Below are 288,358 nucleotides of genomic sequence, written 5' to 3'. Positions count from 1 at the left end.
ACGACATCCTGAACTAAGACGTTTTTGTCCATTTTCGGATGACATCCTAAACTAAGATGTTTTTTGTCCATTTATGGACAACATACTAAACTATGAAGTTTTTGTCAATTTTCAGACGACCTACTAAACTATGACGTTTTTGTCCATTTTTGGACGACATACTAAACTATGAAGTTTTTGTCAATTTTTGGTCAACTTACTAAACTGACGTTTTTGTCCATTTTCGGACGACATGCTATGACGTTTTTGTCCATTTCCGGACGACACACTCAACTATAACATTTTTGTCCATTTTTGGACGACATACTGAACTATGACGTTTTTGTCCATTTTTGGACGACATACTCAACTATGACGCTTTTTGACCATTTTCAGACGAAATACTAAACTATGACGCTTTTTGTCCATTTTCGGACGGCATACTAAACTATGACGTTTTTTGTCCATTTTCAGACGACATACTGAACGATGACGTTTTTTGTCCATTTTCAGACGACTGACTTAACTGTGATGTTTTTTCCATTTTTGGACGACACACTAAACTATGACGTTTTTGTCCTTTTTTGGACGACATCCTGAACTATGACGTTTTTGTCCATTTTTGGACAACACACTAAACTATGAAGTTTTTGTCAATTTTCAGACCACATCCTGAACTATGACGTTTTTGTCCATTTTTGGACAACACACTAAACTATGAAGTTTTTGTCCATTTTCAGACGACCTACTAAACTATGAAGTTTTTGTCAATTTTTGGACAACTTACTAAACTATGACGTTTTTGTCCATTTTCAGTCAACATACTAAACTAAGACGTTTTTTTGTCAATTTTCGGATGACATCCTGAACTATGACGTTTTTGTCCATTTTTGGAAGACATACTAAACTATGATGGTTTTTGTCCATTTGCGGACGACATACTAAACTATGACGTTTTTGTCCATTTTCGGACGACATGCTATGACGTTTTTGTCCATTTTCGGACGACATCCTGAACTAAGACGTTTTTGTCCATTTTCGGATGACATCCTAAACTAAGATGTTTTTTGTCCATTTTTGGACAACATACTAAACTATGAAGTTTTTGTCAATTTTTGGACAACTTACTAAACTGACATTTTTGTCCATTTTTGGACGACATACTCAACTATGATGTTTTTGTTCATTTGCGGACGACATACTAAACTATGACGTTTTTTGTCCATTTCGTAAAACATCTTAAACTGTGATGTTTTTGTCCATTTCCGGACGACACACTCAACTATAACATTTTTTTTCCATTTCTGGAAGACATACTAAACTGCAAAGTTTTTGTCCATTTTTGGACGACATACTAAATTAAGACGCTTTTTGACCATTTTCAGACGAAATACTAAACTATGACGTTTTTGTCCATTTTCGGACGACTTACTAAACTGTGACGCTTTTTGTCCATTTTCGGATGTCGAACTAAACTAAGACGTTTTTTGTCAATTTTCGGACGACATCCTGAACTATGAAGTTTTTCTCCATTTTTGTACGACATACTAAACTATGGCATTTTTTGTCAATTTTCGGACGACATACTAAACTATGACGTTTTTGTCCATTTTCAGACGACCTACTAAACTATGAATTTTTTGTCAATATTTGGACAACTTACTAAACTATGACGTTTTTGTCCATTTTCAGTCAACATACTAAACTAAGACTTTTTTTTGTCAATTTTCGGATGACATCCTGAACTATGACGTTTTTGTCCATTTTTGGAAGACATACTAAACTATGATGGTTTTTTCCATTTTTGGATGATATACTAAACTATGACGCTTTTTGTCCATTTTCGGATGTCGAACTAAACTAAGACGTTTTTTGTCAATTTTCGGACGACATCCTGAACTATGAAGTTTTTCTCCATTTTTGTACGACATACTAAACTATGGCATTTTTTGTCAATTTTCGGACGACATACTAAACTATGACGTTTTTGTCCATTTTCAGACGACCTACTAAACTATGAATTTTTTGTCAATATTTGGACAACTTACTAAACTATGACGTTTTTGTCCATTTTCAGTCAACATACTAAACTAAGACTTTTTTTTGTCAATTTTCGGATGACATCCTGAACTATGACGTTTTTGTCCATTTTTGGAAGACATACTAAACTATGATGGTTTTTTCCATTTTTGGATGATATACTAAACTATGACGCTTTTTGTCCATTTTCGGATGTCAAACTAAACTAAGACGTTTTTTGTCAATTTTCGGACGACATGCTGAACTATGACGTTTTTGTCCATTTTTGGACGACATACTAAACTATGACGTTTTTTGTCCATTTTCAGACGACATACTAAACTATGACGTTTTTGTCAATTTTCGGAAGACATACTAAACTATGACCTTTTTGTCCATTTTCGGACGGCATACTAAACTATGACGGTTTTTGTCCATTTTCGGACGAAATACTAAACTATGACGCTTTTTGTCCATTTTCAGACGACATACTAAACTGTGATGTTTTTGTCCATTTTTGGACGACATACTCAACTAAGATGTTTTTGTCCATTTTTGGACGACATACTGAATTATGACGCTTTTTGACCATTTTCAGACGAAATAGTAAACTATTACGTTTTTTGTCCATTTTCCGACGACATACTAAACTATGACGTTTTTGTCAATTTTCGGACGACATACTAAACTATGACTTTTTTGTCCATTTTTGGACGACATACTCAACTAAGATGTTTTTGTCCATTTTTGGACGACATACTAAATTATGACGCTTTTTGACCATTTTCAGACGAAATACTAAACTATGACGTTTTTTGTCCATTTTCAGACGACTGACTTAACTGTGATGTTTTTGTCCATTTTTGGACGACATACTAAACGATGACGCTTTTTGTCCATGTTCAGACGACATACTAAACTATGACGCTTTTTGTCCATTTTCGGACGACATACTATGACGGTTTTTGTCCATTTTCGGACGACATACTAAACGATGACGCTTTTTGTCCATGTTCAGACGACATACTAAACTATGACGTTTTTGTCCATTTTTGGACGACATACTAAATGATGACGCTTTTTGACCATTTTCAGACGAAATACTAAACTATGATGTTTTTGTCCATTTTCAGTCAACATACTAAACTCAGACGTTTTTTGGTCAATTTTCGGGTGACATCCTGAACTATGACGTTTTTGTCCATTTTTGGACGACATACTAAATGATGACGCTTTTTGACCATTTTCAGACGAAATACTAAACTATGATGTTTTTGTCCATTTTCAGTCAACATACTAAACTCAGACGTTTTTTGGTCAATTTTCGGGTGACATCCTGAACTATGACGTTTTTGTCCATTTTTGGAAGACATACTAAACTATGGTGGTTTTTTCCATTTTTGGATGATACACTAAACTATGACACTTTTTGACCATTTTCAGACGACATACTAAACTATGACGCTTTTTGTCCATTTTCAGTCAACAGACTAAACTAACATTTTTTTGTCGACACAGTGAATTGTGACATTCTTGTCCATATACTAAACTGTTATGTTTTACGGCTTTATCCAACGGTGGCAGTGAAGGTAGACGGGAATCAGGTGAGTCGAACAGTTGGGGGAAGACATACTATACAGGGATGTGAGCAGGATTCGAACCCAGGCCGCTGCGTTGGAGACCAGCTTCTGTTTATGGGCTGGCTGCTTAACCTGTTGAGCTATACCGGCGCCAGCTCTGTCATATTTTTCATGGCCTACTTTACATTATTTCATCATATGGCATGTTTATATGACATGTTGAAAAAATGGCTTTTTTTCAGCAGACTAAACTATGACATTTTTTGTCAATTTTTGGACGACATCCTGAACTATGGCGTTTTTTGTCCATTTTCAGTCAACATACTAAACTCAGACGTTTTTTGGTCAATTTTCAGATGACATCCTGAACTATGACGTTTTTGTCCATTTTTGGAAGACATACTAAACTATGACGTTTTTGTCCATTTTCAGACGACATACTAAACTATGACGCTTTTTGTCCATTTTCGGACGACATACTAAACTTTGACGTTTTTTGTCCATTTTCAGTCAACAGACTAAACTAACATTTTTTTGTCGACACAGTGAATTGTGACATTCTTGTCCATATACTAAACTGTTATGTTTTACGGCTTTATCCAACGGTGGCAGTGAAGGTAGACGGGAATCAGGTGAGTCGAACAGTTGGGGGAAGACATACTATACAGGGATGTGAGCAGGATTCGAACCCAGGCCGCTGCGTTGGAGACCAGCTTCTGTTTATGGGCTGGCTGCTTAACCTGTTGAGCTATACCGGCGCCAGCTCTGTCATATTTTTCATGGCCTACTTTACATTATTTCATCATATGGCATGTTTATATGACATGTTGAAAAAATGGCTTTTTTTCAACAGACTAAACTATGACATTTTTTGTCAATTTTCGGACAGCATACTAAACTATGCGTTTTTGTCCATTTTCAGTCAGCATACTAAACTATAACGGTTTTTGTCCATTTTCGCACAACATACTAAACTATGACGTTTTTGTCCATATACCAAACTATTAAGTTTTTTCCATTCACGGTTTTATTCAACGGTGGCAGTGAAGGTACACAGGAATCAGGTGAGTAGAACAGTGGGGGGAAGACATGCAAGACATCAACCCACCTGACACTCAGCCTGTGAATACGCTGCTGCATTAACTCCCCATGGGTTTCAAAACAATGATCTGCTGTACATCCCCCCCCAAAAAAAAACTTGACAAAAAGTATTTTAAATCATATCGAGAACTTTATTCGTGTGTAACATGTTGACAATAGTTTCAGTTGATTTCAAAAACTGAAGAAAAAAAAAGAATACTGAAAACATTTTGTACATTTACAAGTTTTCCGGTTCTCAACAGAATACGATCTGATTACATCGCATCATTCTAACTTTTTCACTAACTCCAGGCTGCATCGGGCAATTCCAACCCCAGAAATAAGATTATCGAAAACTAAAAACAGAACATAACAACGTAAACTCATTCCATCTTCTCTTCATCTGGCTGCTCCGGATCATGGGAGTAGCAGCATTTGTCTCCATGTGTACATGTTCCCTGGAAAAGACAGACACAACAATAACATAAGTGACAAAGCTCAGACTGGCTGGTGGACCGATATTATTTTGCAACGTCTAAAACAGCCGAAGGAACATTTTGACTGCAGCTGGTGAAAGCATTCTCTGGACACAGACTAGGAGCGCGTGGCAGCCTGCCAAAGCAGCCGGTGGAGAAAAGTAATTCACCAGCATGTGTCTGATGTCTCATTTCCTAGCCAGGACATGAGGAATTTACACGTGTAATCAGCATTTAGGTAAATTTAATTCTCTGAGACTGATGTGAGCCAACACTATCATAAACAACCTGATGTGCTAAATGATCCTCACCTGCAGAAATTTAATCAGCCGTATTAAACTGCAGGAACAGAAGCCAGGTTTCTACTCATGCACTGTGTTTTACTGGTAACATGTCAACAGAATTCAAAATGTTAAATATGCAGGAAATTAGATATTTTCCACAAAATCTCGGCGTTTTATCCCAATCTCTCTGTCATAGAAAACACGAAAAGCAGTCTGAGAGCGCAGTCCTCCGCCATGGGTGCTCATTCCTTGACATGGCATTGTCACAAACGCAGCATTTGTTTCTTAGTTACTGATCATCAGAAATCACAGCAACAAAATGTGGTCATTTAATATAGATGCACCCACAAACAAAATAGCGTTGCGCTGAACACGGATACCGAATCGTGTGCCCTAAATATGTAGCAGGCGGCAGGAATTGATGGGACTCAGAAACACCCCCACAATTTAACTGTTCCTTGTATCATTTCCAACGAATAAGTCCGCAGCAGTTGATTTGTAGTCAGATCGCAATCATGGGATCGTCAGCAGGCAGCCGATGTAGCGTACAGTTACAGTGACGCCGTGTCGCTATCTCACCCTTAGCAAATCAATGATCCAGACTATAAGCCGCATCAATGCCAAAATCTAATCACTTGGTCCTTGTGTCATTTCTGACCTTCCCTGAAAATTTCATCCAAATCCGTTTGTACGCTTTTGAGTAATGTTGCCCACAGATGAAAGAACAGACAGACAGACAAACGTACGCTGATCATTACACAGCTCTGCCACATTCTTTGGGGAAGTAAAAAGAAACTACGTGGTTCGGAATTTAAAGTTAGCATATATCTGACCGAACATAACTAAGAACAACAAAATGTAGACATAAGTCCAGCTTTTAGCACTGTATTGGTCTCCACCAACGCATTAACAGAATGCTCCACTAATACATAAATAAATATATATATATATGTGCCAGCTGCTCTCGGCACTGGGTCTGTAAACTAAGACTCAATCAAGAACTCTTGGGAATCATCTGCATTAACAGACAAATTACAAATAAAGTCAGATCTGCGCGTTTCTGTAGTCCGGTGATTTAGAGTAAACCTATGTGTGGAAACAGACACACAAAGACCAGAATAAAAGACACGAGAATGAGGAGCAGGTAATACAAATAAGATGCTTTGTCTTTAAAATGTCGGATTTGCATGGGGGATAGGATGTCACTCTTGCTCTGTTTATAAATGCAGGAAGGGCAAATAAGTTTCATGGGTGACTGCTGAAACATAGAACAGACGAGCTTAGACTACAACAACACAGAGGCTGTCTGACTTCAATCTCTACTGAAGACGACATTACTCTAGTACATCTTTACTTGGCAGATAGTTGTTTGCTTCTATATTAATGCCATATTTATACTCAATGTCTAGCATCTTGCACCTTCAGGCTACAATCGTCATTCCGATAGTAAAGTACGGGGGAGGCAGCAACAGGATTTGAGGTCGCCTTGCAGAACCCTGGCCTAGACAGCTCACCAGCATCAGGGGGAAAATGAATGTCCAGGTTATCGGACAGGATCATGTCAGGGGGTTGAGTAATCCAGCAGGACAATGACTCTTAACATCAGAGTAAATCCACTACAGTGGCTTTTGGAGGGATTCCAATCAGTAGAGATGACCTCAAGAGAGAAATCCTGTAAACGTGGCTGCACTGAAGGATTTCTGTGAAGAAGAATGGTCCAGAATCCCTCCTAAATGCTGTGCAGGTCTGAGCCATAGCTACAGGAAATGCTGAAGGTTTCAGTTGCCAAAGGAGATCCAACCGGTTATCACTTCCAGGGGTTCACTTACGTCTTCCATGTGCATTTCCAGATCTTGCGCTAACAACATGAGAACAGCTATATGTCAACAGCAAAAAGACTGCAGCCAAAATCTGGTGAGACAGACAGCCCACGCTAACCAAACCGTCTGACAAAATCCACATAAACACAAGTTACTGACAGCTGTGCTAAACAAGTTGCTATATTGGGGCGAGAAATGCACGATCACAGAAGAAGTTCCAGATGCAATCATCGTCTTTTTTCCTACCACACAGTCAGCTACAGTAAATGGCAGACCACTGCATCTCTGTCCAGTCTCCTCCTGCTGTCTGTGATCACTTCCACAGTGTGATTATGCAGAAAAATTCACTATATAGTTGCTCTCATGCACATATTTTTCTGCTTATTGTGTCAGATGACTAAACACGTAGGAAACAGTGACTCATTCGCAGCCTAAAAATCAGACACATTATGGTGCTGCAGTAACGTTATTTCATAATTAGAATGATGACTAAATAAACAGAAATCCAGATTAATGACCAAAGCCTGCTGTGAATTCAGCTCCACTGACATTTGTCTTCTTTGCACACAACCCTGGACTCAGATCTGAGCAGATTATGTCATCATTTTGGAAACGCTTAGCTCAGCCTCTACAACAACGTGCCTTGACTGTAACATCCACACACCCCGAGAATGTCCGGAAAAGCTCAAATATGGTTGAAGAAAAGCACTGCCTTAGCCAGGACCATAGACTGTATATAAAGACGGACGTAGCATCTGGTTCCCAGAATTGAAGCCCACCCGGAAGTATCAAAAACTTGCAATATCACGCCGTCCGCTAGGGTTGGCTCCAAAAAGCTTTTTCTCCATAGACCCCAATTCATTTTTGGAAAAAATAAAATTTGATGGACTGATGTTCTACAGCTCAGGATTTTTTCCTGTTAGTTTTCATGGTTAAAATGAGAGATCAGGTGGCCGATCTCAAAATAAATCAATACTGAATTTTAAATAAATCGTTAAAGTAGGCGGAGCCAGGGGGCGTGGCTGTACTTGATAGACAGTCTTGTCTGGAATGATTGACAGATCCTTTAGGGCGAGGCTTTCAGCAGTCTGGCTTCAGTCTGGTCCACCCATAGACTGGTCCTGCTCCTAGTTGCTCTCTGGTCCAGCCTGTTTGATGACGCTTTTTACATCAATGGCTCCAAAAAATCCAAAATGGCGACCAGGAAGTAGCAAAATCCGGGCTTCATTTTCTCGGCGGTTAGTTCACGCCTGGCCAGGACTGAGGACTGAAACTGAAGGAACGTTAACCTACTTGTTTTTTAATGCCATTTTGGGGAATTCTATTCTTTTATTTTGTCCCCGTTTCTTTTTTATTTTGCAAAGAGCTAAGCTATATATGAAAATAATTAGAAAAATAATACTGATTGTTATAATTTCACTTTATATTAATGCTATAATTTCATGTCGACGTGCTCGCAGTGATGACTTGTGTCATTTTAGGTGCTGTGAACTTGGTTCTGGGTGTGGTTTGTGTTTTCATCTTTGAACTTTCGCCCTTTCACGATGTGCTTTCAGCTCATGAAAGTTATCTTTGGAACATTGTGATCGTCTAAACTGGCAGTCAGCAGTTCAATTCTTGCAGGAAGTACAATTTGTCATGCCCAAACTAGCATCCCGAGTGTCACACTTAACCACAGACTTCGTGTGGAAATGAACAAATCTTTCGAGATGTCACCCAGCGTCCATCTTTTATACAGCCTATGGTAAACCGTGCAGTTTCCCTCCTCTCATTGCAAGAAATCGATTTTTTTTTAAAAGTTTCATCACTGGTACAGAAAAAAAATGCCGATTCATCCTACAACCAATTCCTGAGAATGACTCTTGATGCACCAGGTAAGCAGATGTTATTTCCCCTAAGGATGGCGGTGAGAACTACTGAATAATTCATGACTCATTAATGAACTTGTGCCATTAGGGTCTGTGTGAGGATGTCTTTAGGCAGCGGGGCAGTTTCATCCGCCAACACAAAAGCAATCACGTCAGGCAAATTATTCATGGGCCTTCCACGGATGTTCTAGGAAAAGAAATGAGTCAGGTGGGTGTTTTTCAGCGGGGAAAAATGGCTTTCTCAGAAAGAAAAAAGCCAGGTTGTTTTTTATTAAACAAGAAAAGAAAGCTTTTGTAGAGAGGCCCAACAATTAGCAGAGTTCCACCTACAGAAACGCATCGTCTACACCATCAGAGTAATTAGCTGTTTGTTTTAACGTGCCGTGAGATGTCGCTTTTAAAAGATGTTTCAAGGTTTTTGCACTTCTGTGTAGCAATGCGAAGTTGATTTACTGACCTGTTTGAACTTCTTGCACGGAAAACTCTTGAGCTGCGAGGAGTCTGTGAGCTGGTTCTTTCTCTTGTTCTGACACTTCTTCCTCTTGTCCTGCAGGTCAGCGGAGATGCCACCACTGGAGGAGAGAGCAAACACGTAGCAACAGATTGAGGATTAAGAAGCACAGGTGAGAGATTGGTGGAGTAAGGAGCGACGCAAGCAATGGAAGATTTGGTCTCCACAATGAAAATCACAAGAAGCTTGATTCCTTTAAATTCCTTCGTACCCTTATATTAGATTATTTTTTCTACATTTACATAATTTGACAACGGTGAAATACATTTCTTGTCTCTTTAGCTTCTCTAAACTGTAATGTTTTTGGTTCAGAATGTTTTTTAACTCGTCATGCAAATGTTTATCCTGTAACTGTTATTCATGTTCAAACAAAGCTTGCAGATGAGCTGAAGCTTTGTTGTCATTACTAGGGCTGGCCCGAATAGTGGTTTCTGGTCTCCGGATATTCAGGCCCTATTAAAGACGAATATCCGAATATTCATTCTGCCCCGTAAAGTCCGACGACGGGGGTGGGGGGCGGGTGGCGGAGACAGCCCGAATATTCAGATCCATTCGTCTGGTCTCCCAGATGCAGATTTTGTCCATAAATATTCGGATACCAAAATTAATATCCGGATACCGCCGTAGCGAACGAATATTCGGATATTCGGGTCCAGCCCCAGTTATTTCCTACCAGCTTTCGGAGGGGTCAGACACTTGTCGGCTACTACAGCTGTCAGCTCTGGTCCCATTTCAACACATTAAAAACCGTCTTAACTACGAGTTAACGCTTAACCGTGTGTTCTGTGGAGGTTCTATTACTTACCCAACTTTGGCACGAGCTTTGGGTCCCCAGAAGGCCTGAGGATTCTCCTGGAACCGGGTCAGATGACGTTTACGGGACTGAGGGTTGGCGTCTTCCCTCACAGTGAAACAGGCCTCCAGGCTACATAAACACAAAGACACACACGATCCAGATGACCGTACAGTGAATGAGAGTCTGGCACAAATAAAGCTGTTGACAAAGAAAATCCTGCTGCCGGCTGGATCAGTATTACAAACTTGCAGGTAAGAAAAAACGGCAGAGTCAATCGTCTCCCGAAAGGTTCTCTGTGCAACCTTTTCAGAACCACCGGAAGTCACAAAAGCTTCAGCAAGAAAAATAAAACAAACATGGGCGACACCTTCCTCCTTTGTTCACCTTTACTTACGACCAAAAAGGTTGAAAATGTTCTAGCAACAATCATTAGCCTGTGCTAGCTTTGTGAAATACACGGTGTCTATAAAATCTCTTTACAACTTTAAGAATTTATTACAAATGCAGTTGATATCTTCACTAGATTTGTTTTATTGCAATCAGTGTTTATTAAAGTTTGTAATTACATTGGAATTATGTGTTTCATGCATCCTGTTGGTGAACGAGGTACTGTTCTATGAAACCCTAAAGAGAAGCCACACTGTGTATAATGGTTTACTGAGACAAAATCAGACCTAAGTATGGAAGAGATCCACCATCACGTCCTTCAATTCATGCACGGCACAAGAAATTTATGGAGACAGTGACAGGGTTGGATAAAGGGAGGAGTGGGCGACTAAGAAAATCTGAGGAAAACATCGATGGTGTCAGACAAGCCTTTGCTCGAACAACGATACGGGACATTGCTGACTCGAAGCAAAAGATTTCTGATGCTGTTGCCACCATTGATGAGGCTCTGCTGCAGCGAACGCGGCAAGAAATCGAGTCCCGTCTTGATGTGCTTCGTGCAAATATTGGTGCCCATGGAGAGGTGTATTAAATGAGGTAGAAAAAACTTTGACAACCACTGAAAACAATAAAACAAATCTTGCTTGTGTTGTACGTCGGTTTGGACAAAAGCGTCTGCTAAATGAAATTGTAGAATTGTAGAATTGGTTAAGATATCTCTAGGGCTGGCCCAAATAGTGATTTCTGGCCTCCAGATATTCTGGCCCTATTAAAGACGAATATCCGAATACGCTTACGGAGACGGCCCGAATATTCGGATCCATTTGTCTGGTCTCCCGGGTCCAAATTTTGTCTTCGTTTTGTCTTCAGTTAAACTGAAGAATTCCCAAACAGCGGACGTCTTTGGCATCTTGTTTTGCGTTTATGCATCGAAGTGAAGCGTGATGTCAGAGTCGGCAGCAACCCGGACATTCTGGTGGTGGAAACAAACACGAATGGAGGAGCCAATATGAGCCGAACAAGACAGGATGAGCCGAAGTGGACCGAAGGCGAAGGGAAGAGACGAGCTCCGAATATTTTCATCTGGGGGGAGGAAGGGGGTGATCACAAAGACATATGTGTATACGCTTATGTGATCACAGGATGGGATGAGCCGATATGAGCCGACGTGAGCCGAAGCCGGAGGGAAGACAGTAACACCGCGTATTATTCGGATACCAAAATTAATATCTAGATACCGCCGCAGCAAACGAATATTCAGATATTCGGGTCCAGCCCTAGATATCTCATCAACTGCCTTTGTAATAAAGTCTTAAAAGTGTAAAGAGACTTTATGGACACCCTGTACATTGAACTGCTGCAATGAGATGATGTCAACTACGTTACAGCTGCCTGTCGGATCGGACGAGAACTGAGGACAGATCGAAGTCTCAAAACTCTCATGCTGAGCTGAAGCAAAACAGGTGCATGTAAATAACATGAATAAAATACTTTGTTTTTAAAGTCTTTGTTGTCTTGGTGAAGCTAGGCTTCATGCTGGGCTGCCTTTTTGTTGTCCCAACATGGTGCTGAAGGTCTTGGTCTGTTTCTAAGGACAGGGAGGGCCAATAGTTTCAAAGGGGGGGACTCACATGCACCAACACAAACATATGACCGAACCAAAACCATAGAAAAGAAAAACACACCCAGAAGGAGTGTCTCCAAGGATGACACTAATACACCAAGTCTTTATATTGTTGTTTGCTGCTGTAATAATGCTGTTTTTATGTTAAAAATGTTGCATTTTGCACCGTTAAGCATGAATAAGCTGACAACGTAGATCATCTTAATGGTCATTAATCAACCAGCTCCACTTGTCTCACCTGGGTTTGGTGGAGAGGATCTTGAAAGCAGGGCTAGTCGGTGAGAGTTTCTCCCTCTTCACAGGATTGGCCTGCTCCTACAGCAGAGGACCAATCAGACGTACATGTGTGAGCGTAAATGATGCCTTGCATGATTGTGGAAAGCAGTTTGTTTCAACACTTTTCAGACAAACTGAATTATTAACAGCAGCATGCTCATGAATGTTAAAAATAATTCTAAATGTTTTCATTGTAACGTTTACCCAGCATCGTACGATGTCCCAAATGGTTGCAGGAGGAGCGTCCGTCTTGATGGCGTTCTTACAGGCGTGAGAGAGGGAAACCCTGTGACCAGCATGGAGGAGAGCCGATCTGCAGGCAAAATAAAAGAGGGAAGATGAGCTGATTCAGTTTGTGACAAATGTAGAGCAAATTCACAGTATATGCAAGTATTAAAAAAGACTGTGTTATAATTATAACATGGGCTACAGTACTGATACTGATTTTTGTTTTCTGACACTTCTTCAAAAAGCTATTTGAGGGCTAAGAAGTGAAGTTAATTAGGAGCTGAGTAAAGTTTTGGTTAAACAAAGGGTAAGGGTTGGGGTTAGCCATTTACATGCACTGGTTAATTAGGATTAGGGGTTCGGGGATGCATACTGTCAATGAGAGCCCTGATAAAGGTAGAAGTACAGATAAGTGTGTTTGTACTTCTTGTGCATGCTGTCAGGACATAAATCTTTTTACTCCAGGGGTGTCAAACATGCAGCCCGTGGGCCAAAACCGGTCCTCCAGAGGGTCCAATCTGGCCCTCAAAGTGGAAAAATTCCAGAGAAGACGTTAACTGCAGATTGTAAATTAGTAAAACTCTCTGCATTGGCTACCAGTTCATGTTAGAGCAGACTTTAAGGTGCTGCTACCAACCTATAAAATTGTTAATGGCATTGCCCCGTCTTATTTATCCAGCCTGCTGAATCTGTATGTCCCCGCTCGGGCTCTCCGTTCTCAGGGGACTGGACTTCTGAATATCCCTAAGGTCTGTAAGAAGACGGTGGGGGAACGGGCTTTTTTACATTGTGGAACAGTCTACCTGCTGAAATCAGGCAGGCATCGTCCATTAATGTATTTAAAACTAAGCTGAAGACCCACCTCTTTTCTTTTATATAGGAATCCTAAATTGTTTGTTTAACTAATGTCTTTTTTTGTTCTGTTTTTATTGTTTTTATTTCTGTGTACAGCACTTTGACGGAATGTGCTTTATAAATAAAGTTATTATTAAAATTATAAATTTAAAATTATTTCTAGACCATGACAAGTTGTTTTGATCATAAAGTAAAATACTAGATTGTTCATTGCTCTTTTGTCGTTTTCTGTCGCATTTTTGTAATATTTTGTCTTGTTTTTGTTGTTTTCTGACTTTTTTTCTGACTTTCGTCATTTTGATCATAAAGTAAAACACTGTATCGTTCAGTTCCAGATAGCTGTGACTAAATGTTGTGTTCCTTTGTAGACACTCTGATCTGGAAGTTGTAATGTGGACATGATAAACCGAGGCATGTTTTTAAAATTAAACCTATTTTTCTTAACAAATTTCAGGTTGTTCGTGATGTTTTGTAAAAAGACAATTCCTTAAATGTGAACATTTCCAGAATGTACTTTTTTGCACTAAAACTAAGGAAACATTTTGGAGTTGTGGTTATTTTTAGGCTATCATGCTGTGATTTTACTGGTCCGGTCCACTTCAGATAAAATTTTGCTGAAAGTAGAACCTGGACTAAAGTGAGTTTGACACCCCTGGTTTACACAGTCTTAATGCAGACAAAAAGCAAACCTCCATAATGTAAATCTGTACATTTCAGTAAGAAGACTATGCTTAGAGTCTGGTATATTTTGCGATTCGGGTTAGGCAAGTAGTTATGGCTAAATTAAGTCTCCAGGAAATTAATATAAGCTGATGTATTGTCCTCTAAAGTGATGGAAGCTCTGTGTGTGTGTGTGTGTGTGTGTACCTAAACTGGAGCAGGGGTGGAGTATTACAGTGTACTGTGCTGCTCAGACTGTCCACAGTGTAATAAAGAGGCGCATCTTCCAGCTCCTGTAACAAACAACACATCAAAAGTAATAATTCATCAGTCGAGGAGGAAACAGCAGCTGAACATGCCAGTTATTATCACAGTGTTTTTAAAACCAGATATATCTCACACAATGTAAAGGCACCTGATGAGCCTAACCGCACCCCCGCCACAATACCCAAAGTCTGTAAGATGAGAGCATTTATAAAAGGTAAACGAATACCTCCGTCACCATGCTGAGCACGCCCTCGATACGTTTGGACGTCCCAAATCTGGAAGGGTTCCCTGACACGCCAGACAAAACCTTCTGGACAAACTCCAAGTCGTGAATGGGTTCCGCCCAGATAGGACCACCCAGCTACACAGAGGACACACAGGCTTCAGCGCTTACAGTAAAAACCACCGGCGAGAAGACCACCGTTCACACATTCCACATCAGGCAACAGCAAGAATCTTAAGTGAGGATTCCTACTGAGAAAAAACAGAAAATCCTGACAATAAAGTTGGATACACTAAAGAAATCTTTAAAAAATACAATCAATAAAGTAAGTCGGCTCATTTTGCATGCAAGTCTATGGATACATACACCCACTGTCAAAACTTTTTTATTCGTTTTTAACAATATTTTAAAAAATATCTCTTGCCAAATTTGAGGATTTTTTTTTTAAAATAAAACTTTTAAGGGAAACTTTTAAGGAATTTTCTTCCTGAAGGTTCTGCAAATTTTTCTAAATTTGGGGAATTTTTTTACTGAATATTTGCATTTTTTTCAGACAAGGAAACAATATTTTTCAGTGCCGTAAATGAGGACACCTAAGCTTTACAATCCTGGTAAAATGTCGCTTCAAATAAACGTCTTAGTTTTAGGACGCTTTCTCATTCATTTGAATGAGAAAGCGTTCTAAAACTTTTGACAGGCGGTGTAAACTGCAAACAGTGTGGAGATGTGTGTGTCACCTGATGTCTCTGTCCACAGTGCTCACACTCCGGTCCAACTGGAGGTCCGGTGGCAGCAGAATACTTCATGCTGAAATCAGACAAATTTTCTGATTGCAGCTTCTTCATTTTGCATATTTTCTACTTTGTGTCCTCCTTTAACAGTTAATATATCTGGGTTGCTGACAAAACAAGACCTTTTTCCAGACCAAAAACTAATCCACTGATTAAGAAAATAATCTACAAATAATCGTTAGCTGCAGCCTTAACGCACAGCGAGGGAAAAGCGTGAAAGATAAGAAGAAATAACTCCGCAAAAACACCTGGAGCTGTCAAAACACCATTAAGAAATTCTTTTAAATTTAACAGCGAGACATTCGCTGATAAAACTTTAATTTCATTTGGCCAAATGATTGAATCTACAGCTCCTCACTTGGTGGCAATACGCCTTTCTATTCTGTACTCCACTGCAGGCCGCCTTTACGATTTAAGCGATTAAAAAAAGCAGCAGTTCAACAGAAAACCTGTTCTTTCTGTCTGCTTCGAAAACCTGCTATTGTCCCCCAGTAACGTCTCAGACCGTGTCATACAGAGCGTGAAGACTTAATTCAAGGAGAGTCTGCTGCAAGACAGTTTGCTAATAAGTGCGCCTTCATTTAACCATCACATACAAAACACCACAAGACCCAGCAGTTCAATCCGGGCTGTCTTACTGTTTTCCATTGGTTGTCCTCCTGCCCATTCTCTGCAAGTGGAAAGAGCCACAGCCGACACAGTTGTACACCAGGGCCTGTTTGCTGCAACGTAAGACGAGGAAAACGATAGATTCCAAAGAGCAATAACACGACATTTACACACATCCCTCTATAAAAAATGCCCCTCTCAAAACAAGGATAAAAAACTTGTTTCAAGGACCTTTTACCTTAAAGTAAGTGAAAAAATCTGCCAATAGAACAAGAGAAAAATGGCTTGGTGAGATTTCTTTAGAATGCTGAGATCTTAAAATTAGCTGGGAAAACTTATTTGAAGCGACATTTTACCAGGATTGTAAAGCTTAGGTGTCCTCATTTACAGCACTGAAAAATATTGTTTCCTTGTCTGAAAAAAATGCAAAAATTCAGTAAAAAAATTCCCCAAATTTAGAAAAATTTGCAGAACCTTCAGGAAGAAAATTCCTTAAAAGTTTCCCTTAAAAGTTTTATTTTAAAATTTTGGCAAGAGATATTTTTTGAAATATTGTTAAAAAATGAATAAAAATCTTCCTAAAAAAGCCTAAAAATATCTAAAGTGATTCCACACATATGAGTAAAATTTCTCATATTTTCTTTAAGAACATTCACAAAAAAATCAACCAAAATCCAGCGAAATTCGCTGGATTTTGGTTGATTTTTTTGTGAATGTTCTTAAAGAAACATTTTTTTTAACATTTGTTTTTTCCACCAAAAAATGTTCAAAAATTTACCAAAAAAAAATGTTGAAAATGTGGAAGTTTTCACTGTGAAATTATTACTTTTTTTCCGACATTTTCAAACTTTAAAATGGGTCAATTTGACCCGCAGGACGACAGGAGGGTTAAACAAGATAATTTCAAAACTGTTTGACTTAACGAGATATTTAAGATGCATCGCCTTAAAACAAGTCCCTCCGTCTTGATGAAATGTCACTTAAGTGAATTTATCTTAAATCAAATGGGATGAGGCAATTGGACTAAAAAATAAGACAAACAGACTTGGTAAGATTTGGAGTTTTTGCGGTGTATTCTGTATTTTTTTTCTTTATCTCACCAAGTTCTGCAGCTGACATTAAGAACTTGTTGCTGCAGTGACCCAGTTTCAGGATCATTCATCTTTGATCATACAGTACAGCAGCCTCTGTTAAAAGACGGTGTGTGTGTGTGTGTGTGTTTGAGCACCTGGCTGAGTTTTTGACTTTAGCTTGTCCTGTGAAGACGCGTACAAAGACCCGAATGTAAAAGTCAACGCTGACGGACAGCAGGGGCTGAATGTATCGCTGGTACACGCCTGCCCGCTGGTCCACGCTGTGCAGGATGATACGAAGAGCCTGCAAAGGAAGGAAAGCACACACATTACTCATCATGATGTGAAAATCTGTGAAAAAGAAAGCCTGATCCTTTAGTAGAACTGAGAGATTATGAATTAAGAGTATGTGAAAATTCAAATACATTGAAGGAAAGGTTCATTTGACTTTCATGAATGTCGCCATTATTTTCACTTTCTGCCGCTATTCACAGTCAGCACCTGTATAGCTGCAGCTGTTTTATGTATTCAGATTCTGCATTTGCCTCTCTTCATCCCAGTTTTCATTCTTTGAGTCTGCCACTCTCAAACAGGAAACATTTAATCCAGCGTCGCATTACTCTGTCCCACTTCTGTGCTCAAAATTATTTTCCCCAGCACAAATTCGGGTCATGATAATTCTTCAGATGATCAAAAAAATAATAGATGAAGGGTTTGTTTGGTTGCATTGTGTACAACAGCAACAGTTGCTTTATTGCTGTTTTCCTGACAAAGCAGAAGCGTCACACGTGCTGCATGAGCATTAAACCGTCCTTCCTGTTACTGTACTACCAGGAAAATGATGTCACCAATTCAACAAGGGCTGAAATCTTTACATTTACTACTTTAATAGTGACAGAAGCATCAAAATGTCTGGCGTTTGAAAGGTTTTTCTGCTCGATCAAATTGTAGCCTCGGGCCAGAATCCGTTACGACTTCAAACTCACTCACATGCTGCATGCATTCACACATTAAGGGTTACGGGGGAGCTTCACCCGGCTAAAAATGACCAATGTTGAAAGTTTCATATTGCACACACTTTTTAAGATAAGGTATGCAACCTGTACATTTTTAGAGACCTCCAAACATCAACTTTACTGTGAAATCATTTTTTTTCATTTTGAACAACTGGATTGAAATTAAATACTGTTGAATTATGGAACCCGAAATTACATCTTGTATTTGCCCCAAGCAAAATCTCATGCAATATTTACCATAAAATGATACCAATGCACCACGTAGTACTTTAAGTATGGACCTGTGCACCTGTTGGGCATTTTGTCATATTTCACTGTGGTTACCATGGTAATGAAACGAAACAATTGCTACAAAGATTTTCATATATAACTCAGCATAGAATGAAGTTATCAAAAAAAGGCTAATAGGTGCATTCTACATAGCCTGTACTAGCAGCATGCCAAAAATGGGAAGTTTTGGTCAAAAGCGTAAGAAGATAAATTAAGGGGCAGTTTATGTGTGTCCGAAAATCAAGTTTTGAGAAATCGACACTTAAAGTTTATGATTAATGACTCATTATATAAGAAATTAAATTTAAAAAATCATCAGGAGAAAGAATACATGTTTAGGTATATGATAGTCATCTTTTTACAATTTGACTTTTTCACCCAAATCCATCACATTTGAAGGTAAAGCTCCCCCTTAAGACATTACGGGTGTGAAAGTGCTGACTTGTCTCTACATGTACTGCATGTGCATTTTCACGTCTTGAATAGCGTGTGATCTCACCATCTCATGACAGTATTTGGCTTTGATGGAAACCGAGCCGTATTTGCTGTAGCAGGTCTCTCCACTGTTTCCTGCCATCACCGCCATGTCCGTACACGTTATACACAGCAGCCCTAAACGAGACAGAAAGGGCGAGACAGTCAGCGGAGAATCACAGGAAATACCAAAGACTTCCTTTCACACCTCAGTCAGGCAGTAAAGTAACTGTGTTTAACCCTCTAGTTGCACATAATAGGCGACCTTTGTCAAATTAATCTGTTTCACTTGGTTTCAAAGTGGGCTTTCAAGAATAAAGAGCACTCTTTGTTTTTGTCCCACATCGAGAAAATTCATTTTGAAACATAATAGGATAAAAAATAAATGAGAATTATTTCACAAACGATATCTGACCTACTTATGATCCAACTGTCAAGTTGATTTTATGCCAATTTTTGACAAATAAAACGCAACCGAATGCATTTCCTTAAAGGGGAACTTCGTTTTTTTTCAACCTGGGGTCTGTTTTCATGTCATTTCATACATGTGAGTGATGGAGAAATGAATTTTCAACAAAGCTCCAGTATTTAGCCAGGCAGGCAGCTTAGCAGCTCAGCTAGCAGCTCAGCTAGCAGCTCAGCTAGCTAAATGTATGGGGCAAGAGGGCCCCCCGCGTCAAAGTCCGCCCTAACGTGATTTTTTTTAACCGGTGTTTTGGCGCAAGCTATAGCGCGATTTCGGAACGAGATTTGCTTTCTAGCGTCCTGAGATTTGGATACAAAGCACAACAAAGAGGGTTGGCCAGGTAATGTGGAGGTTTTCGTTCACTTCTCATCTCTAGTATGTTGTGGGACACTCATTGAGACTATCTGAGCCGGTCATTGTGGGGAAAAAAGCACAAAAAGGGAAAATTTCGCTGGATTTTGGTTGTTTTATTTTTAATGTTCTTAAAATATATTAGAAGTTTTACTGTTTTATATATATAGAATCATTTTAGATATTTTTAGGATTTTTTTTTTGAAGATTTTTACTCATTTTTTTAAAATATTTACAAGAATTTTCTTGCCAAATTTGGGTGATTTTTTAAAATAAAACTTTTAAGGAATTACTGGAATTTTGTTCCTGAAGGTTTTGCAAATGTTCATAAATCTGGAGATTTTTTTTTTGCTGATATTTTGGGATTTTTTCAGACAAGGAAACAATATTTTTTGGTGCCTGTAAAAGAAGAAAGCAGGAGGGTTAATACATCTCAAATTAGGAGGTTACATGAAAGCGAAAATCAATTTTTGAGTGAAAAACTGCTTTTTCTTGATCATGTCTGGCTTATTTTAAGACACCTAAGCTTGACAATCCTGGTAAAATAGAGCTTAAAATAAGTTTTCCCAGCTAATTTTGAGATCTCAAGATTCTAAATATAATAGCTTATTTCAAAAAATCTTACCAAGCATTTTTCACTTGTTCCATTGGCAGAATTTTTCACTTATTTCAAAGTAAAAGTTCCTTGAAATATATTTTTTTCCTTGTTTTGAGAGGGGCATTTTTTCCAGTCAGACCAGGGTCATAATCCTCTCGTGAATCGTGTTCCTTCCTTCACCCACTGCAGCTGGACTAAAGCTCACCTCATCCTGTTCGGACTACGCTTAAATATTGTGACGCTGACGAACCGCTATTTTGACTCGCAGCTTTTCAAACTCAAAGCGTGATGCAGAAGAGCCGGCGGGATGACTGACAGACGGAACGACAGACCTCCTTCACTGACAGCCTGTACAGCAGCATCCAGGAAAGAGGCGGGGCTACCGTAGGGGTCCAGATCAATGACGTCATAGCGGTCCTTCTTCCCTCGCATTTCATACATCAGCATGCTGGAAATAAAGAAAGGAAGACAAATCTTTATTATGTTTGGCAAATACATTTCTCTGATTGCTGTGGAAGACAAATACAGGCCAGATTGGTTGGGAGAAGAAAGAGGAGAAATGGCTGACGGGGAAAGACAAAGAGGTGCATGAAGACAATAAAGTGAAAGAGAAAAGAGGTGAGAAACACAGCTGAAACAAAAGGGGCAAAGGAGTAATAAAGATGGAAAAGCAAGGACGAAAAAGATCAGAGGAGAAGCAGAGGGATGGACAGAAGAAGAAGACAAAGGTGGAAATTGGAGAGGAATGAAATCTACAGAAGCATCAGATAAATACAGGAGGAGGAACGCTGGACAGCAAATCAGTGAAGCTGATAAATAACAGTGGCGGAGGCAGATCTTATCTGAACACGCTGACTAATCGTACCTGGCGTCCCTGCAGCTGGCCTGCAGGACGTGGCTCACTCCGTTGTACTGAGCATTTCTGCCGATCAGGGCTGCCGCCTTCGTGGAGAAGTCGTTGGCAGTGACGCTCTGCAGACCCGGGACCTCCAGAGCAAAACGTACCGAGCGCAGACCAGACGCTGCCAGGCCCTCCAGGACTCGAAGCCCACGCTGCGAGAGACACCAAACTTAAAGCTGAATGGAACGATGCTTTTGTGCTTCTGGGAGCAGCAGAAAACACAACCTCTGCACATATTACAGAGTTGTTATGGTCTAAACAAGCACCAAACATGTTTCACTTGGAGCAGTGTCGCATTTACTTTCCTTTAAGCCGCATTTTGAGCTCTACTAACTCTTGATAAAACATCTGGCCCTTTAGTCACAACACACTGAACTGCTCTCACCGATTAATCACTACCTGCCGTTCTGCTGTTTGTTGCTGAACAGGTAGTGGATTCATGGGAACTTCTTCTTTGTTTTTGCTTCAGCTGGTTGCTGCATGTGAAAACAAGCCGAAAAGCATGTCGAGACTCAAAAAACCGTACATTTGTGAGGAGTAAAACCCACACAAACAGCTGAAAGATGCTAAAACGCTGCTTAGAGCTGAAGGCAAAGTCATGCGGTGGTTTCTTTCACATACATGACATCACTTATCCCATGATGTCAATGAAAACGCTGATTATCCTTCAGACATCGGCCCCTTTATGTGGAATTTTTCATCATTATTTGGCATAGCGAAATGGAACATTTATAACAGAAAAAGTGTAAAGCCAAAATACATCTGTGAGATTTAATCTGACAGGTAACATGTTCCAGTTTACCAAAGTTTGCTTGTTTAGCATGTGGCTAAAACACAACCTGAACTGCATCAGCTCAAGTATTGCCCAAAAAAAGTTGTTTTGTTGTTCTTGTCTATGAGAAATCATATTTAAGTAACAGTAAAGACGACATACTTCACGTCCCCACTAGGGCTGGCTCGAATAGCGGTTTCTGGTCTCCGGATATTTGGGCCCTTTTAAAGACGAATATCTGAATATTCGTTCCGCCCCGTAATGTCCGGCAGGAGGTTAGGCGGCCCGAATATTCGGATCCGGTCGTCTGGTCTCCCGGGTCCAAACGATGCCTTTGTTTTGTCTTCAGTTAAACTGAAGAATTCCCAAACAGCGGAGGTCTTCAGCATCTTGTCTTGTGTTTATGCAACGAAGTGAAGCGTGACGTCAGAGTCGGCAGCAACCCGGACATTCAGGTGGAGGTAAGAAACACGAATGGAGGAGCCGAGATGAACCGAACACGACGGGATGAGCCGAAGTGGACCGAAGGCGAAGGGAAGAGACGAGCTCCGAATATTTTCAACTGGGGGGAGGAGGGGTGATCACAAAGACATATGTGTATATGTTTATGTGATCACAGGACGGGATGAGCCGATATGAACTGATGTGGGTCGAAGGCGGAGGGAAGACGGTAACGCCACATATTCGTTCCGCCCGGTAACCGGAGGGCGAATATTCGGATACCAAAATTAATATCCGGATTCCGCCGTAGCAAACGAATATTCGGACATTCGGGTCCAGCCCTAGTCCCCACCTTTACGCTTCAGTGCGTCGTAGCTCCTACTAATTTGCATAGGAATTTCAAGAATGTCCGACGGCTGCAAACGCGATTATACAAACACTATACGCCGATGGAAAGCTTAGATTCTCATGAATCCGCCGGTATAAACCACTTTCAGATGTGATTACTACAGCGGGTGAGAAAAACACATTTGTCCGACAAAAACAAATATCCATCCATCCGTTCTCTGTACACGGCTTCAACGCACACAGCGCGACTCACATTTCCGGGTTCATTATTACACACAGATGAAAATATTCCATAAAAAACGGCCATAATCCAACCTTTTACATCCAGATGACACAAGCCAGTAAACTATTTTATCCAAAACATGTCCTGAAGTTGGTATAAAATCCACGAATAGGTCGTTTTCAAGGAAATGCACCTCGCGATGCCCGTCCAATATTCCCCGTATTTTTCGTAATTTTTTTTATTTAAAAATAGAATATTAGCGATTTTTTGTACTGAAAACGGCTGGAATTGACTGAAGCTTAAAGGGTTAAAATGACTACAAAGCTGCAGTGGACAGAAAATAATACATTTTTATGAGTAAAAACTCATTTGTCAGCTCAAATCCCAGCTGCTGTATTAGAAAATGTAACAGAGAAGTTTTTTACTTTTGTACTTCTTCAGCTGTACATATTCCCACGACAACACATTATTTTTTCTATAGGTGATCACTGTCAGAATCGTTTCTCTTTTATGAGAAACAATCAACAAGTCAAACTAGAAATTACAAATGTGAGAGCTCTATTCCCCAAATCAGCAGCGATGCCAGCACGCTAACCAACTAAGGGAAGTCTGATTTTATGTGCTTACTGGACACTAATGGCATTATTTCAACGTAATGAAATCCTTCAAAGTTTTCTAAAATGAACCAATTACCTCTCTCTACAGCTTGAGGCAACCAGACTGTGAAATTACCTTGTACAACATTAACATAAGTCATTTGATGGAAGCCCTTATCCAAACAGCCTTACACCGGAACCAGTGTGTACATTTTTAGCCCCAGTGGAAATCAAACCACGACCTCTTCGAGCTACACACTCAGAGTCTGAGAGCATTTGGATTCATCCAAGAAATAAACATTTCACATTCGATAATTTTCCTTTTCAGCCACTGTTTATCAGGATCCCCAGCAGCAAAAGTCTTCAGTAGAACGGCCCCTTCTGGGTGTCACGTTATTAGCAAAAACAGGAAAAAACTCATGTTGCACTGGTAAAAATTCTATTTTGTGGTTTACTTAGTGCATCAGCTAAGTTTTGTGATAGCGATGCATGCTGCACTGCTCCACAATATTTAGGGGAAAATATAGATTTTTAGTATAGAACTAAACAAATTTGTGACCAAATTTCATCCAAATGCACAGCTTCTTTATATATGTGTAAAATTGCAAAAAATAATAAAAAAAAATCAATGTTTAAAAAAAAATTTAAAATTAAAAAAAAAAAAATATATATATATATATATATATATATATATATATAATGTTTATAACCTGGCTGCATTCGTTTGTAAAGCCTGGAAGAGGCGGCAGACTTCTTTATTTAAATAATGAAATTCTAAAATGTGCTTATTGTTCCTACTGCTGGCAATTGACTTAGTGTTTATTTTGGTGTCTGATAAGCCCATGTTGGGCTGGGCACACTGAATGCATGTAAGACACAATAATAAAAAAAATTCATTCATTCATTCATTGCATACATCGACTTTAAAATACTTCATTTCGATTAATAAATTCATTCATTCTTTTTGGCAGCAGCAGCATGTGCCACTTAATTAAACTATAAAACATGTCTCATACCTCACACTTCTCCCCCACTGTCGCAGTTACAGCTGGCTCCTCCGATCCGTTTTTCTCCTCCGTCTGTACGTCGGCCTCATTCGTCTCCTCTGACAGAGAGACCACCACTTTCTCTTTTTCCCCAGGCACGACCACCTTCACTCCACGCTGAGCCAGCACATCTCTGGCAAACTCTGTGATCACGGCACATCTGCAAACAAGAACCGCGTGTATTTTTTTGTGCTGCCGGTAAACACGATAACGGTGTGAAATCAGAGCTTAATAATGTCGTATGATTTTTTGATGATTCAGTGATTCTTTCTACTCGGAGATGACAAGAGGTTATTTTCTCAATGATTTGTTCTGAAGTATCTTGTATATGAAGGGTTTTTTTTAAAAGCAGATTAGAGCACTGCAACTGAGTAATGGAGTGTCTGTAGCTGCTATCATGCAATTCAAATGAGAGAGGCCCAGAGCCAGCACAGCAAAACATGAAAAATATGACAAGAGGCTGAGTGAAAATGTCTTGCTAACAGGATTTTTTTCTTTTTACCTCCACTGAGGCAATCAGGTTTTTCTTCCTATGTAATAATTTGCAGTCAGTGGAAAATCTCAAAAACTTCTGAGCAAACTTTAATGGTGAATTTAATAAAGCTTGATGTGAGGTTTTATGAGGGACAAACAAAGAACTGATTGGTTTTCGGTCCAGATGGCTCCACCATGTGGCCGCTGGATAAATATTGTACTGTGAGGCGCAGAAGGAAAAAGGTTTTTTTTTTTTTTTTTGAAGGATCTGCTGGCAAATTCTGTGGCATGCAAGGCTTAGGTGGTGCAGCAAACATGATGAAATAAAGAGGCTTCAACTCTGGTCATGAGTCTATGCACAGTTCATCTTTTTGCAGAGGCCCAACAGGATCTGGATGGTAATGCAGGTCTGAACGCAGTTTAAACACTTTACTAGATATGTTCTTTGACTAAGCGAGTCTGTTTAACGACTAGAGATGATGTCACACAGTCCTTCTTTAGAAAGTTATAGTTCAGTCCAGAAGTGACAAAATACATCATAGTTCACGTTTGTTGGCTTATGTTAACACACAATCTGTCTGTGAAAATGACACCTCTACTGCTGCTGTTACACAACATTTAGCATTTCATACTATCCTGTGACTGTCACTTATGATCACAATTTAGCTGAAGTTACTTGTAGACACTGATAATTTTACACTCTCTTGTTTAACAAGTATAGGTGAAGGTCATACTCACGTTAAATCTCTGTTAAACTCCTGTACTGGGTTGTAAAACACCTCATTGGCACTGGGAAACAAGATGGTTGCCTTCCCCTCCTTGACCACCGTCTCTCCGGGCAACAGTCCTACAGGAGGCGTCTTCTCCTGACCACCTGTCGTGTCGGTGGCAGCCGGGTTCGTGCTTTCTGCTGAAAATTCAGCGGGCGTGGGCGAAGAGTTGGTGGTGGGAGCTCCAGGGTCCATTGATCTCAGTCCCCTGCTGGCAGCAGCAAAACTGCCGACACTCCACCGAAGCGTCCGCCTCACAGAGCGAGGACAGGAAGGATGCAGGTGATGGGAGATGATGAGGGGGAACAGACGCACCAGCATAAAGGTGCACCGTCTGCAAAGAGATACATTTAATACTATATAATACATTTAATAACAACATTTCTGCAAGTGTATAGATCAAATACACCCTGACGTCTTTGATCAGGAGTCCTTAACTTAGATTTTGTACAGAATTGCCACTAAGACCTGTACTAAGCAGGACAAACTAAATCTTAAGAAAACACTTGGTGTGGCTTTGAGGTGGACAAACTATCTCTCATGACCTCAAACAATGACAACCAAAATTTGGAACAATACTGACAAAACACTGGCCCTGCCAATCATCAGCTGGGAAATTAATTTGTGCCCAATATAAGGCTGTATTTTATGTAGTATAGTCTACAGATCATATCTAGAGGATCATGTTGATGAAGAAGCTGGAAAGGTCCGTTACAATAATTACTTTTCTTATTGGTTAACCTACCGATTCATTTATTTATTTTACAGGTAAGCTCACAGAACTGTTTATTATTATTATTACCATTATGTCTTTTTCGATGCCGATACCAATTATTAGTAATCGGGAATAATAATAACTGATATTTGGAGCTGACACAAATTTGTGGTTTTTAATAAACATAATTTTAGTTGAATTTTTTTTATTAAAAACCTGTCACCGCAAACTTATTTGAATTTTTTTTGTTTATTTGTGAAGTGTAAACTGGCACATTCATGTCTGTGTCCCACATGTCAGCTGTAATATACCACCTATGGCAATATAGATTCTAAACACTGTCGACATAATGTCAGATCTGTTCATCAGACCCATGAAAAGTTCACAGGTCTCAAAGTGAGTTCCATAAGTGTTTGATTAGTCTGACAAAACCTCAGAGATTTTATATGAGAGAAGCTGCAAATCCTGCTATATGCAAAGCTCGACACAGACGAGGTTTGGTGTTTTAGCTAAATAAACTGCGTACACACTTAATGGTCTACCAGAGCTGCTGCTAAACATTGCTCAAACAATTCACTGATCCATTAAGGGACACTTTGAGCACCTCAGTCAACCAGATTAGGTCAAAGTTCTCCAGGTTACCTGAACTGTTACCTTCAGTGCCTTTAACTTGGTGTAAATAACAACAATGACTTAACATTTAACTGACACAATGGACTAAAAGTGGCTGTTAAAAGCAACTTTTGGCTGAACTCAAGCAGCTACACACACCTCAGCAACATAATTAGCATATTTGCTAGCTAAGGTAAACACGTACCGGTAAACACTTTTACCTGGGACACCTTCTCTCTACGCGGACGCTGCTTTTCTGTTCTCTCTGGGTTTTTTTGGTAAAGAAATGAAGGCGTCTCTGTTCTGTATATTATTTACAGCTACATACGTATGCTCGGTTTGCTGCTTGCTCTCACGTTAGCACATGGAGGCGGCCATGTTTGGAGCGACTCTACGGAAGCCTGCGCGGCCAGAAAGGCGAATGCGCGCCGACCGGCCGCTCCCCCCGCCCGCCCCTGCGGCAGAGCAGAGTCATGTCAGGGAAACGGTGTAATGTAAGGACAAGACGGAGAGGGTCGATCAGTCAGCCTGCTGCACAAACCGGCCTACTTTCCCCCGCAGTGAACATGTGAGGAGACTGGAAAACACATCAGTCTGCTTTCATGAATAATCTAATTTAATCTCGCCGTGCCTCAATGCATTCTGATGAAAAGGCTAAACATAGCCTATGGATTAACCACAATATCCTCAGACCTATGATGTGAGGAGATAAAAAAAAAAACACTGCCAGACAGAAAATAGGGTCAGAGCGGGTCAGATCTGCCAATGTACAGGAACACTGAAGTGGATTTAGATCCTTATAGCCAGACAGTAGCCTAATGCTGCTGTAGGACAAGAAATAAAATAATGAAATAATGGTTGGTAGGATATATGGAGCAGCTTACAGTTTTAATGATCATTCACTTTCCTTGCACTAAACACTGTCACAGACTCATGGATGAAAAAAAGGTCAAACTGACCCTTAGTTGATCTAGTATGGGTTTACTGGTGTCTACTGGTTATAGAAAAGTGTTTGAGATAGATAGATAGATAGATAGATAGATAGATAGATAGATAGATAGATAGATAGATAGATAGATAGATACTTTAATAGGTTAGTAATTAACATTAAAGGTTAGTATGTACGAACCTACTGTACTATAAAAGACTCTTCTGATTTTAAAATTTATAGAATACTAATTGAAATTCAATATACAGTATTTGCACATTTCAAGGCATGGCGATTTAAAGTGAATGTGAGTGAATTAAAGTGACTTTGACAGGTAGTAGTAAAACAGTTTTGTTGAACAACTGAAGGTGCATAGGCATTCTATAATATAATATGTGTCAGCGTGCACTTTGAAATTCTTTTTGTGTGTTCAGTGGCCCGGCTGAAAACTAAAGGGGACAGAGTGTTCAGTCAGAGGGTAAAGATCTGTCTGAGGAAGTCAGATCAGATAAGTCTTTTCTAAATCTCTTCTTAAAACATTCCTTTATCTGATGTTATTTCAGATTTCTATGTAACAGTTTTTATCTGTCTTTCATTCAGGTGATTTTATGACTTGTCTCTTTCATTTTATTGTGCTCTGTAAATACAGAATGTTATCATTACATCTTGTTTTAAGTGTCATCAGCTAGTTTTAAAAGCTCTTTGTTCCTGTTTTATGCTTCTGTTTTGCACTGTTTTAAAACAAGTGCCTCCTAAATGACTCCATTTAGTATTCTGATGGATAAAAATGGCGCACATTATTTAGACAATAGAGGAATAACAATATAGAATGGGCCGCCTTGCAAAATTATGTAAATGTGTTGTATATTTAAAATGTTTGTATTTGTTGCATGCATCACGGTGCATAGCCGATAATTAAAGTATCTGAAATGATATTCACACGGTTCAATTTAGCTTTACCTTGAAATGACAACAACATTAAAGGATCATAATTTAGCAGCCTGGGTTCACATTTTCATGACAACAAGCACCTCTTTAGTCGGCAAAAACTAATTAACTGAAAATCAAAACTCAGAAGCATAGTTTCAAGGCTAATCACAATGACTTTACATGATTAGATCAGCAAAATAAAGATGAGGCTTAAGAATTTGTTTCATTTTACTCCCGAAAAAGCAGGTCCTTTCTGCAGAGGGGATACAGAATCAACAAACCAGACTCTTTCCCAGTAGAGTCACAGTCTGCATTATCATTGTTCAGGTGCAACATTGCAATAAATAGAATACATCAAATCCTAACATACTTCTTTTAACATATAAAGCTGTAAATGGCTCTGGGCCGTTATACTTAAACCTTGTGTCGTCCTGTGGGTCAAATTGACCCATTTTAAAGTTTGAAAATGCGGGGCAAAAAATGTATATTTTCACAGTGAAAGCTTCCACATTTTCAGCATTTTTGAGAATTTTTTGAAAAAATTTTTGGTGCAAAAAATTTGGTGTTGATGTTGCAAAAAAAAGATTTTTAAAGAACTTTCAGAAAAAAAATCAACGAAATTTGCTGGATTTTGGTTGACTTTTTCCCCAATGTTCTCAAAGAAAATTTTGCACTTTTACTGATATATATGGAATCATTTTAGATAATTTTAGGATTTTTTTGGAAGAATTTTATTCATTTCTTGAAAATATTTACAATTTTTATTTTCCTTTATTTTTTAAATTATTATTTATTGCCAAATTTGGAGGTTTAAAAAAAACTTTCAAGGGAAGCTTTTAAGGAATTTTTGGAATTTTCTTCCTGAAGATTTTCCAAAATTTTTATTTAGAAATTTGGGGGATTTTTTGCTGAATTTTTTGATTTTTTTTTTTAGAAAAGGGAACTGTATTTTTTGATGCCCGTACATGAGGACACCAGGCGGGTTAAAGGAGCTGGTAGTCCTATAACAGCCAGCAAGTCCTTGTGCTCTCAGGGGACAGGTCTGCTGACTGTCCCTAGAGTTAAAAAGAAGACAGTCGGTGCGTGAGCTTTTTATTTCTGTGCACCGTCTTCATGGAATGCTCTTCCATCTGACATTAGGCAAGCTTGCTCAGTGGAGGTGTTCAAAGCAAAACTATAGACCCACTTGTTCTCTGCTGTATATGAATCCTATCTTGTGAGGTACTGTGTCTTCTTAGATATTGTTTTCTTTTATCCGTTTTATTGTTGTTATTGTCATCTATATATATTTATTTTGTTCATCCCTATCTGTACATGTGTATATGTGTATGTATACATACGTATTTCTTGTGTGTTTTATTTCATTATTCTTATTGTTTCGGGTTTGAAACAGGTGCTCAGTGCACTTCACTATATAATTATACTATGTATAACTGTGTTTGTGAGTCTTGTTGCTGTTGTGTCTTCTCAGCCATTATTTTCTATCAGTTGTCATTTTATTGTAATTTATCTCTAGCTTGCTCTGTAAAGCACTTTGATTTGAAAGTGATATATAAATAAAGTTATTATTAATTAATTAATTAGAAGGGATGTACTTTTTAAATGGTAAAATTATTTGAGGATTGTGTTGAGGATTTATTACTCAGTGTCTTTGGTAATTGATCTTTTTTAATAAATAAAAAAAAGATCAGAGCTCTTCTATTACCATGTATTTGACACATACATCATCCACTGTTTTATTTGCTCTATTGCGCTCAGTTTCTATAAAACGGGACAGGGATGACTGTGAGTGAAGGGCAAAAAATATCTGCCTATACTGTATGCACACAAGCCTGGAACATCTGGATGGGGGCGCTGTGACAATGAATGCCCAGAGAGCGTGGCGCTATACATCTGACACAGGAGAATTATAGAGTTAATAGTATTTGGCATGACAGGGAGAGAGAGCGGGGAGCGCAGTGCCGTGCCTGAATGCAGTCTCATCCTGTTTAGTATTCACTGTGCGCAGCGCCTGGAGGCCCCGGAGGGCTCACCTGCCCGGAGTCTAGACGCACCATCGCGCACATTTAGACGGCGGGATCGAACCGACAGGGCGCCGGCTTCACGGTCCGTGCGGTGTCGGCCAGGAGGGAAGCGGTTCCAGCACCTAAAAAAAAAAAAAACACACAAAACAAAACACCACCCCGGTGAGTGAGCGGGTTGAGTGGGTGTACTGGTGGGTGGGGCTCAGACAGTCGGGTCGGCTGGGGACGCTGCCTGTCTACCTGCCTGCAGCGGCGCGTGGGCTCCGACTTGTAATCCGTTACTCCTGCAGAAGTAATCTCATTACTCGCGGCGTTTTGTGACATTACTCGTTCCATTAGACATATTCCCGCCAAAAAAAGAATCTAGAATTCCTTGCTTATTTCATGACAGATTCAGAAATTTAAATCTAAAGCATTTTGGAATTTATTAGAAAGATTTTTTTTTAAAGGGTGCATTGTGAATATCTCAGTGTTGAACTTTCTTGCTGAGCACGAAAGAAAACAAACCTCCGATTTACTTTGTTGACAAATCAATTGGAAAGTTACATTTTAGTGAAGTTATTGGACATGCATGAGTCTAATCATTCACAACTGTGGCTGAAATGACAGCAGATACGGTGCAGTGCTAATTTGCTCCACTGCTGCCAAAAGTAAAAAGACAGCCTCTTCATCTGTCTGTCTACCTGTCTATCTGTCTGGCCGATCGGTAGCTCTGCGATCTGTCTGCACCCCCTGGGAGAGTTTAAAAAAACACACACACAAAAAGAAAGAAAAGCCCCGCTCTATGGCTCCTCTGCGTCCCCCTCCTCGATAGCTCTGCGCTCCTCTCCCCTCGGCTGCATGTGTGTTTGAGTGCGTGCCCGCCCGCGCGTGTCAGTATGTATGTGTATGCATGAATTGTGTGCGTGCTCCGGCTGCTGGTTCACACAGCATACAGTCACAGTGAATGACTGTCTGTAGCGTGGCGGAGGGAGACATTAGACCGCTTCTTCTTCTTCTTCTCCTCCTGCGCCGAGCCGCCTCCATTGAAACACTTTCCAGCGGAACACAGCCGAGGGGTGAGTGAAGCGCGGCGGGCCACCGTGCACCACAGTTCGGACTCGGCCGGCGAGACGGGTCGGTCGGTTGTCCGGGTATGTGTATGTGTGAGTGGTGCCTCCTTGAATTTGTTTGATTTTGGGGATAGAGCGAGTGGAGGTATGGCCTCCGGCTGTGCGTTGAAGTGGAGGTTAGGCTATTGTTTTTGAGACGGTAAAGTTGTTCTGGCTACTATGGGGGGATGGGCGCAAACTTTAACCACTTCACACCGGCTCCGCTCACTCGTCGCCGGGGACTGTCCCCCCTCTTCTGTCCCCCTGACTTGATGCTGCTCCTGTTTCTCCCGCATTCCTGAACTTTCTCAAAAAAAAAAAAAACTACTCAGTGTTTCGGGGAGGGGGAGCCACAGATTTTCACCCCCTCGTTATTCCCCTCCCCTGCATTTTTAAAAGCTCCGTCGGTAGTTGCTTCGACCAATATCACGGTGTCCTGTCGGTAAACGGGTTAAGGTTTTACAGCCAGCCCCCTACTTTCCTTTCCCCTCCTCTCCTCTCGCCATGCCGGATCCATCCGTCTGTCTCGCCCACAGTTGCAGCGCATTTGTGTCCCGGGATGACCTGTTGATGTCGGCTAAAGATGGAGTGCCAGGATCGCCCTCCGCTATAGACCCCTCTCCGTGTCCTCTCCGGTAAAAAGCCCCCAAAACAAACAAAAACGTTAAAACCGGAGTGAAAATAGCTTTGTGTGTTTTCCGTTTTGTTGAGAAACGTAATAAATGATTTATACGCCTCGCCGTGATATACCGTAAGCGATATATTTTTGAGGGGGAACAACGCGTGCCTGTCCCGTGTCGGTGGCTGCCATTCGACCGGAGGAGGAGGAGGGAATTCGGTTTGGACGGACATCGCACCGCGCTGGCACGGAAAGAGGGGAGACGGGGACAGCGCGGAACTGCTGAATATTTCACCTCCGCGATTTTTTGTGGCAGATTTCGTGCCTCCGGTTCCTCGGACGATAAACGTGCGTGTGTGCGTGTGCTGAGGGCAGTTGGAACCGGGATTGACACACAAAATAAAGGAGAAGAGCTCTCTTTTTGTCCCTTTTCCGCCGCCCCCTCCCTCCCTCCCTCCCTCCGCTCAGCGCACGCACACACCGGCCCGGGCCAGCCGAGGACTCCCAAATCCTACCGGGCATCGAGGCTGGCACACGGCGGGGCACTGAGAGCTCTCTGCCCGCTCTGACTGCCCTGCTGCACCGCTGGTGGCTCACTGTTTCTCTCCTGAGGCATCTGCCGGCGAGACATCGACTCCGCTAGACTTTCATGTGAGATTAATTGATGTATAATTGATGTGTATAAATGATTTTTCGTTTTTGAAGTTTCAGCTCTAGTCGTGCTCTGGGGAGGCTACACTATAGCCACAATGTGGTGCCTGTCTACCCAGGAGTGTCGCTAAATACTACATTTTCAGCCTTAAATGTCCTCAAACCAAAGGCCACGCAAGGTTACGGTCTATTTCTCGTGATTTAAAGCCATGTTTACGAGTTGTGTGTGTATGTGAAGTGTTTTCCTAATGCCAGTGTTAGCCTTAGCTTTAGCCTGCTACTTGCTAACAGGCCACCTTTAACCTCCCTGAAGCAGGAAACTGTGTATGATTAGGTAGTGATTGATGGTGATATCACACGCTTGTTGTCTTGAGAGTTGCTCGGATCGACTCTGTGCTAGCAGACGGACTGCAGTGATCACTTTAGTCCTTTGGTATTTGAGTGTTAGCATGTGGTTAAGTCTCCACAAAGTAAACCAGAGTTTTGTGGCACTGGAGATGATTTTTTTTTTAAAAGTTGCAGAGGACACACACACATGCAGAGCACACTCAGTTTATCATGGAGTCAGAGCCTAATGAGGCACATGGGGGGCTTCGGGGCAAAGGGTCAAGTGGTGTGAATTAACTCCCCTTTATGTTTCTGGGAAGTTGTTGTGACCTCTCTGACCTGTGAGGGGCAAGAGGTGGCTGGCAGGATGTCCTTGGGTGACATGTCAGTGCTCCACAGTTCTTTTAAATCAAATCAGACAGGCGGTCCACCTGTGTAGAGGAGCGTGTTTTGAGGCTACCGAAATACACCAGCAGTTTGAACTTTTTTGCCACGAATGCCTTTTGTGTTTTTGTGAATATCAACGTAGCCGTCATCGTGCTGCGACTCGGTGCCATCTATGCATTCATTTTTGCCTTTGATTGCTGTCAGGAGATTTTCTTCGCACGCATGCCTTTTTTGTCTTAGCGGCTGCCTGCTTATTATTCATATGATTGCACATATTTACACCTGGAAACAACCACAGGCATCTACTATTGGTCGCTAGGAAACCCCACTGGGATGCTTGTCAGTTCAATTGCTATCTCAAGGCCGCATATTAGGGAGCAGACGGTATAGATTGTGCATTTATATTTTTTTCGCAGCCAGTGCAGAGGTCAAAGACATAATGTTTTTTATTTCTATATCTTTCTGCTTTGTCAGTACCCTGAGGCATTTAACTTGTTTTGATAGTCCATGTTACCAATAAGGTCATTATGCATTTATTAAAGCAACAGTAATGTATGTAAACAAATCCTGGATAAGACCCAAAAATATCACTCCGGGCCACTTCAGATGAATTATAATTGCATTAATGCAATTCATATTGATTTCTTTTACATCAGCACAAACTGCCAAGGCATAATAATGTGTCAGGGTACAATAGCAAGCAAATACTGACTTACTTATTGCCAATGCATTATTATTAATTTTAACCGAATAAGCTGGGGAAAAGTGAACCGTAATTCACACAGTATAAAGTATATTACATAATACTTTACTGATAAGTTATTCAGATCAAATTGAACAGATTGCTCCCATGCCAAAAATCATTTTGTGATCTTAAATGCAGCAGGAGTGGCCATTAATTAAGCATAATAACATAATAACTGCAGTTTACACAGTTAGTACACAGTAATATTGCACAGTATAAAGTATATTACATAATACTTTATTGATATGTTATTCAGATCAAATTGTACAAAGTGCTCCCAATCCAAAAATCCTTTTATGAGCTTAAATGCAGCAGGAGTGGCCCATTAATTTAGCATAATAATATTGTAATTGCAATTTACACAGTTAATATGCGCAGTAATATTAGCATTTCAGCAATCTTTACGTATCTTTTTAAAGCTACTGTGCTGGCCGCTCTTTAAAGCATCCATAGATACTAATAAGATGATCAAGAGCGACATACTGACACTAAACGTGTAAGCTCCAATCCAGAATGAAATGAAAAACTGCTGATTTATCTCTTATGTATCCAGAAGGATCCCACCGAGACACCGGATCTCTTGTTCCGGGGAGTCCTGCAAATGAAACGTGCAGCGCTGGAGCTGTAAATGGACATGATTTACTGTTTCTCTCGCCCCACCACCTTTCTTACTACGCCTGCATCTATCAAAATTAATTAGTTACTATAAACTTAAAAATTAATTATGATGAGGAGCTGATGGCCCTGTATTCTCAGCGCTGCCCTTACGTAGGCATAAGACAGGAGCTCAGGTCTGCTTTAGTCCACTTTTTCAGCCTTTGTTTTTCTTTGAGGGAAGGTTTGCTGAGCATGCATGCCACAGCACCCCCCCCCCCCCCCCCCCCCCTCACAATTGCACCTGGAAGCTTCCCAGTAGAACCACTATCTTTTATTGTGTGCCTGGGAGCTGCTCCACTGAAGGAGCTGGGGTTGAAGGGAGAAATCCACCCTCACATGCCCTTTTACTGTTTTATAATTTGATGGAGGTCATTACAGGAGTTAGTTTATTTTGCGAAAAGTTGTAATTTACTTGTTTTGTTAACCTTAGTTTTGCAAAACGTTCCCAGGACTTCCAGTGATTAAAGTTGGGTGTTTTTGTGCTGTGCACTGAATGTGTGGTTATAATGACAGGTTTTGCAGTGACAGACAGATCATCGTGTGTGTTGCCTAGTTGTTTAGATTACATTAAAATTGTTGCCACCGGATCAACAAAGTTCAAGATGTTGCTGCACTCCACGGCATATTGCTGTGCTGGTTCTGGTTGTGTAGAAATCTGCCTCTCACCCTCTGAGTGTTATTGTGAAACGGTAGCTCTACAAACAGCCCATCACGCTTTGATGGAATGGCAGCGTAAGTTTAAAGCTGCCTTTATTACACCACTGGGTCATTCCGTATGAAATCAACCGATTTTAAGAAAACTTCCCACCTGACCCTCTCAGATTTTGCTAAGTTTTTACATACATTTAGTACATTATATATGATGGGAAAATCCAAAATGTGGGCTGCTCAGTGGAATAGTGGTTAGCACTTTTGCCTTGCAGCAAGAAGATCCCTGGTTCGAATCCCGGAGTGGGCCTGGGATCTTTCTGCATGGAGTTTGCATGTTCTCCCTGAGCATGCGTGGGTTTTCTCCGGGTACTCCGGCTTCCTCCCACAGTCCAGAAATATGCTGAGGTTAATTGAGTACTCTAAATTGTCCGTAGGTGTGAATGTGAGTGTGATTGTGTGTCTGTATATGTAGCCCTGTGACAGACTGGTGACCTGTCCAGGGTGTCCCCTGCCTTCGCCCGAGTCAGCTGGGATAGACTCCAGCACCCCCCGCGACCCTAATGAGGATAAAGCGGTGTATAGAGGATGGATGGATGGAAATCCAAAATGTGAATGCTTTATTGTCATTAGTTTCAAAGTTATGGCCATCTGAAGTAGGTAGGGGGTACCCTATTATTGCAGCCAAAATTAAGACTTGAAATTTTCGACCATTTTCAGACTTCTATAACTTCTGAACAACAAAAGATAGAGATCTGACATGTCCAGAGTCATTTCACAGTGACCTATAGTCCTCAGAAATGTGAAAGTATCTACTTTATATTTATAATTGCATGTTACAGAGAATGACAAAGTTGCGATTTTATCCATCACGAACTTCTAAACTGCTACATTTGGCCACCCATTACACAAAAACTAATCATCATATCCATTAGAGATTTTATGTGGTATAATTTGGCTATCTAAGGATTGGATCTGTATAAAATGAAAGTGCTATGGGATGTAATGCATGAAATATGAACAGCTAAAAATCAAAAATATCTGTCCAACCTTCGGATTCAAAGGTCAATATCAGCATGTGGGATAGGTGGTATCAAAAAATAAAAGACATCATGAAATTACAGGACTTTCCCTAAATTTTGACACCAAGCACAACTTCCTTCTATAAACCCTTCTATGTTTAATATTGACCTTTGAATGATATGGAGAGACCCCTCTGTCCTAAAACTGTCCTAAAACTAGAGCTGAGCATTTTAGGATAAACATGTACTTGTTATTACTTACTGTAATTTTAAAAAAAAAAATTAAGCTTCAGTTCAGTTTTCGTTGTGTAATTAATTTAGCATTATCACATGAGATTCCATCAGAAGCATGACTGCCATACAAGCAGCACAGGAGGAATTTGTTAAACCGTTTAGCGAGGTTAGTTTAAACCCTGGGTCAGACACGCTGCATATATCTTAAATTCAGGCCATTGCAATTTGTTAACTGCATGGTTTCCAATTTTGATTTCAGATTGAAATCCAATAATTGTTCAACCCTACTTCGAACCTCAGTAAAGTTGATGATTACATGGTAAACCTGTCTGAATGTGGCTTGTTAACCCTAAGAAATAAGAAACATACCACTAAACACACAGACATAAACCCACACATGGACATATATTCTTTATATCAGCCTCTGCTTGTCTTTTTTGTTGTGTTTTTCTCTTTCACCTGAATTTGTACTGTTCCTTGCTAAGAGCTGCATCCTAAATTCTGTCTTCTCTCTGTTGGTTCATGAGCAATTTTCCTGAGGGCCACCTTTTCCGGACTTGTTTGTGATTAAATGCCTTTTAGTGTCCTTTTTTCCTTAAAGTGCACTGCTCTTGAACATCTGGATGGTAGCTGCTGAAGAAGGTTCAGATGTTTTTTGTCCTAGAGCCTTTTCCAAGGTCAGTTTCAAGAGGTTTGTTGTTGAATAGTGGTTTTTTATATATAAGGCCAGTTGTGTTTTCATTTTGAGGTGGACATCAGGTTCAAACTAAGTTGAATTAGACCAGAGGCCAGGACTACAAATCAAGTTCAATATACACAGGATATGTTGTATGTTGTCATGATCTGGATTCACTAACCCTAGCAACCACTGCCATGCTAAGCAATCATAATAAAGTAGTTATTAGCTCCCAGGGTCTCTATATCTAGCTATAAGAGTGTTCACATAAAAGGAGTGGTGGGTGCACCAGATGACCAATCGAAAACATGAACAGTTCTAGTTGTAAATATGCCAAATGTGTTAATACATAAGTTAGTAGCTCATCAGTAACGCTGCCCCGTCATAAGGGCACTCATAGATCTGACTATAATGTCAATTGGAACTTCCCTTAAATTTTATTTATTTTTAGTTTTTATATCCCTTATTAATCCCACGAGGGGAAATTCTAATGAGCTGCTTAAATATAGCCTGTAGGGTTGGACCCGAGTATCCGAATATTCGTTCGCTACAGCGGTATCCGGATATTAATTTTTTCGGCTCATCTCGGCTCATCCATTCTTTTTATTACCACCACCCGAATGGCCGGGTGGCTGCCGACTCTGACGTCACGCTTCACTTCGTTGCATAAACACAAGACAAGATGCTGAAGACCTCCGCTGTTTGAGAATTCTTCAGTTTAACTGAAGACAAAACGAAGGCCGGGAGACCAGACGAACGGATCCGAATATTCGGACGTTACGTGGCAGAACGAATATTCGGATATTCGTCTTTAAAAGGGCCCGAACATTCGAAGGCCAGAAACCGCTATTTGGGCCAGCCCGAGTATCCTGTTCTTGTCCCCAGTCAGACAGTTTTAGCCCTACTCTTTCAGCTGCAAACCTGACTTTGCTAAACAGTCTTGGGAGATGTTAATGACAAATTTAAAAAAGCATATTTCAGCCTGGTAAGTAGGCTTACCGCAAATCATAGGCGCTCAACTAGTGCTTTAATGCCTTAAAGGCATTAGAGGAAATTTAATTTCCTACGACTTTGAACGTAGCATGCGCACATACAACCTCTCCCTCACCCCCCTCTAACCTCCCCCCTCTTAACATTTACGAAGAAACGCCCCCCTCCAGAAACTTGCGTAGGACTCGTGAAGTTGTCTTTTACGGCTGGGTCCCCCTGGATCTTTATCTGCCATTATGTAAAAAAAGATGAGCAAAACAAGTCTCCAGCTAACTACGAAGCTATACCAAAGCAACACATACAGAAAACACATAAGTCCAAGGCGTACGTAATCTACGTAACTAGGCCTGAGCCGGAAGATTTTTGATTGACAGGAAAGGGAGCAAACCAAACGCCTCGGTCCGAGTGCTTTGATTGGCTGATGTTTTTCAGGTCCTGCCATGTCCACAGTTATTTTATTTTATTTTATATTCTTTTAGAGACCATACATACAAGTCCACTAAAGGTCAGTATATTCATTTTATGTGAATCAGATAAATTAAACAAAAAAAAACATCCTCCATAATGCCTTTAATCAGTCAATGTTTTGTTGTTATAGCCTACCACTAAAAGGCCTGTAGAGCAGTTGTTTGCAGCCAACAGGAAAAAGAACAAACAAGTTAGACTAAGTCCCCAGCACTGAAACTTTACTGGATCTCACATCTGTGCTTTTAAAGAAAGATTCAGGATTTAGGCGTTATCCAACGACCGACCTACCTTCCCCTCTTACTCTGTGCGCCAAGTTCAAGGGGGCCTTCCAGGAATTGTGTTGCTATTTTACACAAAAAAAGTGTATTGTATGCAGTGTTTTTATACACATTGAGCTTAAACATAAGCAGTGCCTCGATAAGAAGGGACCACTGACTTAGTTCTAAAAAACCCACCATTACCCCTGAAGTTACCTCGCTAACATCAAGCCATGCCTCGTAGTATGTGCTGAGGATTGATGCCTCGAGCTGCGTTGCCCAGAGTGAGGAGTTTTAGCAACATTTACACCTTGTGTCTGCAAGATTTTCTGTTTGTAAGTGACTATGTGTGAGGATAAATGTTTAAGATACCCCACCACCACCCCTACATTCTCCCAAAAACTGTTTAAGAATGGCTCAAAGAATACAAAGAGCATTACTGGACTGATCCCTCTTCTAAGCTCCTTTGATAGATGTTCCTACACAAAATTTGGCTGGTGGATAAGTGTATGTAAATGAATATAGATGTTTTTTGTGGCACATAATTCTGAAATGGCAAATCATTACGCAATTTGTACATAAAGTCTCGCCAGTCGAAGTATATCACCTGAGTTGAATCCAGTAGAGCAGCTTTGGAGTGCTTTAAATTTCTAGGCAGAACAAAAAAAAACCTTCCAGCTAAGGGGAAAAAGAAAACTCATCTCTGAAAAATGGCACAATATCTCTCCACAGATTTGTGAAAGACAGGTATTACTTGTGCTATTCTAAGAAAATCAAACGTGTCATCAAAAATAAAGGATGAAAAAGAATGATAATTCCCTAATAAAGGGAAATTTCACTTCTGTGGCTGTGGTTTGAAGTGTGGATTTTCAATGTAGTCAATCTACTCTAGTTTTGAATTATGCTTCAGCACAAAAACCCCACATTTCAGCATCAAAATAATACATTAATTGTAAGATGCTGTAATTTTAAACTGACAAATTTTAGCGCAGGACGTACTTTAGTGCACAGGTAGTTCTGACAGCTTGCACTGGATGTCGTCCCGTAAAGTAAGCAACCACTTCTAAAATCACTTATATGTTAATTGAGCTGAAGTGAACTTACACTTTAAATAACAACAAAGTAGACTCTTTTAAATCTCCTCCGTACTCGAAGATTTGTCAAATTAACCTTTTGTAATATCACAACGTGTGCCTTCCTTCATTTAGTCAAGCAGATGACAAAGATTCTTCAGTTCAAGAAAACTCATGACTCTCTTTAAATTTTCAATCTGAGCTGTAAAAACTGTGGAATATCTGCTGGCGTGCCTTCTCTGTGACCTCTGCTCATCTTCCCAGAAGTTATGAGGGAAGCTGGAGGTGATGCAGATGGTTGATGCTTAGGTTACAAGGTTTTCGTCTGTGAGTCTTCCTTCCAGTGTGTGAACAAAGCTAATCGGTATCGTATCGTTTCCCATTCGCGGTTTGTTTGGGGTTGTAGCCGGGACTTCAGCTCCTCGTCATCTACTCACTACACTCGCTCCAGATACTTGCCAGTGTCAGCTAAGCTTCACCACCATCCGTCACTTGGAGGCCGCAGTCCTTCATAGAAGATATTTGCTCGGCAGAGTCGTGACTCACCTTTGTGTTCCCGTCTGTTTACCTCTGCTCCATCCTACGAGGTGCTAGAGTACGACTGCGCGTATTGTGCATTCAGAAACGAAAATAAAGGCTCCATTCAAAGAGATGCCTTCAGCCTTGAGGAGAAATGATTTTAGAGATAGATTCTTTGTTTATTTTATCATTTTTTGTTGCAAGTTTTGACAGTTCCTCCACTTTTGATCACAGCCTTCTTTGTTGGATGGTGACGAAGACGAGTGAAATAGACGAGTTATGTAAGCGACTCTGTTTTGACTGAGAAAAAGCGACAAGAAAATAACAAAGTAGGCCAAAAACCACCAGTTTATTAACTGTGAATTAGATGTAATGAAACAAGGTTAAAAAAAAAAAAGATAAAGGCTTATATAACTGTCGCTGGTGGCCCAAAATTCTCTTTCATTTGGAAGTTAGGGTTTTGAATTAAAGTTGTTTACCAAATACTTAATTCATTAATCATCATACACTTTACTCACCCTGCTTCTTTATTTTAAGTCTCTTTTTTCCCCTCTTCAGTTCTGTCTCTCGTCTGCCGTTTGCACATCTTCCAGTCTCTCTTTGCTCTGTTGTCCTTGTCTCATAACTCATTTATTTACGGTTTTCTCTCCTCCCGCTGCGGTGCCTCGTCTTGTCTTCTTCCTCTCATCACTTCTCTGATGTTTCCTCGTTCGCCCGTTCCTGACTCTGCTCACCTTCCCCTCAACTATCTATGTGTCCCCATCATCTGTTTATCCACCCGTCCTACCTTCCATGTGATTTCTCCCTCTCTAGTTTTCTGTGCCTCGTCATCCACTCTTCTCTTCATAGCCTTTCGGTGACCCTGCTGTTCCCAGTCTTAAGTTCTACCTCACTATTTCCTGCAGACCCTGTGGTGCTGGGCAGAGCGTTATGGCTCAGACGCTGCAGATGGCGATCCCTAACTTCGGCAACAACGTCCTGGAGTGTCTGAATGAACAGCGGCTGCAGGGCCTCTACTGTGATGTCTCCGTGGTCGTCAAGGGACACGCCTTCAAGGTCAGATTTTTTTCTTTTATTGGCTGTCAGTTTTGTATGATTTAAACTACTATAGCTAAATAATACTTTATTTTGTTAAAGAGGAAACTATGACCAAATTGGAGGCAGAGTCAAAACTGTTGGGCTGGACCCGAATATTCCGAATATCCGAATATTCGTTAGCTACGGCGGTATCCGGATATTAATTTTGGTATCCGAATATTCGGACGTTACCGTGCGGAACGAAGATTCAGCGCTACTGTCTTCCCTCTGCCTTCGGCCCACATCGGCTCATATCAGCTCATCCCGTCGTGCGATCACATAAACATATACACATATGTCTATGACATGCACACATACACCCCCTGTCAAAAGTTTTAGGACACTTTCTCATTCAAATAAAGTAGAACCTGTCCTACAACTTTTGACAGGGGGTGTATCTACCAAATTTGGTACACATATGCAGCACATCAGGCTGAACAAAAAGTCAGTGACAGCCACATTCCAAACCCAACAGGAAGTGAGCTATTTTGCGTTGAATGTCAGATTTTGCCCATTTTTCATTTTTTTCTAGAGCCGACTCCTCCTAGGGGGAAACTCCAATTCAACTCAAATTGGGCCAGTACATACAGGAGGCCTTAATGATCCAAAGTTATTAAAATCTTTTTCCAAAGTCAAAGGGCGTGTCCGTGGCGGCCTCTGGAATTTTGATCCTTCGCCATGAAATTTCAAATGCTGTGTAAATGCCCTGAACATGCTCCAATCTGCCTGAAACTTTACATGTATGATCAGAGTCCTGCCCTGATCACATCCATATGATGAAATACACCCCCTGTCAAAAGTTATAGGACAGGTTCTACTTTAATTGAATGAGACGGTGTCCTAAAACTTTTGACAGGGGGTGTATGTCTATGTGATCACCCCCTCCTCCCCTCAGACGAAAATAAGAAGATTCGGAGCTCGTCTCTTCCCTTTGCCTTCGGCCTACTTCGGCTCATCCCGCCGTGTTTGGCTCCTCTCGGCTCATCCCCCTCCCCCGTCGGATGTTACGGGGGCGGAACGAATATTCAGACATTCGTCTCTATAATCTCCGAATATCCGGAGACCAGAAACCACTATTCAGGACAGCCCTAAAAAACTGTGTAGAAAAGGGCTAGAGTAAAAATATTTAAGTATTTGTTCTTATTAGTGCTTGTTGAGTGTGCAGATTCTGTTTTTATCAGTCGTTAAATAGTCCTCGAATGCTGGCTGTGGAGATGCTGTTGGTTAACTGTTGGTGAAACAGAATAATTTAGCACAGTGGAAAAACTGCACAAGTGCTGCTTTTTATCATTTAAAATATATTTTCATCTTCTCCTTCTGGCCACCTCTCTCACTTGAGGAATAAATCTTTTGCTTTTTAATTGCCAAATAGAATTTCATATTTTAAGCCCGAGAGTTCAAATTTGCTTGTATTGTGTTAATACAGTTGCAAAAGATTCCTTTGTTACTTTCCTTTTCAAGGACAATCTCAGCCAGTCAGGTTTAATGTAATCATTTATCTGGTGGCTGAGATAAACCTAGAATTCCAGTACTTTTACTGCTGAAAAAAATATTTCCTGATGTCTATTTTTGCATATTTCTCACACTTAAATGTTCTAGATCATCAAAATAGTATTTATATCTGTTTAATATTTAAGAGAGATAACCCACAAAACACCAAATGTGTTTTTTTTAATGGTGATTTATTAAAGATTTACTGAAAACCTCTGTTACCATTGTGAAAAAGTAATTGCCCCCCTAAACCTAATACCTGGTTGGTGCCTTGGCAGCAACAACTGCTGTTAATCGTATGTGAAAGCTTACAGTCAATCTTCTGCCATGAAGGAACTGTGGCCCTCTCTTCTCTGCAGAATAGTCTTAATTTGGCCGCATTAGATGGTGTTTGATCATGAACTGCTCTTTTAAGGTCTTGCCATAGCATCTCAGTTAGATTGAAGTCTGAACTTTGACTCGGCCAGTCCAGAACCTCCACTTTGTTCTTTAGAGGTGGACTTGCTTGTGGTCTTTGGGTCTTTGTCTCTCTGCAGAACCCATTAGTGTTGCGCTTTAGGCCATGAACTGACGGTGGATGTTCTCCAGGAGGATTTTCTGACAGTGAGCAGAATTCATGGCTCCATCAGTTATAACAAGTCGTCCAGGTCCTCCAACCATCGCTGTACCACCACCATGTTTCACTGTTGGAATCATGTTCTTCTTGTGGAATGCAGTATTAGCTTTACACCACGAGATATAACGGATCCATGTCTTCCAAAAAGTCCCACCTTTGGCTCCTCCGTTTGCAGGATGTATCCCAAAAGTCTTGGGGCTCATCTATATATCTTTTTTTACAAATGCCGGATGAACCTTGATGTTCTTTTCAGTCAGCACTGATCCGTGTCCCAGCCAGGGAACTTTCTGTGCGCAGTTTGCATGTTCCTTCTGTGCATCATGGGTTCTCGCTGGGTGCTCTGGCTTTGTCCCACAGTCCATAAACATGCTGAGGTTAATTGTTTGCTTGGTTGCATGTCTCTATGGGCGAGTCCAGGGTGTCCCCTTCCTTCACCCTGAGTCAACTGGAATAAACTCCCAGGGGTTTGACATTTTAGCAGCAGATTCTTTGGGTTCTTTGGGTTCCAGTGTGAATCTGGGGACTTTGGAGGGCCGTGCGAACACCTTGGATTCTTTTGTTGTTGAGCTGAGCCTGACGAGTTCGTTGTGGTGTGGGGGTACGCGTTGCTGTGCTTCAGAGATGCCCTGAGAAACTGCTGTGTGGCTGCTGAATGGTTAAACCTGAAGAAGACAAACACTGATCGCTTAAATTTGGAGAAGAAAGCGAGCAGCATTTTTTTCTGCCCCCCAGAAGTCAAACATCCATCCATTCTCTATACACCACTTTATCCTCACTAGGGTCATGGGGGGTGCTGGAGTCTATCCCAGCTGACTCGGGTGAAGGCAGGGGACACCCTGGACAGGTCACCAGTCTGTCACAGGGCTACATATACAGACACACAATCACACTCAGCATGTTTTTGGACTGTGGGAGGAAGCCGGAGTACCCGGAGAAAACCCACGCATGCACAGGGAGAACATGCAAACTCCATGCAGAAAGATCCCAGGCCCACCCCGGGATTTGAACCGGGGATCTTCTTGCTGCAAGGCGAAAAGTGCTAACCACTACTTCACTGTGCAGCCAAGTCAAACATCACTGTGAACAATGTAAAAGTTAAACACACAGGGTAACACAACAAACTGAGAATTGAGAACTAAAACTACCTCCAGTTACTGCTAATTATTGTTGTTTTGGCACAGCACCTCAATGGAAACAGAAAGGCTGAAAGGGTCGATTACGTATGCAGGGGCAGCTCTTACATACGTACTCACCACCTCCTACCCGCCACTGTTTCCGGCAGTAAAAAGCAGCGTTATGTTATTTCCTTCAGCTGTCAGACACCGGTATCGATATATTTTTAAACCTTGTGACTTACCTCTCCCTGCTGTTTACCCCTCAGGCCCACCGTGCGGTGCTGGCAGCCAGCAGCTCCTACTTCCGGGATCTGTTCAACGCCGGGGGGAAGAGCTCGGTGGTTGAGCTGCCCCCGGCCGTTCAGCCGCAGAGCTTCCAGCAGATCCTGGCCTTCTGCTACACGGGACGCCTCAGCATGAATGTTGGAGACCAGTTTCTGCTCATGTACACCGCTGGCTTCCTCCAGATCCAACAGATCATGGAGAAAGGCACAGAGTTTTTCCTCAAGGTAACCTCATAATGAAACAAACACTCATCTAAGAAGTCCTTACAGCTGAACAGAGAGGTGGAACTTGTGGTAAAAGGGTCATTTCCACATGGGAATATTTCTGTTAATGTGAGCATTATTTTAGTGAACTCAAAAATGAGCCAAACACAGAAATAGGTGTGCGTTTGTGCCCCCACCGTGTCGCCCATCGCAACACAATGCCACGCATGCCACACACAGGGGTGACTGTGTTTGTGAATCAGGAATAATTGAGACGTCGCACTGACACTACAGTACTATAGCAGCAGATGATCTGATTAGATTTGGAGTGCATGGCTGCATAAATCTGCATATTAATGAGGAAAAGTGATTTCCCTGAAAGTTCCCTGCAACACCTCCAGACACGGAGTCAGTGTGATACCAGCTACGTGTTACGAGAAACATGTAACAGAAAAAAAGAAAGAAAGAAAAAGAGAAGAACACTTACCACTGGAGGATGTGTTACGCCGTTTGGCTACTCTTAAGGGGGAGTACACATTATTTCACAGGTTCGCAAAGCCATCTTATTGTACAGGCTCTTAACAATGTTTGATATGACCCAGTTTAACATGCTATGCATCATTTTAAAGCATAAGAGTTGCAAATTATCATTTTAACAGTTAGAAGTTACATGCAGTGATCCCTGGGGACAAAATCTTGTCATAAACATGCCAGTACACATTTCCCGGTGACCCATCTTTAGATGCTATCTGCTCAGAGTCCATAAATTTTGGGTTAATGACTATTATACCTTTTGATAGAGTAACCTACTGTAAAACAAATAATGGGTGCTTTGGGGATAACTCTTTTTCTTATTGCCACGGCAACCATTTCAATATAAATAACTCTTTACTCCAGAATGAAAATGGTCTTAAGGGGTCAGATTATAAAGTATTTAAAAAAGCATCCATTATTTTAAGAAGTACTGTCTTAAGAACAATCTGTGAAAAAATCAGCATGATTGCTCACATAGTTTAAAGGTTATTAGGTTTTATGTAACGCCTGTCCTAAAACATACAGATTTTGAGAAAATCGCAGATAAAGTACTCACCAAGCTGTTGTACGTCACTAACTAAACATTTCTTTGATACCTAATGAATAGTTTAAGCACTTAACATTTTTATTTTTATTTTTTGAAGGCATATAAGGTGTACTCCCCCCTTAAAATGGTTGTTTTCAGACATGACATGTTTACTCGATGAACCGCTTTGGCAAGCTACACTGGGAGCACTGGGAAATTTAATTTGATGCTAGCACTGTGTCCAGCATTGAAGCTTTTCACTGAGGAAAAAATCCTCTTTTCACATCCCTCCAGTGTTACAAGCAGGCCTGCCTCACAGAGACAGAGCTGGAGAACCATCATTCTGCTATAGGGGGTAAAATGCTTCTGGCTTGTTTGTATTTTTTACACCGGTCCAGTCATGTTGTGGCGTTGCTTAGCCCAGAATGCAGTGACGGTGCTCCTGCTAAACACTGATAGGAGAGAAGAAGGCTGACCTTGTTCTGCACAATCCAAACCTTCGTCAGAACTTCCCATTTTTAGCACGTAGGCTGCTGCTTAAAGGTTGTTGTTTCTCAAATAATGGGGCGCAGAGGCATGACAAGGGGGCCATGAGCAACAGCAGGAAAAAGTCCATCTTTGTGGAACTAATTAGCTGAACTGTCATTTTATTGGCAGCCTGTTTTTTGCGGCACACAAACTGCGCCGGCCGTTGTGCAAGTACGGACTTCTGAGAATGCATCGTTAATGTCCAACTGGAACACCAGCGTACTTGATGATGTCACCACCTCGGTTCATCTACTCCGATTGTTTTTACCAGGGCTGTGAACCCGGCCCGCCAGACGGTCCGTTTCAGCCCACAGGACGACTTTTCAAAGGGTGAAAATTACAGAGAAGACAATAACTGTAAATTTGTAAAAAAAAGTCAGACCAAAAAAAAGACAAAAAAACAACAAAAACAAGACAAAATATTTCAAAAACGAGACAGAACGATAAAAATGAGACACAAACCAAAAAAAATGAGACAAACGACACGAAACAAAGCAAAAAGAGACAAAAATTAGACAAAGCAAAATGGTTTAACAACACAAGCAAGACAAAAAAAACCTCAAAATGACACAAACGACACACAAAACAACAAATATGCAAAAAAAATGAGAACAACAAGATAAAAACACAAGCGAGACAAAAACAAGGAACGAAATGACAAAAACATGAGACAAACGACAAGTCAGACAAAAAACAACAAAATGAAGATGAAATATTACCAAAATGACAAAAGAGCAATCTAGTATTTTACTTTATGATCAGATCAACTCGTCATGGTCTAGACATTATTTTAAATTTATAGTTTTACTAATTTACAACCTGCAGTTAATGTCTTCTCTGGCATTTTTACACTTTGAGGGCCGCATGTTGGACACATTTTGTGCAGATTCCAAGCACGACTACAGGAGAACATTCTAGAAACTGCATAAACACGAAAGCATGGCGTAATACATTGTCCATATTCATGAATTCATCTTTAGGTCTCCTCTCCAAGCTGCGACTCCCAGGGGCTCCACACCGAGGAGACCCCGCCCTCCGAGCCTCAGAGCCCTGTCACTCAAACGGTGGGAGGGGGCGGAGTCGGCATCGTTGCCGCGACAGTGGGAAGGCCCGCTTCCTGTCTGACGCCCCTGCCCCTGGTGTCCAAAGTGAAGACTGAACAGACAGCCACCACACCTCAGCCCGCTCCACAGCCCCAGCAGGTACGCTGCGTGTGATGCTTCAGGAACGTACTAACAGGAGCTAGTGTTCAATTTCTGCTTCAATTAAATGAATTACAGAAGTGTGTTGACCTAATTTGAAAATGGGCATCATGAGTCAGCTGTGACCTTCAAAGGAATGCTCACATCCTGTAGTTCCACCTACATAAAATTAAGCTAATCTGTATGAAAGGTTAAAAGACATAAAACGGCATACATCAGTGTTATTGACAAGTCATAACCTGAAGGCTACTTTTGAAATAAAGTTAATAGTAGTGAGACAAACTAGACTGTAATAATCTAGTCGAGTTTCAATATTATTATGTAGGTTGTGGCCTCCACAAACTGTATTATGTAAGGCAGTTACTTTCATCAGCTGCTGTTTCTGGCATGCATGCTCTGGTATTCTGAAAGTTTTATGTACCATGAAAAGAGTACTTTAAAGGCATTATGGAGGATGGGTTTTTTTTGTTAAATTTGTCTGATTCACATAAAATGAATATACTGACCTTTAGTGGACTTGTATGTATGGTCTCTAAAAGAATATAAAATAAAAATAAATAACTGTGGACATGGCAGGACCTGAAAAACATCAGCCAATCAATGCGCTCGGACCGAGGCGTTTGGTTTGCTCCCTTTCCTGTCAATCAAAAATCTTCCGACTCAGGCCTAGTTACGTAGATTACGTACGCCTTGGACTTACGTGTTTTCTGTATGTGTTGCTTTGGTATAGCTTCGTAGTTAGCTGGAGACTTGTTTTTTTTACATAATGGCAGATAAAGATCCAGGGGGACCCAGCCGTAAAAGACAACTTCACGAGTCCTACGCAAGTTTCTGGAGGGGGGCGTTTCTTCGTAAATGTTAAGAGGGGGGAGGTTAGAGGGGGGTGAGGGAGAGGTTGTATGTGTGCATGCTACGTTCAAAGTCGTAGGAAATTAAATCTCCTCTAATGCATTTAAATCTTATATCCAACCAGTTTAAATGCAGGTAAAAGAAAGTAGAGAAGCTCGTTCCTCGCCGTCTAATTCAGAGGAAAGTGTGTGCTTACTGCTCAGAAATAGTCACCATGTGGTGTCAGGTGTTAATCACTTTTTGAAGAGGAAGGCTGCACTGTGAAAGTAGTGAGATCATTATCACATGCTTCTGATCTAGACATGCAAGTGTCATCACATGTACAGATTTGTCTGTAAATAGCTCAAAAGATAACGCAGTGCTAACAATCCCTATCGATGGAAGATGCCAGCAGATTTAACATGAGTTACTTTAAAAGGGGACAATCTTGTTAAAACTCAATATAAACAGCAGAAACTTTTCTGTTTATGGAGGTGGTCAGATAGAAGACTTCTCTTTTTTTCTTCCTTTTTTATTTAGTTTCAGTTAGACTGTATGTTAATGAGACATTTAAGTGTGACTGCCAAAAGAGCAAAAAATATTGCAGAAAGTGAATTATATTGATTTATTTGCTGACCATTTCTTTAAACAGCATTTGGGGCATTTAAGTGGGCTTTAGGTACTTGATGACTGTTTACAGGGTGTCAAACTCATCTTAGTTCAGGTTCCACATTCAGCCCAGATTGATCTGAAGTGAGCAGTAAAATCACAGCATAACAACCTAGAAATAACCACAACTCCACATTTTTATTTGGTTTTAGTGCAAAAATGTTCATTCTGAAAATGTTCACATTTAAGGAATTTTCTTTCTACAAAGCATCATGAATACATTGAAATTTCTTCAGAGAAATAAATTCAATTTCAACAACATTCAGCCTCAGTTTATCAAACTAAGACGAGTTTGTACGCCTGATACGGACCTTGAAGGCCTCTACTTAGCGTTGTTTTATTGTTTTGTTTGGAGCTGTCTCAGTCAGGTGGTAATTAACCAGAGTCCTCTGTTTCCTCCTCAGCAGGAGGGCTCTCCCTACTCTGTGGTCTGCACCCCCGTGGCCAAGCGACTATGGGAGGGGGGCAACCGCGATGGGGGCGGGGGGTCTGGAGGGGGCGGGGGAGGCGGGATGAGGAAGGCTGCACGCTACTCTTCCTCCTCCTCTTCCTCCTGCTCCTCCAACACGGTTACCCAGGATGCCTCTGGGCGCGGACACGCAGCCAGCGCGGCCATGGTGGGCGGCGGCGGCACCACGGTGGCGGGAGGAGGCGGACTCAACAGTAACCATAACAACAACAACAACAACAACGGCGGGACCCCCGAGGGCACGAGCCCGGGCACGCTGAGCATGTACACCAGCGACTCGCCCATCAGCTACCACGACGACGAGGAGGAGGACGACATAGCGGACGACAGCGCCGAAGAGCAGTACAGACAGATCTGCAACATGTACACCATGTACAGCATGCTGAACGCCGGAGCAGCAGGTACGCACTGGGAGCACAGGGTTCGTCTCAAGGTTACCGTGTTTCCATGTGAATCTGAAAGTTTCCCCTTCTCATCTCCACAACTCACTCCTCCCGTTGAGTGTTTACAAACGCAACTTCTGTAGCGTTTATTTATCCGAACTTCTCGGGAGTGGAGGATGTTGTGGAGAAGGAAATGTTGAAAAACACTGAAGTTGCTGAAAGTTGTTTATCTGAAGTTTCAGGACGATCAGATGGGTGCTTGGAATGAAACGTTCAAAGTACTGCTGCTTTACAAACTGTAGTTTAGACAGGAGAAACAAGGACAAGACCGATTCAGTTTTTCACCATTGAAGGTGTCTTGGTAAGGTCGAGGTCTGACTTCAGGACGTAGATAAATGTTAGTATCCCTGAGGCAAAGTGGAGTGTGACTGCTTCTCGTTACAATCCTCTAAATGGAATGGAAATGTCACTTACTGCTCCTGTTACAACTCAAAGATTTCTAACTAATTGAAGAAGAGTGCAACTTACATTGTCCGTTATTCTTTAATAATGAATAAATTTGTCCATGATCACTTTGTCTCTAAAATTCAGAAACATCTCCTTGTCTTTAGACATCTTTTAAAAATATTTAATTTAGCTGGAGCCATTAAAAATGTGGCCTGTTTCTTCCAAAAATGTTCAGTTCGACCTAAAAAAAAAACATTGAATTTAGATTAAAATTAGGATTTGAAACAATGCAATCAGTACATCACAAAGGTTGCAATTTAGGACGTATGCTATGAAGCGCCAGGGTTTGAAATCCATTCCGTCTCTCTTGTGTTCTTTTTGAGTGTCTCCTGCTAATGCTTGATCAAACATTTTATATCTATTTTAGAGTAAATATTGAACTGAAGCGTGATTTTGAAAAATTACCTCACAAATCCAATTGATATCTGTCAAAAAATTGCTACATTTTACCAAAGTCCTTCAGTTCTAATAGTTATAATCCTACATGTGGATCCCTGTCTGTAATTTAACCCTCGTGTCGTCCTGCGGGTCAAAATTGACCCGTTTTAAAGTTTGAAAATAGTGAAACTTCTGATGTCAACATTTTCGCAAAATCTTTGAACATTTTTTGTTGCAAAAAAAGAAAAATGTTTCTGAAGAGAATTCCCAAATAAATCAACCAAAATCCAGTGAAATTTTCTGGATTTTGGTTGAATTTTTTTTGTGGATGTTCTTAAAGAAAGTATTAGAATTAGAAATATTAGAATTTTAGAATAGAAATGTTAGAATTACTGATAAATATGTAATCACTTTAGATATTTTTAGGATTTTTTTTTGGAAGATTTTTACTTATTTTCTGAAAATAGTTGCAAGATTTTTCTTGCCAAATTTGGGGGATTTTTTAAAAATAAAACTTTTAAGGAATTATTGTAATTTTCTTCCTGAAGGTTTTGCAAATTTTCAGAAATTTTGGGAATTTTTTTGCTGAATTTTTGGATTTTTTTCAGACAAGGAAACTATTTTTTGGTGCCCATAAATAAAGACAAAAGGAGAGTTAAGTTGGTATGCCGATTAAGTTCAATATTTAGAAATGTAAACGTTTTGTTGTGTATTATTTAACGACTAGGACTGGGTATCAAAGTATGTAATACTGGAGATGTTTAATTTCTTTTCTGAAATGAGGACAGAAGAAACGTGTGCCAGCTCAATCAAATGATACCAGCCCTGATGTAGATGGAAATGACTGACAGTGATGGATCCTTTTACCCCCTCAGTGGTCGGGGAGCGGGTGGAGGCTCTACCAGACTTGGCCACGGACTCGGGGGGCGGCCGAGGGGGCAGAGGGGGGCGGTCCCGGCAGGACCTGGCATCGCTGCCCGCCGAGCTCATCAGCCAGATCGGGAACCGCTGCCACCCGAAGCTGTACGAGGAAGGCGACCCGGCCGAGAAGCTGGAGCTCGTGAGCGGCACCTCCGTGTTCATCTCCCGCGCCCAGCTCATGAACTGCCACGTCAGCGCCGGCACACGCCACAAAGTGCTGCTCAGACGCCTGCTGGCCGCGTTCTTCGACAGGTCAGTGGCCGGATTGACCTTTGACCTAGCAAATATGCATTTTGTTAGCAGAGAACAATCAGCAAAACACAGAAAGTACATAGAAATGTCAACCAGAGCAGAGGGAGACAGGGCACACAGAGTAGCAAAGTTCCTTCAGGGATCAGCTGAAGAGTACAGGCTGATATTTGATGATGTCATCTTTATTTCATTGCACCGAGACCCTTGAACTGTCAAAGCGAGCGCTGAAAACAAAGCTGAAGTTTGCTGGTGGCTCAGGGATGGAGGGGCAGATTGGGGGCTGAACTGCTTTCTAGGTTTTGATCAGTGATTCAAACACATCAAACCGCCAAGTTACTGTTGAGGATCACTTTCTGTCTTGTTAGCAGCAGACAGAAAGAGGCGCATGAAGTCTGACATGCTGATCAAAAATATAAAGTAGGTGGTGATGTACGTGTGCTCCGTCTGAAACATGGCGCTGCAGAAGAAACACGGAGGGCTTCTGTCTTCCTAATGTGGTATTAAATTAGCATTTTGTTCCGTTATTTTTTCAAACACGTACAGATAAGTGAAATAAATATATTGTTGTAAGGTACAGGGAACATCCAGCACAGTAGCTTTCAATAAATACATGTGTACATATATATGTATATTTATTATCAATCCTGCTTAGCTTTGACAATTCCAATTTTAAATGCGATCTATTTCCACATGTACAGCTCAGACTGTTGGACCATTGTTCTCCTTATATCTTACAGTGTTTCCTCTAGGATGTTTTTCAGGCTGTCCAGGAGCCGTAAACAAATGACACCTGACTGCAGATTTTAATTTTACAAATTATTTATTGAATGGGCAGTTTTTAAAGGCTGAATGTAAACCAACAAAAATTTAAAAAATAAATAAAACAGTAAAATTAATTTAATGAAACGCAGCCTGCTTCTCAAGTCAGTCTTCACCTACAAATAGAAACAATCATAGGATTGTTTCTCTCAATTTCCTACACCTTAATCATTTTAAAATAGTTTCCAGCTTGTGTCTGATGGTATATTATTAAACGTCTTAACCTACGGCTAATGACACCTGACTTAGCGTCATCTTCTTCAGGTGTCTTTGTCTTCTTAGAGGAACATCTGGACAAGCTCATGTGAAAACGCAGTCAGCAGTTACATCATGATGGAGCTATTAGCTTAATGCTATAAATAGTTTACTCACGTTAGCGACACTGAGTTGGCACCGGGACCAATCAACTGAAGCTACCGATACGTTACGTTAGCTGGACATCAGTAATTTGCGAATGTCTATTTTAGGGCCGGACCCGAATATCCCGAATATCCGAATATTCGTTCGCTACGGCGGTATCTGGATATTAATTTTGGTATCCGAATATTCGCCCCTCCCCCGGTTGGACGTTACCGGACGGAACGAATATTCAGCGTTACTGTCTTCCCTCCGCCTTCAGCCCACATCGGCTCATCCCGTCCTATGATCACATAAACATATCCACATATGTCTTTGTGATCACCCCCTCCTCCTCGAAAATATTCGGCGCTCGTCTCTTCCCTTCGCCTTCGGCCCACTTCGGCTCATCCCGTCGTGTTCCGCTCGTGTTTCTTACCTCCACCTGAATGGCCGGGTTGCTGCCGACTCTGACGTTACGCTTCACTTCGTTGCATAAACACAAGACAAGATGCTGAAGACCCTGGTTGGTATGTCGGTGTCCTTGGTGGGACTGGTTGGATGGGGGGCGGGGGGGGTGGCTCACGCCCCCACCCATCCCTAAAGGGAATGAAATTATTTTTTAAAAAAAAATAATAATAATAATTGTTATTATTAAAAAATATATATAAATAAATAAATAAATAATTGGAAAAAATATTTAAAAATAATAATAATAATAATAAAATTAAATAAATAATTGTAGCCTTTCTCAGACAACAAACTTTCTCCCCAGGGAGGTGAAACTGGCAGAATGGGGAAACGTTGAGGGGGTGGGCTCTCACTCGCCTCCCTGCCCCACTTGTTCTTGTTAGGGGCCCGAGCGTGCCACCGCGGGCTGGTGCGCGGTGTCATTTGCTTGCCCCCTGGTTCCCTGATTTACCCCCTCGCCCACCACTCATTGCTCGGTCGTTGTTTTTTTATTACAACATATATATTATTGTTATATATTATTATTAATAGTATATTTAAATAAATTATATACTATCAGTTTATCTCTTCACTAGACCTTATTGTATTATATTCACCGTTGATGTTATCACTATTACTATTATTATGGTTGATATCTTATTATTATTTTATTCTTCTTAGTGTTATATCATAGCATTATTTTTAAAATTATATTATAGGATGTGCATCGCCCCTCACTCCTCACTGCCTGTTCGTCAATTTTTATTCTTTATCTTTATTTGTTTTTTTAATTTTTTCTATTTTTTTAAAATTATTATTATTTTTTGTTTTAGCTTTTTCTTGTTCCCTTCTCCCTCCTCACATATCAAGTCCCCGCCAGTCTACATTATTACTCGTGGTCATTTAACTTACATCGAATCACTGAAACACAATTGCCACTTATCGACAAATGCAGGTTTTTTGTTTTTGTTTTGTTTTGTTTTGTTTGTTTGTTTGTTTTCTGTGCTGGATCTGTTTGTTTGAATTTGTCTACTTCTATCTTTTTTTTTTATTTTAAATATTTCCATTCATTGTATCTTCACTGTCTACATCACTGTTGTTGTTATTGTTTGTCACACGGTTTCATAATAAAAAATTAAAAAAAAAAAAAAAAAAAAAAAAAAAAAGATGCTGAAGACCCCCCCCCCCCGTCGGATGTTACGGGGCGGAACAAATATTCTGATATTTGTCTTTAATAGGGCCCGAATATTCGGAGGCCAGAAACCACTATTCGGGCCAGCCCTACCCTATTTAACCTGTGAAATATATTATGAATTATCTTAAGCTAATAACTTTTCTCCAGTAAGTCGCTGACCTATTTTCCGAGACGACACCCCTCTGACTCTGACCTGCTGCATGACCGCTCGAATAAAAAAATGAAAGAAAGAAAGAAATTAGAAGGAGCAGCAGCTAGGATTTAGTATGTAGAGGAAACACTGTCTTATATAAGCACATTCTGTGATTTCATGTGTTTGTGTGGGGTTTTTTTGTTCTCTGAACTTGCTCAGGAGCACTCTGGCTAACAGCTGTGGAACTGGGATCCGCTCCTCAACCAACGACCCCAGTCGTAAACCTCTGGACAACAGAGTGCTGCACGCCGTCAAATGTGAGTCACACACCTTTCGATGCTGTGAGTTGTGTGTCTGAAGACTCGCCGTCATCCTTCCTTTCCTCAAATGTGAATGTCTTTATTGTCATTGCACAAGTACAACAAAATTAAATGGCTACCCTTTTTATAGTGGATAGATCTAAAATAATAAGATATGAAGTATAAGAATAGTACAAGGGTTGTTCAGAAAGAATGAACTGATTTCATGATGCATTGCTTCAGTTCGGACCATTTAACCCCTTAAGCTTCAGTGTACCGCCGGCGGTACACCTACTAATTTGCATAGGAATTTCAAGAATGTCCGACGGCTGCAAACACGATTATACAAACACTATACGCCGATGGAAAGCTTAGATTCTCATGAATCCGCCGGTATAAACCACTTTCAGATGTGATTACCACAGCGGGTGAGAAAAACACATTTGTCCGACAAAAACAAATATTCATCCATCCGTTCTCTGTACACGGCTTTAACGCACACAGCGCGACTCACATTTCCGGGTTCATTATTACACACAAAAAAAAAGATTCCACAAAAAACGGCCATAATCCAACCTTTTACATCCAGACGAAACAAGCCAGTAAACTATTTTATCCAAAACATGTCTTGAAGTCGGTATAAAATCTACGAATAGGTCGTTTTCAAGGAAATGCACCTCGCGATGCCCGTCCAATATTCCCTGTATTTTTCGTAATTTTTTTTATTTAAAAATAGAATATTAGCGATTTTTTGTACTGAAAACGGCTGGGTTAAAAGAGGAGATTTCTTGTTTTGGTTGGCTGCCACAGGGGTGCTGAAGTCGCGTCGTTCCTTCAGCAACGTTCAGTCGTTTCTTTACCCTCAGAATGGCGAGTCCTCAGCAAAAGGCGTTCTCGAAAACAAATTCAGCTGTCACAGAGCAGCGTGCCTTTTGAAGGCGATTCGACATTAATCCTCCCTCTCCTGAGAACATTTGACGCTGCCACTAACCTCCTGTTGTCCTCGTTTACGGGCACCAAAAATGATTGTTTCCTTGTCTGAAAAAAAATCCAAAAATTCAGCAAAAAAATTCCCCAAATTTCTGAAAATTTGCAAAACCTTCTGGAAGAAAATTCCAGTAATTCCTGAAAAGTTTACCTTAAAAGTTTTTTTTTTTTTTTTTTTAATTCCCCAAATTTGGCAAGAAAATTCTTGTAAATATTTTCAAAAAATAGTAAAAATCTTCCAAAAAAATCCTAAAAATATCTAAAGTGATTCCATATATATCAGTAAAACTTTCAACCCAAATCCCGCAAAATTCGGTGGATGTAGACACATTTTTAATAGTTTTTTTTCTACCAAAAAATGTCCAAAAATTTCCCAAAAATATTGACATCTGAAGTTTCACTGTGAAAATATAATTTTTTTTCCACATTTTCAAACTTTGAAACAGGTCAATTTTCGCAGCATGCCGCCAGAGTTAAACATTAAATAACACCAGCGATCAGCTCAGTGGATGAGCATGATATACGTCTGGGAGGAATTGTCTTATCGGCGTCATGTTGGCCACACTGAACACTTGTAAGACAGGAAATATAAGTTGATAGTGAGTAGAATACCTGTGACTTGGCTGGAGTTTTCCATTGCTTTTCCTGCGTAATGGAGTCAGTCCATTCTTTTTAAAGAACCCTAAACTGACCAAAAAACACACCGCGCGCTTGGAGCTGCCCTGAGCTTTTCCATGCCCTGTTTATGCCTTCATCTTTTTCTTATTTCCCCTTTTCTTTTTGTTCTTCCTCCCTTCGTCCAGTCTACTGCCAGAACTTTGCGCCGAGCTTCAAAGAGAGCGAGATGAACGCCATCGCAGCCGACATGTGCACCAACGCCCGCCGCGTCGTCCGCAAGAGCTGGATCCCCAAGCTGAAACTGCTGATGGCCGACAGCGACGCCTACTCCGCCTTCCTGGCTGACAGCGTGAAGATGGAGGCCGACGCGCTGGGGGCGGAGCAAGGCTTTGACCCCGCCTCACTGGAAGCTGTGGCGGCGGCGGCGGCGGCGGCCAACAATAACGAGGCGGGAAGCGGAGCGACGCCGGCAGACGCCCTCCAGGGGGCAGGAGGAGACGGCAGCACTTTGTTTTGAGTGAGTGAACGGACAGACAGAAAGAATGGACAGATTGATGGAAGGAGGGATGGATTTCTCTGGGGTGATGAGCAGAGAACGATGGCCGCCGTGGTCTTGATGACAGTTATCACTCCTCCGCTGGCTGCCACGCATTTGGGGATGTGTTTGTTCTCTTACGCCTCTGTTGGTCAGTTTGTTCGGCTTTCTTTCGTTTGTCTCCCTTCCTGTCTCTCTCCGCAGTGCAAAATGAACCATTTCGGGTTGTTCCTCGTTGCTCTTCTTCTGCCGGAGAGAGACAGGAAGAAAACGAGAAAGGTAGCAGAGGGAAGAGGTTAGTCCCCCCCCCCCCACTTCTTCACTCCTCTGCAACCTTTAAAGACATGATTGTTTCAGCCTTTTTGTTTTTTAAAGCGTGTACTGTCACTAAGGCCCTTTTCTTACCATAATCAATCACAGACATTCCCTGGGGAGGGGAGGGGTAACCCTGTTTGGAGAAGGAGATATTTCTTTCGCCAAACTCCGGTAACACTGTTGTTTTGATATTGAATGTATGCGTGGCGAAGCATTCGAAGTGCAGCGTCGTTGGCCCTGTTTCTGTCTTCTGTTTTGCTCTCTTTCGTCTGGACGGACGGGTCTGAGAGCGTGGCGTTGATGAGGTCAGGAGTGGAAAAGGAATATTAATATGTATATCGGCATGGTTTATGATCTCCTTGACCTCGGCCTGAGCTCTGAAGCCCTGAGCCACCGGTCTGCAGAGGAACGCTGACGTGGAAAGCAGCGTTCTGATGAGTGTGCAGGTTTAGCGGCAGATGAGAAAATTTGCTTGACTAAAACCTTTTTTTCCCCCCGAACTTCCCCCACTTTTGACCTTTAAAAAAAAAAAAAATCAGTTTGTTTACTTTTTCTGTATTGTTTTTGTCCTTTGTGTGTGATTTTTATTTTTAATTTTTGCCAAGGCTCCTGAGGGAGAGGAAACTTGTTACCGATGATTGTCAAAGAGTTCGCGCGTGATAAATGCACTGTGTTATTTCCTGCGGTATGAGTACAATCGAACTAAGTTTTTGTACGTATCAGAAAGAGAAGAGGGGCGGTTTTATTTTAAAAAAATGCGAAAAAGGAGAAAAAAAATACTAGCTGAAATCCAATGTGTATCTCTGTTCAGCACCCGTTTTTTTTAATAATCTGAAGGAAAGTTAAGAATTATCTAAAGCGAGTTTCTGCCTGCGAGCTTCATAACGAGACGTGTGTGTGTGTGTGTGTGGATGTAGCGATGATGTTCTTTTCATTTCAGCCCGTGTTTAAATTGATTTCCCTCAGAATATCGGTTGCCACGCCGTTGACAGCTCGGGCTTCCTCCGGCTCGCCTGGCATGGACAAAGGTGCTAATTCAGGCGGTGGTACATGGCAAGGAGTGCAGCTCTGCGTGTGTGTAGGTGTGTGTTTGAATGGCCGTACAGTATGTGTGCACGCTGCAGCAGAGAGAGAGGGGGGGGGGGGGCCAGACGGCGTGTTTTCACACACGCTCGGTGGATTCATTCACCCATCACTGCGGTGAGCGCGCATACACACTAATACGCATTTGGGCGCTGTCAGCCGCATCAGCTACAGAACACCAGAGCAGCGTGGGAATTAAAGGGGAATCACACTAAAGCATGCCTCAGAGGCTGTCCCTCTTCGCGTGTAAGCAATCAGCTGAAATTTATTTCGTGCTGAAGGAGGCTGCACAGAAAAAGTCCTGAGCGTCGGTTTGAAAGTTTCCTCCTCTGATGTGAGGTATTTACAATCACAGAAAGTAAGCTGCTAAATAATGGAAATCACAGAGAAATGTTGGCATAGAAACAACCCTGAAAGTCACTCCAGTCATATTTGCCTTTGATACTTGCGCGGCTGAATGATAGCTTTCAGGAAAGAAAGAGCAAGAATACAGAAAAACTGACCTTCAGAATCCACAATGCGGCTGAACGCGCTCATCCTGTAAACCCTGGAGAGGGCATTCTGCTCTTGTTCACTTTGAGGGGTTCTAGGTGAGCTTTTGATTTAGTGCCACTGGTATTCTGGCCCTCAGCACCACTGTGATGCCTCTAATGAATATTAAAATCCTCTTTACGCCAGGTTTTGGTTTCATTTGGAGTGCAGCCTTTTAGCGGTGCTGAGACGTTAGCCCGCTGTAGATTCATGTAGTCGGTTTATATGATAAACAGATTTGATCAGTGCTCAAACTTTGTGTTTTAAAAATAGACGCAACAGGATGAAACAAGGAAGAATTTCTCCTTGTATCCGACATTATTTGTGTCAGGATAGGGCTGCAACTAACGACGCGTCGACTAATCGTCTGAGCGCGATACGTCTTTAAAAGCGGAAGTGAACGCGCAATGCAACAGAAATCAGCGTCTGACGGAGCGCCGAACACGGACGGACATCGGCGCTGCATCGTGCATGTATTATGTATGCACGATGCTGCGCGGACATCCAGCGTTTACTATACAGCTGTATCTAAACGCAGACATCAGCGCTGCATCGTGCATACATAATACATGCACGATGCAGCGTGGACATCCAGTGTTTACTATACAGCTGTATCTAAACGCAGACATCGGCGCTGCATCGTGCATACATAATACATGCACGATGCAGCGTGGACATCCAGTGTTTACTATACAGCTGTATCTAAACGCAGACATCGGCGCTGCATCGTGCATACATAATACATGCACGATGCAGCGTGGACATCCAGCGTTTACTATACAGCTGTATCTAAACGCAGACATCAGTGCTGCATCGTGCATACATAATACATGCACGATGCAGCGTGGACATCCAGTGTTTACTATACAGCTGTATCTAAACGCAGACATCAGTGCTGCATCGTGCATACATAATACATGCACGATGCAGCGTGGACATCCAGCGTTTACTATACAGCTGTATCTAAACGCAGACATCAGCGCTGCATCGTGCATACATAATACATGCACGATGCAGCGTGGACATCCAGCGTTTACTATACAGCTGTATCTAAACGCAGACATCAGTGCTGCATCGTGCATACATAATACATGCACGATGCAGCGTGGACATCCAGCGTTTACTATACAGCTGTATCTAAACGCAGACATCAGTGCTGCATCGTGCATACATAATACATGCACGATGCAGCGTGGACATCCAGCGTTTACTATACAGCTGTATCTAAACGCAGACATCAGTGCTGCATCGTGCATACATAATACATGCACGATGCAGCGTGGACATCCAGTGTTTACTATACAGCTGTATCTAAACGCAGACATCAGCGCTGCATCGTGCATACATAATACATGCACGATGCAGCGCTGATGTCCGTCCGTGTTCGGCGCTCCGTCAGACGCTGATTTCTGTTGCATTGCGCGCTCACTTCTGCTTTTGATGACGCATCGCGCTCAGAGGATTCGTCGACGCGTCGTTAATTGCAGCCCTAGTTCTGACTAATTAATTTCAAATCCTTTTCATACTTGGGGATAAAGTAGGAGCCGCTTTATTACCGCCCACCGAAGTTTGCGAACTTACTTCAAAATTCGTGACAAACCAGCCAGTTACGGCCCCTGCTGCTCGACAGGAATTTAGATTCAAGACTCTGTTTTGTGGATTTGACAAAACCAGTGACACCTGGACTTCCTGAGTGTTTCTGTCGGCCGATGTTGCTCAGTTTGAAGTCAGATGTGATCGCTTGGATTGGTCAGCCCAAACATGCTCCTACATTACACTCCTGATGCCGTATGATTCCCACTCTAAAAAAAAAACATATCAAAACATCTGCCTCAGTATTATCATCCTTAAGAATCACTAACATTTTAGAACCCAAATGAGGAAGGACTTCTCACACAATCAACATTCATTTTTTAATTTCTCGCCTCTGTTTTTCCTCATCAGCAGAGAGAAAGCACCTTATTGCCGGTGTGGCGTCAGGAGTGGGCGAGTTGAGCCGTTTAAAGTCGCACTCACAGGTTCATAACGATGTTTAGACTGCCACACACACACACACACTCATGAGGAGAGTTTGCTATTTAACGGTCTCTTAAGCGAAACGCAGAATCTAAATATTGGAGCAACCCAGAACAGAACCAAAAAAGAAAACCAGCCTTTGAGGCGTCTTGAACTGAACCGGTTTTATAGATCAGTGTTATGAAACAAATCGTCTGCTTTTTATGACCTGGCTTTTGAGGAGAGATGTTTACTATTTGTTTTTTTTTGTAAATGTATTTACATGTATATCAAGTTTTTTATTACTACTTTTAAGAAAGGCTATCAGTCAAAGAACCCATGTCCTGAAGGCCAAGAGGAGCAAACGGGGAGGTTTCAAACTCCTGCCTTGCTCCGCCGTCTGTTCTGGAGCACACGGTACGATTTCTGGAGACTTGACCGGGTTCAGTGCCCGAGGACGGACGTGAGGAAACGAGCGTGAGACGCAGAGAAGGAAAGGATGCGGTGGGGGGGGGGGGCGAGGGGAGGACGTTGGGGGTGTGATGGGACACAGTTTGCACATTTTTTTGTTTTGTTTTCCTTTTTAGAAATGGTTCAACTCCGGTGCTTTGTGTGAAACAAAAAGCGCTGCACTAAAATGAGGGACAAGAAAAAAATAAAGAAATCTGAGATAGATTGAGAGGGAAGAAGAGGACAGTGGGAGCCTCCCCAGAGAGGAGGGGGGGGGGGGGAGGAAGAGGAGGTGGTGGTGGTGGTGGCTGGGACGCTTGGATGGTTTGGTGTGAATGCATGCATGCATACTGGTGTGTGTGTGTGTGTGTGTGTGTGCGGTTTGTTGTAGGGCGGGTTTTGGGAGATGTTTCTAAAGGCTTCGTGTGTGTGTGTGTGTGTGTGTGGGCGAACATGATGTGTGGGTGTGTTTTTAATGTGCGTGTGTGTGCGCATAATAATGTATGTATGCAGGTTTTTTCCCTCCGCTCTCGCTTCCCTCTATCTCCATTTATGGCATGTTAATGTCTGCCTCCTCACTAGAAAGAGCTTTTGACAGCGGTACAGTGCTCGTGTGTGTGTGTGTGTGTGTGTGTGTGTGTGTGTGTGTGCAGTGCGCATGCCTCTATGCCAGGCTGGGTCTGCGTCTCGATCTATGTGCTGCATACGTGTGTGTCTGGCTTCATGCGGTGACTGCGCATGTCTGTCACTGTGTGTGGGTGGTTTGGGTGCTCAGCTCTGCAAGGTCTGTGTGTGTGTGTGTGTGTGTGTGTGTGTGTGTGTGTGTGTGTGTGTGTGTGTGTGTGTGTGTGTGTGTGTGTGTGAGAGAGAGAGAGTGGGTGGTGTGTGCACAGAGGTTGAGATGAGTGGCTGTTTGTTTTGCCTCACAGAGAGGCATACCTTTCTTTTCCTCTGCCTTATACATGCGCACACATCTGCAGAGTCACACACGTGTGTCCACAGCACAGAGACCGTACACGCGTGTCGTATCAAAGCTGCACATGGATTGCGGCCATGTTGCGTTTCAAGGCTGCAGCTGTACTTTCCCTTTTTGTTTTAAATCATTTAAATGTATAGTGACTTGCAGACACAGCAGATCGCTCCCATCAGCCCTCCATCTCCCACATTCCCTTCCTAAACGTCCCGCCGCTGCCTCCTGAACGTCCTGTACTCCTGCACGGGACGGCAGCACAACTGCAGACAGGACTCTGACACTCCCCCCCCGCCTCCATCTCTTCATTTCTTTTCCCCTCGCTTCTCTCAGAGCGCTTCTCTGTTTTCTTTGTTTACATCTCTTTCTGTCTCGCCTCCTCTTTATGTATACATCTCTCTCTCTCTCTCTCTCCCATGCTGTCCCCTTATGTCTCTCTTCCTCTCTCTCTTCCTCACACACACACACACACACACACAGGAAGGAGCTAAATAGTGTCGGTCCCTCGTTGCTTCATTACGTGAACCATCATTTTCCATCCACCGCTGCTTCGTTTCTGTCTCGACTCCATTTTCTTCACAGAATGCAAATCCCTGCCAAACTCTCCCCCTGTATGTCTGTATCCCCTCGCATGTGTGTGTGAGAGTGTGTGCATGTGTGGGAGAGCGTTTGCCGTCTACAACAACAACAGATGGGGCTGCCAAATACGTTGCTGCATGTGTGTGTGTGTGTGTGTGCATACATGTGAGCTACTGGAATGCAGATATGGAAATAATTGGGCGTTGGTGGATGTGTCCAGACACACCAGTGCTTTGTGCGGTCCAGTGTAAGGTAGTTTTTTTGTGTTTACTGCACCTTTAATAATCGGACTATCGATGAGGAAGGTCTATGTGTCCCTATATTCCCCCGGCTGGCTGCTGTGGTCGACCAATCAGGATTACCTCATGAGAGACGCAGCCAATCATGAGGTGAATACCAACCAGACTGTTGAACCAAGTGACCAAACGGCTTTAAAAAATATCATTGTAATTATCTTAGAGTTGAGCGGTGAGGAAGGAGGAGGAGGAGGAGGAGGTGGTGCTGTTCTTCCTGAGGAGGAGATGTTTGTTAAGAATCTCTCAGGACAGACGAGGCATTGCGGCATTCTGCCGTCACATGAGCGAAGCCTCAATCCAGACAAAGACACAAGAGTGAGAGGAGAGAGAGGAGACTAATGACAGAGAGGAGGAGGAGGAGGAGGAGGTGATTGTCTCTCTCTGGCCCTGTGCCACCAAGATAAATACCTGGGTGCTTGTTTGTTTATGTAGCGTGGCATTTTGCAGAAGGGTGGGGTTAGGGGCTGAATGAATAAACGCTAGATTTGTCTAAATCCCTCAAAACAAACTCCAGCAAGACAAGCAGCCACTTAGTGGACGCCGACGGGGATCCAGAGAAAGAATGCAAGCTTTGAAAAGTCCAGCTAAGCATTGTCCTGGAAAACAAGAGAAACGAGCTGTAATCTTTACGCCACAAAGTTCAATTTGCACTAATTACGTTGAAGGGTGGAAAAAAACATATTTCATGTCCAGAAACACATTTGGCAGATCTTTTCCTTGTTAAGCGCTGCAATATGATAATGTGAAGACATTTTTGCTGCAGCTGGAGAGGCGATTTGGCCTGGCTGGCTGTCAGTGTGCGTTACGTTAAACACCAGGCTGATCTTCACGCCTAGTCAGGAATTATCTGGGAAAACTGTGGCTTTTAGACTCAACAGGACCCCGATGATCAGAGGGTGGAATGGACAGTACGGCGGCTCCCGACCTTTTCTTCTCATGATGCCTTATTTGATATAAAGTTGTATCTAATCTTAATACAGAGTTAGACCTGGAGCGCAGAAGATCCAATGATTAATTAACAAGCTGATCAGCGCTGTTAGATCTGCCGGCTCTTGCTCCTCCTGGGGTTCCAAATGTAAATATTTGCTTGTTTTCTCAGTTGTCTGTGATGCTAAATTGAATATCGTTGGGTGTTTTAGACCGTTGGTTGGATAAGACGAGCGATTCGAAGGGCTCACAATTTCTCAACAGAGGCAGAGTAATCGACAAGGAACATAATAGTTGAAACCCTGGTTCCAGTGATACAAAAGAGAGGGAAAAAAAGCAATAATATGTGTAATTTCATGTAGCAGAGAAAAGTTTTGTCAGACTTTCTATTCGTGTCACGGGGAGCCACAGTGTTGTTGTCCGAAGCAGACGGGAAAACAACATGGAAGTTGAACATTTTCTAATTTTGAAAACTGATCAGATTTGTAAATGACGAGGATGTGGGAGTCGTGACGGGGGGGGGGAGCTTTCTGCGTGTGGACGGGGTTTCAGAACCGGGGTTTTTAATCTAGATTTGGTGTACTTACAACGAGCACAGCTAAAGCGCTACTTTCTTTAATAATCTGTCTGTGTCCGTTTTGTTTCCTCTTCGATTTTTGAGGAAACGTTACACGCCGGTAGCTGAACGCTGCTGAGAGAAGAAAGGAGAGAATGATTTTCACAAAGAAGTTTAGAACACTCCTCTGACCTACAAAGAGCAAAAAACTGCATTATAGAGCAGTAAGCCTGGGCTGCATATCACACAGTATCTTTTTTATGAGATATAAACCCTACCTGTGACCTTTTAAAAGCCATCACAGGTTGCAGTTTTTGCCCCTTTGTAGGGCAGCTATGACTGAGCACAGTTTTCTGACTAAAGGTTAAGTGGGGCCAGAGCAGATTTTTTTTTTTCTCAAAGCGATGAAAGTTTAATTCTCTGTTATCGTGTTTATGTTTCCTACATTTAAGTTAGCGTACTGTAGTTCTTGGACGTTCTTTTAAAGGAGATGCTACTAATAAGTCGACATTAACACGTACGTAGAGTTGCCAAGTTGTGTTGAAAAGAATTTACAAAAAGAGAAAGTTGGAGACATGGTTAGCTGTAAAATAGTTTAGAGAAAGAGAACCACATATTTTTGCATTGTTGTATGATTGAGGTGCTGTGGGCGGGGCGAGGCGGGTTTGATGCTGGACCAGATGTTCGGGTTTACTGTACTGCAGCTGTTGCCGGGACGGGATCGGGAGCCGACTGGAAAACGGACGGACAGTCGAGGCAAACAAAACGCTGCCGGGCTCACTTCATTTTAAGGCTACCAGTCTGAATGTCTGTTTTCTAAAAAGTCTCTTCACGGATGACGTTTCGAACACATCTTTGCCAAGCTTGCCTAAACTTACATCACAAATCGACCCAAAGTAAGTTTACTTGACCTGGTTCTCGGACCAGCTTTTCCACAAAGAATAAGCTACTGCTGCTTGAATGTTTGTTTTTTTTTCTCTTCGGACGTCGCCTGGTGGTTAAAAGCGGCTACTGCGGCTCAGAGAAGGGGGGGGGCTCGTTCTCTGCAGTACCCGCCGACACCACCAGGGGGCGGGATCCCAAGGAGCAGTGATCCTGCAGATGCTACGATTGTAATCCAAGAGTCTCGATCACTGTATTCGTGTGAGCACCTTAACAGCAGGCCGCCGGAGGCTTCTGCTGCTCATTTTAATCAAATCCGACACGAAATCCACCAAAACGTCCACGACTCGTGGGCCGCGATGCCAAATAGAGCTGTCAGCAGATTGAGAGTTGCTGACGGGACTTCCAAAAGAAAAGAGCGCTGCAGCCGTTTTCGTGCCTTGAATCCTCCGTCCAGGAGCCGTTCCGTCTGTTTTTTGCTCCCGGTCTCCGTCTCGGCCGCTGATCCACAGAAAGGAACAAAAGTGACGAGCAGGGAGTGGAGTAGTCTTTAAAAAAAGCACCTTTGGGCTCATGGAGAGCCAAAGCCCTCTGCACCTTTCTGAGCACACTCACTGTGTCACTCCTGGCTGTGGTGTGGACGTCGAAGTGGGGGGTGGGAATTGTAGATGTAATGTGAGTTTTTGCTTTTTTTTTAAAAAAAAAACTATTGGTAAGTTCCTTATTTTTGTTGTTTTTACCTTTTTGTACTATTATTCCCTTTTTTTATTTTGTATGTTTGTTTCTCTTCTCTCTGTATGACGTTTGTTGTTTACTGTAAACGATGGGGCTGCACCCTTTCACCCGCCTCCACCCGGGTGGGAAGTGGGAGAGACTGGGGGGGCGGTCCAGCTGGCTGAGGGTTACCAGGAGAGGGTGAAGGCTGGTGCTGATTCAAACAGGGTTCCTACACAGATCTGGAAAGGAATCAGAGAAAAACACCGAGGAAGGTGTGACAACCCGGCGAGCATGTGACGCTCCAGCCCAAAACTTTCAGTACAACTTTAAACCAAACTTTCACAACTTCTCCTGAAAGTGTCACATTTTTTCAGATGTACACCTGAGCTTTGATGTCTTTCCAACTCTAAATTCTGTCAGAGTGCTCGTGGTGTTTGACGGGAAAACGCTCTGATTTCTGAAATTTTTGGATTCTGTCAAAATATGAATCAAAAAAATCCTGCCTTCGCTTGCCGTAAAATGTTGAGAAAGCAAATCTGACTGAGAAACGTCGTCTTATTTGAGCCCCTGCACCTGAACGCTGATGGGAACGTGGCCAGACTGAGACAAAAAAGTCTCAATGGGAAGCAGAAGGTGGACTTTTCCTGTGTAGGGACCCTGCTGAAAACCTGGAGGAATGTCAACAGTCATGTTACTCTGTGTGTTAAAACTGGCTAAACTTGAGAACAGAGGAGAGCGGGAAGGGGACGGAAGACTCCTTACAACCAAGATCGTGATCCTGAGGTGACGCCTCACGGTTTACCTCCCCCTCTCCATCCCTCCCTCTCCGCTCAGCCTCCTTCCTCCTCATCTTCCTCCTCACCTCTCCTCTCTTTTCCCGCTGTCTGCTGGTCTATAGTCACTCTGCTCTTTCCCAAATCCCCACACACCAGAGACAACACACACACACTCTCACACACACACACACATATCTATATATATATATACTGTATATGTATACATGAATACAAAACGGGCAAACCTCTGAGATGCAGAAGCTCGCGGCCACACCTGCAGACTCTCAGGATGTGTTGCAGGACACGTGTGCGCGTCTTCGTGTCACTGATGCAGTTTAAAAAAAAAAAAAAAGTACCAGTTTACCTCGGAAGCTCTCAGCCATAGCAGACCTTAATCCCCACAGATATCTCAGCGCTGCGAGCAGCTTCGGAACTGCTGTGGCTGCCGTTACAAAGCAGGTACATACTTTTTTGTTTTTCAGGAACAAACCCGGGGGCCTCAGCAGAGCGCTCCAGGGCCATTTGAATGCGTACAGTGCAGGGTTTTTACAGAAACGGGACACGAGTCGAGAGTCCATGTCAACACAGTCTTACCTCAGAATCATAGTACAGAACCGGGGGTGGGGGGTGGGTGGGGGGGGCTTACATACGACAACGGCAACCGTGAATGACTATTTTTTATTCCTTCTCTACCTTGTCTCTGGTGTTGTTGGGTAAAAACAGTCTGCAGAACTCTTTTCTTTTTCGCGTTTTTTTTCCAACTATAAATATATAAATATATAAACTGTACATTATGACATAGAAGCACTATTAAAGTTTGATTGTTAGATGTGCACTCGCAGCATGAGGTATTATTCTTTATTATCCTTCATAACTCAGAAAAATGAAAAGTGAAAAAACAGCTTTTGGAAGTAAAAAAAAAAAAAGACAAAAGAATGATGAAAAACAATGCAGTAGCATCTACTGATGTCAAAGAAGATACCCAACCTCATCCCACTACACACAGACACACACACACCCAGACCGTTACCCCAGCCCCGCCCCCCCTCCATCCAACCGATTGCCCCGACCCTCCCTCGCACCACCCCGCTGCCCCCCCGCCCTGCCCCGTGTACATGCCAGTGTTTCCCTCATGTGTTCCAAGTGCCAATAACTTTGTGAATTCCTAACTGTGACCCAGTAATAAAGATAATTGCACATTAACTACTGTAAAGAGAAAAAGAAACCAGACTGATTAAAAATGAGGAAAAAATCTGAATATCTTAATAAAAGGTTTGTAACAAACAGGACTGACCTTACAGATGTGTTGGCTCTTTATTTCCTCGTCTTTATCCAAAAATGAAAAGCGGTTTTAGTCCACATTTTGTTCGGTTATACTTTCGCTCTCAGAGTTTTGCTAAACGGTGGAAACAAACTGCGATTTTAAGCTGCAATTATCCTGCATTGCAGACACGTCAAATAGGACAAAGTGTCGTGTAATCAGCTGCCTTTTTTGTCGTGTTCATTGTATTCTTTAGGGAATATACCATTAGTGGTACCAGGCATGGAAATGAACAAGAAACTGAAGAAAATCATTTTTTCCATTACTGTATGTACTAAAATAGTGTTGTCCGCACAGACACAAGGTTTGGACTGTATGCAGATGAAATTAGACTTTTCTATTTTCTAGTCTGCCTGGAGTCTGGTCAGAGGACTCCATCCCATTCATCTACAGTTTAGGGCTGGACCCGAATATCCGAATATTCATTCGCTACAGCGGTATCCGGATATTAATTTTGGCATCCGAATATTCGGACCCCCCACCCCCACCCCCACCCACCCAGATACACATATGTCTATGTGATCACCCCCTCCTCCCCCCCAGGCAAAAATATTCAGAGCTCGTCTCTTCCCTTCGCCTTCGGCCCACTTCGGCTCATCCCGTCGTGTTCGGCTCATCCCGGCTCCTCCATTCGTGTTTCTTACCTCCACCTGAATGTCCGGGTTGCTGCTGACTCTGACGTCACGCTTCACTTCGTTGTATAAACACAAGACAAGATGCTGAAGACCTCCGCTGTTTGGGAATTCTTCAGTTTAACTGAAGACAAAACAAAGGCAAAATTTGGACCCGGGAGACCAGACGAACGGATCCGAATATTCGGGCCGTCTCCACCACAAGCCCCGTCCCCCGTCGGATGTTACGGGGCGGAACCAATATTCGGATATTCATCTTTAATAGGGCCCGAATATCCGGAGGCCAGAAACCGCTATTCAGGCCAGCCCTACGACAGTTGACTGGTATCTACTTATTCCATACATGAACACTCAAACAAGCATGCACATCAATGCCTTGTACACGGCTGTGTGTAGATGTTTTGGGCTGCAGTTTTGTGTGAGGATGAAGAAATTTTCATCACGCAGACCCTCATGTAATCACAGAAAATATAAAGACCTTGATTACTTGCAGACTGTGAAGAGCACAGACGCATAGTCGTTGCTAATTATGCTGCTTTTCTTGTGTCTTTGGAGTACGTACTTCATTTCACACATGGACAGTAAGTCCAGACGTGTGCTGAGCGTGAACATTATTGCTCTTGCAGCTTAATGAACATGGACATGCAGCACACAGATGTCTGGAGAAGGGTCCGACTGCTGCAGACCTGAGAAAATGACGCTAGACCCTAGAGTACTCTTTCTGCTGTCGCTGCTACACATACTGCCCTAGTGGAGGTTTTAGGTGGAATATTCCTTTTAACCAGCCCCTCAGGTCTCTGAGGATTTTGGATGGAATACTCGGTTAAACCAACATTTTAGGTGCATGTCCAGGGATTTAAGGTGGAATGTTCCTTTAAGGTGGATGCGTGAGGACCTTGTAGGTGGAATACTTCCTGAAACCAACCTTTTAGGTCAACATTCAAAGATTTAAGGTGGAATATTCCTTTAAAACAACCTAAATTTCATGGTTTGATCATTATCCAGTGAGAAACCTCAATCCAGACTCCTCATGAAGACGTTTGAGATTTATGCTGTTATTTGTTTAGTCCAGACTAAATGACAGAAATCCACAACTGTGATTTTATTTCAGGACTCGGTTATTAAATGTCAAAACAATCCATGTGACTCTAAAAACTCAACAGCTTCACAAACTCTAAGACTAAACTCTACAAGGATCCAAAAGAAGTTGGACTTCTACATGAGAGCTTTAGTTATTCTTCATCTACTTCCTGGATGGGAAAACTAATAATTTCAGCTTAACTAAAGACAGACTTTGTGATTTTTCTGCTCACATGTTGTGTTGTTGTAAACTTACTCTTTTACTCTCTCTTTTTTACACTATGGAACCAGATTTCAAACCAGTCTGCTGGTCCACCGCAGTCCAGTTGCTGGTGGTGCCGCACCTCGAAGCTGGCTTTAGAACGAAACCGCGGCACGTTGGATCGGAGCTGAAAGAGTGTTGAGCTGAAGATGTTTGAAAGACGCAGACAATACTACTCTATTCTGGAGTGAAGTTCGAGACCAGCTTCATCCACAACGTATGAAACATCAGTGTTCAAACAAGCTCAGTAGACTTTATATGAATGACCAAACATTAAAAAAAAAAAACAACAGAATACACATAATCTGACCTGTAACTGTAATATTGTCTGCTCAGTCCTACTTTCAACTAATTACATGAGCTGGATTCTGCCAGGATGTCATTAAATCACAGGTTCCAGATGCTGGCAGTGCTCGGTTTTGCAGCTGGAAATAAGTTGCACCAAACAGACTGCTGACTATTTAAAACACTATACAGCAACAACACTAAAACCACTGACAGGTTAAGTGGAGAACATCGATCAGCTTGTTAAAATGCACTATTCTGCTGGGAGATCTTGGGTCCTGGCCTTCATGTGGATGTTATTTTGACACGGATCACCTTGCAGCCAAAGTGCCTTGGACCTCTGGAAAAAATGCTCAAGAAAATGAAAGAGGGAAAGACATTGATCCGCCCTCCAAGCTCCAGTGAGACCAATCTGACGTTGAGAACAAGACAGATCCATGGAGGTCTGACCCCTCAAGCCCACTAGACTCAAAGGTGATGACTGAACATCCATGTCCACTTCCTGTTTTTCTTCTAGCCGTTTGTTTTTTGTTTTAACTCGAGTTTATCAAAGTCTTTCTACTTTGAAATTTCTAAAAAAAAAAAAAGCCTTGAATGCAGCCAGTCTTGAAGAATTGGTGTTGTATGACGATGTAAACCTCCATAGCGATGTTCACTACAATACTTTACCCGACTCAATCATGTAACCACATTTCAAACTGTTGTAAAATGAAGTGGAACCAGCAGCTGACTGGAAGGCAAAGCAGAGTAACTACAAACGAATATGAAATGTATTAAACAGGCTTATCAGAGTCCCCACGACGAATCCCTGAGGTGGGAGGAGGCGTATGTGTGCTCAGGTAAGCATCTACGGTAACCTCACACACAAACATGGAGACGAACATTCTGTCTCTGCTGTCATGAAAACACTGTACCGCCTGTTGTTTTATCTGATTCCCACTGTGACACGTCAACCTGTCTGTGTGTGAAAAAGGCTGATTCTGAGACGAGAAACATCACATGACCTGCTGTGATAACCTTTGTCAGAGAGGAGGGTCAGGATTTGGTCTGAGATAAACAGTGGTTTCTGGCCTCCAGATATTCGGGCCCTATTAAAGACAAATATCCGAATATTCGTTCCGCCCCGTAACGTCTGACGGGGAGGGGGCGGCGGCGGCGGAGATGGCCCAAATATTCGGATCCATTCGTCTGGTCTCCCGGGTCCAAATTTTGCCTTCGTTTTGTCTTCAGTTAAACTGAAGAATTCTCAAACAGCGGAGGTCTTCAGCATCTTGTCTTGTGTTTATGCAACGAAGTGAAGCGTGACGTCAGAGTCGGCAGCAACCCGGACATTCAGGTGGAGGTAGGAAACACGAATGGAGGAGCCGAGATGAGCCGAACACGACGGGATGAGCCGAAGTGGGCCGAAGGCGAAGGGAAGAGACGAGCTCTGAATATTTTCATCTGGGGGGGAGGAGGGGGTGATCACATAGACATATGTGTATATGTTTATGTGATCACAGGACGGGATGAGCCGATATGGGGGAAGACAGTAACGCCGCATATTCTTTCTGCCCGGTAACGTCCGACCGGGGGAGGGGCGAATATTCGGATACCTAAATTAATATCCGGATACCGCCGTAGCAAACAAATATTCGGATGTGCGGGTCCAGCCCTAACAATCTGAGGAGCTGAATGAAGCCGTCAGTGAGCAGCTGATGCGACGGCGCTGGTCTCTCTCTCCTGCAGAGTTTCACAGGACGTCTGCCACATGTGCGAACATGTCGGCCTCCTGACTGCCGTCTGGCTATTTTCAGAGCTACTTGCAGTTCAGCCATCGGGGACTGGCGCTCTGCTCATCACAGCTAAAGTAAACGTCATTTCACATGATGGCTCTGCTCTGAGAATAGCATGTGATGATGCTTCCATTTTGAAGAGTGCCTCTCAATTAAAACTCACTTCTGTAACATCTGCAACTTGGTGAAAGCTTTTATCTGAGGAAGAAGCCCCAGAGGGACCTGGAGCTCAGAATGCTGTATTCATTTAAACGTGCGGATAGGAAGCTGAACCTCTGTACGGGCGACTTAAACGAGTCTTTCAGATAAATGGAATAAAATAGAGGAGTGCTGGCAAAGACATTTGTTCACTTCATGTTAAACAAGTTTAATGAAACCACAATGAACAATCTGAAAAATCTCTGGATGCCAGCAACGAAACAATCGTGTGCGATTCACTTTATGCAGATGTCGCCACACAGCACTTCACCTTCATGTATGTGAATAAAACATATGGTTTAAAAATCATATGTGGCAGAGCAGAACAAAAAGCTAACATTCGGTTGTTGCAGTAAAAACATACGGATATACAGTATACACATGAATACATGCTGTCTGGCTTTAGCAGCACAACAGCGGCTGATATTGTACGAAACTTTACACATTCAGATTACAAAACTCGCCTCTTTAGGGTTAAAGTTACTCGTTGTGGCAAAATACATACAATTCTGATTATTGGCACTTTTTTACTGCAGGAGTCATTTCATCGTTTTATTTGCCGTTTCTAACCAGAGAGTCCACCTTTGATAATGTTTGATCATTTTCCCACAAGATTTGAAGCCATTTAAATGCTAGGAAGTAAGCAGCATGTGTGCTTTAAATGAGAACCCAGTTACGAACTTTAACGTTTGCTGCAATGAAGTCAGTTTTCAAAGGACATAGCAGAGCTCGCTAACCGTATGCTAACCTGCTGTTTGGAGCCGTTACACCACAACCGAACGAGCTGCAAGTTTTTGCTTTAATTTGCCCAGAACAGACAAGAACACTGCAAAATCAATTTTCAGTTCCGTCACAACTTTCACTGCCTGAATACTATCGATTCTGCAAAACACTCCAAGCGTCTTTACATCCCAGATCTGGTAGCAAACAGAAGAACACTCGTCTCATCAGCGACGTACAGATGTGATATTACTGCATAATGTGTAAAATCTCTCATCAGGTTGAACTGGAACAGCAAATGCAGTTTCTTTTTTCCCCTGTCTTCACCTTCATAGAAATACATCTGGCTTGCAGAGGTCTGACAGAGACACGTAGCTGGAGTGGAAACCGCGAGTGCTTCGTTTATGCAGCCATTTGCTAAGTTTTTAGTTAATTTTCCCCTCTGAGGCATTTAAGGAGCGACGGCTTGAATATGTAAAAGCACATTAAAAGCACGCATTAACTCCTGGCAGGAACAAAATGTAAAAAGCTGTGGCAGTGAGGGAGCCTCCATCATTAACTCTTAATGCGTCGAGCAAAAGGTATCCGACCTCTGACCCCTGTAGTAAAAAAAAATCTAGAACTGTTTGGAATTTTCTGTTGAACCAACAAGTTGGCAGCTTGAATCAGGACATTTGGGTTAAAATAAGACTGCTCTCACAAGAATAGCATCCATCTACACAGAACAATCCAGTGAAAGCATCACTTTGCATTTCTACAGCGCTGACACACAGACATGACCACCGGCCTCCAGCAGAGGGCGCTGTAGGCCTGACTCTGGGCTGCGTGTGGAGCCATCCTGCCCAGCAACTATTCCTGCTCTCATTAGCTGAAGCGTCTCAATAAAAGAGGCGAACCCATTCGCTCTGAGCCAAGGTTGTGTCTCATCTCCCAGCCAACAGAACAAAGCCTCGGCCAATCCTCTGCAGGAGCGTGAAGGCGTCCGGCTGCAGACCTCGCTTCACCTCGCTGAGACGGATCGCCGTCAGGACAGGAAACCAACCGCATTTCTGATAAAAGCGGCTGGCAGACGAGCGGCAGCATCCATCACGGGGAGTCTGCATGTTGAGACTCGTCACGCCACAGCGGCTCTCCTTCAGCGGAATCAGCCGCTGTGGCGTCGGCTCCCCCAACTCCTCATCAAACTGCTAGTTAAGAGTTAAGTTCCCTCTGCGACTCACGTGTAGGCACATGAACATACTGCACATTTCAAAATGGTATAAAAATATATTTAAGGCAACACTGAGAAACGACACCCGACCTCCTCCCTCCCACGCAACAAAAAAACACGCAAAAAAACCCTACATTTTCATTGATTGAACAGTTCATAATCAGTACTTTTCACTCAGTAAACCTGCACGCCCGCTGTAGTCTCTCTCTCCACCTGAAGACGTTCACTGATTTATCAACATCGACACACTTTTACTGCCACTGAGCACTTTAGGAAATCTCTACTTTCCTGATTTGAAACTATCTCGAATGCATGTTGATTTGTGAAGCAGCATCCAGTACCGTTATTTCTAATAAGAGCCAGATTGCACCTGTATGAAACACCTGCAGGGTCCCCCCCCCCAAACCCTAAAACCTGCCAGCTGTTTATTTCTCCCCCCCCCACCAGTATCATTAAAAGCAGAGTGGAGGAGCGCGTCCTAACTTCTCTCTGCGGGTCACCAGTTACTCCTCAGTGTGAAGAAAGAAAACGATGGAAGAGCGAGGAGGAGAGACGTCTCTGGTCCGTCTGTATCCGTCCGTCCTGACAGGGAGGAGTCGGTGAACAGAGTCAAAAGGTCAGGAGCGGCTAACGTCAGAGAGCAAAGAAGAGGATGAGAACCACGATCATGATGGCGACCAGCACACCGATGGCACACCACTGCCTCCGACCTGAAACACAAAGCACCGAGGATGAGACCAAGAACTGTTTTCACGGGCACGTTTCAACAATCGACCTTCTGTGACCACTTATGCAGAGCAAACATATAATCCTAAAACCTACGCCTACAAAATAAAAGTCGCCTACTTTAACCCTCACGTCGTCCTGCGGGTCAAACTGAGCCGGTTTAAAGTTTGAAAATGTGGGAAAAATATATATATTTTCACAGTGAAACTCCTGATGTCCACATTTTCAACATTTTTGGGAAATCTTTGAACATTTTTTGGTGGAAAAAAAAGAATGTTTCTCTAAGAATATTCACACAAAAATGTATGTGAATATTTTTAAAGAAAATATAAGTTTTGCTGATATATATGGAATCACTTTTAATATTTTTAGGATTTTTTTTGAAGATTTTTACTATTTGTTTTAAATATTTGCAGGAATTTTCTTGCCACATTTGTTTTTTTTTTAAATAAAACTATTCAGGGAAACTTTTAAGGAATTATTGGAATTTTCTTCCTGAAGGTTTTGCAGATTTTCAGAAATTTGGGGAATTTTTTTCAGACAAGGAAACTCCATTTTTTGGTGTCTGTAAATGAGGACAGCAGGAGGGTTAAGATGAGGATGACTGCAGGTGAGAAGGAACAGCTCAGCTTTCAGTCACACCACATTTGTTGAAATGTGCTATATAAATAAATTCGCCTTGCCATAAAATCTATCAACAAAGCAGCGATTTTGAACATTCTGAGGAGTTACGCTGTTAGAAAACACCTAAACTCTTGACTTGAACTTGATGTAATTATCTACATAGTCATTAATTGCATATGTGAAGACAAAAACATCTGTTTCAGGCAAACAGAAGCAACACGATTGTTTGAACTCAGCTGTCTGTCAGAGATTTCAAACTAAATCTGCTGAGAGTTTTGGACTAATTCTAATGATCAAACACACTTTCTGGGTTTTTTTTTCCTGCACAGTTGTGTTCTAACCAGCCACTTTCTCAGGGATGCAAACTGAAAACGATCAGCAGTGATAACAGAAGTGTGTGTGTGAACTCACTGCTGGTCATGTGAGACACTTTCTCCAGCTTCTTCAGGACGGAGTCCATGCGGGACGACGTCTGGTCCATCTCATCTCCAAAGTCCCCCAGCATGCTGAGCAACAAGAGGAGAGTTATTTAAACAGAAAAAAGTTCAGCTTTGTGTATTTTCTACGCTAGCATGCGGCTAAGATCCTTGGCTGTCTGAAGGACGATATGAGCGGTGGGATGAAGAGCGGCCTGCGTGTTTGAACGATGCAGAAAAACGTCGTGCTGACTGAAGGTCAGGATGTTTTGTAAATCACACATTACTGAAGTGTTGGTTAAAAAGGAATCGGCTATTCATAGAGCTAATGCAGAGCTCAGTGCCAGCATTTCATTAAAAACAGCATAAAATTACAAATAGTGGAAGCTGGCTTCACTATTCAGGCATGGTTGATAAATCTAAACGTTTCCACTCTTAGAGCGACTCACTGGAAATGTCTGATAGAGTCTTGCTTTCAGGTGAAGCTGAAATGTGGATGTAAAACGATAGGAGATGGTGTTTGTGGAATGATGTGATTTTCTTTGAAGTTAAGGGACAGCGGCTGTTATTTAGGACTGGACCGTATAGTGGTTTCTGGCCTCCGAATATTCAGGCCCTATTAAAGACGAATATCCAAATATTCGTTCCGTCCCTTAACGTAAGACGGGGGGCGGGGCTTGTGGCATAGATGGCCCGAATATTCGGATCCGTTCGTCTGGTCTCTCGGGTCCAAATTTTGCCTTCGTTTTGTCTTCAGTTAAACTGAAGAATTCCCAAACAGTGGAGGTCTTCAGCATCTTGTCTTGTGTTTATGCAACAAAGTGAAGCGTGACGTCAGAGTCTGCAGCAACCCGGACATTAGGGTGGTGGTAAGAAACACGAATGGATGAACCGAGATGAGCCGAAGTGGGCCGAAGGCGAAGGGAAGACAGTAACACTGCATATTCGTTCTGCCCGGTAACGTCCGACAGGAGGAGGGGGGGAGGGGCGAATATTCGGATACCAAATTAATATCCGGATACCGCCATAGCGAACGGATATTCGGATATTCGGGTCCAGCCCTACTGTTATTAATGATTATTTTGAGAAGTTTCTTAAATAATCTGTTCATTTTTTTAGTCGACAGCATGAAAATATGAAGTCTGAAATCACAGTTTTCTATTGTGTAGCTAAAATTAACTGATTGATTCTGAAAATAATTCATTTTCTGCTTCTTCACGAACACAGTGAGGAATCATTTCAGCTCTGTGAGTGACGTTTAGACACCAAAACACAACCGAACTTCACTTGTTCTTTTGATTTATTCAGTCAATGAAAACTTTCATGTGGGTGAAACAAATGAAGTGAAAGCAGGAGAAAGAGTGGGGAGTGGAAGTGTGTCTGTGGATTCCTGACCAGAGAAATAACAATTCATTCATTCATCACAAGAACATTTTTCATTTCTTTTTTGACTCGCACGTCACGTTTGCAGTCAATTCATTCAAAGATTACAAAAAGAATTCTAGACACTGAACCTAATTTTAATGTCAGGAAAATGTTAGAGTTTTAAGGGGAGCCAGGATTCATGGTTTTACTGTCGAGCTTTGCCTTCATCCTGTAAATATCTGGATGCCAAACTTTGCCTTTTAATTAACCCTCCTGTTGTCTTCATTTACGGGCACCAAAAAATATCATTCCCTTGTCTGAAAAAAATCCAAAAATTCAGCAAAAAAAATTCCCCAAACCTTCAGGAAGAAAATTCTAATGATTCCTTAAAAGTTTCCTGAAAAGTTTTATTTAAAAAAAAAAAAAAATTTGGCAAGAAAATTCCTGCAAATATATATTTTTTAAAAAAATAAGTAAAAATCTTAAAAAAAAATCCTAAAAATATCTAAAGTGATTCCATATATATATATATATATATATATATATATATATATATATATATATATATATATATATATATATCAATATCAAAAGCCACATCCAGTTGCGTGTGTTGAATTACATGCGTGTCAACTCACACGGCCTGCTCGTCGAGCTCGTCTCCGATGCGTCCAGACATGTCTTTGAGGACTCTGATGCTGCCCGACACCAACTCCAGCTGCTCGTCTTGTTCCTGCATGATCAGCTGTACAAACACACGTTTCCATCACTTGGAACGCTGCCGTTTTAGTCAACCTGAACTTTACTGTAGACCGGGCGTGTCAAACATGAGGCCCAAAAGCAGCCCACATGATGACTTCACAAAGTGTACAAATTACAGAGAAGACATTAACTGCAGATTGTAAATTAATAAAATGATATATGAAGAGTTCATTTGCAAAAACGGGTAACTCCGTTTTCAGAAATCTCATTTTTTTATTGTTTACTTGAGATAATAATAGTAATAATAACACTAATGATATATTTTTTCTCTATTTTCTCATGTATTTTTCTACTGAGTCAGATCCACTCAATTTCAGTTTGACTGATATTATCTCAAGTAAACAATAAAAAAAGTTCTCTGAAAATTTATCAAAACGGAGTTATCTGTTTTTGCAAATGAACTCTTCAAATTTAAAATAATTTATAGACCTTGACATGTTGTTTTGATCATAAAAATACTAGACTGTTCATTGTTCTGTTCTCATTTTGTGTCTCATTTTTGTAATATTTTGATTCTTGTTTTTTGTCTGACTTGTCGTTTTGTGTTTTCTGTTTGTCTCGTTTGTGTTTTGTCTTTTCTTTCTCATTTTGTGTTTTGCTTGATTCATTGCTTTGTGTATTGTTTTTGTCGTTTTGTGTTTTATTTTTGTCTCATTTGTGTTTTGTCTAATCTTTCTCATTTTGTGTTCATGCCGTTTGTCTCATTTTTTCTCTTTTGTTTCGTGCTGTTTGTCTCATTTTTTGTCTCGTTTCGTGCAGTTTGTCTCATTTTTTGTCATTTTGTTTCGTGCCGTTTGTCTCATTTTTTGTCATTTTGTTTCGTGCCGTTTCTCATTTTTTGTCTCTTGTTCCGTGCCGTTTGTCTCGTTTTTTGTCATTTTGTTTCGTGCCGTTCGTCTCATTTTTTGTCATTTTGTTTCGTGCCGTTCGTCTCATTTTTTGTCATTTTGTTTCGTGCCGTTTGTCTCATTTTTGTCATTTTGTTTCGTGCCGTTTGTCTCATTTTTTGTCATTTTGTTTCGTGCCATTTGTCTCGTTTTTTGTCATTTTGTTTCTCACTTTTGTCATTTTATGTCTCATTTTTGTAACTTTTTTCTTGTTTTTTGTTTGACTTTTGTCATTTTGATCATAAAGTAAAATATTATATCGTTAATTTCCAGATAGCTGTGACTAAATGTTGTGTTCCTTTGTCAACACTCTCTGATCTAGAAGTTGTAATATGTAAATGATAGACTGAGGCTGAACGATTTTCTCGGTTTTCTAAAGAAATTTCAGTTTGTTCATAATGCTTTGTTAAAGATAGCTCCTTAAATGCACTTTTTTGCACTAAAACAAAGGAAAACATGGAGTTGTGGTTATTTATAAGTTATTATGCTGTGATTTTACTGCTCACTGGAGATCAAACTGGGCTGAATGTGGGACCTGAACTAAGACGAGTTTGAATTTTCTGCTGTAAACCAAGACTTCTCCCTAAAATTTCATAACTTACATTTGGTTCCCACATGATTTTTGTCTCAAAAAAGGGCAACAAGTTCCCACAACGTTACTCTTTACTCATATTTATATCTCCACAACATGAGCAACACACACGCAGATCTGCTCTTAAAGCTGCGTTTGTCATGAACTGGATGTTTTTCCTCTGCTAACACGGATGTATTTGATTCGAGCTCTTTCAGGAATCATACGTTACATAATCACAAGTGTTTAAAAATGTGTCATTTAAATCAAACCACACAGAGCCTGTAGACAGCATCTCCACTGAGCTGATGAAATGCTCCAAGGTCAGAAAATAAATCATCTGTTCTTTCATTAAATCAAAAGGCATGAACAGGCAGTAATTTTTTTTCTTTTTACTCATTTCCTACTCAAACCACAAGCTGACACAGGATGTGTGATGACATGCTTTCATCATTCAACACCGCTGTCAGCCCACACCACAGGAAATAGAAACCGGCAGCTCTTACCCTCGAACCCTGAGAAAAAAGAAAAACGTGCCCCCTGTATTTCATCCTCTTTGTAGAACACGTCTCGTCTTTACCCTGCAGCAGGAATCCTACGCTCTGTGCTCGTTTTCTGTTCTTTCCATGTGACCCTTTGATTAAATCATCGTCATCTGCCAACATGAAAAACCAGATTCTGATGCTTCAGTCTGACAGGAGGCTTTTGTGATTCCTCATTTTAAATTAAACCGTACCACAAAGTCACAAAACGTTCATTCAGATGTTTCAATACAGACATCATCGTTGTTCTTAACCTTCCTGCGGTCTTCATTTATGGGCACAAAAAAAATATAACTTCCTTGTCTGAAAAAAATCCAAAAATTCAGCATAAAAATTTGCAAAACCTTCAGGAAGAAAATTCAAATAATTCCTTAAAGTTTTATTTTTAAAAAATCTCTCAAATTTGGCAAGAAAATTCTTGTAAATATTTTCAAAATGAGTAAAAATCTTCCAAAAAAATCCTAAAAATATCTAAAGTGATTCCATATATATCAGTAAAACTTCTAATATTTTCTTTAAGAACATTCACATAAAAATCAACCAAAATCCAGTAAAATTCGCTGGATTTTGGTTGATTTTTTTGTGAATGTTCTTAAAATAACATTTGTTTTAAGATTTTTTTTCACACCAAAAAATGTTCAAAAATTTCCAAAATTGTTAAAAATGTGGATGTTTTTACTGTGAAAATACATAATTAAAAAGTTAAAATTATTATTCAAAAAAAAATCCCCAAATGTGACAAGAAAATAATTTCCAAAAAAAATCCCAAAAAATATATAAAGTGATTTTTTTATATATCAGTAAAACTTCTATTTTTCTTTAAGAACATTCACAAAAAAATCAGCCAAAATTTGGTTGATTTTTATGTGAATTTTCTTAAGAAAAATTTTTAACATTTCTTTTTTTTTTCCACCAAAAAATGTTGGAAAAAACAAAAAGATTTCCCAAAAATGTTGAAAATATGGACATCAGAAGTTTTACTGTGAAAATACATATATTTTTCCACATTTTCAAACTTTAAAACGGATCAGTTTGACCTGCAGGACGACATGAGGGTTAAACTCCGGCCATAGTTTGCTTCTATTCTTTGTTCCTTCCTTTATCATCCCTACATCTTTTTCCCCCCTCTATCGTACCATTTGTGTAGCAGCTTGTCCTTTTCTTTTCCGTTTCCCCCCCGTCTCTACCTGCTGTTGTTCCTGCTGCTCCTGGATGTATCTGGAGTTTGCCGACACCAGATGAGCCTCCAGTCCTGTCGACCTGTCCTGGCCCGTTGTAGCCAGCAGAGCCTGAGCAAACACACAAACACACACAAGATATGGCCTCAACAGGAGAAAAAAATGTGTGTGTGTGTGTGAGATTCTTTTGTTGGAACAATGAGAATGACAGTTTCCAAACAGTCCATGGACCCGGACCCAACATTTCCAGCATCGGTACCACTCCAGGTGACCAGTTCTTTTTGGTATTTTTAACCCTTTGCTCTTCAGTGCGCTTCAGTGTACCGCCGGCGGTACAGCTACTAATTTGCATAGGAATTTCAAGAATGTCCGACGGGTGCAAACCCGATTATACAAACACTATACACCGATGGAAAGCTTAGATTCTCATGAATCCGCCGGTATAAACCACTTTCAGATGTGATTACCACAGCGGGTGAGAAAAACACATTTGTCCGACAAACGACGAATATTCATCCATCCGTTCTCTATACACGGCTTCAACGCACACAGCGCGACTCACATTTCCGGGTTTATTATTACACACAAAAAAAAATATTCCACAAAAAACGGCCATAATCCAACCTTTTACATCCAGACCACACAAGCCAGTAAACTATTTTGTCCAAAACATGTCCTGAAGTCGGTATAAAATCCACGAATCGGTCATTTTCAAGGAAATGCACCTTGCGATGCGCATCCAATATTCCCCGTATTTTTTGTCATTTTTTTTAATTTAAAAATAGAATATTAGCGATTTTTTGTACTGAAAACGGCTGGAATTGACTGAAGCTTAAAGGGTTAACCTGCTATACAGCTCTAGTTTGTATTTAGTAGGGCTGGACTCGAACATCCCAAATATCCGAATATGCGTTCGCTACGGCGGTAACCAGATATTAATATTGGTATCCAAATATTCCGCCCCGTCAGATGTTACCGGGCGGAACGAATATGCGGCGTTACTGTCTTCCCTCGCCCACATCGGCTTATCTCGTGTTTGTTTCCACCACCAGAATGTCCGGGTTGCTGCCGACTCTGACGTCACGCTTCACTTCGTTGCATAAACACAAGACAAGATGCTGAAGACCTCCGCTGTTTGGGAATTCTTCAGTTTAACTGAAGACAAAACGAAGGAAAAATTTAGACCCGGGAGACCAGACGAACGGATCCGAATATTCGGATCCGTTCGTCTGGTCTATCCAGATACCGCCGTAGCGAACGAATATTCGGGATATTCGGGTCCAGCCCTACTCATTATATAACATTGTAGGGTTCCAACCACATCATTTTATTGCTAAATTTAAATTTGCCCAATAAATAGTACAGTAGGGTCTTATATTTAACCTTCTTAGGTAAATTCACAACAGCAATCTCATACTGAAAAGCACTCTGGTTAAGAGGCTGCGGTTTTAAACGTGTTTTTACGTAAGAATGACTGGATTTAAAAATCTTCAAGACTCGTCGCTGAAATAAACTGGATTCAGCTTTGTGGCGTCTTCATTTCATATTGGTTCTAAACCTTAAAAGGACAGTTTCACAATCTTTTCAAGTCTGTCTTCCAGCCGTCCAAATGACTGAATGACTGAGTTTTTTCTTGCTGTAATCATCAATGCTGACAACAGCTTCATTCACAGCTTCAGCAGTCTAAGTTACCAATCTTTTGAAGTGTGCTGTTTCTGTGCAAAATTCTCTCCTTATCATTCTGTCCCTTCACTGCCCAGCACATAAACAACATCCACTGAAACAAATTTCTTTCAGTGTCTATAACAAGAGGGATGATTACAGGGAAAAAACAGAAATTAAATATTGTGAAACTTTTAGATTAATACGGGCTCTGTCTGAACATTGAGCAGTTACTGGATTTAGTTTTTGCTCTGGTCACATTTTTTGTATAGTACATATTCTCAGAGAAAAAGTCTTTGAAATGGCAGAAATTGTTAAAAACAGAGAGTTAAAATTAGAAATTTCTTGGAATATTCACTTTTAAAAAGATTAAAACAATCCAGAATCACCTACAGCATTTTTCCAAGTGCCCACATGTGTAAACTGGAATGCTTCTACGTACTAAAGCATTTTACCATTTACATTTTAAATACTTTCATGTATCTCCTGTCAGTAAAAAGAACAGTCTGCAGTTGAGTCAAAAAGTTTTAGTCATGTAGCTGCTGGACACCACTAGGTCTGGACCCGAATATCCGAATATTTGTTTGCTACGGCGGTATTCAGATATTAATTTTGGTATCCAAATATTCGCCCCCGCCCCGTTACTGTCTTCCCTTCGCCTTTGGTCCACATCGGTTCATCCCGTCGTGTTCCGCTCATCTCGGTTCATCCATTCGTGTTTCTTACCACCACCTGAATGGCCGGGTTGCTGTCGACTCTGACGTCACGCTCCACTTCGTTGCATAAACACAAGACAAGATGCTGAAGACCTCCGCTGTTTGGGAATTCTTCAGTTTAACTGAAGACAAAACGAAGGAAAAATTTGGACCCGGAAGACCAGACAAACTGATCGGACTATTCGGGCCGTCTCCGCCACAAGCCCCGCCCCCCGTCAGACGTTATGGGGCGGAACCAATATTTGTCTTTAATAGGGCCCGAATATTCAGACGCCAGAAACCACTATTCAGGCCAGCCCTAGTCACCACCAAGTCACTCGTGGCAGAATTTTTAGTGTCTGACACAACTAAAATTACTGGTTAGAGTTTATTTTTGGCAGATTTGTCAATGAGACATGCAGAATAAAGGATTTTAATGAATTATCAGGACTTTATGCATAGATTTGCTTCATTCCCCCAACAGACAAGTATGTCACAGGAGTCAGGACCCGTTCCAAGACAACTGATGGATCTGATAATTGGTGTAAATTTGGTGATGGTTTACAGACAACACGCCTTTCAGCAGGCTGTGGGGTTCAGAGGGTTAAACGTGGAAGCGTGTGAGAACTTTAGCTGCGACATTGAGGCAGTAAAGTGTGTGTGAAGCTTTCACCAACCTGTCTGTTCTTCTTCTCTGCTTGAGCCACAGCAGAGGGGCTGGACAACTGATCCTTCATCTCCTGCACACACACACAAACAATTTGCACGTCTCATTTCACAATTTGTCACAACAGTAGCAGAATTCACTTTAAAAGCCCGGCTCGGAGCAGACGGCTTCATTAATGAGATTTCATGCAGCTGTGCCAGAATCACCAGCCGGCAAATCAAAATGTCAGAAAGTCCTTTGTTCCTTCTCAGCAGAGCTCTTTTGTTTGGCTCGGATGACTCATTTCTGTCAGGACTATTTTAAGAATGGTACCTTCGCCTGCGAGTCGTGTTAGAAACTGACTCACATGTTCTGCTGAGCCCACAGCACGGATATGGACTCAATTCAATCAAAGCCCGGAGCTTAACAGCTGCAGTTCAGGTAAATAAACAGACAAGCTATTAATAGACACAGACACGGATTCATTTTCTGTACGCTTCCAAAAAACGCAGACACTCCAACATCAATTGCTGCTGCTGCTTTGACTCATGTTTGACTTTGCCTGTACCGTCTGTGTACTTTATGGGAAACACTGCAGTTGCTAAAACACAACAGAGGCCTTCCAGACAACGTTTGTGCAACTGTGTTCCAACATGGCTACCTGCAGCTGCTGGAAACCGATTTTTAACGGAAAAAAAAAAAACACAAAAAGGAACAAGTTCAACACTAATTCACAGACTCAGTAGTCAACTCCAGAGGAAGCATCAAAGAGCTCCTTGCAGGTTACATTTTTCACGAGATTTGTGGCTCGTGTTCCTCAGAAATGATTATTTGAAAAAGTTAATGAACAATTATTTATGTTTCATGAGACATAAAGGCAGAAAAACTATTTAAAAAGACAGTAATTTGAGCGATAGATTTTTTTTTTCCTCGCAATGCCACATAAGGAGGGAGTCTGCCTCAGAGAACTGTGCAGTAGCAGGTAGCATTTACAAAGCTGGCTGTTCTTGCTACATACTTTACATTTCAAGTGCACACTTTTCCTAACCGTGGAGCTAGCCTTCCTGCATTCAGTGTTGGTGAAGTGATTTTTCTACTGTAAAAAACAGCAGGTGGCCTCATCAACAAGGTCAGAGATTCTCGATCGCATTTCCTCCTCTGACCTTCCGCTCATGTCGATTTATGCTATACATGCTACATATGACAGCTAACAGGTGATCCTTTGTACATCAGTGTCTATGACAGTGCTAGTGCTGAACAGCTAATGCTAGTTGTGTTACATCCTGACGTGTGATAGCAAACTATAATGGGGCTTCTCCACCAGCACCTACTCGGCTCGACTCTTCTTGGTTTGTGAGGTTTTCCATCAGGATGTAGCGCCTGCTACCAGCTACTATTTCAGCACCAACTCGGCCAGGGTTCCAAGCGAGCTGAGTGGAGCCGCTAACGTAACGTCTGCAGAGTGCAGGCCACTGATTGGACAGGGAGCGATGACACACCAGGACTCTACCGTGGGCGGATGAAAAGGTCGAGACTTTTCTGCGTTTGCTGGTGGACCAAAGAATACAGAGGGAGCTGGACGGTGCAACTCGCAACGACAAAGTTTATAAGGAGGTCTCTGAGCGGATGGCCACCAACACATGCGCAGCGTGCACTCTAGGACTTTTTTCAGCAGCGGCGGCATAAACAAATGACATTTGACTGCAGATTTTACTTGTACGTCCTGCTTATTGAATGGTCAGTTGAAAACAGCTTTCTAAAGGCTGACTAAAAATTTAAAATGTATTTGAACAAGCTTATCTGAAGATGCAGTCGGCAGCTACATCATATTAGCTTGATGCTATCAATAATTTACTCATGTTAGCGACACTGAGTTGGCACCGGGACCAGTTAACTGAAGCTACCGATATGTTAAATAACGTTAGCTGGCCATCAATTTTTAACCTGTAAAATCTGTTATGAGTTATCTTCAGCTAATAGCTTTTATCCAGTGAGTCGCTGCCCTATTTTCCAAGACGACACTCCTCTGACTCTCTGACCTGGATCCTCGTTGCGTGACGTGACGTCACTTTCAAGGCCGCGCTCTCTTGAGTAATTAACGTCTTATTAACTTCACATATCAAAGAGTAGACACTGATCAAGATAGTTATCTGTAGTTTACCTTGGTACTCGCGAGCACCTGACACAGTGCAAGACTCTGCTGTTAAGGTGGAGACATGTGGCAGTGGTGTATTTGTGACAATAAAAAAAGACAAATCTGAAGGAACGGCAGCTCGCTGCTCCTAAATGAATGTAGAGGAAACACTGGATACAGCAGGACAATGAAGTAGTATCAGGAGTAGCTGAAAAAGCTCAAAAGTGCCTATCGGTCCATCAGGGACCACAAAAGCCGTCGTGGTTCAAACCGGAGGTGTTGGAAGTGGTTGAACCAAATGGACATCATTTATGGACACCGAATGGCGAGCGACAGGAGGGAGAGTGGCCTCGACTCCCGACACCCCGGCATTATTCCAGACCAAGCTTGAGGACGGTGAGTGTTTTGAGGTTGTTCTTAGCTGCAATGGAGAACAACCTAAACAGAGTCGAGTCGAGTAGATGTTAGTGGAAAAACGCCTTAAGGTACTGAGATGCTACACGATATTCGCTCAGCCCTCATCAGAACTCCTCTCCTGCTTTCCGCTGGTTCTCACTGACAACTGATGCTTCTTCTAAGTCTTCACAGCCATCAGGATCATAATTATGAAGCTGTGGCCTCTCGTGGACATATGGATAAACATTTTTGAACCTGCAAGCTGCTCTGTGCGCTGAGATTTTTCCTTTTACTTCATTTACAAAGTTTAAAACGGTCAGCTTTAGTTAAAACTTACACAGAGGTCTTAATCCAATAATCTTTATGCCACTCACAAATGTTCACCAAAGTACAATACATACAAACACACATAAAAACACGTTAAAATCACATGACTTTGCATTCGATATGTGATAGGGAAGGAGCAAAGAAAGTGCTACTGACGTTACCTGAACAGATTTCCTGGTTCTTTCCACAAAGTCTCTCCTCTCCTGAAGCTCATTGTCCCCCAGTCTGAACTTCCCTGGGTTTGACTCCACGATGCCTGAACCAGTCAAGGACTATTCAGATATAAAACTGGTAAAACTTTGCTGCATTTGTTTTGTTTTGACCAACAATGCAACTAGATATCAACAACTGAAAAGCCTGATGAAACTGGGTTTTGTGAGGAAACTTATATTATTTGTTAAGAAAAAATGAAAAAAAAAAAACCCACACTCCTTTGAACTCAGATGTTGTTTCTGCTCTGAAAAAGTTCAAACTTTGTCCACTTCTAATTCTGTCAATCCTCTGGTTATAAACATTTAAACCCATTACATTTACTACTGGCTCTCCTGTTGAACAAATCTGGAATCCTCTGAACCACAACCGCAGTCATGAGCCAGAACTCACTGAGACATTCGCCATTAAATGAAAACTTGTGTTCTCTCCTCCAGACAAACGTTCCGCTTTATTAAAGATATGATCTGGCATTTTCCTTCCAGCTGAAAAGGTCTTTTTATGATGTTTGCTTCATAATTATGTAAGTTGAAAATGGTTCTGGTCTCTATTGGGGGGGAATCGACCCCCGGAATGAGTGGGAAGATAAAAGTCGGAGAGGGTGACAGAGGGGCACAAAGCATCTGTTTGTAGCAAAAAAAAAACTGTGAACACGAAGGCTGTGGGGACGAGGGAAAGCGATCTGTTCACGTCTTAAAGGATACTGATGGTTTCACTGAGGTCCTCCAAGTCCCAGTCTATGGCCCTCAGACAGTTCCTCAGCTCGTTGGCGCTCCAGTCCAGCTCATCTCGACTCACCTGAGAGCACAAAAAGCAGCAGACGCTCACTAATCTCACAGCTACACACAGTATAAACACTCTGCATCAAAGTGTAAAAATGCAGACTATAAATTTGTAAAACTCCACATTTTTAATAATTTCTAGACCAAGACAAGTTGTTTTGACCAAATACTAGATTGCTTATTGTACCATTGTTGCTTTGTGTCATTTTTATTGTTTTTTGTCTGACTTCTGTTTGATGTTTTAGTTGTTTTGTTTCTCATTTTTGTCGTTTTGTTTATGTGATATTTTGTCTTGTTTTTTTGTCTGACTTTTGTCGTTTTGATCATAAAGTAAATTACTATATTCTTCAGCTCCAGACAACTAAAAGTTTTGTTCCTTTGTAGACACTCTGATCTAATCTGTTGTTTTATGTCTGTTTTTTTAAATCGTTTGTCTCATGTTTTTGTCGTTTGTTTCCTTTCTGTCTTGCTTGTTTCTTATTTTTGTCATTTTGTGTTTTGCTTTGGATCGTTCTGTTTTTGTCTCGCTTGTGTTGTTACTCTACGTTTGTTCTTGCCGTTTCTCGCTTTGGTCATTTCTGATCTTGTGTCATTTTTCTTGTCTTGTTTTTGGTAGTTTATCCATTTTTTTTGTCACTTTCTAACTTTTTGCCTCGTTTTTTTGTTTTGTTTCGTGTCGTTTGTCTCATTGTTTGTCGTTTTGAGTCCTATTCTACAAAAATTGTCCTCAAACTACGTTAAAAATGCTACAAACTGAAACCATACGTCTGCTTTTGCCAACAATTTATAAAATCAGCATCATTTCAGGACGTGATAGAATCCTGAGTCAGTACAGAAACAACAGATTAACACTATTTAGCCATTGCAGTAGGTGGCTGATGTATTGCTTCTTATGTGGACTTCAAAAAGGCTGTACACTGATGTGAAAGCTCTTTATTTCATTCATAGATATTCAAACATAAAGACATGTATTCCTGATCACCTCTGAGTACTGCCTGAGCATCACTACCTCAATAAACGTGCTTTTTTTTTTTTGCAATTTCTGTGCATCTACATTTAGAGTAACTATCATTTCTGTATTTATTTTTTAAGTGGAAAAGAAATATTAACTTTAATATTGGCAATCAAAAGTATTAACTCATTGTTGGCTTTATTTTCATATTGTTCAACCCAACTTAAACTGATGGACAGTGATGATGACTCGTTGGGGTTGTGTTCATCATAAGTTGTGTGCAATTGCCAATGCTTCCATTCTTGCAGCAATGTTTGTTATTTTTTTGTTGTTTGTCGTTTTGCTGTAACATGATTAGAGCTTCCTTGGACTTCACCCTCAGATTTGGGATGTGTTACTGAATAAAGACAGTCAGGACAGTGTGGTGGTTGTTCTTTGTGGCACATTTGACCCTCAGAGGCTCACCTGTGTCCCATCCTGCAACAGTTCCTCCCACCTGTCAAACAGGCCCCGAGCACGAGAGAGGGCCTTCTGCACCTCCCTGCACGCACACACGCACGCACGCACACACACGCACGCACACACACACACACACACACACACACACACACACACACACACACACACACACACACACACACACACACACACACACAAAGGAGACATCAGCACACAAACTGATAGCTCTTCACCCTTCGGACAGCTGGCCCTTCTTTAACTGAGCTCTGCAGCTTTAACCAAAACAAACACCACCTTGAACTCCTGAGGTCGCAGCAGCTTGAAAACTGTATGACAGCAGAGTGTCTGTGCTGTCGGGGTGTTTGCAGTAAAATCCACCTCGAACAAAAGTGAATCTCGGTGGTTTCTCTGTTACTAAACATCCACACTGCCTCTCCGCAGCTGCTGGCGTAGCACTGATGCTAGTTAGCTACGGCTAGCCGCTGGGCTAATTGCTCCTACATAACTTTTTCGTCGAGGTAAACAACAATTTACGGCGTCACTAAACGCTGGACATGTAACTGTTTGTATTTAACTTGAGGTAACGCGAGCTTTCTAGTCCGAATTCGATCATTTCTTACCCCTTCACAACGAAAAATGGGTCCTCTATCGACATGATGCCTGAAGCCTGCTTCCGCTTCACACCCGGCGCATGCGCTCCTGTCGTCAGACTCTCCTGTGGCACATAAAGAGAAATAACAGACGTATATGCATAATATTAGTTGCCATAGTAACATCTCCCATTGTCTGAACTGGCAGTAGATTGCAGTGTTTGCTTTGATGTGATTCTGTCATGAGCATAACAAAAAAGAAAAGAACACAAAACTGGTTAAATCCTTACAACACGAAAGAAACCCAACAAATGATCCCCTTTGAGCAACTCTTTGTTGAGAACAGGAAGAGAAACCCCCCTTTAAATTGAAGAAACTACTTTCAGAACAGTGCTAAGGGAGGGCGGACATCTGCCTCGAGTGTTGGAAGTGAGGTAAAGAAGAGAGAGAGAGAAAGGGATTGTATTTGCACTATTTCACTTAGATTTATATATTAATTTTGCTCATTAATCTTGGGTAGCAGAGATAGCAGATTTAAAAATACATAACAAAACAATGAACACTGGGAGTCAGAAAGATGACTGCAGTCAAAGACACCTGCCAGACCTGTGGGATGACTTTGTAAAGTGCAAAAATTACAGAGAAGACATTAACTGCAGATTGTAAATTAGTAAAATTATGCATTTTTAATAATTTCTAGACAATGACTAGTTGTTTTGATGTTAAAGTAAAATAATAGATTATTCACAGTTTTTTTTTCTTTTTCTGTCTTATTTTTGTAATATTTTGTCTTCTTTTTGTTATTTTTTATCTTTTTCTGTCTGACTATTGTCATTTTGTTTCTCGTTTTTGTCTTTTTGTGTTTCCTTTTTGTGTCTTATGTTTTTTGTCTTATTTTTGTCATTTTGTGTTTTGCCTTGTTCATTGCTTTTGTGTATCGTTTTTGTCATTTTGTGTTTTTTTGTCTCGCTTGTGTTGTTCGTCTATTTTTTGTCGCTTTGTTTCTCTTTTTTGTTACTTTGTAACTTTTTGCCCAATTTTTTTGTCTCTCTTTTGTTCTGTTTCCTGTCGTTTGTCTCATTTTTTGTCGTTTTGTTTCTCATTTTTGTCATTTTGCTTCTCATTTTTCTAATATTTTGTCATGTTTTTGTTGTTTTTTTGTCTTTTTTGGTCTGACTTTTGTCATTTTGATCACAGAATAAAATACTGTACCATTCAGCTCCAGATACTACTAAACGCACTACTAAATGTTGTGTTCCTTTATAGACACTCTGTGATCTGGAAGTTGTAATGTGGAAATGATGAACTGAGGCTGAATGTCGATGAAATTGAATTTATTTTTCTTAAGAAATTTCAGGTTGTTCATGATGTTTTGTAAAAAGATAATTCCTTAAATGTGAACATTTTTGCACTAAAGCAAAGGAAAAATATGAAATTGTTGTTATTTATCTGTAATTATGCTCTGATTTTACTGCTCTGGTCCACTGGAGATCAAAGTGGGCTGAATGTGGAACCTGAACTAGGATTACTTTGACATCCCTGATCTAAATGAACCTACAGGGTGGATCCATGTAGGGTGTTGCTGGGAGAAAAATCTGCCTGCTCAGCCAATCCTCCACAGTTCTGCTTGCATGTTCTCTCTCTCTCTCTCTCTCTCTCTCTCTCTCTCTCTCTCTCTGTACATCCCTCCATCCTGATCCACCCATCTGTCTCTTTTCCTGTGGGCTTTTCTTTCAGTCCCACCCTGTCCTGCCCAGCTCCTTCCTTTCTTCCTTCCTGTCTTCGTCCTGTTTCCTCCCCTCTACTCCTCCCAAACTCCAATTTCTCCCATCCTGCCCTGTGAAAATTCACAGCTTTTGTTATAAATGCCGCCCTTGACACGCACACATCCTGCAAGAGTCCTTCTTCAGTCTTATCTATTAAAAATGCTGCCTGCTTTATGAACAAAATCACTGCATTTTCTAAACACAACCAGAAATAGTCCATGTGGCTGAAATGGTTGTAGTGTCTGTTTCATGTTAAATTTTTTTTTTTTCTACCCTGTAAGAAGGATGGAAGATTTTCATATGTGCAGGCTTCCAAACCAGTTGAGATTTAAGCAAACAAATCCTGCTTTAGAGTAGAATCACAGGTGAGCTGGTGTGCTTCAGCTGCAGCAAGCATCCCAGCAGTTAATTGCTGAAGCGACTTGTTAATAACTAAAGACGTGAACACTGATTGACGGATTCATAATATGTTTTAACTTGTATTATACACTGCTTTTCTTATTGTTGTTGTTTTATTTATTTCCAGATGCCAATCAACAACAGGCGGAGGGACTACCGATGGAAATGAGCTTTTCTGCTAACTCGTGTGCTTTTGCATTTGTTAAAATGTTGATAAATGTACATCGGATCTTCTTAAAAATAAAGAAACAGATAAATAAAGTGGTGGGTGGGAGGAAACCACAGTGTAGAATTACATCTAAGTCATTTTAAAGCAGTAAGGGTTTGTTTTCATGTAACTTACACAGAGGTGAGTTTTTAGGGGTTTAATCAATGACTGGAGAGGAACTTTAATTATTACACCATGGACACAAACAGTTCTTCATTCTCTTATCATGGATTAACCTTTGGCAGAAACCACAGACGATGGAAATGTCTGTGTAAAGTTCTAAAATAAACCCCTGTATTTAAACCAGTTCAGCCTGGATGCCAGCACTCTAGATTACAGCGATGAAATACACACTGATCAGCCACAACATTTAAACAACTAACAGGTGAAGTAAAGAACACTGACTATTGCTTTACAATGTAACGTTCTGCTGGGAAACCTCGAGTCCTGGCGTCCATGTGGATGTTACTTTGATACGTCCACCCACCCTGATGGGACCAGTCTACCCCAGCAGGACAATATGACCAACTAACCACAAAAAAACTGCTCAGCATTTACTTTAGCACCACAACAAGGAGGCCAAGGCTTTGACCAGACCTCCAAACTCCACAGACCCCACTCTGGTTGAGCATCCATGAGTATTTAGAATGAGTGGGATCCACAGAGGCTCCACCCCTCAACCCACAGAACCAAAAGCATTCCCCATTACCGTCACCACAGGGCACCTCTAGAGGTCTGATTTACATGTTGCAATGGTCAACAGATGTTTCAGTGGGAAGAACAGGACCTGCAGCATGGCTTTAATGTTGTGGCTGATCAGTGACCCTTAGGAGTGAGAGCAGATGAACAGTTTAGATCCATCCATCATCTATACACTGCTTAATCCTCATTAGGGTCACGGGGAGCTGGAGTCTATTTCAGCCGACTCAGGGTGAAGATAGGGGACACCCTGGACAGGTAACAGTCTATGACAGGGCTACACATAGAGACAAACAGTCACACTCACATTCAGCCGTACAGACAATTTAGAATCATCAATTAACCTCAGCATGTTTTTGGAGAACATGCAAACTCCATGCAGAAAGATCGCAGGAAGGCCGGGATGCAAACCAGGGGTCTTCTAACTGCAAGGTGACATTGCTAACCACTACTCTACTGTGCAGCTCTGAACAGTTTAGATAAAACACATAATTTTGCTTCATTGATAAAGGCCCAAAACTGCCACAAAACACTATTTACAGCATAAACACCCTCTGTGCTTACACATTCTGTTTGAAGTAGAAAAAAAATCCCCCCAAAAACCGTCAGATAAATACTTGGTCTGAGAAAAAATTTCTGACTTTTGAAAACCCACGGTTTGGCTTTTCTTTTTTTTTCCACTTGCTGTGTCACCTGATCTGTCGCTGCTGCTCATGTACTGTCCAGCTCAGCTCAATGCAGGTCTGCCTCGGTGGAAACTTTGAGTCATCTTAAAACATCGTGATGCAGCGGGAAAATCTTTTTCCCTGGAATGAAATGTATGCCCTCCAACTTAACAAAAGAAATGGGCCCAGAGTAAAGAGTAAGCAAGAAAGAAACAGTCAGAGGTGATTAATCTAAAAATACACACTGACCCAGTGCCTTATGGTGCCTTCAAATGCTCCTTGTAAGGTTGACCTATTTTATCTTTAGAGGCCACAACTTGTTGCTGCTCAGTGTGTTAGTCACTTCTCACGGTCGACGGTTACACCTTCAAATGACTGTTTTTGTCCAAACAACTGCAGAAACAAATCACGTAAAAATGTTCAAAGAACCTAAAAAGGAAATGTTTGCAGTTTTTGCTTAAAAGTCATCTCAAGTCTTTCTGTGGTTTTTAAAATTGCAGTCAGTTAATGGTAGAGATTCATTTTTGTGTTCGCCTGGCAAAAAAATAAACATTTTCGCAGGTAACTGTTGTAGTTCTTTAACCCTCCTGTTGTCCTCATTTACAGGCACCAAAAAATGCAGTTTCCTTGTCTGAAAAAAATCCAAAAATTCTGCAAAAAAATTCCCCAAACCTTCAGGAAGAAAATTCCAATAATTCCTTGAAACTTCCCTTAACAGTTTTATTTGAAAAATGAAAAAAAATTGCCCAAATGTAGCAAGAAAATTCTTGAAAATATTTTTTAAAAATTAGTAAAAATCTTCAAAAAATAATCTTAAGAACAATCTGAAACGATTCCATATATATCAGTAAAACTTCCAATATTTTCTTTAAGAACACTCACAAAAAATAATCAATCAAAATCCTGGATATTGGTTGATTTTTGTGAATGTTCTTGAAGAAACATCTTTAACATTTCTTTTTTCACCAAAAATGTGCAAAGATTTCCCAAAAATGTTGGAAATGTGGACATCAGAAGTTTCACTGTGAAAACATATGTTTTGTTCCACATTTTCAAACTTTAAAACGGATCAATTTCGACTCACAGGACGAAACGAGGGTTAAAAACTATTAGGGAAGAAAACTGATTATCTTTAATATTATATAAATGTGAATTGTGGCAACAGTCTCCAGTGTACTTGTTGTGTTTTGGCAACTAGGTCATCTCCAGGCCCTACCAACCTCTGTTTATACTATAGAGAGAAATACTGCACAGGCCCCACCCTTTGGTCTGCACACACACTCACACACACACTCACACACACTCCGCCGCCCATTTGGCCTCAGGCAGAGGCAGCGTAAGTATAATCACACATAACACTGTCACCATAGCGACCAGCCGGGTACAGACCTGAAGTCGTATTTAGTTGTTTTCTCTGCTTAAGAACCGCTCGGCTTATACAGCTGTTCATTAAACGTGCACGCTGAGAAGGTGATAGTGAACTGATTTAAACACGCAGCAGTTTATACTTCACAATTTATCCTTCAGATATAATGAGAAAGTGCAGACGCTGTGCAGAAACTCGTTGCTCTTTCAAGCAGCGCGTACTTTCAGATAAAGCCTTTTTATATTTGCTTTTGAGGGATTTGATCTGTTTATTTACCTTCAATATCATTACGCTTGATGTTGCATGTTTTTGCAGGATTACAACTGATGTCGTTCATGTAAATTACATGTAAGGTAAAGTGTAAAACCCCCTCCCTGGGAGTATTTCACTCTAAATCAGCTGCAGGACAACTTTATGTCCAGCACACACAGAAGATTCTGATCTTCATCCTACTGTTTGTGTTTCATATGGCAGGGAAAAGTAGTGATGGGAGAGGTTTCCATGGTTACAGCTCCCATGTTTGACCCAATCAACAGTTTAGGGTCGGCGATTGCAAGCGTTACTGATAGCAAATGTAACCGGCAAACTGAATGAACGGTGATATAGCACCGAGCTGCAGCTGTTTGACAGCCAGAGTTAGTCATGTGGGTGTAGAAAAAAAAGAACTTACATCATCAGCACAGCATCATTTTAGCTGCTCTAATTTATGGCAAAAGCTTGACTTAGGTCAGCTGTGAGTTTGGTGTTTTCACACAGTTCCATATGACACTCCTCTCTCAAACCATCTGTCCTCTCTGTCCAAAAGGTAAACACTGCTGTCCTCAGAGGAATGCCCTTCAGATGCAGGTGAACTCTGACTCCTGTCCTGGTGAAGATGGGGTTTAGTCTTTCCTATGAAACGTCTTTAGCGACCTACAAGAGAAGTCCAGTTGAATTTTACTAAAGCTCCTACAAATAAAGTTCCTTCTTCTGCCTCATGTGTGTTGTTTTAAGTCCTCAAGCCAAAAATATAATAGTTATGTCTACGTCAGTTTTCATGCTGAAGAGAGCTTTGCTTCTATTCACCTTTGATCCTATTTTTAAAAGAGTAAAATCAGCCATTCTGATCCCCATGATTTCTATGCAGCATTTCTACACCACCAGACACACAGCAGAAACTGGACACAAGTAATTTTATATAGCTGTTTAAACAGATGAAGATTCAGGCTGATTGTAGATTTAATGCATTTCTTTTCCATTCATCAATGACCACCGTCCCTGTCAAAGAAAAATACATATTCAATAAACAGCAAATAAACAAACTAGCTCGAGCTTTCCCCCAATACGTTGCAAAAAAAATGAAAGTTTGTGCACATTAATTCACTTCCTGAAAAGACTGGCACAGAGCTTTGCATCGCTGCAGAATGTGAGCCTTTGCTGGGCTGTTTGCGTAAAATAATATATTTCCCACGGGTCCTGAAGGCAGCACCGCGGCGCCTTTTGACCTCAGTCGTGCCGCTGCTTAGTAACCTCGATCGACACCGGTGACAACTCCATATATGGAGGCCAGATGACGCCATCGCCACCGTGCCCGAGCTCAGAGACGGAGGAGGAGGAGGGGCCCCGCGGTTGCGCGTTCACGTCATGGCTTTTCCACTGTGTGCGCGTCCCCACGGGGCTTTACTACCGGATGAGCCATATATGGAGGCTGAGCGAGCGAGTGACGTGTTGCGTGTGTGTGTGTGTGTGTTTGTGTGTGTGTGTGTGTGTGTGTGTGTGTGTGCGCGCGCGCGTGTGTGTGAGAGCGAGAGAGAGACAGAAACTCCCCGAGAAACTGGAGACACGTTTCCTTCTCCCACGTAATTTCTTCGAACTGCCGGCTGCTTTTTACCAGAATGTAAACACTGACCGATACTACTGACTTTATCTCTACTCGCTGAACTGGTTTCTTTTTTTAGATTATTTTCAAATACCTTTCATCAAACACTTCCTCAAACCTGACGTGAGGCTGCTGTGTTGTTGTCAAACCTTTGAGGAAATTATTTGTGTAAGACATTTGGTCCACAGCTAAGAAATGTAGAAACCTGAATTTTGTGGTTGTGTCTCTCCTGAAACAAAATGTGCTCCGGATAATGTTTTACCTGCCTGCTGCATTGACGACTACAATCACTTGTGTGTATAAAAATGCTGAACCCATAAAAAGGCAAAACAATATAGCTTCCATGCAGGTTTTATGAAAAATATCGAAAAGCGGCTGAAAATGAGCAACAACAATCTGCTAAATGAGACTGTTTGGCTTCAGCAGAGGGAAGTGACTTGCAGCAGAAGGATGATTTTGAATAATAAAATAGATTAAGGGTGAGAAATAAGCGGTAGACAGAACAGATGGTGTGCGTGCGTGTGTGTGTGTGTGTGTGTGTGTGTGTGTGTGTGTGTGTGTGTGTGTGTTTGCTGCAGCTCCAGCAGGTGTGGGCGGCGCCTGTTTGTCACTTACTGAGGAATGAAGTTCGCATTACGTCAGAGAGGAAATAAAACGCCACCCTGCTACTCACACACTCTCATTTCTCCGAGAACAACAACTGACGAACAGCGGAAGTCAGAGCTGAGATAGATCACAAACTAAAGTTACAGTCAGGACAGAAAAAGCTTCGCTCAAAGTGCCAAAAACAACCGTGCGTAATTACGCATAAAAAACAATGAGTGCCACAACAGCAATGGAGGTGAACGTCGAAGCCAGGCGGATCCTGGCCGTGTCGATAAGCAAACTGTACGCGTCCCGGACCCAGAGAGGAGGGCTGAGACTCCACCGGAGCCTCCTGCTCTCTCTGGTCATGAGGTCCGCACGGGACATCTACCACTCCTCCCGGGAGAGCGAAGAGTCGAGCGGCGCGCACTCAGCGCCAGAGGAGCCGATGGACACCAGCTCCAGCCCGGGGGAACAAGCCCGGCTGTCAGAGGCTCAGCACGAGCCACAGCCGGCATTGAACTCAGCCGAGTTGGCCCCAGAGGAGCCGGATAACGCTGAGGACTGCTGTGACAGCGACATCACAGAGGACAAAGAGAACTTGAGCCCGACGAAGCAGTCCAGGAAACGCCGGGGCAAAGCGTCGGCGGCGCCTGACTTCCTTCCCAGCAAGAGGGCGAGGCTGGAGCCCGGAGAGGAGAGGTATGCAGCCCCAGTGGGCAGCTGTCGCGCCGGGGCCGGGGAGTCCCTGACCACTTTGTCTCTAAATCGGGTTATACCTGCCTTCTGAACAGATGGAGGGAGAAAATAGCCTCCAATGAGACTTTGGAACGGAGTAATTCTCAACTCCTCGTTAACCTATAAGGGCGGTTTGATCCCTTTGCGCACCAAGGAGCTGACCTACATCAGCTGTCCCGGGACAGAGGGATTACCGGGGCCACGGTGAGAGCTCTCCGGGCAATCTCAGTGTGCCTGCCGGGCTGGTAAAGCAGCCACAGAGAACAACGATCAGAGAAGGAGAGGAAGCAGGCCGAAGGGAGTCACAGGCTGGAAAGTTTGAGGAAGAAACTGAAGGGGGACTGGTTGAGTTGCTTTTTGTTTCCTGGTGATTCACCTTCAGTTAAATGAGTCCAAACAAGTGACTGCTGCTGACTAAAAGTGTGTGTATGTGTGAATCACAGAGAGTGATGTGAGTCAGTCACAGAACCAGTGAAGTGGTAAATGGTTGACCACAGAGCAGCACACACACACTCACACAGCCAGGACTGGGGGGAAGTTCCTGCTCTTACACCATGATATCAGCGTCTAACACTGAAAGAGGAAGGACAGACAGACACATGCACACACTCTACTGCTGCTGTGGACTTTGATAAATCGATACTACTGCTTGGGGACTGTCCTACATACTGTTCACGTTGTGCTTTGAAAAGAAAACAGGCGGTCCATGTGGGGTCTGACCCCCATTAATCTAACCTTTCTGTGTTTTAACGTCACTGAAGTCGTCTTGTGTGTGTCTGACCTGTGACATACTGACATTACCTCACATTCCAAGCTGCTTTTTTTGTATGATTGAATTATTGTCGTACATATTTGTAATAAACATGTTGAAAGGTTACCCAGTTGTCCTGAACTCTTTGTTTCTTCCTTATTGCCTCCGCACTCACAGCTCATTTCCAAATTAAAGGGTTGTTAGTCCACATTAGGCCACAGTTCACAGGGTCAATCCTTTAGAAGAGGGAGGAGGTTGGTAGCGCCGGTCTGGCTTGCTGCCGCTAATCTCATGCTTACAGTGAGACACGCACTCAGTGGAGCAAACAAAACACACACACCAACAGCCTCCCTGGTCGTACCAGTTCCTGTGGATTATGACAGAATTCTGAATCACATCCTTCCTTCCCAACAAGACCTGACACCGATTCAGAGAGGGGATATTAGAAGAGTTACACAACATCACAGCAGCAGCTGGGGCCAAACGCTCTGCTGAATAATGCAGAGAGCAGCAGGTAGCGTTTACAGCCGGAGGGCCTCCTCGTCATCGGCCTCCTGCCAGCTGCCTGGAGTCCAACTGCACCCGGAAACAGCCACAGCGCTGATCAGGTCGTTCTGGTTGCTCAGGTTGTCATCGTTCCTGTGTTCATGTAAGATTCCCGTCACTGTAAATATCACTTTCCCACACATTTATTAAAGCCACACCTGAGTCAGGAAGAGGAAGAAAATAGGGAAGAATAACTTCATGGCACTGACAGGAGAAGTGATGAGGACAGTTTCTTTAGCTTCTTTAAAGCAGAGGTGTCAAACTCATCTCACTTCAGGTTCCACAGTCAGCCCAGTTTGATCTCAAGTGGGCCGGGGCAGGAAAATCACAGCATAACAGAGAAACAAAATGACAAAAACATGAGACAAACAGTTAAAAAAACAACAAAAATAAGACAAAATATTATAAAAATATTCCACAAAATAACAAAATGACAAAAACATGAGACAAACAATTAAAAAAACAACGAAAATTAGACAAAATATATATAAAAATATGGCACAAAATGACAAAATCGAGAAACAAAATGACAAAAACATGAGACAAACGACACAAAATGAAACAAAAAAGCAAAAAAAAATAGACAACCAAGTCACACATCACACAAACGAGACAAAAATGGCAAAAACAAGAAACAAAATGACAAAAACATGAGACAAACAATTAAAAAAAAAAAATTAGACAAAATATTATAAAAATATGGTACAAAATGACAAAATCGAGAAACAAAATGACAAAAACATGAGACAAACGACACGAAACAAAACAAAAAAAGACTAAAAATTTCATTAAAAACTTACAAAGCAACACAAAAGTGAACAAAGACAAGACAAAAAATTTATCAAAATGACAAAATCGAGAAATAAAATGACAAAAAAATAAGACAAATGACACTAAACAAAACAAAAAAGACAAAAATTTCATTAAAACGTACAAAGCGACAAAAATGTGAACAAAAACTAGATAAAAGATTATACAAATAACAAAAAAGAAACAAAATGACAAAAATAGTCAAACTACACAAGCGAGACGAAAAAAACACCAAACGACAAAAACGACACACAAAAATGACAAATAAAGCCAAACACAAAATGACAAAAAAACAACAGAAAACACAAGTGAGACAAAAGGAAACACAAAACAACAAAAACAAGAAACAAAACAACGAAAACATGAGACAAACAATAAAAGTCAGACTAAAAAAACCAACAAAAACAAGACAAAGTATCACAAAAAGGAGACGCAAAAGAACAATAAACAATCTGGTATTTTACTTTCTGATCCAAACAACTTGTCATGGTCTAGAAATTGTTTTAAATTCATAGTTTTACTAATTTACAATGTGCAGTTAATGTCTTTTCTGGAATTTTTCCACTTTGAGAGCCGGATTGGACCCTCTGGAGGACCACTTTTGGCCCACGGGCCTCATGTTGGACACCCCTGCCTTAAAGGATCATTTTACAACAGTTAGGACTTTGTTTTGTTACTCTGACCGTCATGTCTGTCTAATCACTAATGGCAACACTGTTTAAACTCACCTAACCTGATTATGACAGCGTCACGGCGGCAAACAGAGACAGTAAGCGTCAGACGAAGCCGTAAACAAACCGCCTCTTTGTTTACACGTAGCTAAAGGCTGAGCAATCCTTCAATGGAACATCAGATGTGGCGAATAAGGAAAGAGAAGCAGGATTGTTGACTGTGATGACTTCACTAGCTGGACCAACTTTCACCAGCTCATAGTTCAGTGTGAAGTCACCACAGGAGACAAATAAAAAACGACTCTGGAAGTTCCAAAACACAACTTTAACATGACTGTTTCACAAACATGTAACGCATCAAATCATGACTAGACGAAAAACAAGGTAAGACAATCCACTTCCCTTTTTTTTTTTTATCATTTTCATCCTTTATCCTGTAAACAGCAGTTCCAAGGTCCACTTATACCCGCCCCTGTCCACCGCCATCGACTACAATCAGCAGGCAGAGTTTGCTCAGTTGCCATGGAGATCTGAGCACGTAAACGCTCCGTATAATTTCATCCATATGTTTAAGGCTCCGGTTCAATCATCAGCTGGCTTTTCTTTACCCTCTAAACCCCTAGAAGTTTCTGGGTGATTCTTTTTCTAATCATTATTTTTGCTTTTGTCACATAAATGAGATTATTCAAAAAATGTTTGGATTGTGTTCTTTTTACTAAGTTGAGATAATCATGACAGATTTTTCTTTTTTTTGGCAATATATCAAATTTTATATGGAAATCTATGTCCTACAAATCCCTTTCCACTAAGTTCCCCATTACAGAAACACCTCTCCAGGAAGTGTGTTAATTCCAGATCACATGACCTGCTCCACATGATGTCATTTCCTCCTGGAGAAAAGACTGGAAGACTCCAAGGCTTTCTGACTTATTTCATATAAAGTAGTCAACAGGTTTACTACAATATCTTTAGAAATAACTTTTAATTTAAATTTTACATATAATATTTTAGAAGAATTTTTCACTAAAAATACCGTGTGTGTTTGGTTGATTTTAAGCAAAAATGTCAACTATGATGCAAAAAGTCCCGCAATTTTATATAATAATAATAATAATAATCTTTATTTATATAGCACTTTTCATACAGCAGTTGTAGCACAAAGTGCTTTACAAACAGACAAATAATTAAAAATAATAATAATCCATACACTGTATTGTTAAAAAGCAACATAAATAAAAGACAATAATAAATCAGGGACATTGTTATACCCAGTACGCACTGAGGAAACGACATCTTAAAGGATTAAAATAGGTAAACACTGGAGGTTAGTTTAAAGTGTAAAATAAATCAATAAATAAAAATAAATGAATAAAATAAAATAAATCCATCAGTAGATCAGTAAAATAAATAAAAATAAATGAATAAAATAAAATAAATCCATCAGTAGATCAGTAAAATAAATAAATAAAAATAAATAAATAAAATAAAATAAATCCATAAGTAGATCAGTAAAATAAATAAATAAATAAATAAATAAAATAAATGAATAAAATAAAATAAATCCATAAGTAGATCAGTAAAATAAATAAATAAATAAATTAAATTAAATATATCATATAATAAAATAAAATAAACTGAAACAGAATAAAAGATAGATAAAATAATAATAAAGATGATAATAATAATAATAGTGATAATTATACATTGGGAGTTGTAAAAAGAATAAAAACACTAAAAGGTAATTCAAGTAAACGCCAGACTGAAAAGGTAGGTTTTAAGTTTGTTTTTAAAAACATGAACATCAGGTGCAGCCCTCAGGTCTTATCATTAACCTGTAAACACAACCTGCAGTTCACCTGAAAAGTCCCTGAGCTTTTGTCACATGACTGATGATGGTCTGCTGACAGTCAGTCGTGGTTTCTCAGCTGCACCGAGAAGTGCAGAGAGTTTTTTTGTTTTCTACAGAAAGCGGTGAATCATTAAAAGGGGAAATGTAGAATGAAGTCATTCTGATAAAACATCACCACGTTAAGCTTAGATGTGGCGATTTCTGTAAAAACAAACTGAACGTCATGCGCAGTATGTCCACAGAGTGCTCCATTCCTTCGGGTTTTAGAGTTTATTGCTTTGTGAAATAGTACATTTGTGGCAATTTGTAAGAAAAAAAAGTAGGCTTATGGTTTAGAGGGTTAAAGGAGATTCCATCCGAGACCTGTGGACACCTTCAAACTATTTTTATTTAATTTCTCTCTTTTATTGTTGACTTAGGAACATCAATGCGTTCTCAGAAAAAAAATGCTGAAAACTTCCTTCCATCGTAAGGCCTTGTCTTAATTTTTTACTTTATTGTGGAGCACCCTGACACCTGCTTTCAGAAAGGTGCTATATAAAGAGTTAATATTATTATTGTTTCTTGTGAGTTCACCTGACAAGAGATTTGAGAAGTTCATCCCAAAAGTGACAGATTGAAGAATGTTAGTGATTTTAGATTTGAAATGAAGCACTTTGTAAGGAAACAACAAGACAGAAAGGCTCAGAAATGCACAGAAGGCACAAAATAAACAAAAATATGCACGAAATTGTTAGAAAAACACGCGGAATCAACATAAAAAGATGCAAAAATGCCACAAAAAGACCTAAAATAGCCACAAAATATGTGACATTTGCACAGAAAGACTTAAAACTTTCTACAAAAAAAGGTAGACAGTAACAACAAAAACGCAAAAATCACCATAAAAAGCACAAAATCAGCACAGAAATCACCCGTAAAAGCCATTTCAAATTAACAAATGTTACAATAGCATCTTCTCTGCTTTACTTCGTCTACGGTAGAATTCAGACCGATATAAAACGATGCATATTTTCCTTCTGACTTCACATTCTCTCACGCTGCTTTCATATCTCCAGGCTCAGCAGATGCATTACCACACTGTGAGTGCTAATGCTGCCAGATATCCACACAGCTTATGAACGGCCACGTAAACCCCCAGATCAGAGTTTTATCGGTGACCCTGATCTGCCAACTAGATCTCTGGCTTAACACAGAAAACAACTTTCAGATCTGGGTCAAACCATATGGGAAGTGTTTACGCTTGAATTTTGATCAAATCTATCCATAAATCCTTCTTTAAGCAGCAATAATTACTGAGCTGGAGAGGATTTCAGGCTGCAGTGGTGTTTGTCGGTGTGTTATCGTGAGAAACAGTCGCTGAAGTCATTTAAAAGACGCTGTAATTGGTTCGTGGACTAAAACAATGCCACTTATGGAAATTACCTGAGTATGAAGCTCATTAAAATAATTGCTCATAAAATGTTTTATACGTCAAACCCATGAGTCACGTTCTTCATTGCTGACTAACTGGGAATTTAGATGGAGGTGTGAGAGTGACTTTTGGAAGGACTTTGAGTCACTGCTGGCATCACTCATGATCTTTCTCATATTTAGTTCATGGTATGAAGCAGGAAAAATAGTCCTGCACTGGAAAAAATGCCCCTCCCAAAACAAGAAAAAAAAAACTTATTTCAAGGAGCTTTTACTTTGAAATAAGTGAAAAAAATCTGCCAATAGAACAAGTGAAAAATGGCTTGGTGAGATTTCTGGAAATAAGATGTGATATTCAGAATACTGAGATCTTAAAATTAGCTGGAAAGCTTATTTTAAGCTGCATTTTATCAGGATTGTCAAGCTTAGGTGTCTTAAAATAAGCCAGACATGCTAAAAAAAAAAAAGCAGTTTTCCCCTGAAAAATAGATTTTTGCTTTCATGTAACCTCCTAATTTCAGATGTCTTAACCCTCCTGCTGTCATGTACAGGCAGAAAAAAAATATTTTGTCCTTGTCTGAAAAAAATCTGCAAAAAAATCCCCAAATTTCTGAAAATCTGCAAAACCTTCAGGAAGAAAATTACAATAATTTCTTAAAAGTTTTATTTAAAAAAAAAATCAACAAATTTGGAAAGAAAATTCTTGTAAATATTTTCAAAAAATGAGTAAAAATCTTCCAAAAAATTCTAAAAATATCTAAAGTGATTATTTCAGTAAAACTTCTGATATTCTCTTCAAGAACATTCACATAAAAATCAACCAAAATCCAGTGAAATTTGCTGGATTTTGGTTGATTTTTTTTGTGTGAATATTCTTAAGAAACATTTTTAAAATTTCATTTTTCCACCAAAACAATTTCCCAAAAATGTTGAAAATGTGGACATCAGAAGTTTCACTGTGAAAATATCTTTTCCCCCACATTTTCAAACTTTAAAACGAGTCAATTTGACCCACGACAGGAGGGTTGAACTTATTTTGAGTTTTCTTGTAAAATTCACCTCAAAACAAGATAATTTGAAGATTGTTTGACTTCACAAGATATTTATGTCTTAAAACCAGTCCCTCCATCTGCTGAAATGCCACTTTTAAGTGAATTTATCTTAAATCAAGTGGGACGAGACATTTTGTCTAAAAACAAGACAAATACACTCGGTAAGACTTTGAGTTTTTCCAGTGTGACATTTGATGACATTTGTGACTTCAGCAGCTCAGAGGAGATTCAGAGCTGTGATTCTTGCTGAGCGCTCCGAGCTTTACACAGTTAGGTACACAATGTTCCACACGGCCACTTCAGTAAGAAAACAGCGTGTCCTCGGCTGCTACCCGTGCTCCGATCAGACACACACATGTCTGCTCAAACCGAGTTTCCAGCTCACACACATGCTGTTATTTGTTCTCAAACATCGCCAGGCTCGTATGCTCTTCCTGATGTGCTGTGAGGGGCTTTAATGGAGTCAGAGGGGCAAATCTTTCTTTCAGGGAAGCTGAAGGTGTGATTTTAATTTGTTCATTAGATTTCAGAGTGGTTTGCTGCTTTAGAAAGAAAAGCCTCTCTGATGAAATCCTGAGTTTACACGACTCAAACAGGAGTGAAATGTTCGGTTGTTGGCTATCGTGGCTGATAAACAAAAACAAAAAGTCTATTTACATGTATACTGCATAAAAATCACAAGTGCATTCATATGTACTCTATGAAAGATATGCACACAGTCAGTAAATCAACAAGAAGCTGCTTGATGTAACACTGCAACCATTATTGGTTCAACAGTTTTGAACAGTGATTATTAATATATTTCTCTAGTCTGCAGTGATGTTAGCATCTCTGTGAGGATGTTTACCAATATCTGAACACAGTTACATGGCAAAGCATCCAGTAGTTAATTAAATATTTCAGTTTGGACTAAGGCCAATGAGCCATCTTTTGCTGCTTCCCACTCAATATCAATACGACAGAAATAGAATTAGATCATGCACTCATTTATTGTTTTTTATTTTATTTGTTTTACATTGTATATTAATACTGAAGACATCAAAAGAATGCATATGGAATTGTGTTGGAAACAAAAGAGTGTTAATCTTTTAAGCATTGAAAGAGACGGTGCATCTAAGCTTTTGACTGGTAGTGTATAAATCTCAAGCATCTCTTTGGGAGGTCAGACAACAACACATTACAGTTGTCAGGTCTGTGAAAAACAAAAGCATGAATCCGTCTTTCAGCGTCTTCTTCAGACAGAAAAGCACACTGAGGGATGTTTTTCCCACCTGGGATTCAAAGAACGCATCGCAAACAAAGACAGCACCAAGGTTCTTTGCTTCATGTTCTGTGCTCTCAGCCAGCTTTTGTACATGAGCCTTCCTTTGGTACCAAAGATGAGCGCTTCAGGTTTGTTGCTGTTGAGCTGCAGAAAGCTCGATGATCCGCTCATGTTGTTACCGAGGCACAAAGACGGTTTGTCAGCTGGGCTAGTGTCATCAGTAGAAGCGTGCATCATCAGCGTAGGGTTGACATTCAACATTGTGGCAGCGTGTATAAATTAAAAAATGCTGGCTCCAGAACGGAGCCCTGAGGGACACCACAGGTGATGGCAGTTTGAACCACAGAATCCATTCCCCTTAGAAAAGACTTAAAGCAGCTTAGAACTTTGCCTAAAATGTAAATATGGTTCTGAAACTGAGTTATACAAGCCCTTCAGTCTAGAAGCATAAAAACTGACATCTTTCATTTGTCTGGATTCGATCTATGATCATTGTACTATTTTTAGTTGGGCTGATTCTGTGCTGTGGTGAGAGCGGAAGCCAGACGTAAAGTTTCTCAGAGACGCAGATTTCACTAAGATAAGAACGGAGCTGTGTCGACACCAACGTCTCTTCTCTCCACGTCTCAGTCTGAGGATTTCCTGCTTGCTTATGCTCATATTCTGAGGAGTTTGGGTTCTGAGAAACTGTAATTGTTGCTAAGGACTTGCTGTTAAGTCACTAAACTACAAAGCTGCTGTGATCCTTCCAAAACAAGGTGTTTGTCCGTCTCCCAATGCTTCCTCACTTCTCGGACCATTGGTTCCTACTGAATAATGTTAAAATGATAATAAAAAACCCTCAAATCAGCTGCAGATTCATGAACATTGGCGGCACATACAGTACTTGTTAGTAGGATCACTTCGCTGTAGCTCTGGTCTGAGCAAACATCAGCCATAACGGGGTAAACCACAGCTCTGATGCTCTCTGCTGCACAAACACAAGCCGTTCAGAACCCTGCTGTTGCTACAGCAGCGAAGCAAATTGCAGAGATGCTTTCGGTGATGGATTCCGTGGACCAATCCTGCGCTGTGAACGCCATGTAAGAGGCAGCCTGATTAAGATGCAGAGTGCAGAGGCCAGACAGTCGCAGTGACGTAGCGCTCTAACAGCTCGGAGCTAAAAAAAGAACAGCGCAGGAAATGTCACAGGATGCGTGCATGCATCGACCGGCGCTGTCCTGCCTGCGATGGAGGCAGATAAACTGTGGGACCGAGCAGAGTGAGTCAGATGTGTTTTTTATCACTGCATTACAGCAATTGTATTACATCACATTAATACGTATATTGACTGTGAGTATATATCATTCACAAATGATTTTTTTCAAACATCATAACATTATGAATAGTACCGTCATCTTTTATTCCCTTTATCTTAAAATCCAAAGTACAGCGAAACAGGAAATAATTGCTGCTTGAGGTGATCTTTAATCATTAATATCAACGTAGATCCACGTGTATTTGTGCTTCATTACAGTTTAAGCATAAACGTCTGAAGTGCTGAACATAAAAAAAAATAAAAAATAAAAAATAAACCTGAATATAACGAGAGAACTAACGACAAGCAGCAATGGAAACAGCCTCAGTGACTATATCAGAACATACAGGAAACAGGTGATATTAACCGTCCTGTTTTCTTCTTTTACAGGCATCAAAAAATATTGTTTTCTTGTCTGAAAAAAATCCAAAAATTTTGCAAAAAAAAATGCCCAAATTTCAGAAAATTTGCAAAACCTTCCAAAAATTCCTTAAAAGTTTTATTTTTAAAAAATCCACCAAATTTGGAAAGAAAATTCTTGCAAATATTTTCAAAAAATGAGTAAAAATCTTCCAAAAAAACCCAACTAAAAATATCTAAAGTGATTGCATATACACCTCCTGTCGAAAGTTTTAGGACGCTTTCTCATTCATTTGAATCAGAAAGCGTTTGACAGGGGGTGTACATCAGTAAAACTTCTAATATTGTTTTGTAAGAACATTCACTAAAAAATCAACCAAAATCCAGCGAATTTTGCTGGATTTTGGTTGATTTTTATGTGAATGTTCTTAAGAAACATTTTTAACATTTTCAAAGATCAGAAGTTTCACTGTGAAAACACATATTTTTTTCCACATTTTCAAACTTTAAATCGGGTCAATTTTGGCCCGCAGCACGACACGAGGGTTAAAGGTCACATATAGTGAAAATATAATGCGTTTGTTTGTCTTGGTGATGTAAGATAAAAGCTGTGGGAAACCAACAGTTGGCCGGATGAAGCTTTGAATACTCCGGCCCCCTCGCTGCTCACTGAAGCGTTCTAAACGAGCAGCTGCTTCACAGTCCGGCAGGTTTGTTGAGCTACTCGAGCTGCTTCTGCTGATTCTGAAACCTCTCAGCCAGGAGCAAAGAGCAACAGCTGCTCTGCTGCCGGATGCAAAGACTGAACACAGGAGTCTTCATGCACTTCCAGCATCCGAGGAGCTGAAGAGCAGAAACTGTCAGGCTGAGGAGCAATCAGAAATGCTGAAACTGTAAGGCTGAGTAGAAACCAGTAAACAAGGACTGGGTGATTGCCGATGTTTAACGTCTTCTGTTGCACTTAAACTCAGCTGATGTTTACATCTGTTGTTTTCTCCCGCCGTCTGAGCTCATATATGCAGCGTTTAAACCTTTGTGTCGTCCTGCAGGTCAAATTGACCCTTTTTAAGTTTGAAAATGTGGAGAAAAAAAATATTTTCACAGTGAAACTTCTGATGTCCACATTTTCAACATTTTTTTATTTATTTTTTTTTTTTGGTGGGAAAAAAGAAATCTAAAAAAAAACATTTCTTAAGAACATTCATTAAAAATCAACCAAAATCCAGAGAATTTTGCTGGATTTTAGTTGAAGTTTTGGTAAATTTCCTTCAAGAAAATGTTAGAAGTTTTGTTGATATATATATGGAATCATTTTAGATATTTTTAGGATTTTTTTGGAAGATTTTTACTCATTTTTTGAAAATATTTAGAAGAATTTTCTTTCCAAATTTCTGGGATTTTTTAAAAATAAAACTTTTAAGGAATTTTTGGGAATTTTCTTCCTGAAGGTTTTGCAAATTTTCTGAAATTTGGGGATTTTTTTTGAAAATCTTTTGGATTTTTTTCAGATAAGGAAACGATATTTTTTGGTGCCTGTAAACGAGGAAAACAGGACGGTTAATATCACCTGTTTCCTGTATGTTCTGATATCTTCTCTGATGCTGTTTCCATTGCTGCTTGTGGCTTAGCTCTCTCGTTATATTCAGGTTTATTTTATTTATTTTTTTTATGTTCAGCACTTCAGGTGTTTATGCTTAAACTGTAATGAAGCACAAATACAAGAAATACAAGACATTTCTTGCCAAATCTGAGGGATTTTTTAAAATAAAATTTTAAGGGAAACTTTTAAGGAATGGTTAGAATTTTCTTCCTGACAGTTTTTGCAAATTTTCAGAAATTTGGGGAATGTTTTTGCTGAATCTTTGGATTTTTTTCAGACAAGGAAACTATATTTTTCGGTGCCCATGAGTGAAGACAACAGGAGGATTAATTCATCCAAATTCCCAGTGAAAGCTGCTTTCATTTACAGAACATTCTGTTTCTGACGCCAGACAATGAAGCGAGGATAAAAGAGCGACTGAAACACAGTCCAGTAATTCTACAAGTCTCTTCAGAGGCATGTCCAAGCTGCGTTACTGAACCAGTGATTTTAAAACGGCAGCATTTTCTGACGAACCCGGCACCAACAGGAGTCAATAAAACACAGATGTGCTGTGGATTCGGCAATAGTTCCTTGTAAAATGATTAGTCAGAGAGGAAATCACGCCCACAGTTTGGTCAGCTGCTCGACACCGACGATCACAAATGCAGAGAGAGTCTTCTTCCTGAAGGGGCCGTGTATTTAAAGCTACTGACACTAAAACAGTCCGCTTGGAGTAGATCTAAAAGCAGGGTGAAATGAATCATCTTTGCAGTTTTTTAAATTGAAAAAAACAAACACATTTTGCGGAACTGAGACTTGAATTTGCTGAAAAACAACAGATCTGTTAGTGGACTGCTGTAACTTTCCTTAAATTAATGCCGGGATTAACTAAATTCTCCAAGAAACCACCAATATTTGAAGTTTTGCAGACTACCTGGCTGTAAAATGGCTTCATTCAGACATCTGGGACAGTTTTTGTCGTTTCATTTTCCACCTCAAGCACTTTTTCTGTGTGCCAACAGGAAGTGAAGCTCTGTCGAAATCTGGCTGCTGAGTGGCTTCTCTGGAAAGGAGGAGGAAGTGGTCGTGTGCTGCAGCTCTTTGTGCTGTCATCTGATGATCACATGACAAACCGCCGTGAACACATGACTGCATCTCCTCTCACGATCCCGACGGTGGGACTGAAGCGTTTCAGCACAGCAGAGACGCTGCTGGCTGTGAATGTGAATGAGTAAGAGAGAGTGTGTGTGTGTGTGTGTGTGTGTCTGGCAGCAGCAGAAGAGCTGGCAGAGACAGGAAATGATGCAAAGATGCCGGCGGGCAGCAGATAGGACGAGTCTATTTTAAGACTGTGCTACAAAAGGACAGATCTCTCTGATACATCTGGCCTTGTATGACTGTGTGTGTGTGTGTGTGTGTGTGTGTGTGTGTGTGTGTGTACATTCTGCACATATCGTGACTATTTTGGCTGAATGTTGTTTTTTGCCTTATTTTTTTTGCCATTTTATGATTCGCTTTACCCTTTTTTTTGGTCATTTTGTGTAATTTATTGTCTCATTTTTGTCATCGCTGTCCATTATTTTGCTGCTTTGTAACGTTTTGTCTGATATTTTGTCTCATATTCATTTGGTTTTGTGTTGTTAGCCTCATTTTTTGTCATTTTCTGTCTCGTTTTTGTAACATTTTCTCTTGTTTCTGGTCTGACTTTTGTCGTCTTGATCATAAAGTAAAACACTACATCATTCAGTTTCGGATACACCCCCTGTCAAAAGTTTTAGGACAGGTTCTAATTCATTTGAATGAGAAAGCGTTTTTGACAGGGGGTGCACCTGAGACTAAACGTTCTGCGCCTTTTTATAGACACTCTGCAAGTTGTCATGTGTAAATGATAAACTGAGGCATACTATTACTGAAACTGAATTTATTTTTCTTTAAAAAACTTCAGTTTGTTCATGATGTTTAACAAAAAGGTAATTCCTAAAATGTGGGCGCCTTCAGAATGTACTTTTTTGGACTAAAACAAAGGAAAACAATGGAGTTGTGGTTATTTATAGGTTGTTATGCTCTGATTTTACTGGTCGCTGGAAATCAAATTGTGTTGAATGTGGAACCTGAACTAGTCTAACTGGTAAATCCAGGAATTTCTGCATGTGTGTGAGTGTGTGTGTGCGTGACGTGATAGACAGGCTAATGCTTCAAGAGTTGTTAAAGTCCGCAGGTAATTTGTCTCCTTTTACCCCAATCAAATAAACACATAATCCCTCTTGTGTTTTTATGATCTTCAGGTGTGAGGAGACAGACAGACAGACAGACAGACAGACAGACAGACAGACAGACAGACAGACAGACAGACCGCAAAAACTCCAAATCTTACCATTTGTCTTATTTTTATTCTAAATGTCTCATCCCACTTGATTGAAGATAAATTCACTTAACAAGAGACATTTCAGCAGATGGAGGGACTTGTTTTAGGACAATGCATCTTAAATATCTTGTTAAGTGAAACCATCTTGAAATGATCTTGTTTTAAGCCTCCTGTCGTCCTGCAGGTCAAACTGACCCGTTGTACGTTTGAAAATGCAGGAGAAAAAAAATTGACAGTGAAAACGTCCACATTTTTAACATTTTTGGGAAATTTTTGAACATTTTTTGGTGGAAAAAGAAATGTTTTAAAAAACGTTTCTTTAAGAACATTCAGAAAACAAGTTTACTGATAAATATGGAATCACTTTAGATATTTTTAGGATTTATTTTGGAAGATTTTTATTCATTTTTTGAAAATATTTACAATTGTTATTTTTTAATTTTTAAAATTTTTATTTCTTGCCAAATTTGGGGATTTAAAATTTTTTAAGGGAAACTTTTAAGGAATATTCTTAATGAATGTTTTGCAAATTTTTATAAATTTGTGGAAATATTTGCTGAATTTTTAGATTTTTTTCAGACAAGGCAACAACGTTTTTCATGCCCGTAAATGAGGACAACAGGAGGGTTAAGACACCTAAGCTTAACAGTCCTGGTAAAGTACAGCTTAAAATAAGTTTTCACAGCTAATTTTATGATCTTAATATTCTAAACATCATATCTGATTTCAAGAAATCTGACCAAGACATTTTTCACTTGTTCTACAGGCAGATTTTTTCACTTATTTCAAGGTAAAAGTTCTTTGAAATAAGTTTTTTTCCCTTGTTTTGAGAGGGGCATTTTTTCCAGTGGACATACAGACAGACAGATGGCAGCAGATAGTCACAGAGAGGAAGGAAAAAAGGAAGGAGGCGGTGTGTCAACAAAACGTCATTTTACAGTGAGGGAGGACACAGTGACATACCGCATGTGGATGTTTGTAGGTGAGTGTGTGTGTGTGTGTGTGTGTGTGTGTCCTCCTCAGCCCACAGCCGTGACGTCGTGCTTGTCGTAGACCGAGGGGAGGAGGAGGAGGGAGGCGGAGGGCGTTTCATTTGAACATATTTTAAATTCTTAAACCCAACGAGAAGCAGCTGGTTTCTGAGGTCGTCTTAGCTGGAACGTGCACTGCAAAAACTCCAAATCTTACCTTAAATCTTAAATCTTCTTTCTAAATGTCTCATCCCATTTGATTTAAGATAAATTCACTTAACAAGAGACATTTCAGCAGATGGAGGGACTTGTTTTAAGAGAATGCATCTTAATATCCGTATGCTTCCAGCTGCTCTGACTATCACTTAGAGCACTTTATTCTGTATTCTGATGTTTTGAATTGGTTGTAGTGAAGTTAGGGATGAACCTGAGAGCTGGAATCACTGTCCTCGTTGTGTTTAGCTCTCATGTCGTCCTGCAGGTCAAACCGACCGTTTTAAAGTTTGAAAATGTGAGAAAAAAGTCACAGTGAAACCTCTGATGTCCATGTTTTCATCATTTTTGGGAAATCTTTGAACATTTTTTGATGGAAAAAAGAAATGTTAAAAATATTTCTTCAGAAAATTCACAAAAGAATCAACTAATTTTTATGTGAATGTTCTGAAGGAAATTACTGATATATATGTAATCATTTTAGATATTTTTAGGATTTTTTTGGAAGGTTTTTACTCATTTTTTGAAAATATTTACAAGAATTTTCTTGCCAAAATTTGGGGGACTTTATTTTTTTAAATAAAGCTTTTAAGGAATAACCGTAATTTTATTCCTGAAGGTTTTGCAAATTTTCACACATTTGTGGATTTTTTTGCTGAATTTTTGGATTTTTTTTCAGACAATGAAAGAATATTTTTTGGTCCCTGTAAATGAGGACAAACATCAGGGTTAATGATATTAATTAAATCACATTTCAGCTTTATTCCTGCTACATGTAATTCACTGCTCAGTGATAATTAGGTCTCTTTTAATCACTTCACTGAAAGGTCCAGGCTGTTCCTGTTCTGCTGCTGTTGACGGCAGTAATTGTTAAAAGTAATAAAAACTACGACAACACATCAGAAAACTGTCAAACATGAACAGCAGTTTATGTCATCTGCAGCTACTCTTTTCTTAATTAAAACGTGCTCCTCACTGTCATTATGACACCTTTCGTCTTGATGAAGTGATTCTTTGACTTCTTGTTGACTTCAAATAATAAAAGTTTTTGTCTTTTAATTAGACGATGAAATGTGATCTGACTGCAGCAGACCAATAGGAGAACATATTCTTCACATGCGTCTGGTTTGTTATGTAAGAACTCATCGTGCTCTCTGACTTTATCTTGGAATTAATCACTTTGGGGCTTTTTTTCTGAGTCAGCTCTGATTTAGACACCGGCTCAGAATGTAACTGAAGGACCTTTGAAGTCCAAGGGATACATCATAAATACATGTTTAATAAAAGTAACAAAAACTAATGTTTCGATGTTCGTACACTGGAAAAAATGCCCTTCCCAAAACACAAAAAAAACTTATTTCAAGGAACTTTTACCTTGAAATAAGTGAAACAATCTGCCAATAGAACAAGTGAAAAATGACTTCGTAAGACTTCTTGAAATAAGATGTGATATTTAGAATATTGAGGTCTTAGCTGGGAAAACTTATTTTAAGCTGCATTTTATCAGGATTGTCAAGCTTAGAATAAGTCAGCTATGTTAAAAAAAAATAGCAGTTTTCCCCTCAAAAATAGATTTTTGCTTTCATGTAACCTCCTCATTTAAGATGTATTAACCCTCCTGTTGTCTTTATTTACGGTCACCAAAAATAATGTTTCCTTGTCAGATAAAAATCAACCAAAATCCAGCGAATTTCGCTAGATTTTGGTTGATTTTTTATGAATGTTCTTAAAGAAAATATTAGAACTTTTATTAATATATATAGAATCACTTTAGATATTTTTAGGATTTTTTGGAAGATTTTTATTCATTTATTGAAAATATTTACACTTTTGAATTGTTTTTTATTTTTACTTCTTGCCAAATTTGAGGCTTTATTTTTTATTTTTTTTAAACTTTTGAGGGAATTTTTTCCTGAAGATTTTGTAAATTTTCTATAAATTTAGGGATTTTTTTTGCTGAATTTTTGGATTTTTTTCAGACAGGGAAGCAATATTTCTTGGTGCCGTAAATGAGAAGAACAGGAGGTTTAAGACAACTAAGCTTGACAATCCTGGTAAAATAGAGCTTTAAATAAGTTTTCCAGCTAATTTTAAGATCTCAGTATTCTAAACATCATATCTTATTTCAAGAAATCTTACCAAGACATTTTTCACTTGTTCTATTGGCAGATTTTTTCACTTATTTCAAAGTAAAAGTTCCTTGAAATCAGTTTTCTTTCTTGTTTTGAGAGGAGCATTTTTTCCAGTGTATTTACAGTGTGTAAATTTCATCAGCTTCTTGTGTGTCTTCAGCAAACAGCTTCACGTCACCATGGCAGTGTAATGTGATTACTTGTAATGTGATTTCTCAGGTGTGCAGAATGAACGGAGCAGACAGGAGGATGGGTAGAATGCATTCTCTCTGGTTTATTCAGGTTCTTTAGGAAGAGTTCTGTTTGAAATTACAAAATGCACTGGTAGAAACAGCAGAGATAGAGAAAGAAACGGAGATGGTGAGAGAAAGAGAGAAGTAGAGAGGGAGAGAGAGAAAGAAGGGATTTCATAGCCGGAATAAACAGGAATAACATCACCAGATTCAGGTTCAGGCAGCTCTTTACTCTCAAAGGGATTGTTTTCATCGAGGGAAAGTTTCGTATTCCTTCTCCCCCTTTTTAAAATCATTTTTTCTTTGTTTTTTTTTCTCTGCAATGTTAGTTAAAGTGTTATCTATCCTCATTGCCCCACGGTATTTTCTCCCGTGAAATAACTGGCAAATATAACAAACAAACATTCTTTGATTTCATCACCAAAGTCATTTCCATTTTTTATCAGGATGAATTTTTTTTTTTCCGTTTTTGTCTTTTTTTTTGGTCGAGTTTTTTTACATTTTTTGTTTTTAAAAATAGAAGAAAAAGAAACACATTGCTCTTAAAAACATCTATCTATATATATTTTTACATATATATATACTTTTTTCTTTATATTTAATATCTTTTTTTAATTCCTGAAGTTGACTTGTTACCCCACATAGTGGCATGCACATTGCACATGCAAATCTGTAATTAAATACTTCTCTTTTATCTTAAATTGCCATTTATTTTTTATTTTTTTCTCTTTTTTCCCCCAACTTGCTGAGTGAATCCTGTATGGTTTTCTACTGTGGCACTGGTTGGGTTTCTACTGGGTCGGATGCCGATGAGATGGACGGTTGGACGTTGCTTCAGAGACTCTCCTCGGTGACGCTCCTGCTCAGCTCGGATCCTTTGAAGCAACATTTAACCCTTTGTAGGAGATTCACACGCTGCAAAACTCAAAATCTTACCACGGCTATCGGTCTTATTTTTTGTCTCATCCCACTTGATTTAAGATAAAATCACTTAACAAGAGACATTTCAGCAGATGGAGGGACTTGTTTTAAGACAACGCATCTTAAATATCTTGTTAAGTCAAACAATCTTGAAATTTTCTCGTGTCGTCCTGCGGGTCAAATTGACCCCTTTAAAGTGTGAAAATATAGAAAAAATAAATAAATTAGCATTGAAAACTTCCACACTTTCAACATTTTTTGCAAGATTTTGGGAAATTTTAGAAAATTTAAAAAAAACAACATTTCTTTAAGAACATTTGGGAAAAAAAATCAAACAAAATCCAGCAAATTTTGCTGGATTTAATATTAATATTAGAACTTTATTAGAACTTTTCTTGATATTCATGGAATCCCTTTAGATATTTTTAGGATGTTTTGGAAGATTTTTACTCATTTTTTGAAAATATTTACAAGAATTTTCTTGCCAAATTTGGGTGATTTTTTTTTGAATAAAACTTTTTTTGGGGAATTTTTTGCTGATTTTTGTGAATTTTTTTCAGACAAGGAAACAATATTTTTTGGTGACCGTAAATGAAGACAGCAGGAGGGTTAATACATCAATTTTCATTTTCTTTATTTTTTAAATTTATATTTCTTGCCAAATTTGGGTATTTTTTAAAAATAAAACTTTTAAGGGAAACGTTTAAGGGAAAGACGTTTTTTTAATATTTGGGGATTTTTTTTGCAGAATTTTTGGATTTTTTTCAGACAAGGAAACAATATTTTTGGTGCCATAAATGAGGACAATCCTGATAAAATGCAGCTTAAAATAAGTTTTCCAGCTAATTTTAAGATCTCAGTATTCTAAATATCACATCTTATTTCAAGAAATCTGACCAAGCCATTTTTCCACTTGTTCTACTGACAGATTTTTTCACAGATTGGCAGATTTTATCTCGTTTTGAGAGGGGCATTTTTTCCAGTGTAGCAGTAGATGATGGCCGGCTCAGCGTTAGATACTTTTAGTTTGGGCTTTAGTTTGGTTATATGTTTGAAGAAGTTTAATCTGAAACCCGATATTCTTCTTTTTGGTACCACTGTTTCACCTCATTGTCATCCAATAAAGTCAGACACTGTGACGTCTAATGAGAAAAGCCACGTTGGTGTCATATGGGTGCTACCTTCAGGACTAGTTTACACACTTTGGTGCTTCATTTTCACCTGAGAACTAACCGGACAAACAACAAACTTTAGATGCTCCCTCTGGTATGACGTTTAAGTGTTGAAAATCGATTAAAAGCAGCAGAATGTGAGCTACAAAGGGTTAAAGAGGCATAAAGATCCTGCTGATCCCGGGACAGACCGGCCTGCAGCGTCTGAGGACAAATCTCCTGGAAGCAACTCGTCTCCACTGGACTGAAGTGATGGAAACAGATGGAGAGGACAGAGGAGAGATGAATGGAAACAGAGAGCGAGAGAGAGAGGGGTGACAGCAGGAGACACTTTGTCTGTGAGGAGCCAGTTTACTGAAAACCAGTGGTGGAGCCAGACAGGCATCAGAGGTACCAATTCTGATCATTTGTGCACAAAACAAGCGGTTCTTTCGCATTACAGATGCAGAATTTACTCCATCATGTGAGCATAAATAAACCATGGCATTTAGCCGGCGTAGCCTCAGAGATAAAATGACTGACAAGAATAAACATTAACTCAATGAAAGCCCAGCCAACATGAGGGCTCTGGCTTTGTTGGATTTTTAAAAACAGCTCTTCTGCCCCCATGTGGCCACAGATGGAAGCTCTCTTCCTACAAGACAAATTTAGGGGTTTAGCACAAATTGTTGATCACGTTAAAGAACGATGTGCAGAAATCATCTTTCACTCCGAATACCTGCAGCTCCATAAACACACACACACAAACTCAGTCTACACACACACCTTTCACAGTGAGCGAATGAATGAACGTCTGATGAACACCGTGAGTTTTTCACAACCTTTATGGATTATTTACACAAGAATTACAGAGCCAAAGTACACATCGGATGGCGTGGGAGGGAGGGCGAGGATGGGTGAGACAAACGACATGATTATCTTCAGACCCCCACACCCCACCTCCCCCCTGACGCACACACAAACACACACACACACAAACACACACACACACATCCAGGCTGGAAGTAAGTGAGGAGTGGAGGGAGGTGAAGAGAGCGAGGAGGACGTTAAAATGTGATGTGTGATGGAGAAACCATGGTGTCCTGTACAGTGTAAGGCACTGAGGGTTACCTACTGTAGCTGATGGTGTCAGGACGCACACACACACACACACACACACACACACACACACACACACACACACACACACACACACACACACACACACACACACACACACACACACACAATTAGTGCTGACTTGTCAATTAGCTGATTAATCAACCACAGCAAAATAAAACGATGCCATATCCACCTCATATCGGACTCATATCCGACTACTTATTACTTTCTTTTTGATGTAATTGTGAATTAAATAATTACATTCTTCGACTTTCACAAATTTGGATTCCTACCGTTAATTATTTATGAGATTAATGAGAATCACCATGCAGTTTCAGAGTAACAGGAATGCTTCAGGGCTTGGAATCTGTCTTCTATTACCTTTTTTTTTTTTTATAGTTTTACTCGTGTTTTATGCATTTTAAAGTCCAATAAAAACAAAATAAAATCCTCTCTTCCTTTTATATGTCTAGTTATTGAAATTACTTCAAGTTTCAAAAGGAGTTTTGCTCCAAAAGTCCCAAAACGTTGAATAAAAGTTTGCTGAAATTGCATGGTTGACAGAACAACACCGCAAAAACTCAAAATCCTACCAAGTCTGTTTGTCTTATTTCTAGTCAAAATGTCTCATCCCACTTGATTTAAGAGATATTCACTTAGCAAGAGACATTTCAGCAGATAGAGGGACTTGTTTTAAGAGAATTCATCTTAACTATCTTGTTTAGTCAAACCATCTTGAAGTCATCTTGTTTTAACCCTCCTGTTGTCCTGCGGGTCAAATTGACCTGTTTTTAAGTTTGAAAATGTGGGAAAAAAAATATATATTTTCACAGTGAAAACTTCCATATTTTCAGAATTTAGGGGTAAATTTTTGAACATTTTTTGATGGAAAAATAAACGTTAAAAAAAAGTTTCTCGAAGGACATTCAGACAAAAATTATCCAAAATCCAGTGAAATTCGCTGGATTTTGGATAGTTTTCTTCTGAATGCTCTTCAAGAAAATATTACAAGTTTTAGTGATTTAGTGAGTTTTAGTATTTTTGGAAGATTTTTATTTGTTTTTTGAAAATATTTACAATTTTTATTTTTTACATTTTGTATTTTTGTCAAATTTGTTTTTATTTTTTTTCAATAAAAGTTTTAAGGAATTTTCTTCCTGAATATTTTTTAAATTTTCATAAATCTGGGGAATTTTCTGCTGAATTTTGGGATTTTTTTTCACACGAGGCAGCAATATTTTTTGGTGCCGTAAATGAGGACAACAGGAGGGTTAAGACACCTTCGCTTGACAATCCTGGTAAATAGAGCTTAATAAGTTTTCATAGATAATTTTAAGATCTCAATATTATAAATATCATATCTCATTTCAAGAAATCTTACAAAGACGTTTTTCACTTGTTCTACTGGCAGATTTTTTCACTTATTTCAAAGTAAAAGTTCCTTGAAGTTTTTTTCTTGTTTTGAGAGGGACATTTTTTTCTAGTGAACTATACAAATCAGTTTCAGTCTGAAACACACCACTCAAAACACACACACACACACACACACACACACACACACACACACACACACACACACACACACACACACACACAGAGTAAATGTCTCCCTGTCACGGCCTGCCCTCCTTTAATGGATCATGAGTGTGAACGGTGGTCCAGTGCCATTGTGAAATTGTGTTTTAACATCACTACGACCTCTGCTGCTGCCCCCCCTCCCCATCCCTCCACCCCCAGCATCACTAAGACCTCTCTCATCGCTTTTGGACCCCCCCACCCCACCGCCTCACTCTTGAACCCCCTACACACACACACGCATGCACACATCTAGTGCTGTACAAAGGGGAGACCACCGCGTGGCTTCAGCTACATAAGCACGACTTTTGGCAGCACTACTGTACATTAAAACCCACTGTGTAGTTTTTTTTTTTTTTTTAAAGAGAGCCCTTATTCATGTTTTTGTTGACACGTTGCTTCACGACTGACCCACTGACACAATTTCACAGCCGACTGAGTGGATGGGTTGTTAGCTTTTCCTTCGTCCCCAAAGGAAGAAGAAACTCAACAGAATGATTAGTCAGACGTTACAACAGGAGGGTGACAGAAGCCGGAGGTGAAGACGGAAAGCAGATGTGGAGAGAAGTGGTGACTGAGCAAAAAACCTTGCAATCCCTCCCCAACCCCAAAGAAATCTGTGAAACAGCAACCAAAGCAAGATCAGACGCTCACTGGTCCCCCCCACCCCCACCCCAAAGGAATGGGAGTTGTTCTTGGAAAGCGCACACACACACTCACACAACATGCGTTCACACAAGGGCAGTGTTGTGTGTTGGCCATTTTGGATCCGCTGTTACAATTCTGGACAAGCGAGTGGTGTCATGGAGCCAAATGGAGGTGGGTTGTCCCGCCTGTCTGTCAGCACGCTTTGCGCTGGGTGTCGGTGCGTCGGCAGGCTGCTGATGGGGAGGTGAGGGGTCAGAGGGTGTAATGTGGGTTAGTGACAATCAGAAGGGTGGAGTCAACGTTACAACGTCTGACGCCATTGCCAGCTTAAAACCATACAATAACTCAAAGCGAGGCCTGCTTGTTTGACTCCTCCCTACGTTGCCTAACTATCTAGCTACCTAACTCTAGAGGGACCTGAGAAGTAAGCAAACTGCTTTGCACCTCTGTAAACCTCTCACTACACCGCCTGAAACTGGACCAGGACATCTCTGGGATGGCACGAAATGGCACCATGCCAAAGCCGAGAGGGCCGGCCAGCTAGCAGGATCCGGATGACGACGGTCGTTTTAGTCGTTAAAAGTCAGAACCACAAGGCTCAGATTCAAACTCTCTGAATCTCTTATGATTTTTGGCAACTTTTACAAAAACGCGTGCATGTCTGGATGTGAGTTCTGAACGGTTCAGCCCATTCCGGATGTGATGTTGATTTCCCTGCCTGAAGCCGCCTGACTGTTTCCTCACCATGGCCCAGTCTCAGAAGCCCCGCTCTCCCTGTTTCTATGCTAGCATGGGAGCCGCTGGGACTCGGCTTTAAGGCGCAGTGTGGTTGATCTCATCTACTACAGAGGGTTAGGGTGGGGATGGGGGAGTGACTATGGGTAAGGAGACTCTGGGGTGACAATGTGACTTGGATACAGAAGGCACTGTGGCTCTGTAGGGGCGGTGGGGACGAAGAATCCCCCGCTGTCGTAACCTCTCTAGACGGAAGGTGTGGACAGAGGGGTTTCGGGTTTGTGCCCCTTCATTCCCACCAAACAAATAAACTATCAACCTCCCATCCCCATCTTCTCCATGCTATGCTCAACTAATTTCAACACATTTCTGGAGGGAGCAGAAATCTGTGGAGGGAAAAGGGATCAGCCGGAGGAGGGAGGCAAAACGACAGCGACAGAGATACATGAGAGCGAGGGTTTGTGTGATGTCAAGCGACGTATGAAAAGCGTTGGTGATTTTAACATGTTCTCAGCTCTGTGTGGTCCTCTTTCCCTTAGTCTACTCTACAGCTCCACAGCGATGCAGTTTCTCCTCTGAAATTAAACAATGAGGATGCTCATGAGGTCTGCATAGAGTCAAAACATGTGGACTGGGGTTTGTCTTCTGGCTTTTGCAACTGCGAAGAAAACAGCACGAGGTTTTCGAGAGTAGCTCGATTCTTGACCGTGTCATGAGTGTGAACGGTATGCAAAATAAATAAATATCTGAAACTCTAATTATACTCTGTTATCTATAACTACATCTACGGGCATTATATCTACATTTATCAGTAGGTTATCAACTATATTTATCTATACTTTATCGTTTTGTCCTAGAGTTATTGAAAATTCAATAATTGCTGTCCCATAAGGATGAAGTTATTAATCCTAAGTGTTTCTGTCCAGCCCAGCATTTCGGTGCAACCTTCTGGCAAGCTGAAAGAACAGAACATGGAATAAATATAGATCAGGAGAGACAGAGAGAGAGAGGTTGGTGGACACTGATGTGGGTTTTGGCAGAGAAGGTTTCAGATCTGGGTGATTTGGTGACTGTTCTCTGGTTATCCAGACCTGAGAGAAGGTTGGGGTGAGGCGGGGTGAGGCAGTGGGGGGGTAGGAGGGGTCATCGTTGGCACAGACAGGCAGACGTAACGACAGACTGACGGACAGTTATGGCGTCTCCCAGGCTACAGCCGCGTTTCCTGACTAGGACTCAGACTTCATCTGAACATCTCGCGAGGATATTAGAGATCAGTGGAGGTTTCACTCCAGGTCTAGAAACTAGGATATGGCCCAGAGGCTGTCCTGCAGAGGGGGAAGGAAGGGTGAGTAATGTGTGCTGATAGCTGACCCCTGGTGGTAAAAAAGAGAACAACACCACGTAATACTGACTGACACCAACACTGTACCACCAATACTGTGCTGTTATTTCCGTCAACTGATCTCACTATGAATCCACAGAGCTGAACAGAGGGCAAAGATTGAGATTCATTGTTTGTTTTTTTTTTGGCTGCAAGTGGGAGAGTTCAACCTTGGTAGAACTTGAACCTCTGTAAAACGGACTTTTCTGAAACCTCTTAAGTGTGAAATGCAGATAGAGTCTTTCCCACTCTCAATAACCCATTCTACCCCTGGCTCTGAACATGAATCATTGATCTTTGGGTTGGCTTGACAGAGCACTGAGAGTACTGACCCCATGAATCGCTGCGGGTCAGATACTGAGACTCCCCTGACCTCCACCATTCTGGAGAGAGAATGTATCTTAAGAGTTGCGTTACAACACGCAATGCTGCTAAGTGAATGTTCCCAAGCGGTCACGGCCCCGAAACGTTGCGTGAAGGCATCAGGAACCCAGTAAACGTCGTTTGAACGGGGGATAAGAACAAAACGGATGTAAACAAGATGGACACAGCATACTTGAACTCCAAATAACATGACAACAAATCTACAGCAACAGTTCTATCAATCAATCATCACCAGTATCATGATCATCATCATCATCATTTTGCATTGACATTGATATCATTATTCATAAGACTGTCATCATTAACAATAATAAATGAAGTGTGGTAGAGGTTCGCTTCTCTCCACTCTTTCTCCCTCTTCTTTCTCAAGCACAACAGGCACCTTTAACGTGATCCTGCAGTGTTTCTTTTTCGTTGTAGAAACCGAGGTTTGGCCAGAAAACTGAGACAAACAGAACAGTCGACTGCCAAAGCCTGTTTCGGGTGAAAGGGAACCAGAAAAATTTTTCTGAGATGTACGAGAGAGAGAGTTTGAAAGAAGAGAACTTCTTTTTTAAACCTAAATGCAAAGTTTCCTATAAAGCCCCCAGGTCCCACCCACACCAGTTAGATTTCCTCTCTAGTATGTATTTAATCAATCATGCAGGTTTCCATCAAATTTTGGACTCCGAAAAAGATCAAAGGAGGCTGAGCGAATGCAACAGAAGAACCAAGCTCCAATGTCCGAAGAAGAACAAGAAGGAGAAGTAATCGATAGAAGAAATACTGAAGAAATTAGTCTTTTTTTCCCATCCCTCCTTCCTCTCCTCCGCCCTTCCGACTGTGTGACGTCAATTCCTGCCCGGTGATCCTTCACCGTGCGCCGGGTCGGCTTACAGAGGAGGTAGGGGCTTGACAAAGTGTCCGGTTCCCTTCTCTAGTTACCTGAGCCCACCCCTCCAGAACACCTGAACACTAAGTGAGCCCACACTGTGCCTCGCCCCCCTCCACTACCACCGCCGCCGGCTGGACAGGAAGTGATGCCACAGCAGTTCCGTCAGCATTGAGTGAGTCTTTAACAGTAAACAGAGATGATAAAACTCATCAAATATCAGCCAGCGCTGTGATTGGCTGGTTTTTGCAGTATAGGCGGAGCTTCCTGGTTCTGTCCCTTGGAAAGGAAAAAGGTTAAAGATAAAGTGGTTGTTCTCCCTTTTTTATTTCTTTTCATTGTTTGTCATGTAAAGTTTCATTGTGTTCTTCATTGTTCAAGTTTGATTTTCTGGAGGCATAGCTTGGTATGTAAGGGTTAGGGGGGTCCTGGCTTTTTATTAATTTATTTTTCTTTAAACACATCTGTCTAGGAGCAGAGTCCCAGCAGTGGACTCTGTGTTCCAGCTCATTTTCAGGCTTTGACAGTACTAGTATGGCCAGCGACAGACAGCAAATCTAAGCAATCAGGCATCAGTCTGGGAGAAGTGCTTGTAGGCCTCGTAAAGCGCAATGATCACATCTCAATTTTATAACCTTATGCTTCTCCCTTGCTCTCTGTTCCCACACATCTCCACTCCTCCTGCAGCTCGGCCTTTGTCGTCAAGGCCGACCATGGGAAGTATAGTTCTGAGACTGAGAGAGGCAGAGGTAAACTGTGCCCATGCCTTGCCCAAGCTATCTTCGGCGGTCTCTTTTTCATTTCAACAATGCGCTGCCCTGTCACCGATTTGAGTCTTACACATTGGTGTAAAAGGCTATTTGCAGCACCTTCAACCTCCCTCTCCCCTCCACCACTTCTGCTTATTTAGAGTCTGAGGGGTGAAGGTAGAGGGTTTTGAGGGTATCCAGTCCCTCCCAACATTTCCACCACCACTCCTTTGTTAAAAGTCTACATATCCAAGGCCAGAGCACTGGAGGCTGCTGTTCTTCTCCTCTCCTGCCTTATCCGCTGCTCTCTGTGGTCGCTAGCACCAGTCATCCTCATCCGTCTCGCTATAAGGTTCATGCAGGCCCTTGCGGGGCCCTCTGGCATGGGGGGTCGGTGGTGTGGGTGGGGTGGCGCCCCTGGTGGTCCCCGACGATGTGGGGAAGGCGAGGATGAGCGGTAGCCATTGGGTACCCTACGGGGGTGCGGGTGAGGGGGCGGAGGGGGCCCGTGGCGGGCAGTCCTAGGGGAGCGTGGGTGTGGGTGAGGATTCCCTCCATGTGGGTGTGGGTTTCCATGGGACAGGCTCTGCTCGTAGGCAGGAGGCTCGTGGTGTCGCTCGTACTCATAATCTCTCTCGTAGAAGGGCCCGTCACCCTCCAGGCTGTCCCCAGGCGGAGGCCCACTCCAGCGGCTTCGGTGAGGGGACCGAGGCGAGCCGTGGAGGGGTGAGCGCGGAGACTGATGCCGAGGGGAGCGCGGTGAACCGTGTCGGGATGAGGACCCCCCGTGGTGGGGAGAGGCGTGGCGTGACGGTGGTCGGTGGTGGTAGCCTCTGTCGTGGTCTGGTGGGGAGAAGTGTCGAGGGGAGGGCGAACGCAGGCGACCCGGCCCCGGGGGCCATAGCTGGGCTTGCGGACGGCAGGGGAGTAGGTGACATGTGGACGTGGGACAGCAGGGGTCTGGGGCAGCTGGCGACGGCCTCTCCGTGGAGTGCTGGTCCCCGAGGTGGAGGGGACCGGGCTGCCGCTCACCGAACTACTGCCCTACAGCAAAATGTAAACAAGGAAAATCAAAACGCACCACAACAACAACAACAACAACGGAGACCAGAATAGAGCAGAGGGGCGGTGAGATAGATAGATAGATAGATAGATAGATAGATAGATAGATAGATAGATAGATAGATAGATAGATAGATAGATAGATAGATAGATAGATAGATAGATAGATAGATAGATAGATAGATAGATAGATAGAACACCATTGAAAATCATTCAAAAACATAGTGATGAAGCAAAAAATTGACACCAAGAAGCCACATGTCACATCGAAGAAAAATGGACAGAGAGAGAAACAGTGACAAAGAAAAAGCATAACACAAAAAAGAGAGATTGATATCGATAAGTAGTGGTATGGAAATGACCTCGTGTGAACTCTTACTGGATAAATGCACAGTGGCTGCTGTTGGAGTAAACAGCAAATGTTAAGGATTGAGCACAGTATTTAAAAATTAGTTTAACTCTGTGCCCATGTGATAATCAAAGAGAACTGGGATCAAAATATACAAAAATCTCGATCAAACACAACTTAATTGATTTTAAGAAGATAAATATCTTTAAAGTATTATAACTCCTACAAAAATTTGCCATACAAAGACTACCACATTCAGTTTAATGTAATAAAGTAGGACGCATGTCTCCATTGTCTTCCTAAAAGTATCCCTAATGACAACAGATAATGTCTTCAAGGAAATTAGGGCTTTTACTGAACCTGTATCAAGTAAAGTGATTTAAATAAGGCACTCTACAGATATGGAAAATAACAGGACAGAACAGGAAAAAAACTGTGCGAGACAATATTGGGAAACCGTCCCTAATACTTCATGAACCTTGTCGTAATTTTTTGGTGTCTTTTAAGCCCACCTGTCTGGGACCTCGCCCATCAGGCCCCTCACTGGGCGAGCGGGACCAGTGGTGGTCATGAGGATGCCTGTGGGGGTAGTCATGGCGGTCGGGGCCATAGCGCTCCTTGTCCATAGAGCTGTGGTGGTGATGATGATGATGGTGGTGACGGCGGTCCTTGGTTCGCCCGCGGTCCCGCTCATGCTCCTTGGGTGGCAGGTCACCTGACTGTGTGGTGGTGCTGAGGTCTGTGCCCAGACCTGGCAAAGAGAAGCACCAGTTTACACTTCAAAACACAAAACCAATGATTTATTTAGCTTCTCAAGGGGAGAACATACAGCTGAAGATCACAATATCTCCTCAGTGTTATTATACTGGGCAGAAGATTCTTGATTCACAAGAATTCTTTATCTGCTAAAACAGTGTCGTGGTTTCCCTGATGTTCGTGAAGTGCAGGTGGAGAAGAAACGTCTGTAGACATTGACTTGCTTAATAATAAGTTTATTATAAGGAAGAACAGCATTGATCAGACAGAGAGAGAATGTCTGGGAGAATCCGGCCAAATGCATCTCCCCGAACAGCAATCAGAGATCATATTTATATGTTTTGGACAAGTATGAGGTCACAACATATGTTTCCTAATTAGAAGACACGTGGTCATGGAACAAGACCCTACAGATCAACCCCCTATCATTAAGACACCCAAAGAGCCATCAGGGCCCCAAAGAACAATTATCATTACCTGGACATACTGATCCCCAATCTAATCACAGAAATGACTTCCTTCAGCAAAAAAACACATCTATTCTAATAAGCAACATATATCCCAACATATATCTCAGATCGGATACTACAACAGTAAAACGACACATTCAAAAGGAATTTATGATAAAAAAGAAGCGAGATGTCCATGTGTGTATGCAGAATTTTACTAGAGCTATGCAGTCAAATGCAGACGAAGGTAAACGTAATTTCACAATACCATCACCACTACGGAGTCCATGTGGCAGAGGATTCAGCATCAGATAAGAGACCACTCCAAATCCAAAAGGGTTCTAGAGTTTAACTGTGCCAGCCTTGTTAGATTAGTTTTAAAGCTGAAGCACGCAATTTGCACTCGCAATTAGTGATGAAGTGGGCTATCTGCTTGCACAACACTCTTTTCAAGGACTTCTTTGTGCCAAGGCTCGACTCAGACAGAATTGAGTGAATATGATGATGTGTAAATGTGCTGCATTAGCTTCATAAACACACAGATTGTTCTCAGTTGCCTCAACAACTGTCACCAAGCTACTCTTGACCGTGCTGTGAAGCAACAACGCTTCCATGTCTGCATCATTTCTCAACAGAAATCCTGCTGTGATCAGTACTGCCAATCCTTCAGGGGCCCGAATGTGCAGATGTTATGAACTATAATAAATATGTACAAAATTTTTTATTTTATACTTGTAAAATGGGAGCGGCTCCGCTCCCGTGGGATTTGTGCTGGACGTCGTTGCACGTGGTTCCTTTAACATACCATAATACCACGTAAAGTGCATCTTCTCTTCTTTCAGAAATCGTTTTGTCTGTAGTGCAAACGGTTGAGAAGTTACAGTAATCCAATCCAACTTTAGCCTAGCCCTGCTAGACCCATGTTCTGACGGCACAAGGGTCTAGGGCCACTCGACAGGGAAGGAGGCGGGCTAAAAGGTTGTCTATCAAATCACTCTGCAGCAATTGGGTAGGTATACAACCAATCAGTGCAACGAATAGGCTCCTAGAGCGCCGGAAATCAGAGGATGCGGTAGTTCGGTGAAGCCTTATTTATACAGTCAATGGGTGAAGCTCAAGTATATTACAGACATGTTAACAGAAACATTATTCAGAGTCTGTGCTAATGGAGCTCAACGACTGTTGTCGTTTTTGTTGTCGACCCTGGCAGAGAATTAAATTCGTTGCCATGGGTTGTCTAGCACGGCTAGGATAGTTGTTTCTGGTTGTTTCTGTCAGAATCGTCGCGCCTCTGTCGTCACTTCGTTACACCCGCCTTCTGACTCTACACTACATGCTGATTGGTCCGGCCAGTTTTAGGAGAATCCAACCTCGAGCCTTATGGAGGGTAACTAGACCCACCCTGGCAGAAAATTAAATTCGCTGCCGTGGGTTATCTAGCGCGGCTAGGCTAATCCAACTTTATTTCTAAAGCACTTTAAAAACAACACAAAGTGCTGTACACATTAAAACAAAACAAAATAAATAAATAAAAATACAAATAAAATAAGTGAAAGAGTGCCCGTAAAATGGGAGCAGCGCCACTCCCGTGGGATTTAAAGGGTTAAGTTGTGTATATTATGCAACGTCACACGCTCATTTCAGCGACAGCATGTTGCCATCAACCCACTTCAGCTGAAACAGACCAATAATCAAAGTGCCCTTAAATTGAGATGAATGACATTAAGGAAGTAAACAGAGCAACACTTCTGGAATCTCAGCTGTAAACCTTTAAGATTTTCAGCTGCCGGTCCAATAAAAGCAGAGCCGCGGACTCGCCTGTGTCTGCGTCGGTGTATCTGGTCAGGGAGCGCTGTGAGGTGCGGTGGCTTCTCTCCCGGTGCCTCCGTCCTCCTCCTCCATGTCTCCCCTCCTCAGACACCACCCTCTCCAGAGAGTAGTCGTCCAGCCTCACGCCCCGGCCCGAGCGCCCGTGGACCAGGCTGGAGGTGGAGCGATGCATCGGACTGGTGTCAGTGATGGTCTGTGAGGACGAAGGGGAGAAGAGGGAAAGACAGGCAGAGCACAAGGCAGGAGAGGAAGTGATGAGATGAAGAGACAAGAAGAGATAAACGGTAGTGGGGAGGAGAGAAAGAAAGAAAGGAGAATAGTGAGCTTTATGCATCCTGACTGCTGGACTTCATCCTCAGCTGTGAGAGGGAGCGACTCTTACTGAGTGTGTAACAGCACAGAGCTGGTTAGATGTCTGTCAGGTTGTACATTCTTGTGGGTATGTGAGTGCTGAATGACTGAACGACACACCTGAGTTAAGCAACAGTACCAAATAACTCCTGATTAAGGTGGGTGGTGGTTTAGCACACTGTATTTTGCCTTGACAATTTGAAAGTTTGCCTCTTGTTTTGCCCTGTGTGGTGACCTAAAATTACTCCAATGATTTCCAAGCAGGATTCGACTCATCTTAAATCGCATACTGGCCAGCGGTACTGGCATTCATGTAGCGCGACCCATAGCGCCAGGAATCCCTCACTGATAAACCTTTGGTAAGCACGTCATGGCATGTGATATCATGCTTCTGCACTAAAACGGGGACGAATTAAACAAACAGAGAGATAAACAGCGACCCGACAGGGAGAAAAGACAGGGGCAGAGACACAGAGAACAAGCATGAAGACCATGCCTCACATGCACAAGGCACAAGAGCCTGCTGGATTTCACCATCTTTCAGTTACATCATACTCCTTTTGGAAGGTCAGACTGGTGTCTATGCCAAGGTTTGTTGGCTATCTGTCATCAGAACCGCAAAGAGCAAAGCTAAGTGCTCCACATTATTGGCATTAGTGATTTAAAAATACGTTTACTGATACTTTTCATAATAATTGTAATATTTTAGATAACTTCCAGCGAAGAGTAGTTTGTTCTAAATTCAAAAATCCATGAATGTTGTGGGTGAGATGCACCGCTAAAGGGCCGATTCATGGTTTTGACACGCAGATTATGCTGCAGTACCGCACTAATGTGACTAATTATGAGCACAGCAGGAAGACATATCACAGCATTTACGGAGAACTAAGAATCTCCTGCACTGCTGATAAAAAAGTGCTCACAAATTAACATTCGTGTTTCACTGCGGGTCAGATTGATCCGTTTTAAAGTTTGAAAATGTGGGAAAAAAATCCATTTTCACAGTGAAACTTCTGACGTCCACATTTTCAACATTTTTGGGAAATCTTTGAACATTTTTTGGTGGAAAAAAAAGAAATGTTAAAAATGTCTGTTTTCGGGCTGGTCCGAATAGTGGTTTCTGGCCTCCGAATTCAAATATCCGAATATTCGCTCCGCCCCGTAACGTCCAAATATTCGGATACCAAAATTAATATCCAGATACCGCCGTAGCGAACGAATATTCAGATATTCGGGTCCAGCACTAGTTTCTTTAAGAACATTCACAAAAAATCAACCAAAATCCAGCGAAATTCGCTGGATTTTTTTGTGAATGTTCTTAAAGAAAATAGCAGCAGTTTTACTGATATATATATGTAATCACTTTAGATATTTTTACCAATTTTTTGGAAGATTTTTACTCATTTATTGGAAATAGCATCAGATCTAGCAGCAGATAGCATGTTTAATTTAGCAATAATCTGTCAAGAAAAATACCAACATTGACAATCGGGAAAAACGCCAAACATCGGCCTCAATAATAACGATGAATCGTAGAGGTGTGGACGATGAAGATTCACTTTATTCATAACCAGCATTTGGTTTGAGCGCCGTTTATTGGTTGTTTACTGATGCGGAAAGTCTGGGCAGCCCTCAGAAGAATTTGGAGACATAACTGTTGATATTTTAGTACTTTTCTGGTCTGCTGGAGCCAGGTGAAGGTCTCCATTCCAGAAGGTTGTATCTGTGTATTTTGTGCGTAGCGTAATCGTTGTGTGGACCATCAAAGGATGCATGTGTGGAGGGGTCTGCACGAAATCTCGCAAACTTAGGGGGATGACAAAATGACCAAATTTACAAGGATCTTTGCCTTCTCGCAGATGCAGAAATCATAACGCAGGCCTTAATAATATGAAGCTCTTTGCTGGTCTTAGTTCTGATCGTTACAGCTCCACAGGGCGGTTTGGGGAGAAGTGAATGAACGAAACATCAGGGCTTCTTCTTTCTAATTTACATTTTTGCTGCCCTGTTAGTTAAAAACAATGCCAAATTTAAGCATTCTTTTCTTTCCAAAGACTGCATTTAAATACATTCGTAGGGTTTCCAGGGTATGATGTAAATCAAATATGGATATGACAAACTATAATTCCACAACCTCAGAGCCTGGTCAAAAGCTTTGCAAGAACCCAACAGGAAAATCCTACAATGCTATTCTGCAATAATTTAAAAGCTGTTTGGGGGCAAGGTTTCAGTGAACAGAGAGGGTTTGGATGGAAATATCAAAACCAGGTCCAATAACAGAATTACCATCAGTCAGCTCGATCTGAATGATAGAAAATGTTAATTTGTCTGTGTGACATGAGAACAGAAATGTGTTTTTGGGAGTATTTTAATAATTAAAGTGTCTGGTGAATTGAATGATTGTGATAAACAGACAAAGTTACAGTAGTGTGGTGCACTGTTGATTTACTGCACATGACTTTGTTGCTGCATCAGAACAAAACGCTGACACATAAACAGAACAAATCACAGCAACTCATGCAAAAGAACCGGCTGCTGCTTCAGTTTAGCATACAATCCTTATATTGGAACGTGTCCTGAGTGGTTTTCTTGATGGGTTCATAGTCAGACTCTTCTGACCAGGATGTGACCCCGCTGACACTGAGAACCCCACAAAGCTTCACATCACCGTGCTGATGGAGCACACATCAGTCTGCAAGCAGCAGGCCGGACGACGACAAACACAAGAGGATCCACCATCCTGAGAGGGGCTTCACTGCACACACACTGCAGTCTGTGCACTTCCTGAGCAGCCTAACAAAAGCCATGCACGACCTCGAGGTAGCCGGCAGCACTAAACATGTGCGTACTCTCAATATCCTTCCACACACGCACGCTAGAAAGACACGGGCTTTCTACATGTCTATTTTACATGTTTCATTTCAACACTTGTACTAAAAACAAGTGGGGACGTAACAGTATTGTGAAAACAAGAAACGACTTCTCCGATTTTGATCTGAAACAAAGCAAAAAAATACAAAACAAAGCAAAACCAAACCAAACCAAACCAAACCAAACCAACCAAACCAAACCAAACCAACAAAACCAAACCAACAAAACCAAACCAAACCAAACCAAACCAAACCAACAAAACCAAACCAACAAAACCAAACCAACCAAACCAAACCAACAAAACCAAACCAAACCAAACCAACAAAACCAAACCAACCAAACCAAACCAACCAAACCAAACCAAACCAACCAAACCAAACCAACCAAACCAAACCAAACCAACAAAACCAAACCAAACCAAACCAAACCAACAAAACCAAACCAACAAAACCAAACCAACAAAACCAAACCAACAAAACCAAACCAAACCAACCAAACCAAACCAACAAAACCAAACCAAACCAACCAAACCAAACCAACAAAACCAAACCAAACCAAACCAAACCAACAAACCAAACCAACCAAACCAAACCAACAAAACCAAACCAACCAAACCAAACAAACCAACAAACCAAACCAACCAAACCAACCCAACCAACCAAACCAACCAACCAAACCAAACCAAACCAAACCAAACCAAACCAAACTAACCAAACCAAACCAACCAAACCAAACCAACCAAACCAAACCAAACCAAACCAAACAAACCAAACCAAACCAAACCAAACCAAACAAACCAAACCAAACCAAACCAAACAAACCAAACTAACCAAACAAAACCAACCAAACCAAACCAAACCAAACCAAGCAAAACAAAACAAAACAAAACAAAGCAGTGAGATGTTAATGAGATCTTTTTTGAATGTTTCACTCTCTGTTGCATTATTTGTCCACTAACAAGGGCAAAACCAGCCTGCCTAAAGCTTGATCTATTATACTTCTAAACTGAATCTACACAGAGGCTACACTATAGTCTACATGTGACCATTTAGGTGGGTCCAACAAAATGCTAACAGGAGCCGGTTCATGTTGGAGACTGAGCAAAAAAAAACCTAAGAAAGAAGACATTGAAATACTCTGAGTCCATACATAGATTGGTAGATTTATGAAAAGAAAAAAGTGGCATAAGACGACGCTGGCAGGATGTTAGTTCTTCCGTTTTCATTGCTAGCAGGCTAAAAACAATTACAGCCAGCTACATCATAACATTATCTTTGTGCAAATCAGTGTGTTTGTGTCGCAATAGTCTGGGTGTAGATTGTGGGTTTAAGCCTGCTGGTAGCTTTCTTCTCCCCTTTAACTATCTACCCATTACCACGCTGAAGAATTTAAAGTGCAGTAAGGCTGCCCTGTTATTTTTTCTGATTAATTAGCCATTTTAGCATCAGTGCTTGCCTTCCTGCATGCAAAAAATGCTCCAGCAAGTCATTTTTTGAGGGGACATCATTGCTGTGTTGCTGGCTTTGCACCAGCCAGCATGATCACAACTGGTTTTAAAAATACACAGACAAGCCACAGTGTTTCCCCCCCGACTGGTGTGACTATTCCAGACCAGTGCCACAACAACGTCCAGCTCTTTTTCTGGGCAGGTGTGTGTCGGGTTGCTGGGTGATATAACTTCAGCACAGAAATATTCATCCAGTTCAAGCTTCAGTCACCGTTCTCTGCTGTAAGTAGAGAAACAGCGTCTAATGTTTCACTTTGTTATTTTCTACTGTATTTTACAGCACACTGAATACAAGAACATGAGTAACTGAAGAGATGAAAACAAGGTAAAACTCTGAGGGACAGATGTTAGAATACAACTGTTAGTACCACTACTTTTACTAATTTTATACGTTACTAATAACTCTATTTGGAGGCACATCCTGTCTCTGTCTGAATCTATTTTCACAAAACATCCCGAGTTGTAACGTAAGGATGAAAAAGCTAAAAACAATAATGTCATCCAGCTACAGACACACAGAAGTGCTGAACATAACACGCTCTGCCTTTGTCCGTCTTTCATTCCACCTTCCGAGCGACTGAACGACAGCCGTTGACTGAAGCCAGGCTTTCCCCTGTGGGCGCACCACGTCCTCTCACATCCACCGTGAGACTCTGCCACGCCATGCATGACTAACGGCATGCCGGAGCGCTGCCGACCCCCGGTACAGGCAAACGGTCGCATGTCAGGGCGGTCCATGCTTTCGTCATACTCTGCTGACCCGGTCTGCAGCGATGCAACAGATCCAAAGGCACATGTAATGCACACACACAGAGGAAGACACACAGACGCTGCACACGAGCGCAACTCCTGGGAAAGTTTTCACAGAGAGCAAACAACGGAGAGCAGAGCGACCTCAATACAAGCAAAGGGGGAGAGGAGAGAAAGACAGACAGATTGGCCAGTTTAGACGAAAACTGACAGAATGAGAAGACAGAGAAAGGGAGAGGTAGTCAAAGTAGATCTGAATGGTGACAGCCAGGTCACGGTTGATTGAAAGAGTTTGGAGTACCAGGTGGGTGAGTTTCACTGCATCGACACCGCTCATAAAGACATCTTTTTAAAGGTATAGAAATGCACAGTAAATGGAATTATTGTTTCATGTTTACACAAAACTATATTAGCCATTCTGATCCAATGCTTGTCCCCCGAAATCATTTGGACAACCAGCCTGGTCTGTGTCATTTCAGATTGGGATGCTGCTGCAACGTCTCGGTTTTTGATCTTTGGGACAAAAAACAAATTTTTCAAAAAACGTTTTGGCAGAATTTGGAGATTGTCATACGTCATCACATCGGAAAATTATCGTATTTTTATCCATATCTTATACGGGAAGCCTTAAGATGAAGGGGTCGACCTAAATGTTTTTTTTTCGATCGTAAAGCTGAAAATTGGTAACAGAAAAATGCTGGTGAGCAACATTTAGAACCGTAATACATTAAACGTTACATTTTAACAACATGTGACAGTAATAAATCTTTCATTCATAACTAGGTGTCATAATTAATTAGGATTACTATAGCTGAATACTAGGGCTGGCCCGAATAGTGTTTCTGATCTCCGAATATTGGGGCCCTATTAAAGACGAATATCCGAATATTCGTTCTACCCCGTATCGTCCGACGGGGGTGGGGCGGCTTGTGCGGAGACGGCCCTAATATTCGGATCCATTCGTCTGGTCTCCCGGGTCCAAATTTTGCCTTCGTTTTGTCTTCAGTTAAACTGAAGAATTCCCAAACAGCGGAGGTCTTCAGCATCTTGTCTTGTGTTTATGCAACGAAGTGAAGCGTGACGTCAGAGTCGGCAGCCACCCGGCCATTCAGGTGGTGGTAAGAAACAGGAATGGATGAGCCGAGATGAGCCGAACACAACGGGATGAGCCGAAGTGGGCCGAAGGCGAAGGGAAGAGACGAGCTCTGAATATTTTTATCTGGGGGGAGGAGGGGGTGATCACATAGACATATGTGTATATGTTTATGTGATCACAGGACGGGATGAGCCGATATGAGCCGATGTGGGCTGAAGGCGGAGGGAAGACAGTAACGCAGAATATTCCTTCCGCCCGGTAACATCCGACTGGGGGAGGGGCGAATATTCGGATACCAAAATTAATATCCGGATACCGCCGTAGCGAACGAATATTCAGATATTCGGAATATTCGAGTCCAGCCCGACTGAATATGTCTGCTAACAATGTCAGAACATTACAGGAAACGCTCCTCAGTTTGCTGTGAAATCGACTGATTAAGACCGAACTGTTTTTCTTCTCTGATTTGTTCATCTTTCTCTGTTACATCATTGTCATCGCCCACTAAAGACCGTATCTTAAAGCATTTTTTAGTTACTGCCTTCCAGACACTGTTTTGGGGAAATCTGTAGCTGCCTTGTAGCTTAGCCTCTAGCCGTTAGCATAGCTCTGGTCACTGTTAAAGCTGCTCATTTCTTGGTTTGTGGGGACAGCTTGTGTTTCCTGTTCAGTTTTGTTCATGTCTGAAAAAAATCCAAAAATTCTGCAAAAAATTTGCCACATTTACAAAAATTCGCAAAATCATCAGGAAGAAAATTCCTTAAAAGTTTCCCTTAATCGTTTTATTTTAAAAAAATCCCCACATTTGGCAAGAAAAATGAGTAAAAACCTTCCAATAAAATCCTAAAAATATCTAAAATGATTGCATATATATCAGTAAAATTTCTAATATTTTCTTTAAGACCATTCAGAAAAAAATATGTGAATTTCACTGGATTTTGGTTGATTTTTTCTGAATGTTCTTAAAGAAACATTTTTTTTTAGCATTTCTTTTATTCCACCAAAAACTGTTCAAAAAATTTCCCAAAACATGTTGAAAATGTGAAAGTTTTCACCGTGAAAATAGATTTTTTCCCCCATATTTTAAAACTTTAAAACGGGTCAATTTGACCCGCAGGACAACATGAGGGTTAAAACAAGATAATTTCAAGATTGTTTGACTTAACGAGACATTTAAGATGCATCGCCTTAAAACAAGTCCCTCCATCTGCTGAAATGTCTCTTGTTCAGTGAATTCATCTTAACTCGAGTGGGATGAGACATTTAGACTAGAAATAAGACAAACAGACTTGGTGATATTTTGAGTCTTTGCGGTGCTGACGACACCACCTGACCTGTCCCACTCCAGCACAGGAGGCTGGGCAGAACAGCCGGCAAAGTACAGTTTTAGCCAGATCCAGTTTGACAGCCGACTGACAGAGAGACAGAAGAACGGAGCTGGAAGGGAGGCAGACAGGAAGAGAGAAAGACAGAGAAAGAGAGAGAGGTACATACACTGAGGTTATTTCCACGAGGCCTGTGTCTCCTCCGCTGCAGAGCAGGCAAACACAGAGATGATACGTAGAGCAGAGCAGTGTAGCACGCACACACACACACACACACACACATAGCAAAGGCCCCACGTAGCATAGCCACCAGGACCCAAAGAGAAGAGGCAAAGGACAGAGAAAGAAATATAAAGGAATAAGAAACAAAGACAGAGAGTGGAAGGATGGGCAGGAGGTTATTTCATTTGGGAGAGTTAAACAGTTAAAGGGGGATGAGAGTGATGTCCAAAGTAAAGGGAAAAATTAGGAAAAAGGAGGAAAAATGTGGAAAAAAAAGGGAGAAGAGGGATGTAGAGACGGGAGAAAGACAGAGAGAAGTCAGTTAATTTAAAGAGGTGTGCACGTGTAAGGTGTGTGTGTGCACCAGCGAGCGAGAGAGGACAGAGGACAATAAAAACATCCACACACACTCAAACACACACTTACCGAAACAGCGTGAGCTCTCTGTAAGGCAGAGCAGTGTTAGAAGACAGTAAGTAACAGTGTACAGACACACACGGACACTGTTTACGCAACACACACACACACACACACACACACAGACAACAAGCTACCGTTTGTCATTTTGAGCTACTGTCTTATTGTAACAGTGCATCTAATTATTTGAAATCTGACGACATTTACTCTAAATGTTGCGCTGCACTTTCCAGGAATTGGGTCAGAGAGTGTTTAATGAGCAGAAAGTACCACATAAAAGAAACAAAAAGAGGAGTAAATAAACTTTCACTTGAAAAGAAGAGACAAAGCTTGCAGCTTTAGCTAAATCTAGGCTGTGTTTTGTATTTGGAGAGCAACTGATTCTGCATTCCAGCTCATCAATAACAAATTAGAACTTGTTGTAAGTGTCAGCTTTAATTTGAAACCAAGTTACACATCCGTGTTTTGATTTTACGCTGTCCACACTAGCTAAATTATAGACTTTTCTTTCCTAAAATATATGTTACAAGTTACAGTGGATTAGACTGACACCTTCTCTTCACACTTCTGTTTTCCTCCACAACCACAATCATCTTATTTACTCTCCTCTGTTTAATGCTCACACAGGAACACTTGATGAGGTAACCAACAGACCAAAGTGAGAGCAACATGACGTGATGCAGCGTTGTGCTGGGGTATGGCCATGCTCGTGCACATAAATGCGCTTGTGAGAGTGTGTGTAACTGCCGCCAGAGGCTTCAAAACAGGTGAGTCTACCAGTCCAGCATGGAAAATGTCTTTTTGTATTTGTAGTATTAGTTCCTGACTTCAGTGACAAAACAAGAAAAGAAAAATTTATTTCAAGAAACTTTTACCTTGAAATAAGTGAATAGAACAAGTGAAAAATGGCTTGGTAAGATTTCTTGAGATACGATATTTAGAATATTGAGATCTTAAAATTAGCTGGGAAAAATTATTTTAAGCTGCATTTTACCAGGACTGTCAAGCTTAGGTGCCTTAAAATAGCACAAAAAAAAAGAAGCAAAATAGTAGTTTTTCTCTCAAAAATAGATTTTTGCTTTCATGTAGCCTCCTGATTTGAGATGTATTAAACTTATTTAAGATAGATATTGAAGATGCATTGTTTTAACCCTCTTGTCTTCATTTACAGGCTCCAAAAAATATTGTTTCCTTGTCTAAAAAAAATCAGCAAAAAAAATCCTGAAATATCTGAAAATTTTCCAAACCTTCAGGGAATTTCCCTGAAAATGTTTATGTAAATAATCCCCAAATTTTGGCAAGAAAATTCTTGTAAATATTTTCAAAAAATGAGTAAAAATCTCCACAAAAAATTCCTAAAAAAGTGATTGCAGATATATCAGTAAAACTTCTAATATTTTCTTTAAGAACATTCACATAAAAAAATCAACCAAAATCCATCAATATTCACTGGATTTTGGTTGATTTTTATGTGAATGTTCTTAAGAAACATTTTGTTTTTTCCCACCAAAAATGTTCAAAAAATTCCCAAAAATGTTGAAAATGTGGACATCAGAAGTTTCACTGTGAAAATATTATTTTTTCCTGAGAGTCAAATTTTAAAACGGGTCAGTTTGACTCTCAGGACGACAGGAGGGTTAAAACCAGTCCCTCCATCTGCTGAAATGTCACTTGTTAAGTGAATTTATCCTAAATCAAGTGGGATGAGACATTCTGACTAAAAACAAGACAAATACACTTGGTAAGATTTGGAGTTTTTGCCGTGTAAAGTGTTGTGGGCCAAAAACTGTTTTGCGTTGTGCTGGAAAAGCTCTCAGGTTGGACTGAGACACGATGCACAGATATCGTGTGTGAAGCTTTTTCTACTCAAACCTGACCCTGCACACTCTCACAAAAATGTGTGCTGCAGATTAACTGAATTTCTTCTGCACTAAATCAAAAGACTGGCAGTTAATAAACGTCTCCCACATCTTTCTTCGCCTCCCTGTCACACACCCGCATGCATTCACACACACAGTTTCATTCGTCTTGTTCAGCACAGTGGGGCTGCTCAGATCATACAAGTCAGCCTATTTCACTGGAAAAAATGCCCCTCTCAAAACAAGACAAAAAGATATATTTCAAGGAACTTTTACTTTGAAATAAGTGGAAAAAAATCTTGAGATCTCAAAATTAGCTGGGAAAACTTATTTTTAGCTCTATTTTACCAGGATTGTCGAGCTTAGGTGTCTTAAAATAAGCCAGATATGATAAAGAAAAAGCAGTTTTTCACTCAAAAATTGATTTTCGCTTTCATGTAACCTCCTAATTTGAGATGTATTAACCCTTCTGTTGTCCTCATTTACGGGCACCAAAAAATATTGTTTCCTTGTCTGAAAAAAAATCCAAAAAAATCCGCAAAAAAAATTTCCCAGATTTATGAAAATTTGCAAAACCTTCAGGAAGAAAATTCCAGTAATTCCTAAAAAGTTTTATTTAAAAAAATCACTGAAATTTGGCAAGAAAATTCTTGTAAATATTTTCAAAAAAAAGAGTAAAAATCTTCCAAAAATTCCTAAAAATATCTAAAATGATTCTATATATATATAACAGTAAAACTACTAATAAACTACTAGTAAAACTACCAAAATCCAGCGAAATTCGCTGGATTTTGGTTGATTTTTATGTGAATGTTCTTAAGAAACATTTTTAACATTTCATTTTTCCACCAAAAATGTTCAAAGATTTCTCAAAAATGTTGAAAATGTGGACATCAGAAGTTTCACTGTGAAAATATTTTTTTTCCCCCACATTTTCAAACTTTAAAACGGATTAATTTGACCCGCAGGATGGCATGAGGGTTAAAGGTGTTTTGAGTTTTCTTATAAAATTCAGATAATTTCAAGATTGTTTGACTTAAGATATTTAAGATGTATTGTCCTAAAACCAGTCCCTCCATCTGCTGAAATGTCTCTTGTTAAGTGAATTTATCTTAAATCAAGTGGGATGAGACATTTTGACTTAAAATAAGACAAATACACTCGGTAAGATTGTGAGTTTTTGCGGTGTTCACAAAGGAATGAAGTGGCTTCCTACACTTCAGGTAACTTTGACTTTTGTGCTGAAGTTGCTCATTTTGTCCACGGTGTGTTTTGTTCGACTATAAACATGCAGAAACACCGATGAAAGCTCCTAACGAGTTGTCCGTATTGTCTCATTTTCTTTGCTGAAGAGTGACAGTAACTCTGGCCACAGTTCACACAGGACAGACACACCAAGGATTGAATGGAGATGGAGTAGGGGACAGGGCAGGGAAGGGAGCAGCTATTCTATACACACAGGTATACTCTAGATATGTATTTATATACACATCTAGGACACTTATCCAGCCTTCAGACCCATTTTGCGCTCTGCTCCGTTGCTAGCAGAGGAAGAGCTGAGCAGAGGTGGGCCAGCTGCTGGAGGAGTGGGGGGGTGGAAGGATGGTGGGAGGCAAGGAGGGAAGACAAACTGGGAAACCAGACAGCGAAGTGAGTTTACAGAAGTCTCCTTCACTTTTTTCTGTTCAAGTTTAAATGTAAGCTAAAGAAACAAATGCTAAATAAATCCTCTCTCTCTATACACCCCCTGTCAAAAGTATTGAGACGCTTTCTCATTTATTTCAATGAGAAAGCGTCTCAATGCTTTAGACAGGGGGTGTATATATTATACTACTACTAATACATACATCTGTAAAGTGCAACAATGTAACCAGTTAGTAGTACTGTGGTAAATAGGGGTAATGCAGGGATGTCAAAATCCAGTCTAAGAGATGAGAATTTGGGCCAATAAAGCTGTTCTTTTTGATCAGCATCTATCAGATAGTGTTTGCCCTGCATGTATGATGCTTTTATTGTCAACAGACACATGATATACACCCCCTGTCAAAAGTTTTAGGACGGTTTCTCATTCAAATGAATGAGAAAGTGTCCTAAAACTTTTGACAGGGGGTGTAGGCTGCTGAGGTGACCATAAAACTTATGTCACTACAATTTAGGAAAGCTGAAAGTGGTATGATGGGAATTCACGACAACAGGAGTCATGGGGTTAAGCTTAACACTCAAGAAATGCTTTTATATGTAGAAAGTGGTAGTGGACAGGAACTTACTAGATATAAAGGGACTCAGATGGGATTTGGGGCAAAAAGAAAAAAAAGAAAAGTTGACATTCCTGATATAATACATTTGTGTTTTAGACAAAGAAATACTAAAAACAAATAGAATCGAAACAAATAAAGTGTATTTCAAACTAACTGATTGTTATTGTTTATGTAAACGCAGAAAAACTAGAAATATCTGTCGGTGACTCTGTCGGCCAATTTCAGACTCATCGCTTCAGGAAGCAAGGAGGAACTCGTTCAACTCACTTCAGCCGTCATCACAGCTAACGGGTACAACGATGGAGAGTTACAGTGGGATGGTGGGTGATGGATGGTGGGATGAAGGTGCTCACTTGGTTGTCTGCCGAGAGGCGGGGCATGGAGAGGGTCCGCCCATGCCCATCCATTGGGTGATAGGGCTCAGTGTCGGAGTACCCGTCCCGCCCCATCTCCCTCATCTCTACCGTCTGTAAAACACAATGAGAGGGGGGCGTGACCACTGTCTGCTGAGGGAGTGGACTCTGACAGGGCGTGGGGTCAGCGACAACTCTGCTCTCATTTATGCAACGACACGCTGCATAAATTCACTGTTGCAACCTTTGTTCACATGCTCATCTGTAAAATGAGCATGAACACTCAGATGATGTGGATTTAGTCTGTTTATGAGTAATAAGACCACATTGCGTATGATCTGATTATGGGTTAATGTGCAATACTGTTTTTGTCATTCTGGATCGTGACACAAATCCAAACCTTGACCAGCGGGAAAAGCTTCTCTGAAGACGCTGCTTCACTGGAACATTTTGTGCCAACATATGGGTTCAAAACTGGGGCAGGAAATATCTTTCTTTAGAGTACATAGCACAGTTTCAGATCCATATTTCACTTCTGCGCATTTGCCATGGGATTCAGTAGAGAGATGAGGCACTGGGGAGTGGGGGTGTCTCAACAGACAAGCGGAAGTAAGAGGCAGTGAACAGGAAAAGGTGTACATCACAAAACATCTACAACTCCAAGCCACCGACTCAGGAGGAAATTGAAGAGTGAACAGAAAAACTCAAGGAATAGGAGGATGATTTGACTGAGAGAATACAGGAAAGGTTTGAAAAAAGAAAAGAGGACAGAGACACACAGCAGTCTCATCTGCTGGAGAAATGGCAGCTACACCCAGCACTTCAAATACTGAAAAGGTAGAGATTCATTTACTGGAAGCTGTTGATGCCAGGAGTGATGGAGAGGATTAAGGGCTAACAGTTTGTTTTAACCACAAGGACACTTGAAATGGCCACTGAGGCAGAGTTCAGTAAAACTGTTCCAGGGAGCTGAATTCTGGTCTGGTAGTTTCTCATGTTTCAGGTCCTTCCCATTAAACTGATCGTGTGGTTAAATCAGAAAAGATACGTCCAAATAAAACAGCTGAAAAGGCAAAGAAAATCTGCAGGTTTGCTTTTCATTCAGCTACTCACCTTGCAACACTGTCATTAGTTTGTCTTTATTCTCTGAGGAAAGCTGTTCTTTTATCTTCTACAGGCTTACATTAGCTTTATTTCAGTAAATGGAACAGCTGTTGAACTTAATTTAATTAAGTTTTACATCTTAAATGCATATGAAATGGTAACAATGCTTTCCCCGCATTCATTACAGTCCGATTACACAAATAAAATAAGTTTAGGTGTAGCTAATGTGCAGTGAGTGGGATGCTTTGGAGAGGCTTTTAATACACGTATTGCAACAGCAGGAATCCTGATCAGCATCTTTATTACGTCTGGCTAATTATACCCAACATGCAACCGGCGCGTCTGCCTCACCAGACTGACCGGTTGCATTTGGACCGATGCGTCGCCATGGTGACGAAACGCTCGCTCGGGCGCGTCATACCTGGGGGTTGTGGCGGTTGTCGTGGGGGTCGTCGGGGTAGGGTCTGTCAGGGCTCCAGTTACCCGTCTTTTGGAACATTTCCTGGGCCTTGGTTGTCATCCACGACTGGCTCTCAGTCATGCCACCCTCAGGAGGTCTGGCACACGCACACGCACACGCACACGCACACGCACACGCACACACGCCAGCAGGATTACAAATCAGGGAGGCCTTCAAATAGAAACTCACAGCTGATCAATATTCTTGCAGCATCTTTGACCAACTAACTAGTGGGTTTCATGTAAAAAAAGACAAATAGTTTCGAAAGTATTCTGAATTTTCTGTGCAAAGTTTTGTTATACCAGATGATCTCTTAAACTCGAGCATTTATTAAAATTTAAAGCATATTTGCGAATGCTATTTTCTGTGCCAGATACAGATTTTTTTTTCAGCAGTGCCAAATGTAACATCTGACAAAGAGTGGATTGCCAGAAGGAGAGCCATGCTAGTACCAAAAATAGCACTCCATCACTGCAAAGTTTTTAAGTACATGTTCTCTGCCCACAAAACTGGTGTTCATACAAAACTAAGGAGGATTCAGCAAAGACACGGATCTGTAACGTGGGTGAAAAAACTGAACTTGAAAGATCCCCATCTGGGTTTATTTGAAGCGGCTGCAGCTGTGGTGTGACTGTCCAGCACCGTTTGATAGATTTAGGATATTTTTTTTTAGGATATTGCACCATGTTTATTTTGTTTTCAGTTGTAGCCATGAAACCCATGAGCTGATGATGGTTAACCCTCCTGTTGTCCTCATGTACAGGCGCCAAAAAGTATTGTTTCCTTGTCTGAAAAAAATCCAAAAATTCAGCAAAAAAAAAATTCACCAAATTTCTGAAAATTTGCAAAACCTTCAGGAAGAAAATTCCAATAATTCCTTAAAAGCTTACCTTAAAATTTCTATTTAAAAAAAAAAAAAAAAAATCAGCAAGAAAATGCTTGTAAATGTTTTTAAAAAATGAGTAAAAATCTTCTCAAAAAATAAGTAAAAATATCCAAAGTGACTACATGTATATTAGTAAAATTTGTAATATTTTCTTAAGAACATTGACCAAAAAAATCTACCAAAATCCAGCAAAAATCGCTGGACAATGGTCAATGTTCTTCAGTGACATTTTCAACATTTTTTCCACAAAAAAATGTTTAAAGATTTCCCCCCAAAAAACACTCAAATTTGGCAAGAAAATTCTTGTAAATATTTTCAAAAAATGAGTAAAAATCTTCCAAAAAAATTCCAAAAATATCTACAATTATTCTATATATATGACAGTAAAACTTCTAATATTTTCTTAAGAACATTCACAAAAAAATCAACCAAAATCCAGCGAAATTTGCTGGATTTTGGTTGATTTTTTTGTGAATGTTCTTAAGAAACATTTTTAACATTTCTTTTTTCCACCAAAAAATGTTCAAAGATTTCCCAAAAATGTTGAAAATGTGGACATCAGAAGTTTCACTGTGAAAAGAAACCCCCCCACACATTTTCAAACTTTAAAACGGGTCAATTTGACCTGCATGACGACACGAGGGTTAAAGTCATTTTAGTGAGTTGAAGGTAAAGAAATGCATGTACGCTAAAACAAACATATTACATTCTATTGAGGTGCTGAAGATGAGCTGGTGGGAGGCGACACAACCTCATTCTGTAGTGGCTTTAACAAGTCAAATTTACTATTTAAAATACACTGTCCTTTAAAAGAACAAATTTTCCTGCAATTCTGCTAAGGTGGAAAAATAAAAAAATGTACAGTGTGCACAGGAAAGTACTGCACTCTGTAAAAAATGTAACCGTGTCAAATTTACCGTTTCAAGTATCTCAGTATTACTAATCAGTCTCCATTCTACTCACATGCTGTTGACGCTGTCCGGCTGGGTGCTGGGGAGGCCGTTCTGGCCCGGACCCCCCTGGCCATCCGGGCCCCCTCCCTCAGAGGGCGGCTCCATGCGCTGAAACATTAATGGCGTTCGGTTCTGTGTGAGATACACGACATGGCCTGCAGGCTTGCATCAGGCACACTCAGGGGGCAGACACAGGACACAAACACAGGATGCACTCGCAGCATGCACCCACACGGGGGCGCCATCAGCAAGCACATGGCTGTGGGTATCCAAGGTAAAGTTCCCTGCAAGACGACTGATCTGGAGTCTGCTTTCCACCCTGAACTCGTATTTAAAGAGAAATCACTGACTGTAATGTCTTTTCCAATATTTTAGCTGATGCACAGGGGAGGAAAGCTGATCTCAGATCTGTGTCAGAGGGGAACTTCTACCTTAGGAATTTGAGATAGGGTTGCTGTTAAATCACAAGTCTTGGACCAGATTACTAATGGTACACATCACAAAGGAGACATCTTACACAAAAATCACACTTTGACAATTTGTGTAATCTTTTATCTGCCAAGACTTTCTGAATAACATGCCATTTTGTGGTAACAAGACATCTGACCCTGAACCAGCTGTATTAAAAAGCAACTTCTGTTTCCATCGGACAGGTCAGAGGTCAAGCAGTGTTCCTCCCTGGGGATCCTTTGTAACAGAGTCCTCTCAGGAGTGGCTTGTTGATGACGGTTCATGACTGCTACAGCCTGTGACTCAATTAGTGCAGACTATTCAAGACATTTTAGCCTGATATGTTGGACAGAAAGCTTGTCTGGCTACAATGTGCATCATTACTGATGGTCAACTTTATAGACCCTCCAGAAAAACGCGATTATGCGATCGCATGAATTCCCGCATTAATCACCAAAATGCCGCTGATTATGCGGGGGTCAATTATTTCCCAAAAGGTCGCATAACCCCCGCAGAACAGCGCATAATTCCCGCAAGAATCTCACATTTCCATGAAAAAAAAGAGAAATATGCGGGTCCCGCTTGATTTCACAATTCTCGCATAAAATGAGAAAACTATAACCAAAATAAATGGAGTTGTGAGTTTTTATGTGACACCCGGCCTGACGTCATCAGTTCACGCATTCACACACACACACTAGAAGCACGAGCTGATGCAGAGTGCGGCGCTCAGAGACGAAAAACAAGAACGGCGAATGCTCAAAGATCACATTTACCTATGAATATTTCAGCCAGAGAGCGGGCAAAACAGTACCCAGATTTACTGCACGGAAGTGGGGGAAACTTTTTTGCACCCCGTGCAACATCGTTCTGGAGCACCAAAGAAAATGAACCGTGTTGCAGCACTTCTGAAGCGAGGAAAAACGGAAGGAAAAAGGGTAGCCTAGTAACAGGATGTAGGAGAAGAATCACCTTTTTTTCCCAGTTCTTACATGTTTTGTATCTTTTTGCATATTTCAAAACTATTCACATACTTTGCAACTTTCCGCAATTTCCCCGCATAAAATGGCATAAAAACCCCACATATTTATTCGCATAATAAAGGATTTTAGCCCGCGGAATCAAGGATTTTTGCCCGCGTTTTTCTGGAGGGTCTAACTTTAGTTAACCGGCTAAAGAGCTGGTTTTATTCCAGCTCAAGAACAAATTGGTGTTGGTAGTGAGAAAGTCAGAGAAAATCACTATGACTTTGACTTCTGTTCAACTTAATGTCTTCTATTTCCTACCTTGACCGTGTCACAGATGATCAGGGACAGCACAGCTTTAAGAAGTCAGAAGTTTTCTAATTCTGTCCAGCTGACATCACCAACGCCAAGGAGAGAAATGGCTCAAATTTGTCTCTAGACATTCTGGTCTGCCGCTGGCCAGAGCCAGGAATGCATTTTTCAAAAACATTTAGATGGATCATGGCAAAAACATGAACACCGAATAAGTAACATTGACACTGGCTCTAATGGAGTATCAGTGGAACATGTATAAATGAACGGTCTCAGGATTAACGGATTGCATAGGGAGCCACTGGTCACAGGAATCTCCACTCAACATCCCACCAGACAGACAGGAAAGCAGACGAATTCATGAGCGCGCAGACTGAAGAGAATGGGTTACAGGTTACAGAAACTTGGTGACAATCAACCTTGATCGACCAAATAGGGACAACTTGATAGGTCAAGGTCTCATCTCTCTTCCTGGAAGGATAAACGGAGAGCTTCAGAAGGACAGAGGCGGCATGGAGGACGGACACAAAGGACTACAGACGAACAGACTCCAAAACAGAGTGGAAAAACAGGAGAATGTCAAACAGCAGACAAAGACGAAACAGCAAAGTATTGGAGGCACAATAACAACAAACATACAAAAAGACAGTAGAGCTTTGGCATGAGGAATATGCAGGAGGAGGAGGAAGAATGGAGGGAATGAGAGGCGAGCACAACAAATCCAAAAAAAAATAAAAAATCAACCCACTGCTTTTTTTTTGTGACTTTCTAATTCTGTGGCATTTTTCTATCAAACTGAATTTGTCTTTAAGCTTTCACTTTGGGCAATATCCAGATAAAAACTTTGATACTGACGGTTGCTTTTACTAAACGGCTGTCAAAATGTTGCTTTCTCCATTTTCTGCCATGACACACAAGATAAAATGTGAAATCAACACGGATGATCTAAAGGAGGCAGATGTTCATTGTCAGGTATTTTAATCAGGACTTTACAGCAATAAGAACTAAAACCATCATATAAAAACATCTCAATCCAGATAGATAAGTTACAAACTGTACTTTATTATATATTTTATGATGTCAATGATAGCATCAGGATGTCCCATTAACTCTCTGAAAAATCTCTAGTTGAACCAAAATGTTGCAGAGCTCTGACAGGAAGCAGTGAGAAAGACCATATTTATCCCATATTAGCCTATCTTTATTGGCTATGCTACACGTTTCTGATCTGCCCAAAGTAGTTTAAATCAATCCACTGGACTTTAAGAAAGTTCCTTGAAGACATTTCACCTCTCATCCAAGAGGCTTCTTCAGTTCTGGTGGTGGTTGGTGTTGCCTCAGCTTTAAAACCTCTGTGAGGTGTGTCCAGGCGTGAACTAACCGTGACGTCACCCGTTGGTTTCAACGCCGAGAAAACGAAGCCCGGATTTTGCTACTTCCTGGTCGCCATTTTGGATTTTTTGGAGCCAGTGACGTAAAAAGCGTCATCAAACAGACTGGACCAGAGAGCAACTAGGGGCAGGACCAGTCAATGGGACTGTCAATCAAGCATAGCCACGCCCCCTGGCTTCGCCAAATTTAACAATTTATTTAAAATTCAGTATTGATTTATTTTAAGATCGGCCACCTGATCTCTCATTTTGACCATGAAAACTAACGGGGGAAAAATCCTGAGCTGTAGAACATCAGTCTATTAAATTTTATTTTTTCCAAAAATGAATTGGGGTCTATGGAACAAAAGCTTTTTGGAGCCAACCCGAGCGGACGGCGTGATATTGCAAATTTTTGACACTTCCGGGTGGGCTTCAATTTTGGAGCCAGATGCTACGTCCATCTTTATCTACAGTCTTTGACTTTGACATGAATGGCTTCTTTCACTTCTCTCTCAAACCATCTGTCCTCCCTGTCCAAAATCTGAAATGAGTGTCCTTCTTCCTACAGGAAGTGTCCTTCTTGTCTGGTCTCTTGGATGAGAGGTGAAACGTCATCAAGGAACTTTCTTAAAGTCCAGTGGATTGATTTAGCTACTTTGGATAACCATGACCTGGATGAATGAGAACCTACACAGACATCTGATCTGCTGTTTCTGGCCTTACAAACTTCAACGCTGTTCATTGCTCTCCTGTGTATTGTTTAGCTGTTCTACCTGCCCTTTTGCCCTCACCCCAACCAATGGAGGCAGATAGCTGCTCTCCCTGAGCCTGGTTCTGCTTTCTTCCTGTTTAAAGGGAGCTGTTGCTTCTCACTGTCCCAAAAGAGCTTGATTAAAGGGAATGACACTGGAACCTTACTATGTGACATGCCTTGAAATGACTTTTGTTATCGAGCTTTGGAACTACAACTGAATTTGACTGAAATTAAACACGTCAAGACATTGACCTCACTTACCCGTAAGGTAAAAGGACAAATCAACAAACACATAAATGGGTGGATTCTTCCTTTAAAGCAGTTTGGCGTTAGTAAAACAAAGACTGCAGTGGATGAAGTGAGTGATGTACAGATGAGAAGGGGCAACAGATACAGACACAGACTGGTTAAAGTCCTCGTGCACTGCTGATGTTGAGAGAGCCTGTGTGGAACTGTCCATTCAGTCCAGTGGGATAGCTGCATTCAGGAACATAGCAACACATACTGTATTTGCTACAGCAAGAAAAAACAACCTAAACATACTCTCCATTCACCAATGCACTCCTTTCTTACACAAAACGGAAATGCTACCTCAAGATATGCATCCCAGTCAAAACAGATGACCCCATTCCTTGAGCAAATTTAAACTTGGCTACATCATGCCAGATTTAGGGGTGAACGGGAGGCATTGCACGAGTGGAGAGATGTTTCCACACGCCCACAGTGTGGACTGAAATTACAGACGGCGGGAGCGAGTGCATCTCAGAAGCATTCACCGACAGGAGGGGAAGAGCACTGACGAGGAAACAAAAAGTAAGGCCATGTGGTATCATCAACATTGTTGTTCAGAACATTATCAACAACAAAACCGTAGTTAAGCCTCTGTAGCACCTGATCCTCCTCACCGTGATCAAATAGCCCAAGGTGAAAGGAAAAAGAACACTTGAAGCAGTGGGAGGGAAAGGTTGTTAGCCGGAGTGAAAAGGTAAACGGCTCAATATCTCTCAGGAAGCATGGTAAAGGAATAAGGCCGGCCAAGGGAGCAACAAGGCACTAGAAAGAGAATGCAGAATTTCTGGTAGCATGCTAAAAGAGGGTTAAGCACAGGCTGAGCGGGAAGTGGGGCTTGTTTGGAGGTGTAGCTGGGATTCTATATATGATTTAAATGTATAAGATGTGATTCTTATGCTTTTAAATCCATATTTGGCAGAAGAAAGTCAAAATTCAGTCCAAGGGGCTGGTGAAAGGGAGTCAAAAAAGAGGACCGAAAGGAAGAAGAGCAGAGAAAAGAAAAGAAAAATGTCTTTTTGCGTTCAGGGAATTTCCCCGGCATTGCGTCTACCTGTTCCTCTCGCAGGGCCTGCAGCTTTTTCGTCTTGCTCTGCCGGTAGTATTCCATGATCATCATGGCGGCGTAGATTTTGCCCACCGTCAAGTCTGTGGCTGCTGAGAAAATGACAAGTTACCCTGGAAGATTAGACCCGAGCGAGATGGGACCCTGAGCCGTGGGGGGAATGGGAGTGGGGGACAAGACAACAAACACTGACAGAGAAATACCCATTAGCATGCACAATACACCAGCAGGTAGAACACCTGTGTTCCCCGGCAGCCCGTGAAGGACAGGCCTAAAGTTTGAAACTTTAAAAAAATCCAGAATTGAAAGTAAATGATCTGTTTTGTATTTTTTGGATTCAAGTGTTTCCATCTTCAGTTGACGGAGGTTCAGTCTCAGAATATTTAGTCGGTGGTAACCAATAATAAGCACATCGAGCAGAAATTGACCCTTCGCTAAGCCCTGCCCCCCTTGGTTACTGTTGCTATGCTACGCATGATCAGCTGAATCCCTCCAAAATCAATAAGAACACCTACGTCTGTTCTAAGCTAAGTTGCTAGCTAACATTAGCTAGCTGTAGCTCTGTGTGTTAGGTCAGATAACATTAGCAATGAGTGTTGGACTTGCAAGTGCCGTACGCACACCACTTCGGCATATTGTCTCCTGCTGAAAGCTTGACAGACCTCTCGTGCCCAGTTACAGTTGCTAAGGTAGGATTGGACAGTAGCCATTTGTGGGAGGGGCTTAGCGAAGGGTCAATTAGAGTTAGAAAAGTGAAACAGCAAAATAAATGTTCCAGTGCCACTACTTCTGTCTCACCAGTGAAGGCAAACTCGTGTTTACCGAGCACTGTGAGTGTGGTGGATAGATTTTAGATTCACCTTGAAGAAAAATTCATATTTCCCAATCTGGGGCATTCAAAATGTGTAATACAAACAGACTACTATAGTTATATAAAACACTCAAAAAGCAGAATCCAACATGTTCTTTTCACAGTTAACCGCTGTCTAAATATCCTCTGAACTGAATCAGACCTGTGTTTATCTGCTGGTGTAAAACAGACAAATACAACAACACTGTACAGTTATTAGCACAACAAAGCTGGTTGTCTTTTCACAGGCAGATGCTGAACTTAAATCTAATCATTTTCATATTACTTCACCATCACCTTATCATATAAAAAACTGCAGTGTGTTTGATATTTTCTTAAAATGTCCAAACTAAAGACAAGGCAGCCACCTCACTAAGAAACACGTGGACGCCTCGGTCAAATGATCCCAAGAAAACAGGAGGTCAATGTTTTTCTAAAAACTCTGGACATGTATCCCCAGAGTTTGGGTGAAACATATAAACATTTAAAATCAGAAAAACATTGAGCTTTGCTTTGGCATAAAGCCTCGGTAATCGTCAGTCTACATAAGTGGCATCCTTTTCAAAGTGGCATGGCTACGAGTCTTCCAGCATTCAAACTGTCATGAGACATTATCACACATATATTATTCTCTTAATCTTTTACTGGGCTATAATACATGACAATGCATATCTTACACTGCATTTGCTGTCATGCATTCAGCCGAACAACTTCAAGTTATTGCTAAACATGCATAATTACATTATTTTAGGCTTATGTTAGCACTAAAATGATATTCTAAACAGATTAACCTGAAAATACTCATTCATCACACTCATGAATGTATTACCCAGTATATATCTCTGTATTCTATTTGCTTCTTAGTTGTTCCTGTAGTGAAAAGACTTCTATAGAGGATCTTCTATAGCAGGCACCCCCTGATAGCAGGACTGACTACATGGGTGGAGAGATCAGCAGTGTGGCCGTGCTTGCTACTGTGATATCCACTGTAATATAATTTATGTATGTGAGCACACATCAGAATGTGCATGGTATGTATTTGTGTGGAATGTTTATTTGAACGCAGAAGATACAGAACTAATTATAGGTGCATCCATTCTTTATCTAAAATTTCAGCAAAAATCCAGGGAAACTGTCTCATCTTATTTAAATTTTACGAAAATTTGGGATGATGGACATAAGGAAAAAGAATAAAAATGCCTTTAGCTGATCAAGGGTCCATCAGACCAGGAAACCAGAATGGACTAAAGAGCCTTGACCGGAAAAATGTATAAAGAGTTGAGGAGTCACTGAAGCCACTTGGGTTTGGGCTCAGGAAATCAGGAATACCTACAGCACACAGTAAAGCTATCTCAGTCTTAAGTGCAGATTGTAAATTAGTAAAACTATAAATTTAAAATAATTCCCAGGCCTTAACAAGTTGCTCTGATGTTAAAGTAAAATACTAGGTCACTGATTGTTCTTTTGTCTTTGTGTCTCATTTTTGCAATATTGTGTCTTGTTTTTGTTGTTTCTTCTTTTTTTGTCTGACTTTTGTCGTTTGTCTCATGTTTTTGTAATCTTATTTTTGTCATTTTGTGTTTTGCTATATTCATTGTTTTTGTGCATCCTTTTTAGCATTTTGAGTTTTTTCTCACTTGCGTTTGTCTATTTTTTGTCGTCTCGTTTCTCTCTTTTGTTAATCTTTGTTGTTTGTAAATTTTTTGTTGCTTTGTAAATTTTTTGTTTATTTTTTGTCTCTTTTTGTTTTTGTTTCCTGCCATTTATCTCATTTTTTTGTCATTTTGTATCTCATTTTTGTTGTTTTGTGTCTCATTTTTCTAACACTTCTTGATTTTTTGTTATTTGTCTGACTTTTGTCATTTTGATCATAAAATAAAATACAGTATCATTCAGTTCATATACCTGATACTAAATGTTGTGTTCCTTTGTAGACACTCTGTGATCTGGAAGTTGCAATGTGTAAATGATAAACTGAGGCATAATTTTGTTGAAATTTAACTTAATTTTCTTAAGAAATTTCAAGTTGTTCATAGTATTTTGTAGATAATTCCTTAAATGTGAACATTTTTGCACTAAAACAAAGGAAAATGTGGAATTGTTGCCATTTAAAGGTTATCATGCTGTGATTCTACTGCTTCAGATCAAACTGAGCTGAATGCGGAACCTGAACTAAAATGAGTTTGACACTCCTGATCTAATGGCAATGCAATGAGGAAGAGAGATCCATTATAAATCCCATGTGGATCATGAATTGTAGTATACAGTTTCATAGCAATCTGGCCAGCAGGACCACAGCATTTGGAGGACGGATGCACAGAATCTCCACTAGAGGGTGTATGCATGTGTGTTTGTACAATACTGTGTGTCTATGCTGTGTTAGTCTGATCAGGAGATGCAAAGCAGTGAATGACACTGACTGGTAGAAGCTGTCCTCTTGGTGAGTTGGTGATCGGACACACACACCACTATGCGTTGTGGTCCTGTAACTTACCCTTGTGCGGCGTAACCAGCAAGTCCAGCGTCTTCTGCGATAAGTTGGGCCAAATAGCCATCATCTCCTTTCTCAGCTCCGCATCCATCTGGTGCTTGTCTGCACCACCTGGGCAGCCAGTGACCCAGAGTTTCCACACACACACACGCACGTTAAACATTTATACACACCAACAACACACACACATACATCCACATATATGCATATAGCCACACACATTGACACAGGGTAAGAAGGTACCGACCAAAAGGGAGGCACAATAGCATAAAATCCCAAAAGAAATATATTTATCCATTCACCCATGTACACATTCACCCAAAACAAAAACATAATTTGTTAGCGTCTTAATAAACAGAGCTTTGTCACATTTGCTAAAGTAACTTCACACATTTTCATTGAAGAGAAACATACAGAAACTGAGAGACGCTGCCGCCATTATTTACTCAATAACAGGAATGAACTAAGCTGAACAGGTAGAGTAAAGGTGTGACGGTGCTTCATGATCGTACCCTTGGCGATCTTTATGTCCAGAGCTGTCCTGATTAGCGCCATGAGGGTTGAGTTAAAATGCACTGTGTTGTCATCGGCAACCGGCAGATCCATGCGCAGCAGTCTCTGTGGAAAGCCAGTCAGGATGAGATGATGAGAAAGGGATGTGTCCCTACTAAAGTGTGGTGTGCCTGAACCTCCAGAAAGGGGACAGGGTGAGGGGTTGGGGGCGGGGTTGAGAGAGCTCCATAGACAACAGCCGTTTACAGTTGGACTGCGTTGGTCCAGGATTTATTTGGTATTTCCCGGGACACATTACAGTTAAGGCAAAGATGCACAGGTGTCAAGTCTGTAAATTTCAATTCTGAGGCACTTGGGTTTCAAAAGTTCTCTGATGAACTTGTGCTATATTAGGTGACCGCTGAGCATTCATGTGTTTGGTCTGCTGAGCACATTGGTTCTATTTTATGTATTTGCAAGTGCAAGAGCATTTACTTAATGAAAGAGACTTGAGTAGGTGAGTCCCTTAGTCTCCTGTTTTCCAGTGATACTCTACGAGACAGCACGAATATCCAATGAGGGCCATCTGGTGCTAAGCAACTGTGAGAGCCGAGAACCACAAGGAAGAACAATCGGAGCCAAAATGGCCTCCGACCCAACCTGTGCCCATGTTCCCTAAATGTGTGAATGCATGGGCGCATTTACACATCTCTGTTGTTACACACATATAGATATATATAGAACAATACACATACACCAACCCCCCCTCCACCCTCCACCCCCAACATCCCTCCCCCGCCCACTTGCACACAATTATTTGCACAGACTGCAATTAAGAGCGCTTAATTGGAGTCCTTTGGAGACAAAATAAGTTGACTGGAGAACAATAACAGTATCACTGGTGTAATTCTGCTATTTTTCAGGAGACTGCTGTGGTTTTATTTCACTGAGGCATCTGCTATAGAGCTCCCCCTACCTGTAAGGAGGTTCCCTGTCTTTACATGTCTATAACAGGTAAAACCGATGGAGAAACCTGCAGATAGAACGAAACAAGCTGAGCCAGCTCGGGGCCGCTTGCCGTTCCTATCCCGATCGGTTGACATCCATCGGATTTACCTACGAACATGAGCGTTGGGCACTCACGATGGCAAGCACGATAGTACGATGGCGGTGGGGTTGTGTACGTGCTTGTGTGTTCCTGAGTGTGTGCAAGTGTCGGGCATGCCCAAAGCCAAGTGTGCGGCAGGCATGGGGCATCGGCCAACATCCACAGCGCTCGGCAACCAGCAGGCAGGCAGGCAGGCAGGCTTGATGTCGCCCATAGCCATGCAACAGAGAGTGCGAGAACTGCAAGCAACACAGCACAACACCCCCGTAGAAAACCCCCACAAACATGGACACACGGAGCATGCTGCATGCCTTCACTTCACTCCCATTATCTAAGCCCCAGTTGTTCCCACCTACCCAGCCCACTACCCCCCAACTTCCCTCAAAATCCACTTTTACAATACAAGCAGCCGTGCATCCGCGCAAAGAGAGTATCCTCAATCCAACCGGATTGATCCTACTGATTGACAGATTAAGTCTTAGAATGTTTTTTGCTCTCTAGATTTTTACATTCATTTTTCCACTGGGTCCCTTAATCAAAGTCAAATTAGACAGCAATGGTAGCACTTCATATCAAGTCAAGATCTCTCTCAATGCCAAACGGGTGCAGTGTCTTAAGGGGGTGTCAGAGTTAGAGAGGATTAGAGTTGTGGCATTCCCTGAAAGAAGAAAAAAACCATAAAGAAGATCAAAAAGAGATGACTGCTTTTTGTTTTGGACCAACTAGACTGTGTAGTTGTGGTACTGTTGGGTAAGGGGATGGGGTCTATCAAAGGGGACACATGGTAGGGACAGTAGTTAGTTGAGCTAAATTAGGTGAATCTAAGCTTGGTAATGAGATGTAGTTACAGATAAAAAGGGAAGAGCGAGAATGAGGAGGGAGAGGAGGTTTGTGTAAACACCGAAAGAGTAAAAGAGGAACCAAGAGAACGTGGGTCAGAGAGGAAACTGTGTGTGTGTGTGTGTGTGTAGACAGAAAGAAAAGAGAAGAGAGAGGCTGAAAATTACAGAACACGACAAAAGATAAAGACAAGGACTAAAAACAACACTGACATAGGTATAGAGGTCAGTTCAAAAAACAAGGTAATTTAACAGTACACAGTTACCAACTTTTTCCTTTTTTAAAAGGAGAGGCCTCGTGTCCACTAAAGGGAAGATCAAGAACTTTGCCTCAAAAGTGTCGAACCTTCCCCTCTCTATTCATGAGATCTTTCTGATCTCAAAAGTTGCTTAAATTGATCTTTTTTTTCTGTGATATTCTATAAATGAAGACTTTGATGGCTGAAGTATGTGATGGGCCACAGCCAAGACAGACTGACATTCTGGAAAGAAAAAAAAGAGAAGAAGAAAGTGCAGAGAGGAGAGGTAAGGTTGAAACAGTGTGGGCTCGGATTGACAGAGGGATGCAACGACCGAATGCAGATGGATCCTGATCTCTGACAGACAAGTGGATGTAGAGGTAGAAAGACAGAAGAGTGACACGGAGAGGGACAGCTGGCAGGCAGGAAGAGAGAGAACAAAAACTGACAGAAGATGAAGAGCCTAAACTTTGGCAAAAAAAAATGAAAAAGAGGAGAGAAAAACAGACGAGGAGGGAAGAAAAGACACAAGTGAAAAAGCTGAGAGAGAAAGACAGGAGTGAATGGAGTACTGCCACCAAGATTCAATAAACCTAAGGGAAAATTTGTAGTGTTTGAGCCAAATCATTCTGTTCTCTCACCATACATCATGAACATGTATAGAGTAGGTATGGGTCCAACTGTTTGTCCATTCTGCCTTAACAACTGTGGTAATAGGACTCATATCAGGAACATATCAGAAATCAAGATTTTGGCCATGTCAAGTATTAAAAACTGCCAAAGACTGCAAGTTGGATTAGGAAAATATTAGGGCTGGCCCGAATATTGGTTTCTGGTCTCTAGATATTCGGGCCCTATTAAAGACGAATATCCGAATATTCGTTCCGCCCCATAATGTCCGATGCGGGGAGATGTGGCGATGTGGCGGAGATGGCCTGAATAGACCGGAGAGACCTTCCTGAGTATTTGGATCCGTTCGTCTGGTCTCCCGGACGCAAATTTTGCACACTGCCTTCATTTTGTCTTCAGTTAAACTGAAGAATTCCCAAACAGCGGAGGTCTTCGGCATCTTGTCTTGTGTTTATACAGCGAGGTTAAGCATGACGTCAGAGTCGGCAGCCACCCGGCCATTCGGGTGGTGGTAACAAATACGAATGGATGAGCCGAGATGAGCCGAACACGGCGGGATGAGCTGAAGTGGGCCGAAGGCGAAGGGAAGAGACGAGCTCCGAATATTCCTATTTTCGTCTGGGGGGAGGGGATAATCACATAGATATATGTGTATATGTCATAGACCTACAGTATGTGTATATGTTTATGTGATCACACGACGGTATGAGCCGATATGAGCCGATGGCGGAGGGAAGACAGTAATGCCGAATATTTGTTCCGCCCGGTAACCTACGACCGGGAGGGCGGGGCGAATATTCGGATACCAAAATTAATATCCAGATACCGCCGTAGCGAACGAATATTCGGATATTCGGGATATTCGGGTCCAGCCCTAGAAAATACAGTTTTTGATCAAATAATTCCTGATTTAGATGCAATTTAAACCTTTTATTATGTTGATACAGCTTTTCAGAGCTTCTTGGCACCACTGACACAGCCAGTGAAATCCCTCTAAAACAGTTAAATCATCTCGTCAGTGATGTGTGGTTGAATCTGGATGGCAATAAGAAGAGGAATGAGAGAGTAAAGACAGAGTAGGATGCTACTGAGGTGGAGAGAAAGAGCAGACAACGAATACTAAAATGCTTGACCGAAGACTTTACCCTGGTGATCTGAGGCACAAAGAAGCCTTGGGTGTAAAAAAAAAAAAAAGAATAGAAGGGCCAATACTTTGTCTACTCATTTTAAGATGCATGATTCTTAGTTTAGTGCACAGTGTGTGCTAATGTAGGCATGTGTATGTGTGCATTATAGAGCCATCCACAGGAAAAAGAGACACAGAGGACTGAAGACAGACACCCCTGCCGGCCCTTCTGTACCTGCATCGTAAGCAAATGGTTGCACTGTGTGAAATATAACCCTCATCAAAATATTTTAATGTGAAGAAATCTTTCATGTTTCTTATCACAAAACAAAAGCATCAGTATGATATAAATATTTTAGATTTTAGCTTATAAAAGTCCACATATATGTTCACGAGAAGCTTCTGGAAGCTCCATTTCCAGGATATACTTCTAAAAATGTACTCAAAACCTGTAACAGACAGTAAGCTGTGGCTGAATAATGTATTGTATTTGTACTTTTTGTATCTAATCTTTTGCCTTCAGTCTTTAGTATATTTTAACAAATATGAATTAAATTGCTTGTAGAGTGCTGTACAAGTTTAACTAATATATCATATATTTAAACTGCAAGATGCAGTCAGGTAAAAATATGTAAACACCAATTAAACAGCTTTTAAACAAAGGTAAAGTTCCTGAACATATAACGGAAAACAGGGAATGCTTTGTCACATCTGTGCTCTAACTATTTTTCTCTGAATGGATTGGGTTTTGTGCATGTGCATGCGTCCGTGCAGGTTGCAGAAGGACCGGCAAAGCCTCCTCTGTTCCCTTACTCCTGCGGCCTGACAGGAGGAAATAAAATAAAAAGGATTGACTACCACTCCACTATCACTTCACTTCACTGCACGACAAAAGCCCATCCCTCCATTCCCGCGGTCGGAGAGAAAGAAGAGAGGACAGCGCTCACCACCACCACAACCACCACTAACAGACAATGAGGAGAACACCGCTGGGAGGAGGGAGGGAGGGATGTGGAGGAGAGAGGGTGAGGGTGAGGAGGAGGAGGAGGAGGAGAGAGAAAGGTACAAAGAGTGTTCAGCAGATGAGAGAGAAGAGGTTCTCCTCCCCAGCGATGGGGAGGTTTAAGGACGGAGATGGGGGGAAAGGAGGGAAGAGAGGAATGATGGGAGGTAGAGAAGGAGGTGGGCTGGTGGTTGAGGAGGGTGGAAGGGTAAGTTGGGGGGCGAGTCTACCTTATAGGCGACCCGGGCGGGACACCTCTTCCCGAGGCCTAGCGGCGGACACATGTGTCTTAGCATCTGATACATGTCTGTGTAACTGATCCGGCCGCTGGGGTGGCCACAAACACACACATCACACGTGCACAGGCATTCAGTAACCATTTGGCAACACACACACACACACACACACACACACACACACACACACACACACACACACACACACACACACACACACACACACACACACAACAGACGAAACAAAGACGGACGACGTGAAAACGAAAGAAAGAAAAACAATGAGGGGTAGGAAGAGGGAGGATTCAGGGGGAAGGACGCAGACGCACATAGGTGTGTTTAGGGGAGGAGACATGAGGAGAAAAAAGAAAGAAACCGACAAAGGAAAGGAAGAGGGGGGGAAACAAATACACAGAGGTTATTGTTTTGATCGCTGTGGATATGTGGTTGCTGTGGTGAGAGAAAAAGAGAAAGAAAGAGAACGAGAGAACGAGGGGATGTTACGTGGCTTCTAGTCTGGCATATCATAAAGTAAGGGAGAGGAGAGGAAGGAAGGGCGGGAGAAAGGTTAAGGAAAGAGGGGAGGGTTGGAGGAGGAGGAGGTGTTATTTAGTTTAGTTAGTTGCTGTTGAGATACCGTTCTATGCGAGGTGAAAATGGGATTTGGGACTGTTTACTGGCAGTTGCCCTCTTTCGCCGCTCGGATAGAACTGGCAACGGGCCTTTTAGCAGGCAAAGAAAAGCACCGCTGCAGAGATCGGAGTGAGTCACAGTGACAAGTCAATGCAGTCCGTTAGTGAGGCTGCGTGTCCACCAGGAACCTCCGCTCACTGCCGTGTCTTCAGACCTTCATGGGAGCGCTCCCTGAACATGAACGGAAGGGTCACCTCGCCCACATCCCCAAAAATGCTTTGTCATCCACCTCTTGTGGTATCTAAGTATGCAAAGAGTTTCGATCGGGTTGGATCAGGATTTGACCGTTTGTTTTTTTACTGTGTTTGCCAAGTTGGTGAATGGATGCTAGTTTAGTGGCAGGCTGCTTGGACTGTGTGCGCCTACTATTAAAAAAAAAGTGTGTAAAGACTGAATGAAATGTAATAAATGGAAGGGTGTGGAGGTTCATAAATAGAGTGTCAGTCAGACACATAACTAGTCTCATAAGTCTGTGACTACAATAGTCTAACAAACAGAAAGACACTTCCTCATGAAATCGTGCTGTTATCTGCTTGGTACAGATCAGCACGGCGTGAACACACAGTACCACAAATATGCAGCCTGAGCCAGATGGCATGGATTATTTTTACAGTTAATTACAACAATTCAATAGAAATAAATAATGAAAACTAAGCCTAATGTATGCATTTATTTAAAAAGAAATGCTTTGTTTAATTGCTTTATTAGCAGAACCCTTAAAATGTTCTTGACAAGCACAAACCAAACGATTCCTCCCACGAGCATCTGTTGACACGGATCGTTATTAAGAGGCACATGGTGGACACAAGACCTTTCTATGTTCAGAATCGTTGCCCCAAAATCACACACACACACACACCCTGTCCCTTTCCTTCTTCACCCATACACCAGAGCCACAAACACAGCAGGTTTGGTCGTTATTATTATATTAGTTATTATTATAGTACTGCAATATAAACTGTCACCACAAGGCCTGTTACATTCTCCACTCAAAGCGTGTGGGACATACAACCTCTTTGGCTACAGAACAAGCCTGCACAGGGACAAGTAATGTCAATATGATACGGGACTGCAGTGTTCACCACAAATAAAGGCGAAATAGGAGGAAATCATGGTTTATTATACATGAAAAATAACAAGATTTAAGTTACGCTCGATCCCTGTGGGAAAATAATGTCAGATTACTAACTTTGTATTAGTTTTTAGATTTAGATTTTTGACTTATTACTCTTGAGATCTATTTTACTGTGCAGGGAGAACCTTGTGCACTGCCCTTTGCAATAACATGTCGTTCTATGAGGAGCTTGTACCAGGCCCAACACTCATTTTAACTCCTAGAATCTTTAAAGCCGCAATGTGTAAGGTAAAAACTGTTATACTGAAAGGAAACAGTTTCCCTTTCTACAAATAACACTTCAATATAAGATTCTTTAATCACAACAAAAATCTACACAGTGGCTTTAAACTGTAGTCTTACAGATAGCTTAGATTACATATTCCCAAACACAAGAATCTGCAGTCTGGTTTCACTCTGAGGAATCAACGGCTTCAGCGACTATAATCAAAGTCTGCAGATTTTCGTAGTTCGATAACACAAGTCTGGGAAACAGTGATCACCTTTCCTGCTGTGAATGTCAGCGTGGTGACAGCATTTAGACCAAACCCTCTCTGTATGTGTCTCTGCCCTACAGAATCCCATCTCCCTCACCCAGACCCTAACTGAAACGAGAACAATGCACACTGCTCAACCATTTTCTGCCCAGGCAAAACTAGACAGCAAGCAGAACTAAAACACGATGGCTGACTGGAGTCTAGACTCTAATATTTACATAGTAGTGAATTAAAAGTGAACACATCAGTGTCATTTTCCCAGCGTTCAGTCAGAAGACAATAGCAAGTGCAGTGCACCACCTCATGCTTCACACACCGCTACTGGTGTGTGTGAGTGTGTACAAGAGTGTGTGTGTGTGCATTTCTGCATTGTCCCAAACATTCTCATCGTCATGTCAGAATGCATATACAACAGAACTCTCCCCAAAAAGAATGATTCAATGGTGAAATGAGCTTAAAACAAGTGAATAATGCAAACCAAACCAAATCAAAGAAAAAAAGTTGAAATAAGAAAGAATTTGTTTTAAAAGTGAAATAGAGTGACATTCATTCCAGTCTCTTAAAGGCGAGCAGGTTGCGTTTAAGTTTGTGCTTTAGGGGTTTAGTCCAAACCTTGCAGGCCACCCTATGTGGGCATTTCTTGCCAAGGCCCAGAGGAGGGGAGATAACTCGCAATAAACTGTACATATCCTTATAATGTATGCGCCCGCTGCAAGAAAAATACAAGGAGGGGAGGTTAGGTGAGGGAACACACAGAATACAGAGAGATAGAGTTGAAGAAGAAGAGGAGATTAGAGCAGAAAGAAGAAGGTGAGAGCATTTATTTACACCGAGAAAGACCTCACATACACACACACGCACGCGCACACGCACACACACCCACATTCCTGTACTTGCTGCATAGTGAGGACCGAGTGAAAAGCCCACAAAGTGAGAACCACCATTTCTGTTAGATGTAGAAACATAAAACAACTACTTCTGGCCACTATGTGGTGCCCTTGTGGTGCTTAGGAATTCTCAAAAACCAAAGTCGACTTGTTTCCAGCAGGCCAATCAAGATTTTGGTGGAGCATGACGGGTTTGTAGTTTGTGCAGTACCCAATTTCAACAGTAGGTGAAGTAGTGAGCAAAAACTGTGTGAAATTCTGGCGAAAAATTTTCAACATTGACCCAAATTGAGGTCTTTTTGTGAAAATCACAGGATAGCTTCTATATGTCTTAGGAGCTGATTTAAAGCATGACAAAGTGGGGACCGGCCAAAATGTCCTCACTTCCCAAAAATGTTCTCACTGTGTTGGTCTAAAAACTCATGGCAGTCCTCACAATATAGTAAGTACAAGAACGCAAATACACACACACACACACACACACACACACACAGTCACAGAGGAAAAAGGAGGAAGAGGGGAGGGTTACATTCATCTTAACTGTGCACAAATTGTGCAATTTGAGAAAAAAGGGCAGAAAAGTTAAGAGAAAAAGAGAGAGAAAGACAAGGAGAAGTCTGGATAACTCTTTGCTTGGCAGACCAGCTTTGACTGTCCCACTTTTAACTCCCATTACGTAGATCCTGTTTCATCATCACACTTCTCTGATGGGATCGTGACACCGGGAGAAAAAGCCAGGAGTTAAAAGTAACTTTACATTCAGCGTGACACTGTACAAATGTGGTTTGACGTTACACAGTAGTGCTGCATGTGTGCGTCCATCTTCCTATATTTCTGTACTACTTAAGGCTTGACTTGTGTGTCTGCATTTGTATATCTGATGAAGTGTGCGTATGAGTTCGTGTTTGTGCCACTCACCAGGCAGCAGGGTCGTACTCGGCCCAAATCCTTACATACTCGTCCAGGTGATGCGGCCCCAGGATAGAAGAGTCTCTGGTCAGGTACTCGAAGTTGTCCATGATGACAGCCACAAACAGATTCAGCATCTGGAACGAGCACGCAGCTTTGCCACTTTAACAGTTCTCTGAAACCTAAACAAGATTTTCCTCATAGACCTCTACAGAACAAGACAAGTTTTGAACCAGGGACTGAACTCTCATGGAAGAAAAAAACAGATGTATACCTACTGGTATGCAACAAATTCCACCAAAATTTGTTGTCTTCTATTTTATATATATATATAAATAAATACATGTTGATTATTTTAATCAGTCAGAAGGACATTCAATGTTTTTCCTCACCAGAAAAGAACACAGAAAGATGAAAGAGACAAAGTAGGTGTAGGCGAAGGTGCTGCCACACTCGAGTTCTGTGTTCCCTGAGGCCGGGTCGCATTCTTTACCGCCTAGGCAAGCCAACATGATCTCATGCCACGCCTCGCCAGTAGCGCTCCTGTATGAGGAAGACATGAAGCTCACTTACAGACACCAACGGATGTCACAGCAGCTTCTGCTTCACATTAGCAGGAGCTGTACCAACACGTTTCTGCACATATCACTGCTGCTGCATACATGAAAGAAGTTAAACATTTGAAAAGAAAGAATCGGCTGCTTGGAGCCTTACCTGAAGAGCAGCATCAGGGCCATAATGAAAGTTCTGAAGTTGTTGTGATCGTTGATGGCACTTTCTCCCTCCTCATCCAGTGCCAGATTACCAAACAACTACATACACAAAGAGTGGAGAAAGAAAGAGGAGGGTTTGATGCAACAAACTGTGAAGTTCAATGCTACATCTTTACTTGATGTTTTAAGGACATTTACGCAACACTGTCATATTAAGCACTACTGTGAGATACTAATCGCTCACATTCATACTTTAAATTTCTGATATTTCCATTGCTTACTCTAATCTTGGCATTGTACTCTCTTTGACACAGTTATTTGACAGTTCACTGGGCAGATCTTTGGCTTCATATACAAACCAATATGACATCTTTACCACCAAAATCTTTCTGCTTGCCAACATGGAAATGCCCAGAGTCTGACCACTTATTTGGATTACAATATATAAAAAGCAACACGTCTCTGAACACTAAAATAGGTGTGTCAAACATGCGACCCGCGGGCCAAAACCGGCCCTCCAGAAGGTCCAATCTGCTCCATGGGACGACTTTGCAAAGAGTAAAAATTACAGAGAAGACATTAACTGCAAATTGTAAATTTCTAAAACAATAAATTAAAAATAATTTCTGGACAAGCTGCTTTGATCCTTAAGTGAAATATTATATTGCTCATTGTGCTTTTATTGCTTTCATATTTTGTCTTGTTTTTGTTGTTTTGTTTCCTTTCTGTCACACTTTTTTCTCATTTTGTGTTTCGCTTTATTCATTGTTTTGTGTGTCTTCGTGTATTTTTGTCTCGTTTTTGTCATTTGTCCATTTTTTGATGCTTTGTAACTTTTTTGTCTATTTTTTGTCTCTTTTCTGTTTTGTTTCGTGTCGTTTGTCTCATTTTTTGTCATTTTGTGTCTCATTTTTGTAATATTTTGTCTTTTCTTGTCTGACTTTTCTGTTCCTTTGTAGACACTGTGAAATGTGAGTACTGATGTGGAAATGACAAACTAAGGCATATTATTGCTGAAACTGAATTTATTTTTTTGAAGAAACTTCAGGTTGTTCATCATGTTTCGTTTATTAAATGTGAACATTTGAAGAATGCACTTCTTTGCACGAAAGAAAATTTAGGAGTTTTATGGGGTAATATGCTGTAATTTAACTGGTCCGGCCCACTTAAGATCTAATTGGGCTGAATGTGGCCCCTGAACTAAAATGACTTTGACACCCGTGCATTAAACGGTGAGAGGCTCCACCTGGTGGTGCAACCAGGTATTACAGCTAATGTATGACACATAATTTGATGCACATGTCTCTTATGAGCCTTATTGGTTAACTTATTATTTTTTGTTAAATGATGGACAGGAATTATGACTAGTTTACTGTGTTAGGGTAAATCTTAAACAGCCCTGGTGTGGACTGTCTGCACTATCTCCACCCACTGAGCTGAGTAGAAGTGCTTTCAAAGTCTGCATTGTTCTGTGCACGGGGATGCAGAAACCATGAATTTAATTTAAAATATTAAAATACCGCATATCCCTCCCGCATATCCTGTTTATAACATATATTATTAACATATATTTTATGTATGCACAATAACATATATTATTACTATTATCATTATTATACATAAGTTTATTGCTGTAAGGCGTGGGGAGCAACAAAAAACTAATCTTATCTTAGTTAATTCAGTACTATAACACACGTACATTTGATTTGGCTGATATTACTTCTGTAATTTTCACACTGGTAATTAAAACTCTGTAAAAAAAAACAACCTTCGTCCTTCTCTGTACATATCGAATGCTGGGCACACTTTTACAGGGATTTTTAAAAATCCTGTCATCTGTACATGAACACCACACATCAATGCCCTCTTGACTTGTACTCACCTGCATGCCAATGATGGCGTAGATGAAGAAGAGCATGGCGATGAGCAGACACACATATGGCAGAGCCTACCAGAGGAGAGACAGGGAATATCTGTCAGTGCCAGTAAGTGTTTTGTGATTGTGTATACTCTGTTTGAATATCTGTTAAGGAGGGAATACCTTGAAGGACTGAACAAACGTCCACAAAAGGATGCGGATGGTCTCTCCCTGTCTCAGCAGCTTGATAAGGCGAGCTGCTCTGAACAGCCTCAGGAAGCTCAAATTTATGAAATTATTCTACAGCACAAAGGGAGACCACAGTCAGTTTCACAGATACACGGTACGCCTGCACAGTCTTCCTCTAACCCAAACCCAAAAACCAAAATCAACAGCGGAAGAAAGACAGGAGAGAGAAGAAGTCAAAACCAAACAAAACACGAATCCGACTGCAAACAAAACGGCTCTCAGTAAACACAAGCAGAAATGAGAGAAAGACAAGGAAGAGACTGAAAGACAGAAAAAAGTCAAAGAAAAAAATAGAAAATCATATTTCAACGAGTTTAAAGGTCATCATCCAATCTGGTACAGCAAAACGCTTTTTTTTTTTTTTTGAAGAGAACCAAATGCACTGATCTCTGGGGGGCAAGCAGGCCACACATGATGGAGCACAGGACACTTTGCCTGTCAACCACAAACACACACACACACACACACACACTTTCCTTTGGCAAGATGAGCATGGCTTGGGTTTGCCAGTGACAATGAATATGACGCTTTCAAAATTTGTTTGAAAATTTTCTTTTCAAATCCGGTGCAAACTTGGCATCTTATCTCCAGCCGATGTGTATCAAAACTGGACAGATTTCAGCTCAGGGCTGTGAACCCTCAAAATGGATTCAGCTTTACGAATCACCAATTTTTACTTTTTCACTGATTCTAAATGTTTAAGATGGTGTATGCGCGCAATTTAACAACGTAGTTCATATTTCAACTGATCGCTTTCTATTGGAGGTTGTAGATTTTAGATATCAATCAGATTGCAGGAAAACTGGTAATTCTCGGTGCCTGCATGGCCAAAAATAGTCCCAAAATAGGCACGGGTAAACATTAAAATCAAAGCAAGTGATTCTTAGGGCTAAGTAATAGGGCTGGACCCAAATATCCCGAATATCCGAATATTCGTTCGCTACAGCTGTGCTGGCAGACATGGATCCTGATAGCAGGGGGTGCTGTTATTTTCTTTACATTCATTCTCTGTTCACTGCTACACCCAATAGGAATGACTCAGTCAGGTAAGAGAGGGGAGTGGCTTACATGTTCGGTTGTGGCTGTCAATGACAGAGGTCAGAATTATCACAGTTCAATCTGCATCCATCCTTCTTTGTTGTACTAAGGAAGGCATTGCCTGTGAGTATTTTCATTTATATCAGGGGCTATTGTGATATTGCAAGCATTAAGTTTTGTTTAGGCATATGTTTAATGTCATCTTTATATTTGCTTGTGAAGAGGTAAAACACACGATTGTTATTTTCATGCTTAAAATATTACGGCCCAGAGCCTGAAAAATGTGATTTCGTTTTAATTACAGTTTTACTCTGTTGGCTTGTGAAGGATACATCTCGTTAAAGAAGACAATACACGTGTCATTGTGTCAATGAGTTATCTGTCTGCCTAGCTGTGCTCATGTCGAACAGTGAGGGCAGAACAACGGCGGTATCTGGATATTAATTTTGGTATCCAAATATTTGCTCCACCCCCCCTCCGGTCGGTCGTTACCGGGTGGAACGAATATGTGGCGTTACTGTCTTCCCTCCGCCATCGGCTCATATCGGCTCATCTCGTCCTGTGATCACATAAACATGTACACATATGTCTATGTGATCACCCCCTTCTCCCCCCAGACAAAAATATTCGGAGCTCGTCTCTTCCCTTCGCCTTCGGCCCACTTTGGCTCATCTCGGCTCATCTCGGCTCCTCCATTCGTGTTTCTTACCACCACCTGAATGGCCGGGTTGCTGCCGACTCTGACGTCATGCTTCACTTTGTTGTATAAACACAAGACAAGATGCTGAAGACCTCCGCTGTTTGAGAATTCTTCAGTTTAACTGAAGACAAAACGAAGGCAAAATTTGGACCCGGGAGACCAGACGAACGGATCGGAATATTCGGGCCGTCTCCGCCACAAGCCCCGCTCCCCGTCGGACGTTACGGGGCAGAAAGAATATTCGGATATTCATCTTTAATGGGGCCCGAATATCCGGAGGACAGAAACCACTATTCGGGCCAACCCTACTAAGCAGTCCTGTTGTTTTAAGCCTATCTTTTTATGTTTCATGAGAAAGAAAGTTGAAGGAGGAATATTGAATGTACAACAGCCAAACTCTCTGGTGATGCCCCGGCACTTTGTGGTTGACAGACAAGGCAGCAAGAAGAGCATGAAGAGGAAGAAGAGCGGGAGGAAGAAGAGGGGGCTAGTGAGCAGCTTCAGAGCAGGCGTGGCTTGGCATGGCAGCATACTTTCTGAGGAAAGAACTGGCCTACATGCAGACCAGGAGGGGCTGGTGGAGGCAAGCACATCAGAAATCCTCATTCAAACATTCACTCATTTAGTTGCACTAAAAATCTTTCTCTCAGTTTTCTCAGCGACGTACAAAATTCACATAAACCTACCATGAGTGTGGTAATTTGTATTTGCTAATGCTGTTGTGACACAAATATATATATATATATATATATATATATATATATATACGCTCACACTGCTGCGATGAGTATGAACTAAATATTAAATGTTTTTTGCAGGTTAATTATATGTCTTCGTTGAGATGATAAGCACTACCTCCACACACATGCCATGAGCCAAAAATCCCACTTTATCATATCTCAAAATAGATCTGAGTGTAACTGCACAAAGCTGCTGCCAGGAGGCAAATATGAAAGTTTGGTTTGCCTAGTAACAGGTAAGCTATTTAAATTTCCAGCTCCTCTCCTTTATCACTAATCCTCCCTGCTGGAAAATAAGTGAAATAGTGGACAATGTGGGGATAAATCAAGCACCTGGAGCCTTTTCTTGCTCTGTGCACAGATTACAGCGAGAGCAGGTGCAAAACAAATGCTTTCTGAAGTTTTTCAGGCAATGAAAAGCATTTTAGTATGTGCATTGAACATGTATTACATTAATAATGAATCTCTCTATGTTGTGAAGTGGAAAGCGTTTAAAAGGCCGTCATCCAAAAAGCGCATGCACCGGGGCTGGGGGTAAAGACTGGTGATGAGGGGAAGAAATGAACCGGGAGTGCACATGGCCAATGAGGATGCAGCAGAAAGCTTTGAGAGATAAATTACAAACCAACCAGATTCTACATGTGCGAAGATGTAGAAAGATGAATGGGCAGGGAGATTGTTTGTTTGTTTGTTTTGTACATTTTTTGGTAAGTTGTAGTAAATTGTGAGTGGGTGGAAGATATATTTTTGGTGGGGGGTTGGTTGTGTGTTTTATTGGGCAAGGACATGGGGCGAAACACACACCATCACCATCATCATCATCACAGCACCACCACCACATGTCATGGCGCAGCACGGATGGAGAACACGATGAAGGATTTCATAGTGCATTTTGATTGGATGGATTTTATCAGAGGAGGAGGGAGTGGGAGGGGCGTAGGGCGCCAACAAAGTAGAGAGGTTTAAAGAAAGCATGTAAAGAGATAGAAGAGGGAGACGGAGTCATTACGGGCGTCAGTACAGAGGCAGTGAAAAAGCCAACAATAACAGTTCATTTGCGACACAACGTGCTCAGCCTCTCTCTGATGGCATCTCCTTCTCCTTCTCTGATTCAGTCCGGCTCTTCCTGCCTGACGTGAAAAACTGTAAAACTATAGCGTCTGTCGATAAGCAGATGTTCCACAAGTAAGGAGTTTATTTTTTGCACCGTGTTTAGGAATGATTGCAGACAACCTCCAGGAAAATGAATTCTGTAATTTCAGATGAAAATATTTTACAAACATCAAGTCTCAAGTTACTGACTTTGTCGTGAAAAGACTCCTGTTCATTGGTGTTCCTGCTTGATTAACAGTCGTGTTGATGCTGCACCAAAGTAAAGGGGGAGTGACCAAATAGGGCAGCACAGAAATTGAGATCTCGTAGTATTCATTTTGTTTCTGCTTTGCAATTTGCTGTAGATGGCGTGTGGTCGAATGGGGTGTGAACTGATTGTTAAGGGAACATCCGTAGAGAAACAGTTTGGCAAGAAAGTTCTGTAAGAAAAAATCCATTTTACTAGCCTAGCCGCGCTAGACCCATGTTCTGAAGGCACAAGGGTCTAGGGAAGCTCGACAGGGAGGGAGGCGGGCTAAAAGGTTGTCTTTCAAATCACTCTGCAGCAATTGGGTAGGTATACAACCAATCAGCGCAACGAATCGGCTGACGTAGTTCCTAGAGCACCGGCGGATTGTGGCTAAGTCCCATTAGCTTCCCAACCAGCGGAGCCAACTGGTATATTAAGGATTTGCCATATCCCGTCGGCATAAGTCCAAATACGTCTTTCTTCTCAATGAAACACTTCAGTGCCGTCCTTTGTTTATCTTTCAAGTTGAATTTTAGCTTCAAATCTTTAAAGGCTGTGGCCAAAGCCGAGTCAAAAGATAACTGTTTATTGTGCGCCGGTTGTTTCTGTCAGAACCGTCGCGCCTCTGTAGTCACTTAGTTACGCCCGCCTTCTGACTCTACACTTCATGGTGATTGGTCCGGCCAGTTTTAGGAGCATCCAGCCTGGAACCTTATGGAGGGTAACTAGACCCACCCTGGCAGAGAATTAAATTCGTTGCCGTGGGTTGTCTAGTGCGGCTAGGCTACTATTTTACTAGATGTAACTTCTAATGGGTGTCACCATTTGGCTGTGCTGGGCGGCTAGAGAGGTGGGCAGGATGGAGTCAGAGGTGGCCCTTTGGCAAACCCTTGGTTCCACACCAACATGTTAAACATTTAATTCAGCAAAGCCAATTCCTTTAAATGTAAAAAAATGACAAGTGAAAGAAAAAGAATATCTGCTTAACATTTAATCCATTTTTGTCCAGGTGATAAAATCAAGCCATATAAATAATTCAGAATCACTAGGATAGTTTTAAGCTAACAGTCTGGAGTTTAGTAACCACGATTAACCAAACTAGACAAAAGAGAGACAACCCACACTAATCATCTAAGTTTATTTATTTCTTTGACTACTAACTGTTGGTTTTGTATAAATCAGACATGTAACTATGTAACTAAAACACCATGTGATTACCTACCACTACTAAAACTAGAGTAAAAAGCAAAGATTAGAGGTGCTGAACCAGCAGTTCAGCTCCTACAGCCTGACTCCATCAAAAAATCAATCAGATGCCTAAAACAATCAGCTCATTGTTGAAAGCAGCTCAGAATGTCAATTAATGTCGGTTGAGGCGGCAAACATGTAAATTCAGCACATCCAACACGGCCTGAGGGCGTCTTTAATCATCTTAAAACACAATTAGACTGCAGTACTTAGCACAGTTCCCGCTAATCTAGTCAGTGTGAAGGAGAAGAGGACTTTAGCACAACAAGGAGAGGTTTTATAAGTCAAACTTTGTAAAATCCAATTGACTCTTTCTTTTTTGTTGTCAAGTTAAAAAACAATTACAACAGATGGACAACAGAGAGAGGCTGAGATTGCTATTGAATTCCACTAATACTGAGTCTTATATAAACAAATATATTCAGCTTATATGTTGAGCATAAAACACACATACATATTGTTGACATACAAACAACAACATCACAGTAAACAATGAGATAAATATGAGTTTGTTTACACACACAGCAGGTTAAAAGCAAAATACATCACTGGTACAAATGAAACCAGAAAAAACAGAGCAGTTAAACTCTGTTACGTTGGTTACACTTTTTGACTATCAGGACTCATCGTTATCAGACTCTATCTTATGTGTATAAAGTCTAAAAAGGATCATTTCTTGGCTGGGAGCAGCAATTTAATTAGCATTGTTACTGTTTCCTCCTGCCAGTCTTTTGTTTAGCTTCATCTCTGTGTGTGCATCGTGTGATGAACATCAACTTTTAACTGACTTAAAAATTAAATCAGTCCAGGACTATTATGTATCCATTTTTTACACATTACCTTATGATCTGTAAGAAACCTTATGGGCTCAGCGATCGTATTATTCCTATGGACAATTTTACAGTCTTACTTAAAGCTGAGCGTTGAATTAATGCTAATTTTAATCTTTAGGCTTCTAGAAAAAGCTCATAAATATTCTGGTAAAATACTAATTCTCTAAGTGCCTGAAAGCTGTGCCTGTTCAAATGTCAGTAAGGGTGTTTGCTAAGTTTTGAGGCTTGCCTAGTTGGGTCACTCTTTGGCTGCAACAGAAGAGTGATCAAGAGCACAAAACCAGCTAATCTGGGGCCTCCCCTGACTTAATTTCAAATGCAGAGAACTGACAAAGCAAAATGACTTCTCCTCGAGTCCGTGAACCAATATAGTTGGACAAAACTTTAGAAACAACAAATGTTATTTGGTCCCAACACTCCACAGCACTTACCCCGAGTTCTGTTACTAATATGTCAGTGATGCTTCCAAGGACCGAGACAAAGTCAAAAATGTTCCAGGCATCTCTGAAGTAATTCTGTTGGCAAAGAAGGAAATGTGGAAGACATTCAATGAGAAGAGAAGCGATGTTAAAGGCAGTCAGCCACATCCTTACAGAACTGAAGCCAGGGGGCAGCAAGGGGTACGCCCCTGGCCAATGGTGCTGCTGTTACCGTGGAGACAGGGTATATGGAGGCTGATAGCGTGACTGCTGTACAACACGGTACTCTCTGGGTTTTTCAGGGACAGGAAGAACACGCTCCAGATCTGTCTACCAAAATAACCCGCCTTATAAATGAATAATAGGATGAAACACTGGAGCCTATAGACTGGGTCAACCCAGATAAAGAATATGTGTGTTTATGTGTGCGTGTAGATGCTTTTTGTTTGCATTCTTAAAAAGTCTTACCAGAGGGCCAAAAGCGATGATCTTGAGGATTGATTCCATGAAGAAGAAGGTGGTAAACACGATGTTGAGGTTTTTAAGGACGTCGTTGTAGGTGTCTGATGCACCGTCAAACTGGAGACACAGGAAAAGACGGGAAAAGAGAGGCAGTGTTCAGGCTGTGCAGCTCCCCTTTACTCTGGTACACACAGACTGCTTATTTCATTGGAGGGACTTCCATCAGAGCTAAATAGTTTGGGGGTATACCGATATAGAACACTGAGTTCTATCTATTAAAACAGAACCAAAATACATTCTACCAGAACTGAAAACAAAACACATCCTGACTGCTAGTGACATGCCACTGCTTTGTGATCATAATTAAATTACTACAATTATCAGTATTAACTTGTTCTTTAGTCAGAGCTCCACAATAAGCTGAGCATCACACAGCTCATCCACCTTGCTATGTGCTCCCTTACGTCCAGCATCTACTTGCAAACTCTGTGTGTGCTCTGTTCAGCCTTACCGGGAAACACACAATTAGTGTGCTGAAACATTTTCCTCAAAATGCCTGAATGATGAAGCTCACAACGGGGCTGAATGGTTACAAGAGTGAACTTGTGGGTCATAAAATTATTTGTGTAAAGGATCAGGAGTCTCATCAGGATGAAGGCAGTACTTTACAGGAACAGGAACACCTTTGTTTTTCACAATATACAACGTGTGCAGAGCTGTACATAACAATCATCTGACTCATGGTGAGCATGAGAGAACATCAGACAGCTGAGAGAAGGCTCTCTATACTCAGAGCTCAACCTCTACCTTCATCATGAGGACGATGGTGTTGAGCGCGATCAGAGCCATGATGCTGTACTCGAAGGGCTGAGACACCACAAACTGCCACATGCGATACTGGAAGCTCAGCTTATTCTTCGGCATGTGGCGAGTCAGAGGTCTGGCATTGATGGCAAAATCTATACAGGCTCTCTGGAGGAAGAAAGGAGAGGAGTGGCTTTTAACAAAAACTCTGAGGGGGGCAAAAAAAGGCAATTCTTTGAGCCTCCCAAATCTCTCCTCACCTCATTCTTTTCTAAGCTGTAATCCTCCATCATCTTATCCCCCTGTTCCTGGAAGGTGATGATGATGAGAGCCACGAAGATGTTTACGAAGAAGAAGGGGAAGACAACGAAGTACACCACGTAAAAGATGGACATTTCCATCCTGTATCCTGGGCTCGGGCCCTGATTCTCATAGGTGGAGTCCACTGAGTGTTTTAACACACTGCAAAAAGAACAGAGAGGACAAAAAAAATCAGTAAAAATAATACAGAAAAATACGGGATTTTTGGTACACCAAAATTAGAGCCTGTTTCATTTTTACTGATGTTTATGATTTGAGTCAGTGTGTTATATTTGTATGAACAATATGTGTATTTGACTTTAATAATAAATAACGTGATTGTAAAACAACACTATCAAACTGAAATCCTGCATGTGTAAATGTTAGAGCTGGCCCGAATAGTGGTTTCTGGTCTCCGAATATTCGGGCCCTATTAAAGACGAATATCCGAATATTCGTTCCGCCCTGTAACGTCCGAAGGGTGGTGTGTGTGTGTGTGTGGGGTGGGGGTGGGGGGGTGGGGGGGTGGGGGTTGGATTAGGGGGGGATATGAGCCTATGTGGGCCGAAGGCGGCGGGTAGACAGTAACACCAAATTACTATCCGGATACCGCTGTAGCGAACGAATATTCGGATATTCGGGTCCAGGCCTAGTAAATATACCACTGTACTATAGCAATACAAAGTCTGCTTGTCGTAGCATCACACGTATGAAATTCTTAATCATTTTTTGACGTATTGTAACCATCTTCATCGCTTCCCAGCTCTTCCCTACGTATGCATGCAGCCCCAGTGGTGACCTTATGCTGGGTAAATATAAAGTTCAGCGGTATGTTTGAGTGCGCGTGTGAGCGTGCGATCCACTCACTCCGGCCACCCCTCTCCAGTGGATACAGTGAAGAGGGTGAGCAAGGCCCAAGCCACATTGTCGTAGTGGAAATCGTACTTCTTCCACTCCCGCTTCTGAGCTTGAACTTTTTCTCTGTCATATACCAAGAACTCGCCCCTGGAGGAAAAAACACACACATAGGATTTATGATGAAAAAATACATTAAAAATAAGCTGAATATCAGTAGAAAACAAATACCACAAGCCCAAGGGTTATCACACATTGTCAAGTACACTCAATTTCTTTACATTGGACAAAATGGGAATTTAGGGTGAGTATGGTCCAGCCTTTGTGATTGCCTGTTTCTCACTAACACGATTAAAATACCCAGAAAACTCCTCTAGATGGCAGCATCTACATAAAACATACTGGACTAAAGACTACACACTGCAAAAACTCCAAATCTTACCAAGTCTGTTTGTCTTATTTTTAGTCAGAATGTCTCATTCCACTTGATTTAAGATAAATTCAGTTAACAAGTGACATTTCAGCAGATAGAGGGACTTGTTTTAAGACAACGTATCTTAAATATCAAACAATCTTGAAATTATCTTGTTTTGAGTTGTATTTTACCAGAAATCTCAATATACAGCCATGGCCATAAGTTTGGACACAAGTACCATGACGCTTGTGAATCTTAGAAAATACCACAAAATTGTCATTTACCAGTCATAGCCATCAACCAAAATGAAATACAGATATTTCCAGTGCATAAATTTGATGTTTGACAGCAAATAGTATATGAAAAACTTTCGTCAGTCAATGACAAAATTTGTGCAACAATTTGCAGTTAATATTTCAATGTCAATATTTGCTGTCAAACATCAAATTTATGCACTGGAAATATCTGTATTTCATTTTGGTTGATGGCTATGACTGGTAAGTGACAATTTTGTGGTATTTTCTAAGATTCACAAGCGTCATGGTACTTGTGTCCAAACTTATGGCCATGGCTGTAAGTTTAACCCTCGTGTCGTCCTGCAGGTCAAATTGGCCCGGTTTAAAGTTCAAAAATGAGCGAAAAAAAGTATATTTTCACAGTGAAAACATTTTTATTTTTTATTTTTTTGGGGGGGGGGATTTTGAACATTATTTGGTGGAAAAAAAAAAGAAATGTTAAAAAAAGAGTTTCTTTAAAAACTAGAGAATTTCACTGAGTTTTGGTAGATTTTTTTCCCGAATGTTCTTAAAGAAAATATTAGAACTTTGTCTAATATAATGGAATCACTAGATATTTTTAGGATTTTTTGGGAAGATTTTTATTCTTTTTTTGAAAATATTTACAATTTTTAGATTTTTTAAATTTTTATTTCTTGCCAAATTTGGGATTTTTTCAAGTAAAGCTTTTAAGGGAAATTTTTAAGGAATTTTTTTCCTGAAGATTTTGGAATTTTTTATCAATTTGCAGCGCTTGATTTAGACGGTCGCCAGGTCGCCATTTGCGATGTTTTTAGTCGCAAATGGTGACCTGGCGACCGTTTAAATCGAGCGCTCAATCGAGCTGAACCGCCTATCATGTTTTCTTCATGGAGGCAGCCACTTTGTATGATGTCATCAACCTCCCATGATTCCCGGCGCTCATGGCGACCATCTAAATCGAGCGCTGATTTGGGGAACTTTTTGCTGAATTTTTGAATTTTTTTCCGACAAGGCAACAATATTTTGTGGTGCCGTAAATGAGAACAACAGGAGGGTTAAGACACCTAAGCTTGACATTCCTGGTAAAATAGAGCTTAAAATAAGTTTTCCCAGCTAATTTTAAGATCTTAATATTCTAAATATCATATCTTATTTCCAGGAATCTCACCAAGCCATTTTTCACTTGTTCTACTGGCAGATTTTTTCACTTATTTCAAGGTAAAAGTTCCTTGAAATCAGTTTTCTCTTCTTGTTTTGAGAGGGGCATTTTTTCCAGTACAGGACTTCTTTCCTCACTTGGCAAAGTTAAAATTCTTCACCCACAGTGAATTAGCATTAGCCTCAGAAGACAGTCCTCTACTAAACGCCTCGCATGAACTGACAATGAAACTGTGTCTCCAAACCAACCTGCAGTCACGCTCAAACTCTTTGGATTCATCCGAGCAGAAGAAGAAGCGACCCTTAAAAAGCTGCACAGCCACCACGGCGAAGATGAACATGAAGAGCATGTAGACGATCAGGATGTTCAGCACATTCTTCAGTGAGTTGACCACGCAGTCAAAGACAGCCTGCAAAGCAGCCACGGGCGCATTTATGAACACTACACTGGACAGAGAGGGCAACAGTGTGGCAAAATCCGATGTCACAACAGTGTTACAGCTTTCTCAACTCTTTAACGAGTTCCACAGCTGTGCTATGGATACACATGATAAAAATGGTACACCTTTAAAGGGAAAATTCACCTTTTTGGGAACCAAGTAAGGCCACTTAGCTCTAACTTGCTTTGTGTCCTTTTACTCATGAACATCAATAGACTATTAATAAACAGCGCTGCAGACAAAAGGCCCTGTTTTCAGAAATGCAGCCGCATTTGAGAATTTCAACAAATATTCGGTGAGTATATTGCAAATAAAATAATCGTGGGGACAAAAGTCATGAAATGCAGAAAGCAAGTGCTTGAAACGAACACATCCTATCGCTTCAGGAATTCAGTGAACAGTGATTAAAATAAGAGCTGCAAGGGATACACCTGTTGTATCCTCTTAATTCTCACACAGCGAGGCTTTACTGTTCGTCACTTTTCAGCCTTTGAAGGAAGACAGGCCCTGTTCACCTGATATTCAACAGAACCAAACCTCATACACGCAGCCTTTAAACTGAGATGAAGCAGAAGAAGCTGTGGAGCTCTACCTTTAACTTGGGCAGACGTTTGATGGTCTTAAGAGGACGCAGCACCCTCAGCACACGCAGCGATTTGATTGTACTGATGTCTTTGCCTTTGCTGCTCCCCCTAGAGTTCAGCCAAGGAACAGAAACAGCGTCAAAGAAAAATTAGAGAGCAGAGTGGAGGAATGAAGGGAAGGAACAATCGCAAAGGGCTCTTACCCAAAACCTTTTGCTACTGTTCAACATATTGTAAAAAGGGGTGAGGTGAGGTGAGGGACATTTCCTCATAGATAAATTATCCCAAACATAACATATGTGGTTAAAATTTAAGTGAAAGCAACACGATATAACATTTGTATAAAAAAGTACATTGCATTTGTGCAGACAATCCAAACTCCCACAATCTATTCTTCTGCAGAAAAGAAACTTGTGTACGTCAAACATGAAACCGGTGGCAGGGAATGTGATCAGCTGTCTGACCATTTGGTTTCATGGACATCAAAAAGCATCATCATCAGTCATAATAACCTTCACTATCACTCAGTAGACATTCACTCATTCAGTATCGACAGGCATCTCCCGGCAGAGTGCCCAGCCAAACCTCTTTCTTTCTTTTTCAGTGATACGCTGTTCAGTTCTTCGGAAGAAATGGGAGTGTTAGATGCGTCAACATGAACTTTAAGTATTGCACTGCTAGGATTATGTCGACATAATCCTGAATTTGTAAACACTAAATGGGCTGATTCTGATGTGTGTCACATAGCTTCCAGATTTCAGAAACGGTGCTTCTGATTGCTCTTCGGTCAGGATGGAGGCTATGCGAGACTCTTGGGACATGTGATGCTGCTGACAGAACAACATCACATGTCATTGCACAAACAAACACCAACGGCATCAAACGAGCCATGAGAGCGACCGGAGGAAATCATTTAGGCACAAAAAGACAAACGTCTTCAGTCGTGTGCTTTAAAGCGCCTGTTTAATGCCTAAAGTCCATTACCGCACATTCTGCTCATGATTTGTACGCCCATACACCGATATCAGAGAGGAAAAACTGGGGTGTCAGGAGAGTAAATAGCCGAGTTCATCTTTACAGTAAGTGGATGGGCCATTTTGAAAAAAGCGAGGCTGGAGGCACCTGGACGCCTGCCATGCTTGAGCAGAAGGGAGGTCGTCCATCAAAGCTCGCTCTTTAACTATGAGCTCAGTTCCTGTGACAGAAAACGTAAGACAATTCAATTCAGTGCTGATTGATTGAGTCGCAGCCTTGGCTGTTCTACGTGTCTGCATGTGGGGGTTTGTGAGAGAGAGTGCGAGACTCAATCGATAATCAATAGGCATTCCTCCTCTGAAGTTGAGTAGGACTGAGGTCTCTCTATCAGAGCAGCTTTAGAGCATTAGAGCAAAGCCCAGTAAGGCCATAGGTGTTAGGAGTTATCAACACCGCTGCAGATACACACACGTCACACGTGCAAACGCACTCACTAGCATAATGATAAGGGCTACGGTACTTTGAGTCTCATGACTGACGTATGAATAGACAGATTTTTGTCATTGTGTCTAGAAACATGTTTGATTGAAACAGGGCGCTCTGTCAAAGAGGAAACAGAGGTGGAACTCCACCCACAATCTGGGTTTTCAGAATTGAAACACTTAAGAACTGTAGGACTAAAAGGTGATCGATATACAGCCGTGGCCATAAGTTTGGACACAAGTACCATGACGCTTGTGAATCTTAGAAAATACCACAAAATTGTCACTTACCAGTCATAGCCATCAACCAAAATGAAATACAGATATTTCCAGTGCATAAATTTGATGTTTGACAGCAAATATTGACATTGGAATATTAACTGCAAATTGTTGCACAAATTTTGTCATTGACTGATGAAAGTTTTTCATATACTATTTGCTGTCAAACATCAAATTTATGCACTGGAAATATCTGTATTTCATTTTGGTTGATGGCTATGACTGGTATTTATATTGTAAGTGACAATTTTGTGGTATTTTCTAAGATTCACAAGCGTCATGGTACTTGTGTCCAAACTTATGGCCATGGCTGTACACCCCTTGTCAAAAGTTTTGAGATGGGTTCTCATTCATTTCAAAACTTTGGACAGGGGGTGTAATTTTGTTCTTCATGAAGCACGGCGGGTTTTGAACGCTTGGATTCAGAGACAGAAACCTTCTGCTGTCCACCTCAACATGTCACAGTCTTCTTATACAGCACCGTTCCACCAAAATGTGGCAAAACACACATCTGCCTCAGCACTCCTGTGTTCGTGATCGTACTTCCTCTGTCTTATTTTCTGGGGGCAGCACATAATACGAAGATTTAAAAGAGTGTCTGATTTCTCCAAAGGGCTGATTTTGGTGTTTGCCACATTCATGTAGCAAAAACACAGTTCTTTTATTGCAGCACGCCTGTGATTTTGAACACATCGCCAGCTCAAGACAACTAGTGATCCTAAAAACGGGCTGAGCAATAGGCAGGTACGCCAAACTGTGAAAACTACAGCATGCACTTGGTCATCATTATGAATAAGGTGAACGAGTATGACAGTTTGGTTTAGTAGATGTCAATTTCTTTTTTGTAATCCACTGAACTGTGTGAACTTATGTCTCTTAAAAAGCATTTTTTCTAGAACTAATTAGTTTTCCTAATTAAGTTTGGGTGTAACATAACTGCTACTGGAGATAAATTCAGAGGATTTTTTTAAAGGAGTAAAGCTCCATACTTACAGGAAGTTCAGCTGGATAGCAGCTGTACAAAGACCTCGACTCACACCACAGAGAAATCATGAACCGTTGTCAGGTTTAGGAAAAGAAAGCACTTTGGCTAAGGTTTGGGGAAGACTGCAGGTTTGCTCTTTGAAGGATTTTAGTTGTTTTAAAGCAGACCACAAACTTTCTCGGGCTGGCCCGAATAATGGTTTCTGGCCTCTGAATATTCGGGCCCTATTAAAGACGAATATCCGAATATTCGTTCTGCCCCGTAACGTCCGACGCCGGTGGGGGGGTGGGGCTTTGTGGTGGAGACGGCCCGAATATTCGGATCCCTTCGTCTGGTCTCCGGGGTCCAAATTTTGCCTTCGTTTTGTCTTCGGATACCAAAATTAATACCCGGATACCACCGTAGCAAACGAATATTCGGATATTCGGGTCCAGCCCTAAATCTTTCCCCAACCTTACCAATATGCTCTGAATGTCTAAACATATTCATAAATACACTGAATAATGCTGTAGTTGTTCCAAGTGCATGTTGTACATCAAGACTGGAAATTCTGGGGGAAGAACTAGGCTGCAGGTAACATCTGACTGATATTTGCAAATTAAGAACATTACCTCATTCAGTAATCCTGTCACACATTTTGAAAGAAACATTCCTTCAAAATGCAATTAAGTTAGACAGAAATCACTTCTAGGAAAAAAGGCTGGAATTCAAGCTGGTCACAGCCATGACTTTCACGAAGAACAAAACTAGGAGTTTTTATACTTTCTTTCAGGCCTAAAGGGCATGACTGATTACCAAAAGACAGACCGTGGGTGGAGCATCACTTTAATGCTAATTTCAGGAAAAAAACAGTTGCAGAAATTTTAACTATTTATTAATCAAACAAGGAATTAAACTTGTTCCAATAAAAATGCGGGCATTAAACTAAACCCTTCCAAAGTGTCTCCTAGTGTTTGTTGGTACGATGCTGGTGAAAGGAACACAACGATACGGCGGGAAACATCACGGACGTTAAGAAGAACAAAGAAAGAAAGAGAGAGAAGCCAATTTGATTCGGTGGTGGAGAGCGGGGGACAGAATGGAGGAGGACAGAGGAAGGACTTTACCGGGTGCTGCTCCTGTCGAGTTTCAGCGAAGGTGGAGACAGCGAGAGTCAGTGACAGCGACAGAAAGAAAGAAAGACAGAGACAGATAAAGAAGAGGAGGAGGAGGCAGGGAGAAGAGGAGAAACACATCGAAAGACAGACACACATTGACAGGGAGAGATCGACAAAGACAGACACAAGACAGGAGAGAAGAGGGGGTTTGGTAGAAACAGGAAAAAACACATCCATATGAGAGACAGACAAAGAAGGAGGGACAGCAAGATGGGCAGAACTGATTAGGAACACAGCCCGCCCACCCGTCAGCACAGACACTCATCACTCCCTCCCACAACCACCTCTTGTCTCCATGACGACTGAATGCGGTGTCTAAATATCTGTTCTGGACTCGCTATTAGATAAGGTGAGTCCTGTGTACTCCTGTTGAGCCCTAGCATGGTAGATATCGTTTCCTCCTCACTGTACAGCACAGCGCTAAAGATCCCGACACAATTAAACTCATCTGTCCCAATTTTCCACTTAAAAAGCTTTGTGTCAACTTATTTTATTGGATTTAAAGGACCAGGAGATTACAACTGTGGTCACTTATTTAAATCAGGTTACAGAACACAGCGAGCTTACCACAAAAAGGCTGAAGGGTCGTTCGGGGACCTACAGAAATGCAACCTCCAAGATCAGTTAAAGGACAGTGAATCAATCAAATCAAGTTTTAGCCAGATAAATATTTTGATAATCTACCGATCTGGATGGATTTTTTCCCCTTGCTATGTTCTTGCTAAAAAAGGTGATGGGCAAAACATTTTCACATGTGATTACTGTGATCTGGAAAGAGGCTAATTTTCTGAATTCACCTGTTCCAGACATCCTTCCATCCAGACCAGTGAACAAAGACTTCATACTGGTGCGATACGACATACTGCACTTGATTATTGTCGGGTTGCATTACGTTTTATTTTCAGGCTAGCAACGTACCGACACACGAGACTGGATTTGGTGTATTTTAAACATTTTGTAACTGAGTCTTCACTGTCTGTCTCGAGCACAGTTTGCATGGGTTATTCTGTCAGCAAAGAGCTAAAATGAGGTCAGAGGTGCTGATTTGATATACACAGAGTTAACATGGAACATGAATGGAGTTTTGCAAATAGAGAAGTAACTCTTAAGAATGTATTCTGTAATATAAATCTGAATGCTTTAACATTTAATCTGAAGGATATATCCTCTAAGGTAAAACAAATGCATTTTTAAGTGAACATATGTTGAGCCTCATTCCTCCTCCAGCACTAAAGGATGCACTTTTCACTCCATCAGATCTGCTTAACTGCAAAAACTCAAAGTCTTATCAAGTCTGTTTGTTCTATTTTAGTCAAAATGTCTCGTCCCACTCGATTTAAGATAAAGAGATATTTCAGTAAGATGGAGGGACTTGTTTTAAGACAACGCATCTTAAATATCTTAAGTCAAACAATCTTAAAAATATCTGGTTTTAACTCTCGTGTTGTCCTGTGGGTCAAATTGACCCGTGTTAAAGGTTAAAAACGAGGAAAAAATATATATTTTCACAGTCAAAACTTCCACAATTTCAATATTTTTTGGGAGATTTTTTAACATTTTTTTGGTGGGGAAAAAAGAAATGTTAAAAAATTGTTTCTTTAAGAACATTTGGAAAAATAGATTATTTTTCCAAATGTTCTTAAAGAATATATTTGAACTTTTACTAAAATACATGGAATCACTTTAGATATTTTAGGATTTTTTTGTCAGATTTTTATTCATTTTTTGAAAATATTTACATTTTTAAATTTTTTGTGTTTTTAAAATTTATATTTCTTGCCAAATTTGGGGATATTTAAAAAAAATAAATAAAACTTTTAAGGGAAACTTTTAAGGAATTTTCTTCCCTAAGATTTTGCAAATTTTTTTTTTATAAATTTGGGGAATTCTTTTGCTGAATTATTGGATTTTTTTCAGACAAAGAAACAATATTTTTCTGGTGCCGTAAATGAGGACTACAGGAGGGTTATGACACCTAAGCTTGACAATCCTGGTAAAATACAGCTTAAAATAAGTTTTCCCAGCTAATTTTAAGATCTCAGTATTCTTAATATCTTATTTTATTTCAAGAAATCTTACCGAGCCATTTTTCACTTGTTCTATTGGCGGATTTTTTTCACTTATTTCAAGGGAAAAGTTCTTTGAAATAAGTTTTTTTTCTAGTTTTGCGAGGGGCATTTTTTCCAGAGCAGGTATCCTGTTGAGGTCTACAGTATAATAAGAGCACTTCTGTGAATCTGGACGTACAAACCTTCCTTCCCTCCCGGGCGTCTTTCTGCTGTGGTCTGCTGTGCTACCAGCTCTACGCAGAATTACCTTCACGGTTGGAAGAGGAAACTCAATTGCTGCATCCATTTACACCGATTCTTATCTTATCACACCATAATGATCAATTAGACCAGGCCTACAGCACAAATTGCCCTCATTAGATCTGCAATCGGGATTTTATCAAAGCTCTTCAGCATGCACATCTGCACAGGGGAAGAAAACGGCGTTAAACCTTCACAGGTGACCGGCTCCAGGTTTTCTTGGCATCTTACAGCACACAGGCATACACACTCAGGACGTCGATCATGAGTGAAGTCTCAAGAAACCAGGATTTGTGTGTATTGTCCCATACACACACACACACACCGTTATCAGAAAGAAAAGGCATTCTCACAGAGTACTGCGACTGCATGCACTTCTGAGTCATTCAGCATTTGTTTGGAAAATGAAGGGTGCCAGAAGCGCAACTGTTCTGTTTAAAACCCACAAAAGTATGAAGCCATTGTACCGTGACCATGCTAAAAATCCAGCGTACAATGGTTCTGTGATGTACCTGCTTTTCACTAATGTCATGCGTCAAAGTGAAACCTCCTGAGTGTGTGTGAAGCCTTCGCTAAACCCTTAAGCAGAACTGTACTGAAGCTCAGCAGATGGTGGGAGCAGGAAGGCAAAGGACGAGACTGCGAACAGGGACAAAGGGGGAAGAGGACAAAGGAACTGAAAGGGTGATTAAAGAAGTGAAAGGACAGGGGAGAAGAGGAGAGAGCAGTGAAGAAAGTGAAAGGAGGAGGAAAGAGGATCTGCAAAGGAGAGGAGGAGGAGGTGTCCTCTTTTCAGCGGCGAGTCATGTTGTGGAGGGTGCAGCGGTGGAAAGATTTTCAACTTGTTGGAACAAACCTTTTTTTTTTGTCCGGTATCACTGTTTGTGTTTCTGAGAACCTGTATGCCTTTATGAATTAATTTGAAAACCAGCAAAATCATCAGGTATCTATTAATGTATATTTAAGTATGTGTGAAAAGCATAATTTCCTCTTGTTTGCTTGGTGGCCGCCATCTTGAATTCAAATATGGCCTATTTCATAAACCTATTTATGTGATATCTCCTTTAATACGGCAGATACAAAGTTACTTTCAAGATCTACCCCCATTGTTTAAGGGTCTGCGGATTCAATAAAGCCATTTATAACAGTGTTATATATAACAGCCACCAGGGGGCTTAGATTTTTGGGGTACTCCTCTTAAATCAATTGTATGGTCATATACTATGTCTGTACCAAATTTGGTGCTTTCCTGAAAAAGTGAACTATCATTTGACTTATCTGCCTAACTATCAGTTCATGCCACCTCAAGCAAATGTGACATTAACTTTTTATGTCATGCTGTCACCTCTAAAATTTGCTTTGCATTGGATCTGAACACTCCTTAACAGAAGGTACTAGCAAGAACATATGTGACTGGAGCTTATTCTTTGTCTGGAAGTGACTCCAAGCATCATCAACCGTCTACTGTGCAATAAGGACTATTCTAATGTGCAATATCACACTGACCATGCACTTTTTATTCTTTTATACTGTTTTAACTGATCCTTTTTTGTGATTTTTATTACATGTGTCTTGCACTGATGGAGATGCTCTAAATCTGATTGTACTTGTGTATAGTGACAATAAAAGCATTCTATTCTATTAACAGAGTCCTAAGTGATGCCGTCCGTTGCATCACAGGTTGTGTTCAGGTTCATGCAGCCATGCGCTGGACGTCCAGAGAGCTGAGGAGGATGCACAAACAAGCTCTTCTTTCTGCCTCACTCAGTCCTCTGTTGTGTTGTTGTTTCTTTCTCAAACACAAACACACAGTCAGTTGCTCTCAGGTGCATCTATCATACATATTAAATTCATATGTATTCATCTTTACACTGGTTCAGTACAACAACAAATCATTCCACCTGCTACACCCTGCCCCAGCATGCCTCCCTCTTTCCCTCCCACGTACTTCCCTGGGTCGTGCAGAGGAAGGAAAGTTAAATACCTGTGCCTCCGGGTTCGTTAACATGGTCAGAACGGCGGATACTGTATGTGTGTATGTGTCTGAGTGTGTGCTGGTAAAAAATAGGGAAGAGGGGGGGCGAGGTGATGAGTCCTGCCGATGTTCCTCCCTGTGGTGGATGAATAGCCTGGGCACTTAAAGGGTTAAAGGTGTCTGGGGCGCCCTCACCCCCACGGACTGATCGATCAGGACCTCCAACCAGGAGGATGGAGGAGAATGAGGAGGCTGAGGGGTGGTAAGGTCGGAGGCAGGATGTTGGCTTTTATGATTGCTGGAGAGTGGGAGGTTGAAAGGTGTTTTTGGTGGAATCTGGATTCATCACAGACTGCAGGGTTCTACTCAGGTAAGGGTGGAAATAACGACAAGTTAGGGAGCAATGGGTGACACTTGTTCCTAACATACACACAAACTTTGAAGCAGGAATGCTTGACAATCTGTCGATCTGATGTAGATTCTCATGTGGTCAGCTTTGTATATTTAACTTATTAAAGACAAAGAAATAAACAAGTTTTGTCTTAAGCTGCTTCATGTCCTTTGTCATGTTACCAGATAGGAGCAATGTCCCAGCATGAACAAACAACGTGGAAACATAAGAACGCTCACTGAAATGCAAATGTGTGAGAAGTTTATTCCTATAACTTGATTCATAACCGTTTACTCTATATGACCTGCTATGCAGCGTGAAGAACTGTACAAGTAGCTGTAAGTTCAGACAAAGGACTTTTTGTGCTTCGGTTTGGAGAGGTAAATTGAGAGAACTAAAAAGCATATAATGTTCCCTTGTTTGTCAATTGTCCTTTCTGTATGTTAGGAATAAGCAAGGTTTAAGGGGGCTGAGACTGTGAAAACAAGGAGATGAGGAGGAGTTCTTATGAGAGAGGGAGTGGAAAGGTATCTGGCAGGAGGAGGAAGAGGAGGCATCAGCAGGGACCAAGGCTGTGTAGGACTTGGGGATGTGTGTTGTTTGAGGGAAGGGTTTGAGGGATCAAAGTCGGGGCTTTAGATGCAAGAAAAGAGGAAGGGATGACTCACGGCCTGGTTGGTGGAAATCAGAGCGGCATGGATCGGCAAATAGGGGAAACAGGGGAAGAGGAGCAAGGAAGATTGGGAGGAGAAAATGTTGAACAGGAGCAGGTGCTTTATAGTTTATTAGACAGTTGAGGGGAACGATGTTTGGGGTCGTTGTTAGGGCGAGTGTTTCAGGCAGGGTTTGGGGTTCATGGAGGGTGGAAACAGTGTGACTACACTCTAAAAACAAACTTCTGTCACCAGGGCTCCTCACTAGTAAAAGACTAGACAACAATAGAGTTTTGTGGAAGCAATGGTTCCCAATGGGTTCCGCGGGGGATCCTCAAAGAATGCCGTATCAAAAAATAAAGCTCAATGTCTTGAGGCCCTTTCATGTTTTAGAGTGTAGGTAAGAGAAGGTGAGGATCTTTCAGGTGAGGCATATCAGGGATAGGTTTTAGTTAAGGATCTTGGGTGGTTGTTGAGATGAAGGTGGCGCTGAAACGCAGAGAAAGACCTGCTGATATGGTGTCACATGTGATGGACCAACATGGAAATAGAGTGGCAGGGTAGACTGGAAAAAGACAATGACTGAAGGAAAGAGGGTTTCAGAACAACAGAGAGGAGAAAGATCGACAGTAAACAAAGAAGAGAAGAAGGCAGGACTGAAGCTGTCAGTAGGGAAGGAGAAAAGAACAAACTGGAGGAAGGAGGAAGAAATTTAAAGACAAGGAAAGTTTAGAGATATGAAGGAGGTAGAGAAGAAGACAGAGAGAAAGAAAAGCACAAAGAGTATATAGTAGAAATGCAACAACGGGAGGGGATGATTTCTGAAGTACAGCGGGCTCAGACAATAGGAGAAAAAGATCAGCATTGCCTGTTGTATCGGACGTACAAGGCTGTGCGACGAGGGTCTTTCTGTGGATGGTGGAATGTGTGCAGGTGGTGAACATGATGAAGAGGAGGGTGGAGGGGGCACTTACGTGAAGGCGAAGGCCACCAGAGCACCACTAACCACTATAAAGTCCAGAATGTTCCACAAATCGCGAAAGTAGGAGCCCTGATGGAGAAACAAGCCCAGCACCACCATCTGGAAGACATGGAACGTGCTCAGTACCACACACATACACAAAGAGTCACTCAGGTACACACAGGTCAGCACACCTTTACACACCGCACACTCACAATAACAGACACAGAAAATCTGCACGAAAGCAAATACGTTCACAAAAACATACAATCACGCAAAAAAAAAGTAAAATTACAGTCACACACACACTCACACAGTGATACTTTGTTACCTTGATCAACATTTCAAATGTGAAGACGCCTGTGAAAACGTAGTCAAAATAACGCAGCACCTGCAGAGCAACACAACACCGTAAGATGTAATTATCATTTAGAGAGGATGAGAAAGAGAAGCAGAGGTGAAGCACAGTGAAAAACATACGAGACAAACAAAAACAGAAAAAGAGACAAATAATCAGACATCGGTCCAAGCCTGATCCGACATCTAATCTTAATCCCATTTTCATTGTTTGTTCTCAAAATGTCATTTCACACCATCCATTTGTTATAATTTAGGTTATTCGCTATTCTCTGCCCCCAATATTCTTCCCTGGTTTAAAATTATCCTTCATATTTCCTACATCTTGAGTCGAAGTGACGGCTTGAAATCAAGTTTTGTGTCAATAAAAGAAAGTAGGTGGAAGAATTCTGTTCATTTCAAAAAAGAAAAACCTTTTCATGGTCCTGTAGGAGCTTCAGTGGAAATCTTATGCTATGATGAGGGTGGACATCTATAACCTCTATAACTAAAACATTTGTTTTGCTCAGTTTTTTCAGAGCTTCAACCAAAATAGTTGTTTTTTTTTAAACATGATCCAGCAGGTAGCACAAACACTACAAAGTGATGCCGTTTGGGATCCTATTTCATAAAACAAACATTAAAAATCGACACTTAAATCGTCTGTGGCAGGTATAGCTATTAGGGCTGGCCCGAATAGTGGTTTCTGGCCCTATTAAAGACAAATATCCGAATATTCGTTCTGCCCCGTAACGTCTGACGGGGGTGGGGCGGCTTGTAGCGGAGACGGCCTGAATATTCGGATCCGTTCGTCTGGTCTCCCGGATCCAAATTTTGCCTTCTTTTGTCAGCAGAGGTCTTCAGCATCTTGTCTTGTGTTTATGCAACGAAGTCAAGCGTAACCTCAGAGTCGGCAGCAACCCGGCCATTCGGGTGGTGGTAAGAAACACGAATGGAGGAGCAGAGATGAGCCGAACAAGACGGGATGAGCCGAAGTGGGCCGAAGGCGAAGGGAAGAGACGAGCTCCGAGTTCCGAATATTTTCGTCTGGGGGGAGGAGGGGGTGATCACATAGACATATGTGTATATGTTTATGTGATCACAGGACGGGATGAGCCGATATGGGCCGAAGGCGGAGGGAAGACAGTAACGCCGTATATTCGTTCCGCCCGGCGGGCAAATATTCGGATACCAAAATGAATATCCGGATACCGCTGTAGCGAACGACTATTCGGTTATTCGGGTCCAGCCCTAATAGTTATGTCTAAATCTAAATATATGAGATACAATGACCAGCTTCAGCGTCTAACTTTTATTGTAAAAATCATATTTTGAATTACAGCAGAGTCCCACAGTGATCATCTACAGCCTCCCCTTGGATGTTCTCAGCCTAACATAATAACCTCACTTCACAGCCATGGTCTAATCCCAACTTTGTCCAAATGTCTTCACTTAAAACTATTTTGTTCATCTTTACATCATCAGGGGACTTTTCATTTACAAAGGGATGCAGAGGTGCACACATTCATGAGCAGACAGAAGAACACAGTAACATCTCACATTGTTTTGTGGTGATTCGGGCCAGACAGGGTCCTCTGCAGCGAGGGCGATGCTGCTCATAGCGATGACAGACAGGATGCTGAACTCAAAATACTTCAGAGTCAGGATGTAGTGACAGCATTTCCGAAACCTGGTGCAAACACAAACACATGCACATGTTTACAACACAAAACACACTATATTTCCTGCCTGGGGAGAAAAACTTTCCTCTTAAACAACTATTCTGTCCCCTGTAAGGATGCAGTACAACGTCCTCAGTCTGTCTTTGCTCAGACACATATACTCACGGGTTGGTGGTAGACATTATAAAGCAGGAACTATAAGGAGGCATTGGTTTGGCATCATCTTCATCTCCACCCTCGTCCTCCTCCTCCTTCTTCTCCTCGCTCTTCTTCTGGTCGGTGTTGGCGTTCTTGTTCACTGAGCGAAACAAAGAAAGAACACAGAGACAGGCAGACAGAAAGAGGTCAGCTCCACCAGAGCAGGACAGTAAACACATGAAAGACGTCCACCAGCAACGTTCCAAGGAACAGAAGTGAATGAGACTGGATTTGCACCAGGCACCAAAGCAATATTTCTAAAAGTTGCAATGCCACTTCTGATTTACTCTCACTGGGAGCACTCCATGCGTACGACTCAGTTTGTACAAAGTGTTCTACAGAAGTGAAGTGACAAAATGATTCAGGTGACAGTTCCTATGTGTCTTTGCTTCTCCTTGTAGACAAGAATTATTGTAATGTGGAACATACGGCATGTGGCATTCAGGCATATGGGTTCCGTAAAGCGTCTGGAGACAATTTGACCTGCAATTGGCGCTATATAAGTTAAAGATTTGGACATTGACTAGACAGGGAAATGCGGTAGTGACAGTTGCTGCAGACAAACACTGAAGAAACTGGAGCATGTCATGTTTTTGGAGCTTGACTCCTCCAAGGCAGTACAAATCAGAATATCTTGGCCCCTGACAGCAGCTTAAAATCTGTCTCTGACATGCCCTGACTTTACGGTCTCTATGGGAAGTCTCCAGTCCAGTTCATTCTGTATCTTCACAACACTTACGCACATGACAGAGTCTCCAAGATGCTCACCTTGTAAGATGGCATTGGTTGAGGGGTAGGGGTAGACAGGGGGCATGTCTATGGTTGTGTACTCGGGTTTGGCCATGCTAGTCAGGATGAGGCTGTCCATGCTGTGAAGCAGGGTGTGGGTGTCGGCATCACGGCAGTTCAGCAGGTTGTTGACGTGGTCGGGATGGTCGGGGTGGTCTGGTGGGAGAGCATAAGGATGCTCGTGGGCGTTGGCCAGCTTGCTGTTGTTGCGGAAGTTGTCCAGGTCCTCGTTGTACTGCTGTATGGGTCGCGTGGTGGAGAGGTTGGGGCCGGTGCTGTGGTGCTCCCTGGAGAACCAAAAGGGGTGGAAGAGAGATGAAGAAATAAGCAATCAGGGGAAGAAGAAAAAAGACAAGACGGATGGAAGGCCTCGTCAGAAACTTATTTCACTGCTACACACAAAACACGCCCTTTAGCTATTAATTACACATAAAGGATTGTACTTTATAGCTCACCGAAGACAATATTAGGGAAATTAAATACATTCTTTACTCTTTTTACAATACAATACAATGACTTTATTAATCCCCGAAGGGAAATCCAATTGTCTGGGGTCTCATCTGTTTGCTTTAGAATTAAATAGTCTAATTGCTGACGGTAAGAAAGATTTCCTGAATCTTTCTGACCTGCAGTGCAGGGATAGGAGCCGTCCACCTCCGATGTTTCGCTGTTCACTGAGGCAGATATGAAGTGGATGATCCATGTTTGTCAGAATGGCCTCCATATTCTGATTTCTTCGATACACTATACTGGCTATTAATGCTTGCCAGGCTGTAATTTCACAGCAATGCATTGAGAAAACAAACCCTTCTTTCACTCACTTTCTCGTGCGATGGCCTCTGCTTCTTTCCTGGTTGCCATGGCGATGCCGTCTCGTCTTTCTTCCCTCCCCTTCCTCGCCTCGGTCCCCCTCGCCCTCTGTCCCCCTGGATCGGTGCCGTCTGCCCTCCTCCCCCTCCCTGGCTGCCCTGCGATGCTGTCTGGACCTCCTGTGCTCGTTGCTCCCCTCTACCCCCTCGCTGTGGTGGGGAGAGACGCTGCGAGCCTCTCTGCCTTCCCTGTTCCTGTGCCGATGGCCTCGATGGCTCCGGTGGCCGTGCCTCTCCTCCCCCTGATGGCCCTCCACGCTCCCCTCAGCGTTGCCCAGAGACGTGCAGCTGAAGCCGTGCTCCATGCGGGTCTCCGTCAGCTGGCCCGTCTCTCTGCTGTTTGGCCCGGCGGCCTTCTGATGGTGGCGGTGGTGGTAGTGATAGTAGTGGGCGGCGCGACGGCAGTGGTCCATGTCTTGACGCTGGTACTCCTGGTCCAGAGGCAGCTCACCAGGCTGGGTCTTATTGGTGTTATTGTTGCGGTTGTCCTGTGGGTTCACCACCAGGGGGCGATCCAAGTGGGTTTTCATGTCACCACGTGCTTTTCGTGGGTAGGACACCTGAGTCAAGGTAGAGCTGAGGTATTAGTGGTGTTAAAACCTCAGACACAGCTTCAAAACTTACTCCTAAAGGCAACTAAAGAATAACTGTATATGACCAGACAATGAGAGATTTTTGCTGCTATCAACAATATGCTTCCCTGCTTTTCTTTCTCTACAATCATTTTTTTGCTTACAGTACAGTCAGAAATTTGACAGCGTTCTCCAAATTCTGCAGCATAATCGTGACTTTGTTTCTGGTAAGATGCTGCTTTCAGTTTTTAAAAAGTCAGCATTTGAATAAAACTTCATTTACTTCCCCTGTACTGGAGCAGAAACAGAAAGCTCAGACTGATCATCTCAAAATTAGCACATAAAACATACAATGGTAAATGTCTGCAGTTTGAGTGAAATTACCCTTCAAGTCCAGAGCACACCTATAACTAACGGGACACCTTTGATGACGTATCTTTAGTGAATATTCAGTCATTCACAATTCAACAGTATCTGCTGACAAATATGTTAACCACCTCTTTTTCTAAACTAATGGAAAATGATGCAGTGTCTTTGCTTTCACGCAGTTTCTTGTGACATGGAGTCCCACTTTTTATTACACTTTACCATTTGTAATAATCGTGTTCTCTTATCTGAGGGACCATTTAATGTCATATGTAATTTTTTAAAAAACATGAATAGTAGTATAACAGCCTCTACTACTGAATGACATGTCCAGTAACAATTCATGAAGCAAAAGACCAAAAAAAAAGAGCTTTGTAGTTTTGTAGAGCAAAACTACAGCAATAAAAAACACAATTACGATTTCCTCAATGACATCCATACATGTGTGAAGCTTCGGGGTGGCAGTTTTACGAAGCAAATGCATAACAGGTACATTTCAGTTTTTGTGGCTGCAGTAGCAACTAGGCCTGACCCGAATAGTGGTTTCTGGTCTCCGGATATTAAGGGTCCTGTTAAAGACGAATATCCGAATATTTGCTCCGCCCCGTGGGGGTGGTCGTGGGGGGGTCACACGACTGGATGAGCCGATTAGGGCTGGCCCGAATAATGGTTTCTGGCTTCCGAATATTCGGGCCCTATTAAAGACGAATATCCGAATATTCGTTCCGCCCCGTAACGTCCGACGGGGGCGGCGGCTTGTGGTGGAGACGGCCCGAATATTCGGATCCGTTCGTCTGGTGTCCCGGGTCCAAATGTTGCCTTCGTTGTATCTTCAGTTAAACTGAAGAATTCCCAAACAGCAGAGGTCTTCAGCATCTTGTCTTGTATTTATGCAACGAAGTGAAGCGTGACGTCAGAGTCGGCAGCCACCCGGTCATTCAGGTGGAGGTAAGAAACACGAATGGATGAGCCGGAATATTCGGATGCCAAAATTAATATCCGGATACCGCCATAGCGAACGAATATTCGGGATATTCGGGTCCAACCCTAGTAGCAATTTGCTTCAAAGCTGGTACATCAGATTTAGTCCAGGCTAGTTTCTTTAAATCATGCTTAACGTACACCATTTAACCCAGAATAATCCCAGAATTTACAGCACTAGTTCAAGCTCCCGCCCCATCCCCTCCCCTGAGCCACAGACATACACAGCTCGGCAAACAGTTCACCATTCTTGGCTCCACATGAACAATTTGAAATGAAAACTGTCACGTGTTTTTCCAGAGCCACAAAATGCCACAACGGCTCTGCAATGGCCAGTTGGCGAACAATATCCAGTCGACTCCTGATCGTCTTCTTTTTTTACGTGATTTCTTGAAGCGTGTTGCACGTCGCCCGCTCCACTTTTAAGTCCGCTCCCTTCCTGGGTGCAGCTCTGGATTTCTCAGCATGCCCCACTTTAATAATGCATTGCTTCCAAGCACGCAGCTTCAAGCCGTCCCACATAGCAGCAGATAGCGCAATGATAAAACTCTTTCACAGGCTTAAAGGGATATTACACCCTGGAATTAAAACATCTGTGGAGTGCAGCATGACCCAGAATGCACAGCGGTTAAAAAGCAGTTCAGGCCCTTGTGTTAGTCCAGCGGTTCATGTCACGACAGGTTACATCAGATGGGCCAAATGTAGTATCATTAAAGAGTAATTTAACATCAGACTGAGAGCTGAAATTAAAGAAAGTGGAAATTTTCAAGTCTGTTTGATTGCTGTTCGCACAGAATTATTCCTGAATGTGGCTAGGTGTGGTTTGGTGTTTTCTCTGTGCCTGTAACCACATCTACACCCCCTGTCAAAAGTTTTAGGACGCTTTCTAATTCAAATGAATGAGAAAGCGTCCTAAAACTTTTGACAGGGGGTGCAGCGCTGATGACATGATGTACACACCTCCACCTCACTGCAGCAATGTGACATGTTCAACCACTGAAGGCCAGCAGTAACAGCATTCCCAGCTGATTTTATATCACTTATTAGTTGTTTTTTAGTTGCACAACAACCAGCAAAGCATCGGTAACATGGCAGCTCAGAATACATAAAATCAATGAAAAACCAAAGTCAGTTTTATTAGCCTGAAGCTTTTGTCACAGAGGAAGTTCCTTATCATTGTCAAGCACTAATAGGGATCAGGTATACTACTCTTAAATGCCTGAAAGCGTATCTTTTATCCATCACACTTTTAGGTGAACTAAATCTGAAGATCATGACTTACACCCCCTGTCAAAAGTATTGAGACGCTCTCTCATTCAAATAAATGAGAAAGCGTCTCAATTCTTTTGACAGGGGGTGTAACTTGCAAACTTAGAAAAACGCAGGGAAATTTCTTCTGCAGTGCAATTCTGCCAATCTTGGAGAACAACAGACAAGAATAGCCAATGTTCTCTTTTTTATGTTTGTAGTCAATGTGCACCCAGTCACATACACTTTTAATTTTGGCCTTTCTAGTCTCATTCGAGAGTTGTTTATTCTCTGGGAACAAGAACTGTGTTTGGCCTGAGGTGGTTGAACATGGGTGATGATAATCCTTTAAGCAGTTATAACAACCAATGACGTCACTCTGCACACCTTACAACAAATATCCATCATATATATCAGGAGTAGACTGTATAGAAATGTGTGTATTTGTGTGTCTTTCTCGGGGGGAACTCCTCACCTCCTCTCCCTCCCCTCCCACCTTCCAGTCGTCCTGCTCCAGCTCATTGTAGAGCGCCTCGCGACTCGTCATCAGGTTCTGTCTGCGAATCTCACTCGTTCTCTGCTCCCACACCGACTTGTTGCCCTTGGTGTGGTTCTTCTGCTGCTCCTTGCTGTTGGCAGAGGTAGGAGGAGGAGAGGAAACGTTGTGGAGGGAGGTGGGATGAAACAAGATAGCGAGGAGTTTGTAGAACAGCAGAGATACGGAGATGAAAATGGAGTCCAGAGAAAGAGGGAGGATGATGAGGAAAGGAGAGATATCGCAATGAATATAAGGGCGATATCGAGGGAAGAGCAGAGGATGAATGAGTGTGAGACAAAAAAGGGAGAGAAAGGATTATAGATTTTAGGACAAAACTGCAAGATTCCCAAGGGAGGAGTAAAACAGTAAAAGTGCACCTTTGAAAGAGAAACAATGAATTCTGGCATGAATAACAATAAAACAGAAATCTTGATAGAAATACTAACGATCTGCAAGTTAGAGCATGGAACAGTGTGAATGAAATGAATGAACTGAAACCCCCTGAACTGTCTGAGTGGTGAAACTTGACATCCCTAGTCCCTGCTGCCAATTCATACTAATGATACTTGTGATACTGCACCAGAAAGTGTACGACCGGCAGAAAGCAGTTTTCCTATGGACCATTATTATAAAAGAAGCACCAGTGAAGGTGTTGACAGGGTATCACCTGCTGTATGCAAAACCATTCATTCCACTATATTACAAGTCTTCAAATGTGTATGTTTTAACTTGTAATTCCAAAGTAATGTCTACAGCCCGATCTCAGTCTCTATCCCTAGACCAAACACAATGAGGGCCTGCAAAGGTATCAAAAGGAAAAATGGGACACATCGGCATGACTGCATGACAACAATTGATTGAAATTCAAAGAAAAATTGAATCTGGATGACATTCTTTTTGCAGCTTGGTTAGCAGGTCAGTTTATTGGTCCTTCCTTGGTTATAACATTACAGTGGTTAAACATTATAGGAAACGACTTCTAAAAGTCGCAAAAAACATCAGCATTTGTAAATCTCATGTGGATGAGACAACATTTCTAAGTGCCAACTTCACTATGAACTATGTGCTAGTCCCTCAAGTAATGTGGACTCACACAAAGGTTGACTAAGGCTACGTTCAGACTGCAGGGCTTAAAGGGGAACTTCGGTTTTTTTCAACCTGGGGTCTGTTTTCATGTCATTTCATACATGTGAGTGATGGAGAAATGAATTTTCAATATAGCTCCAGTATTTAGCCAGGCAGGCAGCTTAGCAGCTCAGCTAGCAGCTCAGCTCGCAGCTCAGCTAGCGAAAAGTATGGGGCAACTGTTCCCCCCGCATCAAAGTCCGCCCCAACGTGCTTTTTCCCCCACACTGACTGACTCAGATAGTCTCAATGAGTGTCCCACAACATACTAGAGATGAGAAGTGAACGAAAACCTCCACATTACCAGGCGATCGCTCTTTGTTGTGGTCTGTATCCAAATCTCAGGACGCTAGAAACCAAATCTCGTTCCGAAATCGTGCGATAGCTGCTTCCCCCACTGGTGTTTTGGCGTGAGCTATCGCGTGATTTCGGAACGAGATTTGGTTTCTAGCGTCCTGAGATTTGGATACAGACCACAACAAAGAGCGATCGCTTGGTAATGTGGAGGTTTTCGTTCACTTCTCATCTCTAGTATGTTGTGGGACACTCATTGAGACTATCTGAGCCGGTCAGTGTGGGAAAAAAAGGGGCAAAAGCACGTTAGGGCGGACTTTGACGCGGGGGGCCAGCTGCCCCATACTTTTCGCTAGCTGAGCTGCTAGCTGAGCTGCTAGCTGAGCTGCGAAGCTGCCTGCCTGGCTAAATACTGGAGCTATGTTGAAAATTCATTTCTCCATCACTCACATGTATGAAATGACATGAAAACAGACCCCAGGTTGAAAAAAACCGAAGTTCCCCTTTAATGCTCAATTCCGTTTTTTTTTGTGAAATCCGATTTTTTTGTGAGTTCGTTCACATTTCCAGTTAAATGCGACTTGTATGTGATCTCCTGTGTGAACCTCACACGACCCAAAAGGTTCCCGTATGCGCAGAAGAGGACACAACAACGACACGCAGAGAGCGTGTTCAGTGTTTACGGTAAACATGGACGCTAACAGTAGAGCATGTGTGGGCATTTTAAAGTTGTTGTCCAGCCACAGCCAGCATATTTATAACTTAATTATTTTAAGGAGAAAAGGTCAAGAAGGAAGAGAGCCAGGATTTTGGCCCTGGTGTTTTGTGGGGCAGTGGCAGCAACATCTGTCCAGAGAACTGTGTGGGTGTGGAGTTGCAGCCAGGAGTGGTGGATAGTGATGTGAGAGGCTTCACAGATGTGGACTTCATTTAGAATTTTTCAATGATAAGGGCGACCTTTACCTACATATGTGAGCGCCTCTCTTTAACACTCTCAGGGCAAGACACACGTCTTCAGCAGCCCGAAGACGTGTTTTGCTTGAACGCAGAATAGTGACGTTTGTCGTGTACCGATGACGTATAGGTCAGATAAATGTGACCTGGCCGTTCAGACTGAAGTCGCATGGCAAAAGATCCGATACGTATCGGAATTAGGACCACATGTCCAAGTGGCCTGGGTCGCATTTGAAAAAATCAGATCTGTGTCATTCAGACTGTCATGAAAAGATCAGATACAGGTCACATAGGGGCAAAAAAATCAGATTTGGGTCACTTGAGCCTGCAGTCTGAACGTAGCCTAAGAGTGTCCTGGACCCTCACATACCTGCAAAAGCACGCCTCCCAGTACATGAGTGTGAAGACTGGGACTGGGCTTATGGGTGGCCATGAGGAGAAACATAGATGCATATGTTCCTATGTGGCCATGTCAGAGTCCTATCTTTCTCATCTTTATGAAATATGCTAACAGTAGCCAGATCTTAAACGTGTCTCGTTTTGTGCTTTTCTGTAAAGTAAATTCTGAAAAAAAGAAAATGTCTGGAAAGCATCATGTGACATCTTGACTATGCATGAAGCTCATGAAAACCCCTGAAGAAACGCAGCACCTCTGAATGTTTCAGACAATGGGGAGACCACAAGAGAAATGCAAACAGATCTCTCACGGTTTTCAAACAAAGCAGTTCCAATTTCTTGACCAAAAACGTGTCAAAATGCTGTGCTACCAGAGCTCGTCATCTGAAAGGCTTTGAGAATCACTTAACAGCTGAATGAGCTGACTGATGTCTGATGGTAACTGCTGCTGCTGCTGAGGACCCAGTCTTAGTCCCCTTTATTCAAAGCACATCAATACTGTAAAAACAAAACGTAAAATCACTGCTCCAAAGTAATTCTCACAGGAAAACCTAAACCTGGTTTCTCTCACTTCAAAATGTGGCAGTTAGACTGCATTTCTGACTGAAATTATCCTTGAACGTCACAAAAGCAGCAGCCTCTCTAATCTAGCGGTCAAAGGCTCACCTCGCCTCCGTGACTGAAGACTCTGATAACTTCTAAAGGAGCAGTGGGTTTATTCGAGCATCATTTTGATGTGTCCTATTGTCAGCCGTTTCTGCTGCCAGGAGCAGATTTTACCGACTGTCCGCCTCTCGCTCTTCCTCGCTTCACAAAGCCCAGAATCTGTTCCTTTCACTCTCAGAACAATCGCTTAATCATGTTTTAGAGGACGAGAGCGGGGAGAGCGTGATGTTGTGTGCCTGCGTGTGAGAACAATCAGAAAGCTCTGCCACAAAAACTGCATCTGGGATTGTGCCTATTCTGTGGAAGAGATTTCTGTGTGTTCTACCAGCATGTTCATGTCTGCACCGTCTGCCTCTTTTCTCTGCATGTACTCCTGTTCTGATGTGTGTGTGTTTGTTATGTGTAGATGCACCGCAAAAACTCAAAATCTTACCAAGTCTATTTGGCTTATTTTTAGCCAAAATGTCTCATCCCACTTGATTGAAGATAAATTCACTTAACAAGAGACATTTCAGCAGATGGAGGGACTTGTTTTAGGAAAACACATCTTAAATATCTCGCTAAGTCAAACAGTCTTGAAATTATCTTGTTTTAACCCTCCTGTCGTCCTGTGGGTCAGACTGACCCTTTTTAAAGTTTAAAAAGGTGGAAAAAAACATATTTTCACAGTGAACACTTCCACATTTTCACAAACTTTTGGGAATTTTTTAAACTTTTTTGTTGGAAAAACAATATTTCTTTAAGAACATTCAGGAGAAAATCTCCTGATTTTTCCCCCCAAATGTTCTTATAGAAAATAGAAGTTTTACTGATATATATGTAATCACTTTAGATAATTTTAGGATTTTTTTTGAAGATTTTTATTTAGTTTTTTGGAAAATATTTACAATTTTTTATATTTTTTAAATTTTTTAAAATTTTTATTTCATGCCAAATTTGGGGATTTTTAAAAATGAAACTTTTAAGGGTAATTTTCAAGGAATTTTATTCCTTTTGAGTTTGCAAATTTTTATAAAGTTGGGGAATTTTTGGCTGAATTTATGGATTTTTTTCAACAGAATTTTTTGGTGCCATAAATGAAGACAACAGGAGGGTTAAGACACCTAAGCTTGACAATTCTGGTAAAATATAGTTAAAATAAGTTTTCTCAGCTAAATTTAAGATCTCAATGTTCTAAACATCACATCTTAGTTCAAGAAATCTTACTAAGCCATTTTCACTTGTTCTACTGGCAGATTTTTTCACTTATTTCAAGATAAAAGTTTCTTTAAATGAGTTGTTGCTTTGAGAGAGGCATTTTTTCCAGTGTGTGGGTACTCACGCAGCAATAGAGAGGTTAGCAGCAGACAGCGGGCTGACCTCGGCCACCTCCTTCGCCTTCTGTAGTGCTGTCTTCTGATTGGCTGCCTCCTCTTGTTCCTCCTCATCCTATTGGTGAAGAAGAGTAAAGTGCAGCTGATTTAAACGTTAACGTTCTGGCACAACCGGCAAAAAAATATCGAAACAATAAAAACACAAAACGTGGAAAAATACTGACTCATATCAAACAATCTTTTGACTCCCAAAGGACAGGAACAACAAGCTGAGAACACAACCTATAACACTGATTTTTCATGTTATAAGTCCGTTTTTGGTGCTGCTGACACATGAAACCAAAACAATGAGCAAAAAGAGCTTTCAGTTCGTCATTTCAGGCAAAACATTTTACACCACGCACGGTCATTTGATTCTGAACATAAAAAAATATGACTGTAGCTTTGCAGCACCAAACTGAATCGCTTTCTCCTGCAGTGATGGCGTACCTTGGTAAGCTCCTGGGCGTTGGCCAGATTGTCCACAGCGATGGCCAAGAAGACATTCAGCAGAGTGTCTGTGGTGGCAGAAGTTAGGGAGAAACACTGATGCTCAGACAAGTAGGGAGGGGGTTGAGAGTTTCTCAGAAGGAGCACAGCAGAGAAGAGAGATATTGCACTGCAGATGTAAGAAAGAAACCTGGATGAAAACATGCATTGATGCTGAGGAAAAGTGCAGTTGAGTGCATGTGTGTTATAGTGTAAACGGAGGATACAGTTTCCAAAGAGTGTGAGGACAATAAAGAAGATGGAGAAGACCATCCCTTTGTCATTCACTCCTCCCTGGGACTCGATGCCATAGTACATCACCACGTTCCAGTCCTCTCCTGTCAGGATCTGCAGAGACAGCGAGCAGCGAGGGGCATCAACAAACAAAAAGAATCTGGAATTCAAAGCCATTTATTTAGACAAACAGGAACAAATGCATGTGTTTTTTAAAAAATAAAACTGTAAATTCACTGTGTTAAGCTTCAGTCAGAACTAACCACCGCTCATTAAATTTCACTCTTGTTGAAGCAGTTCAAACGAGCTGAAAATGTATGAGTAAGTATCAGTGTGCTAACGGCCATGGATGGAAGAAAGAAATTCATGTTGTTCAGCTTACAAAAGACCAGATCTTTCAGCTCCACTGTAAATGATATGTAACTGAATGAATCCACTTTTATCCCATAAAGAACAACATAAAACTGACACTGATGGTACACGGACAGTTCTGTGTTGAGGAAGTTTAACTACTGTGTTTGTCTTTTGTGGCTGGCTGGACAATATCAATGCCAGCTTCGTTTTGTACAGAACCACAAACACATCTTCAGCGCCTTATTTCCTACCTGGAACACTGTCATGATTGCCGCTGCAAAAGTATCAAAGTTCGTGGGCGGGGTTCCGCTTTCAAAGTTGAATCTGAGAAGAAGCAAAGAAAATGTCATTACAGTCACACACAAAACAAGACAGACACTCATTAAATACTCAGAACTGAGTTTATTTTTAGCTCTTTATTGGTACTGACTGTCCTCCAAAAAGCTGCATCCCCAGCAAGGCAAAAACCACGATGAAGAGGAAGAGGAGGAACAGCAAACTGACAATGGACTTCATGGAGTTCAGCAGAGACACCACCAGGTTTCGAAGAGGAGCCCAGTACCTGAGGAGGACAAGGATATGAATGAGAAGAAGGCATCCGAACCAGGAGTGATGGAGACGTAAAATTGTGAACAAATGTGCAAATGTGAAAGGCAGAGAAGATGAGAAAGTAAAGAGAACGTCATCACGGTTTCTAGAACAGTAAAGTTCAGGCCTATGAGCAAAACCTGAGGGTTGTACGGTGAAGTCACTGTAACATAGCCGGGCTTTCTTTGTGTGAGTCGGCTCGACAGAAACTAAAACCCCAGTCAGTGTTAACGGGTACACAAAGGTGGTTATCAGCTTTCTTTGTTAACTCGGGATTTCTGCTTAAAACTCAGTACGCGCTCACATAAAAGGAGGCATGATGTGACTCTTCTTCTGCAGTGAATGAAACAACTGTGTGCAGCTGTTTTACTGGAGAACAACGAGGAATATGAAATGCTGAAATGCTCCTGCTGTCCTCATTTACAGGCACCAAAAAATATAGTTTCCTTGTCTGAAAAAATCCAAAAAAATTCCCCAAATTTCTGAAAATTTGCAAAACCTTCAGGAAGAAAACTCCAATAATTCCTTCAAAGTTTCGCTTAAAAGTTTAATTTTTAAAATCTCCCAAATTCAGAAAGAAAATTCTGGTAAATATTTTCAAAAAATGAGTAAAAATTTTCCAAAAAAAATCCTAAAAATATCTAAAGTAATTACTTACATATCAGTAAAACTTCTAATATTTTCTTTAAGAGAATTCACATAAAAATCAAACAAAATCCAGCGAATTTTGCTGGATTTTGGTTGATTTTTATGTGAATGTTCTCAAGAAACATTTTTAACATTTCTGTTTTTCCACCAAAAAAATGTTCAAAGGTTTCCCAAAAATGTTGAAAATGTGGACATCAGAAGTTTGACTGTGAAAATATATTATTTTCCTGCATTTTAAAACTTTAAAACGGGTCATTTTGACCTGCAGGACGGCATGAGGGTTAAATATGATGTTGTAGCGAAGTGCATTTACACCGCCTGTCAAAAGTTTCGAGACACTTTCTCATTCAAATAAATTAGAACCTGTCTCAAAACTTGTGTAGTTCTGACACTGTCCCATAATGCAGGAAATCACTTTAGTTTGTGGCCAAATCAGTGAAGTTAATGTTACGGATTGAACATTCTCTGCTGAAGTAGCCCTGGCTGCAAATCAGAGCCAAACATAAAAACACATTTATGCGATTTCTGCATAACCATTTAAGTAAATGTTGGGTTCCCATGGCAACGCGATGCATACAGTGTCCAAAACTGTAACTGCACAGCTTCATTCGGTGGTTTTAGTAGCATACAGCTCAACATGTTTACATTCCCCCAGCTGAGAATCTGCATCGCTCATAAATAACGGGCGGGTGAGACGCTTGTGACAGTCGATTTAAATCCAAAACTCTGAACATAACCTGCTACCGACCCGGTCACTTCCACAGCATCAGTTACCATGGAGATGTAGCCAGGTCTGATAAAAAGACAGGAACAATGATGCTAACTAACATACTATGTGAAGTGACAATAACCACAAATAAACATCACACATTTTCATTCCATTATCTCAACACCACATAATCAGATGTTCCACTGAGATTTTTAGTCTCCTCTCTGAGTGAGAACTGTCCAAATGAACAGCGTGGTGACGAGCAGGAAAGCTATCATGCAAACAAAACAGAGCGATGTGCATGAGCCAAAACCAATTAAAATCTCTCCTGAGGAGAGCGTCAAACAAGTGTCAAAGTGCTAAAGCATCGACACTGTTTAGATGTCACATCAGTGCGAAGATTTTCAGTCGGAAACACCAAAACCTCCTTCAAAGCGGCGCCACAGCCTGTCGCCACCGTCCTCATTGTCGTCACTGTCGTATCTGCGCATGAGGGAGCTGATGGAGGCGCGTGCACGTGTAAGCTGGTGAGTGTTTGAGGACGACAGAGAAACTTACTTGGTGACTTTGAAGATGCGGAGCAGCCGCAGAGCTCGTAGCACGCTGATACCGAAGGACGTGCCCGGTTTAATGATGGCCCACACAACCTCGAAGATACTGCCCACGATTACCTGCACGCACAGACAAAAAACACAGTCAGTCCTGTAGAATATACCGAGGAACGAAAAGGAAAAATAAAAATCTGATCATTCTTCGTCATGGGCAAAGAGGCACATGATTATGTTATGAATGTTTGACTTAACCAGCATTATATCCAAAGTGCAGGACACATTTTTGGAGCTGATGCTGATGACAACACTTATATTTCGGATTTTTAAAATTCTGTTATTGATTAATTGGGCCATGTTTATAATAATAATAATAATAATATTCTTTATTTATATAGCACTTTTCATATAGCAATGTATTGTTAAAAAGCAACAAAAATAAAAGACAATAATAAATCAGGGACATTGTTATACCCAGTACATACTGAGGAAATGCCATCTTAAAGGTTTAAAATAGGTAAACACTGGAGGTTAGTTTAAAGTGTAAAATAAATAAATGAATAAATAATAATAAATGAATAAAATAAAGTAAATCCATAAGTAGATCAGTAAAATAAATAAATAAATAAGTAAATAAATTCAAACAAATATATCATATAATAAAAATAAAATAAACTGAAACCAAATAAAAGATAGATAAAATAAAATGAAATAATAATAAAGATAATAAAAATAATAGTGATAATTATAAATTGGGAGTTGTAAAAAGAATAAAAACAATTAAAAAAATAAATACTACAAAACAAATGTTTCATATGTATAGATAAAAAGCACAAGACATTAACAGAATTATTTATCTGAGCTTGAACCAAACTTTTTTGGATTGCAAGTTTATTTTATGCTCTAGTTTAAACTGTAGATAGCTCAATAACCACTAATAAGGAATTAACTTCATATCACTATTAAATGGGATCCAGTCCAAAAGGTCTCACGTCTCCACTAAACTGTCTCTACTTTTATCAAGTCATCTTTAAAATGCATGCTACAGGTTGGGTCCTAACCATTATTTCAGTGGGAAACATTTCTTGCTCATAAAAATGTTATCTTTAACAAAAAAGGCTCTCAATGTATGTGTCTATATATAATTGCGGGACTTTTTGTATCATAGTCGACATTTTTTGCTGTTTTCAGGCCTAAAATCAACACGGCCGCCTATAACCAAACACCACACGGCATTTTTATACAAAGATTCTTCTCAAATATTATACATACCACTGAGTAAAATTGAAAGTTATTTAGAAAGATAACGCAGTAAACTTGTTGGCATGTGATCAATCCACACTACTTTATATGAAATTTTTGTCGTTTTGTGTTTCCTTTTAGTCTTGCTTGTGTTTTTTGTTGTTTTTTTGTCTTGGACCATTACCCATAATCCAACAGGAAGTCAGCCATTTTTAATTATGAATCATATTTTTGACTATTTTGTGTCATTTTTGGGCACTTTTCGAAATCTATAAACTCAAACAGCGTAAGCCCGAGAGAGCTGAAATTTGGCCAGGATGTACTCCAGTCATGGGTGATCAAAAGTTATTAAAATGCTCCACAAAAGTCTGAGGGCATGGAAATGGCGACCCACGGAATGCGGCCATTTTGAATGCCTCGCCATGAAACAGGAAGTGCTGTATAATTAGCCTGTAAATGCTCCAAAATGCTTGAAACCTTACATGTGTGATCAGAGTCCGGCCCCAATCTTATTCATAGGTTGATATACACTCAGAGTCATAGCGCCACCTGACGGCCATTTTGGATTTCTCGCCATGAAACAGGAAGTTCTGTCTAACTAGCCTGTACATGCTCCAATTTGTCTCAAATTTTACAAGTGTCATCAGAGTCTGGCCCTAATCACATCCATGTGACACCTGGCGGCCATTTTGGTATTCTTGCCATGAAACAGGAAGTGCTGTGTAACTAGCCTGAACGTAGTCCAATCTGGATGACACTTTATACTCAGAGTTACCAGCACCTGGTGGACATGCGAGGGCCAGCGGGGCCAGCCGGGCCGCTTGGATGTGAGGACCCGTCCATCGCTGCTTGCAGCTTTAATTTTGTTTGTCTTTTTGTTTTGTTTTGTCTCATTTTTTTGCCATTTTATTTTTCAATTTTGTCGTTTTGTGCCTTATTTTTGTCATATTATATAAAAATACACGACTCTGGCTGGCATAAACTGACGTTCCGTAAGTTGTTGCAGCCATGAACATGTCCTGAAGTCGTGGTTGTGGATAAATAATCATTAAAGTTATTCAAAATAGTTAAACAATTAGAATAAAAGCCTAAGCAGGAGCACACCACACTGTGTTCAGAGCCAGGTGACTGAACGCTGTTATTGCACATTCAGTGTAAAAGCACACTTTTGACAGGAGCAGTGCTGAATCACTCTGTTGCACTACAACATGAGAAAGATCTAGTTCTCAGATGTGATGATTAAATGGAGTGTTGAATTTGTCGACAAAACCTCATAGTTATGAGCTGAATTTGTTGGTTTTTTTCTCACTTAGTCACAGTGAGTGTGTGTGTGTGTGTGTGTGTGTGTGTGTGTGTGTGTGTGTGTGTGTGTGTGTGTGTGTGTGTGTGTGTGTACTCACCACACAGTCAAAGCAGTTGAATGAGGAGTGGAAGTAGGGCTGGATGCCCAGACCATACATCTTGATCAGCATCTCCGACATGAACAAACCGAGGAAAATAAACTCTGTATAGACTGAAAGGAGGAAGGAGAGGGAGAGAAGGAAGGTGAGGAAGGTCCGAGAAAGGGATTATGCATCAGGGAAGGTGAGGATGAAGGAAATCAGAAGACAGAAAGCAGTGATGAGGAGATGGGATCAGAGAGTGAGATAAAAGTGTGGACGGAGAGAGGTGAAAATAGAAGAAAGAGAGGGGAGGAAAAAAGAGGCAGAGAAGAACGAAATCAGGTAAAAAAGAGGGGGAAATAGGGAGAAGAGGGGAGTAGAGGAAAAAAAGGGAAGAAGGGATGAGAGAGTGAGGGAGAGATGAAGATGAGTGGAAGTCAGTAGAGGTACGAGCCCAGTGGTGTATGACAGCGTGGTGATGGATGAACAGCAACTACAGCTTCACATGCTAACGACACCGACCGGGGACGGAGAGCTGCACCTACTGAGGGCTGGAAACCCAAAGAAAATGTCAACTGATACTGAGTAGTTACAACCACAACCATAACTACCACATCTGACCAAATCCAGCTTAAAGTCACAACATTTTATCAAAATAACTTTATTCCTCATGTCTCAAAGAAGAAGGAAATATTTTTATTTAAAAAAAAAAGGTCTGCACTTCTTGGCACAACTGTGAAGCCGCGACCAACAGTCACGTGTAAAAAGTTCGGGGAGTTCTCGGCTAAGGTGCAAGTTGTGATTACACACAGCAGACAGGAAGAAGAAAGGAGCAAATGTAAGAAGTCAGACAGACTGCACAGAAGGCCTGTTTGAAGTCCCCTTGCTTCGAGCCATGCCTGCACTGCCTGGGGAGCCGCTCGGAGTTCAGAGGGTCAACGGGCGACAGCGAACACGATGCTGAGGTCTTCCACTTGAAATCCTGAAAGAGCATTTCTTTTCAGCTCACACTTTAAAGCTGACACAACCAACTATCAAATTACTGTGTTAAAAAAAGAATTAAAGTAGCCATATCGGAAAAAGTCTGCAGCGCTGAGAAGAAAGCACAGCGCATTCCAGAAAAGATAGAGAAAACACACCGTGTTTCTGCTATTTAAAGGAGATGAAACTGTAAATGCTGTGTTTGCATGTGTGGGAGGAGACAGTAGATTTGAAGTGTAAAAAGATGATTCAGGATGGGACGGAGTGAGAGTGGGCAGCAGCAGTGAAATATGTGGATGCAGATGTTGAGTTTTGTATCCTTTAGGCAAAGTCAGTCCAACAAAATCACTAAGGCTGGCCCGAACAGTGGATTCTGGTCTCCGGATAATTGGGCCCTATTACAGACAAATATCCAAATATTCGTTCTGCCCCATAACGTCCGAGGGGGCCAAAGGCGAAGGGAAGAGAGGAGCTCCGAATATTCCTATTTTCGTCTGGGGGGGAGGAGGGGGTGATCACATAGACATATGTGTATATGTTTATGTGATCACACGACAGGATGAGCCGATGTGGGCCGAAGGCGGAGGGAAGACGGTAACGCCGAATATTCGTTCCGCCCGGTAACGTCCGACCGGTGGGTGGGGGAGGGGCGGATATTCGGATACCAAAATTAATACCCGGATACCGCCGTAGCGAACGAATATTCGGATATTCGGGATGTTCGGGTCCAGCCCTACACAAGCTATCACAGTGGAAAATTTATACTACAGTGAATGATCTTGATGGATCTCCTTATTTATTCCTTCTCTCTCTTGCTCAGTTGGGAATCGGCCCTTAATGACTGTCAATTTAACCCTCTGAACCTCAAAACCCAGTCTGTTAGAAAGGCTTGCTATCTTTAAAAACTGGCAACTTGTACCATTTATTAGAGCCACAAATTGTAAAAACACAAAGCTTTCAACTTTCTGACGTGTCTTTAACCCCTTGCCGCATACTGTCGTGAATTTGCATCACACCACTTTCATTCAGACTGCAGTCGAGATCCATTCCTTCAATACCGGGTTCTCCATATCCAATATGTCCCTCGGAACCTTTTGCAAGCACTGGTTTCTGGTAGGACCGGTCGGAGTGGGACCTAATTATTATATATCTGTTGTCATTAATATTATATATCTGTTCTATTTGTAACAGATAAATTAACAATCTCCACTTATTTTAGCATCAGTTGGAAAGAAAAAATGCGCAAAGCTCTCTTTAAATTTAATTGTAAGTAAATTCAGGCATCAAGATAACTATAAAGACATTCATCAGAAAAAAATCTCAACTCAAAACCAATACGTCTCATCAGAATCACTCTCCTGTCATGCAGTGGTCCGTCAGAAAACAGAAAGAAAAAAAACCCCGAAACAAATCTAAGCTTAAAATCAACACCCTTTGCTTTCTTTGTGTGATGATGCTGACGCTTTTTTTCCAACAGCTGAAAAAGCATGAGTAACGGAAAGTTAATTATCAGAGAAATGAAGTGTTCATGTTTTTCCTTTTTGCGATTTGTGACATTCTAAACTGAATCCTCGCTCCCTCCAGCTGTGATTCTGCTGCTTCCACAGAGTTGCAGGACTTTATATTGCAGTAAAAATGAGTCCACAGTGAGTAAAAATGTGGCAGGAGCAACAAAACAAGGAAACAGTCAGAAACTGCGTGGGGTTCGGAGGCTTAAAGTCCTCTCCTGGGTGCTACTTTTGATGCTGGTGTCAGTCAGCATCATAGTAAAGAACCTTTGTCTGTATGTTCAGTATGTGTGGTATGTACATGCGTGAACTAACCGTGACGTCACTCGTTGGTTTCAGCGCCGAGAAAATGAAGCCCGGATTTTGCTACTTCCTGGTCGCCATTTTGGATTTTTTGGAGCCAGTGACGTAAAAAGCGTCATCAAACAGGCTGGACCGGAGAGCAACTAGGGGCAGGACCAGTCAATGGGACTGTCAATCAAGTATAGCCACGCCCCCTGGCTTCGCCAACTTTAACGATTTACTTAAAATTCAGTATTGATTTATTTTAAGATCGGCCACCTGATCTCTCATTCTGACCATGAAAACTAACGGGAAAAAAATCCTGAGCTGTAGAAAATCAGTCTATCAAATTTTATTTTTTCCAAAAATGAATTGGGGTCTATGGAGCAAAAGCTTTTTGGAGCCAACCCTAGCGGACGGCGTGATATTGCAAGTTTTTGACACTTCCAGGTGGGCTTCAATTTTGGAGCCAGATGCTACGTCCAGCTTTATATACAGTCTATGGGTTTGTATGCATGTGTGATCCAGTGCTTCATGTGTGTGTGTTTACTCACAGAGGAAGTCAGAGAGCAGCACAGGCTGGTTGTAATGCACCGCAGCCACACAGATGGTGTTGAGGCCCACCAGGCAGAGCACCGTCCAATAGAAGGCCTGCGTCTTCACGATCTTGCGGATGAAGAATCGCATCCGTCGCTCTTTCTTACTGTAATTGGAGCCATCCTTCCCACTCTTAATACTGGAGCGTGCAAAACCTAAGAGGAAGCATGGAGTCCGTTTGAATTGCACTGATTTAGTTTCCTGTTCATCAGCACTCCCACCAGCATGGAAAATATAAAGCTCATCCTCAATGTGAAATGGCATACACTGCAAAAAGTCAACATCTTATGAAGTCTGTTTGTGTTATTTTTAGTCAGAATGTCTCATCCCACTTGATTTAAGACAAACTCACTTAATAAATGACATTTCAGCAGATGGAGGGACTGTTTTAAGAGAATGCATCTTAAATATCTTGTTCAGTCAATCTTGAAATCATCTCGTTTTTAACCCTATTTTCACAGTGAAAATTTCCACAGTTTGGGAAATTTTTTGACATTTTTTGATGGGGGAAAAAAAAGAAATGTTGAAAAAAAAAGTTTCTTTAAGAACATTCAGAAAAAAAATCAACCAAAATCCAGTGAAATTCGCTGGATTTTGGTTGATTTTGACTGTTTTTAAAGAAAGTATTAGAACTTTTACTTATATGGAATCATTTTAGATATTTTTCAGATTTTTTTGTTTTTTGGAAGATTTTTTTCATTTTTTGAAAATATTTACAAGTTTTAGATTTAAAAAAAAATATTTCTTGCCAAATTTGGGGATTTTTTTTTTTAAATAAAACTTTTAAGGGAAACTTTTAAGGAATTTTCTCCCTGAAGATTCAGCAAATTTTTATAAATTTGGGGATTTTTTTGCAGCCAGGAGGGTTACGACACCTAAGTTTGACAATCCTGGTAAAAAAAAAAAAACAGTTTAAAATAAGTTTGTTCCCAGCTAATTATAAGATCTCAATATTCTAAATATCATATCTTATTTCAAGAAATCTTACCAAGACATTTCACTTGTTCTACTGGCAGATTTTTTTTTCACTTATTTCAAGGTAAAAATTCTTAGAAGTAAGTTTTTTTTTCTTGTTTTGAGAGGAGCATTTTTTCCAGCGTAGGATGAATTTAGCTTTTTCCCACGCTGCAGGTGTCCTTGCAGCTAAAGTTAAAGTTCTCACCTTCACACATGGCCTGGACTATGCAGCTGGAATGACTTGTGTGAATGGGCTTCATGAGAAGCATTCTACCCCCGTATGTTTCCGTCCCCGGCATGCCATCCATCCCGCTCTCTGTTTTTCTCACCTACTGCGTCTCCCATGTTGTCCTCTCCTTCCTCAGGGTTCAGCAGCTCTGTCTTGTTGTTTTTGGTTTTGATGGTTGGCCTTCGCCTCGTACCTGGCAAGAATAAAAAAAAAAAGAATGGTTTCTTCATCTGCCCATCTCTCAAATGTCGCTTTCTCACCCCTCCCACAGAGTCTGTCGCTTGCTGGTGTGCTGTGGTAAACCTCACATTTACACATTTAAATGAGCAGTTCAAAAAAGGCTCGTTAACTAAAGCATTGCTAAATCTTGTACCAAACCAGCTCAGAATGGCTCTTTTTGTTATATTTTGTCTTACATACGTGCCATGTGCCTTTATTTATTCACTCGGTCATGCATTGCTGCACAGTTGAACAGATTTTAAGTCTAGTAGCGACCTCAACTGCCATTACGAATGCCATCCATCATCTGCTGGATCTCTGTTCTCTGTGTACAGGAGCTCTGGCTTTGCACTGCAAAAACTCCAAATCTCACCAAGTCTATTTGTCTTATTTTTAGTCAAAGTGTCTCATCCCACTTGATTTAAGATAAATTCACTGAGCAAGTGACATTTCAGCAGATGGAGGGACTTGTTTTAAGACAATGCATCTTCAATATCAAACAATCTTGAAATTATCTTGTTTTCAGTTTAATTTTACAACTCAAAACAAGTTTAACGCTCCTGTCGTCCTGCGGGTCAAATTAATCCGTTTTAAAGTTATGACAAATGTGGGGAAAAAGATATTTTCACAGTGAAACTTCTGATGTCCACATTTTCAACATTTGTGGGAAATTTTTGAACATTTTTTGATGGAAAAAAAGAAATGTTAAAAATGTTTCTTAAGAACATTCACAAAAAATCAACCAAAATCCAGCGAAATTCGCTGGATTTTGGTAGATTTTTTTGTGAATGTTCTTAAGAAAATATTAGAAGTTTTACTGTTATATATATATATATAGAATCCTTTGAGATATTTTTAGGATTTCTTGAAGATTTTTACTAATTTTTGAAAAATATTTACAAGAATTTTCTTGCCAAATTTAGGCGATTTTTTTTTTAAAATAAAACTTTTAAGGAATTACTGGAATTTTCTTCCTGAAGGTTTTGCAAATTTTCATAAATCTGGGGATTTTTTTCTGCTGCTTTTTGGGGATTTTTTTCAGACAAGGAAACAGTATTTTTTGGTGCCTGTAAATGAAGAAAGCAGGAGGGTTAATACATCTCAAATTTGGAGGTTGCATGAAAGCGAAAATCAATTTTTGAGTGAAAAACTGCTTTTTTTAGCATGTCTGGCTTATTTTAGGACACCTAAGCTCGACAATCCTGGTAAAATGCAGCTTAAAATAAAATTTCCAGCTAATTTTGAGATCTCAATATTCTAAATATCGCATCTTATTTCAAGAAATCTCACCAAGACATTTTTCCCTTGTTCTTGGGCAGATTTTTTCACTTATTTCAAGGTAAAAGTCCCTTGAATTTTTTTTTCTTATTTTGAGAGGGGCATTTTTTCCAGTGTAAATAAGCTTAGTTACCATCAAAGTTCCCTGTGGCGTCCTCCTCAGCCAGAATCACCTCCTCTGTACGAATCAAACGAAACAAGATGTCAGTGCATAGCTTCAGGATCTGTTTGGTTGTGTGTACGGGAGCGTGAGCGGTGTGTTTGTCGCCGAGCACCGACCCGCTTTGCAGATCCACTCCAGGTATCCGTTGAGCTCTCTCTCAATCTGCTGCTGCCGCCTCAGCTTCAGGAACTCGCTCCTGTTCTCCACTCGCTCTCTCTCTTTGGCAAACTCACTGTGGGAACATTTGTCATTTGTTCTGCTTCCCTCTGCTCATTTTCTTTTAAGTGCAGAATGACAGAAAGCATACAGCAGTGCGTTTCAGAAAACAGAGGAAAGGACTTTACCCTGAGAGCACACCCAGCACCAGGTTGAGCATGAAGAAGGAGCCGATGATGATGAGGGGGATGTAGTACATCCAGTTCCAGGCGCTGCCCTCCACGTCGTTGCTCTGAAAGACACACACATGCATCGGATTGCTGATCAGGTAATACATAAAAACGTGAAGGATCTGTGACTGATGATGACTGGACAGGTTTTGCTCTAAATAATCTTGAAGTGAACGGTGCCATGTGAAGCTGTGCACTGGAAAAAATGCCCCTCTCAAAACAAGAAAAAGAAAATTATTTCCAGGAGCTTTTACCGTGAAATAAGTGGAAACAATCTGCCAGTAGAACAAGAGAAAATGTCTTGGTAAGATTTCTTGAAATAAGATATGATATTTAGAATATTGAGATCTTAAAATTAGCTGGGAAAAAACATATTTTAAGCAATTTTTTTACCCGAATTGTCAAGCTTAGGTGTCTTAAAATAAGCCAGATATGCTAAAAAAAAAAAAGAATTTTTACTCAAAAATCGATTTTTTCTTTCATGTAACCTCCTAATTTGAGATGTATTAACCCTCCTGTTGTCCTCATTTACAGGCACCAAAAAATATTGTTTCCTTGTCTGAAAAAAATAATTTAAAAAAAAAATCTGCAAAAAAAAAATCCCCAAATTTCTGAAATTTAGCAAAAACCTTCAGGAAGTAAATTCCAATAATTCCTTCAAAGTTTCCCTGAAAAGTTGCATTTCCAAAAAATCCCCCAATTTGGCAGAAAATTCTTGTAAATATTTTCAAAAAATTAGTAAAAATCTTCCAAAAAAACCCCTCTAAAGATATCTAAAGTGATTCTATAAACATCAGTGCAAAACTGACTAATATTTTCTTTAAGAACATTCAGGAAAAAATCAGCCAAAATCCTGCAAAATGTGCTGGATTTCGGTAGATTTTTTGTGAAGGTTCTTAAGAAACATTTTTAATCTTTTTTTTCACCAAAAAATGTTCAAAAAATTTCCCAAAAATGTTGAAAACGTGGACATCAGAACTTTCACTGTGAAAATATTTATTTATCACATTTTTAAACTTTAAAAAGGGTCAATTTTGACCCGCAGGAAGACACGAGGGTTAAACTTCTTTTGAGTTCTCTTGTAAAGTACAACTCAAAACAAGATAGTTTCAAGATTGTTTGACTAAAGATTGTTATGATGCATTGTCTTAAATCAAGTCCCTCCATCTGCTGTAATGACTCTTGTTAAGTGAATTTATCTTAAATCAAGTGGGACGAGACATTTTGACTTAAAATAAGACAAACAGACTTGGTAAGAGTTTGAGTTTTTGCGGTGTGCACAAACAAAAGATGAGTTTGCACTCAATACACTGTAAAAAAAAAGAAAAAAGAGAAGAAAACTGCAGTGTATTCAGCAGACTTGGTATTCTGATTTGTTTGAACATGAAAACACACATCAGAACAATGCTGTGTCTGCATTTGGAATTGTGAATAAGCTGAAAATGAAACTTGTTGTTGGTACAACAAATACAGGGTTTCCCAGAATACACAGCAGGGGCAAGTTCTCATGCTTTCTTTGCCTTGGCCAGTAACTCTTTTCTAACTTTTTATCAGACAAGGAAACAAGTAAACAAGTGAAAAATGTCTTGGTGAGATTTCTTGAAATAAGACGTGATATTTAGAATCTTGAGATCTCAAAATTAGCTGGAAAATTTTATTTTAAGCTGCATTTTACCAGGATTGTCGAGCTTAGGCGTCCTAAAATAAGCCAGACATGATAAAGAAAAAGCAGTTTTTCACTCAAAAATTGATTTTCGCTTTCATGCAACCTCCAAATTTGAGATGTATTAACCCTCCTGCTTTCTTCTTTTACAGGCACCAAAAAATATTGTTTCCTTGTCTGAAAAAAAGTCCCAAAAATCTGCAAAAAAAATTCCCCAGATTGATTAAATAAGTTTGATTAACTGAACTACAAGCCCTCAGCAGGTGGAGCTCATGTCCTTCCTCCATTCTTCTCCCCACTTTCCTGTCTCTCAATAAGACCAAAAAAATAACTTTAAAAAAATGATCGTGGGGTTGATTAGCTTTTGGTAGTTCTGTTATTCAGCTAACATCAGAATTAACAGCAGTGACTGTTCACAGAGCAATGTAAGTATAACTGGTACAACAATAACGTCTCATTTTTTGTCTCTTTGTCGTTTTATTCCGTGTCGTTTGTCTAATTTTTTGTCATTTTGTGCCTCGTTTCTGTAATATTTTGTCTCGTGTTTGTTGCTTTTGTTGTCAGAATTTTGTAGTTTGTTTCATGTTTTTCTCCTTTTGTTTTTATCGTTTGTCGTTTTGTGTTTCCTTTTTGTCTCGCTTGTGTTTTTTGTCATATTTTTTGTCATTTTGTGTTTTGCTTTATTCGTTGTTTTGTGTTTTTTTCGTCATTTTGTGTTTCCTTCTTGTCTAGCTTGTGGTTTTTTCTATTTTTTGTCACCCCCCCCCCTTTTTTTTTACCATTATTGTCTCGTTTGTGTCAGTTTTTTGTCTAATTTTTGTTGCATTTTTGTTTCTTTTTGTGTCGTTTGGCTCATTTGTTATTTTGTGTCATTTATGTAATTCTCTGTCTTTTTTTGTCGTTTGTCCATTTTTTTGTAAAATTTTTTTGGACCTTTTTTACTTTGTTTCGTGTCGTTTGTCTTATTTTTTTGTCATTTTGTGTCTCGTTCTTGTAATATTTTGTCAAGTTTTTGTTGTTTTTTTGTCAGAATTTTGTCATTTGTTTAATGTTTTTCTCCTTTTGTTTTTATCATTTGTCGTTTTGTGTTTCCTTTTTGTCTGGCTTGTGTTTTTTGTCATTTTGTGTTGTGCTTTATTCGTTGTTTTGTGTTGGTTTTTTTGTCTAATTTTTTGTTGCATTTTTGGTTCTTTTCGTGTCGTTTGTCTCATTTGTTATTTTGTGAGATTTATGTAATTCTCCGTCTTGTTTTTGTCGTTTGTCCATTTTTTTGTCAAATTTTTTTGGACCTTTTTTACTTTGTTTCGTGTCATTTGTCTTATTTTTTTTGTCATTTTGTGTCTCGTTCTTGTAATGTTTTGTCTTGTTTTTGTTGTTGTTTGTCCTTTTTTGCCTGACTTTTGTCTTTTTGATCATTTTACTGGTCCGGCCCTTGAACTAAAATGAGTTTGACACCCGTGATCTATGTGATCCCTCATCTCAGTTTTCATCAGGCCACTTGATTCATAAAAGTACGAACTGAAGCCACTAAAATAGGCCGCTAGATGTTTCCAACTTTTTCTATAATGCAAAAGCTCCAAGGAGAGCTGAAGTACAGTATGTGCATCATACTGGCTCAGAAGTGACCCATTTTCTAACGTAAAGTCTGACCTGAATGCAGAAACAGTGTGTGTTTGCAATGAGAAACACCTATGCAGCCGCTGATGTTTTCACAGACGCTGAGTGCACTGAGGGCTCTGGTGACCAACATTATCTGATGCCATGCCAGTTGTTTGTTTGACTAGACAAACTCAACTGACAGTCACAGAAATCAGGTTACTGGAGAATATTACATTTCTGTGCTGAATGGAAGCATCAGCTGACTATTATCTGCTGCTGGACTGCAGTGTGCATGTGTTAGGTTTTATTCTGCACGGCACAATGCAAGCGGCCCATTCTCTATTAAACTTTCATTGGTTTCCTCCTGACTGCTCGTGTGAGTGTGGCAGTCAGCCCCCATCCATCAGAAAAGATGTTAAATATAGAGCGAGACGGACCAGAATAGAGAGTGGAAGAGAAGGAGGCGGAGGGAAGGAGAGCGACTCTGAAGGCAGGGAAAGGATGGATAAAGGAAGTCAAACGGATAATGATAACTGTGAGGGAAAATGGCTTTTGGACAAATAAATGGTGTTTGGAATTAAATCTTCAATGACTGTATGCTTCATTTAGATAAATGAAATTCAAGCCATCCTTCAGCCCCACCCACCCTATAAAGAGCTAAAATAAACACATACAGTAGAAACCTTCCTAATCTTGGACTGTGTTTAACCCTCCTGTCGTCCTGCGGGTCAAATTGATCTGTTTTAAAGTTTGAAAATGTGGGGGGAAAAAATAGTTTGACAGTGAAACTTGTGATGTCCACATTTTTAACATTTTTTGGGAAATCTTTGAGCATTTTTGGTAGAATATAAAGAAATGTTAAAATTGTTTCTTGAAGAACATTAAAAAAAAAACAGCGAATTATGCTGGATTTTTGTTGGTTTTTTGTGAATGTTCTTCAAGAAAATATTAGAAGCTCTACTGATATATATGTAATCACTTTAGGTATTTTTAGGATTTTTTTTGGAAGATTTTTACTCATTTTTTGAAAATATTTACAAGATTTTTTTTTTGCCAAATTTGGGTGATTTTTATAAACTATTTTGTAAGTAAAACTTTTTAGGAATTATTGGAATTTTCTTCCTGAAGTTTTGGAAATTTTCAGAAATTTTGGGATTTTTTTCCTGAATTTTTACATTTTTTCAGACAAGGAAACAATATTTTTTGGTGCCTGTAAATGAAGATTTTTGGAAGATTTTTACTCACTTTTTGAAAATATTTACAAGAATTTTCTTGCCAAATTTGGGGGATTTTTAAAAAGAAACTTTTAAGGGAAACTTTTAAGGAATTACTGGAATTTTCTTCTTGAAAGTTTTGCAAATTTTCAGAAATTGATTTTTTTGCTGTATTTTTGGATTTTTTACAGACAAAGAAATAATATTTTTTGGGAAATCTTTGAGCATTTTTTGGTGAAAAAAAAGGAATGTTAAAATTGTTTCTTTAAGAACATTCACAAAAAAAAAAAAATCAACCGAAATCCAAATTTGCTGGATTTTGGTTGATTTTTTGGTGAATGTTCTTAAAGAAAATATTAGAAGCTCTACTGATATATATATGGGTTCACTTTAGGTATTTTTAGGATTTTTTTTGGAAGATTTTTACTCATTTTTTGAAAATATTTACAAGAATCTTCTTACCAAATTTGAGGGAAATTTTTTTAAAAGAAACTTTTAAGGGGAACTTTTAAGGAATTATTGGAATTTTCTTCCTGAAGTTTTGGAAATTTTCAGAAATTTTGGGATTTTTTTCCTGAATTTTTATATTTTTTCAGACAAGGAAACAATATTTTTTGGTGCCTGTAAATGAAGATTTTTGGAAGATTTTTACTCACCTTTTGAAAATATTTACAAGAATTTTCTTGCGAAATTTGGGGGATTTTTAAAAAGAATTTTTTAAGGGAAACTTTTAAGGAATTACTGGAATTTTCTTCTTGAAGGTTTTGCAAATTTTCAGAAATTGATTTTTTTTTGCTGTATTTTTGGATTTTTTACAGACAATAAAAACAATATTTTTTGGTGCCCGTAAATAAAAACAACAGGAGGGTTCATGTTTTCATTAACACCAGTGCTTTGGATTAGACTCTGGCATTAATGTAGCTCACTGCACTCTTTTGTTTCTCTGCAGCCTAATTCTTTTCTCCCTTTACCTGGCTACCTGGCTGGCCTGTGAACAGTAAAGAAAACCATAAGTCAGGTGAATATGTCATTAATAAGTGAGTACACTGAAGCTAGTTTACTGAAAATCAGCTGAATGCTAACTGCAGGAGGAAAAGGTCAGGTTGACATTGGGTCAACTTATATGATATCAAGCTAACAGCAAAGTTTATCTGGACCGGCTGAGCAAACGTACGTGGTAGAGCATTTCCGTCCATCCCTCCATGGTGATGCACTGGAAGACGGTGAGCACGGCGAACAGGATGTTGTCGAACTGGGTGATGCCGTAGTTGGGTCCGAGCCAGCCTTTTCTGCACACCGTGCCGTTGGAACACAATCGCGACGGCAGCTCGGTGCCACATGGAACATCATCTGGTTCTCCTGTTCAGACACACAGACAGAGAAAAATTTACAATGAAACACCACAAGGAGCTGTTTTTGGAACAGCAAGCAAAGCTCGAGCTGTCAAAGGTGTAAGAAATGATCTTATAATCGCTACTTTTCACTCAGGCCTTCTGTTCCATGATGCTGGTATTTATTACAGCAGATATTACTACACACAGATGTTTCTACATTAAAAACTTCACCTTTTTGCCAGTGAGAGTAATGAATCTACATGGTTGGCATTTTATGATGCTTGATTGTTTTGAGACTGTAATCCTTTCTCAGAACACCGGTTTCTTTTTTGTCAGCTTTTCTGTGACGCTTGCTGGGCTTTCCACCATTTATCCTTCGGTTCTGTCAAACTAATCATGACTGGTTGATGTCAAATACATCACTACTGGTGCGTCAGAGCAGGGATGTCACCACGGAAACCAGATGAAATGCTGTGTTTTTGAAGGACTTTAATGTAACTTATTTTTATTTATTATTTAGTATCCAGAACTCCTGCACTCCAGTATTAATCATCCTCTACAGTCATTGATTAAACCCCTATAAACTATGTTTGTATCAGAACTACTTTATAATTCCTCTAAATATCTCCTAATGGCTTAAACGTAAGCCTGCATTGCTCCATCCGCCCCTCCACTACTTCACTGCAGCTCGAGCAGCTCAGCTCATCCATGACTCTGCTCAAACACTGTAAAACTACTTTATGCCACACAGGTGCAAATTGTAATGCTGGATGTTTGTTCTGGAAACTTGTTCTGAAAAAGAAAAATGGTACAGAAAGCTCCATGTGTAAGCTGACTGGATTTATTCCTTAGCTTTGTTAAAGGAGAAAGTGTGAAACCGTGAAACTCCTCGGCTCCGTCCAATTTAAACAGCTTTGCAATCTACAACAGTGTGACAACGCTAAGACCTTAAAACCGAAGCAGCTAAATCACAATTTTGATCACGTATGATTTGAAGCGATCTTTCTCTTTCGTCTTCCTCTCACCTGTGACTTCACTGTAGCAGGTGGTGTGGAACTTTCCCATGTAGAACTCCAGGCCGATGATGGCGAACATGAGGATGGCCACGAACAGCAGCAGGCCGATCTGCAGCAGGGGGATCATAGCCTTCATGATGGACTTGAGCACCACCTGCAGGCCTGGAGGACAGAGTGCAAAACAAGCGCTCAGCTGGGAATGGAGTCGGGAATGGAGCGTTACCGTGCACCGTGTTCAGGATGCTGACGGCCAGCGGTACTTTAAAAATGTTGAGGTATTTCATGACTTGTGTAGCAGTTCCTCCCTGGTTTGATGCTGATTACAGCCAAGAGTGTGTTTAACTCTCCTGTCGTCCTGCGGGTCAAAATTGACCCGTTTTAGTTTGAAAATGTGAAAAACAAATATATTCTCACAGCGAAACTTCTGATGTCCACATTTTCAACATTTTTGGAAATCTTTGAACATTTTTTGGTGGAAAAAAGGGAATGTTTTTTCACAAAAAAATCAACCAAAATCCAGCGAATTGATTTTTTTTGTGAAAGTTCTTACAAAACATTTTCCACATTTCTTTTTTGTTCCACTAAAAAAAGTTCAGATTTCCCAAAAATGTTAAAATGTGGACGTCAGAAGTCTCACTGTGAAAATATAGATTTTTAAATAGAAGTTTTACTGATATATATGTAGTCATTTTAGATATTTTGGAAATTTTTTACTCATTTTTGAAAATATTTAAAATAATTTTCTTGCCAAATTTGGGGATTTTTTTAAATGAAACTTTTTTCAGGTTTTGTGAATGTTCAGAAATTTTGGGATTTTTTTTGCAGAATTTATTTATTTATTATTATTTTTACAAGGAAAGAATATTTTTTGGTAAATAAGGACAACAGGAGGGTTAAAAAAAATCTACCAAAATCCAGCAAATTGATTTTTTTTTGTGAAAGTTCTTATGAAACATTTTCCACATTTCTTTTTGTTTCACTAAAAAAAGTTCAGATTTCCCAAAAATGTTAAAAATGTGGACGTCAGAAGTTTCACTGTGAAAATATATATTTTTAAATAGAAGTTTTACTGATATATATGTAATCATTTTAGATATTTTAAGATTTTTTTTGAAATTTTTACTCATTTTTTGAAAATATTTACAAGAATTTTCTTGCCAAATTTGGGGGATTTTTAAATGAAACTTTTAAGGAATTATTGGAATTTTCTTCCTGAAGGTTTTGCCAATGTTCAGAAATTTCGGGAATTTTTTTTTTTTTTTTTTTTTAGACAAGGATAGAATATTTTTGGTAAATGAGGACAACAGGAGGGTTAAAAAAAATCAACAAAATCAATCAAAATTTGTCAATCAGATCAAAATGACTTAATGTAGGACTTTATTCAACTCGGATGTTTGTTGTATTTGCGTCATATTTAATGAATGGCGGCTGGGTGAGGTAGGAAACAGTAACATCACATCATTTCTATGGAATCATACTCATAAAAAAACACACTTACTGGGAATTCCAGACACCAGTTTGAGCGGCCGCAGCACTCTGACAGCTCGTAGCGTCCTCAGATCAAGCTGAGACCCCACTGATGACAAAATACTGCAGAGACACATGGAAGACAAGAACACCATCAGTCTGACCAGGAATCTCTTTGAAACCGTCAACATTTATTGAAGTTATTCAAACTTTTTTCTAGTATATGTCGCATTCCTAGCAAAGCCAGTTGAGTCTAATACAACCGCTATAAGGGTTTTAATACTCCGTTTGTTTCCGTGCTGCTTCAGCCTCATGGTCACCTTGAAGGCTGCAGGTAGAAATGCTGCTGAACTGAACTGTCTATTTGTCTGAAGGAACAATGACACCGCTTCCTTCAAAACCCTTTCAGAAAAAGCAGTACGTTTACAGCGAGGAATGCCAATAAACTGGCAACTGAGTGCAGATTACTGAGGCCAGACACAAACACATAGTTTAAGATTTACAGCTGGAAAACATCTGGAGAGACAGAAAAGCTTATTAAAAGACTGAGGATGAGTGAACAAAAACATTAACAAATTTACCAAGAGTTAACATACATAAATGAGCAGTAAGTCAGTTTTTCAGGAGAACACAAGTAATGAAACGAATAACTTTCTGTTATAGATGAAACCAAAATGTTTAATGGTGAAACATCAGGGGTGTCCAACATGCGGTCTGTGGGCCAAAACCGGTCCTCCAGTGGAGCGTTTTATTCACTCACATGTCCTCTAATTAAATAAAAAACAAACTACTGGATGTTAAGCAATAAAGCACTGTTTGTGAATCACGAATTGTGTGCTGTTGTCCACTGCTGCCACACATGTTGTGGCTCAGTTAGGTGGATGTTTATTTTTTTTAGTGTACAGGAGTGTGTGTGCGAGTAAAAGCTCTGGCGTAAAGTCAGCCAGAGACAGGTTGGAAAATTCCTCCTCAGTATTGTACGGGGGCTGAAGGCAGGGTCTGTCCAACCGGAGAGGGAGGGGAAGTGTGGGGCGTTCAGAGGGGATGCTCCGAGGAGGAGGAGAGAGAGACGATGGGAGAGGAGGAGAGAGGAGGAGGGAGAGAGGAGGAAAGTAAGGTAGGAGAGAAGAGGAGAGAGGAGAGAGAGGAGGAGGAGAGGAGAGAGAGGAGGAAAGGAGAGAGAGGAAGAGAGAGGAGGAAGAGAGAGGAGGAGGAGGAGAGGATGGAGAGAGGACGATGGAAGGATGAGAGAGAGAGGAGGAGGAGAGGAGAGAAGAGGAGGAGATGAGGGGAGGCAGGTGGAGAGCAGTAGGAAGAGAGAGGAGGAGAGAGGAGGGAGGCAGAGAGACGGAGAGACGAAGGAGGGAGGAGGAGAGCGGAGGTATGTGGAGAGGAGAGAGGAGCAAGAGGAGGAGAGAGGAGGAAGAGAGAGGAGGACGAGAGGAGGAGGATGATGAGGGAAGGAGATAGGAGGAACGAGCGAGGAGGGAGAGAGGAGGAGGAGGATAGAGAGAGGAGGAAGAGGAGAGAGGAGAGAGGCGAGGAGAGAGGTAGGAGAGAGGAGGAGAGAGGACGGCAGGAGAGAGGAGGAGAGAGGAGGGAAGAGAGGAGGGAGGAAGAGAGAGAGAGGAGAGAGGGAAAGAGAGGGGAAGAGAGAGGAGGAGAGAGGAGAGAGAGGAGGAGAGAGGAGAGAGAGAGGAGGAAGGAAGAGGGGAAGAGAAGGAGAGAGAGGAGAGAGGAAGAGGAGAGAGGAGAGAGGGGAGAGAGGAGGAGGAGAGGAGAGAGGAGAGAGGAGGAGAGGAGGAGAGAGGAGGAGAGGAGAGAGAGGAGGAGAGGAAGAGAGGAGGAGAGAGAGGAGGAAGCAGAGAGGAGGAGAGGAGAGGAGGAGAGGAGAGAGCGAGGAGAGGGAGGAAAGGAGAGAGAGAGGAGAGAGAGGAGAGGAGAGAGGAGAGAGAGGAGAGGAGAGAGAGGAGGAGAGAGGAGAAGCAGAGGAGAGGAAGGAGGAGAGAGGAGGAGAGCAGGAGAAGAGAGGGAGAACGAGGAGGAAGACAGGAGGAGGAAGAGGAGAGAGAGAGGCAGGAGGCAGGGAGAAGAAGGAGAGAGAGAGAGAAGGAGACAGAGGAGGAGGAGAGAGGAGGAAGAGAGAGAGAGGAGAGAAGGAGGAAGGAGGAAGAGGAGGAGAGGGCGGAAGAGAAGGAGGAGGAGCAGAGAGGAGGGGAGGCGAGAGAGTGAGGAGGAGGGAGGAGGCGAAGAGGAGGAGGAGAGAGAGGAGGAGAGAGGAGAGGAGAAGGAGGAGAGAGGAGAAGAGGAGGAGAGAGAGGAGGAGGAGGAGGAGGGGAGGAGGAGAGAGGGAGGAGGAGGAGAGAGGAGAGAGGGAGAGAGGAGGAGGAGAGAGGAGGAGGAGAGAGGGAGGAAGGAGAGGATGGAAAGCAGACGAGGAGGAGAGGTCGGAGAGGAGGAGAGAGGGAGAGTAGAGGAGAAGAAAGAGACGAGTGGAGAGAGAGGAGAGGGAGGAGGAGGAGAGAGAGACGGAGGAGAGAGGAGGAGGAGGAGAAGAGAGGAGGAGCCACAGAGAGAGGGGAGGAGAGGAGCGAGAGAGAGGAGGAGGAGGAGAGAAGAGACGAGGGCGAGAGGAGGAGGAAGAGAAGGAGGAAGAGAGGGGATGGAGGAGGAGGAATAGAGGAGAGAAATGAAAGAAACGACAGGAGGAGGAGATGGAAGAGAGGGAGGAGGATGGAGGAGAGAGGAGGAGGAGGAGAGAGAGAGGAGAGAGAGAGAGGAGAGAGAGAGGAGAGAGAGGAGGAGAGAGAGAGAGGAGGAGAGAGAGAGGAGGAGAGAGGAGGAGAGAGGAGGAGGAGAGAGAGAGAGAGGAGACAAAGAGAGAGGAGGAGGAGAGGAGGAGGGAGGAGGAGGAGAGAGGAGGAAGAGAAAGAAACGACAGGAGGAGGAGAGGAAGAGAGGAGGAGGAGAGAGGAGGAGGAGAGAGAGACAAGGAGAGAGGAGGAGAGAGAGACAAGGAGAGAGGAGGAGAGAAACAGTTCTTTCACTGAAGCTCAGTAACCTCAAACAGAAATACTAATTTTACTGACTGTAATTCCACAGTTATCAGATACAAAAGACAAGTGTAGCCCTACTTTCTCTCTGTGAACAGTCTGCATTCTTGTACATTTGTGTGTGTGTGTGTGTGTGTGTGTACTTGTTTCTGCTATCTCGATGGGGAGGTCCCCGCAAGTTTAAACAGTGTTTTCTTGGCCATTGTTGTGTTACTGAAAAAAGTAAAAGTGCTAAAACGTTTCTTTAGGGTTAGACATTTGTTTGGTCTGGGTTAAGTTTAGGTTGGGTTAGATATGAATGGAAGTCAATGTATGTCCCACAATGATAGAAAAACACAGTGCGTGCGTGCGTGTGTGTGTGTGTGTGTGTGTGTGTGTGTGTGTCGTGTTGTGTGTGTGTGACCCTCGTTAAAGCACAGTACAAAAGTCAGTATATTTATTACTCAGTTTATGGGTTCCTATTAGCTACTCTTCCCACAATGCACCGTGCACTTCTTCTTCCTTTTCATCCCTGCATCTGGTCACTTCATGTGTTCCAGTTTTTTTTTTTTCCCGCTAGTGTCCATTAGCAACGGCCAGTTTCATTTGAGCAAATCTGCACACATGATTAATTTAAAAGAATCCAAGTCAACAGCTGCTCTGCGTCACTGCCACCATGCTTGATTACTGTAATATATTTGTATGATCGCTTTTCATGCCGGGGTTGTCCAAAATGAGGCCCACGGGCAAAAGTGGTCCTCCAGAGGTCCAATCCGGCCTCAAAGTGCTAAAAAATTCCAAAGAAGACAATAACTGCAGATGTAAATTAGTAAAAACTATAAATTTAAAAGAATTTCTAGAACATGACAAGTTGTTTTGATCCAAAAGTAAAAAACTAGATTTGATCATTGTTTCCTTTTTGTCTTGTTGTGTTTTTTGTTTATTTTTTGTTGGTTTGTCTATTTTTGTTGCTTTTTAAATTTTTGCTTCATGTTGTTTGTCTCATTTTGTCATTTGTGTCTTGTTTTTTCATTTGTGTCATTATGTAATTCTTTGTCTTGTTTTTGTCGTTGGTCCATTTTAGTCAAATCTTTGTTGCTTTTTGCTTTGCTTTGTGTCGTTGTGCCTCATTTTTTGTCATTTTGTGTCTCATAAAAGAAGATAAGATAAAACTTTATTGATCCCACAATGCTTAAAGTTTCACTGTTACAATAGCCCCAAATGAGAGAAAAAATGTTTAAGGACAGAATTTAAGCAATCAGTGTATTTAACAGTATGAAATTCAGTGCCTGGAACTGCCCTAAAAGACGCAGAAATTCAAGTAAATCAAAACAATAGCAGCAGATGCAGAGAAGGCAAATTTTTCCCCTGGCAAACTTTTGGCATCTTCATCGTATCCCCTCCATTGTTGTCTCTGTTCCATCCTCCCATTTCTTCACTCCACCCCCTCCTGCATCCCCCTCCAGGTTGGTTGCTAATTCCAGTAAGAGGTCATTTATTAACAGACTCGGCACCGGCAGCCAAGCCCTTCATTCCCTCAATGGCTTTTTTTTTTTAACCACGGCTAAAGGCCATGCTGCAGATCTGAAAAGCCTGGACCTCAGCAAAACAAGCAGACCGCCTCAGTTTGACATGATCTCTGTGCAAATGACAGTGAGCAACAACAGAAACTGCAGGTGTAGCTTGAAAAGTGTGCATTTAAAACCGACTTTTTAAAAAAATTTGCCACTACAGGCTGACATTTAGCACTCATTTTCAATCACATCTCAACAAACATCACATTTTGCTCGCATTCTTTTCAGATTTCACATTGGTGTGCAGTAATTCCACTCCATAGTTTTGTTGTAAAGCATGGTTTTTCGTGATTTAATGCATCTAATTAGTAGGTTTAATGATTTTCTCTTTCCACCAACTGGAGCTCCAGCGCTTTAACCATTAAAGCTTCAGCTAAATGTTCCATTTCGGAGGATTAGATCATGTAAAAGTGACCAAATAGATGACTCAAGAGAGCAAAAGACCTGTATGACACCTTCTGACTTTCCTGCCTTTCCTTCTCTCTCTGTCATTTATTCTCTCGCCTTTTGCTCTCTGTTTATTTTCGTCCCATTCCACTGCATTTTTTTTCATTCTTCTGTACATCTTATTTAAGGGTGAATGCAGCGCTTCAGCATCCATCCGTGCGAAACGGCAGCCGCCCGCTTCTGCCAGACAAACCAAACCTCCGGGATGCAGTCACCCCTGGCAACGGCAGAACCTGCCCGCAGTGCGTTAAGGTGGCCAGTAGAGGGAGCAGAGACTGTGCTGCCGGTGGAGACAGGGATGGAGAGATGGGATGGAGAGATGGAGGATGCTAGAAGAGGCAGAAACAGCGGGACTGTGGGAGTGTAAGGGGTTACATGGATGGAGAGGAAGAAGAAAAGGATGACATGTGGAAGAGACAGACACTAAAACAGTACAGAGGATGATTACTGTGACTACCGCTATGATTCGATAAAATCATGACTTTTGAACTGTAAAAACTGTTTAATTCTCTCAAAATATCCAGTTAAATACAGTTTATTGTGTAAAATTGTGTCAAAGGCCAAACCAAACAGATGCATTAGCTTTTTATCCATGTTGAGGAAAGACTATCTTTCAGTGTATGAACAGCTATAGTGTAACGGATTTGTTTGTTTTAAAATTATTATTTAAACTTTATTTAACCAGGAGAGATCCTGTTGAGATTAAAAACTTCATTTTCAAGGGAGTCCTGGTATTACACAGTTAAAACGTAAAATACAAACAAAAAAAACAAAAAATAATTAAATTTACAAGGAAGTTATTCAAAACAAGTGCATGTTGTGGAAACGGCCTCAAGAACTCGCATTTTAGATATGAAGGCGCTGAATGAGATTAACTCGGTTCGTTTCCAGTTTTTATGCAACATGTTCCAGGCAGCAGGTGCAGAATAAACAAAAGCCTTTTTACCCAGTTCAGTACAAACATACAGAACAGAAAGCACCAAACGATGTTGTGAACGGAGCGAGTCAAGATCAGAACTTTTTGGCGCAGTTAAAGAGCAAATGTAGGAGGGCAGCTGTATTTAGGCATTTGTAGTTTTCTTACGATGATAGCTACATTAGTTTTGTACTTTAAGAACGTAAAAATATATGACAAGATAACTTCTCACTATCACAGAATCACGAGTAGAATGAGACAGTCGACAGCATTAAAGAAACATTCATGAAGCTAATGGGTAAGCTAGCTTCTTTAATGTTCCACCAGCTAAGCTAAGCTACGTTAAGCTAAGCTTGTTATAATTTTCAAAATTACCTCTTTTGAAATTATTTCTGTCTTCCTTCTCAGGCATTAACAGTAATGTTTTTATGATATTTAAAATTATTCACAGTTGACCAGATTTTTGCTTTGTTTTTACAGGTGTTGTTGGCTAACGCTAACTGAGCTTTATGTGTTTACACTATTTCAGTTTGAACAGTCCAGAGGTTACATACTCGTCTCTGTGGGCCATCTGATAGTATATGTGATGTGAATATTAGTGAAAAAGCACATGAATTCCTTCATTTTGCTGTTTAAAACTGTAGTACACACATAAATCTAAAAACAAACAAACAATAAAGTTGGGCTCTGTGATACAGCTGAGAGGTTAATCGTGATAACAAGGAGGGTATAGGTGATCATTTTAAAATTTACCCAACAATGAAAAACAATAGGAATGATTAGAATACAAGTTAATAAATTCAGTAAAACTCAGGAACATATGGAAGGCGACCAGGGCAGAGAAACTGGCATCAAAATGACATTCTGAGAAACCATCCGCTAACTATCTAGATATGCTAGCAAGCTCGATATTAACAATACTCTTGCAGAACAACAGAATCCATTTTAAATTTCTCAGTTTAAACTCTGATCCTTGTCCCACAACTTCTCCTTTCTCTGTTATTTACTTATAATTTAGCATACATCCAAGGTGTAAAATCCAAACTCCTTCAAATAGCAGTGATTGTACAAACACAGGCCATCATATGGGAGATTTGTCCTTATTAGATAACACTGGAGAATCCCCGATGAGACACCGAGCGGGAGGGAAGAGACTCAACGTCCCTGAAGAGACGGAGAACGTGAGGAAGAGTGAGCAGATTGAAAAGGAGTGCTAGTCCTGTGTGTCAAAAGTGTGAGATTCAGCTGCTAAGAGAGCAAACAGCAAGAGCCCATAAGAGAGACAGAAACAGAGGGAGACAGAGAAAGAGAGGGAGAATTTTATCTGCAGAGGGAGAAGGTGTTTGGACAGTGACGACAGAGGTTCTGACTGCTGGGAAACACCTAGCAGTCAGCCTGTATATCACACACACACACTGCTACAGGCTAACAGAGTGCTAACTGGTCCTATGTTGCACCTGAACCCTCTTGCTTTGTCTGTGCTGTGTGTAGCATACTGGCTAAGTGAAAAAGAACAATGAGGTGTTGTAATGCAAACTAACAGCAGTGGAGATGAAGGTAAATGAGTCCAGAGCTTTTCCATATCAGAACACCTGATCCTTTTACCACCAACAGTCCCACACTCAGGACAGGATCACTGTGCTGATGGACTGAAATGGAATAAATCTCCTTCTGTCCCTTTGCAGTTTGATGAGGTTAGTTTCACTGGTGAGAGTTAAGTGGTAAAGTAGAAGTCTAGGTATCCAAACCAGTAAAAACTGAACAAATTACCAGATATTTAACTTTCCAGTGGTCCTTGAACTAATTACTATGATGTGTTGTTCTGTCACTGTTGTTATTTGTTTCATGATGTACTAATTGCCAGGACTGACAGTGAAACTTATTCATTTTCTAGCATTTACAGCATTATAACTTGGTTACTCTGCTCTTCTCTTTACTTCAAGCCAGTGTCGTGTCGTTTCCATCGAGGTCCATGGCTTTATATTTAGCTCAAAAAGGAGCCAACAACGAGCAAACATGCGACAGGAAAGAAAAATGGTCAGAAACTGGTTGGGGTTCAATAAATCTGCAGAACATCCAGGAGACACAAACATGTGAGCTGCTGCTGTCAGCGTCTGACTGAAGGACAGAAATGTGTCGATGATGACTGATGGACCCGATGAAGATCTCAGAGGTCACTTGCTACCTTCACTTCGCTTGTTCCCTCCCTGTTCATGGCATTGCCATGGCAACCGGCAATTCCTCTCTTCGCCGAGTCTCCACGGTTACCGACCTGCTCTCATTCATAAGCGTTGCCAGGGAAACGCAGCCCCGGCTCATTGATGGAATCTCGGCATTGCCGCAGCAACGGGGATGGGAAGTGGGTCTCCTAGCGATTGATTTCAACCCTTCCAAACCCCCATATCTCCCGCCCACACACACACACACATGCACACACACACACACACACACACACACACACACACACACACACACACACACACACACCCTATCCTTACCTACCCCCTCACACCGTACACCAACAGCAAACATACAGTATGTAACCGCATGCAGTACCAGAAACTGCATCATTTTCCCCCGCATACATACACACATCAGATGCATGCTCTCACTCTTCTTGCATCCACTGCGTACGATCCGGTGCCAGTGACGAATGCAGCACAGCACAGGTAGCATGGATGACCCAGTTTCCTCTGTTGCTAGTGAACACCGAGAATCTTACAACATTCAGACAAAGATTCTGCGTAACACAAACACATAGATGTGATTTAAGCACAAAATGCTAAAGCAGTGGAACGTCCATGTTACTGTCAGTAATTTTTACAAACGATTTCTTATTTATAATCAAAATAGCAGCTATTATTTCCATTTAATAAACATCATATATTCCATATTCCATACATTCATTTCCTCTGATTTTTGCTGCAGCTCAGACGCCATAAAGCCCTCATTTTAGTACGTTTACACGAGCTACAAGTGTGCTTTGCAAGGGAATTTTAGGGTTTTACTCATCAACTTTGAAGTGAAACAAATCTTTGGCCAGCAACAATGTTTCTGAACTGTTAAAGCTTCGAACTGCAGTCTGCAATCCTCGAGTAGAACTCACTGATAAGTGGCTAACAAGCCACTGGCCCTCGTCTCCTGGCTCTGAGGTTTTCAAATAACACTCCTGATGACCCAAACTACAAAATAAGGAACAACTTCTAATCATTACTGAATTCTATCCTAAGAAAAAGCATTGCTGAGTCCTTAAGTGTAAGTATGCAGCGGGCGGAGCTGCAAGTTCCATCGCTGTGTTGTTAATTTATACAAAACATGTGCTATGTGCGTGTGCAGAGGCCATGTGTGCATTAAAATGTGCTGTGTGTTGTGTATGTTATCACTGTGTGTGTCTTTGGCAAAACAGCACAAACACACACTGACAACATGCAAGAGACTGGGACAAGCTCCAACCAGTGGCAGTGTGTGTGTGTGTGTGTGTGTGTGTGTGTGTGTGTGTGTGTGTGTGTGTGTGTGTGTGTGTGTGGTGTGTGTGTGTGTGTGTGTGTGTGTACATAGTGTGGAGTGCCATGTGTCATCACAGTGTGAGCTCCTGTCCCTCAGTGTCTCCCACTGAGCCCTCACCCCCTCCTGCTTAAACATACAAGTACACATGTGATGGACATCGACAGGAGGGACGCTTGAGGGATTTGAACATGTTCGAACACGGATGTAAGAAGCAAACAAAGGCGTCGTCCACGTTAAAGACGTACGACACAGCGGCTTCACCATCCCCGTTTCTTTATGGTCACTGCATTAATATTCACAGTGATCAGCGTTCTCCCCTCTAAAAAGGAATTCTCTGAGGCTGTTTTCTCAGCTATTCAGCAGGCAGGCCTCTTGAATGTGACAACTTGTCTCAGTGTCTTCGGCCTGTTGTCGTAATCCCAGACTGATTGTGTGGTGCTGAGGTCAGGTCTCTGTGGGTGCCATCCCCATCTGCTGTCACTGAGCTCCTTTATGACCCCGGCTGTAGTTCTGGGGTTGTTGTCATGCTGCACACATCATGACCATCAGACGTCTTCCTAGCTGCACGGCATGACAGATAACAGTCTCAACAGCTCAAGGACAAAGCAGATAGATAGATTACACGTTCTTAAGTAAAATACTATATGGGTCAATATATAACTGGAAGCCACTTTTTTGTATCATAGTCGACATTTTTGCTGTTTTCAGGCCTAAAATCAACATGGCTGCCTATAACCAAACACCACATGGCATTTTAGAGAAAGATTCTTCTAAATATAATACATATGATTAAACCTGTTGACTACCTTATATTAAATAAGTCAGAAAGCCTTGGAGTCCTGCCAGTCTTTTCTTCAGGAGGAAATGACATCATGTGGAGCAGGTCATGTGATCTGGAATTAACACACTTCCTGGAGAGGAGTTTTTGGAACGGGTAAAAAGTGAATTCTTGAACACAGATACAATTCATTATTTTCCGCAAAGAATTTGATAGCAGGTCGAAAAAGAAATATCTGTCATGATTATCTCAACTTAACCCTCCGGTTGTCTTCATTTACAGGCACCAAAAATTTAGTTTCCTTGTGCAAGAAAAATCCAAAAATTCAGCAAAAAATTCCCCAAATTTCTTAAAATTTGCAAAACCTTCAGGAAGAAAATTCCAATAATTCCTTAAAAGTTTTATTTTATAATTCTACAATTCTACAGTTTCATTTAGCAGACGCTTTTGTCCAAAGCGACACAAGCAAGAATTCAAACATAAGGAAAAAACCTGTAAGTAAGAGCAAAAAGTGCATAAAGTGCGATTGGTCAAAGGTGTTGCCATCAAAAAAAATCCAACAAATTTGGCAAGAAAATTCTTGCAAATATTTTCAAAAAATTAGTAAAAATCTTCCAAAAAAAATCATACAAATATCTAAAGTGTTTACATATATATCAGTAAAACTTCTGATATTTTCTTTAAGAACATTCACATAAAAAACGACTTATTTGTTTTCTTTTAACATTTCTTTTTTTCCCCACCAAAACATGTTAAAAAACTTCCCAAAAAAATGTTAAAAATGTGGCCATGTTCACTGTGAAATATATTTATTTCCACATCTTCAAAATTTAAAACGGGTCAATTTGATCCGCAGGACGACATAAGGGGGTTAAAATTTCCCTTTAAAAAGTTTTATTTTTAAAAAAAATCCCCCCAAATTTGGCAAGAAAATTCCTGCAAATATTCTCAAAAAATGAGTAGAAATTTTCCCCCAAAAAAATCTTAAAAAATATCTAACATGATTACATATATATATCAGTAAAACTTCTAATATTTTCTTTAAGAACATTTTGGTTGATTTTTGTGAATGTTCTTAAGAAACATTTTGAAAATTTCTTTTTTTTCCACCAAAAAAATGTTAAAAAAACTTCCCAAAAATGTCGAAAATGTGGACATCAAGAAGTTTCACTGTGAAAATCTATATTTTTTTCCACACTTTCAAACTTTAAAAACAGGTCAATTTGACCTGCAGGACGACACGAGGGGTAAACCGGGCTGTGGATTTCTGTAAAACCTGTCTGAACTTATTTGCCAGATGCTGTGAAGCCCATGTTGAGGCAATATGCTGCCTCAACCTCACAGCTCAGCAATGAAATCAGAGAGTGAAATGACTCCACTACTGAAGGAATTATGGGCAAAACAAAGATGTAGAAACACACACATTAATGCTATTTGGCGATCAGCCTTCCAGTCCTTCTTTAAGGTAGTATTGAGTGTAGTTGTAGTTTTACTTTCTGTCCTGCCTACAAATGTTTGTAAAACTGCACTAGTATGGCAGTAACCCTCCGGTAGGACAGGATGAAAAGGTTTGAAATAAAAAATGGTTTTGCTCTTCCACTGCCAAACGCTCCATCTCTCTCCTATAGATACGGGACATTAAGCTGCATTTCATAACTGTTATGTCAGTGCTGCTAGCAAGGTGGTAAGTCCTGATGGCTTTCACGTTTTTGTTTTGATCTCCAGTGGGCCGGACCAATAAAAATCAGAGAATAATCATCTATAAATAACCAAAACTCCAACATTTTTCCCTTTGTTTTACAGCAAAATGTTTAAGGAATTAGCTTTTTACAACTGAAAATTCTCAAAAAAAAGTTCAGTTTCATCAACATTCAGCCCTCAAGTTTATCATTTACCAACTTCCCAGATGTGGTCTACAAGAAACACAACATTTAGTCACAGGTATCTGAAGCTGAGCATCAAAGTATTTTTATTTTATGATCAAGAATGAAAAAAAGTCAGACCAAAAAAACGACCAAAGAACAACAAAAACGAGACAAAATTCGAAAAATGAGCTACGAAATAACGAAAACAAGAAACAACAAAAACATGAGACAAACGACAAAATCAGTCAAAAAACAACAAAAATGAGACAAAATATTACAAAAACGAGACACAAAACGCCAAACGCGAGAAACAAAACGACAAAAAACCCCCAGAGATAACGACAGGAAACAAAACAAAAAAAGTGACAAAAAAGACAACGACCAAAATAGAACAAAAAAATGACAAAAGAGAGAAATAAAGCGACAGCAAAATTGGACCAACAACACCAGCGAGACAAAAAGCAATGACAAAGCAAACATAAAATGACAAGAAAGACAAAAAAAACACAAGCGAGACTAAAAGGAAACATGAAAGACAAAAATCAGAAACAAAACGACAAAAACATGAGACAAACGACAAAATCAGACCAAAAGCAAAAACAACAAAAACAAGAAAAATCTTACAAAACGAGACATAAAAAGACCAAAAAAATGAACAATGTAGCATTTTACTTTAAACTCAAAACAACTCGTTAAGGTCTAGGAATTATAAAAAATTATAGTTTTACTAATTTACAATCTGCAGTTAATGCCTTCTTGCCATTTTACACTTTGAGGGGCCTGATTGGACCCTCTGGATGACCGGTTTTGACCCGCGGGCCTCATGTTGGACAGCCCTGGTCTATTCGATGGGTGCAGAGGGCAGGTCAGCAGAGGGTGACACAGTAAAGCTCCTCCTCCAACCTCGCATCAATCAAGAATCTCTAACGCTTTCTCTTGCTTTCTTTTCAAACATCTTCTACTCTCATTTCACTCCTGCCCTCTGGCTGTTGAGGCTTTCGTTGGCAGAAAGCAGGACAGAAGCACTCTCGTTCTGACCACACGCTCCATCCTCATCCATCCCCTTTCCTCACTCTCGTGTTATTGCTGATCTCAGCAGAGTGCTAACACTCAGCTGATAGACTCTCCTCCACCACCATCCAAACTCACTCATTCCACCATCCTTCTCCTTTCCTTTCGTGTCATTCTCTCTCTCTCCCTCTCTGTTTCTTTCCTCCTTTGACTTTATGTTTACCTTCGGTGACAGGAGGACGAGGAGAATCTGAAGGAGGCAAAGTCTCTACTCCATCCATGAACCATACGTCCTTTAATCACTTACATGTTTTTATAAACCTTTATTTATCTATTATAGCAGGAGTGTCCCAACATGAAGGCCCGTGGTCCAAAGCGGTCCTCCAGAGAGTCGATCTGGCCCTCAAAGTGTAAAAATTACAGAGAAGACATTAAATGCAGATTGTAAATTAGTAAAAACTATAAATTAAAATCATTTCCAGACCATGACAAGTTGTTTCGATGTTAAAGTAAAGTACGAAATTGTTCATTGTTCCTTTGTGTCTCATTTTTGTAATATTTTGTCTTGTTTTTGTTGTTTTTTTTCAGCCTGACTTTTGTCGTTTGTCTCATGTTTTTGTTTGTAATTTTTTTGTTATTTTGTGTTTCTTTTTGTCTAGCTTGTGTTTTTTGTTGTTTCGTGTTTGGCTTGATTTGGTGTTTTGTGTGTCGTTTTTGTCGCTGGTGCTTTTTTGCCTCGTCTTTGTGGTTTGACTATTTTTTGTCGTTTTGTTTCTTTTTTGTCATTTTGTCTCATTTGTGCCATTTGTGTAATTTTTTGTCTTGTTTTTGTTGTGTGTCATTTGTCTCATTTTTTTTGTCATTTTATTTCTTGATTTTGTTGTTTTGTGCCTCATTTTTGGAATACTTTGTCTTGCTTTAGTTGTCTCATGTTTTTGTCGTTTCTTTTTTGTCATTTTTGTCTCGTTTGTGTGATTTTTTTGGTACTTTTTTGTCCATTTTTTTGGCTTTTTTTGTTTCATTTTTTGCCGTTTGTCTCATTTTTTCCTCTATTATGCTGTGATTTTACTGCTCTGGCCTACTTGAGCTCAAAACTGGGCTGAATGTGGAACCTGAACTCAGATGAATTTGACACTCCTTTCCTACAGGCCTGCTGAGTGCACTTTTCTAAACTTTTCTGGTGGATTTTGGAGCTCCGGCTTCTTAGTCTTGAAATTCTATATCCAAAGCAGTTTCTGGATTCTTTCATGCTCATGTTACATTTTTATGCGCTGTGGCCTCCCGTTTTCAACACAACCAGCAGATCAGAACAGTTCACCAAAAAGCCTGAAACTTTCCTCCAGTGACTGCTGGTCACAGGTGACTCAGGAAGGACCTCACCGTCCTGCAGGCTTGTGCAGGACTGTTGGTTTTCTGCAGACTCTGGTGAGGTCGACTGGTTTACTTTTGAAATTGATTTTGATAAAATATCCTAAATGTAGGCTTACATTTGGTTATACTCGTTTATACTCGTTCACTCTTACTCGTACACACAGCCGAAACCCAACATTCTGGGCTCAACACGTGTGACTTGTTAAAATAGCTAAACACATAAACAACAAATAAAATATACACACACCCGTATGTTTGGTAAGATATAAACATTGGCCCCAATGTGCTTATTTCAAACGATAAAGCCGTATGAGCCGTTATAACGAAGCTGCAATTACGAAGGTCTTATCGGGGCCGCGTACCGTAATAACACGGCCGAAATTCAATATGGCGAACGTCTACGACAATGAGACCTCGCAAGACTTGATCGATATTTTTATGGATTAGGTGGTTTGAGTATATGTACTTCTCCAGAAACACGGCCTTGTAAGGGTTAAGTTTGCTGACCAAAGCAACACATCACAGATGAGTGCTTGCAGAAAGCCAACAACCTGACGACTATTTCTACTTTTTACATTTTCTGGCTTTGATGAAAGGAAGATAACGTGCCTTTATACCTGATGGGGGGTTTTAGGGTTCAGATGGCTGAAGTAGTGCAATTTTCAGAGATCAATGGGCATCAGAAATTTTTATGAAGTGCATTCGCTCAAATGGACATGAGATGCGTTGCTTCACAGCGGTAATACAGCCAGTAAGGTCTGATAGTTTTCCCTTTCACCCTACAGGATGAAACCATGAATCCCGTTCTCCGGTACAGTCTCCGTCGGTCTGGATCCAACCTTCCATCCGTTCCTCTGTCCTTAAATCACATTGCACATGTCTGTTTCCTGTCTTCTGCTCACCCACGTCACTTTTTCCTGCGTCTCTAATCTTCCTCCAGTTTTTCCATTCACCTCTCTCCCCTGTTTCCTCTCTCTCTGCCGGACCGGCTGATTTGCCCACCTGTTCCTCCGTCTCCTGCCAGCAGGACTCCTGGACTTCACAAGGACACAACGTCTGGACTGGATCCCTCTAAAGTTGTGTTGCTGGGTGATTGTGTACAGTCATGGACAGGTTATTGGCAATCTTGCAATTTTTTTCAGAAAATACACCATTTCTCCCAGAAGTTGTTGCAATTCCAAATGTTTTTGGTGTACGTGTGTTCATTTCCTTGATGTTTTTTGAGTTTTGTGCGTCAATTTTGGCTTTTTTCTTCTGCTTTTTTGTGTTTTTCCAGCGCACATCAAGGAAATTAACACATGCATACCAAAAACATTTGTATTTGCAACAATTTCTGGTAGAAACGGTGCATTTTATGGAAAAAGGGTGCCAATACTTTCGCCCATGACTGTATGTGCAGCATGTCGGGTAGTTTGAAGGTGTGAGTTTTGTTTTATGCTGCCAATGTCCCAACAGCTGTATTGAAGGTTTCACTGAAGATTATATGACCAGTACATTTAATTAAGATTGCTACATTTGCATGATTACCTGCAATGTCAGTTGTTATTTTGTGGTCTCTACCCAGAGCTCATGACTGTAGGTTACGGTTGGAACGCAGACCAACCAGTAAATATCCACCATGGCGGTCAAAGAAAGAGAACTACCCAGCAGGAGGACATGTTTTAGGAGCTGGTGGAGCCTGTTGTATTGTTAATAAGAGAACATTTGAGTTCATTCAGATCAGGTTAGATTTTGTTTTGTGTCATTTATCTCTACTTTTTTCATTTTATTTCCTGTTTTTGTCATTTTGTATCTCATTTTTTGAATATTTTGTCTTGTTTTTGTTGTTTTTGGCGACTATATCGTTCCTGATACTAAATGTTGTGTTTCTTTGCAGACACCCTGCGATCTGGAAGTTGTAATGTTTAAATGATAAACTGAGGCTGAATGTTGATGAAATTGAATTCAATTTTGGAGATGAAACTGGGCTGAATGTGGAACCTGACCTGAGATGAGTTTGACACCCCGGGTTTAGATGGTGAGAAAAATAAATCAGTAAAACTTAACTATTGTGCAATCTCAATATTGGTAGACTTTTCTTGGCTTGCTGCTAAAGTCTGCTGGAACTAAACTGATCAGATGTATCAGTGAGGAAACATCTGAGTCAGACGTAGCAGAGAAGATCAGAGTGATGTTAGGAACACCACATAAATACAGATACGGCTGCCAGAAGGGGTCACTTGAAAGGTAAAACTTCTTGATCCTGTTAAAGAGATCATGCTTTAATTTTGTTCCTTCAATGCTGCAGAGGTCAGAGGTCAGAGTCAGGGACTGTGTGTCTTCCAAAAGGACGCCTCAGAAGGACAGATGCTGGATAACGCTGTGGGTATGATGAACAACCATTACTTTCTTACCTTCACCGCCCTGCTGCCCTCACAGTGTGTGTCTGTGGGTGTGTGTTTCTGTCTGTGACTCTATTTCTGTTCACAAGGGTGTGTGGGTGAGCACAAAGCACCACACACTAAGGCAGGCTTTCAGCAGAAAAGGATTCTGTTTAAAGTGACATGCTGACCGCTTGGTTTCGCAGCGAGTGTTTGGAAACGAGCAGATGATCAGGAGAATGCAAAAGCAGCTGAACACAGAGAGTCTCTGATCTTATATTCATCAGATTAACTGCTACACCTCATCAAGGTAAAGTCAAACCACATTTCAGAGACAGCTGCATCACTCAATCTGAGACGACTGTTAGTAAAAACCAGCCATCCAGTCTGTTCTCCTTCCAAACTTGCGACATTTGGACGCTTGGTGAGGAACTCTTGATGTTACATTTTACTATGCTGGATGTCCTTTTGTGTCATTTTTCAATGTGCAGAAGAGTTCAACAGATTTCTCCTGTAGAAATACACCCTAATAGTCAGCTGTTACATTGTCTCTACGTTTGACAATGAGGGGTTTTCATTGCAACTAGGGCTGGCCCGAATAGCGGTTTCTGGCCTCCGAATATTCGGGCCCTTTTAAAGACGAATAACCGAATATTCATTCCGCCCCGTAATGTCCAACGGGGGGCTTGTGGCGGAGACGGCCCAAATATTCGGATCCGTTCGTCTGGCCTCCTGGGTCCAAATTTCGCCTTCGTTTTGTCTTCAGTTAAACTGAAGAATTCCCAAACAGCGGAGGTCTTCAGCATCTTGTCTTGTGTTTATGCAACGAAGTGAAGCGTGACGTCAGAGTCAGCAGCAACCCGACCATTCAGGTGGAGGTAAGAAACACAAATGGAGGAGCCGAACACGACGGGATGAGCCGAAGTGGGCCGAAGGCGAAGGGAAGAGACGAGCTCCGAATATTTTTGTCTGGGGGGAGGAGGGGGTGATCACAGAGACATATGTGTATATGCTTATGTGATCACAGGACGGGATGAGCCGATATGTGCCGATATGAGCCGCATATTCTTTTCGCCCGGTAACGTCCGATCGGATACCAAAATTAATATCCGGATACCGCCGTAGCGAATGAATATTCGGATATTCGGGTTCCGAATTGCAACATGTGGTTAAAGTTGTGAAATGGTGTATTTTCACCAAAAAATGAACTTTCTCTAAACTTAAAAGTGTAAAACAACCGACAGGATCTAATAAAATTACAAAAGTTTATTGACAACATATTAAAAATAAAACAGGTACTCAAACCACAAAAAACTGGATTCAAACTAGAGTGGCATTTTAGCACTCAAACGAAAAACTTATCCAACAAAAACACAACTACTGGAAAAAGAAACCTAACTAAATCTAACAAACAAAAGCAAAGCTAGCCTGATCTATCAAAGAAACACAGGTATCAATCAAAAGTTTGGAGTGTGGGAAAAACAAGCTGCTGTCAGAGTGGCTCCCCATCCACTGCAGGCCACAGACAGACCACACACTGCAACTAACAGGACGAAGAAACGACTCTCACAGAAAACAGGGACGAGACAAAGATCCACACGAACACAGAACACCCACTCCCAGACAACAGAGCAACTCCAAAATACAGAACACAGTAATACCACATCACAAAACACAGCCACAGCCGTAACATGGCTGCAAACATCACAGCACCAGCGATAACGGACACATAGTGCACATCTTTGACACTCCAGATGAGTCGACAGAACAGCAGTTTTGACGTCCTGGGAGTGAGAACGGTTTGGTTCAGTTTCATCCTTGTGTGATTTCTGCGGTTCTATAACAACACATCGTTAATTCCACCTACAGCCGTATATATTCATTGACACACTTGAACACAGCATCACCGCTGTTGTTTTGTCACTTCTGACTGACTGACTACAAGCCAGCATCATAACTGGATATCCATATGAACACAGCCTCCTTTCATAAATAACCGTGGTGTTAGCTTGATGCGTCCTGATAGGAAAATTAATGCACTTTACAGAGGAAGCGACAGTTCTCTACGCATCCTGTCAATCTTTCCAGCCTTGTCCATTACCTTTGTATAACAGAACAGCTCTGTGAGTATTACCAAACATGCAGGCACTGGAATGCAACCTTCATGTGAGCAAAACTGTTCATATGCAGCAGATAACCTGCAGGGCACAGAGTTGGAGGGTATAGGAGAACATATAGGAGAGTGATGAGCCTGGAAATGACTGCAGAGCAATAATGATAATGGAAGTGATGGCAAAAGGACAACTTTCAATCAAGTACTCTCTCTCTCTCTCTCTCTCTATCGCTGTGACCTCATTCTTCTCTCGCTGCTGGGCTTATTCCCTCTCTCTGTTTTCTTACAGTATTTTCTAACAGGACGCGCTGTGCTTGTTGTGACATCTATGTAGCGTTTCCTAATGTTTGATTAGATTGTGATTTGGTGGTGGAGGGCGGCACCATTCAAAGTCAGCGGATGTTTTGTTCACAGTCAGGATCCTTCCACACTAAATGTGTTTCACCTTCCTGTTGTCCTCATTTACACGCACCAAAAAAATATTGTTTCCTTCTACGAAATACAATCCAAAAACTCTAACTCTAACCCAAATTTCTGAAAATTTGTGAAACCTTCAGGAAAAAAATTCCAATAATTCCTTAAAAGTTCCCCTTAAAAGTTTTATTTTAAAAAATTCTTGTAAATATTTTCAAAAAATGAGTAAAAATCTTCCAAAAACGATCCTTAAAATATCTAAAATGATTCCATATATATCAGTAAAATTTCTAATATTTCCTTTAAGAATATTCACAAAAAAATTTGATTAATTTTTATGTGAATGTTCTTGACAAGCATTTTTTTTACCATTTCTTTTTTTCCACCAAAAAATGTTCAGAAATTTCCCAAAAATGTTGAAAATGTGGACATCAGAAGTTTCACTGTGAAAATATTGTTTAATTGTCTGAAAAAAAAATCCAAAAATTCAGCAAAAAAATTTCAAAAATTTCTGAAAATTTGTAAAAGCTTCAGGAAGAAAATTCCAATAATTCCTTAAAAGTTTCCCTTAAAAGTTTTATTTTTTTAAAAAAGAAATCCCCCAAATTTGGCAAGAAAATTCTTGGAAATATTTTCAAAAAATGAGTAAAAATCTTCCGAAAAAATTCAAAAAATATCTAAAATGATTACATATATATCAGTAAAACTTCTAATATTTTCTTTAAGAACATTTTTAACATTTCTTTTTTTCCACCACAAATGTTTAAAATTTCCCAGAAATGTTGAAAATGTGGACATCAGAAGTTTCACTGTGAAAATATATTTTTTCCACATTTTCAAGCTTTAAAATGACGTAATTTGACCCGTAGGACGACAGAAGGGCTAAGCTGCTTATTAACCCTGATGAGCCGATACAGCTGAAAAAAAAACATCTTTTTGATCACTGGTTTCATCTAATCCGTCTTGTTTCTGGTGCAGAACTCATCTGTGACGTGTCCCTGCAGTGAGTCAGAGGTTCCTGTTTCTCCATGTCTCGTGTTCTGGTGTCATTTGGTTTCTCTGCCAGACACACCACTGACTAAGAACGGCATCTTTACTCCCTACGATGGGGGGAATGCTGCTCTAAACCTCACCTGCACAATTTATTCCTTCTCTTCTCTCGAGTCAAAAAAACCAACAACTTTTCAGTCTTCTGCATGTGAATAAATCTGGGTTAAAACGGCCGTGAACACTTTGTTGTGAATGAAGATATTTATCATACATGTATAAGGATTCTTAGCCTGGAATATCATGATGTTTTAGACCAATCCCATGTTTTAATCCAGACGTTCTTCTGAAAGATCTGTGTTCTGGCTCCATAAGAGCCACTTATATTTATTTTTGTTTGTTAAAATGTGTTCATAGGGATATTATTTGTTTTGTTGTGATGGTTTGACACTGTCCGGTTTATTTTGGTGTGACACCGGAAGTGATGCTGCCGACCACTTCCTGTCTAACGGCAACAGACAACGGCTAAGCTTCTTTTGTACCTGCCACACTGTGTTTTAAACCAGCACAGCCTGTAAGTTACTGGAATGATATGTTCTGCAAGCGTAAGCTTAGTACTAACTGCTAGGAGTTGTATAAGATGTTTCATGCCAGTAATTTATCCAAAATAATATGTTTTACGAGACGTTAGCATAGACGCTAATTAGCCGTTCGCTAGCGCTAGCCCGTTAGCATTTTTTAGATGTACTCTGCTGTGTATAGTAGTCAGGAGACATTATGATTTATTCTTTACGTATCAGCTTATACACAATATTCTGTTTTTTTTTTAAAGTTTTACCATTCACTCGTTCGTCAAAAATCCATGCCATGCATCCAGCAAATAAATAGGCGACAAAAGGAACAACGGTGTGTTTTTTTTTCTGAGGTGATGGTTATCTGCCTGCTTAGCAAGGTTGATGCTAGAGGTACGGACCCGTACCCGTAGCATCTGTACTAGAGGTACGGACCCGTTAAGGTCACTGAAGAGCTGGCGATGGTTAACTACTATTTGCTGCACATTACAGGCATATGAATGACTCTGACGGCGAACATTGTATAATTTAACCAAAAATACACCGTCTCCTCTCACACTTTAGACATTGCAGTTTTTACGCTTTTAGACGCCGTGTATAAATTGTTTGAAGTCCAGTTCCTATTAATTAGTTTACCGCGTTCAGTGGTGGAAGCGGCTGACGAACTCCATTGCAAATGTTCCCATTTAATTTCGGACGCTAATTTACAAGATAAAATTAAGGATGTCGAATATGAAACAAACACTCGTGAATGGTGAGGAGCAGCTCTTTAATTCGGCATGAATTGAAAAAACCCACAAACTCGATTTACTGTGATATTGTGAGATTTGTTTGTGGTGATGTAACTTAGCCATTCAACAGAGTCCGCTAACATTAAAGTGACTGTGACAGGGTCTGTGTTGACAGACGCAGAAAATACGTCAGGGTTTTGTTTAGGTTGTTAATATGTAATAGTCTGTCGCTACTTTTGAAGGTAAAAAAATACTTGTAGTTTGCTGGCTGTTAGTTCCGCCATTCATTCCGCAGATTCACCTCGAATCACGGAAGCGCCTTCATCAGCGTCGCCGGCTCATTAATATTTATGTCCTTCGGATTACCAGCCAATCACGAAGCGCGTTCATCAGCCGGCTCATTAATATTTATGCCCTTCGGATTACCAGCCAATCACGAAGCGCGTTCATCAGCCGGCTCATTAATATTTATGTTAAGGGAAAGTGCCGTATCCATAGGCCACAGGCTACGGGTACGGTCCGTATCTGTAGACACTACCGCTTAGCAAAGTGCAAAGGCAGGACAATCTGTCTTTATCGTTTTTATAAAATCCTAAATCTCTTGTAGAATTTTTTTAACCAGTTGCTGTTCTGCTTCCCAGTGCTTATTGTTGTTTTTTTTTGTTAAGTAAATTACTTTTTGCATGATTTTGTAAAGCAATGGAAAGTAAACTTAGCACTAAAGTAAGAAATGATATTTTTTCAATACACGTTAAAGACAGTAAGGAAGGAAGGAAGGATACTATTGATGCGATTTTAAAGATGTATTTACAGTATTAAACGTTATTTTAATTTTTCTGTTAAATATAAAATGTCATCTTTGTGCAATTCTAAATGTATTTTCACTTTTTCATGTGACAAAAGTTATTTTTTCATGTTATTTTTGATTCAGACAATTCAATTTTCATTGATACTGAGGAATTGAACAAAACCAGGTCTGATTCATGACATCATAGCAGCATTTATTTACAAAATCCTCCCTAATAATCCCAAAGAGCACTACAAAATATCGACACAAAAATGCAGCATAGAGTTTTCCTATATGTGTATTTTAATATCTATACTTCATAGACGTAGAATGAGAGAGGTCCATCTGTCTGTGAGGATCCATTAGGAGTCGTAGGGACATCTGCACGTCCTCTCATTGACTGACTGGCCCAGACCTCACTGTAAATGATCAGATTAGCGTGTGACGTCACCGCGTGCCGCTGGAAATCAATGGACTGTCATCCCCGAATACTAAACACACTAGTCACCCTGTGTGAGTGCGTCCCCTCGCTTCTTCCCCTAACCTCATTAATTCTTGTCCTCATCAAGTCTGTAGAGTGTGTTTGCCAAGAATGAAGTCAGCACACATGCATGCAAATGCGGGCGCGCACACACACACACACACACACACACACACACACACACACACACACACACACACACACACACACACACACACACACACACACACACACTTCACAACACAGCAGCAGAAGCCTTCCCAGTCACGACTCACACAGCACAAGCACACACTCTCCCAGAAGCCAAATGAGGAGATAAAAAGCGAGAAAGAGAGAGGCTGACACTATTCACACAAAAAAAACTCAACTAAAAGTCTGAAGCTTCGGTTTGCGTCTCCCAGATGCTGCAACGTTTCGAACACAACACAGTATGAAAGTGTTGAGTTGAGCTGTTGTGATTTAGTTATTTCTGGATCCTCACCAGCAGCAGTGAAGTTTGTCTGGTGGTACGAGAGGAGAGGCCAGAGAATTATTTTTTTTTAAAAAGTGAGGAGCCTGAATGTACATGCTGTTCCCAAAAAGCTGACATCATTTGAGATGTCCGTATCAGAGTGACTGATTTATTTTGGACACTAAATGTTTTATTCTACACATTTCAAATGTAAAAATTCTCTTCTTCTTCTTTTCCTTTCGTCTTTTCCCTTCAGGGGTCGCCACAGCGAATCAATTGCCTCCATCTAACCCTGTCTGCTGCATCTTCTTCTCTCACACCAACTACCTTCATGTCCTCTTTAACCACATCCATAAACCTCCTCTTTGGTCTTCCTCTAGGCCTCCTGCCTGGCAGTGGGAAACTCAGCATCCTTCTACCAATATATTCACTCTCTCTCCTCTGGACATGTCTGAACCATCTCAGTCTGGCCTCTCTGACTTTATCTCCAAAGCCTCTAACATGTGCTGTCCCTCTGATGTCCTCATTCCTGATCCTATCCATCCTGGTCACTCCCAAAGAGAACCTCAGCATCTTCAGTTCTGCTACCTCCAGCTCTGCCTCCTGTCTTTTCCTCAGGGACACTGTCTCCAGACCAAACAACATGGCTGGTCTCACCACAGTTTTGTAAACCTTTCCTTTCATTTTAGCTGAAACTCTTCTATCACACCTGACACTTTTCTCCAGCCGTTCCAGCCTGCCTGTACACGCTTCTTCACCTCTTTTCCACACTCTCCATTGCTCTGGACTGTTGACCCTAAGTACTTAAAATCCTCCACCTTCTTGATCTCTTCTCCCTGTAACCTCACTCTTCCACTTGGGTCCCTCTCATTCACACACAGATACTCCGTCTTGCTGCGGCTAACCTTCATTCCTCTCCTTTCCAGGGCAAACCTCCACACCTCTAGCTTCTCCTCCACCTGTTCCCTGCTCTCACTACAGATCACAATGTCATCTGCAAACATCATAGTCCATGGAGACTCCTGTCTAACCTCGTCTGTCATCCTGTCCATCACCATAGCAAACAAGAAGGGGCTCAGAGCTGATCCCTGATGTAGTCCCACCTCCACCTTGAACTCCTCTGTTACTCCTACAGCACACCTCACCACTGTCTTACAGTCCTCATACATGTCCTGCACCACTCTAACATACTTCTCTGCCACTCCAGACTTCCTCATACAAAACCACAGTTCCTCTCTGGGCACCCTGTCAGAAGCTTTCTCCAGATCTGCAAAGACACAATGCAGCTCCTTCTGACCTTCTCTGGACTTCTCTATCAACATCCTAGAGCAAGTATTGCATCTGTTGTACTCTTTCTTGGCATGAAACCATACTGCTGCTCACAGATGTTCACCTCTGCCCTTAGTCTAGCTTCAACTACTCTTTCCCATAGCTTCATCGTGTGGCTCATCAGCTTTATTCCTCTGTAGTTGCCACAACTCTGCACATCTCCCTTGTTCTTAAAGATGGGCACCAGCACACTTCTCCTCCATTCCTCGGGCATCTTCTCACTATCTAAGATCCTGTTGAACAACCCAGTCAGAAACTCTACTGCTACCTCTCCGAGACACTTCCACACCTCCACAGGTATATCATCAGGACCAAGTGCCTTTCCACTCTTCATCCTCTTCAATGCCCTCCTCACTTCATCCTTACTAATCTTTGCTACTTCCTGGTCCACAACACTCACCTCTTCTACTCTTCGTTCTCTCTCATTTTCCTCTTTCATCAACTCTTCAAAGTACTCTTTCCATCTTCCCATCACACTATTGGCACCTGTCAACACACTTCCATCCTTATCCTTTATCACCCTAACCTGCTGCACGTCCTTCCCATCTCTGTCTCTCTGCCTTGCCAACCTGTACAGATCAGTCTCTCCCTCCTTACTGTCCAACCTAGCATACAAGTCATCGTAAGCCCCTTGTTTGGCCTTTGCCACCTCTATTTTCACCTTACGCTGCATCTCCCTGTACTCCTGTCTACTCTCTTCAGTCCTCTCAGTGTCCCACTTCTTCTTAGCTAACCTCTTTCTCTGGATCCACTCCTGCACCTCCTCATTCCACCATCAAGTCTCCTTATCTCCTTTCCTTCCAGATGACACACCAAGTACTCTCCGACCTGTCTCCCTGATCACATTTGCTGTAGTTGTCCAGTCATCTGGAAGCACCTCCTGACCATCCAAAGCCTGTCTCAACTCTTTCCTGAAAGTCATACAACACTCTTCCTTTTTCAGCTTCCACCATTTGGTCCTCTGCTCTGCCTTTGCCCTCTTCATCTTCTTCACCACCAGGGTCATCCTACACACCACCATCCTATGCTGTCTGGCTACACTCTCACCTACCACTACTTTGCAGTCACTGATCTCCTTCAGATTACACCGTCTGCACAAGACGTAGTCTACATCCTATCTGGGATGTTCCAAAGTTATCACAAATGTTAAGTGTGAGACCGCTTGTGACGAGGCACACATCCAGTCGGTAAGGAGTTCCTGCCACACTCGGTGTGGAACGTTCTCCAGATCCTCCCTGATTCTGTTCTTTAGTTCCTCTACAAATACAGTAGTACTGTGTGCACATGCACCATAAGGCGGCAGCAGCAGCAGCAGTAGCGGCAGCAGCAGCACCACCACCACCATGCAGCAGCAGCATTAGCAGCAGCAGCAGCAGCAGCAGCATTAGCAGCAGCAGCACCACCAACACCATGCAGCAGCAGCAGCAGCAGCACCACCACCACCATGCAGCAGCATTAGCAGCAGCAGCACCACCACCACCACCATGCAGCAGCAGCAGCATTAGCAGCAGCAGCATTAGCGGCAGCAGCAGCAGCACCACCACCATGCAGCAGCAGCAGCAGCAGCATTAGCAGCAGCAGCATTAGCGGCAGCAGCACCACCACCACCACCATGCAGCAGCAGCAGCAGCATTAGCAGCAGCAGCAGCATTAGCAGCAGCAGCATTAGCGGCAGCACCACCACCACCACCATGCAGCAGCAGCAGCAGCAGCAGCAGCATTAGCAGCAGCAGCAGCATTAGCAGCAGCAGCACCACCACCACCACCATGCAGCAGCAGCAGCATTAGCAGCAGCATTAGCAGCAGCAGCAGCAGCAGCAGCAGCAGCAGCACCACCACCATGCAGCAGCAGCAGCAGCAGCAGCATTAGCAGCAGCACCACCACCACCACCACCATGCAGCAGCAGCAGCAGCAGCAGCATTAGCAGCAGCACCACCACCACCACCACCATGCAGCAGCAGCAGCAGCAGCATTAGCAGCAGCAGCAGCATTAGCAGCAGCAGCACCACCACCACCACCATGCAGCAGCAGCAGCAGCATGAGCAGCAGCAGCAGCAGCAGCATGAGCAGCAGCAGCAGCATTAGCAGCAGCAGCACCACCACCACCACCATGCAGCAGCAGCAGCAGCAGCAGCAGCATTAGCAGCAGCAGCAGCATTAGCAGCAGCAGCAGCATTAGCAGCAGCAGCACCACCACCACCACCATGCAGCAGCAGCAGCAGCAGCAGCAGCAGGGTGTGTGTTATATAGGCTGTGCTGAGTGATTGATCATAGCGAGCAGGGAAAAGCAGGTTACTGCAGCACTTCCACACATATCGCTGTTTCTCATTTCTCTCCCTCTCTCCCCTCCCCCCTTGTTCCATCTCCATCTTCCCTCCTTTTCCCATTCCTCCTCCAAACCTCTCTCTCATGCTCCATACATCACTCCCACCTCTCCTGCCCCCCTAGCCATCACTCTTCCCTCCTTCCCGTGGTCTTCCTCCTCCATCCTCCTCACGCCTTCTATAACAGCCAAACCCATCTCGTATTCCCCCTCTCTTATTCTGTCCTGTTATCCGGAGCCCAGGGGAACAGAGAGACATCGTCACGTGTCTTCTTCTTCTTCTTCTTCCACCTCCTCCTCCTCTCTCCTCCCTCTCTTATCTAGCTGCAGTAGTACTCCACTGCTGCTCTGGTAAGGAGCTCCCTCTGCCTCCATCTCTGCCCGGATCATCTATCCATCTACTCCATCGATGTGGCCATCCATCCACAGTGTTAAGTTTCAGTGACGGTGGATTAACGCTGTATTTAGAGGTGAGCATTAGGGCCACGGCTGTTGACAGATAACCTCGAAGAAAGTTGAAACACAACTCAAAAGTCATCATTTTTTCAGTCCTCATGAAGGAATATAGCAATCATAAACATTTCTCTCCAACAGTGAATAAATAATTGTGACATGTTTGACCCACCTCTGCTAACATTATCCAGTAAATGAGCAAACACAAGTTAGAATCAGCCTGGGGAACAGTTGCATCCACTATTCTGCAGGTACTTCTGGACGCCCATTGTGTCAACCATAGAGGAGGGATGCTGTTCTACATTCAGCCCAATTTGATCTTAAGTGGGCCTGAGCAGTAAAATCACAGCAAACTAGAGAAACAAAATGCCAAAAAAATGAGACAAAACACACAAATGACACAAAAATGACAAAAAAAGAAACAAAATGACACAAAAGTATTACAAAAATAAGGCACAAAATGACAAAAAATAAGACAAATGACATAAAACAAAACAAAAAAGGACAAAAAATTTAATAACTTACAAAGCGACAAAAAATGAACAAAATCAAGACAAAAAATTTACACAAACGAGACAAAAACAACAAAAAATGACAAAAACACGAGACAACTAGAAAGAGACAAACACTCAAAAACAAGACAAAATATTACAAAAATGATTCACAAAACGACAAAATGGAGAAATAAAATGACAAAAATGAGACAAATGACACAAAACAAAAAAAGAGACAAAAAATTTCATTGAAAATTTACAAAGCGACAAAAAATAAACAAAAAGAAGACAAAAATATTACACAAATGACACAAACGAGACAAAAATGACAAAAAAATTAAATGACACAAAAATATTACAAAAATAAGGCACAAAATGGCAAAAAAAATAATACAAATAGCACAAAACAAAACAAAAAAGAGAAAAAATTTTATTAAAAACTTACAAAGCGACAAAAAATGAAAAGAAACAAGACAAAAAAATTACACAAACGACACAAACGAGACAAAAACGACAAAAAAAGAAACAAAACGTCAAAAATAACTTTAAAACGGGCCAATTGTGACCCACACCAGGGTTACCAGCAGGTTCAGTTGTGTTAGCTCAGTGCTGTCCTCTTTGTCTGTTGTTCATTACTGCAAACAGGGAAACATGCTCCCATTTCCTCACTGACCTGACAGGATCTGCAGCACTGAATTCTTTGACATGTTCCGCTAAAAACATGCATCAAACTCCTAATCGTGAGGTGATGCTGCATTCTGGGGGGCATGTTAGCAAGTCTGCAGAGACAAAACATACAAACACTATAGAATCGCCACAGAATATTTGAAGCTTTAACAGAACCCAAGCACTGCTAATCTGATAGAAGATACTCCTTGTTTTAGCATCAGTGCTTTGGTCGATCATTCTAATAAAGTAGATTTAAAGTGAACAGAAAGAGGGAGGGAGGAAGGGAGGTAGGGGGAGGGAAGAAACTCTGCAACCCCTCTGTCTGCCATCGCCATAACAACAACGTCTCTGGGAGAAATGACATTTCACTTTGGCCCGGCTGCTGCTCCCTGCAGGGACGCTCTGATCCGGTCTGTGTGCACGAGTGTGTGTTTGTGTCCTCATTAAAGGCGGATAGCGACCGAGGGGGAGCGGACCTGATCACACATGCACACCTTGTCCAACCAGACCTCTGCTGTGTCTCAGATCAGAAAAGAGACAAAGTCATGCCACTGGAGGCAGCAATTCCGTGTACGAATTTAACGCAAAAACAGACGATGTGTTGATACTGTCACCAGCATCAATTCAAACTATGAAGCAGCCCTCACTGCAGTAACCGTGTGTGTGTGTGTGTGTGTGTGTGTGTGTGTGTGTGTTGTATTTGCCTGTCTGTATTCTAGTTCTTCCCCCTGACAAACACTGGACTGTATCTTGTTTCCATCTCCTCCACCACCTCCCTGCTCTCGCTTAAGCAGCCATATTTAGATCACACAACACGCACAGCTCCACCGTCACTCCTACCACCTGCCTGCACACTGTAAAAAATGTTGTTTTTGTAGGGTGAAATTACAGCTGCATTCAAGGGAAAGAAATGTACTGATAGAGTTGATTTTAGGGCGACAAAATGTGCTACATTCCATATTTTACTATTAAAAAAAGACATTTTAACCTTTAGATCAGAGGTGTCAAACTCATTTTAGCTCAGGTTCCACATTCAGCCCAGTTTGATCTCCAGTGATCAGTAAAATAACAGCATAATAACCCATAAATAACCATAATTCCACAGTTTTCCTTGGTTTTGGTGCAAAAAATGTTCACATTTAAGGAATTATCTTTTTACAAGACAAAACCTGAAATCTCTGAAGAAAAATAAATTAAATTTCAACATTATGTCTCAGTTTATCTTTTCCACATTACAACTTCCACATCACAGCATTTAGTATCAGCAATCTGGAACTGAACGATAGAGTTTTATTTTATGATCAAAATGACAAAAGTCAGACAAAATCAGACAAAAAAACAACAAAAACAAGACAAATTATTAGAAAAATGAGACACAAAAAGTCAAAAACGAGAAACAAAATGACAAAAGCATGAGAAAAACGACATGAAACAAAACAAAAAAAGAGGCAAAAAATTGGGACAAAAATGTTACAAAGCAACAAAAAAAATGGACAAGTGACAAAAATTAGACAAAAATGTTACAAAGCAACAAAAAAATGGACAAGTGACAAAAATTAGACAAAAATGTTACAAAGCAACAAAAAAATGGACAAGTGACAAAAATTAGACAAAAACAGCAAAAGAGAGAAACAAAGCGGCAAAAAAAACAGAGTAACACCACAAGCAAGACAAAAAACACAAAACTACAAAAACAATACACAAAAACAATGAACACAGCAAAACACAAAATGACAAAAATAAGACAAAAAACACAAACGAGAAATAAAACAACAAAAACATAAGACAAACAACAAAAATCAGACAAAAAAACAACAAAAACAAGACAAAATATTACAAAAATGAGACAAAAAGCAAAAGAACAATGAACCATCTACACCCCCTGTCAAAAGTTTTGAGACAGTATTTTACTTTAACATCAAAACAACTTGCTGAGGTTTAGGAATTATTTTACATTTATAGTTGTACTAATTTACAACCTGCAGTTCATGTCTTCTCTGTAATTTGAGGGCCGGATTGGACCCTCTGGAGGACCGCATTTGGATGAAAATACTGTTTAAAGTAGTTTGGTAACTTATTATAAATATTACAGCATTTTTCCATTATTAGCACAACAGACATTAACTGCAGATTGTAAATTAGTAAAATTATAAATTTAACATAATTCCTCGACCATGACAAGTTGTTTGATCATAAAGTAAAATACTGGATTGTTCATTAGTCTTTTGTCTTTTTGTGTCTAGTTTTTGCTGTTTTTCTATCTTTTATTGTCCAACTTTTGTTTCTCGTTTTTGTCTTTGATTTTCGTTGCTCATGTTTTTTTGTCTTATTTTTGTCATTTTGCTTTATTCATTGTTTTTGTGTATCGTTTTTATGTGTTTTTTGTTTCGCTTGTGTTGTTAGTCTATTCTTTTGCTGTTATGTTTCTATCTGTTGTCATTTTTTGTCAAATTTCTGTCGTTTGTCTACTTTTTTGTCGCTCTGTAACTTTTTTGTCCAATTTTTTTGTCTATTTTTTGTTTTGTCTACCGTTGTTTTTTCTCATATTTTGTCATTTTGTTTCTAATTTTTCTAATATTTTATCTTGTTTTGTTGTTTACAGCATTTTTCCATTATTAGCACAACAGTTTGTGTTTTTAACATTAAATATACTTTTTTTTTTTAACAAAAATTGCAGGTAAAGCCGTCATAAATATTAAAGCATATGTCTGTTATGAACACAACATTAATACTAACTGGGAAAAACGGTATTCTTTTCAAGAATTAAATACAAATATCACAGCACTGTTAAGCATCGTATGGCATTCTTCCATCAAAAAGATCTGAAAAAACCTCCACTTTTCTCCTGATTGACCTATTTACGGTGAGTCAGTGTTATTTAAAGTGCATCAAACTGTTTCAGAGTTGACACATTTTTACTGTCATGATTCGACAGTTTTTCACCGTAAAATCTGCAAACATTTTTTGCAGTGTATAAACGGCTCCAAATCAAGTCAGATGAAGTAGTGAGCGGATGATGACATGTGTGGTATAACATAGGCAGGTTTAAATGTGTTCTTTGCTGTTTCCTGTCATTACAGTACAGATGAAGCATCTCTCAAGAAAAGACAAAAAGACAGAGAGTCCCTCTAAGTGATTAAAAATAACAGAACAATTTGTGCTTCCTCTTATTAACAGCAGTCTGAGTGGGCTGTCGTACACTTGAATCATCTGTTCTCAGCTTGCTTCTGCCAGAAACATGACTTCAGAAATATCTGCACAAACTGGGCATGTGGTCTTCACCGTCGGCACGTTCAGTCACGTGAAACCTTTTCTTTGTTTCAGCTTTTTTTTTCTGAAGTCGCTGCTGATCGTGTGCAGCTGCCCCCAAAATATCCCAAATTATCCAGTCTAGAGTCAAGAAACTTCAAAGAAATGTTGACATGCGATCGCCCCGGCTAACCTGGTGCAAGCGTGGAAAGGTTGCCATGGAAACGCATCCCACACGTTTCATCTTTCAAAAGCAGGTACACATTAGGCTCCATGTGAACAACACAGAAGTGGACGCTTCGATCAGCAAAGCAGTCAAAATAAGAAATGGAAAAAAAGACTCACCCAGTGAGCACGACCACAAAGTCCATGACGTTCCAGCCGTTCCTCAGGTACGAGCCCTTATGTAACGCAAAACCCAGAGCCAGGATCTTGATCCCAGACTCAAAACAGAAGATGGCTATGAAGTAGGGCTCCGTCTCCTCCTGCAGGGGAGAAAAGGGCGGGTGGAGGCAGATGGAGAGGATGGAAAACGGGGTAAATGAAGTGGGGAGAGAGAAAACAAAAAGAGAGTCAGTGGCAGGCAGACTGTGGGTCCAACAGGGTTTTATTTCTCTTTATTATAAAGGAATACACAATGATTTTGAAGAACACCATGTTTGCCTTAACCCTCTGAACTCCAGGCAGGTTCTGGGCACATTTCTACTCCCTGCAGGCTCATTTTTCAGAATAAATCCTGCACTTCAAAGGAAACAGACGATGACCACGACCAGGAGAAAAGAGAACTCAACGTGTCTTTTCAGTTATGATGCCACAGATCATAAAAAGAGAGAAAATCTACATGTTTTCAAGCACCCACAGATGGTATAAATGCTGGAAAAAATGAAGACTCTGCATAGTATGGGTAATTTGCTTCCATATTTATGTACACAGCCTGCAGTTCATCCCAGTTCAGCTGAAAAGTTCCTGAATTCAGACGTGAGTTCCACTGAGGACTGCAGAATTATTTTGGGGTTTTTTTTCACAGAATTTGGTAGAAAAAACAACAGATTTTTATTTTCTTTGGCGACATTCGAAGTGACACATGCACAGTGAAAACTGAAAAAGGATATTGTGATTGTAAGCGTAGGTTTGGTTAAGTTTCTCAACCAAATGCTCCATCGCAGACAGTTTGTTCGAGGACTGTTGGGAAGTTGAAAATCTGGCCGTTCTTTCCGTTTCTACAGTTTCTGGCTCTGATAAATGGAGTACTTCTGGCAATTTTGCAAAGACAACACGCCTGCGTTGGGTTTCAGAGGGTTAGAGTGCAAAACAGCTCCAAACTTTACAGCAGGGGTGTCAAACATGAGGCCCGCGAGCCAAAACCGGTCCTCCAGAGGGTCCAATCCGGCCCTCAAAGTGTAAAAACTACAGAGAAGACATTAACTGCAGATTGTAAATTAGTAAAACTATAAATTTAAAATAATTTCTAGACCTTAAAAAGTTATTTTGATGTTAAAGGACTAGCTTGTTGATTGTTCTTTTGTCTTTTTGTGTCTCATTTTTGTAAAATTTTGTCTTGTTTTTGCAGTTTTTTAAATCTGTTTTTGTCCAAATTTTGTCGTTTTGTTTCTCGTTTTTGTCTTTACTTTTCGTCTCGCTCATGTTTTTGTCTTATTTTTGTCATTTTGCTTTATTCATTGTTTTTGTGTATCGTTTTGGTATGTTTTTTGTATCACTTGTGTTGTTACTCTATTCTTTTGTTTTTATGTTTCTATCTGTTGTCATTTCTTGTCAAATTTTTGTCGTTTGTCTAATTTTTTGTCACTTTGTAACTCTTCCGTCCAATTTTTTGTCTATTTTTTGTTTCATTTCGTGTCCTTTGTCTCATATTTTGTCATTTTGTTTCTCGTCTTGTCGTTTTGTGTCTAATTTTTCTAATATTTTATCTTGTTTTTGTTGTTTTCTGTCTTTTTTTGGTCTGACTTTTGACACTTTTGTAACGTGGAAACGATAAACTGAGGCTGAATGTTGTTGAAATTGAACTCATTTTTAGGATATTTCAGGTTGTTCATGATGTTTTGTAGAAAGACAATGCCTGAAATGTGAACATTTTTGCACTTAAAGGAAAAATGTGGAGTTGTGGTTATTTATCGGTTGCTAAGCTGTGATTTTACTGATCACTTCAGATCAAATTGGACTGAATGTGGAACCTGAACTGAGATGAGTTTGACACCCCCGCTTTAAACCAAGAGAACGTAAAAATAATAAAGATAATACGACGACAATGCTCAGCTGTATTAATGTTTGCAGCCAGCATGAGCATGCATTGTGTTTAGTATTCATCTATGACATCTACCGTACTGCACCTGTCTCTGTGTTTGCAAGCCTTTGTGTGTTTTTGTGTACATACGTGTACGCTGCATGTGCATGTGTGTGTGTGTGTGTGTTACCAGTCGTTCAGACAGAGGCGTCTTGTCTCCATCAGGAAGGTGCTGCTCCAGAGCCAGGACGATGCAGTTTGCGATGATGGTGGTGAGGATCATCCATTCAAACGGAGTGCAGCGGAGTTAAGGCCAGCATCACAAACAAGCAGCACACACACACACACACACACACACACGTTCTGTAACGCAGTTACTGTCACTGCTGTTTAACATTTCATTCACTCTGTTTCAAACGTCTCTGCATTAACCCTCGTGTCGTCCTGCGGGTCAGAGTGACCCGTTTTAAAGTTTGAAAATGTGGGAAAAATAAATAAACTCACAGTGAAGCTTCTGATGTCCACATTTTCAACATTTTTTGGTAAATTTCTACATATTTTTTGGTGAAAAAAAAGAAATCTTAATAAAAAGAACATTCACCAAAAAAATCAACCAAAATCCAGCGAAATTCGCTGGATTTTGGTTGATTTTTTTGGTGAATGTTCTTAAGAAACATTTTCAAATTTTCTTTTTTTCCACCAATAAATGTTCAAAGATTTCCCAAAACAGCTTAACTGATATATATGTAATCACTTTGATATTTTTAGGATTTTTTTTGGAAAATTTTTACTCATTTTTTGAAAACATTTACAAGAATTTTTTTGCCAAATTTTTTTTATTTTTTTTTTATAAAACTTTTAAGGGAAACTTTTAAGGAATTATTGGAATTTTCTTCTTTTACAAATTTTCATAAATTTGGAGAATTTTTCTTGCTGAATTTTTAACATTTTTTTCAGACAAGGAAACTATATTTTTGGTAAATGAGGACAACAGGAGGGTTAAAAAGTTCAGTTGCTCCGTCTGCACATATGTTTCTCCTTCTTTGTCAAATAAAGTCAAAATAAAGGTAAAACTGAATAAAAAAAAAGTCTGCTCTTTGATCCACAAATATTCTTCTAATCCCAAAAAGTTCCCCTGATTGTCTGAGTTAAAAAACAAATAAACTAAATATTTTAATTGCACATTCTACCACATATAGCACAAGAGCCAGGATGATTCCTCACTGTACAATTGTCTTCTTTTTTATGTAATTTTCCTGTTTGTTCGTTTGTTTTTTTGCTATCTTTGTAAAGACGTTTAACTCCAGTTGAACTTAAGCAAAGCTTTGGCATGCAGATGCACACATACGGCTGTTAATTATTTTGTTTAACCAAGAAAACACAGGACAAACGATCAACACAAAACCTGTGAGAAACACTATAAGAATCCACCTCAGTACTCCTTTTAGACACCTCAGCTGTAGAAACAAACCTCAGACAGCTTGAGATGTCAGCGTTACAACATATTTCAGACTGAAAATGGACAGTTTGGGACAATTCTAAGCCAGCTTCTCTGTGTTTGGATGTGGTGTAGTGTGTGTGTGTGTGTGTGTGTCTGTGTCTGTGTGTGTGTGAGTGTGTCCATGCCTGAGTAATGGCCGCTGGAGGGGCTAAGATGACTGGATACATCCAGACAGATCAAGCCTGTGCCTAATTGGCCAGTCATTATCCTGTTAGCCCACATGTGTGTGTGTGTGTCTGCGTGAGTGTGTGTGGCGGGAGTACGTGTCTGTTGTCGTGTTTACCAGATGCAGCGTTGACATTGACACTATGGCCGGAGGACGTGTGTGTGTGTGAGGCATAAGAGGCTGCTGGTTGATGTGAGAGGATCGGACAGGTCGGTCTGGGGAGTACACACTAACAAGACAACGCTGAACTGGCCGACACACACACAGCGCACACACCTGTCCTCGTAGAAGACGCAGAAGGAGCTAGAATGCACCGAACACACCACATCTTGGTTTATAAGGTTATTCTGGAGATGATCCCATCTTATTAATCATCTCTTTTACTCAGGAGTAAGCGGGCCTACAGCAGGACTTTCTGCGTTTCACTGTTCCTGAGGTCAGAACAGAAATGGGGAAGAAAGCTTTCAGATCTGCTGCTCCAGCTACACGGAAGACTTTGCAGTCAGAGCTCACACTCCAAAGTCTGGCATCTCTGAGTGGATTTAAGGCTGTGATCAATCCAGTCATATCTGAGGTTCTGCAGTATAAGTGTTTTAATGGAGAGCAAATGTTGTATTTTAACTAACCTTGTAAGATTAATTATTTGTATTTTTTATGTCTATGTTTAACCCTCGTGTCGTCCTGCAGGTCAAATCGAGCCGTTTTAAAGCTTGAAAATGTGGATAAAAAAATATATTTTCACAGTGAAACTTCCGATGTCCACATTTTCAACATCTTTGGGAAATCTCTGAACATTTTTTGTGGAAAATAAGAAATGTTAAAAATGTTTTTTTTTAAGAACATTCACATAAAAATCAACCAAAATCCAGCGAAATTCGCTGGATTTTGGTTGATTTTTATGTGAATGTTCTAAAAGAAAATAATAGAAGTTTTACTGATATATATGGAATCATTTAAAATATTTTTAGTATTTTTTGGGAAGATTTTTACCAATTTTTTTGAAATTATTTATAAGAATTTTCTTGCCACATCTGGGAGATTTTTATAAAATAAAACTTTTAAGGGAAACTTTTAAGGAATTATTGTAATTTTCTTCCTGAAGGTTCTGCAAATTTTCAGAAATTTGAGGAATTTTTTTGCTATTTTTTACAATTTTTTTCAGTAAAGGAAACTATTTTTTTGGTGCCTGTAAATGAGGACAATAGGAGGGTTAAATATGATTGTGTGTTCAAACTGTTGTTTTACTGCCATTCTTGGCCAAGCCTCTCTCATAAAAGATATGTTGGATCTCAGTGGGACAAACCTGGTTAAAAGGTCTGAGAAGTGCAATCTAAGTCAAGTGTCTTCTCATATTTTCTAATATTTCAACACACCAAGCTTTTATACTCAAGACGATAGACACAAATTTTGGGGTTAATTTCATTCTTGTTTCTGCTGTAGACACAGGACTGAAGTCAAAATGAAGTCTCAGCATTTAGAGCTTGAAGCTTGACTGCTGACCAAAGTGTGGCGCACACACAGACACATGGTTTCACAATAAAAGCCGAGACGTCGTTAGATGCCTGAGTTTTGTGTTTGACCTGCTTGTTTTGAGACAGACAGACAGACAGACAGACAGACAGACGTTTTTGAGCATTTTTTTTTACTGCTTTATGCCATAAAAGCAAACAATGGGGGCTGTTGATACAAAAGGACAAAACTTTCAGGGCTGTCAGGTAGACTTTCTGTCTTTAGCAGCAAGTTTGCCCTGGTGGGACAAATAAAGGATATTCTATTCTGTTCTAATGGTAAAACGTATTATTACCTAGCACATTACTACGACATGTTGCTGGTGAAGGATATCCTGAACTGGAATTCACTGTTTATAATAATAATAATAATGGATTAGGTTTATATAGCTCTTTTTTGGCCACTCAAAGCGCTTCACAATGGACCATTATTCATTCACTCACACATTCTCACTCTGGCCCGTGAAAACGTTTCATTTTGACTTTACAACATGTAGATGTTTCAGTTCATCTTAAACTGCATTCACTCGTGCTTGTGTTTGTTTTTGCATAACCTAATGCAGTGTGTGTGTGTGTGTGTGTGTGTGTGTGAGCAGACTACATGCTATCCTGCCACACCATCTATTATTCAGAAGACACACACTCTGCTGGCCTAACAACCTGCTGAAAGCAGGAGGTAACACTCCCTCTATGTGTCTCAGCCTCTCTCTCTCTCATTTCCTCACATTCCCGCCGTATCTTTTCAGATCTCTCCTTCACCCTCTCAGTCTTCCTCCTGCTTTCCTTCTTATCCTTTCTGTTTTGTCTTCTCCACAGTGTCACTTTTTCTCTCAGCCATCCGTTCTTTTTGCATTTTTCCTCTCTCTCTTTCCCTTCTTGTCGACTGCAAAATGTTAGTGACCGCTTCTTTCTTCCCACTGTAGCTCTTCCAGATTTGACCTCCTCCTCTTTTTGCCTCACTTCACCTCTGTCTGTCTGTCACGTCACCTCACCCTGCTCTTTGTCTGAGAGAGAAGCAGAGGTTGGGCGAATCGGAAGCAATTAAGGAGCAGAATTCTTTGACTGCAATACTGGTGAGCGCTGCAGAAACGTGTCTACGCCCCTTTCTTCTTAATTAAAACGGCTTTCTGATGGTCGCAAACAAGTCCTGCCAAATTCTCTCTCTCTCTTAAAATAATTGTATTTCATTGAACTGACACAGAGGTTGTGGTCCAAAGACATAAACAAGCGTTCTGTGTGAGCACCTAAGTGACTGAAATAACGACATTTTTGGAACAAAATGCTGAAAGGTTTTTACCCGGTGAGACCAAAAGTTAAAATAACCAAAAATCCTGCCATCCTTAGCTGTATTACTGCTGCTAATACTGTGTAGACGACGGGCCTACACAACGCAATGTGGAGACAGCATTATCATTTTAAAAATTTACTGATACTTTACAGATTTTCCCTGTTAATTTACAGGTAATAACTCGTAAAGTCACATGAAAACTATTAATTTACGTATTGGTTGTTCAAAAAAAGAAAAAAAATAGTAATTACTTCTTTAGCAACATTTCACCATAAAACAACACTGTCTTTACATTTTCTGAACGTATTCCTCTGTTTAAAACTCAATAATGTTGTTTTATTTCTTTTTTTTTTTCTATTTTTATATATAATTCAAACATGGACACCCCAGGAAAAGGGGTAGATCTCTGTGAAGGTGTTGTTGATATATGATGATAATTAAAATGTCTGTATGAGCCCTAATGTCGTCCTGCGGGTCAGATCAACTTGTTTTAAAGTTTAAAATATGGGGAAAAAACTGTCTTCACAGTGAAAGTTCTGATGTCAACATTTTCAACATGTTGGCGAAATTTCTGAACATTTTTTGGTGGAAAAAAAAGAAATATTAAATAAATGTTTATTAAGAATATTCACAAAAAAATCTATCAAAATCCAGCGAATTTGACTGGATTTTGTTTGATTTTTTTGTGAATGTTCTTAAAGAAAATATTAGAAGTTTCACTGATATATATGGAATCACTGTAGTCATTTTTAGGATTTTTTTGAAAGATTTTTACTCATTTTTTGAAAATATTTACAAGAATTTTCTTGCCAAATTTGGGAGATTTTTTAAAGGGAAATATTTAAGAAATTAACTGAATTTTCTTCCTGAAGGTTTTACAGATATTCAGAAATTCTTTTTTTTTTTGGCTGAATTTTTACATTTTTTTCAGACAAGGGAACTGTATTTTTTGCTGCCTGTAAACGAAGACAACAGGAGGTTTAATTACTCTGTGGACCATATGTGCTTGAATTATTACCTGCCAATACAATCTACAACGTACAGTCTACTTAAAAAATCCCTTAAGAGCCCACTGGATTCGTACAGCTGCACACGTCGCTACCACATCCCCTCATCTGTGTGTAAACCGTTCAGCTCTTTTGTGATTTTACTTTCACTCATAAACCCTGCATTAAAAGCAACATCAGCAGCTGTGTTCACTGTGCTTTCTCAATCTGCAAAGAGGGCGCAGAACATACATGCTTGTCAGAAAATGTTTGGATGTCCACAGACCAGTGCAGTAAATCAGAATTTAATGGCTTTACGATGCTCACTCTAACAGACACTCATTGCTGTGCACCTTTACAAACCGGCCCAATGTTGCACGTGCACGCCTGTGGTGGTACAAACCCCCCAAAACTTCAGTCTGTGAAGACAATAAACTATGCACTTGTTAAAAATGTCTCCTCCTCACACTACAACTCCAAACTCCACGAAGCCACCCACACCTATTTAAATTCCTCCATCCAAGTCACCCTGTGAAAAATGTCCTCGTGCACCAGTCTGCTTGTCTGTGTGTGTGTGTGTGTGTGTGTGTGTGTGTGTGTGTGTTTTCAGCTGATGAGGCATTCTGGCCTGGCGCTGAGGCTGTGCTTTAGGGGAGCAGAGCCTGATGAGGGGGAGATTTTAAATCACACCAAATGAAGCTTTATCAAATAAATGAAACTGTGTAGCGCTCGACTCAGCAAGAGTCAGTTCCTTTATGGGAGTGACGCAAGCAAAGCACTCTCTCTCTCTCTTTCACTCACTCTCTCTCTGTCCTCCTTCACAAACATGCAGAACTGAGGAACAGCACGAAACCGGTGAAATATCTCTACGTTTGAGCCCTTCACTTGCACCCCGTGCGTTTTTAAAGTGCGTTGACGCTGAATGAAGTTGGGAAGTGCTTCACAAAGAAAACAAGAGGCGAGGAAGCCTTGTATCACCGTCCACTGAAACTCAAATGTTGGAAGCAATCACAGAAAAAAGAAGAGGAGTGATTCCGTCTGAATTCACAGATGGGGGTTGAGCATGATGCAGTGATGGCTAGAAGTTGGGACTTTGCATGGCTACAGTAAGAGGATGGATGAGTCTCTGTGCAAATTTGCAGATCTCTACCATCTGTGCTTCATTGACTTCAGGCTCTTTTCATGGGGGGCAATGTTCAGCAGTCCATATCTCTCTAAATAATGTGCCTGGAGGGCTCCCCCTGTATAAGTTATAAGCCAGTCTGGTCTAGAGCAATGCTAAATGGTGCTAAGACATTAATCTGTAAGATTTCTGGTGTTTTTAACACCCTTAACCGTACTCGCGAGTGGTTTTTACAAATAATTTATACATTTTGGGCAAGCCCCCATGCTCTGTAGAGACTTCTCCTGAGTGTGTGTGTTGTTTCTAGGACATCACCAACATGTAGAGAGCTTGGAGAAAAAATTTAAAGTCTCTGTGATACCCAGAAGCAGAGATATAAGTATTTTAAAACCTACAAATTCCAGGCGAGGATTGAGGGAGGAGGGCATTTTGGCCTGAATTATTAAAATTTGAAAATGCCATAACTCAAATTTATTGGGAGTATAAGCCTGTAATTTTGCACACAAAGCTTTTTTATCATGATCTTCCACCACCAGCACCCACAGTAAAACTGAAGATGGAGCTGCAACCACCTTCCTGAATATTTGGTGTTTTGGGATGGAATAAGCCAGAGGAAGTCCTTGCATCCATCCATACAGTACAGGTGGCTTTGAAATGTTCCTCCATGAACCCAACTCACCCGACCTGGTACTATCTGACTTCCCAAACTGAAAAAACTCTTGCACGGTTGTCGTTTTTAGCTATGCTTTCATACATGCTGCCGAGGAGCATCTGGAGGCTTAAGAGGCGACTTTCCTCCATGGGGGGGGCAGTGAAATTAAAGGAGACTGTGTTGTAAAAGAACATAAGGACAATCTTTCTACTGGGACGTTCTCCGGTGAGGCTGACAGTGTTTTAAGCCTCGTGTCGTCCTGCAGGACAAAATCGACCCGTTTTAACGTTTGAAAATGTGGAAAAAAAAAAAAAATTCACAGTGAAACTTCTGATGTCCACAATTTAAACATTTTTTGGGGAAAGTTTTTAAACATTTTTGGTGGAAAAAAAAACAGAAATGTTAACAAAGATGTTGCTTAAGAATGTTCACCAAAAAAATCAACCAATTTTTATGTGAATGTTTTTCAAGAAAATATTAGAAGTAATCACTTTGGATATTTTAAGGATTTTATGAAGATTTTTACTAATTTTTTGAAAATATTTAGAAGAATTTTCTTGTCACATTAGGTGGATTTAAAAAAAAAACTTTTAAGGAATTATTGGAATTTTCTTTTGCAAATTTTCAGAAATTTTTTATTTATTTTTTCTTCTGAATTATATAAAAACATTTTCAGACAAGGAAATGATATTTTTTGGTGCCCGTAAATGAAGGAGGGTGAAAGCACATGTTTGGTCAGCGTAAACAGGGCAGCAGAAAGACACGGCACAACACACAACCAGCCAGACTATTCTGCAGCTTCCTGTGCAGTCAAAAAGGTTTGTATTAACTGATTTATTAGTTCCCATATTGAACGTAATCAGAGAATTGTGGAATGTTTTTCATATTCAACAGCTGTCAGATATTCACAGCTGCACCTTTGAGAGCTTTGATTTGTTTCTGCCTCAGATGAACTACTTGATTTGTCTTGAATCAGCTGCATCGTAGCTGAATGAACATAAAACAGCAGCAGGAGGGCGTAGTGGTGTCATTGTCAGCAGGGAAACTATCAGCACTCACTCGTTTCTTTCTTTTTCACTTCATTTGTTTGATACTTTCACGCTCTATCCTGGAGCTTTTGCGGTAAATTCCAGCCTCACCCACACACTGAAAGTTTCATCTTCTCCTCTCCTTCCTCTCCGGTCTATCCCTCCATCTGCCACTTCCTCCTCTCTGCTCCACAGCTTGGCTGCACATAGCTCCTCCCTCTCAGGCGCTTTCAAATCGCTAAAAAAATCGCTCCACATCTCTCCTTCTGCTCCGCTCTTAATCAGCCATCTTGCCTTCTCTCCATCCTTTCCTCCACTTCCTGTCCCTCCCTCCCTCCCATCCTGCTCCACTCTTCTCCTCCATGAACCGCTATATATAGACATGTGAAAGATAAAAGGGTGCATCTCTCTCTCTCTTTCCCCTGACCCCAGCTCTTTTTGATTTGTGGAAGAAGCTTGTTTTTTTATTTTTTCGCAGAATATCTGCTGTGCCACTTTGCAGACTAGTAATGAGAACTGCATAGATTCTCACTTACTGCAGCCTCACACACACACACACACACACACACACACACACACACACACACACACACACACACACACACACACACACACACACACACACACACACACACACACACACAGAGTCGTCCATCACTCTTTCTTCTCTTCCAGGACTGAGTTCAGCCACTGAATCCACCATTTCTAACCCGGACGGAAATTGTACACGAATAAAAACGCAACACGCACACGCACACACACACACACATGAATCAGTACACAAACTAATTATTCACACAGACAAACACACAAATAAATACACAGTAAGATTGCAGCATCTCCCATGATGCAACTCAAGGAAAGAGTCTCATTTATGGGGAGTGACAGCTGTGCACACACACACACTCTCACACACACACACACACTCACACGTGTATTATCGTACACATAACTGCTGAACCAGCTTGGTTAAAACCACCCATTTCAAAATGACAAAATGCCACAACAGTGTTCACTGAAACTTGATCTGGATCCAGTGGAGTAAACACTGAAGTCATCTAGAATCAGTCCTCTCCTCTGTTCCGTTTTCTTTAATTCGCCGTCTGTGAGGCCCACAAACAGAAAACACCATTAGGTTTTTCTAGATTAGATTAGGGTGGACACGGTTTTAATTACTGCCATGGGAATTGGGTCATTTGACCAGCAAAGCAATCAAAGAGAACGAATGCATGAACAAAAAACGGCATTGAAACATGAGCATATGGGGAAATCTGCAGAAAGCATGAAAGTATTACACGTTTTCTAAAATATGCATTCAGAACTCTGTCAGTCAGTGGTGATTACAGCGCAAAAGTGAATTATTTTACCGTCTAACAAACACAAAAAGGCCCCGGCTGTTCTGCTGATGTTCACCGGCAGGTAGCTGTGCTGGAGCAGCTTCCTTTGTAGGTCAGCCATCATCTGGAGTCCTGTTCTATTTTAACAATCTAGCCATCTTCTGAATTATTAAATGTGGTGGCTCATAAATTTACCAGCTGCAAAGGACAAAAAAGGTGATTTTAAGGTGGACTTTTGCAGTCTCTCTCTCAAATCTTGAATTGTATTTTCTTTGTAGTTTGTTGTTTTATTACCCTAAAATGGCTTTAGGGCATTTCAGCATTTCCACTAGAATCCCGATGCAGCTTTAACGACACACCAAAGTGCAATAAAATAGCCAAAAGCAACACAAAGTCCAATGCTCACCGCTGGCTGCAGCAGCTTAAGAAATGAGTTTCCTGCTTCAAATAATCAGGACAACAGCACTGAAATAAGCTACCGGAGAGTTGTGTTTTCATATTTGGTTTTGCTGTAAAATGAGAAGCAAACAGAGAAAGAAGCCACAAAAAAATAACAAATCAAGTATCAAACCAGCTGTCTGCTTTTAACATCAGCTGTTTTCAAGACATTATTTTTGCTCCGTTAACCCTCCTGTTGTCTTCATTTACGGACACCAAAAATATTGTTTCCATGTCTGAAAAAAATGGAAAAATTCAGGAAAAAAATCCCCAAATTTCTGAAAATTTGCAAACCTTCAGGAAGAAAATTCCAATTATTCCTTAAAAGTTTTCCTTTAAAAAAATAGTTTATAAATATCACCCAATTTTGGCAAGAAAATTCTTGTAAATATTTTTTAAAAATGAGCAAAAATCTTCCAAAAATCCTAAAAATATCCAAAGTGATTCCATATATATCAGTAAAACTTCTAATATGTTTTTTTCCCCACATTTTCAAACTTTAAAACGGGTCAATCTGAACCGCAGGACAACAAGAGGCTGATGTTGAATGTGATGCTGATGATGCATTGTTAAGAGTATGAAGTCAATAAAACCCCTCGTTTTTATCATCAGCCCCCCCATACATCCTTTATATTTAATTTTTAAAAAGTCTCCAGCCTTTTTCTTCACATCTCTCCACCATCTTTCTGCTGTAATCCTTCCTCTGTCTCCGTCTCAGGCTATCCTGTCTGAGTTAAGGCCTCTTTCTCTTCCCTCTTGGTCTGGACGGCTGGTGCCAGAAGATGCTTCCCCGCTGTCATTTTCCATCCTTACTTTCTTTCCTTTCCTTTCCTTTCCTTTCCTTTTCCTGCTTCCTTTCCTTTCCTTTCCTTCTTCTGCTTCCTCTCCTTTCCTTTCCTTTCCTTTCCTTCTCCTTCTTCCTTTCCTTTCCTTCTTCTGCTTCCTTTCCTTTCCTTCTCCTTCTTCTGCTTCCTTTCCTTTCCTTCTCCTGCTTCCTTTCATTTCCTTTCCTTCTCCTGCTTCCTTTCCCTTCCTTTCCTTCTCCTGCTTCCTTTCCTTTCCTTCTCCTGCTTCCTTTCCTTTCCTTCTCCTGTTTCCTTTCCTTTCCCTTCCTTCTCCTGTTTCCTTTCCTTTTCTTTCATTTCCTTTCCTTCTCCTGTTTCCTTTCCTTTCCTACTCCTGCTTCCTTTCCTTTTCTTTTCCTTTCCTTTCCTTCTCCTGTTTCCTTTCCTTTCCTACTCCTGCTTCCTTTCCTTTTCTTTTCCTTTCCTTTCCTTCTCCTGTTTCCTTTCCTTTCCCTTCCTTCTCCTGTTTCCTTTCCTTTTCTTTCATTTCCTTTCCTTCTCCTGTTTCCTTTCCTTCTCCTGTTTCCTTTCCTTTCCTACTCCTGCTTCCTTTCCTTTTCCTTTCCTTTCCTTTCCTTCTCCTGTTTCCTTTCCTTTCCTTTCCTTCTCCTGTTTCATTTCCTTTCCTTTCCTTTCCTACTCCTGCTTCCTTTCCTCCTCTACGACTCCTGCCAGCATCGGCATCTCCTCACGAGGATGAAGAAGAAGAAATGACACAATAAAACTATGAAAGAGTGGAACAGAATGAAAGAGAAGGAGATGGGTGAAGTGTTTTGTACAACAGAGATGAAACAAGGATGATAAGAGGGAGGAGGAAATGCAAAACAAAGAAAAAGAAATAAAGAAGGAAAAGAGAGAGGTTGTGATGTATGAGGAGATGAGAGATAATGAAGGATATACGGCGGTAAGGAGAGAGGGAAGTGAAAACAGGGAGGGAGTAATGGACAAATATAGAGTAAAGAGGGGGAGGGATGTGAGATTAAGATGGAGGTAAAGATGGAGAGACGCAGACAGAGAAAAGGGGTGATGTGAAGAGGAAGAGGTGGAGGGAGCGACGACGTAGAGGAGGGGAGAGGAGATGGAGGTGAAGATTGAGGAAGAGGAGGGAGAGGAGGAGGAAGAGGAGGAAGAGGAGGACGAGGAGGGAGAAGAGGAAGAGGAGGGGAGAGGAGATGGAGGTGAAGATTGAGGAAGAGGAGGGAGAGGAGGAGGAAGAGGAGGACGAGGAGGGAGAAGAGGAAGAGGAGGGGAGAGGAGATGGAGGTGAAGATTGAGGAAGAGGAGGGAGAGGAGGAGGAAGAGGAGGACGAGGAGGGAGAAGAGGAAGAGGAGGGGAGAGGAGATGGAGGTGAAGATTGAGGAAGAGGAGGGAGACGAGGAGGAGGGAGATGAGGGGGAAGAGGGAGAGGAGGAAGAGGAGGGAGAGGAGATGGAGGTGAAGATTGAGGAAGAGGAGGGAGAGGAGGAAGAGGAGGGAGATGAGGAGGAAGAGGGAGAGGAGGAAGAGGAGGGAGAGGAGATGGAGGTGAAGATTGAGGAAGAGGAGGGAGAGGAGGAGGAAGAGGGAGAGGAGGAAGAGGAGGGAGAGGAGATGGAGGTGAAGATTGAGGAAGAGGAGGGAGAGGAGGAGGAAGAGGAGGACGAGGAGGGAGAAGAGGAAGAGGAGGGGAGAGGAGATGGAGGTGAAGATTGAGGAAGAGGAGGGAGAGGAGGAAGAGGAGGAAGAGGAGGGAGAAGAGGAAGAGGAGGGGAGAGGAGATGGAGGTGAAGACTGAGTGAGAGAAGGAGGAAGAGGAGGACGAGGAGGGAGAAGAGGAAGAGGAGGGGAGAGGAGATGGAGGTGAAGACTGAGTGAGAGAAGGAGGAAGAGGAGGACGAGGAGGGAGAAGAGGAAGAGGAGGGGAGAGGAGATGGAGGTGAAGATGGAGTGAGAGAAGGAGGAAGAGGAGGGAGAATTGCAGTATTTTTATCATTCTGAGTGAGTGGGCTCCATAAAAGTAGGTTACTGTCAGCAGACAAGGAGAGGCATGCACACACACACACACACACACACATGTTTGTTTTTCTATACCGGTGGGGACTTACCATTGACTCCCATTCATATCTAACTCCTAACCCTTACCCTAACCCTAACCTTAACCATCACCAAATCAATGCCTAACCCTAAACAAACGTTTTTGCACTTTTACATTTTTTATTAACAACAATATGGCCAACAAAACGGTGTTGCCACCCGTGGGGACCTCATTTTAGGTCCCCACCATAAGACAAGTCCCCACCTTTATAGCAAATAGTCAGGTCAAAGTCCCCACCGGAATAGCAGAAACAAGTACACACACACACACACACACACACACACACACACACACACACACACACACACACACACACACACACACACACATGTTTGTTTTTCTATACCGGTGGGGACTTACCATTGACTCCCATTCATATCTAACTCCTAACCCTTACCCTAACCCTAACCTTAACCATCACCAAATCAATGCCTAACCATAAACAAACGTTTTTGCACTTTTACATTTTTTATTAACAACAATATGGCCAACAAAACGGTGTTGCCACCCGTGGGGACCTCATTTTAGGTCCCCACCATAAGACAAGTCCCCACCTTTATAGCAAATAGTCAGGTCAAAGTCCCCACCGGTATAGCAGAAACAAGTACACACACACACACACACACACACACACACACACACACACACACACACCCATACTGTGTTTTTCTATCATTGTGGGGACCTACCATTGACTCCCATTCATATCCAACCCCTAACCCTAACCAAACCTTTACCCAGACCAAAACAATGTCTAACCCTAAAGAAACGTTTTTGCACTTTTATTTTTTTCAGTAACAACAACATGGCCAAGAAAACACTGTTTAAACTTGTGGGGACCGAAATGAGGTCCCCACAAGTGACACAGTTTTCGGTTTTCCTTCAGTTGTGGGGGCATTTGGACCCCACAATCATAGCCAGAACCTGACCACACACACACACACACAGTGTGTGTGTGTGTGTGTGTGTGTGTGTGTGTGTGTGTGTGTGTGTGTGTGTGTGTGTGTGTGTGTGTTTGTGTGTGTGTGTGTGTGTGTGTGAGTGAGACAGCCCTGAGCATGCTCACTGAGCCACCAGCTATACTGTCGGTTCCAGCATGAAAATACCAAGTGGACTGTCTTAAATGGCAGCAGAGGATATTTCAGCAGGAAAAAAACAAAAGAAAAGATGGAGAGCAGAACATATGTGCCCTGAAGACATTCTGGTAATGATGCACCACTCAAATACAATACCTCCATATCTAGTCAACGATCTTATGAAACAGGTCAGGCGACGGCCAGATGTGAGTGCTCCACATCAAACAGAGAGCTTCTCATTAGAATGCCACTTTATAAAGGTTCACTTCTGCACAAGTGTTTGAAGAATAATGGAAAATCTCAAAGAATCTCTGCTTCAGATAGAGATAGGTTTTTCTTTTCAATTGGTGTCAAACAGCAAATGGAAGATAATGTTAATTATCTGTGATGTCATAGAACAGGGCTGGAAAACCTATTCTAGTTCACAGTCCATATTCAGCCCAGTCTGATCTCATGTGGGCCAGAGCAGTAAAATCACAAAAATAATCTACAACTACAACATCCAGCCTCAGTTTATCATTTCCACAGTACAACTTCCAGATCACAGAATGTCTATAAAGGAACACAACGTTTAGTCACAGATATCTGGAACTGAACGATGCAGTATTTTACTTTATGATCAAAATGACAAAAGTTCGACAAAAAAAAAGGCAAATAACGACAAAAACAAGACAAAATATTGCAAAAATAATACACAAAACAACAAAATCGAGAAACAAAACGACAAAACATGAGACAAACGACACGAAACAGAACAAAAAAGAAGACAAAAACTTGGACAAGAACTTACAAGCAACAAAAAATTGACAAAAAAATGACAGAGAAACAAAACACAAGCGAGACAAAAAACACAAAACGAGACAAAAAACAATAAATAAAGCAAAACACTAAATGACAAAAATAGCACAAAAAACACAAGCGGGACAAAAAGGAAACACAAAACGACAAAAACGAGAAGCAAAACGACAAAAAGAGACAAGAAAACAACAAAAACAAGACAAAATATTACAAAAATGAGACACAAAGACACAAAAGAACAATCCAGTACTTTCCTTTAACATCCAAACAACTCGTCAAGTCCGAGAAATGATTTTAAATTTATAGTTTTACTAATTTACAATCTGCAGTTAATGTCTTCTCTGGAATCTTTACACTTTGAGGACCGGATTGGACCCTCTGGAGGACCGGTTTTGGCCCACGGGCCTCATGTTGGACACCCCTGGTTTAAATTCTGGCAAAGTCCACATTTCAGCATCACATTCAAACACTGGAGCGACGCACACATAAAGCACAGACCAACATGTTCACACCGACAGGGTCAAAGTCAATGTCGATGGAGCCGCGGTTGGATGAATGTGCATCCAACACACACTTACACACACTTACACACACTTACACACACACACACACACACACAGGTCTGATGTGTAAGAGGTGGGCTAACTAACGTCCCACAGCATCCTGCTAGCTCAGCAGCCGTAAAACTGTCAAAAGAGCCGATGACCGACTAGTTTGTCTTCTCTCTCTCTCTCTCTCTCACACACACACACACACACACACACACACACACACACACACACACACACACACACACACACACACACACACACACCCACACCCACCCACACACACACACACACACACACAGCGTTCACCTTAGCCACAAATCTTCAGACGGCTCCTCCTCCACTGTCACTTGCCACTCCTGCAAAGACATAAATATGGCCGCCTCACACATGCTCACACAGAGGATGATGCACACTGTGAGGGCAGAAGTGCCTCCGTGGGTATTTACAGCAAACATTCAACAGTGTACACGACAAACCTTCGATCAGACGGACACACACTCTTTCACAGGTGGCAGAGGGAAACACGTGGCATCATGTGAGCATCATCGATGGCCACTAGAGCTTTATCATCTCTTATGCCGTCAATTTATCAATACTGCCAGCCTCTCTCTGACCTCAGTGGCTAATTTAACACCCTCAGTGGCAATTAAAATGAGTTAAAGACATGTTTAAGACAAAGATATGACATGCACCATATATTTTTGTGAATGTTCTTAAAGAAAAGTTTTACTGACATATATGGAATGATTTTAGATAATTTTAGGATTTTTTTGGAAGATTTTTTATTCATTTTTTGAAAGTATTTACAATTTTTAGCTTTTCCTATTTTTTTTATTTTTATTTCTTGCCAATTTTGGGGATTTTTTTAAAAAAATTAACTTTTAAGGGAAACTTTTAAGGAATTTTTTTTCAGAATTCTGCAAATTTACGTAAATTTGTGGAATTTTTTGCAGAAATTTTCGATTTTTTTTCAGACAAGGGAACAAATATTTTTTGGTGCTGTAAATGAGGACAACAGGGAGGTTAAAGCACAGATTTAAAAGCAAATGCAATAATCAATGTTATACTGACATTTAAGGTGCATCGATTGAAGAACAAAAGAAGACATTCCACCTTAAAGCAGCCCTTAAATCACACAATGAACAAGATATCTTTTTTCTTAACTAGTAAAGAATAAAAGGCATCCTTTCATTTATCATTCCTTCTTCTGACAGTTGCTTATTTCTGAAGCATTTGCAGAGGAACAGCCTGTTGAACTTGGACAGCCTGTGCTGCATCAACAGCTCGTGCAGGAAATGAAGGCTTGCTGAGCTGCGTTTACATAGCTGAGCCTCGTAGATAAGCTCGAACTTCTCCTATCCTGCTTTATTTGGCCGGCAGGAATCAATCAAAGCACGACGTACTCGTGTTCGGTGGCCTGTATTACTTCATGCCACACTAATTACAACCTGCTACATTCGTTAGTGCCCGGCCTGTTGTAGGGCTGACGGTGCTGTCTGACTCCTGATCATGCTGTCAGTTAGAGCTGATGAATGTATGGAAACTTGTCACCGTACAAACGGTGGTTAAATAACCTTCAAAACAAGTCACAGTTTCACCCTCCTGTTGTCTTCATTTACAGGCACCAGAAAATATTGCTTCCATGTGTGAAAAAAATCCAAAAATTCAGCAAAAAAACATCCTCAAAATTCTGAAAATTTGCAAAACCTTCAGGAAGAAAATTCAAATAATTACTTAAAAGCTCCCTGAAAGGTTTTAATTTAAAAAAAAAAAAGAAAATTCTTATAAATAGTTTCAAAAAATGAGTAAAAATCCTCCCAAAAATCCTAAAAATATCTAAAGTGACTACATATATATCAGTAAAACTTCTAATTCTTTCTTTAAGAACATTCACTTACAGAAACATTTCTTTTTTTCCATCAAAAAAATGTTCAAAAATGTCTCCAAAATGTTGAAAATGTGGACATCAGAGGTTTCACCGTGAAAATATTTTTTCCTCCACATTTTCAAACTTTGAAACGGGTTAATTTGACCCGCAGGACGACACCAGGGCTAAGCGTGAACCCCAGAACCCACTGGTGGGCCTGAGATTGATGCTATAGTTACTAAAAAAAATAAACAAATGATGCCCAGTTCTGTTGGAAAAGTTACCCAAATCCAACATTGTGTACCTTGGAAGCTTTTCATCTCGAATAAGGTGTGAGAGGTAACTTTTCTGTCCATTTTTTTCTTTTTTGTTTTGTTCTGTGTCGTTAGTCTCATGTTTTTGTCATTTTGTTTCTAGTTTTGTCATTTTTTGTGTCATTTTTCTAATATTTTATCTTGTTTTTTGTCTTTTTTTGGTCTGACTTTTGTCATTTTGATCATAACTTTAATAATATATCGTTCAGTTCCAGGTGACTAAATGTTGTGTTCCTTTGTAGACACTCTGATCTGGAAGTTGTAATGTGGAAATGATAAACTGAGGATGAATGTTGATGAAACTGAACTTGTTTCCTAAAGAAATTTCAGGTTGTTCATGATGTTTTGTAAAAAGATAATTCCTAAAATGTGAACATTATTGCACTAAAACAAAGGAAAAATGTGGAGTTGTTGTTATTTACAGGTTATTATGCTGTGATTTTACTGGTCACTTCAGATCAAATTGTCCTGAATGTGGAACCTGAACTAAGATTAGTTTCACACTCTTGATCTACAGAAAATAAAACTGTGACGTCAGCAAAATAATCCATAAAGTGCTTGAGGTTCAGAGGGTTAAACAAATAACAGTACACCTCTGCTTCAGCTGTGCACAAAATGTATTAAGAAGTGCATTATTCATTTCACATGCACTACAGGGATTGTAAGAGGGACCTACAGCTCTGTATTTTGTCTGACAGCTTGTGTAAACACGGATTATTAGGGAATAAAAATGACACACCATGTTTTTTTAACCCATCAACTGACCGATACTCCAGGATTCCAGGTGGTCAGTCGCGGGGAAGAGCATGCTTCTGCGGCTAAAGTCTACTTCTCCATAACCCGACCTTTAAGCACTTCTTCTTGATCCACATTCAGTTGCGCTGCATGTGTACGCTGCAGCTTATTGGAGAGCCCATGTGTGGCTGACGCTCTGATCGATGTGATCCTGTTTCCGTCAGCTGTAGCTTATGTAACGAGGCTGCATGCTACTGCTAGTACAACCACTGCTGGAACTGCTTTGATTTCACACCTTCTCAGTCACATCAGTGTCCGCTGCTTGCCTCAGCCACACATCTATCCCACTGCTGCCTTCTTCCAGACACCCCCCCCTTCCTCATTACTTACAGTTCGTTAAAAAAAGCAACCTGTCAGCTTGTATCAATAGCTTCTGTCCTGTATATTGTACTGCCTGCACTTTTGAGCTGCTGTATAGGTAATGAGTGTGCACATGCATATGTCTCTGTGTGTGTGTGCGTGTGTGTGTGCATGGAAGATGACTGGCTGATAAATGATAAATGTCCAGGAAATGAGGAGTTCAGCAGCGAGGAGAAGCAAATATGTGACATCAGCAGCTTCTACATTAGTCACCAAATCACATCTGCAGAATGGAGCACTATCCCCTTATTTATTACATTCACTCACACACACACACACACACACACACTCCACTATACACACAATCAAGCCTATACATGAAAACGCACACTAAAACTTAATGATGCACGATAAAACATCACACACACGTGCAGTTGGAAGCAAACACAAAGAGGCATAGATAGAGACTACTTAATATATATATGTGTGTGTGTGTGTGTGTGTGTGTGTGTGTGTGTGTGTGTGTGTGTGTGTGTGTGTGTGTGTGTGTGTGTGTGTGTGCGTGCGCTGAAGGAGTGTACTGGAAGACAAGGCCGGCTGTGCTCGTGCTGCTGTGGTGACTCATCAACCCAGTGAATCACACAGAGATTTGATTTAGAAACAGACTGCATCCACCTGACTGCTGCTTCTACTGGCGCGCACACACACACACACACACACACACACACACACACACACACACACACACACACACACACACACACACACACACACACACACACACACACACACACACACACACACACTATCTGCAGACACACACACACACTCACACTTATGCATGCACACACCTACACAGACACATTTGTGCACACTCACAGTCAGACGTGTGAAAAACACCCACATCTACACACATGTTCTTGAATGTTCTCCATCCAACGTTCAGTCACCTTCATGCAAATATGTTGATTTAGGAACACAATCTTCACTGAAATGGCCTTATAATATCCAGGGGTGTCCAACATGAGGCCCGTGGGCCAAAAGCGGTCCTCCAGAGGGTCCAATCCGGCCCTCAAAGTGTAAAAACTCCAGAGAAGACATTAACTGCAGATTGTAAATTTGTAAAATTAGAAATGTTTAGCAATTCCTAGACAAGTTGTTTTGACCAAAAAGTAAAATATTAGATTGTTCTTTTGTCTTTTTGTGTCTCATTTTTGTAATATTTTGACTTTTATTGTTTGTCTCATGCTTTTGTCGTTTTGTCTTTTTGTCTCTTTCATGTTTTTTGTCTTATTGTCATTTTGTGTTTTGCTTTATTCATTGTTTTATGTCTTTTTGTCTTGCTTGTCTATAGTCTATTTCTTTTTCATTTTATTTTTCTCTTTTGTCATTTTCTGTCGAATTTTTGTTGTTTGTCCATTTTTGTTTGTTTGTTTTGTTTCCTGTCATTTGTCTCAGTTTTTGTTATTTTATTTCTCATTTTCACCATTTTGTGTCTAATTTTTCTCATATTTTATCTTGTTTTTGTTCTTCTTTGGTCTTTTTTTGGTTTGACTTGTGTCATTTTGATCATAAAATGTAAACTGTATCGTTCAGTTCCAGATAGCTGTGACTAAATGTTGTGTTCCTTTGTAGACACTCTGGGATCTGGAAGTTGTAATGTGGACATGATAAACTGAGACATAATGTTGCTGAAAAAGATGTGAAATTTCAGGTTGCTCATGATGTTTTGTAAAAAGATAATTCCTTAAATGTGAACCTTGTTGCACTAAAACAAAGGAAAAATGTGGAGCTGTGGTTATTTATCGGTCATAATGCTGTGATTTTACTGGTCATTTGAGATCAAATTGGGCTGAATGTGGAACCTGAACAGAAATGAGTTTGACACCCCTGCTCTAGAATGACAGTAGATATTAAAATGTGCACCAAAGGACCGCTCACACTGTTTACAAGCAGCAGTGTAAAGAGTAAATTATGGTCCAGTAATTTCCTTCTGTTGCTTTTTGAGCTTCTTTTCATATCATTCACTGCCTTGCACTGACGATGCCAAAATATTATCTGTATAATTTTCTCATTTAACTGATGAAAACTGTTTATTTTTACGTTTCGCATGCTGACGTTTCGTATTCCGTTACTTTCTCTGAGGTTTGCTTCAGCATCAGAATGATTATATTTAGGCAGGAATCATAACATCACCAGTGATCATCCGTGTACGGTATGATTTTATGCATAAAACAGCAATATATATACACCCCCTGTCAAAAGTTTTAGGACACTTTCTCATTCAAATAAAGTAGAACCTGTCCTACAACTTTTGACAGGGGGTGTATCTACCAAATTTGGTACACATGTGCAGCACATCAGGCTGAACAAAAAAGTCAGTGACAGCCACATTCCAAACCCAACAGGAAGTGAGATATTTTGCGTTGAATGTCAGATTTTGCCCATTTTTCATTTTTTTTCTAGAGTGAACTCCTCCTAGGGGGAAACTCCAATTCACCTCAAATTGGGCCAGTACATACAGGAGGCCTTAATGATCCAAAGTTATTAAAATCTTTTTCCAAAGTCAAAGGGTGTGTCCGTGGTGGCCTCTGGAATTTTGATCCTTCGCCATGAAATTTCAGATGCTGTGTAAATGTCCTGAACATGCTCCAATCTGCCTGAAACTTTACATGTATGATCAGAGTCCTGCCCTGATCACATCCATGTGATGAAATACACCCCCTGTCAGAAGTTGTAGGACAGGTTCTACTTTATTTGAATGAGACAGTGTCCTAAAACTTTTGACAACGTGTTAGAGAACACAGATTACTGCTCACTTTTTCAGACAAACCCATTCCTGCTAAAATGTGCCATTAATCGCTGATACAGTCACACTGATTCTATCTGGTTAAAACCATGATAAGCAACATGAGCCTGTTGTTACTGCTTTCATAGGGACAGCTGCACAGGCGCCACCTGTCAGGGACCTTCACTCTGTTTACTTTCAGGTACTTCAAGTAATTAAACTCTTTTCATCATTGTTAAAAAGAGAGAACAGGTTGTATGAGTTTGCTTAGCTGTGTGCACTGAGCCCCACCCTTTTGGTGTTATGTTTAGCTGTAATAACACATGATCATTATTAGAGCGCTGTAAAGGGGGTGCTGAGTTTATCCTTCATGTTCTTAGCCTGCAGAGTTACACATTATGGGCTGTAGATGAGGCTACGCAAAAAGGTGGAGTCAGTATGTGCAAGGACAAATGTTTGCTGCACAACTTAGGCACGATACAGCCGACATGCACTGAAGGAAGTGCACAGAGGTGTTCGTTTTGGATAAAAGTGCTATAATGAAATACTCTCCCCACCAGGTAACACTATAATGTAACAAGCACCATTAGTCAGCACTGTAAAAGCCACTGCAAAAAATAGAACATCCGTTTTATTATATATGAGCAAAAAAGAAAAGAAAAAAACAAGAAAAAGTAGATTATAAATATATATATAGAAAAAAACTGTTAAATCAATAAAATGAAAATAAATTATACATATATAATTTATTTTCATATATATATATAAGAGAGAGTGTGTATTTTTTAGTTTTAAAAATTAAAATGTAAAAAAATACATTTTATATATATTTATTTTTTGTATTTAATTTCTTTTGCTCTTTTTTTTAGGTTTTTACATATATAATTATACCTCTATACATACAGTTATTATTATTATTGTTTTTAGGTTTTTTTGCCAATATGTTTCCATATTTGGGTCTTACAGGGTTGAATTAGTTCCAAGTGCAACATTTCTATCACTTATTTGAACTTTACTCTGCGCTGGAACAGAATTATTTGCATGTAAAAAGTTTTAACTGCACTAAATAATGGAAACGGATATTTCATGTTTTCACTGGAACTAAACGGCACATCTAAGCAATTAAAAGTCAGACATTTAGAAAAATCCTGGCAACACGAGGTACGAGGCCAACAAAAGGCCGACACCAGCCTGACAAAATATTACGCAATGCAGCACTTTACACCTTCCAATATAAAGCTAATAAACTATTTTTTCCTGCTTGCCACTATCATTTATCACACGTTAAAAATACAGAAATGTGGTGAACCTTTTGCCAGTATTTGTGTCTGTTTATGTTATGTGGTGTTGGTTGTATTCTACCGAGTCTCACACCCTGTTTCTATTCCAAATCCTTTCTCCAAACAAAATCCCCCTCGGAATTCGACTACGTTAAAAATGAGCTCAATTGTTCCCACAGTTGAAGTCGGGGAACCTTAAAAACCTTTAATAAGGAGACGACAGCCGGCCATTCTGCCCCCTTGTCCTCCTTTAACACCAAATCCGCATTACACTGTGGATAAGTGTGCAGCAGAAAAGAAGCCTAACTCCAGCCGATGATTTCGACTTCGGCTTGGAGGGATTTTGGAGCTTGCTGATCTCTACGCAGAGCCTTTCAATTACCAGGTGAGCTCAAAGCGAGGAACACCTGTCTGCCTCTCTGGAAGCATTACAGAGGAGGAGACAAGTGCAGGGATTTGTGGTTCAAATAATTAGCCCAATACCAGAGTCCCCTGTCGCCAAATAGTTAATTAAAAGCTCACCCAGCGTGGGTATACGAGTGTGTGTGTGTCCAGAGGATTAAAGGCTGTGATTATAATTACGTCCTCTCCTCTCTCTCTCTTTTTTTATACTTTCTCCTAACACTTGGCGTTTCTACATGCACACAGATTTCTCTCCCACTCTCTCTCTCTCCATATATATACCGAACAAATAAATAAATATATATATATCGTCAAAGTGAGGCGTTTTTCTTCCAGCTCTTCATGCCAAATAGTCTCATTAGCAGAAGGCGAGGTCTCCCTGTCACTGCAATGAGTCGAGTTTTCTGTCTGCTCCAGTTGTCAGTCAACAGTCTCAAGCAAGAATTTATAACTGGTAGAATGAAAGACAAACAAAAAAAAAAGCATGGAAAATACTCAAATACTCTAGAATACCAGGTGCTGCCTTTTTGAGGGCTTTAGGTCATCAGACTTGTTGAAATTCTGTAAAACTCTGCAAAACTGTTTTGTTTGTTTCTGAGTTTTCCACACGGAGACTGTAAGATGCACTGTAAAAAAAAAAGTTTTTACGTTAAAATTCGTTCAACTGTGCTCGCCAGAATGTAAACTCAAACATTTTCTACATTTACAGTAAAGAAATATAGTGATATTGTTGATTTTAGGGTTAAAAAAACGTGCTTCAGTCCATATTTTACAGTTAAAAAAAGTTGTATCCTTTAAAAATGTGAAAATTTACATGAAAATCCTACATAAAATAAAATTTGTGTTACTTATGATAAATATTACAGCATTTTTGCATTATCAGAGCAACAGTTTGTGTGTTTAACATTAAATATATGTATTTTGTGGTTAAAGCTGTCATAATTATGCCCGTTACTAACACAAAAGTACGTAAATTTGACCGGTAACAAACTGTATTTCTTACATGTAATTAAAGTAGAAATTGCCATGTTACTTCTTCTGAATATTACAGCATGTTTCCATTATCAACACAACATATATAACATAAAAAATGAAGTATCCAATAAAAGTAATACATTTACACACCCTGCCAAAAGTTTTAGGACGCTTTCTCATTCATTTGAATGAGAAAGCGTCCTAAAACCTTTGACAGGGGGTGTACATTTTACTGGGAAAAACTGTATTCTTTTAGAGAATTAAATGCAAACATTACAATACTGTTCTACATATGAAGAGTTTATTTGCAAAAACAGATAACTCAGTTTTATAAATTTTCAGAAAACTCTATTTTTATTGTTTACTTGAGATAATAATAATAATAACACTAATGATTCATTTTTTTCTCTATTTTGTCATGTATTTTTCTACTGAGTCAAATCCACTCAGCTTCAGTTTGACTGATTTTATCTCAAGGAAACAATAAAAAAAAAGTTTTCTGAAAATTTATCAAAACGGAGTTATCTGTTTTTGCAAACGAACTCTTCATATTTTGGCATGTTTCCATTAAAAACTGTGCAGGAGTCGCAAAATGTATTTCTTCAAGAGAAAAAAACATAAAAAACACACATTTCTCCTGATGAACCTATTCATGGTGATTCAGTGTTATATAAACTGCATCAAACAGGTTTTTACCATAAAATGTACAAACATTTATTTACAGTGTGCTTTTGTTAAGATGCTCAGAAATGCTCACAAAAAAACCAAACATTACGTCGGATAGAAGATCTAAAATAGCTTCCTATAAGATGCTAACTGCTTGGAATACAGTGACGTTGCCATGGTAACAGCCCGTCTTCGTAATCCTTGATTGTGATCCACGCTGTGAACGACTGTGGCAAGAATATTTAAAAGACAACACAAAAAGTCTGCTCAGCTCATCCGAGTCCTGAGGAAACATTCATGGAGGAAAACCTTTTCTTTAGATGAAGGATTGTATTCAGGTTGTAAAAGGAATGAAATCAGCAGTCAAAGGTTCATTTCCCTCAGGAATCATATCACCTTCCCTGAGTTCACAGTAAATATCCTTTATAAATGATTTTAGCCGTACTGAATTCATGATTTTGTCGCGCTAATTAAATGAGCGTTGTTGGTAAAAAAAACTGGGAAAACATGGAAATGTTACTGAATATTATTTTCTACATTTCTCCTCTGTATGACTTCAGTAAATTTAGGGCATTTTGATGCACGTGACGTCAGTAAAACACGTCCCCGGTTCTCCTCATCCTGCAGCGCTCTGACTGGAGGCTAAATGACATCGACGTCTCCTCCTCTCCAGTTCAAACAGAAGACCTCCGACCCTCAGATCTGAGGCTGCTATCGACGCAGAGACCTCGGCTAATATCAGCGGCCTGCTGATAGACTGAGATGAGAAGAGACTGAGTCTGCTGGGACCATCCAGTCCACGACTTCAGTGAAACTAAATACATTTCTTTATCGGGAGCATCACCACATAATGTTTCAGTTAGAGTTTTTAAAGGGTTTTGAAATGCTTGAATATTTTTTCATGCCCGCTTTTTCTAACACAAGATCAGACAATTTTACGGATTGTTACACAAGGTGGATTGTTAAAGGCTAAAAAATATAGTAATACACCCCCTGTCAAAAGTTTTAGGACGCTTTCTCATTCATTTAAATGAGAAAGCGTCCTAAAACTTTTGACAGGGGGTGTAAATGTATTTCTTTTATCGGATACTTCATTTTTTATGTTCTATATGTAGTTTAAGGACATGGTAAAGGAGTGGATTAGTGGATATTGGCCTTTTTCTGACATTGGCTTGACCTTCCTTTCCCCTCCAGATCATCACAGGTCATTACCAGGAGTCAGAGAGGCGTGGCCCATTCTGAGCACACCTCCTTCTGCTTCACTCTGTCAGCTGGAGAAAGAAGACCTTCACTCTGAGTTTTAAACCAGTTTTTACATATTTATAGTAACAGACAGCTGCGACATTCTGGCTCCTATTTTTTGTAGAATTTTGTGAACACATAGTCGTACATTTGGGTGAAAAACCTAAAATTTAAGTCAATATTTAACACAAGTCATCATTTTATTCATGTTCATCACTAGTGAGATCTTATGAGTTATTTGTATGGTTAAACTTGGAATCTATTCAGCCTGTAAAATGTGAAAAAGTTAGTCAAATAAAGCAGATAGAACCCTTCACAAGAGTCCAAAACGACAGCAGACACCAAAAAATGAGGCACAATTTAGAAGATATAAAATACAGACGAGCAGCAAGTCCTCCAATTTTTTAAGCTTGTTCCAAAATCCTAGCTCCTTTTTCACGTAAACTACGAACCTTTTCCACCTCAGATGTCATGGAGTTCTACAAAAGGCTGTGATTCATCAACCGTTTCAGCTCTAAAAGGCACAACTGAATGATGACATGAGTAATTAAGGTCAATAAAAGTATATTTGATTTTAGGTTGTGGAAAAAAAAAACACCACGCTCTACTGGGGATCCATCAGACTGCTCTGAGCCCTTCACACACCGTGACATCCAGCCTGAAAGCCTTCACTGGCCTTCGCCTCATTAAAGCGTCACGTCACTTATCCATCTGTCCTCCTCCCTCGTCCGTCTCCTCTGTCACAGCACGACTCTGCTCCTCTCTGTTATCCACTCATCCTCTTCAGCGTCGTTGCCTCGGGGCCCATTGATTGACAGCCCTGCTGACCTCAGAGCCCGCCCCCTCGGAGTGACAGGACCAATCCCCCGGTTTGGCGAAGCGACACGCTAACATGACAGACAGGGAGACAGACCAACTGGCAGCCTGCTGAGGATGCAGCGTCCCAGTCGCCTGGAACAACGCTGACCAAACGCCTGCTCGTACCGACAGACTTTTTTCTAACGTGTTCTCAAGATTAAAGGTTAAAAAAGGAGGTGATGGGGCAGCATTAAGACATCAGGGGAGGAGGCCATGTCTAAACCCAAACTGCTCATACGTTCATTTGCAAAATCTCACAAAGTTGGTTTTGCCTGAATTTGGGGAAACTACCTTCAGCTAAAGCATAGGTGTCAAACATGAGGCCCGTGGTCCAAAAGTGGTCCTCCAGAGGGTCCAATCCGGCCCTCAAAGTGTAAAAATGACAGAGAAGACATGAACTGCAGATTGTAAATTAGTAAAACTAAAACAAACAAAAAAATGACCAAAAAACTGACAAACAGTTACAAAGCGACAAAAAATGCCAAAAATAGACAAACAACAAAAATGAGACAAACAAATACAAAACGACGCACAAAACAACGAATAAAGTGAAACACAAAATGACAAAAACATGAGACAAACGACAAAAGTCAGACAAAACAAGAAAAAACAACAAAAACAAGACAAAAAACAACAAAAACAAGACACAAAAAGACAAAAGAATGAGCAATCCAGTATTTTACTTTATGATCAAAACGACAAAAGTCAGACAGAAACAGACAAAAAACAACAAAAACAAGACAAAAAATGAGATGCAAAATGTCAGAAATTAGACACAAAATGACAAAAAGGAGACAAAAAACACAAGCGAGACAAAAGGAAACATAAAAAGACACAAACATGAGACAAACGACAAAAGTCAGACAAAACAAGAAAAAACAAGACAAAATATGACAAAAAAAATGAGATAGAATGACAAAGAACAATGAGCAATCTAGTATTTTACTTTATGATCAAATCAACTAGCTCAGGTCGAGAACTTATTATATTTGCAGTTCATGTCTTCTCTGTCATTTTTACGCTCTGAGGGCCGCATGTTTGCCACCCCGGCATTAGACAGAAAAGAAGAAAGGTGAGGCAGGAAAAGGTTTGGTTTAGGTAAGAGGCACACTCCTATTCCACTCCTCAGCCACAGCAAGGCATGATGGGTAACGGAAAGAACAGCCTGTAGCAGCAGAGGACTGCACTGCAAAACAAAGCTCCAAATTAGCTCGCCCTGCTCACACACTCACAGGGACGCGTGCATTACACTTACACACACAGAAACACACAAATGCCAAGAACATACGAGCGCAGCGATCACACCTACACACACACACGTTTACAGCATGCACTCACACACACACACATACGCCTGCACTTGGCTGTGTTTGTGGGCGCCCTGGGCTGCGGGGGGGGGGGAGCAGCTCAGATCAAACACACACCGAGTCTGTCACTACTCCTTCACTCCTCTTTCTGTCTGTTTCTTCCTCCTCCACCCCTCCTTCCTTCCCTCCGCTGCGTATTCCTCACTTCCTCCCTGCACATCTCCTTTCCTTCCTCGCTCTCTCCGATCTGCTCTCCACACTGCAGTCGACGGTAAAACGGAGGGGGGGGGAGTGGAGAGAGCAAAACAGAGGAGAGCCGTGAGGAAGAAGAGATGGAGGAGGAAGAGGGAGGGGAGAGGGGCTCGGCCGGGAAGAGCTGGAGAGCAGAAGAAGGAGCTGAGAGCATCGACATTTCTTCCGGTGACGTTCCCGCTCTGCATGTCCGTCCTTCTGTCCTCACCACACCGCTCCTCCCACGATCTAACCGACGCCTCAAATAATGCTCCATTGCAGCTCAATTACAGTAATTATCATCATTAAGGTGATCATTTGCCGACACCACCATTCATTACTTTGGCAAAATAGCTATTAGCAGAAGGCTGGAGGGGATGGAGAGGAGGACGTCCCTCATTTTCTCCACGGATTCATTGTCCTCCCCAATTCTACACATCAGTGTAAGGCTGCTAAATGAAATCCTGTAGCTCTGTCATCATCAATGCACCGGCTGTCCAAAGTCTACAGATATTCATTTTATTGTCACATCAGAAGAAGGAAAGCAGCAAATAATCACAGTTCCAAAGGCAGAACTAGGGAATGTCGTAAACCAGAAGTTCAGGTTCCACATTCAGCCCAGTTTGATCTCCAGTGGACCGGACCAGTAAAATCACAGCACAATAGCCCATAAATAACAACAACTCTACAGTTT

At 40.9% G+C, this 288,358-nt stretch overlaps 5 protein-coding genes and 1 long non-coding RNA gene across 13 annotated transcripts; 3 read left to right on the top strand and 3 right to left on the bottom strand.

Moving 5' to 3' along the window:
- Positions 1-4,787: 4,787 nt before the first annotated feature.
- Positions 4,788-27,888, bottom strand: trmt1 (tRNA methyltransferase 1). Of its 2 annotated transcripts, none has more exons than XM_051945091.1 (16): positions 27,685-27,888; positions 26,121-26,486; positions 24,879-25,068; positions 21,447-21,634; positions 20,914-21,029; positions 19,192-19,304; positions 17,562-17,710; positions 16,363-16,446; positions 15,671-15,740; positions 14,937-15,071; positions 14,651-14,736; positions 12,905-13,013; positions 12,663-12,739; positions 10,423-10,542; positions 9,564-9,678; positions 4,788-5,116 (listed from the first exon to the last, which is right to left on the bottom strand). In XM_051945091.1, exons 2-16 carry the CDS (start codon positions 26,471-26,473, stop codon positions 5,042-5,044), a joined length of 1,980 nt encoding a protein of 659 aa, XP_051801051.1. In that variant the 5' UTR covers positions 26,474-26,486; positions 27,685-27,888; the 3' UTR covers positions 4,788-5,041. The 2 variants fall into 2 exon arrangements, with proteins under 2 accessions (XP_051801051.1, XP_051801052.1); XM_051945092.1 differs by having other exon boundaries at positions 27,701-27,888.
- A 3,315-nt stretch (positions 27,889-31,203) lies between these two features.
- nacc1b (nucleus accumbens associated 1, BEN and BTB (POZ) domain containing b) lies at positions 31,204-59,943 on the top strand. Of its 7 annotated transcripts, none has more exons than XM_051945097.1 (8): positions 31,204-31,523; positions 42,631-42,781; positions 46,291-46,533; positions 49,081-49,302; positions 51,204-51,669; positions 53,412-53,709; positions 56,862-56,959; positions 58,732-59,943. In XM_051945097.1, the coding sequence occupies exons 2-8, from the start codon at positions 42,656-42,658 to the stop codon at positions 59,061-59,063; spliced, it is 1,785 nt and encodes a 594-aa protein (XP_051801057.1). In that variant the 5' UTR covers positions 31,204-31,523; positions 42,631-42,655; the 3' UTR covers positions 59,064-59,943. The 7 variants fall into 7 exon arrangements, with proteins under 7 accessions (XP_051801057.1, XP_051801058.1, XP_051801056.1 ...); XM_051945098.1 differs by lacking the exon at positions 31,204-31,523 and adding an exon at positions 31,750-32,423 and having other exon boundaries at positions 51,207-51,669; XM_051945096.1 differs by lacking the exon at positions 31,204-31,523 and adding an exon at positions 32,026-32,494.
- Positions 59,944-74,864: 14,921 nt separating this feature from the next.
- LOC110962525 (syntaxin-10) lies at positions 74,865-92,715 on the bottom strand. Its single transcript, XM_051945123.1, has 9 exons — positions 92,596-92,715; positions 91,982-92,057; positions 90,487-90,580; positions 89,734-89,828; positions 86,747-86,809; positions 83,722-83,823; positions 80,411-80,517; positions 78,403-78,497; positions 74,865-77,351 (listed from the first exon to the last, which is right to left on the bottom strand). The coding sequence occupies exons 1-9, from the start codon at positions 92,628-92,630 to the stop codon at positions 77,275-77,277; spliced, it is 744 nt and encodes a 247-aa protein (XP_051801083.1). The 5' UTR covers positions 92,631-92,715; the 3' UTR covers positions 74,865-77,274.
- A 7,465-nt stretch (positions 92,716-100,180) lies between these two features.
- Positions 100,181-101,726, top strand: ier2b (immediate early response 2b). The gene has a single exon (XM_022210512.2). The coding sequence runs from the start codon at positions 100,344-100,346 to the stop codon at positions 100,899-100,901; it is 558 nt and encodes a 185-aa protein (XP_022066204.1). The 5' UTR covers positions 100,181-100,343; the 3' UTR covers positions 100,902-101,726.
- Positions 101,727-109,533: 7,807 nt separating this feature from the next.
- LOC127533056 (uncharacterized) lies at positions 109,534-114,708 on the top strand. Its single transcript, XR_007940629.1, has 2 exons — positions 109,534-110,466; positions 113,467-114,708. It is a non-coding gene; the product is annotated as an uncharacterized LOC127533056 (long non-coding RNA).
- Positions 114,709-118,379: 3,671 nt separating this feature from the next.
- cacna1ab (calcium channel, voltage-dependent, P/Q type, alpha 1A subunit, b) lies at positions 118,380-259,591 on the bottom strand. The gene is given in 49 exon segments (XM_051945084.1): positions 118,380-128,795; positions 128,798-128,939; positions 129,819-130,057; positions 132,330-132,534; positions 140,411-140,446; positions 140,890-140,907; positions 145,351-145,464; positions 146,876-147,011; positions 148,764-148,885; positions 153,950-154,053; positions 157,306-157,413; positions 157,815-157,920; positions 162,970-163,066; positions 167,085-167,212; positions 167,468-167,618; positions 167,790-167,887; positions 169,671-169,736; positions 169,830-169,946; positions 176,228-176,311; positions 176,684-176,794; positions 177,485-177,649; positions 177,742-177,943; positions 178,649-178,786; positions 180,716-180,876; positions 181,499-181,598; positions 191,671-191,777; positions 191,989-192,048; positions 193,554-193,683; positions 193,841-193,973; positions 194,642-194,949; positions 195,484-196,091; positions 199,174-199,327; positions 203,993-204,099; positions 204,474-204,541; positions 204,740-204,860; positions 205,352-205,424; positions 205,531-205,662; positions 207,604-207,716; positions 210,236-210,348; positions 213,543-213,740; positions 214,872-214,964; positions 216,402-216,446; positions 216,548-216,663; positions 216,776-216,879; positions 222,468-222,652; positions 223,653-223,805; positions 225,142-225,233; positions 257,371-257,510; positions 259,458-259,591. Coding segments are annotated over 49 exon segments (7,053 nt in total). The 5' UTR covers positions 259,551-259,591; the 3' UTR covers positions 118,380-128,136.
- Positions 259,592-288,358: the final 28,767 nt, after the last annotated feature.

The sequence above is a fragment of the Acanthochromis polyacanthus genome, chromosome 3, assembly GCF_021347895.1.
Source record: "Acanthochromis polyacanthus isolate Apoly-LR-REF ecotype Palm Island chromosome 3, KAUST_Apoly_ChrSc, whole genome shotgun sequence".
Classification (NCBI taxonomy): domain Eukaryota; kingdom Metazoa; phylum Chordata; class Actinopteri; family Pomacentridae; genus Acanthochromis; species Acanthochromis polyacanthus.
This window is presented reverse-complemented; position numbering and strand designations above follow the sequence as displayed.

Coding starts and splice junctions, on each gene's coding strand:
- trmt1 (XM_051945091.1), bottom strand. CDS start 26,473: ATGCTGGTGCGTCTGTTCCCCCTCATCATCTCCCATCACCTGCATCCT. Junction 21,030..21,446: donor GCCAGCTGCAGGGACGCCAG/GTACGATTAGTC, acceptor CTTTATTTCCAG/CATGCTGATGTATGAAATGC. Junction 19,305..20,913: donor ACAGGCTGTCAGTGAAGGAG/GTCTGTCGTTCC, acceptor TGTCTCGTTTAG/GGCTGCTGTGTATAACGTGT.
- nacc1b (XM_051945093.1), top strand. CDS start 32,957: ATGCCGGATCCATCCGTCTGTCTCGCCCACAGTTGCAGCGCATTTGTG. Junction 33,088..42,630: donor CCCTCTCCGTGTCCTCTCCG/GTAAAAAGCCCC, acceptor TATTTCCTGCAG/ACCCTGTGGTGCTGGGCAGA. Junction 49,303..51,203: donor CCGCTCCACAGCCCCAGCAG/GTACGCTGCGTG, acceptor TTTCCTCCTCAG/CAGGAGGGCTCTCCCTACTC.
- LOC110962525 (XM_051945123.1), bottom strand. CDS start 92,630: ATGTCGATAGAGGACCCATTTTTCGTTGTGAAGGG. Junction 92,058..92,595: donor CCATTTTTCGTTGTGAAGGG/GTAAGAAATGAT, acceptor GTGTGCGTGCAG/GGAGGTGCAGAAGGCCCTCT. Junction 89,829..90,486: donor GGACCTCAGTGAAACCATCA/GTATCCTTTAAG, acceptor TGACTGGTTCAG/GCATCGTGGAGTCAAACCCA.
- ier2b (XM_022210512.2), top strand. CDS start 100,344: ATGAGTGCCACAACAGCAATGGAGGTGAACGTCGAAGCCAGGCGGATC.